This window comes from Euprymna scolopes, chromosome 33 (assembly GCF_053919585.1).
Source record: "Euprymna scolopes isolate OS-2025 chromosome 33, ASM5391958v1, whole genome shotgun sequence".
NCBI classification, from domain to species: Eukaryota; Metazoa; Mollusca; class Cephalopoda; order Sepiida; family Sepiolidae; genus Euprymna; species Euprymna scolopes.
The window spans coordinates 15316056-15526055 of NC_136514.1; the positions used below are offsets into that span (position 1 = coordinate 15316056).

The 210000-nt window shown below is 33.4% G+C and overlaps 3 protein-coding genes across 5 annotated transcripts in view; all 3 read left to right on the forward strand.

Annotated features, from left to right (window-relative positions):
• The first annotated feature begins 2582 nt into the window (after positions 1-2582).
• LOC145257988 (protein CFDP2-like) lies at positions 2583-2984 on the forward strand. The gene has a single exon (XM_080115714.1). It carries the CDS (start codon positions 2583-2585, stop codon positions 2982-2984), a length of 402 nt encoding a protein of 133 aa, XP_079971840.1.
• A 34874-nt stretch (positions 2985-37858) lies between these two features.
• Positions 37859-171153, forward strand: LOC145258155 (vesicle-associated membrane protein/synaptobrevin-binding protein-like). Of its 2 annotated transcripts, XM_080115945.1 has the most exons (7): positions 37876-38097; positions 106038-106190; positions 119833-119939; positions 154520-154591; positions 158726-158806; positions 169095-169193; positions 170850-171153. In XM_080115945.1, the coding sequence occupies exons 1-7, from the start codon at positions 38040-38042 to the stop codon at positions 171018-171020; spliced, it is 741 nt and encodes a 246-aa protein (XP_079972071.1). In that variant the 5' UTR covers positions 37876-38039; the 3' UTR covers positions 171021-171153. The 2 variants fall into 2 exon arrangements, with proteins under 2 accessions (XP_079972072.1, XP_079972071.1); XM_080115946.1 differs by lacking the exon at positions 158726-158806 and having other exon boundaries at positions 37859-38097.
• A 33357-nt stretch (positions 171154-204510) lies between these two features.
• The window catches only part of LOC145258156 (synaptotagmin-1-like), a 228960-nt gene continuing 223470 nt past the window's right edge, over positions 204511-210000 (forward strand). The window contains exon 1 of one of the 2 annotated variants that reach the window (XM_080115947.1): positions 204511-204853. The gene's annotated coding sequence lies outside the window, so the exon portion shown is untranslated. Of the gene's footprint in view, positions 204871-210000 lie in introns of both variants that reach the window. The other variant, XM_080115948.1, reaches the window with a different exon arrangement.

A 210000-nucleotide genomic window follows, 5' to 3' on the forward strand; every position in this document is an offset into this window, starting at 1 on the left:
AAAAAATTAAAAACAAAAGAAAAAAAGTGGTTGTAGGAAGGTAGGCTCGAATCCGTACCGCAAAGGAGGAAAATAACGGGAAAAAACTGACATCTTTGCTGTTACGATCACCGCCAAACCGGAAGTGACGTAGGTTTATATTAAGGTTAGACAATCGAAAGGAGAGAATAACTTTTAAAAATATCGGCGAAAAAAGTGCCCCCCCCTGTAAAACCCCCAGTTGAAGGTGAATATATTAATTTTTTTAGCCAATTTTTCGATATTTGTCGTCAAAACGATACTGATCTTGTGAAAATCCGTCGCCTCTGTCGAAAGTTTTAGGCAGACATGCAAACGTACATACATACATACATTTATATATTTGTAAGTAAAAATTTTCGACCCAAACCGATTAAAAAGCTTGCCCTATCTCTGAATACCCTTTATGTCAAATTTCAAATGTTTAGGCCAGAAATTGTCATTTTTTTTCAACTTTGACCCATATTATGACCCCTTAGCATTTATTGTTTTGGGCTCAAATCAAGTTATTAAGTTAGAGCCATGTCCAAGGAACCTATATCTAAAATTTCAAGTGTGTAGACCCAAAATTGTTGGAGGAGTTTGGTAGAATTCTCAAAGGCCAAATCGTTGAACTTTGACCCCTTAACAGCCAAATTTCTGGCCGAAAATCAATCACAAAGATTTTCCCAAATCTCACTACCCTGTATATCAAATTTCGAGTCTGTAGACTTAAAATTGACAGAGTTGTAGCGTAGGAAATGTATACAGACACACAGGTAGACACACAGACAGACACACAGACACGTTCACTTTTATATATATATATATATATATATATATATATATATATATATATATAGAGAGAGAGAGAGAGAGAGAGAGAGAGAGAGAGAGAGAAATAAAAAGGAACAAACCGTATTATGTGTTCATCAACGTTTCGTCTTTATTTCGAGACTTCCTCTGGATGAATGAGATTAAGAAACAAAAAATACCAGTACAAAATATTTGAAAATGTTTCACGTGCACAGTGTGATTCAGTTCTATTTCAGAAAAACGGAAAAAGACGTTGGAAATTCAAAAAGGAGGGGGGAAGGATTGGCGCTGTTAAAAAGAGGGACATTTCAGTGACGTTATATAGTCGTTAATGTAACTTTAAAAATATGAACGCAGTTAATATTCTTACTGGAAAAAAGATATATCTGTTGAAATTCAAATATAGGTTTGTAACAGAAATGAAATGAGTGTTTTTTATGTAATTTATTGATTGAGATTATGTGTTAATTATTACAGGGGGTGTTTGAATGGTGTGAGAGGTTAACCTGTGTCTACAGTTAAATTATGTTCTTTTAATAAAAGTTTACTTATTAGTGGTGCTAAGTTATAGAAACCTGCACGTTGTTTAATTGTGCTTGAAATTGCGATAAGCGCAGTTTCAAGAAGTCTCCGGTGCGGTTTATTTGAGTAAATTTAACTACTTTAGCCTGTTTAAAGTCAAAGGTGTGATTATGCTGCAAAGAATGAGAGAATAATGCACTTAGAGAATTGCTAATTTTTATATCTCTTTTATGTTCACTGAGCCTTTTTTCCAATTTACGTTGGTGAAACTCAGCACCCTAAAGCTGCCTTGTGGTCTAGTTTTTTTTTTTTCTGGAGCCAAAGGTCTCTGACAAAAACCTTGGAGGATCAACACCTCATAGCACCAGCATCATGTGGATATGCCCTAGTGTTGATGCATGTTGACCTAGCTATGGGCTAAATAATAAGAACCCTTGGAGCATCCTCGCATAGGCGGACTTCCGACAGACTGGATTTCCAGCAGGATGCTGCAACCAACTGAGTCAGTCATCGTGGCTCTCATCCGTGCCACTGAAACCCTCTGAGGGTGGTCAAGATAGTGGATTGGGGGTTTGTGTATCCCCCTTACACTTACAATTTCTTTTGCACAGGTATCTTCTTCATCACTCATAACCAAGACCTGAAGTGATGACAGGTGACAAGGGCAGGCTCTGGATAGAGCTGGAAGCCTCTAGCTCATGTCCTGCACATTAGGCAGCTTTGGCAAGAGGGTCGCTGAGAGTTTGGGACCAGAGCAGCATCTCTCTTCGGTCCTACCAGGGTGACTGAGCAGTCTTATTCAGGAACCATACTGCTCACCTCCAAGTAGAAGAAGGGCCTGGAAAAGGTGGCCAAAACACTGTCGGTCCAATATTTCCTGGGTGGACAATTGCATCCACTGGGACATTCTACTTTCGGCCAAAATATAAAAAAAAAAGCAAACAGTAACCTCTGACAGTTGCTACTAAGAGTGTCAGAACCCTTCTGGACTCTGTCACAGAAAATCGCCCTCAGCATCACACCACCCTTGTTGCCATGGAGCTCGCCTGTTACAACATTCACATTGCTGCCCTTAGTGAGATGAGGTTTGCTGGTGAGGGGTCACTTGAGGAAATCGGGTAGGGCTACACTTTCTCTGGAATCGTCTCCCAGAAGATGTCCGTCATATTCATGGTGTCGGCTTTGCTATCCGGTCATCTCTGTTTCGCCATCTATTTGAGTCACTGACTGCCATTGATGAACGTCTCATGACCTTATGGCTTCCACTAGCCAAGAATTGTTATACCATCCTGATCAGTGCCTATGCTCCCACGCTTGACTCTGAGGAGGACATGAAGGGCCGTTTCTATGACACTCTCATGGCTACCATCAGGAACACCCCAAGTAGCAACAAGATCATTCTGCTGGGTGATTTTAATGCCAGAGGTGGCAGAAATCATGAGATATGGCAAGAAGTTATTGGACGACATGGTATCAGAAACATGAACAGAAATGGTCTACGACTTCTGTCCGTCTGTGTGGAGCTAGGTGTTATCATTACCAACACCACCTTTCAGTTTCGTGACATGTACAAGACATCCTGGATGCACACTGGCATGTTATCGATTTCATCATCGTCAGACACTGTGATCTGCGTAACATGCTCTTGACCCATGCTATGCATGGTGCTGAATGCTCCACTGATCATCGTCTGATTTGCTCAAGTCTCCAGCTGAATGTTTGTCCACCTGCCCGTCAACAGAAACCAAAACGGCAACTCAACCTGTGATTATCCTTTCATTTATTTATTATCAAAACAATGGCATGTGATAGCGTTATCAACAACAACACGTCAACCAAAGAAAATCATATAAACTTGTTTACATTAAGTAAACAAGGATTGATAAAGTTTGGTTGTTTTGTTTTACGGCATATCAACCCTTTTCGGGTTATTTAATGCCGAATCCAACCATTTTGAAAACAGTATACATGTCGCATTCAATTATTTTGTAGAAGGTTTTTTTTTTCTTCAAGCTCTTTGTATCTTCAATCGCTAGTTTGTAGTGCTTAGTTTGGTTGTTTTATAGTGGATTTTATCGTTTTGGTTCCCTGCTCTGCAGAACATGAATGAGTTTTGCAATGGGAGAGGGAAAAGGGTTACAGTATTAATGTTTGGTACATTTTATGTTCGGAAACCAGTCAGGAAGTGGGGGAGATAGAAAGAGAAATGGGAAATGGGAAGAAGGAAAAGGAGGAAAAGGTGGGTTGCTTTTTTTTTTTTTTTTTGCAGAACATAATTAAGCTTTGCAAAAGGAAGTAGAAAAACAAAAAGCATCAATGTTAGGTGCATTTCGTCTCAGGAAGCCAATATCTTCAGGCAGTCTGATCTGGTAGCATATATAGTTATTTACAGGAAATGACGTCATGGAAGTAAAAAGAGCAGCATGTATTCTTTGAATAAATGCAAGGTAAGCAATGGCTTAGGGTGTGGCTAAGATTAAAGTGTTTTATTAAAACTAAATATAACGGTTAAGTACGTTTTTCTCAAAAGTCTGCTCAGCAGGAACAGGTTTTATTAAATGATCCTCTCATAGAATGCTCCTTTTAATTACCTCCCTTGGTAGAAATCCTGTAATTCAAAATGGCATTAGCTAAGCGAACTCTCAATCTCTCTCTCTCTCTCTCTCTCTCTCTCTCTCTCTCTCTTTCTACAACTTCCTCCCTATCTTTCTGTCTGTCTTTCTCCCTTTGCCTCTTCCACCCTCCCTCCCTCTCTCTCACACACACAGATATTCTCAAGTTAAAATGTCTTCAAAGGTTGTGATGAAAACACACTTGAAAAAGGCTTATGAGTATAGTGGCTGGAATCATGATGTACAAAGATCTAGTTGTACCCAGGGCCAAATCATGGATTATATGCCCCATAGACTCATATTGAGAACTATTAGAAAAGGAGATAGTTCGAATATAATTGGATATCCCCTCCAATTTAAATGCCGGAAGCGCCTGATGAAAAGGTATATCAGAAGATTTACTGAGCTTAGATTTGATCTTGCTTGCCATGCCAGTGGCATTTACCCATGTGTTGAACTAGCTTCTTCCAAAGGGAATATTAAATTCACAATCGGTTTTCAGTCATATGTATATCTCAGTCAGGAGATATAACAATGTTAGGTTTTTGCCGTGCTTGCAAGGAGGTAATAAGGTTTTCCTATAGACAGCTATATATTTGGTATTCTCAAATGGTAACCCATCTGGTACTGAATTGGTTCAACGTTGCTTAACTTTGATGATCTAAGGAGAACCAGTGTATCAACGTGATTATGCCGTATAGATTTGATTTGAGAGACTATTGAGTGATCGGAAGGTCCCAGAGGGAGCAAGACAGTAAATGAGCACTACTCATAGCAAGTTGGCAAAAAAAAAGGCTTGTAAAATGTTTGTCAGCATCAGGTTTGCGAGTAGGTTTCTCAGCAATCTGGGTCAGCTTATAAGGAAGGGAAAAATCATGGCAAAACTTGCTCTGTGATGAATTTTGTTGGAATAAATTAACCATTTCACATTGCAGATATAAAATTCACTACAGATGTGAGTTTAGACAGACAAGATTTTTTGCCAGTTTTTTCAAAGATGCTAGATATTGATATGCGAGACGGACGAGTATAATACTCCTTTTCTTTCTTTGTTCACTTGGCTTACTATTTCTTTCTTTCTTCTTTCTTTTTCACTTCTTTCATTGTTGGGTTTTTATATTGAAATGCGATTCTAACGAATGCTAAAAAGCAAATGGTTTTAATTGCCACGCCTTTTTCTTTCTCCACTTCATTGAGGTTTGCTTTCCTCATCACTTCCAAAAGTAAGAAATTTTCACAGAAATATGTGAACTCAAAAAAATATTTTCCAATCAAAAAAAAAAATCATTTCAAACTTCGAAAATAACAATTTAGTCTAGAATAAAACATTGGATTATTGTTATATTTTTCAATTTTTATTTTTTGGAATTCTTTGTGATAAGACTTCATAATTTGCATATTAATTCTTTTGCAGACTGCACAGTGGATAGAAGTATTGAGTCTCTACGGTTCCAGGTGAGCATTGTCTGAAGATAGCAGTTTCAATTCTATATAAGCAGGCCTGAGGATTAGTTGGTCGAAACATGGTGAAACAACAACTACTATGGAAGGCAGTAATTACTGGAGATACAGTTGCAAGACTCAGTTAGTTGCGATTAGTCACTTGAAGAAGGTCAGATGGTGAGTTGGCTGAAACGTGCAAACAACAACAACTATGATGATGAGAATAATAGTCCGCAAAAAAAAAATTAATACAGTGGATTGGTGAACATAAAATCAGAATTCTTAATTTGTGACACGATGTACAACTACTGACTCCAACAATGCCCATGCTAAAATACTGGAATGCACCATACTTTAGGTCCTTTAAGCCAGCTGCTATATCACCAGTGAACACAGCAACCCAGAAGGTAGACACACACACACACACACACACACACACACACACACAGAGTTACAAACAAACAAAAGAAAGAAAAATCCGCTTTTTTTTCTTTTTCTAACAAAGGTTTTTATTACCGTTACTTTCGGCACCACTTAAAAAAAAAAACAAAAAAAAAACTTAAAAATGTCTCTCGCTGCCACATGTTCAGTTTACCTGTCTCGTGTTTCTCCTCCCCTCGACCACATGCCGGCCACAGCCGGCCCATTCTCATCCTCGACTTTACACATCCATTTTCTTCGACACGCACTTTGCTTTTGCCCTGAGCACATGGGGAATTTTTCTCTTTTTTTTTCCTTTCTCTTCTCCCACGCACTTCCTAATTTGCATATGCACTTTGTTTCGGCTAATGCTGCTGCTAATCTCTTCACAAGCCAGTTATCCTTTGCTGCTGCTGATACTTTCCCATGCGCACATACGCACTATGTTACACACACACACACAACGAAATATTGAAATGAACTTTCTGATGCTGTTGTGTACTTCTTATTGAAGAACTTTAAAACTTTCTCCACAAACTTTGGACTTTCAAAGTATATTTTACATTTATGTAAAATTGTCGATATAAATATAATTTGTTTGTTAATTCATGTTTTATCGCTTTCGTTCCAAAATTCCCGTTGTTGAGTTATCATTTGCTAACTCGTGACCCATCCATAATATTCATATTTTTATCCGTCTTTTCATTTGTTAATTTAACTATATCTATATTAATTGTTCACACTGTTCTTGGCACTTTTCAAAGATGTATCATCGCGAAAATGCACTACCTGCAGCCAACAGTGGGATTACATTACTTTTGAAGATTCTAACTCTTTCCATGTGGGGGGATAAAGAGCAAACATGAATACGGTACTTTGTATTAGTGCTACACCAACACACATAAATGGCAACTCCAAGTCTTTATTGGAAATACTTTTTTATTTTATAAAGGAGTCACCACTTATCACAGCCCGGAAGCCACTCAAGGATAAGGGTTAATGAGTGTACGATAGTGAATGGAACAACATTGTAGTAATTATTAGTAGTGGAAATTTGGTAAATTGGATTACTTATTTAGAACTTGTTTACATTGGACTTGTTTACATATTGTAGTTGTTATAATCCACGGTTAGGTTTAGGCACAGATAAAGAGTGCGGGAAATTATTGATAGTGGTTTCAGCTAGACGAGTGTTTTTCATGAAAGTTTGACAACGGGGAACCATAGATTGGAGCTCAGACGAGCACATGCCATGAAAATAACATTAGAGCAGAGACAGGCCTGCAACGTCTTTTGTGGGGAAAGAGGTTGCATCCCCTTACTAGGCTACAAAGTCTATTTCATTTATAGAAAATCATTTTCATTAAAAAAAAATTAGAAAAAGAAAATTTAAAAAAAGGTTGACATTTAGTTAGCAGAGTTATGTAGAGAAATGATGTAATTTAAGATTAGTTATAACCTCTCCGCGTTTATGTCAGTTAAGTGTATCATAAAGAGTAATGTGTTCTGTAGACATGTGATGATGCACAATAAGTTGGGGTTTTTTTTTTTTTCAAATTCAGGAGTGCCAAGAAACCCAAGGTCATGTCTACGCCCAGCATGTCAAAGTGCCAAGTTTGAGGTGGAGATAGTTTTAGGGGAAGTTTGTAAATAAAATAACACTATGAAGATCAAATTCAAGCAATTAATTCACACCAGAGTCAACTCCTCCCTTGGCTTTCACATTACAAACATGATTTTACCGATAATCACAGCTAATAGATTTGAGCCAATGGATCAAGAGCAAACAATATTCTCTTCAAGAAAGTGATTTAACATTTTGCTTGAGCCAACAAATGAAAAGGATATCTAATAAAATGAAGGAACTGAAGGGCAAACTTTGGAAAAAAAAAATCAAAATCAGTTTTTTTCTGTATTAATTTTATGATTATAACTAGTGTGCAAATGAATATGTATGCAAAAATAACATTTATCAGGTGGACATGTCTAAACTAAAAACAGCAACTGTTACCATTAGTGTTGCCATCCGGACATAGGGTTAGTGGTAGAGTTAATGGAGGCTTGTTCTTAAGTTGTTGAAAACTCTAAGTTTTAATCGCAATTAGGGATTACATTTCTGAATTTTTGAGATGAGGATTTATTATTTGTTGCAATATTTTTGACTCGTAATGGGAGGGTATGAACCCTCAGAGTTGGGAGATTCTATTTATAAACGCTGCTGCTAGGAACTGACGAATCAAATTAATTCACGTTCTGCTATCAACCAATCAGAAATCAGAATTTCTCCATAAAAATTAAACCTTTTTTTAGCTACCTTGCACATATTTTTCTCGTGTCAACAAGAGAGAGATCTTTTGCTCTTTGGCTGCAAAATTATAAAGTCCGGAACCTGTACAGAACAACTGTCCACTGAGAATTCGTCATCTCCAGGACTTGTATAGAATAACTAACCATCGGAAACTCTTCTGAAACTAAACATGGCTTACAACTCAAAATTATTTGAATTATTTGGATTCTTCGGATTACTGTTCTCCTCTTGAAGTGTTCATTTTTACAACGTTTCGGTCGATGTAACCTCAGACCTTCTATAATAGTATTTTATCAAACTCGGGAATCTTTCTGCCAAACTCGGTAATCTTTCTGTTAAACTCGGGAATCTGCACAGAATTCTGAACGGAACCCTTCATTTAATCCAAGGGGCTAGCATGCTCTCCTTCCATCAACCATGACCAGGTAGGAGTCCTAAGTAATTCACAATTGTATTTTGATTGTTGCCCGTACTGAGGATTTAACCTTCAACCTCCAGAAGAGTGTAACTTTACAATTGAATGTCACCAAGTACTTTATCCACCTGCGGACAATTCTAGCATGAATTTTAGGAGCTTTATACCTATTTCAAGGGAAGTATTCCCGTGTTCAACAAGATCCATCTGAAGAAGGTCGACTGAAACATAAAGATGACACTCAAGACGAGAACAGTAGTCTGAAGAATGAAAATAATACAAACAATTAGGAATATTTGCAAAATCAAAATTCGATACAAGAGAGATCCGCAAAAATGAGAAAGCAAATTAAAAATTCTTCTTTAGCACTCAATAAGCCCGAAAACGGTTGATCAATGCTGAAGGAATTGGTTTTTATAACAGATTTTATTTTTTATTTTTTAACATAGTCATCACCACTTATCAAGGCCAAGGGGCCACTTGAGGATAAGGGCTAAAGAGTATACAGTAGAAATTGCACAATATAGTAACCGTTAGTAATAGAGATTCGGTAAATTTGTTAACTTATATGGAACGGCTCATCAAAAACTTGTTTACGTTAGACTTGAAAACAACCATATTGTAGTCAGCTGGAAAGCAGAAAAACGGAAGACAATTCCATAGGCGTGCAGTTCTAAGAAAGAAGCTTTGCTCATGCAATCTACGCTTAGGTTTAGGCACAGATAAAGAGTGGGGGAAACTAGTGATAGTGTTTTCTGCTAGACGGGTGTTTCTTGTGAAAGTTTAGCAAGGGGGGACCGTAGAATGGAGCTCAGCCGAGCACCTACCATGAAAATAACGATAAAGCAGAGACAAACTCGCAACATCTCTTCTGTGAGAAAGAGGTTGCAGGGAAGAGAAAAGACATCCCCCACAAGGCTACGAAGTCTATTTTGAACTCTATCAAGGCAGGATAAGTCCTTTCTAGCAGCTTCTGCCCAGATGTGGCAACAGTACTCCATCCTTGAACGTACCTAGCTCTTATATAGGTAGAGAATTGCATCAGCAGTGAGATATCTACCGGATCGATAGAAAGATCCTACCATTTTTCCAGCGGCCTTGGCAACAGATTTAATGTATGTGTTCCATTTTGGACTTTTTACCATTATGAAAAAAAAAATGAAATGAAAACATGGAGTATACCCCTGACGAAGGTCGTAGGTTTCAACGACCAAAACGTTAAGCCAATAACACTCAAGATGAGAATATTGTCTGGACAATCAAAACAATGCAAACATTCGTATCTCATCTCCAAAATTCAGAACTGCAGAAAAAAAAATCTAATCGATAAAAAATTGCAGCCTCTTTTGGAACTAATCTTTTTAATCACATTATTTGGATTCATCAGACTACTGTTCTTATTTCAAATGTCATTTTCACAACGTTTCGGTCGTTGTAACCTCCGACCTTCTACAGATGTTTCTGTAAAACTTGGGAATATGGACAGAATTTCGAACGGAACTCTTTATTTACTTCACAAGGTTAATATGCTCTCGTTCCATCAGCCATGACTGAATAGAGGTCCTAAGTAATTCACAATTGTATTTTTCGGTCGCCCACACTGAGAATTGAACTTCCAACCTTCAGAAGAATATCACTTTTACAATTGACTATTTCTAAGTTCTCTAACCACTGCTCCACGGATCCTTGCAGAAAATTAAGAAATGACATCTGTTTAAGATAGCGCAAACATCTAACTTGAGGAACATTTCAAGATCATTTTTTTTTCAAGCCATTATCCAGAATTTCTTTAAATTCTTGCGCACTTAATGACCTTTTCCTGATGTCCTAATTTCCCATTTGCAAACGTTGTCAGCCCAAGTTTTGACAAATCACGTCAAAATGCCGAACAGTAAACAAGAATGTTTATTGAGATGAGTATTATTTATTCTTTTATTTATTGCAGGCTATTATCCTCATCTTTTAGTTGGTGTTTCATGACGTTTCGCCCAACTATTCCTCTATCCTTCGTCAGGCGCAAACAAATGAATAAATAAACAAGAAGTAGAGTAAGCAAACTGGTATCTTCAAAAGGCTATTGACGCGAATGCTTTATTTATGTACTAGTTTTATCTAACCTGCGTTGCCCGGGAGCTTTTTATTAATTTTCTTTTTGTTTCAATTATTGAATTTTGCCTCCTCTTTTTTGGCGTTTGTCTTAATTAATTTGATGAGAATAGGAAATTATCAAAATAAAGAATGATAGGTATTTTTTTACGACATGCCCCAACGGTGTATAAACGCCCCCAACCATCTCATGTTAAGAACGGCTTTCGAAATAAACCCTCCCCCAAGCTCTCCATGTTAAGAACGCCTTTCGAGGTTGTGGTGTTTATTCAGAAAGCCGTTCTTAACATGGGGAGGTTGGGGTGTTTATATTACGCTGGGGCACGTCGTAAAAATTTACCGAATGATAAAGACTACCCCTCTCCATGCATACAAAAAAAATATATAATTTAAAAACATGGCGGTTAGAAGATCAAACACATACGATATTTTTTTATTCTTTAAATAAATATTCAGTTATCTAAAATTTCTCATTTTCGGCTTATAAAAAACCCTCATCGGGAATTTCTTTTCAGACAATACATTTCTTTCTTACTTACCATGGTGTGGTTCGGCGCAGTCTTTATTTGTCGAAGACAACTTGTTACGACAACGAAAGATAAAAGTTCATAAAATATAAAAAGTCAAAGTGTCCAGGAAACGTTTTAAGTGAACGAAGGTGTTTTATATTTAAGGAGAAATTGAGCAGACATGTTCACTTCTGCTCTTGCTGTGTGTGTTTACGTGTGCATAAATGAAAGAGACTGCCTGAATCATCAACCATTGAATACTTTCTTCATCTTTGAAACTTAATTCTTAGTTTTCTTTTCAGAAACACAAAGAAAGCTAAACATAGCTTCCCTCAACCCTACCAATAAGTCCAAATAGAAACGCCTCCTTACACACCCTCAAAAAACGCCTTTAAACGGACCAAAAAAGAAAGAGTAGCCTATGCTAGCGAGTATCTTGGGAGGTGAGTTGCAACCCAGACGTAGGGTTCTAGAGTTAATAGAGACCTTATCAAAATAAATAATAATAAAGACTACACACCCCTTCACACAAAAAATAATTAAATTTTATTGACAACTTGTTAGGACAACGGAAGATAAAAGTTCATAAAATGTGAAAAGTTAAAGTGTCCAGCGATCTAGATGAAAAGAGGCGTTTTATATTAAGGAGAAATTGAGTAGACATGTTCATTTCTGCTGTCGCTGTGTGCGTTTAGGTGTGCATAAATTAAAGATGCTGCTGAGTTGATCAACTAATCCATTTTTGAAATTTGTAAAGAAAAAAAAAACAAAAAAACGAATGCTACGTATTTATATATTATTATTTTATTTTTTTAATCCTTTGAGATGAGGCCTTTTTAATTTATGTATTAATTTTTTTCTTGACTGTTATCCTCATCTTCATAGTTATTGTTTCACTACGTTTTGGCCAACTTATCCTCTGGCCTTCTTCAGGTGGTTAACCGTGACGGGATAGAAATGCCGAGTCTTGTAACCGTATCCTCAATAATTACTGCCTTCCATAGTTGTTGTTGTCTCACCACATTTCTGGCCTACTTTGGATAGGATTGAAACCGCTATTTTCAGACAATGCTCACTTAAAATTGTAGAGACTCAATGCCTCTATCCACTATCTATCCAGAATCTTCCAATGTCTCTATCCTCTGCAGAATCGGCTCTGAAGGGCACATAATATATTTTGGTCATATTTTCTCGCTTTCATTCCAAAATTCCCGTTGTTGAATTAGCACTTGCTAATTGATGACCCATCCATAATATTCGTGTTTTATCCGTCTTTTTCATTTGCCAATTTAATTACATGTATATTAATTGTTAGTGCTGTTCTTGGCACTTTTCAAAGACGTATCATCGCGAAAATACACTACCTATAGCCAAGAGCGAGACTACAATGCTTTTAAAGATAGTAATTCTTCCTAAAGAGAGTGCAACCTAGTTAGGAAGCTTGCATGTCTCAGTGAACCCAAGAGCTAAGCCGGCAGGAGATTCATCTCTTGGGAGGGCCACCCATGCCAGACAGGACAACGGGTAAAGGCCAGATTAAGAGCACTCCACCTACCTTCTGGGAAGGTTGAGCGTGGGGTCAGCACCTTCACACCAAAAAAAGAACTCTTTGCTACAAAAGCATCAACAAAAACCCAAGAGGCCCCGGTTCTGGGAGAGGAAGGTCCTGCACTTGCAGAAAGTATGCCATGCTGAGGTTAAAGCCGAAAGGACGCTACAGTGCTGAAAACCCTTTAATCAGCCAGGACAATCACCATCATGAGAAGAAACTTGGAGGCGGATGCCAAGCAGACTGGCTATTCCTGGGAGGAGCTGGAGCAAATCGCTCAGGACCGTGGATGCTGGTAGGCTGTTGTGGATCGCAAAAAAGTAAGTGCTAAAGTTTAAGCCATTCTTATTTAAAATAATTTTCCTAACAAGCAGTGGTAACTTGCCTTGTTTTCACTGAACAAATGTAAAAAAACTAAAATAGTTGATATATATATATATATATATATATATATATATATATATATATATATATATATATACAATTTAATATATATATATACAATTTAATATATATATATATATACAATTTGATATATATATATATATATATATATATATATATATATATATATATATATATATATATATATATAAGAACAAATAATTAATAAAACCTGTTAAAACACTTTAAGAAGAGTTAAAAACATATTTAATTTTCAAAAAGGAAGCATAAATTAAATGGATTGTCCTTAATCCGCGGAGTTTCGAAAGAAATGCTAAATACGTCGCCTCGGCAGAAATGTCTTAAAATCTCTCCATTCCTTCATTCTACTCACAATTTATCCTTGTTTTTATAAAAATATTTTTAACTCACTCTTTTTTCCTTGTACCCATTTGTGAATTATTTCACGGAATTCTGCCTTTTGGATGACATCGAAATATCTTCCAGTAACGCGATTTCTATGGATTTTTCCTTCTGGATACCGAACTTTTACCAACATTTCTTGGATTTTACCGTTATTGGATATTCTATTCTTCATCCGACCATTGATTCACGTGAAATCATTTTCTTTTTTCCCATTCCCTCTGCTTTACTATTTTTTACTAAGTAAGCTCTATGGCTTACTTGTAGTTTCATTAAATACTTTGCAAGCAAAATCCGATTCCGCATTTTGCTAATTCCTACCCTCTGATGAGAAGGAAAGTATTTCTTTCGAAACTCCACGGATTAAGGACAATCCACTTAATTTGTGTTTCCTTTTTGAAGATTAAATATATTTTTAACTCTTCTTTAAGTGTTTTAACATGTTTTATTGATTTTCTGTTCTTATTATGAGCTCTAGTTTCTATTCGGTTTTATTGAGCTTTTACATCTGGTTAGGATTACTTTATAAATATTAAGTCTTTAATATTTATAATAAAATTTAAGTTTGCTATTTTGGATTATCCTGGTAAACTTAATTGCAATTCTTATTTCATTATATATATATATATATATATATATATATATATATATATATATATATATATATATATATATTTATATATATATATATATATTTATATATATATATATATATATATATATATATATATATATATATATAAATTGTATCGGAATCGGGAATTTAGACCAGAATCGGTAATTGTATCGTAATTGGGAAAAATTTGGAAATCGTCCCACCACTGTATATATAATAATATTATAACAAAATAATAATATAACAAAATAATAACAAAAAAATTATCCAAATAATAACAAAGCAATTAGCACAAAAACATATTGAGTTGTATGAAAAACGATAGAAACAAATGTGGATCTCCCGTAGTCATAATGAGATTGACATGACAGTCCAATCTTCAGAGGTAAATCCTGCTCAAACAATGGCATAAAAACATTGGCAAATTACAAACATTAACACTTTCTCTCAGCTGTCTAAAATTCTAACCCCTCCCCTACACACTTTTAATCCGTCCTTTTTAAAAGTCAATTGGTCTCCACATATGCAAATTAGTTGCTCACACATGCAAATTATTGCCAACTATAAAAGTCTTCAATTATGAACAGGAGTTCTTGTTTCTCTAGAAAACGGTTGCCCGACACGTGAAACATGTTATATGCTTTGAATTCACTGTGCTTTCTTCTCTACTGTTACGCGGTTTGAAATAGACGGATGGCTGATACGTCATAAAACTAAACAATCAATAGACATTAAGTAATCATGCAGTTTGGTTAACAGCAATATATATATATATATATATATATATATATATATATATATATATATATATATATGTGTGTGTGTGTGTGTGGGTGTGTGTGTGTATAGTGATTTATAAAATATATATGGCGATTAAGCTACACTGAATATTCCGCGTTTTATCCGTATACAAAATAGTTTTAAAACTAACAAAAACAATAGAAAATAAACAAATAAATAAATTAAATAAACATGAATATACATAAACGATCACACATATATGTATGTATGTATATATATATATGTATATATATGTGCATATATGTATGTACATATATATATATATATATATATATATATATATATATATTTATATATAAACTACCAAAAAAAAAACCCCTAACCTAGTTTTAAAACAGATCCTTTGTCCGATAAATGCATGCCCATTGGCTGATAGGAAGGGCGCGGTGGATACTAGAAAGCTGATTGGCTAACTAAAATCTCAATAGAAGAGGAGCATATAAAAACGATAAACAACCACAGAATTCGCGCATAAGCCTGAAGAGTCCTAGAGTGGATGAAACGCGGAATATTCAGTGTAGCTTAATCGCCATATATATTTTACAAATTACTAACTAGCTCTACCTACGTATTGAGCACTTTTGAAGTAAATACTTAAAGTTTACGCATAAATCTATACTTTCGTATATTAATTTTATGTGAGTAAATTAAGTAGTTATATATATATATATATATATATATATATATATATATATATATATATATATATATATATATATATATATATATATATATAGGAAATTTATTACTGTGAGTCCAGAATGAGTTTACATATTGTTTCAGCTAGAGGAAGATCCTCAAAAAAAAGAGGAAATATCCAACTAGCATCGTCAGAATTCATAGTTCATCTATGAATTCTGACGATGCTAGTTGGATATTTCCTTTTCTTTTTGAGGATCTTCTTCTAGCTGAAACAATATGTAAATTCATTCTGGACTCACAGTAATAAATTTCGTATATACTGCTCTGGCTACACATTGAGCACTCTAGTCCGTTTTTTTCACCACTGGTAAATAAATATATATGTATATATATAAGTAGATTGTAGTTTGCTTGAAGCATTGTTGAAGAAAATAATAAGGTAAAATTAAAAGCCAAGAACAATGCGAGATTTATTTTTTTATATATATAGAGTAAAATTAAATGAAAACAAAAGAAATAAATTTCTTTTTTTTGTTGTTGTTTGTTTTTTCTTTTTCACACAAATTTTAACTCTAAACAACAGTAAATTTTTTTTTTCCTGTTGTTTTCAATGGTGTTATAAATCTCAATATGTTTCAGACCTATTAGTCCTTTTTCAAGAGAAGACAGCGGAAGAGTGTTCAAAATTGGAAAAGCAGTTACAGAGTTTGCCACGTGATACCGCAAATATAGAACAAAAAATGACGTTAGGAGAACGTTAAAATAAATCAGCTGGTGTTTAAAATACTTGTTGCGTTTGTGAATCAAGGGAGATGACTATTCAAGCAAGGGTTGAAGGGAGGCAACTCTGTGAGATTTTATTATTATTTTTTTTTTATTATTATTATTTTAATTATTGTTTTTCTTATGTTTTAAACTTATATTATAAAAGCGGAGCTCAATTCCAGTCTATTGTTTAGTGTGGGAGTATTTTTTGAAATAATTAAAGATTCGAGAATACGAAGTTGACCTACGTTTCTTGAAGAAGCAAGAATGTTGATGTGAAAATCCGGTTCTGAATTAATGCAAGTGCGAATATGTTTATAGAACGACGAAGCAGTAGTGTTTAAATGCTCTTTAATGCGGTGGTGAAGCAATCTGGTAGTGCTTCCAATGTAAGATGCACTGCATTTAGCGCATTGTAGGTCGTAAACAACGTGGTTCTTAAAGCATAAACCTGTGTGTGATATTGGGCAATTAGAGAGTGAACAAGGGGAAGGTGTATGCGATGTATGTTTTCGGTTGAGCTGTTGTCTTAAAGTAGATCCAGTGTGGATGAGTTGAATGTTGAGTCCCTCGCTGCGGATGGCTTTTCGGATTGAAGATGAGATTTTGTCACTGAGGAAGGGTAGTTTTAGAAAACAATTGCTGTCTTCTCTTGAAAAAGGACTAATAGGTCTGAAATATATTGAGATTTATAACACCATTGAAAACAACAGGAAAAAAAAGATTTACTGTTGTTTAGAGTTAAAATTTGTGTGAAAAAGAAAAAACAAACAACAACAAAAAAAAAGAAATTTATTTCTTTTGTTTTCATTTAATTTTACTCTATATAAAAAAAAATCTCGCATTGTTCTTGGCTTTTAATTTTACCTTATTATATGTATATATATATATATGCAACAAATAATTTAAATGTATTAAAATTTGATTTTTTAATCGATCTGTATTGTTTAACATTTTGAAACTGTTTTCTTTTATATTTTTAATTTCAAAATTGGAGTTCTCTCGTAAACTCCAAATTATAATCAAAATAAATGGCGGCTGTTCATGACTTACTCAATCATTAAACCAAAGTTCCACTCCCACAACTTTAGGGCAGTTCAATTTTTTTTTAAATTATTATTTTAAGACCCCACCCCTCAAAGTGTTGTCGTGTGAAGAGGTGATGGCATTTTTTTTTTCCTTTATGCTTTGTGAAGTCAGTTTTATAATAACAAATCTTACAAACATTTCCGTACTTCAAAAGTATATAGGTCGGTAGAAAATTAAATTTTAATAATGTAGAGCAATTTAGGTAAAGAACACCGGTTTACATAGCTACCGGGGAGTGACTTCCTTTGTATACACGCACGAAAAACGAGTTTGAGCATCGAGAAGGGAAGCCGCGTTAACACCCCGTGGGCGAGACACAGAGAGATGTTTTAGCCTTGACAAGAAATGTAAGGTTTTACCCCGGTGAGAACATTGTCCCACTATGAGACAAAGTAGACCTTTAACCACTTTTAAGTGAGTACCGAATTATTGTTGTTTGGTATTGTGGTGTTACATGACTTTTACGTTTGTTAATCTGTAATAAACTGTGTATTTATGTACTTGTGAACTATCTACGTTTGTTAACTATTTATGTTTGTAAGCATTTTCAGTTTCAGCAATTCAACCGACTATGAAACCCCTAACGTTTACAACAGTAAGTTTGGTAAAAGTTATTAGCTGTAATCAATCACTCTACATGGTTATTAGATATTATGTTTCGACATTAAATAACTTTAAAAGGGTTGATATGCCATAAAATCTCTATACCTATCTTCTATTATATAAAATCACTTTGTGTGTATATGCGTGCGCGCACGCGCGTGCGCGTATGTGAGTTCCTTTCTCACAGGTTCCGAAACAGCTGAGCCTATCTTTTCCAAAGTTCACACAAAGCTAATTTATGTTTTCTACAGAAATCAATCTGATAAGTATCGAAAATCGAAAAAAGACGATCTTAAAAATAGCTATTCCCTCTTATAGCTAAAAAAAAAAAGAATAATTTTTACAGGGGAATATTTTATGTAACACCGGCCAAGGGAGATAATAAAATTTCAGCAAATCATTTTTTCTTAAGAAAACAAAACAAAACAGATTTCTTATAATCTAGAAATATAGTTCAGTAGTAGAGCGTTCGAATACAGATGGAATTATCCTTTGCTTAAGTCCCGGTATACCTCGCCATTTTTTTTATTTTTTCTTATCAATGAGTTCAATTTCCGATAAAAGAAGAGGTATCATTTACAATCGCCGCAAATCATTTCTTCATTTACATATTTTAAAACTAAACATCAATCAAAGGTGACTTTTTCAGGGCATTCATCATCAAGGCCAAATATCAGCTGACATGATATTGTAAACAAACACAGACAGAATTCGATGAACGACATTATCATTATTATTTATTTATTTACTTTTTTTTTGCGAATTAGTCCAACGGGCAAATTATTCCTCGTAATAAATAATAATCAATAGAGGATTGATTCTATAATGATACATGCCCAATCTGCATAAATTAAAAAACAAAATCATGTTTAAGCATATTGTACGACCGGGAAACGCCGGGTTGTCAGCTAGTGTGTCATAAAGCAGTTAACCTAAACCAAAACTCTGAGTGACTGCTTAAGCTGCGGATATTTTAAGCTCGGCCTCGCCATGAATGATCATTTCGCAGTGTACAAAAATTAAGCTTCAGATTTCACATCAATATCACAATGTCGATGATATCAAGATATGTGGTCTGCAGATACATCAGAAACTTGACGGAGTTAGAAAACTTCAAGTTGTATATTGGCACGTTATCGTTGAGATAGATATAGCACCTGTTAATGGCTTTTGGCGTCTTGCAGAATTCCAGTATCATTTTCAAAACATTAAAGATCTTATCATAGAATGGGTGTCTTCTTGTACAAATAATATTCATAAAAGACTGCGAAAATGACAGTTATAATGATAACGCGTAATAGATGTACATCTCTCTATTTTTTTTTATTCTATCGATCTACATTTAGATCTATATGTATATTTCTCTTTGTCTGTCTGTCCGTTCCATTTTTTCTCGGAGATTACTGGTCTGATCTGTCTGAAATTTTGTATGGATCTTTATGATATGCTAATGAGCAAACTAGGTATTATGATAGTCGTTTGATGCACAGTTAGAGATTGATATGGATTAAGCACCGCAATAGTATAGTTTTTTTTTTGTTTTGTTTTTTTTTACAAAGGAATCACCACTTATCAAGGCCCAGAGGCCACTCGGAAATAAGGGTTAAAAAGTGTACATTGGTCAAAAGGACAAAATCATAGTAATCATTAGAAGTGTAAGTTTGGTAAATTAGATTACTTAAGGGAAACGGCTCATCAAGAACTTGTTTACATTGGACTTGAAGACAGCCATATTGTAGTCAGCTGGAAAGCAGGTAAACGGAAGAGAGTTCCACAGGTGTGCAGTTCTAAGAAAGAAGCTCTGTTCATGGAATTTATGTATAGGTTTAGACACAGATAAAGAGTGGCAGAAATTATTGATAGTGTTTACAGCCAAACGAGTGTTTCTCATGAATGTTTGGTGAAAGGGTACCATAGATTGGAGCTCAGACTAGCACTTGCCATGAAAATAACCATAAAACAGACACAGGCTCACAACGTCTCTTCTGTGAGAAAGAGGTTGCAGGGAAGAGAAAGGCTATGAAGTCTATTCTGAACTCTGTCAAGGCAGGATAAGTCCTTTCTAGCAGCTCCTGCCCAGATGTGATAGCAGTACTTCATCCTTGGACATACCTGGCTCTTATATAGGTAGAGAATTGCATCAGCAGGTAGATATCTACTGGATCGATAGAAGGATGCCATCATTTTTCCAGCAACCTTGGCAACAGATTTGATGTACGTATTACATTTTAATCAGAAGTAAGAGTCAAGCCCAGAAGCTTGTCAAAACATGGAGCCTCCCCAAGACGAGAGCTATTCATTTCAGTTGATGCCAGATGAGGATCAGAACGTTGATGATAGAAGCTTGTTTTTAGATGCATTAAAAGTAACCAGCCACCACTTTCCCCATTGTACCACATGCTCAAGATCAGAGAAGAATTAAAGAGAATTTGGTCGTTTACCGCCTTTATGTGCTGCCATAGACAGTAGTGTTGTCAGCAAAAATGTCTACGAACGATCTAAGGATGTGATTTGGAAGATCGTTAATATAGATCAGGAAGAGAGTTGGACCCAGGATGGACCCTTGAGGGACTCCAGCATTAATACTGTGAGCTTCTGATTCTTGCTCATCAACCACTACTCTTATGAACCTATCAGAGAGAAATGATTTAATAATTGAAAAAGCCTTTTCCAGCTATACTATAGCTGAAGATCTTGTGAAGTAGACATTTATGCTATACCCTATCAAAGCCCTTTGATATGTCAAGAGCAATTACCCTAGAAAGGAAGCCTCAGCCGAAAGACTCGCTAATCCTATGATAAATAACTGTAAACACATCCGCTATACATCTAGCAAAATGGAAACCATGTTGCGTGTCAGTAAGAAGATTATTTTTGCTCAGGTGGTTGACTACGTCTCTATTTAACACAGATTCAAGTAACTTACTCATCATGCACAGGGGACTTATTGGTCTATACTGAGAGGGAGATGACCGATCACCTGAATTCTTAAATACAGGGCATACTGATGAGATTTTCTAGGGTGTGGGGAAACAATTCTCCTTAAGATGATGTTTAGACAGCTTTGTAAGTATGGAAGCTAGTTCTGGTTGAAGTTTTTTCAGCACTATAATTGGAATGCCGTCAGGGCCAGTTGCTGGAATCAAGGTTTTTGCTTAGCTTGGCAACATCACACACAGATGTTTGTTTGTTGCATAGCATCTTTTCCGATACAGGAGGAAATAGGGGGGGGGAGCGGCCTTGGTCGCATGGAGTGGAATTAGCTGCAAAATTCTTGACAAATAGTTTGGTTTTGTCTGATGCTGACGAGATTACCTCAGGTCCATTGATGATAGTTGGGATAGAGCACAGATGTTTTCACGGAAACTATTAGCCGATCTGGCTGAAATTTTACATAGATTTTTGCTAGGATAAGGTGCAGCGAACTAAGACTGATGGTATTCATTCGATGCACAGTCAGGGATATGGATTAGTATTTAATGCGAAAATGAACACAAAGTTTACCATATTCAACCATTAATTTGGCATAAAGCACTCATTTTAAGTCCTAAACTTGTATTCCATTAACAAAGCTTCTTTCCTAGAACTGCCCGCCTGTGAAACTTTGTTCCACTGGTCTTCTTTCCAGTTGATTACAATATCGTCGTCTTCAAGTCCAATGTAAACAAGTTCTTATTGAACTGTCCTTGTAAATAATCTAATTATACCAAATTTCCACTACAAATGATTATTACGCAACTTCCCTAATGACACATTGTACAATACACACATTGACTCTTATCCTCGAGTGGCCTATACACCTTGATATGTGGTAAAAAAAACAAAAAAAACTTTTGCCCATATCGTTCTTCTAAAGTGTGCTCACTTTCAGATTGTAGCTTTGTGACTGGTGACAGCTGTGACAATCAAGCTTTAGTAGGGTGTATTCCAATTCCTGTTGTAGCTGTTCATTTTAACCTGATATCATAAAAATTGGTCAGTCATCTCATAAGATGTATGGCAAAAACATTGAATTTTCAAGAGTCTATGACAATTTTAAATGACAGTTTGTACAAAAAAAGTCTGGAAACTTATTGATGGCACTTTGTATGTTTAAGTAATAACAATATTCATAAAATAAATTACAATCGTTTAAAATGGCCCTTCTACAAACCGTCAGAAACCTTTTGGATTAACCTGATGTTTACAAAGAATAATTTTCAGTTAATTCACATCCATAAATGGTGTACATAGTCCATCATAAGTAACTATTTTCATTTATGAACAAACAGAACACAGCTTGTCGTGGCACAAAAGGCACTGGAGGACAAGGGTCAATGAGCTTGTCATGTTTTCAGTGAGACAGCACCGTGGGGTAACACTGGTAGAATTTGATGACTCAAAAAGAATTTATTAACATTAAACTTAAATACCATCATGTTATAGTCAGCTGGGAGGCAGTCTCATGGTATTGTGTTTTACAAACGGATAGTTCTTGGAAATAAACGTTCATAGCAGAAAAAAAGGGGAAATTATTTACAGTGGTTGTAACTAGACGAGTTTTTGTTGGAGATGTTTTACTGGGTGAACCATAGATTGAAGTAAGACTAGCGAGCAACTTCTTTTCTACGAGAAAGAGACTGTCCGGAAAATATATTTATAGTATATGTTCAGTTCTGGTTTTTATTTTAAGTGTACCTATTTACTATGCCTCTCCAAGGGACAGAGTTAGACACCAGGGTCGTTTTTTAACGTGGAGAAAAGGTACAAAAATAAAAAATTGTCTCAGTCGTGAAGGACTGATCCTCCACCGAAAGAGAACAAGAAACGGAAGTGCAGCATCTGAAGAATAGATACTACACTTTGAGATGTTAAATCCTTTACTCATGTTAAAAATACATTGAAAATCAACAATGAACAAAAAACTTAGGCACATGGCCAACTCATACAGATACTACACTTTGATCTTGACCAAAAAGGCCAAGTTAGTGTAGGAGTGACGCACATAAATAAGAATGGGATATATTTGTTGTGTAGCGGGGTGGGTGGGGGGTATTTTCTGTGACGTGTATGTCGTTCATGACATATCTTCTATACGAGCAGGGTGTGCGTGATATGTATATATACGTGTGATATATATGTGGGTGCGTGTGTCTCTTTGTATCTATGTGTAAGTGTGTGCGCAGCTGTGATCGTCTGTCTATGTATGTATCTGTATTTGGCCGGGATCATAATGTCTTATTGTCTAATTTAATACGTGTGTTCATGTGTGTATAAGAAGCAATTCATTCGACATACCTCAGTCCCTGACTTCTTTCTGTGTTGACTCTTCGTGCCTGGAAACGACAAATAAATGAACAAACGACTGGTTTCTATTAATTGAATGCTTGGTTTTATTCTTTTTGCGTCTTGACCGTTCCACATTTTTCTTTTGTTGGCTGACTTGTCTTTAAGCCTCTTTCTTCTACGCATCTTAGCGAAATCTCAACCGTTCCGTTCAAACTCGGAAAACTAACTGATTGCAAGGGAGAGAAAAGATATCTTCCTCGCTTTCTTTCATGCTCTCTCTCTCTCTCTCTCTCTCTCTCTCTCTCTCTCTCTCTCTCTCTCTCTCTCTCTCTCTCTTTCTTTCTTTTCACGTTCTCTCTCACACGTACCCAATTGACCTATTCCAGGTGCTATCGTCGACCCCAGGTATTCTTCTTGCACTAACCAACCTTCAAAGCAAAAATCAAAATTTTCAACATGCAGGCGTAATCCAGGAAAACTCGAATGTCTAGTGGAGAGAACTCGAATGTCTAGTGGAGAGAACTTGAATGCCTATTGAAGGGAACTTTAATTTCCCCTGGAGAGAACTTGAATGCCTATAAAGAAAACTTGAGTGCCTATTGAAGAGAACTTGAATGCCTACTGAAGTAAAATTGAATGTCTACATGAGAAAATTTGAATGCTTATTGTAGAGAACTTTATTGCCCGCTGAAGAGAATTTGAATGCCTACTGGAGAGAATTTGAATGCCTACTGGAGAGAACTTGAATGCCTACTGGAGAAAACTTGAATGCCTACTAGATTTCTCTCTGCACAGGGGTTTGTTAGAGCAACCTGACATGAGGACACTTTTCCCTACAATTAAACCATTAAATATTCAAAATCACGTAGTATTCCCAGTCAAAATAAGATCTCCTCACTATGGCTAAACCACACTGTCTTTTGCAAGGAATGGTGCAAGTAATGTTACCTCGAGTAGCAGCACAAAGTTGGACACTCCACCAGACTAGATGAATTCTTGTCCTGGAATCCAATAAAACCAAGAGACCACAAGAACGAATTTAAATGACAAGAAGAAAATTATGTTCTTAACTTCTTTACTAATTAATTATGTTTGAGATGTAAAGGATAACTTTAATGGATTATACGATCATATCTATGGATCTCATGTAGAGATCACGTGTTAGCCTTGGAGAGGGGGGGGCTCTTGATTTCTGAGAACTTTGACTGAAGTATTAGGGTGTCCCAAAAGTTCGTAAACACTTGCAAAAAATTTTATTCACCTGGTGTCTCTTGGTTTTTCTGAACCCATCGCTTGTCTCGATTGCGCCAGACCAAATAGACCATTTCTCGTCTGATGTCACAATGCGCTTCCAAAACTGCTCGCCGAATGAATTGCTGAGCAATTGATGGCAAATTTCAACTCGTTTATTCGCTTGTGCTTCGTTGATTTCGTGCGGATCTTGGTGTGACTTTTTGTGAACAAAATCAAGTTGCTTCAAGTTTGATGAATTGTTAATTTGCCAATTCCAAGCTCATCAGCCAATGCTCGAGTGCTGCAAGTCTCCATCCAATTTTAATGACCGTCCCAAATTAGGCCATTCTTCAAGACTCATATCACCAGAATTGGAACGCTTGTATCACTTTGAGATCGCCACATATGTAATTTTTCCTTCACTTTGGTAGCACAAATCCTTTCTGTGTGATACTATAAAGGGGCCCTACAAATGTGTGTATGTGAAAGAGAGAGAGAGAGAGAGAGAGAAAGAGAGAGAGACGCAGAAAAAATTGAAATGGCGGAATGCCTGTTATTTTGGAGGTGGTTAAAATTCCTCCTGTCTATTTTTGGGACGGTGGGGCGAAATATTGTGGAGGTGTTTAAAATTCGTTCTGTTTATTTGGGGGGGGGGCGAAATATTGTGGAGGTGGTTAAAATTCCTTTTGTTTTTTTTCTACCTCGATGGAGGGGCGAGGTTGATTTTTCCTATCTGGTATGAAAAGCTGTACCAGTTGTCTGAGGCCAGTCAAAAAAAGGAATTGCTTTGAAGAGTTTTTTTTTAAGGGTATTCAAATACCCCTGGAATACCCAGAGAGTTGGGTGCACACCTGTGGTCCTGAGTGTGAAATGATACGCCGAATTTCTGTTGTTTTTTTTTTTTGTTTCTGTTTTTTTTTAAGTGAAGGACATTTCTCTGGTGTTTCATTATTCATGCAATATGTATGAATTTTATGTAATTTTTGTTGATATGACTTTGTGTTTTTGTAATTTATGTAATAAATGACAAGTTGGGCATGGGAGATGTGTGATACTATAAAGTGGCCCTGGGGTGGATTTGAGCCACTAAGTGCTGAGGGGAGGAATAGACAAAGGAAGACGAAATAGCTTAGAATAAACAAAGAAATCCGAAATATCCTACAATCAACAATAGATAGGAAATAGCTTAGAATAAACAAAGAAATCGGGGCTACTTGGCCTTTTGGTCAAGATCAAAGTGTAGTATCTGTTTTTCAGATGCGGCACTTCCATTTCTCCTTCTCTTTCAGTGGAGAAGAAATCCTTCATGACTGAGACAATTTTAATTTTTGTACCTTTTCTCCGCATTAAAAAACGACCCTGGTGTCTAACTCTGTCCCGTGGGGAGGCATTGTAAATAGGTACAATCAACAATAGATAGGAAATAGCAAGCAATAACAATAGAAACCTACTGATAAAACAGGGAAGGGCAGCTTCCGGTAACCAGAGTGGGGTGGGCGACCTGATAGACCAAGACAGAGGAGACAGGCAGTTGACATCTAGATGCCCGTCGCGGAGGATGGAAGTTGAACAGTTAGACAGTTGAGATCTAGATGCGCTGGACGACGGATTGGGAGTTGATAACGACTACAGTTGAACAGTTATAGAGTTGACTGTGAAATAGAGTCGTGGACAATTTTAGAGTTGACTGTGAAACAGAGATAGACGAATGTAACATCAATAGAACGGGGAGAAGACACACACACACACACACTCACAAGTCCAACAGTCAATTTTTATGTAAACATTGGCGTTTGTGTTTTTTCTTTCTTTGTTTTGTTTTTCTTTTATATTTGTACTTTTGTGAAACCACGCGTGTGTCTCCACCGACAGTCGCCAGTGAGAAAATGACAATCCGGTCATGAATGAAAAATCCACAGTACACGACACTGGGAGTCGGCGATCTGACGAGGGAGCCACACGTTTGGGGTTACATCTGCGGCTTTCCTGTTTGAAAGACCTTACTTCCAACAGTAACAAAGCAAAACTTGCAATTTTATCAATTGCCATCTGGATTAGAAAGGTGAAGATCATTATATGATTGGCTTTCGCCTTGAGGAGGCTCCATGTTTTGACAAGCTTCTAAGTCTGACCCTTATTCCTGATCTGAGATGAAATACGTACATCAAATCCATTGTCAAAGCTGCTGGAAAAATGGTGGGATCTTTCTATCGTTCCAGTAGATATCTCACTGCTGATGCAATTCTCTATCTGTATATGAGCCAAGAATGGAGTACTGTCACCACATCTTGGCAGGAGCTGCTAGAAGCAGCTTATGCTGCCATGACAGAGTTCAAAATAGACTTTGTAGTCTAGTGGGGGATGCCCTTCCCTGCGTGCTCTCTTTCCCACAGAAGAGACATTGCGAGCTTGTCTCTGCTTTATCGCTATTCTCATGGCAAATGTTCATCCGAGCTTCAATCTATGGTCCCCCTGGCCTGAACTTCATGAAAAACAGTCGTCTAGTTGAAACTACTATCAATAATTTCCCCCACTCTTTATCTCTGCCTAAACCTAAATGTAGATTCTATGAACAAAGCTTCTTTTATAGAACTGCACGCCTGTGGAACTCTGTGCCATTTTCCTGCTTTCCAACTGACTACGATATGGTCATCTTCAAGTCCAATGTGAACAAGTTCTTGATGAGCCATCCTCTTAAGTAATCCAATTTACCAAATTTCCATTACTAACGATTACCATGACATTTTCCCATTGACTACTCTACACTCATTAACCCTTATCCTCGAGTGGCCTATGGGCCTTGATAAGTGGTGACTTCTTTGTAAAAAAAATTAAAAATTGCATACAAATTCAATTTTTCGCAAGTGTTTACAAACTTTTGGGACAACCTAATAAAATGAAACAGAAAAAAACAACATAGTTTTCCTAAACTCAACACTGAGTAACAAAGACTGAAAATCAAAAGTTTATACCGAATATGATTAAACGGTAAATAATGATACTTACTGAGGAGATAAGCAAAAAGAGACAGGTGCATTACTCCCAAAGGTTTTCCCTTAATTATACCCCAAAGGATAAACTTCTGGCTTGAAGAGATGTTCTAATCTGAAATCTACCTGAGTGTTGTATATTAAATCCCTAGTGAAGAAAATAAAGAATAATAAATTGACTGATATGAGATATCTGAATTGATATGTGATATTAGAACAGTCCCTTCGTCTCTCTCTCTCTCTCTCTCTCTCTCTCTCTCACAAAATGGCCGCCAAGCCCTTTGTTTAATAGGTGTTTGGCCATTAGCCAACAGAAACACGAGGTATACCCCAAAAGTAATACCTCCTATTGTTTTATTCCACCAGAATGGATCAGAGGCGATTACAAATTGCATTGTTATGATGACTGAACTTATGCAATCATGACCTGAAAGTTTCATCTCTCTGTTTCAGATATTGACGGTGCGAGACTCCATGAAAGCAACCCCTGTTATGGATGTGCGTCAGAAGCAGAGACGCATTATTGAATTCTTCCATGCAGAAAAAATTGAACCGATCAACATTCACCGGCGCCTGTTGACCGTTTATGAAACCAATGTAGTTGATGTCAGCATGGTTAGGAGATGGGTTCGTCGATTTCAGAGTTGCGAGAGAGATGTGGGTGACAAATTGTGTTCTGGACTTTTACGATCGAGGTATCAAAAGAGGCTGGAAAATTCTCAATAGACTTTCGCTAGGAATTAAGTGATGTATCTCTGTTTCTGACGCATGCCCACGACAGGGGTTGCTTTCAGCATGGATATTTCCAATTTCTCCAAATTACGATTTATGAAACAGACCACAAATTGTCAAGGTATCACCGAACAGTAAATTGATATCGACATTAAATGAAACAACTTAAAATTTTTTTTTTTTCATGACTTAAGGTATGGGTCTATTACCCATCTTCCCTTATTGTATAGAATGGGTTAAAGAATTTTTCTCAAATCAGTAAGTCATTCGTTTCACGTGAATCAGATGATTCTGTTGTTGTCATTCGTTTCCCTGATATCTTTCTAGTTAGAATTATTTCTTAAAAGGTTGCCAACATCCTAAATGAAAGTGTTCCTGTGGAACGAACTGGATTTGAACTTAGCACATCAAGGTTGCCAGTCTGCTTTGTTGATCACTTAGTCACCGTCATTTCCTAGCCAGTAATTGAATCAAAATCTTTTTTCTGTTGTATTTTTTTAATTATTGTTTTAAAAACTTTATCTTTTTGTGGGGCATTTTTTAAACCCTAAACGTAAGCAGTTAAAATTCATTTGATTTTGTATTTGCATGCTTAGTGTCATTTGGTATTTTACATTTGTTTTTTTTTTTTTTGTTTTTTTTTCATTTCATCTATTTATGGTCTGTCCCGTGAATCATAATAAAAAACAGTTGTAGATAATGTTATGTATGATTTAAAATTATTTTTATTTTAAATCACAGCACAAACAAAGCACAACCTTTTTACAGTCTTTTAAATACTTCTATAGGAGATTTTGAATTGGAAGCCATTTTTGGTTTCAGAAGACAAGAAAAAATCTTGTTCCAAATAAAATGGCAGTCGTTAATCAGAGAAGCTTTGAATTGTAAAATTCAAAACGAAGATGAAGAATATGTTTTTCCATTAGGTAGTCGATCTATACAAATGTCGGATTGTAAAAGTCTGCAGAAGGAGAGCAAATTCCTTTTTGTGTGAGACACGAAAAATCATATGCGGGAATGCTGAAAGATTTAATATTTTTATGAAGCCGTTCTGGTTTCTGATTGGTTGCTAGCAGAACGTGACTCCATTTGATTGGTCAGTTCCTATCACCAGTGTTCCAACTTTCTTTAATCTATGCCACACCCTCATTATATCAAAAATATTGCAACAGGAGAAGCCTTAATGTTTCCGATTATCACTTACAGAAAAAATTCATGAGTGAATCGACTTTATTTATTTCAGGGGTCAATTTTATAAAACTTAAAAATCTTAAGCCTAGCCAAAAGAGTTCAATTTTTTTTTTTTTTAATTCCATTTTCACCCCAAACAAGGTACAGTGCCACTTTGATGTAGGGAGCTACTATCGGGGATACTATGTAGGGATTCTAGCAGCAAGATGTCTGTTCGCATTACATTTGAACTTCTGTCATTACAGTTGGGAAAACAGGAACTCGGAAGGGAGTTCCAGAGTCTAGCAGTTCTGGGGAAGGAACTATTAGAATAGAAGGCATTCTTACATCTAGGGATCTTTACTGTGTAAGGGTAGGGCTTTTTCTGATTGTTGGGTTTGTCGAGGGTATTTACGTTGAGGGGGTACAAGGGTCCGTCAGAGCATCCACCATCAAAATACTTGTAGAACAGTGATACAACTCTTCATCGATGGGACTGGTTGAAGTTTGGATGACAGTTCAGGGCCTATTAGGTTGGCGACTCTCTTTAGAACCCTGTCCAGGTGCGAGAGACTAGTAGCAGGTGCACCAGCCCAAATGTGACAACAATACTCCATACATGGGCGAATGGTGGCCTTGTAGAGGTTGCGTGTAGAGCAATTTGAGGGTTTTATTACGAGCTTGTTCTTTGCAAAATATATCGCATGCCTAGTGTCGTTTGCTTTTTTACATTTTTTTTACAACCTTCAAATCATAAACTGTTTTAGTCATTTCCTATCTGTTTTATAAATCGCAAACAGAAATAACTGGAAACATTCGTGTTGATATGGATCCTGTTCTGTAGAAGTCCTTCTCTCACCCCCCACCCACCGCTAATGAAAAAAATAGATTATTCATGAAATCCAATATATATACACTCCTACAAATTTGGATTTTTTTGTGTATTGATATTCATATGAAAACCCTTTTTTCTATTTATTTAGGTATTTATTTGCTTCCCCACGAAAGCAAATGTGACACAAGGTCGTTTTTAATGTGTGTGTGTGGGGGGAGGGGAAGCCAACTCCCCTAAAACAAGGGCAAAAAGGGGGCACTCTGGCAGTATCCAAACAAATAGTAATTGTCTCAGTATGAAGGGTTTCACCTACATTGACCAAAGACTAATTAACTCAACTTAAGTGAAGCATCAAAACAGATACTACACTTTGATCCTGTATATATAGTTTATTACCGATAAAAGTTACAATTTAATGTTGAAAAACAATAAAAAAAAAAATCACAAACAAGAAACTCAGGCATGAAGCCCTACAAGGAATTGGGAGAAAGGGATGGGTGCCGGGCCTTTCTATTGTCTATACAACTTGTGAAATTATTTTTTACTGGCACCGTTTACCACACTACCGCATTCACTCCATGGAGACTTTGATCCTGGCCTGAAGGCCAAGTACAACAGATAAAAAAGCAAGCATTTTTTTCTATTTATTTAAAAAGAAAATACAACTTTGTTATATATGAGTCGTGGAATTGCATTCATCTGCAAAAACTCTAGCAAATTTGCATATTCTTTTAAACATTCATTTTAATTAATTCCCTATTAGTTTTTTTCAGTTTTCTTATGGAATGCTCATCTTTAGTTAATTATTATGTGTAATTATATTCATGCAGATATTCTACATGATTTATACTTGCGTAATATTTGCATAAAAAGATTATAGTAAACACAAACCTCTTCTATATATATTTATGTATGCATATATATATTTGTTTAAACAATTTTGCCTACCACACTCGTCTGTCAGTTTTTGGTCTATAGACATGAAACTTAATATATGGAGTATTCGAAACCAATATATAGAGTATTTGAAACCAATATATAGAGTATTCGAAACTTAATATTTGCGGGTTAGCCGGGGAAAATCGGTACAAAAGTGTGAAAATAAAAGAAATGGAATTTGTCAGGTGAAGGTCGAACAATAACATTACGAATATGCATGCGTAACGTAATAGCTACTGGTTCATATTTTAATTTTTAGCCTTGCAGCAAACATGTTTCCATAACTCAGGCATTAACGTCAAAGGAAAAAGTAAATTGTAAACTAAACATTTTGGTTTCGATTCTCATTGGTGGCGCATGAGCCATTTCTTTTTTTACTTTTTAAATCATTACTATATATTGCGTCCAATATAATATAATAAATACGAAATCTGCATTAATCAAAATATCATATTTAAGCATATGGCAGGCAGCCTGCTAGTATATATATATATATATATATATATATATATATATATATATATATATATATATATATATATATATATTTAAGTGGTAAAATGTAAAAGTGGTGGACGGATGTTTGTTTAAATAGACATTTGGACAGGTTACTTGTGGGCATCGCTTCTGTGGTTGAGTGGGAGAACTGCTGACTGTCAACACGATGGTTTTAGGTTCAATCCTCGGCTTGGAAGAGGTGCTAGTCTAGCGGCACTGATGAGTTGTGATACAATAAAACAGGACTGTATGTCGATGACTACAAATATATATATTTTATTACCATTTTATCTGCTTAGTTACACATGTTTCGGTTACCGAATTGTATCAACGATCCAGTAACTTCATCAGACTTTACAGAAATGGTTATTATGATTAGAAAAACGATATTAGAGGAAGTACAAAAAAAAAAGTGGGAGGGAAGAATCTCAATTCTAATTCGACAACAGTTAATTTTTTTTTTCTTTGTGCTTCCTCTGATATCGTTTTTCTAATCATAATAACAATTTCTGTAAAAGTCTGATGAAGTTACTGGATCGTTGATACGATTCGCTAACCGAAACATGTCTAACTAAGCGGATAACACGGTAATAATAAAAATATATCTATATATATATAAAAGTGAACGTGTGTGTATGTGTGTCTGTGTGTGTGTCTGTTTGTGTACATTTCCCTACGCAATAACTCTGCCAATTTTTAGTCTACAGACTCGAAACTTGATATACAGGGTACTGAGATTTGGGAAAATCTATGTGATCGGTTTTTGGCTAGAAATTTGGCGATTAAGGGGTCAAAGTTCAACGATTTGACCTTTGAGAACTCTTCCAAACTCCTCTGACAATTTTGGGTCTACGCACTTGAAATTTTAGATATAGGTTCCTTAGACATGGATCTAACTTAATAACTTGATTTGAGCCCAAAACAATAAATTTTAAGGGGTCATAGTAGGGATCAAAGTTAAAAAAATTGACCGTTTTTTTGTTTTTTGTTTTTTTTGCTCAGCATACACCTCCAAACACCCGGGCAACGCTGGTCTGAAATGCTAGTATGTATATATATATATATATATATATATATATATATATATATAAGTGATCTTGATGTGTATGCAAAAAGTCCCCACCAAACTCCTTTCTGAATATTTGGTCTACAGAGTTGAAATTTGATATATAGGGTATTTGGGACTGTAGCACACTTTCGATTTGGTTTTTAGCCAGCAAAAATTGATGCTAAGAAGTTAAAACTGAAAACAAAACAGTTGATCTTGGCAGGGTAAGTTGAATAAAACATTACTTCTGCTGTTCTTTTGCACATGAGCAAAATTAAGCATTCAAAGTTCAAAGTCTGCTTACTTTTTAACCTTTCATATCAAACTGTCAGTAGCTCAGACTGTAATGACAAAGGCTGGAGCGCTAAACATTCTGGTTTCGATTCTAGCGAATGGTACCCGAGTCATATTTTTTATAACTTTTAAAATCATTACTATATATTGGATAATGATCAATAAATAAATAAGAAATCTGCTTGAATTAAAATATAATATTTTTTTTTTTTTTTTTTTTACATAAACGTCACCACTTATCAAGGCCGATAGGCCACTCAAGGATAAGGGTTAAAGAGTGTAGAGTAGTCAAAAGGACAATATAGTAATCGATAGTAATGGAAGTTCGGTAAATTTGTTAACTTAAGTGGAACGGCTCATCATAAATTTGTTCACGTTGGACTTGAAGACAACCATATTATAGACAGCTGGAAAGCAGGAAAACGGAAGACAATTCCACAGGCGTGCAGTTCTAAGAAAGAAGCTTTGATCATGGAATCTATGTTTAGGTTTAGGTACAGATAAAGAGTGGGGAAAACTATTGATAATGTTTTCAGCTAGTCTAGTGTTTCTTGTGAAAGTTTAGCGAGGGGGGATCATAGATTGAAGCTCAGTTGAACACTTTCCATGAAAATATCGATAAAGCAGAGACAAACTCTCAACATCTCTTCTGTGAGACAGAGGTTGCAGCGAAGAGAAAAGGACATCTCCCACCAGGCCACAAAGTTATTTATGCATATTTTATGACCGGGCAACTTGCGAGTTCAAAATATTGGCATGTTTCATTTTTTTTTAATAGGATTTAAAATATTTTGCTTCACTTTATTTTAAGTTTGATTTCAATAAATATTCGAAAATATTAAATAAAAAATAATTCAATGAGTACTAATAAAAGCTATGTATAGATAAGAAAAACATATAAGGGATCTTGTGTTTTATTAATGTGAGAACTTTCTGTGCTGACATAGTCCCTGGTCTTGGTAGAGGCCATCTTTAGACGACGATAGCATCTATGTATTGCCAAGAACCAACTGACATTTAATATAGTGGATGAAAGTTATTGTTTTTTGCAAGAATATACGAGATTCCTTCAATAAGTTTCCAGATTTTATTGATAGTACAAAGATGAAACTCTAGTCCCCTTTAAAGTAATCTCCTTCAACTGCAATACACTTGTACCGTTCCAACAATTTCTGGAAAGCTCCATGGAAGACCGCTTGTGTGAACATGTCACTGATCCTCATCACAGCCTCTTTCATCTACTCAATTGTCTCATAATGATAATCTCTAACGTTTTCCTTGAGCTTAGGGAATAACCAAAAGTCACAAGGAGTAAGGTCTGGACTATAGGGAAGGTGGGGAACTGTCTTAATGCCCCTCTTGGTCAAATAGTCTGTGACAAGGATGGAGTTGTAGACTGATGCATTCACGCAAATCTTCCACACCTTCAGTTCCTCATGAATAATTCTGTATACAGTTCCCACACTGACATCAAACCGTGCACTTATTGTCTCTATAGACACACGACAGCCCTTATCCAGGAAATTCTTTATTTGGCCAATCAACTCTGGTGCTCTGACTTCCTTACTCCTCCCACAACTCATCATCCCTCACTGCCTTCCTGGAATTTCTTATGCTACTCACAAACTGATACTCAATTCATGCAAGATGGTCTAAAAGCAGTCTGAAGCATTCCATACGTTTCTGTGGCATTTTTTCCACTTTTAGAACAGAATTTTATTGCATATCATTCTTCTAAAGTGTCTTCACATCCAGATTGCATTTTTGAAATTCACCAGCTGTGATAATCAGGCTTTAGTAGGGTGTATTCCAATTCCTGTTTTAGTTGTTCATTTGAAGCTGAAATCATAAAAATTGGTCAGTCATCTCATAAGATGTGTAGCAATAACATACTGCATTTTCAAAAGTCTATGACAATTTTAAATGCCTGTACAAAAAACGTCTGGAAACTTATCAAAGGCACCTCATATAAAGAACATGTGCATACATAGAAAAATGGAAATAAATGAACCATTAAGAATAGAAGGGTCACCAGTTAGCAAGTGCTAATTTAAACAATAAAGAGTTTCAAAAATGAAAAATCAATTCACGTCCTCCCTTGAGGCTTGTATTCACGAATATCTGTGGGCTTAGAACTAATTAGACGATGTTGAATCATTTCTCCAAACAAACTCCCCAGATATCTTGGCACTAAGTGAAACTAACCTACATCCCCTCCATCCCCTCTAACCACTTAACATGCCTGATTATCTCCCACTTTGCTGTAAGGATTCAGACTGACATATGCATAGACTTGGAGTCTATATCTGAAACACCCTAACTTTGATCAGAGAATTAAAAATAGAATCAGAAGACCAGGCTTTCATGTGGTTTAAACAACCTGCAACATAGCATTAGCTACTTATATTTTTTCTACAGGCCTCCCTCGACTTAGGACTATACCCTAATCAACCAAGTCTCTGACAGCATAGATACAGCACTCTCCTTTGCCACTAGCACGCAAGTACATGTATTTGGTGACTTTAATGTTCAACACAATAATTGGCTTGGTTTCTCGACTTATACAGATGCAATTGGTAGCATAACACATAGCTTCTCATTCTCTATAACAGGCAGTTATGTTCTCGACCCGTCTCTCAGATCGACAAGATCAACAAGCCTCACTTCTAGATCTATTTCCCGATGATTGTGTAACAAATGCCTATAGCCCACTTGAGAATGCTGATCACGCTGTGATAATGGTAGAAATCACCCTAAACTCTCGACCCAAACGGCTCTTCAGCTTTGGGTTGAGAGTTTAGATTGGGACTCATTTAAAATGAAAGAAAATACAGAAATGTCTGTATTCTGTACATACCAATCACATGCCGAAGATAAAATTTAAAAAAAAAACCCCAAAAATCACGTAATTTGATCAAATAGTTTTATTTTTATTCAAGAAAATAAAATTTTACCCTGTTTCAATGAGGGTGAAAAAAGCGATAAACAAATCGGTGGACAAGAGCAGACAACCCTGAATCACATGGAAAGAAACTGTCAAAATAATCACTAATTACCTCCCCTTATGATGTTCTCAAGTAAAATATGGCCTCGTCTGTCACGCATCGGTTAAAAACGGAAAATTTATTTTCCATAAAAATCCCCCCCAAACTACTAATTTTTGTGATTTTTAAACAACACGATAAAAAATGTTCTTCATATTTTTTTTTATAAGTGCCAATCTGAATAAGTACCAACATTTTTTTTTTTAAACATAATAAAAAATATTTCTTTCATGTAATGAAACTTACGTATGTCATATCTTTTTCTTTTTTAGTGTGCTAAAGTTTTGCTTCAGCGTTTTAAATTTATCGTCTGGCAGTGTCCGCGTCTGCTTTTATCAGCAACTTCTCTGGTCGCTTACCATAAACGACCGGAAGATGCCGGCATCATTTGGGGCCAGGTCCTGGATCAGTATCAGAATTTTAAAGTCATAAATAATTTTTCCATGCGACAGTTTAAATGCTTCCAAATTCCTTTAAAATTTTGAGGGGTTACGAAGTAATTCATTTTTTTCCCCCCAACTATAAATTTTTTTTAAAATGCCTGACTTGTTTATAATGAAACCGAAAAGCATTTTTGTTGATCTAATTTCATATTTATTTTTATTTTGTAGTGTTGTAGATTAACATCCTCAGCTATCACTTCATACAAAAAGGAAATTTTATTTTATTTTAGGTGATTACGTGTAACAACACACTGAAAAACTTATTGAAAAGGAAAAAAATGTTATTTCAAAATTTAGAGTGGGGGATTAGTTTCGCATATAGATTTAACATAAATTGATCCCCATTTTCTGGACCAATCTAGTGTATTATTTACGGCATCTATCCGATTATTTTTTACCATGATAAATAAATTCTACTAAAAAATAAGAATGAACCGAAATTGAGGAATGATTTTACGTTAAATTTATACACGAAACTTACGCAGAAATTAATTTTTTTTATTATTATTATTTTGCCAAGGTTTTCAGTGTATTCACAAGTAATCGCCTATATAAGAGTAGAATCTCATTGGGGGGGGGTAAGATGAGAATATTAATCTACAAATATATTTATTTTGATAACGATTTTTTTTTTAATTTCATAAATACCTATTCGATTTTTTGAGGATCTTAATAAATAATGATGCTTATTCAAATTGCTACTTATGGTGGCCATTAAAAGTAAAGAAAATACAGAAAATTCTGTAATATGTACATACTCGTTAAAGAATGAAGATGTCATATTCCAAAAATTACGTAAATCGATCAGGAAAATAAAAATTTACAATTTTTAATGCTTTTACTACTAAACTACATTAATCATAAGGCTGATTTTTAACCTCTCAACTTCGATTGAGTTGTCTCCCCTTTTTTATTTCATCGAATTTAGTCATGGCGGATGAAAATTACGATTCGCTTAGTCGTAAAACTTGATTTTTTGGGGGAAAAATTACTTGATCAAATTACGTGATTTTTGGAATAGTTCATCTTCGTTCCGTGGCTGATAACGAACATCATGCAGACTTTTCTGTATTTTCTTTACTTTTAATTGTCGCCATAAGTGCTAATCTGTATATGCACCCTAATAACCCATCAACAGAAAATAATAACAAACTAAAGTCACATGTAGGCGGAGAAAAACAAACACACAAGAAATGGTCCGACAATTTTATTAAATATACTGAGGAAAAGTTTGAAAAAATACTTAAACTTCCTAATCAATAATGACGCTATTTTTTCTTTTTTTTTTAAATTTTTTAATGGTTCGGTTAAATTCCGTAAATAGGTAATTTTTTGGTTTTAATCAGCAAGGGAGATAATTCGTTTGTGGTTGTAGCGATTATCTCCCCTTGCGACTACTTAGCCTCGCTTTCGTTGGATGATAGGACGCATGCGCACCGCACAAGTTTTCTGTTTCTCTTTAGATGTGATCGTGGGAGATACCGCATAACCGTTTTTTTTACATACTTATATACCTAGAAAAGAAATGGCTAAGAACGAGCAGGTCCTAATCTTAGAACCTGGCAACGAATTGAAATTTCGAGGTAAGACTTGATTGCGTCCATGAATGTCTCCTGTCTGTGAACTGTATACGTGTATTTATCGTCGACGCAAGGAACAGGATGGCGACTACTCTACCGAAGGGCGCCTTTAGTCTTTATATATAATGGACAGTCATGTTTTCTTTTTTTTGTTATTTCTTACTCGTATATGAGGTCAATTTTAACTGCTTTTTATAACTAAAAACATATTTTAGTTATTAATGTACCATATGGTTAAAAAGTAGGTTTAATGATCCGGTTAATAAACTTTTTTTGTGTGTGTTTATTTTAAACGACAGCCTTGTTGGTGAATAATTGTTAATAGTGTCAGTTTTATATAAAAGATGGAGGCGATATTTCTTTTCTCTAAAAAAAATATATTAAAATAAAATAAAATGCTAGTGATTTCATTCATATTCACTTAAAGATGAATAATTAAATTCTTTATTTATTAATGATAGGTTTGTGTCTTTAATTCGTCCTTTTTCCCCCAGTTATTACTGACCCCTCTGTTGTCGCTTAACCTGACCTCTCTTCATTGTCTTAATGTCGGTTGATGGCCGACTCTTTCGCCTCCTTTTTTTTTTTTGTCTTTTCTGAAAAAAAAAGTAAATTTAAAAGGGGTCGCCGCAACTTTTTATCTCCATTACCTTAATCGACTTCCCCCACTTAAAAACTAGGACACTATCACGTGTAATATTTAAAAAAAAAAAAAAAAAATTGCTTGTATGTACCTGTTTCTCGTCTCTACGTGACTTACATTTTTATTTTGATGGAGGTGTACTTATCTAGAATATGGACCGTACTGAAATATTTAGAAATCCATTCTTAACATGTGGAGAAGATGGTGTTTTGTAACTATTCTGTACCTTCATCTACCAATTTAATAAACAAAAGATATCGTAAATATTTAATTTAATTTTCAAATCCTACCTAATAAATAACACTGTCATTAAACTGCAGAATTATTAATAATTAATGATTTATTAAAAAATAAAAAAATAGCGTAAAATAAAACTCTTAAATCCCATTAAACAATGAATTTAAGTTTCATTGAATTACGAATTAAATCCACCAGAATGCGTCCCAGTTACTTCATAATCAAGTCAACCATTTCTTTTTGAAGTTGAAAAGAAAAAGCGAATTACTTCGTGACTCTTAAAGAAAATTTGAAGCATTTAAACTGCCGAATAAAGTAATTTCTGGTTTTAATTTTTAGTGAATCCTAATGACTTGAAAGTTTTACAAACCATTTACGTCTTACTTTTTAAAAGATTAAAACGTTATAACACTATTATAGTTTTATAATAGTTTGATTAAATTAATGACCAAACGATAACGTCATTTAAATTAAAAAAAAGGAAAACAAAACTCCCGGGCAACCTCGGCTAGTTGTATAATAATAATGGCGGTCCTGAGCGAGAATCTCCCCCCCCCCGTAATGTTTTTCATATGTAGTATAGTTTTCGAGGTTGGGTGTGTTTATGCTGAAAGCCGTTCTTAACTTGGGGGTGTTTATACTAACGCTGGGCTGGATTAGGTCGTAAAAAAATACCTACTGCAGAATACCGGTTAAAATTAGGTGGGGGGTCGTTGAGGTCCGCCATAATAATGAAACCGGTATGAATAATAAAATAACATTAATCTAAGCAATATGACATACACTTTAGATCACGACTTCTAGCTTTAAGTATAGTATTTTAAACGTTAAAATAATTCATATCTTAATAAATATACCATTAAGATTACGACGTGTCTCAATCGTGTGTGATAATATACTTAAGACGTGTCTTAATCGCGTGTACAGCGTTTTACATTTAGCAAATGAAACTGAAGATTTTCATAAAAAAACATAACATTTATTCCTTATTTTAAATTTATTTTCGTAGAAAATGTCTAAAAACATTTTTTGTAAAAATTGAAAAATTTTATTTTTAATAAACAAAATTTCTCTATTTTTTGGAAAAATTTTAATTTTATTTTCAAGTTTAAATTTTTTTTTTTTTTTCGTAAAAAATGATTAAAATTGATTAAATTTTTATTTAGTTATATTTTCTTTAAACCATGAGGTCGGTAAATATTAAATAAAATACCTTTATATAATAATTCTTTAAATAAAATTCATTTGAAGAAATTGGTCGGTAAGTTAAAAAGTTAATCTAAAATAGATTAACGTTTTGTTTTTAATCTAAAATAAATTTAGAATTAAATTTCTTAATGATCAGTAATTTTGATTTCTTTAAGTTTAGCGGTCAAAACGGACGAAAAATATTATTTTCTCATGGCCATTATTTACTTGTCTTTTTATGAAGTTAAAAGTATCTAAGGGAAAGAAAAATACTTTCTATTGCTTTCTATTTTTTCATTTTTTTTTTTTTAAGCTTTTTGCTTTCTGATGCCATTAAGACATTATTAATACTTTGTTTACAAAATTTAAACCGAACCAACTGATTTTTTGTCAAACTATGAAAATTATGGTTAGGGTTAAAGAAAAAGTTACGTTCAAATTCTGTAGACAGATAGCAAACTAATAGTAAATTTGTTAAACGACTAATTGGTGATCCAGATGAATAGGCGACACGAAGTCCGCAGCAGTGCCAGAACAATTTTGATTCTTATGCACTTATTGTACCGCGTTGAAATAACATTATTTAGAAAGCTATTATTAACATGGGAGTAGTGTTTTTTTCTTTTTTTTTTTTTGTAACTATTCTATACTTTCATATAATTTAATAAAGATATCGTAAAACTTGGATTTAACTTAAAATACTATTAAAAAATAGCGCGGAACAATAAGTGCATAAGCACCATTTTTTTTTTTTTTTTTTTTTTTTTTTTTTTTTTTTTTCTAAAACAAAGAAATCAATAAATATTTCATAAAGTAATATATTTTTATTTTTTTTCGGTTTGTTTTCGAATCCAGAGATTTGATAAAGCGGTAAAAAATCATAACATGTTACCAAAGACAAGATAATTTACTTTTACCTAGCTGGGTAGGTATTTAATGGTTTGACTTAACGTAAAAATGTTTATTCGGCTTGAAAAACAAGCAACGTCAACCATTTACACGAGCACAAGGAAAAATGGCCGCAATGCATTTGTTACGCGGTCATTTTTGTTTCTTGTGCTCGCGTACAGGTTGACATTGCTTGTTTTTCAAGTCGAATAAACATTTTACATTAAGTAAAACCACTAAATACCTACTCAGCTAGGTAAAAGAGTAATTTATCTTGTCTTTGATAGCATTTGCCATATTTGATTTTTACCTTTTCGAATCTTTGGATTGTAAAACAAACCCAATACGAATGTTAGTGCTTATGCACTTATGTTACCGTGCGTTTTTTTTTTTTTTTTCGTTTTTTTTTTTCGTTTTTTTTTTTCTTTTTTTTTTTCTTTAATAGTATTTGTGAGTTAAATTCAAGTTTTACTATATCTTTATTAAATTGCTGGGTGAAAATACAGAATAGTAAAAAAAAAAAAAATGTTAAGAATGGCTTTCTTAATGTCATTTCAGCACGGTAACATAAGTGCATATGTACTCGAATTGTTTATCTGACACTGTTTGCCGACTTCTAGTCACCTATTCCTCTGCATCTGCATAAAAAGTAGCAACTGGCTTTGATAATTAAAGGCTAAACATTAATCCCGTATGTCACGTTCTAGCCTCATATTTCACACTTATGTATTTACGATATCGATCATCGAATTCAAACGATGGCGTTGCATTAGAACCAACAATTCATTTTTTGAGCTTTCGTTTTCTTTCATTTTCTCACTTTCTTTTCGAGTTTAAAAACGAAACCCATGGAACAATCTGCAGCTTTATTTCGTTCAATTACACGTCGACACCCTGGAAAAATGAAAAACATAAATGGGGAGGGAGGGGCATTTTTTTTTTTTTTTACTACAGACAACAAAACTAAAAAGGGTAAATTTTTATTTGGTCCCCCCCCCCCCCCAACATTTTCTTCTAAATGACTTTTACATGGTTTTGGGTATGCTTAAAACGAATATCGCATTTAAAATTTCCGCACTTTTCCGGATATTAAGCAAATGTAATTCCTTATGTTAAAAGTGGTGGCTATTGTTGAAAGCGCATATTTTTCGGCGCGCTTGCGCGTACAACAATGGCCACCACTTTTAACATACGGGATTACATTGTTTAATATCTGGGAAATTATTTATTTACAGAAAATTTAAATTCTTTTTCAGCATACCGAAAACCTGTAAAAGTTATTTGAAAGGAAACCAGGGAAAAATTTACCCTAAAACGTGGAATAAAAAAAGTTATCATAGGCAAGATAAGTTAGTCTTCTACCTACCTGGATAATTTTTTAGTGTTAACTTGGTGTTTTAGTTTGAAAAACACTTAATGTTGAGTGTTAAAACAAAAATGGCGGACATGACAGGGTCACATCTTTGGAGTCTCGATAATTGCTCAAAAATCGAAAATTAACTAATACTGGTAGAAACCCAAACCCACCCAATAAATGTTACTGCTGGCGTCATATATTTATTTTTTTGACCATTTTAGTTTTGTTGCCTATAAGTATAAAATTCTCCAAATGGGGTACTGAAGCAGAATATAGACCGTGATAGAATCATTTAGAAACTCATTTTTAACATAGGAAAGGGATCTTATTTTCACCTAACAATTTAATAAAGATACCGTCAAAAAATTTTAACTTGAAAATACCAGCACTGTTCATATTCTGCATACGTATCCACAAAATAAAATATTTTAGTTGGGGGGTTTCAATTCAACTTAACGTATATTGATCACCCATTTCTTGACCACATAGCGTAGCACAAAACAAGTAACCATTTTTTCCCCCACTTAAGTGGTTGTTCGTTATAAGCTATAGTGAAGAAAGAACAGAGTGATCGTTTTACATTAAAACGTGTTTAATAAAATGAAAGTATATTTTCTTCACGTATTTCCAAGTCGTTGATGGGTAATGACAGGAAATATATTTTGCCGTTTTCTAAAAATCAATATTCCAGTAGATTCTACTTTAAAATTTAACTTTTAATTCATTTAATATATTATTATTATTATTATTATTATTATTATTATTATTATTATTATTATTATTATTATTATTATTATTAACAGATACTAACCCCTCCTCTTTTCAGAAAAGAGGGAGATAATGTCCGGGAAGATTGTATCATGATCACAGCATATACTACAGTACCTTTCTTATCAATCAAGTAATAATACCTGGGAGGATGGCACGGCGCCACGGCGAACGAGCATACACCTCCTCTCCCCAAAAGGAGATAATGCCTGGGAGGATGCTCATAAGATAAAAATACTACTACTCATTACTAGCATTGAAAGATAAATACACTTGGGAATAATAGTGATTAATAGGTTCCATCTGTAGACACGAATACTAATAGTGATAAAATATACTTATAGCAAGTGAGCTACAGTACACTAAAGAATGCGTCAGGTTAACTGCAAACGTTTCTGTGTAGCTGACTTGCCATAAGTATGTTTTGACGCAACTAAGTTTTATTCAAAGTAAATGTTGAATTTATATCAAGGATATTTTTTCTTAAATTTATCAGATTTACTGGTTTTAAAAACTAACAATTGAAATGAAATTAAGGTGAACATTCCTTGGCTAGACTCCCCCCCCCCCGAGTAAATGTGGTATTGTGGTGATTGCAATGAGTCTAGCGAAGAGTAGAATAGATGGTGATGATCAGTGACTCCTCCTCATACTTTTGAGGACTTTATTTCAATTTTTTGTTTCAATTAAGTGCTTTTTTCTTCCCCATTAAAAACCGACTTTATGCAAACGAATAGAGCATTCTTTTTAAAAATACTTACTATTAGTAATTTGCCATTTGCTATATTTTGATTGGTGTATATTCCCTTTTTAGGAGATAAACTTACCTGATTGGTTCATTATCTATTTTATATTTTGATTCAAATAAGATATTAACTACATGACATTATCATGGGAAGTTTTACTTCAGCTCCTCATTAAATACACCTTTTCTATATTAATAAAATAAACTGAGGTCATTGTTTTCCAGAGGTTAAATAACCAACAAAGTTTTACGAGATTAATACAAAAGTGCTCAATACCGAAGTAGAGTAGGGTATACTCTTTAATAAAATAAAGACATCTTCGCATATTTTCGTAACGACTACGTGGCGTTGATAAGTACAAACATTGAATTATTTTTTTTTAATTTATTATGGAATATTTATTGAAATAAAAATGGCATGAAAAAGTTATAAAATTAATTGACTAGAATCCATTTCCGTTTCTTCGTAAACATTTTTGGTTAAATCAAGTTCCGCACTTTTTTGTTGACATTCTTCGTCAGCTAATCTATCGATGCCCTGGAAAAGTCACTTATTTACCAATTTTAAAATATTGCAAACGAACTTTGCTGTTATTCAGGATAACATATTTAAAAACTGGTAAACGTTAATCAGAAGTGACTCTTCCAGAGCATTCGTATAAATAAGATCAGCCGACGAAGAATGTCGACACTGAACGGAACTTGATTTTTTTAACCAACCGCTTTATTCTTTTAATGGTCAAAACTAACCATCTTCTGCAGTTTATGGATTGTGCTATTTTTAAAAGTGATTTTCAAATTAAATTTAATTATTACGGCATCTTTTATTTATCAAATTATTATATGAAAGAACAGAATAGTTAAAGTTCCCTTCCCATATTAATAATGGGTTTCTAAATAACGTTATTTCAGCACGGTCCGTAAACTTCAGAACTAATAAAATTGTAGATTGAATCAATTATCATTTTTCAAATTCAGTACCCCTTTTTGGGGAGCTGGATTTACTCTATATTAAAAACAAAGGTACTTATGCACTTTTGTTACCGTGCTGAAATGTTATTTTGAAAGCCCTTCTTAACATGGAGAGGGTGTTTTTGTAACTATTCTGGGCTTCCACCTAACAATTTAATTAAAAAAAATAAATAAAATATCGTGAATTTAACTTGAAAACTATTTAAAAATAGCGCGGTAACAAAAGTGCATAAGCACTAAAACAAACCTTGCATCTGACTCGTCCCCAATATGTAAATAGACTAAATGATACAGTAATTGCAAGTAAAGGCTCCCGGGCAACGCTGTATGTGTACTAACATTAGTTTTATTACCTGCTAATGGTCTGTAGTTGCTGCTCTTTAGTTTCACGTCTAAACCGTCATTAGTCTTTTTGCATTTGTATATAATTAACATAATAGTAGGTAGTAATAGTATTAATATTGATTCGTGTTAATCTCTTTCGTAATTTCTCGTTTAATTATTGAATTTTCTTCATGTTTTTCAATGTCACCGGTTACTCTTCTGCACCCTTCATGCCACAATTAATAGATTCTAAAATACCCATATTTTTATTTATATATTCTCATTTGTGTATTATAAGGTCGTGTAAGAACAGTTTTGATTTGTAAATTGATTTTAAGCAGTGAATTTCTTTCACCATTTGTCTTTTCTGCTTTTATCGTAAGCAAGAAAACCAGTGACTGCAATGGAGGATGCGTTTTTTTTGTTTATATATATATATATATATAAATACGTTAATCGGAAAAAATATTTTTTTAAAGAACTGATATGCAATCCAACTAATTTGCTCATTCGGATTTAACTCTTAATGACGTTAATTTCGAAATTAAATCTATCAGAATGCATCTCGTTTTCTTTGCAAACAAGTCAACCATTTTAATGTTTTATTCCTATTTACTTGCCTCCCCATTGCAAGGTTTTAATGTGATGAAAATCCAGTTCCTCTCCAAGGATACTTTGATTTAAGACGGCTATAAATTACCTCACTCGAGAAGGATTTTTTCTCTGCAAATTGAAGAACAGATATTAGTTTGTTACTAGTTGAGAAAAGAAAAAAATTAGTGCGTGACTTGTAGAGTTAAGAATTTGGAAGCATTTAAACTGTTGAAAAGAAAGTAGTCTGACCTTATTTTGTAGCTAAGGTATAATTGTCACTGCCGAAATTATATTTATGGTGCATTTCTATAATTGAGGGGGGGGGGGTAAAAACGTTGGATATGTTATAGATTGTAAAAAAAAAATGACCACTTGAATTTACCTTTTAAAAATTCTATTAAAAAAAAAGTAATTTAGTAAAAAAAAAAAAATTTTAAACAAAAATCTAACGAAAGTAAAAACTCCCGGGTAACTCCAGCTGTTTTATAAAAAGGTTCACACACGCAGTTGAAGGTTAAATAATACTGAATGTAAATCTAGTGCACTTCCTTTTTAGCATATACACAATTTAATTTTTTTTGATTTCTAAAGGATTAAATTCAATTTAAGCAAATGTCTTCAATTCAACATTTTGTATATTGGATTAAAATGTTGGCTTAAATTACTAGAGATAAACAAGATTTTTTTTTTGTACGCATTTTTTTTTTTTTTTTTTTTTTTTTTCAGTAGTTGCAGGTGAAAATAGTTGTAATTAGTCGACTAAAAAGAAAAAATAATCTACTTAATTTGTTAAAGAGAAGATTGAAAAAAAATCAGCATTTTAAAACAGCTGATCTCCATTTACCAGGAGAAATGGTTAAGCTTTTCTGCATATAAGCATTCACGGATTAAGCTTTTAAATAGTGACCCCTACAACTTTTAGAATGACCTTTTTGAAAAAAAAAAAAAGTGCAAGATTGAAACACTGAATACATATTTTGCATCTGTTTTCTTGTTCGGACTATTATTCCCATCTTGGTTATTTTTACGTTTCGACTAATGTAATCTCCGAATTCTGATTACCTGTATGAAATTTTGAACTGAATCCATTCATGACGAAGTACAAATGTTGATTGATTTTATTGTTTATCGCCTGTAGTAAGGATTGAACTTCCAACCTCTATATGACTGGCTCCTTACTATAAAAACTAAAAAAAAAAAAAAAAAAAAAATTAGCATTTTTACTGTGAATAAAAACAAGTAGGAAAATATGCACCTGAAGGTTGGAGTTTACATCGGTCGAAACGTTTTGAATATAATAACCAGATTGAGAATAGTATTTGACTCGTCAATGCTGTATCTGTAAACTATGGAAACGTAATATTCTAATCTAGTTGTGGTTGCAGTTTTTGTTTCACTCAAGAAGGCTGCAAAATCTGAGTGGGAAGAAAAAGGAACCATGTGACAACCCTTTTCGAACGTTTTCTATTAATAAAACTAAACATCTTTTAAGAAAAAACGGGATTTTTAGCAAAATCGTTATCGTACCAAATTAAAAACGATATTTTTTTGACAAAAAAATTTAAAGCAATTTAGCTTGCTATCTTGCATGAGAACACCATATTAGTTGCAAATGCGAAATATTCTTGCTTTCAACTACAATTACCTGACGTTGCCTGGGAATCATTTTAAACGATTGCCAGGCAACGTCAGATAATTTCATTAAAAATATTTAATTATTAGCATATTCGCTGGCCATAATTTTATTTGAAAGAAAAAATACTGGAACTCGTTTAAGTTAATATTTTAATCTTTATGGAATTATTGGTGCAAAATAGTGTTCAAAACGTAACGGAGATTTTAAAATCCAATTTAGATGACTTTCTATTCGACAGTTTAAAGGTTCCAATTTTCGAAAATCAGAAATATTTACTTCCCACTATTAACAAGATTAGAATGGCTAGCTTATAAGGAAACTGAAATCCATGTTGGTAGATGTAATTCTGTAATATTTTCAGAATATGATTTAAAAAATAAGCCAGTTTAATGATTTCAATAGCTAATCGATAAAAATACTAAAAAAAAAGTCACGTAAAAACGCCAAAAACATTGGTATGAACAATTTGTCCTTTCATTCACCTGTAATTTTTAATGGTTTTAGTTTATTACGTGCAATGATGGGTTGATTAAACGTTTATTCTTGAACTTTTCAGCTTTAAAATGTCTGCGATTGAAGCAATATTTTAACTAATTGTAGTTTTATAACAATTAACAACTTATGATAAAACAATATCGTAATAACAAAACCTAATTATTAATTGAACGGTATTAAAATGCATCTAATTTCATCAAGATAATGTTATTTAATGGCAGATGTCTTAAAAGCTACAAAGTTTATGGTAGGGAAATTAAGTATTTATACAAGTGTATATACATTATATTTTGGAGGTGCCGAATATTTCTAAACGTTCTGATTTTATTTTCGTAGACCTGTACGGCAGTGACTTTTAAGAAGGGGGTTCACGTTCTCGTTATAACGTTCTAATCACGTGACACGTCGGTAAAGAAATGGACAGTAAGTCAGGTAGCAATGAAGTAGAACGTTATAACGAGAAAGTGACCCCTTTCTTTAAAGTCATTCATTTTTTTATTTATTTTTTTTTCCAACATTTTTTCCTGCTAATATGATACTTAAGTCTGTAATCTATAATAAAAAAAGGTATAAAACACTTGAGGGGGGGTAGGCACTTTCGTACATGTCCGCCTCTATTTTTTTTCTTTTTGTTTTTTTTTTTTTAATACTCTCGCTACTTTGATTAGGATTCTATTTTATAGTCTAACAATTTTGTTTTCTACTTGCATAACATTGTCAGATTAGCAATATTTGACCATCGATTGTTTTCTTAATGCTAAAAAAATGTCTTTAAAAAGAGGGAAAAACTTAACAAAAACAAACACGCAGCTTTCAATATTTGTAGTTAAAATTGATGACATTGCCTTCATATCAAGTTATCTTCATAAAAATGGAATGTTTGTATTTTTCCAATGTCATCGTAATGTTTGTCAAGCTGATGCGAATAATTTACTTGCCCTTTTCAGTTTTCTTCACCCTTTTTTCCATCTGCAGTTATCGGATCCTATTTCCAGTAAAATATTGTTTCATAAACCGTCAATCGACTAGCTAAAAACTCGGAAACTACACAGCATATTTCTGAACATAACGTCAGATTCAGTATGACCCTGACTTTGTTTTTAAAAACAAAAACAAAAAAAAACAGCTAATCATTCACTGGTGATCCCTCAATGACCAAACTAGTACAAAGAAGAATGCGTTCTGTAAAATTAATTCTTTATTTGTTTATTATCTTGTTGATAATTTGAAAACCACTAAAATTAGGTCAGTGTTTTCCTTTGTTATATTGAATCAGTTTAGATGGGAGTTTAGACTGGCATGACACACTTTAACTCTTATTCCATTGTGGCCACTGGCAGTCTTGATAGTTCATCATGATTAAAAATACTTATGATTAAATCCCATCTTTTTTTTCTTGATTTTATTCGAATAATGTAATTTTATTTTATTTTTTTTATTTTTATTTTTTTTAAATCGGCTGAGATATCCATTCATAAGACGCTTGAAATCTTTTAATAAGCACTAAACATTTTTGGCTTAAAAAACGGTGTATCTGTTTTGATACATCATTTTTCTCTTCGGTTGCTTTAAAAATCCTTCTAGACTGAGACAATTTTTATTTTTGTCCTCAATCACATTAAAAATCGATTTATGTGTCTAACTCTGTCTGTGGAGGTGGGGGCAAGTAAATAGGGAACTCCTCGGATCTTGAAATACTTGAAATAAATAAAAAACGAAGTTGTGAGAATAGATGATGCAAATGATTATGGATTTATAATTTCTGCCAACTTTCATGTTTCTATGTGCAGTGTTTTTTGTCCATGGCCTCAGACGTGTGCTCGCACACAATCGAGTTCATTATTTATAAGTAGATCAAGATTGTTAGTGCATATATACAAAATAGATGGTCTGCCACTGCCAATCTTGTTTTTCTAATGTATTATGGTGTCTAGATTAACCTATTCCCTCCTCCCAATCTATGTAGATGATACGTATCAAATTAAAGCTTTCTTATTTCACTGTTTGAGTGTTCATGCACATACAGAAGTAAATAGGACTATCATTATTATTTAACTTAGTTTCCAGAAATTTGAAAAGTTTATTTACCTCTTCTCCACAAGGGCAGGTGAGCTTTTGAAAAGCCAGCACACAAGTGCACTCTGGCCTTAAAAAAGAAAACACCTAAACAGCTCTGGTGTTCCTTTGTAGAGATGCCTCAAGTGATAGGAGGTTAAACATAGGATGTTGGACCTAATATTACATACTCTGCCTGGTAGAAGCAAAACCATTGTCAGTTGTTAAGGACTTATCCTTCCTTAACTGTTATAAACAATACCTACTCCGACTGTTCCAGAGTGATTGTAAACGTTTCATTTTACATCTTGTTGGTACATCAGCTGATAATAGCTATTGAATCTTTTCTTATGTTTGTTTTTCTTATTCGTCCACCGACATAGTCAGATTTGGACCTTAGAATTCACCCTCGTCCGTTCGTTCCCAAAATTCTCAATAACTACTCATCACAGTTTTCTGAAATTTTGCATAAAGTTACAACTAGGCAAGAGAGGATATGTAATATTCTCGGATTTTTGATAAAAATTCTGCTTGCGCCACAAAGGGACAAAAATATCACTTTTCAGGACATAGAATCTTTTCCGACCATTAGATTTTGATAAAAATTACCCAAAAGCAAGATCTCATAGATATACATCTGGAAACATAATATTTGGCCCTGGGAAAATTCTGGGTTTGAGCCACAGAGTGTTTTAGGGGTAAAAAACACCTTTTGGAGCTAATTTTTATTTTTCTCCTAAAATTCAAGACATCAGTCGGGGGACCATATAGTCTTTAGCTTAACAGCATGCGTTCATTATAATACGATTATTTCACAGTTTAAAATTATCAAGGTGGTGTCATTTATTTTTCTCTTCTCAGAATCTGTTTTCGGACATATGATAGTCATAATAGATTACAAAATGGCTGACCTGTTTACCTTGTGACTCTTAGAAATTCTAAAATAATTTTGTATCTTTAAATGGACAAACAGATCAAATTATGAATTGAAATAGTTTAAAAGCAAAAGTTGTGTATTGTGGTTCAAACCAAACAAAATGTTTACATGTTTTCATATCAAAGAACAAATTGTTTAATTTTGCTGAAGTATTTTTCAATTATTCTATGTAAAAGTTAATCTGAATTTTTTTTTTAAATGTTTACAAACTTATTAAAGATGTTAGGATACTGAAAAGTGTTGCAAAGTAATTTTAGGGGTCAGTTAGCCGGTCATCATTAATTTGAATTATAGGACGATTCCATTTTTTTTTTTTTTTTTTTTTTCTGATTTTGTACCAAATTCCCGATTCCGATTCTTTATAAATCTCTAAATATTTAACTAGAGAGTTTTCCTGATTACTGTAAAAGCACATTTTAAATGTGTATAGGGGATAATCTATAGATTTTAGTTTTACTGGTAGTTTAAAATCAGTTTATTTTTCTCATTAGTACCAACAGTAGATTTTGTTTTAAACAAACCAAATAAAAAAAATGTTTTAATTTTATAATCAGAAAATAGGCACAAATTTTTCTGATTTTTAATTTCTGATTAATCGTCATAACACTAATGTGGATGAACTATAGTTACTTTATAGTTGATCTTTGTTTTGGTCTAAACCTTTCAATTTAAACAACCAAAGGTGGGAAGTAAAAAAAAAAAAAATAGACATTGACACTGACTCTCAACATCTACAAAATTCTTGACCAAGACACTCAATCAGCTTGACTTCTGACAGGCTTTTAAAAATGTCAACTCTGGCCTCTCTACATATCAAGCTGAACGGAAATATACCATTCTGTTTGGATTTTTATATCGTTTTTAACATTTTACATTAAACTTTAACGATTGTACTTGCACTTAACTATTGAATGCTTTTAATGATTCATCAAAGATCTTTAGTTTCTACCAAGAAATTAGAATTGTTTTTCCTTTTTTGGAACTCTTTGTATGCCTCTTTTGACAAAACGCAATGAAGTATTTTTTGTCAAAGCTGAACAAATTTGTAATGCAATTTTCTAATTATTTGTCTTTCCATTTTGATATTTCACAAGTTTAATCATCATTCAGCGGGTGAACTGTTTCAAAATTCCATTGTGGATGTTCCTGTCTAAGCACTTCCAAGTTTTCTTTGGCTAACTTTCTTGTGGTCCAAGATCTTCATGCTTCTGCAATGGTCAATCCAGGTTGATGAACCCTTCACATGACAGTACCAGTGTAACTGATTCATCTTTAGAGTCCTCTCCTATGTTGGGTAAATGTATCGAATTGTCTGACCTTATTTTGTTGGGTTTGGTCAGATTTCACATTGATTGTTCTGCAATCATTGTACTCGAGTTGAGTCATGGAAAAGTTGGACCCTATAAAGTTTAATTCTTTTCAAAATATTGGTATATGTAAATTTGTAAAAAAAAATAATTTGCATATTTCTCTGGACATAAATGAATGTCTGTCCAGCTAACACTTATGAAATACATAACAAACACCCATAAAGTTTTTTTTTTTTTTTTTTTTTTTTAACTCTGCATAACCCTGGTGTTATCTAAAAGTTAACAAAAAATGCTCCATAATTTTGGATCTAAATGATCATTTATATCCTTTAATGTTATCAAGATCTTTTAACGTTATATAAAGGTAAGTAACTGATATATTTAGATAATATAACAAATACTGACTCAGTGGGTCATGAGTGATCTAATTTTGTATAAAAATAACAAGATTCGAAATCTATTAGGCTAAGATGGGAATTTGAAGTTTAAATAGCAATCTTAAATTTTTCCAGTTGGCTCTTAAGTGCAGTTGGGAGTCAGAATTGTTATCAGCCCCACCTCCTCCAAATGCCGATATGGAGTATTTTGTGTTAAATGTATTGCATATATATAAGCTAGTGAAACCAAGATTTGCTTTTAAAAAAAGCTATCGTTTAAGCTTACTCTGTTTTTGTTTATCTGCATGATTAGTTGGGATAGTGCTTGTAGCAATTTCTGGTTGCAAAGAGAAATGATTGCATATTTTAAGTTTTTTTTAAATTTCAAACATGTATTAAATGTTAACTGCAATCTTTTGCATCATATGAAAGATGTATAAATTTTTTGATTTGTTAAGTCTTTTAGTTGAAAATATTTCCAACCTTCGAGGTAGATAAAATATTGTATGCTTGTAAGACCCCATGGAAATTCGACAGCATTGCTTTCTACATTAATTGGTATGAATTTCTATTAATAGTATTAATTGTAAAATGTCAGGTCGATACTATTAAAAAGCAATGATTCTTCCATAAAAATATTGATGTTTCTTTTATTTAAAATTGTAACAATTAAAAAGATATTCTGTTTTACCATAAACATAATTGTCGGCTAAAAGTTCTTTAAGTCCATAGAATGAATATTACTTCTTGAAATGTATCTATTTAATATTTTACTGTTTTAGTCAAAGAATAACAAGCTAATTTTAGAACAATTCGTTTTTAAATGAGTAAAATCAAAATCGTTTACCTTGGTAACATCGGATTCATCACAATCGCTATCTTTGCTGATTGGCCGATCTCATTATTTTAAATTATATAAAAGGTCATAATGTATGTACTAAATGCCTTCGTGTATTACGTACAGTAATGTAATGACTAGTTAAGAATGTGAAATCTTGTTTTTGCTGTGTTAGTCTTTTCATAAGATGAACTAAATAACAATTTCTCCTGGACTAGCAGACTTATACTAAACCAGAAGTGACAATGCGAGTAAGATGTAGAATATAGAATTGAGTGATACTAAACTGTATATCCATACATGCATTACATACTTGTTATAGTTACGAATGGCTGGAATGACTTTGAATTCTTTGTCATCTGGTGAACATGAACCCAGTCCAATGACACTAAATTAGCAGTGACAATGAGGGTATAGGTGTAGAATATAATTTATAGATTTAATTAAGTGTTAGAAAGAAAATGAAGTTAGCAGAATGAATGGCAAACTAGTACATATATGCTGCTAGCAGGCTGCCCGGTTGTAAAATATGCATAAATATATTTTAATTCAAGCAGATTTTTTTATTATAGAAAGAGCCAATAAAAAGAGCCAATTCTTTATATATAATAATGATTTCAAGTTATAAAAAAAATGACTTTGGTAACGTCCATCGTTAGGATTAAAATCGGAACATTTAACACGCTGGCATTAGTTATTTATCGTTCCAGTACCATTACTATCAGAACTATCGATATTAAAGCTTAAAAATTAAGCGACTTTGAGCTATGAATGTTTAAATTTGTGCATGTGCAAAAGTACCAGCAGGAGTACTGTTTCCAATTTTGGCCCCTACTAGCAATTCTTGCTGGCTAAAAAACAAATTGAAATTGTGCTACAGGTCCAAATGCCCTACATATCAAATTTCAACTATGTAGACCAAATGTTCAAAGAGTTTGGCCTAGACTTTTCACATGCACACTGGCACGGTCACTTACATATATCATATATATGGTCAAGATCAAAGTGTAGTATCTGTTCAGATACTGCACTTCCATTTCTTGTTCTCTTTTGGTGGAGGAGCAGTCCTTCACAACTGAGACATTTTTTTTTTTATTTTTTTACCTTTTCTCCACGTTAAAAAACGACCCTGGTGTCTAACTCTGTCCCGTGGGGAGGCCTTGTAAATAGGTGCGTATATCATTTTCATGTGCTAGAACATTTTCATTTTAAATTCTATGCAATTATGCAAAACGTAGAAACTATGCATAAGTTAGTGAAATGAAACCTATCATCTAATGAGAAACCATTAAGATTCCATTTTTCAGAGAAATATGCAAATTAGTTAACCTTCATATAATTGTTCATATATCCATGACTGAGTATATTAAAGTTTTAATTTCTAATTTGAAAAAGTAGGCTTTTAATATCAATGTTAGAGTGAGAAACAAACTTAGTTTGATAGATGTATAAAGATAAATTATATTAAGGTCTTCTGTTTTAGTTTTGTAAATATTAAGATGATACAAAAATTATTCCTACATGCTTCTTTATTATAAAGATGATTAAAGCAAAATGCTTTTATTGAACTAATAAGGATATCATTCTTCTCAAGATATATTATTTTTATCTATGCAACGCTAAAAATTTTAATTTTTAATACGTGACCAAGTGAGATGACCTCTTCTAGACATGCTTGACTATATTTAAAAACAAAAAGTACTAAAAATGTTTCAATGTAAAACTAGCTGTTGCTGAAAATACTGAACTTCTTTTCTTGACAAAGTGTGTGTGTAACTACCCAGATTTTCATCATTTTGAGAAAACCCAAGAGATTGACAAAACGTTTTTCCACTCGAATCTTCTTCCTCAAGATTCTATCCTGTTTCAGCATCCACTTGCTAACAGAACCACATACAATTTCCTGTAATTAAAACTTTCTGCCCATCTCAGATGTTACGTGAATATCTAACATAGTTATCTTGTTAGATTTGAAGTTGAACCTAAATAGAATCTAAGCTGATATATCAAACTTTTAGTCTTGATTGTTGTACCATGTTATTTGCACTGTAATAACATAGATTGCTTCAGTATTTATATATATATGTATATGTATATATATATAGTCACATCTGGATAACTGATAGAAACGTTTTAATGATGTTTCTCAATTTTTGAGATGATTGGTTATTTGTATTTAGATTCATCAGACTACTGTTCTCATCTTGAGTGATTTTCACAATGTTTCGGTCGATATAACCTCCGACCTTCAGGTGTATCTTGTCAAACTCGGAAAATTGGACAGAATTTCAAGCGGAACCCTTTATTTACTTCATGGGGGTAATGTGCTCTTGTTCTGTCAGCCATGACTGGATAGAGGTTCTAAGTAATTCACAATTGTATTTTTCAGTCTCCTACACTGAGAATTGAACCTTCAACCTTCAAGAGAATATCACTTTTTACAATTGATTTTAAACAAAATTGATATAAACAATATATATACAAGTAATAAGTAAAAACGTTAATAAATGTATATAAATACGTCAGTGAGAAACAAACGTGTTAATGTGATTGTCATTCATATATATATATTTGTGTGTGCGTGTGTGAGACAATACATATATATATATATGGCACAATCATGTTGGTTCTCGCCAGATCACCGAAGTTAAGCAACGTTGAGCCTGGCCAGTACCAGATGGGTGACCATTTGGGAAGGCGAGGCACAGTCATAGAAATTTCCAGGTTGGTATCTGGAGGCGTATTAATTCACTGGGAGTGATGCACCCCCTGTCTTAGTTAAGACATTTATCTAGGAGAAGGTAACTCTGTAAAAACCTGCTGTGTGCTTTCTTTTGTGGCAGTCGTCTGCACCAGCAAAGATTGGCAGTAATAGCAAAAAGTGTGGTTAGTTCTATACAAAGCCTTCACCACTATAAACAAATCATTTGGGTGGATTTCCGAACAACTTAGTTGTTGTGGCGAAACCTCATACAGCAAAATCAACAGGAGAGTCCATCATATAGTAATAAATAGTGATATTTACAACTAGAAATAGAAATAGGTTTAAAGCTCCTAAAATTCATATTAGAATTGTCTGCAAGGACCTGCGGCGCAGTGGTTAGAGTACTTGGACAAATAAATTGTAAAAAGTGATATTCTCCTGAACGTTGAAGGTTCAATCTTCAGTGTGGGCAACCAAATAATACAATTGCGAATTACTTAGTACCTCTATCCAGTTATGGCTGAATGAACAAGAGCACACTACCCCCTTAAAGTAAATAAAGGCTTCCACTCCAAATTCCAGAGTTCAACAGAAACATTCCAGAGTTCTTCAAGATACACCTGAAGAAGGTTGGTTATATCGACCAAAACCATGTGAAAATCACACTTAAGATGAGACCAGGAGTCCAATGAATCCAAATATGAACATTTTAATTATGTCTGAAAAATTAAAATCTATGATAGGAATAAAGAACTCTCTCTTAGAACTGCATCCTGATCAATAGTAAGTATATACAGTCGTCTAGCTACAATGACCATTAAGTTTTCCCCATTCTCTATATATGCTCAAAACTAACAAAACTTCTTTTCTAGAACTGTCTGCCTGCGGAACTCGTTTCCGCTGGCTTGCTTTCTGACTGCAATATTGTTGTCTTCTAAGTTCAATGTAAACAAGTTGAGCCTCCTCCCCCCATCCATTTCTACTAATAACTATTAATACATTGTCTGATAAACTACCGTACACTCATAAGCCCTAATCTTCAAGTGACTTTCGAGCCTTTATAGTGACTCCCATGTAAAAAAAATGATCCAGCTACTCTGTAGTAATGTTAGTTGTATGGGGAGTTGCTCCGTCTTGTTGGAAACATTGCTCTTCATCACATGTTATGATGGACACCAACTGCCCTCTAAAATTTAAGCACCATAATTGACTGTCACTGTCTTGACATTCTCAAATACAAAACAATCTGATTATAAAATGTTTTGAGATGACACATCATGCACTTCTGAGTACAGTGCTTCCTGGAGAACGTTATCTCGTGTTTGAGATCTGTGTACTTTTCATGCTTCCCATCTCTCCTCGTTACACTAAAGTTTTTTTGTCTTTTTTACGGCTGCATTTTCTCCTGGGTTACAGTGACTCTCTATTCTTTCTAGCATATTGGTCACAAATATTTCTCTACATGGAGACAACAGCTATTTTAATCTTATTAATCTTAATTCTGACTATCTATTTGTTTGAAGTTGTTTTTGACTATTTTCAGAGAGCGGCCGCACAGGAAGTCAAAAGCTTTGGAGTAGGATTTCACATTGTCTCTGCTTCATTCTAACTTATCCCTTAGTTGTCTTGATTGTGGTGCACGACAGATGAGCTGATGTAGTCAATCCAAGAAATGTCTACAAACTAAACATCTATGAATTATGTTTTCATTAACATTCATTTTCCATAAGGTTTGGCATAAAGGCCTACTACACAAGATTTCCAGCTACGGTATAACTGGAAATGTTTTCTCAATTATTAAATCATTTCTCTCAGATAGGCTCATAAGAGTAGTGGTTGATGGGCAGAAATCAGAGGCCCACAGTATTAATGCTGGAGTCCCTCAGGGGTCCATCCTGGGCCCAACTCTCTTCCTGATTTACATCAATGATCTCCCAAAACACATACTTAAATCATTCGTTGACATGTATGCTGATGACACGACCATCTATAGCAATACATCAAAGGCCGTAAATGACAAAGTTCTCTCTGATCTTGAGTCTGTGGTACAGTGGGAGAAGAGGTGGCTGGTTACTTTTAATGCATCTAAAACCAAGCTCCTATCTTTACATAATCAACGCTCTGATCTCCATCTGGCATCAATTTTTTTTCAAAGTTTGTCCTTCAGTTTTTTCATCTTATCAGACATCCTTTTTAATTTGTTGGCTCAAGCAAAATGTTAAATTACTTTCTTGAAGAGAATATTGTTTGCTCTTGATCCATTGGATCAAATCTATTAGCTGTGATTATCGGTAAAATCATGTTTAATGTGAAAGCCAAGGGAGGAGTTTACTCTGGTGTGGATTAATTGCTTGAATTTGATCTTCATAGTGTTATTTTATTTACAAACTTCCCTAAAACTATCTCCACCTCAAACTTGGCACTTTGACATGCTGGACGCAGACATGACCTTGGGTTTCTTGGCACTCTTGAATTTGAAAAAAAAAAAAACAACTTATTGTGCATCATCACATGCCTACAGAGCACATTACTCTTTATGATACATTTAACTGACATAAACGCGGAGAGGTTATAACTAATCTTAAATTACATCATTTCTCTATATAACTCTGCTAACTAAATTTATTTTATTAATGAAAATGATTTTCTATAAATGAAATAGACTTTGTAGCCTAGTAAGGGGATGCAACCTCTTTCCCCACAAAAGACGTTGCAGGCCTGTCTCTGTTCTATCATTATTCTCATGGCAAGTGTTCGTCTGAGCTTCAATCTATGGTTCCCCGTTGTCAAACTTTCATGAAAAACACTCGTCTAGCTGAAACCACTACCAATTTCCATTACTCTTTATCTCTGCTTAAACCTAACCATGGATTACAACGACTACAATATGGGAGTCTTCAAGTCCAACGTAAACAAGTTCTAGATAAGCCGTCCCTTAAGTAATCCAATTTACTCAATTACTTAATATTGTTCCATTCACTATCGTACACTTATTAACCCTTATCCTTGAGTGGCCTTTATGCCTTGATAAGTGGTAACTCCTTTATAAAAAAAAATATTGAAGGTGTTTTTTTTTTTTTTTTTTTGCATTTTTCTATATTCTCACCTATTCCAAATGATACTAGTTATTGTAATAATGGAGGGATCTACTGCCTGATATAAACCTCATCTTTGTTAAGATTAATAGTGGGCATTTGTTTATTTTGTTAGTCAACCTTTTGTATACGATTGACAGAGGGTAGCAAGTGATTGGTTCAGTCGATACTAACAATACCCATTAATCAAAAAAAAAGAATGGTTCGAAAATGGATTATTTTGCATTAAATTTATGTGAAACTAATTCTCCACTCTGAATTCTAGAATTATTTTTCTTTTCTGTCAAGTTTTCAGGATGTTCTCATATAATCACCCCTAGCTCTCGTACTAATCTGAAGTACGATTGACAAGCCCCTATTATACAAGAAGCCTCTAAAAACCACACAGTCATCTATTAATAATGAATAAACACATGGACAGGATTTAGATTCTTAAAAAGAACAAGAATGAACTCTGAGAAGGATCCTTAGGAGCATGCTTTATCAACCAATGTCAAAATTAAGAAATTATATATTAAAAATGCTAATCAATAGGATCATGGATGATCTAGTCTAATTTGACTTTTATGAAATGGTAGTCTAAGTATTTATGATAAACTAGACTACCTGTGACCCGTTGGGTCAGTATGTTATATTAACTATGAAATTAATGTATGAGCGTGACACTTGTGACGTAAAGAAAATAGTTTTTTGTGACATAAGAGAAACATTTCTATGAAAGTATATTAAAATAAAAAAAGAATATAGATTTCTATGAGTCATTCTGTTTATAATTGTTTATTTTTGAAAAAAACAAAAAAACTTACAGCCATTGAATTATAAGTGGTTTGCCATACTTATAGGTAAATGTGCACTGAACAGATACCATAATACTTAAAGTTAATTCAAATTTTGATATAGCTTTTAAATTAAACGTGAAAAATAAAACAATTGGGATGCTGAAAACGTACACAGTAAAACAATACATTTTATTGCCACGTTGACTATATACACATGTGCAGCCGTAAGTCGTAAACCGAATGTTGGGTTATAACACCCGTTACGAGGTCATTTGAGTTTTATAATTATATAGATAAAAATATTATCTTTCCAGTTTTAACTTCTCAGCATCATATTAACTCAGACAAATGTGTAGAAAAGAAACAAAAATAAATCCTGGCCATGCTTGTTCATATGCAGAAGAGTTTGAGAATATTCAACATAACTTTGTCAAGTGGGCATTATTTTATGCTTCTGTTCAATATATACAATATATTGAAAAAGTTGGGAGATGTTATTAAGGAATACGTTCTGACTTGTGAGGGTCAGATGAAAAATAAAGTGGGAGAAAAGACATGACTTTTCGTAAATATAACTAGAAAACGAAAGTTACATCAACAAAGTGAAGATGTTGATAAAATGCATACATATACAGCAACCTTTAAAGTCAGTGCGTCAAGTGTTTTTGTTAGAACGCATTTCTATAGGTGAGAATTATAAACTAATTTGTGTCACCCCCCCCCTTTTTATGGCATGTTTTCTAGTTTCTGAACTAGATTATCTAACATCATAGGATAGACATGTCTTCTAATGAATTATAAATTTTTAATAGTGCCATGAGGTCTGGGTGTTTTAAGAGCCTGGCAAATATGGATGGAATCAAGTGAACTTCAAAGGGAAGTTACATTTTAATATACCGTTAGGATTTCATCAAGTCTGAGTTTGATTAAGCAGTGCTCATAGTATCGTAATTTGATCTTTCACTTGAAATTGCGACTAATTCTATTTGCAAGATATAGGCTAGGATAAACCAGTCTCTTTCATGGATGGAAAATGTGAACATAAGTCAAATGCAAAGTGAAATTGTACTTCATAAAACCCGGTTCCAAATAATTTTCTACTTGATAAAAGATTCCAAGATTAAGAAGCTTTTCACTCTATTTTGTTTGCCAACAGCTTGCGTGGTTGTGACAGCTGGTGTTTAACTGAATTACTTTTGTTCTCCATAACATTTAGATTAGGTTTGATTCCTGACATGGAATTGGCTGGTTTTGTCATAAATCCAGGTTCAGTCGGTCTTGGATATGACCTTAAACTATATCTGATGGTGAGGCCTCAGCTTGTGGGCTTTGGGGAGTATGGAGCCACCCCTTAATTGCCATTGCTTCCAGGTCCACTCTAACCCGGAGTGGTAGTACTTGTTAGGGTCCCAACTATGGGTTAAATAGAAACCGACTTAAAAAAAACAACAAATATACTCTATTAAAAAATCGTTCTTCAAAATCTCTAGATTCGGCATTACATAACCTGAAAAGGGTTGATATGCCGTAAACCAACCAACCAGATTCAGTCAGTTTTAAAGTTTAGATCCAGTGATGTTTTGCATTAAAGCATCGAGTTAACAAAAATTATGGGAAATTCTGATTTGGTTCAGTTATCAGTGTAAGCCTTTTGATCTGCATTACCATTTTAGTTCTGGTCAATTTTAGCAGCCGGTTGATGATTCCTGTTTTATCTTGCATGTCTGTAAACCATGAAAATTCTATGTAAATGACCTTGTCACACGAAGGTCGCTTTTCAAAAGAAAGCTTTTCAGTTGTATATACTAAACATTGATATTGTTTGTGCAAAATAGAACCCATTTGAGACGTTTAATTTAGCACTGAAAATTAATGGTTGACCAATTGATCAGGAATCAGAAAAATCAGAACTTTTGGGGGAATCATTATCAAAATCGGAAAAATTTTCCAATGCCAAAAACGATTCCTGTAATTTTTTTTTAACTTTATTTGATTTTGTTTAAAACAATTTTCCACTGCTAGTAGTAATAATAAAATAAATACTTGATATTAATCTACCAATAAAACTTAAGTCGATAGTGCTCCCCTCAAGTGTTTTTACGTTTGAGAAGATGTGCACACATTTAACATGTGCTTTGACGGTAATCGGGGGGGGAGGGGGGGTAACAACTTTATTCTAAAACCAAACTCCTATCTTTACATCATCAACGCTCTGATCCCCATCTGGCATCAATTGTGATGGATGGCTCTCGTCTGGGCGAGGCCCCGTGTTTTGACAAGCTTCTGGGTTTGACCTTTACTCCTGATCTGAAATGGAACACGTACATCAAGTCTGTTGCCAAGGTCGCTGGAAAGATGGTGGGATCCTTCTACCGCTCCAGAAGATATCTCACTACTGATGCAATTCTCTATCTATATAAAAGCCAAGTACGTCCAAGGATGGAATACTGTTGCCATATCTGGGCAGGAGCTGCTAAAAACAGCCTATCCTGCCTTGACAGAGTACAAAATAGACTTCGTGGCTTAGTGGGGGATGCCCTTTTCTCTACCCTGCAACCTCTCTCCCACAGAAGAAACGTTGCGAGCCTATCCTTGTTTTATCGTTATTTCCATGGCAGATGCTCGTCTGAACTCGAATCTCTGGTCCCCCCTCGCCAATCTTTCACGAAAAACACCCGCCTAGCTGAATCCACTGTGAAAAATTTTCCCCACTCTTTATCTATGCCTAAATCCAAACGTAGATTCCATGAACAAAGCTTCTTTCTTATAAGTGCACGCCTGTGGAACTCTGTTCCGTCTGCCTGCTTCCCACCTGACTACAACCTGGATGTCTTCAAGTACAAAGTTAACAAATTCCTAATGAACCACCCCCTTAAGTAAACACTTCATTAAATCTCCACACTAACGTACTGTACTTGCAATAACCCTTATCCCTGAGTGGCTTCCGGGCCTTGATAAGTGGTGACCACTGTGTAAAAAAAAAAAAAAAAAAGTTAAATATTTAGTGATTTATAAAGAATCGGTAATTCTATTGGCATCGTCCCATCACTACTGAAAATTCCATACTGTTTTGTTAGTGTTGAGCTTGGCTTGTTGCACTCAGGACCTCCCTAAACATTATCTTCAATGACAGTAGGTGATTCTCTTATGAGATAGAAAAATTTTGGGTTCATATGGAAATTAGGGTCCCCAATGTAAGTGGTGTTCAACAAATATGACTTTAACTCTTTAGCCTTTTTACTGGTTTCTCCACTTGAAATAAAGTTAAGATCTAACTTGTAAACTTCCATTTCATCCCATTAGTCGACTCTTTTGTATTAACTTTTCATTTTGTTGACATGTACTAAAGTCTGTCTTCCCTTCCCATCTGACATCCTTTCAATTTTACTTGAAAACAATTCTGTAAGCAAATGGTTAGTCATCTTCTATTCCTTCAGATAAGAGTGTTGTCTTCTATAGTAACTGGTGTCTAGAGTCTGTTTTGAAGCTTATTTATCTTTGCTTCTTCAACACCATTGATCCGTTTCCTCCTCTGAACTGGGAGAAGCAATGTGGTGGCTGGCTTAAAACCTGGCTCAGAACAGTTGAGATATCGAACTGATTCTAGGTCTGACAATCTATGGTGTTTGCCATGGAATCGTGACTAGCTGTTGATAGTGTCAGCGTTGGTGATGGATCGCAGAGCTTGGTCAGCTTTCATGCAAGATGGGGTGAATGTATTGAAAGAGCTAGCTTAATCGAACAGAGGTGAATGCTGCCTCAAGACTAAATTTATTTATCCTTGTTATTCTGATTTTAACTTGAATGGTAATCTAAATTACATTCAGAATCTGGAACGTCTATTTTGAATTATTTCCAAACTATAACCATCAGTGAATTCTTTGTCAGGCCGATATCTAGCAAAAACTAGGGTGAAGGCAGGAAAATCTATTATCCTCAGTTTCCTTAGATTTTAATAAAAATTTGGCTGATGAATTTTTGGAGTTTGATCTTTATAAATTCTTTAGAATTTTATGTATATATTATATAAAGTTATTACATTTTGAAAGTTAGACCTAAGTAACATTTTAGCTGATAAATCCAGCCTTGATTCTAACAAGCCAATTTTTATTTTTAACAGATTAACATGCTTAACTACGATTTTAGAAAAATCAATCTGGCTGTTTAATAATGTGCAGACATTTTTAAATATTCATCTTAAAAGAAAAATCAGCTAAGAGATTATATACTGTTCTTTTAGTAAAGGTTTGTGTTCCTTAATTGCTTTTAAAAATAGAAATATTGGCAAGTTTGAATGTAATAGATGCCTGGTTGGTACAGCTAGTTTGAAATATTTTCTGCTACCTTAAGTACCATTCATCATCAGTGTCATAAAGGATGGTACTGACTACCTTTACTTCTTCCTCTACATCGTGCCCTAGTTGCTCTCCAACAGAAAAGGGCTTCTTTGAAATAACTAAATCGGGCAATAGTTCATCAAAACAAATCTTTTGCTCATGTCATCAAACCTATTTGATAACTTTAACAGAATTGGTTTATATATGAAATATTAATTGATCAAGGGAGCTTGTCATTTGTGTTAGTAACCTCAATTAAGGTTACTGCAAAATCATCTATGAATGCTCATCCTGATAAGTCAAACTACACAAGATACTTAAAAACCTTGCATCATCAAATTCAATGTGACCTTAAAAATACTATTTCCTTGCAATATTCATTAAAACTTAAAATGTTTTTATATACAATGTAAAATATTTGTGGCCAAAGTTTGTATTTTTTTTTTTTTTTTTTTTACATCAATGATAATTCTCATGTTCTTTTCCATCCTTAATTTGATATATTGTTGCTAATTGTGGACCATTTGGATGGAAGTTTTTCATAAATTTCACTTAATTTGTGTCGAACCAATTTTCTGTCCATTTATGCTCTGCTATTTCACATTGTGCCCAAAATCGTAATTTGTTTTGATGTTTTTATTAATATATGCAGGGTATTTTTATTGTCAAAGTAAACCAAAATGTCATTGTTTGATTTTAAGGATTAAAGTTGATTTTTTTTTTTTTTTTTTTTTTTTTTCGTACAAGTGACAGATTATCATCACTAGAAAATGTGCAATCAGTTTTTATCCACATTTTTTATAAAAGAATAGTTAAAATGCATTTGAAATTAAAAATATTTTTCATTCTTTTTCAATATGCAAGAGTTAAGACTAATCTCAAACACATAAAAATCTTTTGCTGTAAAAATTAACAGAAGCTAGGAAATTGGTATATATTTTAAAATGAGCTCCCGAAAGAAAACCCATTATAGAGACCTAATATTTTTAGTATTTAGAAATTGAGTATTAATATATAAATTTTTCACTCTAATCATGAAAAATCACAGAAATTCATCGGAAATGAAAGTATGCATAAACTTTTTCTTATAAAACCATCTTCAAACATAAGACATCTTAGTTTGGAATCCTGAAAAATTGGATTTTAAAAATACCTCTCTCCCTTCCATCATCAGGTAATTATTTTTAGCAGTTTTATATTTATTCTCAGATTTGCCAGTTTGGGTACAATGTGCTCTTGTACTGATTTTATATAATTTTTAGGTCAGTATAATCACATAGGCTTGTGTTTGCCAATGCGTTCTGTATTTATCCCCACCCCCTGCACTCCTACGCTTTTGATAAATTTTTTCCATTTATCTTTTTTTTTTCTTTTTTTTTTTTTTACTATATACAAGTACTTTTGGATAAAAAGTCACTTTTAAAGTAAAAAATGTGAAGACCTTTTTTTTTTTTTTCTTTATTATTGCAGGATTTCAATTTTTTTAGTCTTGAGTATCAGACGGAAAAAGTTTAACTGAGAAGACAATAGTGGCTTTTGACCTACATTGGAACATTAGCTATGATATAGTTAAAAAATAATCAAAACTGAGTCGGCAGAACTTTGTATCCTAGAATAGACACAAACAAAAAAAATTGAAAATCTATTTTACTGGCAGTTATGGTTATATATCACACTGAGATGTGTGTGTGTGTATATATATATATATATATATATATATATCGGGTCAGTAAACCTCTGTCTGATAAATGCATGCCCATTGGTTGTGATAACTCTGTGAATAACAAAGAATCTGATTGGTTGATTAGTAAACCCAGTACCATGGAATATATAAAAACACAAAGTAACACTGATTCCATGCAATAGCTTGACAAATTCTCATAGGGATGAAATGCAGAAAATTTAATAGCTTACTTGCTATATATATATTTTCCAAAATTACATTTGTGTGATGAGCTTTTATCATGATCATTTTATGTGTATATAGGCTTTTATTTTTTACTTTTAAGAACTTTGCTGGAGTTCTCCCTAACTTAAGTACAAACTAAACTCATTTCTAACGTTGATTTTAGAAATAAATCTAATATATCTACAGTAGGGAAGTATGTGTCCTTGATTACAAAGTTAAAAATACTGAATTTGAATGTTAATATATAATTCTAAAATGTGACTATTATTCTGTAGAAATAAGCTCCTTCAAGGTTTGATTTTTGGCAGTGCTGTGAAGAACTTACTAAAATTGCAGTAGTATATTTAAGCAAGGAAAGAATAACGCTAGCTTTTATACTAAACACTTTCTTGAAACAATAAAATTGTCATTAATATTAAAGTATTATAAGTGATGGGGGGGGGTCTTTTATTCTACTTGGAGATGTCCAGGAGCAATAAATGTTAATTACAGTATTACATTTAAATGTTTGAACTATTTTCATTATTGACGTTTCTCTTATTGTTGTGAAAGCAGGTGGAAGTGAGGGAGATGGAATTACCTGGGATCAAGAATGTGTTTGATTCTATTTTGCATTCAGAAGCAATGTTAGATTGCAGTATTACATTTAAAACTGGTAGCTTTGCTAAATGAATTGCATTATTTTTTTCAACACATTAAAACTAGAGGAATTGGTTTATTGGGGGAGGGAGAATAAAGATGTTAGAGAGCTGGGTGTATAGAAGTTTTAATATAAAGATGTTAAACACTGTTATATATTTTTTTTTTTTTTTTTTATGAGCCCCAGGCAACACATGGTTACTCTGCAAGGAAAATATAAATCACAAAGAGATAAAGATAAATGAAAATGTAAGGGTGATAGCTGATGTTTTTACTTTTAAGCTAGAAGAGGAATTATCTCCCTTAGATTTTGAACATTTTTTTTGATTCTCATTTTTTTCATAAGCTTCCTTTCCAGAAAAATTATTTTTAAAACTAACTGGAGTGAATAACACTTAGTATAAAAAAACATGCTGTGAGGATGAAAAGGAAGAAATTGCTTGTTGGAATTAAGTATTGGTTTGTCAGGTGCATTGCTATATAGGTTCAACATATAATTTTATATATTGGATATAAAATTTGATCGAAATATTTAATTTTTCACAATATATAAAACGTTTTAATTTCTGAGGTGTTAACTAGGGTTGCTACAGATAGGAGTAATCAATTTTTATTTTCCTTCTAGATGACATGATTTTCAACAACAAAATTTATGCAATTTAACTTTGTTTTTTAAAACGTGTCTGAAAATATTTAACCGCTAAACTCTTGACCTATTATTCGCATAACATTGAAATTAACAAGCACTAGTAATCGTATACAAAGGAGGATTAATAACAAGTAAAATCTTTGAATGAATGTACAGAAAATGTCAGCAAGTTGAATTGCAAAAATGTTCATTTCAACTTTGTCAGCATATTTCTGTTACTTTTGCACATGTGTAAATTCATTCGTAGCTTGTCATGGTTTAATTTTAAATCTGTTAAATCAAACAGTAGGCAACACTTCTGAAGCACTAAATGTTTAGTTTTGATTCCAGCTGATGCCACCAAAGTCTTTTTTTTTTTAAACTTTTTAAACTTTTGAAATCGGTTATATATATTAGTGCTCTAATAATAAACAGGATATGTGCATGAATTAAAATATATTGCATATTTAAGACCAGGCAAGGCAGGCTGCACCCCACTAGTTCAGTAAGTTATTTTTGAAGCAAAATAACTAAGTTTAAAAAAAAAAAAAAAAAAGCATGAATGTAGAATATTTTAAGAAGAATTGGGTGAATTCATGAATAATGATGAAATAATACATTCATGAGGACACTTTTTGGATCTGTGTGAAAACATTTTAGAATTTAATTCATATTTTCATATACCTTGATATATTTTTGTGTTAATAAAATGGGATTATTGCTTAAAATAAGGTAAAGAAGCATAATTGCTTCAAGAATTAATATTCTCTACACTATTTCTTCGATCAGATAAGAATGTATTTTATTTGTATCTAGTATAACAGGTGTTTACAAAATCATACATATCTTGTTGAATATTAAAGTGTCTTACATGATTACAACGCTACCATTGATAATTGAAGAAAAAAAATTGTATTTTTGACTGCAATGTTAAATGTTGCATGTACCCTGAAAGTGTGTATAAGGTGTTTTTCTTGAGCTAGATTTTTTTAATTTTTTTTATTTTTAAAGATACTTTTCTCAGATCTGGTAAAAGTCGATATTCTCTTTTTGAAGTGGGCACCAATTTCCATATTAACTATCTTTTAACCTAACAATAGTGATCTATCTTCTTATAGCTACTATTTGCTTCTCTTAGTACTAGAGAGGAAGGGAGGATAACGGAACCTATCTATTCAGACGTATCCATTAGCAACTTCAATCAATCTTTTCTGCTATGTGATTAAATTACCCAATCAGATATACTTCCCATTAAAGTCCGCAGCTGACAATCCTGTCAATGCTAAACCAGGAAGCAATATATACACAAAATTCAAAAGCCTTTTTATTTTATTTATTTATATACAAGTTATAGTTTGCAGAATTTCAGTATTAAACCGATGTTCCTTCCATAAACTTTTTATGTTCTGCTGATGTAATTTATTGCATGATTAAGACATTCCAAATGCAACCTTGGATATTGTTATCGAGTCATGTTAAGGCAACAAGTCTAAAAGGAAACTCTACCTCAAACTATGAATGAAATATGGAGGCAGTTGTAAATTGTAAAGAAAATCGCCCACCCCCTCGAAAAAAATGCTTAAAAAACGCAAGCCATCTCAGTCAGGGCTCTATATTGTGAGTGAAACGGTCGCATTTGCGAGTGATTTTTGCAAAGTGGCGACTAGAAATAATGAAACGCTCATCTTTTGGCGATTGCATTTCTTTCACTGACAATCTTCCAAAGCTCACTACTGAGTGAAAAATATCTTTCCAACTTTGTTCGTTTTATTAAAAAAAAAGTTAAATTATTTAAACAATAAAAATTTAATGGAACAATATACTTTTTTTTTTAACGAAGGCTGTTTAAAAAAGTCTGAAGAAATTGGAATGTTTTATACCTTCAAGTATCAACATAAAATTTGTTGTATATTTAGAATTACACTTATTAAAAAAAAAACACACAGGAAAATTTTTATGATTTACATATTCGTCACAGAACGAAGATGTCATATTCTAAAAATCATATGGATTTGGCTAGTAAACGAAAATAGTTGTCAAAGGTCAACTAAAGATAAATTTGTCCGTAGAGCCCTGTCAGTTGATTTGAAAATGCCATGATTGTCTGTAATTATTACACCAACCAGTCAACCGTAGAAAATAAGATTGAAATGGAGGCATTTCATTAGGCGATTCTGTAATAGTTGGACTGTTAAAAAATTAACTGCCAATAAATGAAAATTAATGAAACTGTAGGAATTCATTATCAAACGTGTAAACTTGTTTCTGATTATTTCATTTCGATTCTTTCTAAATCAGAACATTTTTAATATTGGTTTGCATTAGAGGGTGTATATTTGAAAGTATATTTTTTAACACTTCTCATAATTTCTGTGGAGACGTTATTTCTAGATTAGTTGCAAAGTAAACTTATAGAATTGTCTACTATTCTTCACTGTAGATTTAAAAGTATTTCTCCGCAGAATGTGGTCTGTATGAAACCCATCACCAGAGGTGGATTTGACAAAGTTGAATTTGGAGTCTATTATAAAAAAATAAATACAAAAATTGACATTGAATTGATTTAGAAAATATCTCACATCCAACTCCATATCTTTGACTATTTCAACTGGAACTTGTTTTACTTTCTATCTATTTTTATCGAAATATGAACATCTAGATCATATGAAAATTAGAAACTTGCAAGTATCACAGATCCTTACAAACACTCTTGGCTAATTTTTGCAATTGATTGGACAACCTGAACAAAATGCTGAAGTAACAGTGGATGGAATGCTTGTATTCTATCCACTTATGGATTCTTGTCTTGCAACAACTTTGTGATTTCTCTGAAAATCATGCACCAATGATCAAACCATTTTGTGAGTGAAATTGATTACAGCAAAAATGTTTAAAAGACTGAAATCAGCATGTTGGGTATCTACCATGGCAAAATGTCATGACCTGGAACAAGTTATTGTTGACGTATCCAAGTAACATTTGTTAATTTGGATAATTTTATTTGGTCTTTGAATATTTTGAGTGAAAACCTTTTTTTTTGTGTTTATAATTAAAGCAGCCATGTTTGTTTAATGGAAAGTAACGCCTCAACTCTTATTGTAATCCGGGAGGTATTCTCTTCTACATTTCATTTGATCATTGATTTTCACACAAAATAAATCCTATTATTAAAGATATAAATTAAAAACTTATTGGGCCCCAAATATATGTATTTGTATCTATCTTTATTTACTTTTAGGCAATTTACCTAAACCTTAATATTTCGAATCCTGCAATTTAGAAAAAATAAATTACAGCATTGGAACTTAAATAAAACTTAACTGAAAACGCTGATCTTTTCTTGGTCATGTTTTAAAATCTTAATACTAAGTCAGGATGGCAACTCTTCAAACTAATAAACCATAGAACCAGTAAATTTAGAATGTACGCTATTATTATAAAGATGTATTATGGCTTGAAGCCTTCAGATTCTGCAGAAGGCAGGTTATTATATCTGGTTTACTTCTGTACTGGTGGTTGTATTGGTTGTTGTTGCAACAGCGTCCAACCTTATTGGGGTTGGGCTGATCTCTTCTCTAGCCTGTACCACATCCTGAACACAGATAGCATATGAACGGTAGTTCTGATCAAGATCGTACATGATGATCAACCAATCATGATTTCATCATTGAAGGTCGACCACCTATGGACCTGGGAACTTTAGTTGGTAATTGTTGTCCGCTGATAACCCGAGGGTGTTACAGAGGATAATATTGCAAATTCTCTTGGCGACACCTCTGTATTATCCTAAATAGTGAACATTTACACCATCATATTTTCTAAGAGTGAGCATTGTTGCAGCAATGTATCTAAAGGTGAGAATTTTTATTTTTAATTAGAAATATAAATTCTGTTCAAACGCTGGAAGGAAGGTACTATTTCTTAGAATTAAGTGTATTTGTAAAAAGAACAATGTTTTAATTACAATATGCAAAACTTTGCAAAAACTGCCTCTTTATTTGATTACTGAATAAAATTAAATGGAAAACAAAAATGCATAGAAATAAAATTCAGAAATAAAACTGAACAATTAAACAAGTGTATTTTGTCATAACCTTTAACCCTTATCCTCGAGTGGCCTCTTTGCCTTGATAAGTGGGATGCCTTTGTAAAAAGAAAAAAATTCTTTCATCAGCGTACATGTGGATAATAATAGTATTATCTGCATAAAGTCCTCTGTTTCTATGACAACTAAACTTTGATTTTATTTATACAACCCTGTTAGAATTGCTAGGCTATTGTGAGGTAACAAAAACAAAATTAATATGTACCTTCTTTTCTCTACTTTTGGGTATTATGTTGCTAACTTGTAAATAAAAATAGCATACATTTCTTTATAGATTGCTATTGTAATTTGATTGGGTATCCCTCTAGTTTGCATGTGAAGAAACAAACTTGTAAACACAATTGCAGAACAAATCCGTTAATGAAAGTGAAAAAATATAGTGCATACTCTTTCAAAAGTATTACCTCTTGAAATAAGGATAAAGAAAACTTAGCATCAGAAATATTTAAAAAAAAAATTTCTTTGCATATGAGAAATTTTTTTATAGAGAATGACCTGCAAAAAGTTCTATGAGAAACAAAGCTATTAAAAGAAAAATTTGTCTGAAAGTTAATGAGATTTAGATATTGGGCTGTTGGAGTATTTATCTCCTCTCAAAATGTAATGTTGATTTAAATAAAATAATTAACAAAGTCTAAATAATCCAAATTCATCTAAAAAAAAAAAATTAAGCAACATAAAAGTTTTACTTGCAAATTTAATGTTTAGTTCTTAACACAAATGACGTAATGACAGGAATATACTGATATTTTATCTACTTTATTAAAATAATCAGATGTCTGTTAGAAACATACCTTTTGGCTTTTAATCAAACTTTTCATTCAGATAACCTTTTGTTATATAGTCAAGTTGTCATCAAATATGTACATTTTACTCTAAAACTTATAAAAAATATACTTTTGTCAACTAAGTTAAACAAAAACTGTAACTTGTCATAAGCATACTTTTAAACTGATGGGATTTAAAATGTTTTACTTGTGATTGCATGATAGTTTTTTAAAGCCACCTTTTAATCAACGACTATGCATAAAAAATCCGCATAATAAGTAATAGTTGTGCAATCTCTAAATGCATTTCTTGCTCTACACTCAAGTTTGTCAAGAAGAAATGTTGATTTTTGATGTTTTAAACCAATTTCAAATCTTTTAAAGCTTAATGTTTGTAACTTAACAAAATGAACACTTTTCTCAGAACATTTAATTTCAGTCTTAAAAGCTGTATTTTCAACTTTCACCAGAGTAGGTTTTAATTTGAACCACTCCGCTTTGAACTAAGGTGGTATGAAAACCATTGAAAGTGGATTAACATCTTGATTGAAAGACACAAAATTCTGCTGTATCTCTAATCATTTCAGCCCAATGATTAAAAATAAAATGCATTTTCTAAACCAAAACTGCAGTATTTTTTCATCTGACTTTCGTTATTAAAGAATTCCACAACATTATGAATCCTATCATTAGTGGTGGTGGGTGTTCCAACTAGTTGCAGTTTAGTTGACTCTACAAACCTTGGGTACCTAAAGAACATAAAATGGTTTCGTACATTTGGCGCTTTGTTTAAATTATCCTCTTTGTTATCAGTTCACTGATAAATTCTAAGAATGAAAGACTTCTCTGCAAGCATTATCTTTCAGCTAGGTCACTAAGGCCATCACTTTTTCTTTTTCCCGATTTTCCTTCATTTTGCCAGTCATATTTATTTGACCTTTCACCTAATCGTTTGTATAAAACATGTTTATGTCCCAATTTATAAACGTGTTTCTAGATGACATAATGAACTATCAGTAAGGACCTACACAAACGTCTAATCTCTCAAGGCTGCATTTGCTATGGTAAACAGTACTATCTTATTTGGGTCATCAATGACCAAGCTAGTTTTGCATACCGCATTCGTTTAGTAAACGGGATAGCTAAACATTCAGCAGAATAACACGCTGTTCAAGAAGTAAACAAACTGAACAGTGGGGTCAGTAGTAAGTGGTTGCCTTTCTGCTGCAAATTGATACCAAATGTCATTTTCAGCATACAATTTGATTCTGAAGAGGTGAGACTTTCATACTTTCTGTATCCTAGAAAAGTCACTTTAGTTTGAGGAAAAAAATTTCCAGTTTCCTTAGATTGAGACGCTGATGGTGCATAACCTCAAATCAAACTGATTTGAGTAAAATAAAATCTTTAAAGGAAATATTGCTTATCAGTTTCCTATGATGATTATCTTGAATCAAAACGTGATCAATCCTTGAAAAGTATTTACTTTTGAGATAAGGTATTATTTATATTATTTCCATATTATAGCCATGTGACCTCATGATTATATATATATATATATATATATATATATATATATATATATATATATATGTATATATATGTATATTATTGAACTTAAGATTAGTGAACTTTATCGAAAAAGGATGTACAATGGTTTAATACTAATTCGCTGTTTTTGTTTTTTAAACTATTTGTGCTCCCTCTCTCTCTCTGGTTTCAAATGATCTGAAATAACAGCAAGAGGAGACTTGATTCCAAATATTTCATGTTATATTTCCCTCTTTTGGAAATAGGGTACAGTTATGAATATCTCCAGTATCAAATAATCCTTGTACATTGTGAAATATACTTTATGTATGAAAACCAAAGAGGAGAAATATTTGGAATCAAGTCTCCTCTTGCTGTTATTTCAGATCATTTGAAACCATAGCAAGTTTTCGTCTCTCCTCCAAGGCCAGAGGTTTTAGGGAAATATCAGATATTTGTAATTCATATGAAAATTAGGAAAACAAATGATTGCTTGAAACATTTTATGGCTGTAAAAAGGTACCAAAAATAGGCTCTGGATGATCCCCTTAATGTGTGATCTTAAGAGCAAAGGTCACATAGTCCACTACACAATTCAGGTAATTACCTTTCCAAGCCTTCATTTGTTAAATTCTGATCAATAGTCACTGAGATTTCGAACTTATAAAATTGCCAAAAAAGGGTGATGTATATTAGGTTGGTGCAAAAATGTTTTTTGGCTTGAAGTTGAACGTCAAAAAATATTATTTTTGCACCAAACATATATATATATATATATATATATTACATACATGAAAATTTGCAGGCTTTTTGAAGATTATAATACTATGACAATTGGTAAAAAAGAACCTACATTTTCAAACCAATAAAATATGCCCAAATTTGCCTGTATAGTGTCATGGCAGGCAACTTCAGTTTTGCTGCTTCGGTTGTCTTCTATGTGGCCTTGCCAGATCACTAATATATAGTATTGTAGTTTCATGTTAGTCTCATAAACTTTCATTTTTATTAAGTGGTACTTTGATGAAACATTTCACTTCAAACTTTCCAGTTATCTGGATTTTTAAATTAATTTGCTGCTGATTGTTGGTCAGCATTAGCTGTCATCAAATCCATTTTTGTTTGACCGTTTTTAACAGTTAATATTGTGAAACACTAGCTTTTACACATTTTCATGAATGAAGGATGCGTGCATGTTGGCTGAATTGATCAGATAGTAAAAGAAAAAATTGTTTATAAAGTAACAGAAATTTTGTAATCAAATTTATTTTATCAAATAGAAATGAAAGAAAATTGATTCCATACTTGATGCTAATTAAGAACAAATAAAGAAATTATTAACATGGAGGAAAGAAACACAAACATAATTTACAATTTAATTTTTTTTTTTTTTTTTTTTTTTTTTTTAAGAACTGAAAGAAAAGAACTCTACACAATTATATACAATACTTCCCTTTTGATCTGTTTTGGTTTAAAAAAAACAAATTAAACACTTTTCTTAGCAGGAATAAGTATTTTCAGAAAGAAATCAAGCAAAATAAATATTTTCATGTCAATAACTTAGAGAATATAGGCTGGTTCAAATCGAGTATCGATGTCAGATGAATTACTATTTGTGTCTAACTAAAAAAAAAAAGTCTGACAAGCTAACTTTATGTTAGTAATCACTCCACCCATCCCTAAAAGTGGGGGTAATAGCCTGATCATGTATTAAGCAAAAGCACATTTGTTATTAAATGTGCAATTAGTAATTAAAATTTTTTAAACTGTAGCAACAAATAACTGTTAAACTAAAATGTTATTGAAAATCTCATTTGGTTCCCTTCTATTAATTCCAGAATTCCAACTGGAATAAAGTTTTGGTTCTTTGATTCCACTTGAGTAGAATTCAACTGATATCTTTCATTTAAAAACTAGCTCTGCCTATTTGGTTTTCAACTTTTTTACACATTTATTACATTTTTTACAATAAAAGAAATATTTTAGTTGTAAGCAAGACAACTTTTATATTCAATTAAATATTAGTTATCTAAGTAATTAAAAAATAGTCTAACAGAGCATATTATTGCCAATAACATGGTACAACAAGGACAAATAAAAATTTGTTACTCAGAAGCGAAGTTTGATTTGTCAGCTTAAATGCTAGTTGGGTCTGACTTTGGAAATATGAGAAAATAACTGTTAGATACAATGCATAATAGAAAACGTGAGCTATAAAAATGCTTGAAATTTCTTTTTTTTTTTTTTTTTTTTTTTTCAAAAACTATTTATTAAAGCACATTTTAACTTTATTTAGCATTTAAAGCTAAAATTATGAAAGTGGATGACTCCATACTTCATAAGGCCTTCAGAGAAAAAGGGGTTGTTGAAGCAATTACTTTTCAATTTTTGATAAAATTGAAGTCTTATGTGCTTTACAAAGAATAACTTGAAAAAAAAAAAAATGCCCAGCTTTCAAGTTTTTTTTTAATTCTATGGTCCAAGTTTACTGTCTGAATGCTTGTTTGCAATCGTGTTTATGATTGCAAATAAGCTACAATCCACACCTCCGAAATCAAACAGCAAATGTTTTCCGTCTCCAATATTCTGCTCACTTAACAATAACAATCTGCATGCCATATCTATTTTTATTATTCTGAAGTTTGTTTTTAAATGTACTTTTCGTTTGTGCAAATGTGTTGGTAGCCAGCTGAAAACCTGAATGTCAACAATCAGAAATGGCCTAGCAGCACTATCAACCTCAACTCATATTTTGTTCGACTATGCAATATAGATTGGCTAACCATATTGTGTGACCATATTGGCTAACCATATTGTGTACTTGCTTGAGAAAACTAGCTCAATCCTGCCAGGGTAATAGCTGTTGCAATACAAGTTAATGTATGTAGGGGAGAGGGTGGCTAGTGGTGGTATATTGGTCAAAAGTGTGGCAGGTAGGAAATGTTTTTGAATTTAAAGAATTATTAGTTTGGAATTTCGAAATTTCAAAAAACCTGCTTACTTGAACTTTTAAATTTGAATGTGGTCTTTAAGCAGTTGATTAGAATGTCATTTCATTTGAATAAAAGTTTAATGATAAAAGTCAAGTATTATTGCTCGTTGATGCTCATAAATCTGTGTGAGCCATGTTGTATCAGAGAATTATGATTCTAGTGATGATTAGCATCTGCATGTTATACATATATTTGCGTATCAGAAGAGTTTAAGCAGGCCTAGCCTAATTAATAAAAAGATCATACTGGCTATCTTTGTTTGAAATATATTTTATTGTTTTAACAAAAATAAAATTCTGATTACATAGGGTAAATTGGTAGTAATTTTATTGTTTTTATTATACAGGTTCCTGAAAAATTCCTGCCTCTAGCTAAAGATTTTTTATAATTTAAGTAATTTGGTTTTGAAAATTAAAAGCATTTGGAAATGTGCTTAAAATGTTTTTGTTTCTTCTGAGATATAAAAAAAAATAATGCTGAGTGATGATTTTAAACGATTCTGCAAATTAGTGTTAAATTATATTCGGCAATAACTTGAGTTATATGTAGATAGGATTTGGCAAATGCACATGGGTAATCATATGCATGATTGACAGTGGTTCATTGTCTGATCAGATATGAAGTGATATCTAAAGTTTGATATCCCGTGCACACACACTTGGTTCCAAGTTTCTCATTTTCACTCAATTGTGTATATTTTGTATATGATAGTAATGTTTGGAAATTTTTAACATTAGTAGCAATTAATCTGATAAATTAATGTTGGATTTTGACTAGCCAATATCCTTCCTCTTCGATGTTCTTTGCAATAAAAATTCTATTTTCTTTCAAATCTATAGATCTGTGAAAATGTGTGTGAAGACACTTCTCAATCTATATACTGAATGAATTTTTGATCTACAGACTTAAAATTTGGTATATAGGATATTCAGATATGTGAAAAACTTTTTAATCAGTTTTCATCTGGAAAAAGCGTTGCTAAGGGGTCAAAACTGAAAAGAAATTAGTATGCGGAAGTCATCAGATTTTTTTTGCTAACTGTTTCATGAATGCGCATACGTGAATAGTTCATATGACATCTTATGTTAAGAATAAGTAGTTTGGAAACACCTTTTAAAGATCCTGTTGCGCTGGTCTAATGTTTATTGTACTTGACTCACTGTCTTTAGGTTTTGGGTTCAATCTCAGCTTCAGTATTTTTATTTACAAGAAGTGAACGGTTTAGAAAAAACAATATTTGCATGCTCATGTCTCAGTTTCTGTATTAGAATATAATATTTATGCATATTTCATGACCGGGCAACAGCAGGTGACCTGCTTGTAATACATTCTTGCTCTGGACTTAGTTAATATGGAGATACCTTTCACAGAATCACTTGCACAGCTTCAGCTGTTCATGTTATAGACAAAACATTTTTTTACATTTCTATCTATAACTTTTAATGTAAACAATTACATATGATTATGAGAAATATTAAACTATTTTTCAAAGTATTTGCATAGCTAAGTGAAAAAATTTGTTTACATTTTTGTATAGTGGTTTATTTTAATTCCTTCTAAACAAGGTAGATTGCCACTGAGATACAAAGGGACACTATAAATTAAGCACCCCAATTGGAGAGTTGTGGAGTGATGTTTGTTTGTATTACATTTAAAAGGATAGCATGTGATTATAGTATATGAACATCATCATTAGACAAGTGGTGTGCTATTTTTCTACATTTGCGATTATGTAAATTTGTATTGTCAACTTTTTAATCTTCTGTGACTGTAATACATCGTTAAATAGTGATAAAACTTGTTCCTATTATTGTATATCTTGTATCGCTTGTCTATCACTCAAAATTTTCGCTTTATACTTTAGCCATTATGACTGGATGTCCATTTTTTTTCTAAAAATGGATTCTGAGTCGACCATCTCCTCTATAGTTTGTTTTCTTGCTCAGCAACTGGTTATTTGACTTCAAATCTTTTATATCACATGATTAAACTAACCAATCAGAAAGCTACCCTCATGTGGTCAATCATACAGAATGACAGCAAACCAGATCTACACAATTCAAAGCATATTACTTTGAATAAGTAAAAACTAATCTTTTTACATGTTTCAATAATTAACACGGTTTATTTGCTCGTTTTCATGGCAAAAATTTACTTGCCTTGCCATCTGGACAGTTATACATAAAATCGATTGCAAATATCCAGTTCTCCAAAATAAAGATTAAGACTGATAAAAATTGCCTCAGTATAGAAGGATTTTTCTTCATTGACTAATAAAAAATGAAATGTATCAACGGATACAATCTTTTTAATCTTCATATTGCAACACACTTTGCCTAAAGTTGTGGGGGTACTTTTTTATCCTCTCACAAAAGAAGGTTGAAACTGTAAATTCATCCTTGTCTGTTCGTCTGTCCACACTTTTCTCAATAATTATGCCTTGGAATTATTTTGAAATTTTGCACAAACATTAAACATAATACGAGTAAAAAAAATTACAGAAAAGATTTTCCGGGAAAACTCTGGTTGCACCCCCCCTTCCCTCCCCCCTTCCTCCCTCTCAGGTACCTTTTGGGTTAAAATGGCTAAAATTTCAACTTTTGTGCTTATTAAAAAAAAAATTGAGGCCTTGGATTTTTATAAAACTTTCTGAAAAGTTGTAACTGATTTCTATATAATTTTGTTTGTCTATACTTCGCGATAACTTTTGGGTGTGCCCCAGGGGCTCTTTTAGGACTAATAAAAACACTCCATTTTTTTTTTTTTTAACTATTTTACCATATTTGTCCAAAATTTTCTATGCATGTCTATTTAGCAGTTTTGCATGGTGCTAAAATCAAATTTAAATGTTAAGGCCTTGGGGACTTTTGGGGCTAAATGGGGGGGGACGGGCAAATGATGGACCTAGTTATTTTTTTTTTTTTTTTTTGCAATGTGCAGAACAAAAATGTACATATTTTAAGGCCTAAAACTGCACCATTTGTTTATTTCCACCAGAATTTGACGTCCCCTGGGGACTTCGGAGGACTAAATGGAGAGAGGGGGCATATGCAGAACTTAGTCATTTTTTTTTTTTATGCCTTTTTCACTGTGCACTCATGGGGGACCATGCATGCTTCACTTTTTTTTTTTTTTTTTTTCACTGCATTTTCCACATTAAACCTTTTGATGTCCCTAATAGCAGTCCTTAGTTCTAATATTGACAAATTGATTTTTTGCGCTAGAAAATGATTCAAGAAAATGTTTTTTTTTTTTTTTCCTGATCTTCAAAGTAAAAGTTCAATCATATGCTCCTAATTGGATAGGAAATTTGATTTCTGAATAAAACTCTGAAACTGTCTCAATTGTACCATAAACAAAACTTAACTTCCTGCCAAATCAATTACTTTTCTTTTTTTTTTTTTTTTTTTCCAAACTTAAACTTCCCAGTATTTAAAGCTAGCACTTTATAAGCATACTAATAGTATATCGAGAAAAGTAACCAAGAAGGTTTTAGATGGACTTCTGTCAGTTTTATTAAATTTAAGTGTTAGGATTGTCACGAAAGTAATAACATTGATATACTAGTATGAAAAATACTCTTTTTGATACAACTGTTGAATGGTTTTGTTTTGAACGGGTTCGTAGGTCCCAATTGTTTTGAACGGGTTCGTAGGTCCCAATTGTTTTGAACGGGTTCGTAGGTCCCAATTGTTTTGAACGGGTTCGTAGGTCCCAATTGTTTTGAACGGGTTCGTAGGTCCCAATTGTTTTGAACGGGTTCGTAGGTCCCAATTGTTTTGAACGGGTTCGTAGGTCCCAATTGTTTTGAACGGGTTCGTAGGTCCCAATTGTTTTGAACGGGTTCGTAGGTCCCAATTGTTTTGAACGGGTTCGTAGGTCCCAATTGTTTTGAACGGGTTCGTAGGTCCCAATTGTTTTGAACGGGTTCGTAGGTCCCAATTGTTTTGAACGGGTTCGTAGGTCCCAATTGTTTTGAACGGGTTCGTAGGTCCCAATTTTACATATACACTTATTCACATGTCAGTTTTAAAATGAAACATGGTAGCAAATGAAGCGAATGAGGGAAGTGAAATGAAAGTGGGTTAACAGCTAGGTCAAAAATCTGGTCAGTTGAGGGGGTGGTGTGTTGAGTAGGTCACCTATAGATGAGTACAAACAGACAAAAGAAAATGAACACAAATATTTAGCTATACAAAATCAATGTCCTTTTTTTCTGAACAATGCTATCTATTCATCGTTGCATATTAATTCTCAACAAACAATACTGTAAAAAATAAAGGTTTTATTGATATAAAACTTTGAATATCTTTATAAATCAGATCTATAAATTTGACAATGCATAGCAACTATGTGAAAATGTCACAGATTTACCTTTTTTTTTTTTTTTTTTTTAAAGAATTACATCTCGGAACAAATTGAACATAATTCTAAATCTGGCTTTTCTATAAAAGTATGAAGTCTATACAAATTAAGTGGTTTGGCAAAAAACATTACTTCAATGAGTGAACACAAATAGAAAGTGGGTTTTTGCCACAAATTGAATTTATTTAAAACTGCAACAGTTATGAAAATGATTCTATCAGCAAGAAATGTCACCAAAAAAAAAAAAAAAAAAAAAGCTATTAACAATCTGATTCCTTTCCAAACTTTCAACTATGACATCAACACTAGATGTGTTAATATTGTACTTTATTTGTATAAATAAAACAGAATGGTCTGAAAATACTTAACCGATAAACTCTTAAACTACTTGTCACATGACACAAAAATTAATAGGAAATAGTAATCATACACCAAGGATGGTTTATAACGAGTAAACTCTTTGTTTGGATGAATAATGGCATTTTGAAATGCAAAATGTTCATTTCAACTTGCCATTGTCAACTTGTATTTTGTGCATTGTCAAATTCATTCAAAGCTTTAAGTGGTGTAATTTTAAATCTTTACCTGTCGATAGCGCAAATGGTAGGGAACAAAGCTAGAGCACCAAATGTTTCGATTTTTATTCTAGTTGATGGCACCCAAGTCTTTCCTTTTTTTTAACTTTTGAAGTCAGTACTATACATTAGGTACAATATAATATTTAATAAAGAATTGGCCCTATAAAAAAAAAAAAAAAATCTGCAAAAATTAAAATATATTTAAATGTAATTTATGACTGAGCAAGTTAAATAAATTGATATTTGACATAAGTTCTTGTCCAATAGGCATTTGGTGCTGCCATGCAACATGCTTTTGGCAGTTGTATCTCTTCAGATATGTTAGAACAACCCACACCCAAGAGGAATTAGGTTTGTTTCTTAAGGTTATAATCCCGAAAGTAAATCCTCTGTGGTTCATGTTGAATATTTTAATGTCTCAATGATTTCAATATCTATGAATCATTACACCAAACCTACTTTCCTGAATGAAATAATATTTAAACTCTTACCAATCGTAAGGCCTAATTTGCGTCCTTTTAGTGGTCATTATTACCATATCCACCTTGATATGTAGTATCTGTTAAGGTTCCAATTACAAGTTAAATAAAATCTATTTACTATTAATGAAAAAATATGCTTTAAAAGAACAAAAAAAATTAAATAATAAATATTTAAATATGAAGAATTTCAAATGTAAATGGTACAGTCTGGTATGGAATAACTTCTCCAAAATGAGGGGGGGGGGTCATATGTGACAATGCACATTAGTAACATATAAAACTACAATAATCAAAGCAAACAAATTGAAGAATTAAGAAAAACTGAATACCTAAAAAAAAAAAAGATTGTCACCGAACAAAATTGCCAAACCACTTAATTTGTATAGACTTCATACTTTTATAGAAAAGCCAGATTTAGAATTATATTCAATTTGTTCCGAGATGTAATTCTTTAAAAAAAAAAAAGGTAAATCTGTGACATTTTCACATAGTTGCTATTGATGAAATGAAGACCTTTAAGAATTGGTCATATGGCTAATGTTTGAAATGTCCGAATCAAACACTGAAAATTAGTTGAACTAAATGTTTATGCATTTAATCTATATACAAAAAAAATTGTCAATCAGTTTATTTTATTTTTTTTTTTTTTAGGTTATACAAACTTCGAATAGGAATAATCAAATATGCAAAGTGTCTTGAAGGAGTATCTATATAATCCTAGAGTTTAACGAGATTTAAACCGTAAGCTACATTAATATCATCGGACCCTCTAAAGTGTTATTAACACTAAAAAAATCTATACCTTTCTGAGCTCATAATTACACTTTTTATGCATAGGTTTTGCCAAAGCATTTGTATTTTATATCCTGACATTTTGTGCTGTTAATCTTTTGTTATATCTAAACTATAAGCAACACAAAATTTTATCAAATTCTATATAGTTGATTTTCCTCAAGTAAAAATTTTTCTTTTTAATATTTAACTGATATTATTTTTATTCTTTTGAAATGTTTGAGGTTTTAGTCTCCTGCTCTTGTTCCTAATGTATTAATGTATTTCATGATTATGAACCCTTCTGGAGACAGGTAATCTAGCTAGTATTATAAATTGCTACCTTAAATGTTTTTCACTCTTCTCTCTCCCTCTTGGCAGCAAACAGTGACTACAAGAATATGTAATGCAGTAGTTTGTGCCAATAGAAAACAAACCGTGCTGTGTACCAAGGCTTGGTTTCCATCCAAAGAATGTACAATGATTGTGTATATGGTGCAACTGGAAGGCCTTAAATATTAGCTCTTTTTTGAGAATGAAGCAATTGATTCAAACACCTGCTGCTCCTGATTATACCAACTCTGAAAAGTCACAATTGACCTACATCAAAAATTCAGCAAGCATAATCTATATATAAAGTGTTCGTTTATCTGTTTACTTATTGATATTCAGACAAAATGTATGCAGTCATCCACAGCTGTTTCATGATATCCTAGCTCTTCTGTGTGGCTAAGCATGGAGAATGTTTATAACCGAGATTGAAAACCTCAGTTTTGTCAGCAGTTAGATCTTATCTTTACACTAGAGAGCTCTATTCTTTTACAATATTTTTTAAATGGCAACATTTCCTCTCTTGCTGAAGAACTCTGTCCAAGAGTGAGAAGCAGCTGTAATCATCCATAGGCAGGTGTTTTGCTGTATCACGTTACTGCAATATGATTAGACATAGCAAATGTATATTAATTCAGTATCTTTGAAACCGTATTTTCTGGGAACCGTTTCTTTAAAACTTAATAAAAGGGAAGGTCTATTCAAATAAAAAACAAAATAACACATTTCAAAAGTTACTGTAGACCAAAATAATTAAAGAAAAAAAGCTGTTGGTGTTGCGTCTCAATTCTGAATTTATATTATTGCTGATGCTATTTTTAACATCATAGCCTGAAACACATTTTAGTAAAAAAATCTCAACAAACTTATTCTGAATTAGTCCATTACTAGAGGAATAGGTGTTTCTTTTTATTTATTTTTTATTCTTTCTACTGTTAACAATTTATGTGGGTGATGCCAAGTTACCTTGCGAATATCAGACATAACACTGTAGTATATCTGCCCCCCCCTTCTCATTTATGTGTTATTATAGTGTCAAGTACTAAAACTTAAAAAATCCTATTAAAAAAAAAATGAATACAAAATTAAATCCACCATAATGCATTTTATAAACAAATCTGTCATAATTAACAGATGTGAGAAAAATTTCAATGATTCTTTTAAAAGGCATTTGGAAGCATTTAAATAATCAAATCGATTTTCTGGCTTTTCTAAATTTTTGAGATACAGATTGATTATTTCTATTTGGATCCATCGGACTACTGTTCTCATCTTGAGTGAGATTTTCACATTTCGATTGATGTAACCTATCTTCTTCAGGTGTATTTTGTCGAACTTAGGAATTTGGACGGAATTTCAAACAGAACCCGTTATCTACTTCACGGGGGTAGCATGTTCTTGTTCCATCAGCCATGAGTGGAGAGAGATCCTAAGTAATTCGCAATTGTATTTTTCGGTCACTCACACTGAGAATTGAACCTTCAGAAGAATATCACTTTTGCAGTTGATTTTTTTCCAAAAGCAAGAGCATGCTACCTCAGTGGTTAGAGTACTTGGAAAAATCAATTGTAAAAGTGACCTTCTTTTGAAGGTTCAATCGTCAGTGTTGGCGACTGAAAAAATACAATTGCAAATCACTTAGTCATGACTGGATAGAGGTCCTAAGGGAACAAGAGCATGTTACTCCCATGAAGTAAATAAAGGGTTCCGTTCCAAATTCTCAAGTTCAACAGAAACATTCCAGGGTTTAACAAGATACACCTAAAGGCCGGAGGTTACACCAACTAAAAGACATAGTGAAAATCACGCTCTAGATGAGAACAGTAGTCTAATGAATCCAAATAATAGGTACGCCTTTCTGGCTTTAAAATCTTTTAGCAAATCCTCATATACGAAAAGATTTCATGTTTTGAAAGCTATTTACAGCCTATAAAAGCTTCACCTAATGATTATAGTTTTGTGACAAATAAATTTAGTGATCAAACAATACCATAATTAAATTTTAACTCTCAAAATATTAATGGGGCCGGTGGTAAGATCCTGTAAAGGCAGCTATAACTAGTTAATTTTTATGCAATTTTTTAATCATGAATTTCTTGACTCGAGTAAAGGGGGAGGGATCCATGTCGAACCATGCATAGACCTGTACTTTCAAGACCCCCCCCTTTCCTCACCACTTATCAAGGCCTGGGGGCCACTCGAGGATAAAGGTTAATGCATGTATGGTAGTCAATGAAAATATAATTGTTAGCGGAAATTTGGTAAATTGGATTACTTAAGGGGACGGCTCATCAAGAATTTGTTCATGTTGGACTTGAAGACAACTATATTGTAGTCTGTTGGAGAGCAGGAAAACAAGTTTCACAGGCGTGCAGTTCTAAGAAAGAAGCTTTGTTCATGGAATCCAAGTTTAGACAAGCACAGATAAAGAGTGAGGTAAATTATTGTGGTTTCAGCTAGATAAGTGTTTTTTGTGAAAGTCAGGCCAGAGGGGACTCATACATTGGAGCTCAAATGAGCACGGCATGAAGATAACAATAAAGCAGAGACAGGCTTGCAACGTCTCTTCTATGAGAAAGAGTTTGCAGGGAAGAGAAAAGGATATCCTCTACTAGACTACAAAGTCTACTTTGGATGTACTTCGCTCTTGTACATTTAGAGAATTGCATCAGCTGTTGGGCTGACAAGTCATAAAAGCAAAGAATATTTCCTATATAGGTGTTTTTTGAAAGGAGATTTGAAAACACAGTTTGATGGTAAAGAGTTAATAATTTCTAATTTTCTAGAATTCTTTAATAACCTCGAGTATTAGTTTTCATTTCGTCTTAGTAGTTTAACTTTTTAAGGAAACTATTCATTCTTTTGTATGATTAGTTATCATGCTACTAGTAAACGTTCCATATACTTCGCAATTGAGTTATGCTAATTTATTTCAAAATTATTCTAAGTGAAATTCTGTTAGTAATGGGACACTAGCAGGGCACCTGGCATTGCCTGGTTGTAAAATATGCTTGAATATATATAAGCATAGTTATTTGCAAGCACGTATGATGACTTTGCAAAAACTGTCCAGTTGAGGGGGAAGGAAGGAATGTTTTTGGTGAATTTTTCGATATTTGTGGCCCAAGATACCAATCTGGTCAGGATCCGTCACGTGTATCAAAAGTTTTTGCGAGACCTACAAACACACACATTTTGCCTTTTTTATATATATATTTATTTATTATATTGGACCCAATATATAGTAACGATTTAAAGTTAAAAAAAATGACTTGTGCGCCACCACCGATAATTGAAACCTGAATGTTTAGCTTACGATTTTTTTCCTCTGCCGTTACTGATGGAGTTATAAAGATGTTTGCTGCAAGACTAAAAATTAAAACAGGAACAAATGGATACTACGTAATGCATGTATATTTGTAATGCCGGCGTTCAACCTTCACCTGACAAATTTCATTTTAATTTTCACTTTTGTAATTGTTCCGGAGCTAAAACCCAATGAGTTCAAATACCTTATATTTGGGTTCAAATACCTTTATATTTGAAGTTTCATGTCCAAACCAAAATCTCTAAGAAGAGTTTAGTAAGCAAAATTCTTAAAGCAAAAATATATACGTATACATAAATATATATGGAAAAAGTTTTGTGTTCACTATAAATCTTTTATGCAAATATTACGCAAGTATAAATCATGTAGAATATCTGCATTAATATAATTACATGTACTAGTTAACTAAAGATGATCATCCTATAAGAAAACTGAAAAAACTAATGGGGAATTAATTAAAATGAATGTTTAAAAGAATATGCAGATTAGCTAGAGCTTTTGCTAGTGAATGTAATTCCACAACCCATATATAAGAAAGTTGTATGTTCTTTTTGAATAAATAGAAAAAAAAAGGAGTTTTTAATATGAATAGCAACACACACACAAAAATAAAAATTATAGGAGTATAGATTTTGATAAAATAGAATTTTAGTAATTTGAAAAACTCCTTTCATTATTTTTCTTGGATGTTTGGGTGCTGTGTCATTATTACCAATGTTTTTGAGTTTTAAAAAATGATTTCTAGTGTACAAGTGACACACACACTCTCCCTCCCTCTTAATCACTTGTCTCTCCCTTGGCAGACAAAATGACTTTGGCTGTACTTATTCCTTATGGGCAGTACTATTGATGTAGTCAGCAGAAAAATAATGATTTCTGTACAGAGGGGTGCTCCAGGTATCCAATTATATTTAAACTATTTTCCTTTGTGTGGGATGTAAAAGCTCATGTTTATGTAATTTAACTACTTGGGCCAGTGGTTACAGATGGATAAATAACATTAAGTTCTCATTTAGATAGCTGAGTATAGTAATACTAGAGCTATAAATATTTTTCTTTAAAGATATCAAGCCAATATAGGTGCACAGGTATTTACTCATTTCCATAAAGTTTGTCTTTTATCAAAATCCCTTGTGTACAATTGTTTCAGCCTGTCCTGGTGTTGGCATATAAGAATATAACTGTTAAATTATTTATACAACATGAGCTTCATCAGCGCATAGAAAAAATAAAATTTCAAATTTCACAGCCCACGAATATGGTCTTTCCAGTTAATATAGTAGGCATTCATAAAAAAAAAAAAAAAATAATACCCACTGTATTAACTGTAAAGGATTCAGGAGCTGTGAAATTTTTTAAATATTTTTTTTCTACATGCTGAAGAAGCCTAAGTTGTGCAATTTATAATTTGATTGACTGTTATGTGCCAACACCGGGGTAGAGGGACTGAAACAATTGGATACAAGGGGTTTCCAATAAGACAAACCTGAAAAATGAGTAAATACTTATCTATTTCTATTAACGTATCTTTTAAAGATATATATCTTTGGTGCCTACAAGTGTTAGCCCTGTGCATTATCAAACTTCTACATGTCACAAAGTCTCTAGTATTTTCATTTTCTACTAGATTTTAGTTTTGAATAAAGATATCTAATCCGTATCGAGTCTGAAACTACAAAAGGTTATTAGCCCATATTAGACGTTTTCTTTGCGTGAACAAAAGATATGAAAAAAAATTCTTTTTGAAGTGAAGTAGTTGATAAGAAAAAGATTTAGCAGTTCACTGCACAATTTTTAAAGAATTATTTTAATATCAGAAATTGTGCATCTTAGAAAAAAAAAATCTTGTTGGTTACTGCCACAATGAGAATTGCTTTCAAATCATGTCTTGCCTGGCTATGACATCACACTTCATTCCATAGTAAGGCATCCCCCCTTAGTTGCCTGTACTTGCCAGATTCCCATCCAAATGTTAAATACAATCTGCCCTTGCATACATGTGCCGAATAACTAGTTAATGCAAGTGCTGTGGTGCAACAAGTGAAATTAGTGTTTCTAAGTTATAGCTTTCTGAAGGTTGATGGTTCAATCCTCCATATTGGCAGTACTAATAATATAATTAATTACTGAAGACTTCTACCCAACATGACTGATGGAATGAGAGGCATCTACCACCATGAATTAAATAAAAGGTTCAGTTTGAAATTCCGTACAGATTACAGAATTCAACTAGATGCATCTGAAAAAGGTCAGAGGTCACATAAGCTGAAACATAAAAATAGCATCCAAAATAAAAATGGTGGTTCAAATAAATTATTTTTCTCATTTAAAGACAAAATTCATTCTCTCCTTACATAGACATGCATATTGAATAGTTAACACAGCAAATGCTATGAATAGTTGAAGATATAAGGAACTTAAAAGCATAAAACCTTTTTCCAAAGATGACTAGATTTGAAATTAAATAGCTCTAAAAGCCATAAAAAAAGTAAATCCTGTAAAATAATTATAGAAATCTTTTAATCATTGTATTTGTGTAATAGTAAATATAGTTAATTTTTCATTGTAAGCTCTTGAGTCATAATTGCAATTCGACCCTAAATAATAAAAATGTATATCATCAAACTTGGAATTCAAAAGACCACATCCAAGTATTTTCCTTAAAATGAAAGATGGCTGTAGATATTCCTTGTATAGTCTGACTTGGCAATTTTTGCCAGTATATGAGTAATAATTTAAAAAAAAAAAAAAAATAAATAAATAAAAAAAACTGATTCTTGTAAGTAATCTAATATAATTTTTTTTTTTCTTTTTTTCTTTTTTTTTCTTTATTTTTTTTTTTTTTGTTGAGCTATTGATATTTATTTTATGTAGTTTATTGATTTCTAGTAAGTGTCCGCACCAGTCAACAAAATATTAATGACAATTTTGGTTTTGTTGCTGTATGGTTGATGTAATGGTCTGTTAAGTCCTAGGAGTCCCATCCTATCAGGCTTTACGTTCTCTGAGAAGGGATTAGTTTATTGCTAATCATGGTGTAATGATTTGGAAGACGAATGAAAACCAATTAATAAGGCTTTATTTATCTCAAATCACAGCTATGCTGAAATAGAAGAATGAAAAATTTCTAAGCTTTTACACAAAGTAACAATGTTAATATGACAGTCACCCCAAGTGGAAAGATTCAGGGAGCGTTATGAAAGGATATACAAAGGTTCAAGTTCAAGCATCTCTGTGCCGAACCTGGATTCAAAAGCCAACTGTGAAGCATGGTACCAGATGTTTTCCGATTATGCTGGAATATTCGCTTATGAGGTTTAGTGTTAATGGCAGTACACAATAACGAATGAATGGAATGTTAGGTGTCGCATAAAACTGATTTCCGATGAGAAATCGGCAGTCTTCATGACTTTCAATGCTAGTGATATCATTTTCCATAACGTGGCATTTAGTCATTCTACCTGGCCATTTCTCTGCGGATTATAGACTCGTTATTCCCTTTCTATGCAAAAAATATATTAGCTCTGTTGAAAGGAATTATAGACATCTGTCAGTGAATTGAGGAAGGCATGTCAAATAGCGAAAATAGTTGACAGAAACAATTTGACTGTTTGTGAGGACATATCTTGACAAGGAAAGACAAAGAGGAAGCGTGAATATTCGTCGCTAATTGTTAAGATATTTGTTTTGACTATTAGATCGCAGGGGACCTTATAAGTCGATACTTAAGCGTTCAAATGGTTGTCGCTTTGACAAGCTTAAAATTAGTGGAATGAAAAATCGCAGTTTTAATTCTGCACAGACGGAACAGTTCCCAATAGTTTGTCGAACATCCTCGATGGAGTAAGGAAGGTTATGTAGACGTACAAAATGAGACCATCGTGTGATACGTGGATGACACAATAAAACGGAAATATAATGCGACTGCATTATATTTCCTGGACGGTTTATTACATCAAATGTGAAAGCTGATAGTTCGATTCTCCAGCATTCTACCTTATTCTTTATTTTGCTCGAGTGTTTTAGGTCATACATGAAAGCTATGAAGCGTTGGTCTGTAATGAGTGTAAAGGCAGAACTGATAAGATAGTGACACTATTTATGCACTGCTTGAATGATGGCATGGGCTTCTTTTTTGATTGAAGGGTAATGTTGCTTGCTGACTGAAAGAGATTGGAGAAAAGAAAGCAACTGGGCAGATGTTCTGATTGAGTGGCAGTCAGGGTAACGTCCAAAGCATCGGTTTCTACAGTAAGAGTATGTTGGGATCAAGTGAAGCGTGCTCGAGTTCTTCTTTGAGGTTGGTGAAATCCGCTAAGCAGGATTCAGGTAAAGGGAAGAATTGTTTCTGTACTAGCCGTCGAATTTTATCTGAGAAACGAAGAATCCATTGAGCATAATATGAAAAAATTCCTGTGGATGTGATTTAGCATTTTGTGGTGGAGGAAGAGATCTCAAAGTATGGAAACGTTCAGGATTTGGTCTTACAACACCAAATGACACTTCATACCCTTAGAGGGTGACTCTCAGTTCGCATAATGCTCTTGTTCTCGTTGAAACTTATGCTGTACTTCCTGGCAACATCTAGGAAACGAAGGTTTTCATCATGTTCCATCATATTATGGCCGCATATAGTGATGTTATTAACATACATGAAAGTGTCGGCAACCTTCTTGCATTTTATTAAATTGTCTATTGATAGTTGGAAACATGATACACCGTTTGTTACACCAAATAGAATATGGCAGAATTGATATAGATTTCCATAGGCTTTGAAAGCTGTGAATTTCTTGTATTGGTATTTGATGATATGCATTCTGCAAGTCCAGGGTAGTATAAACGGAATAGTGAGCGGGGGGGGGGGGGTTAGTTCATTAATTCTTGGTAAAGGATAATCATTAAGGTACATGAGCCGGTTGATGGTCTGACTAGTCAATAAAACATCATTAATGGTTACTAGAACCTGTGCTCTCTAGAGAGAGCGAGAGAATTCCATAACACCGTCTTTTAGAAGATCATGAATTTTGAATTGTATAAACTGCTGATGGATCAGTGTCTTCTATATTTTGTAGCAATAGGCTTGCAACCAGGTGATAAACGTTTGAATAGTAGTGGAGAAACAAGATGGGACACTATTACGGCACATACTAAGAAGGGATCTTTGTGACCACTAAAGGGTATTTCTACCTTAGAGTGTAGTTCGAGGAAGTCATGACCAAGTAAGATGTCTAAGCAAAGAGAAGGACTGAAAGTTTGAAGCAGGTAGGTAAACCCTTTATATGTGCTAATGTCATATAGCAGTGACCTAATGTACTGCTTGATAAGGCTGTGGACGCTGTTATCATCTTCCTGCAAGAAGTTTGTCGGCCAGTTGTACTTATTGGATAATGTTCAATGATATATAGCTTTCTGAGCTACCAGAGCCTCCAGGATTATTCCATTCACTAAGAGTTTAATTATGGCTTTCGACAGACAATCAGGTGATGCAGCAGTTACAGTGGATGCGATTGATGATTCACAAGCAGAAGTCACCTTCGTAGGGGAGCAATTTGATTAGCAGATATGTTGGAAATGTCCCCTCTTGCCGCAGCTTCTACGGACCGCATCACGGGCGGGTCATTTAATTTGTGGATGTCATCGATTACCGCAGAAGAAACATTTTTCCCCTGCTGCAATTGAAACATTTTCGGAAGTACGAGAAATCTCACAATTCACTGATGGTTTGGCGGTGGCACCACATGGTGAGAGGTTGACATAAGATTCGGCTTGTTTTTGGGGCTGTTCCTAGAAAATGAGCTAATTTGGAAGTGCCTTTCAAATTGAGTGTCCTTTCTAAGAGTCGTTGTTGAATTGTATGAGAACAAATGCCTGTTATGAGGGTATCACGAACTGCTTGGTCACAATGTTCTTTGGCTGTTACTGCCTCAAAGCGACAATCCGCAGTAAGCTAATCTAGCTTCAGCAAAAATTCATCAATCATTTCACCAGGCTCCTGCTTAGAAGGTGCCAAAAGATGTCTAGAATGAACAATGTTAGAAGGCTTTACGAAAATAAGCTGGAGTTTAGCGATGTCACAATTTGCTAATAATTTGTACTGGATGGGCAATGTAATTTGTAAGAAAATCTAGTTTGCTAGTTATTTGACAGTCAATTGACCTCAGGAAGTTGAATGTCCACAGCCAGTGTATCCAATGATTTGCAGAATCAGGTGCTGAAGGGTTCCCATCAAAACTCTGTGGCTTCAGAAATTGGTTTATTTTGGATTTGATTCTAGATGAATTGTAATGATTCGGAACACGGAAGACTAATGAAAATCAGTTAATAATTATTTATTTATCAAGAATCACAGATATGCATTCTCTGAAATAGACGAATAAAAAAAATTTATAAGATTTTACACAAAGTAACAATGCTAATATGACAACCGACGGTGCCCCAACCTAAAAATGCCGGCAGGGCAGCTTGGGCATATATTGCAGGCCAGAGTACATTTCACCTAGTGCACTGACTTTTCGAAATTTCACCTAACCATGTGTCTAATCTCTGCATAAAAGGTAAATAAATATAAAAACATATACCCCTAAAATGTTGTAGATCTTGGTTGCTTGTTACCAGGCACACTTCAAGAACAAGTCACTCACCAAATGGACAATCTTTAACCTGGATTTTAATGGACGTCATCCCTTTGAGACAAAGGTTTTATCTGTGTATCTGGGTGCACTGAGACAAAAGTTTTAGTGGTATATAAATTTACTTTTAAAATGAAAGAAAAGTAGTTGCTAAATGATCTGTTCTAAATAAGTTCTATTTCTAATGGATTTTAATGTTTAATTTATTTTATTAAGCAGAGGAAAGCTTGGAAGCATTTACCCTTGGAACTGGGAACAAATTAAAAATAAATTTTTTCGTATTCACTATTCGGAGGTCTATTTCGAGCAAGTAAGGACTCTGGTGTTGGGTTTTGTTCAGCCTTACCCTTTTGCAGCAATTGAGCCTAGCCACCCACTCCACATTTTTTTTTTTTTTTTTTTTTTTTTTTTTTATATCACTCAACAAGTGACTAAAAATGAAAGATGTTTTAAAACCTGCACTTGTAGGATTTTCCGGTTGCTGATTTGCTAAATTCTTGTCACTGTTTCTTTCTGGCCTTATTGAATAGTTTTTTTTAATGAGTGAAGAACCATTGTTTTATAAACAATTGAATCGGATTTACATGAAGTGTAACAATGTTCACTTGTCACTTTTAATAAATCCATTTTTTCACATGTGTGAATCATTGATTTATACAACAATTGATCTTGCCACTCATTCACTACTTTTATTTTCTTCTAAGAATCAATATTATAAGTCTGGCCAAGAGCCGGCTAACAAAATTTTGACTCTTGCTAGTGCTGATTTAAGGGCATTAGTTAGAATCGTTTTGTTTAATCTTTCTATTTTATTGGTACCATGTTCGATATTAAAAAAAAAAAAAAAAAAAAAATCAAACCCCATTATCTGTAAATTTAACCTTCCTTTCATCCTGTGAAGATAACTTTCTAGCATTTAATTATTAGGTTGGTGCAAAAATGTTTTTTCATGTTCAACTTCAAAAGATCATAACTCCTTTAATAATAAACTTTATTAATCGAAATAAGAACTATTAGAATTGACACATTTTTGCCAACAAGAAACAAGTTTATTTATCTCATTAGCATAGAAATCCAGAGTTCTGGAAACAGTCATTAAAGGCTAATTCGGTATCATTTTGGCTTTTGAAATATTTTTCATGCAGGAAGTTAAGATGCTTTAAATAGTTATAATCGGTGGGAAAGAGGTGTGGTGAATATGGTGGATGAGGCAGTTTGTAGCCCAATTTGTTCAGCTTCTGCAGGGTCAGTGGAGCAACATGTGGGTGAGCATTGTCATGGATGAGAATTGGTCCCTTCATATTGACCCATCTTGGGCACATATGTGAGAGCTTCTGGTGCGTTTAGTCAATTTGTTGACAGTATTTCTCCGCTGTAATCATTTTGCCTGGATTAAAGAAGCTGTGATGGATAAGACTGGCCACAGACTACCAAACAGTCACCATAACCTCTTTTTTTTACACAACTTTCGCTTCGGGAAGTGTTGTGGAGCTTTTTTGGCATTCAACCACTGTGCCGAACATCACCAGTTGTCATAGGGACCACTCGAGAAATGGGTGGTTTTTGTTGTTCAGAAGGAGCATAGAAGACACTTCAAAATGACAATTTATTTTTTATCTTTTAATTCATGTGGCACCCATTTATCCAACTTGACTTCCCCATTTGCTTTAAATTATGAACGATTGTTGAGTGGTCGACCTAGAGTTCAACAGTAACTTCTTGTGTGGTTCATTATCGGCCACAACCGTCTTCATCTTCGAGGCTCTCGTCACCATTGTGACATACGTTTATTAGTGGTTCCTGGTTCAAAAACATTGATATCACGAGCTGTCTCGGCAGCGGTTTGCATTTTTTTTCACCTTATTTTACTCCTTTGCATAACAGGTTCAAGCCCGCCTGCATGCTTACTCATTTTTTATTTAGAAGGTTACATGATGGATTTTTTTTCTCTTTTAAAACAAACTGAATAATCTTAACGTTCACTTAAACGTTTTTTTTTGGTTTTTTTTGTTGTTTTTTTTTTGTTTTTTTTCACACCTCTCTCCTCCCAGGCTATGTCTTTTTTTTTTCTGGTTGTATTGATTCCTTTCTACACCACCTTTCTACACCTGGGCAATGCCAGGTACCCCCGCTAGTCATATATAAAAATAACGGGAAAAAAAAAAAACGATATTGTTTTTGCACCAATCTAATAATAAAATGCAAAAAACTTCATTTAAGGTACTTTCAAAATATGCAAATATACATATATATATATATATATATATATATATATTCAAGCAAATATTAAATGCAACAGAGACACTTTGCTTTATGATTTTTTTTTTTTAATTTTTCGATTTTCTGTATAATCGTTTTTGTATCAAAATCAAAAATATTGTTGTTGCTGTCATGAGCGCTTTCGATTCGTCCACGAATCATCAGGTGTTGAATTAAGTCTGAAGGAGCAAAAATGATAAGAGAAAACTAAAATATACAGTAAACACCGATAAGTTAAAATATAGTCAATGAAAAGTCAATTAAAAATTTGAGTATTAAAATCAACAAGTTCATTGACACCGTTAACAAAATCTGTCCAATACGAACTACGCAAGACATTTTAGAACGTTCCTGCTTTTCTCGAATGTAATATCATTTATATTGGGTTAAAGGGTTCTAATATGACGCTTCAAGAATTTTTAATTTTATTTTCATGTTGTATAATTTTTATGTTGTCAACAAGGACCTAAGGTTGGAATGGGGACAGTTATGTTTTATCAGATGTTTATATATAACACTAGTATTATTTAGATGCATGGTTATTCGCCAGGACAACGTTGCCGTATGTCTAATGTATGTATTATTTTCGGAGTTACATTCTTATCTTTATAGCCGATTTATATTTGTTTCCTGGTAGCCATTTTGAATAGATAATGTGAACATCTTCTGATTATTTAATATGTAGATGTGTGTGTGTATTTATATAACATTTTGTTTTTGTATATATATTTTTATCTTGTATTTGAAGCCTTGAAAGTTTAAAAATACTGTATATTTCAGCATTAAGGCTACCCTTAATGTTAAATCATCTTTAAAAACCAATATATATATGTATTTTAAGATACCAGGTGCTGCAATCTCTAGCCTATGCGAAACAGTTTTGTGATTTAGAAGTCATCTTGTACAACCGATATAAATTTGTTAAAATTTTCTCTGATTTTGTATCTCGTCTTATCTGATGGTCACCTTATATGCTGAAAAATGTCATTGTAATTTAACTTATTCAAGTATATTTTAGATTTTATCATATGCACCATGACTTGGGAGTTGCGTATTCCTATGCAAATAGTGTGTGTGCTGACACATGTAAAGATGTGATGTATATGCAGTTGTCAGTTTTGTAATGTTATGCTCAGACAGTTGTGCATAAGGTTTCCTATGCTCCATGTCAATTTCATTGCATATTGACATGTAACTCTATTTGTTAATAAGTAATTCTGATGACTCAGACAATTTTATACCAGAAGTACGATTCTTTATTTGGAAGTTTTTAAGTTAGAAATTTATACATTTTAATAAATTAATGGCATGTTGGATTTTAATTGATTTTGAATTAATCACATGTATTGACAAATTGTTTCTATAAATGAATTTTTTTTATACCAGTGTGTGTGTGTATATATATATATATATATATATATATATACACACACACACACACGTGTGGGTATATACATGAGTTTTAATTGGCCTAACCTCATAAACAAAAGTGCTCATACAGCTTCATACACAATTAAGAGCACACTTAAAAAAAAGTTTTAACATTCAATAATTTTTATATTTTATTCACTCAGCCATATTCTCTTCACTGTGACTGCATGCATATAAAAGAAATGTAGAAATCTAGCCATGGTCACATTTTTGCCTGTTGGTAGTTATGTTTTCGGATTACAAATAATACAAACATTTACAATCTTTTCTATTTAGAATATACGTAACAAAATGTCCCCTACAGTTTTGTTTTTTAAACTTACATTTAAAAATTAGAAGGTTGCCCGATGTTGCTCGATTGTAAGATACTTAAATACGATATTTTAATTCATGCAAATTACATATTTATTATTATAGTCAATTCTCAATCGATTATTATATTGAACCTAATATATAGTAGGGAGATCAAAACTAATATATATATATATATATATATACAGGGTGTCCGTAAAGTTACTATACAGACACCCTGTAATATATTAACAGTACAATAAATTTGCGCTCTTCCAAAGTTAGCTTGCGTGGCATGCTTGATTAAATAAACCTGTAAAAAAATTAAATATTAACTATTAATACAAATATAATACAATAAAACAATAAGACTGTATAATAACTTTACGGACACCCTGTATATGACTTGGGAGCCATCAGCTAGAATCAAAACCAAAACATACAACTCCTCACCTTCATTCCTTAACCTCTGAGTCATGCACATATATGCAGAGGAACCCTTGGATATGGCATCAAAAATTACTAACAAAATACAGTACAGTATATAATACACATGTATATAATCAAATAACATAAATAACACCGTAAGGAGAGGCAAATACTGTAACTGGGGGGGGGGGGGGGACATTGTATTCCACATTATAATGGGGGGGGGGTATCCCGGGGTTCTACTGTGTTTCCTCTGCGATCCCTTTTTTAAAAGATGGAATCGTCTGATCATCAAAAACAAAATGAAAGCAAAGAAGGTCCAGAGTTTTATAATTACGTAGATTACATACTAATTTTCATGAGTGTTTTGCTTTTTATGTACTTGATACACATTGGATTGCTATGGTGAAACCGACTTGTAGAGAATGCATTTTGTTTGATTAAATTGCAACATTATTTTTTTTTTCTTCAACAAGTCAACTTTTTACATATACCCATAACAATGTTCAATGGTAGAAATTGGTTTGCATCTGCTAGTATCCATTCTTGCGGTATATAAACTGGAACTATCGCAGTTACTGTGTCATGCAAATAAAAGTATTTTAGCACACTGGTCAGTTTTCGTAGAAATGTACATTGATGCAAATATCTTTTTATAAAATACAAATGTTTCATTGTTCACTTTTATTTGACATAAAAATTAAATTTTACCTTTTCAAATCCAGGTTTTTGCATAAAATATTCGCTTGTTTTTAGTTAAATGTTGATCTTGAAAAAATAATACTGAAGAATTATTTTATTTACAAACACGTTTTCATCCATCTAAAATAGTTCTTTCCACTGTTTGTGCATGCACACTATTTTAGCCTCATCTTTGTGAATATGTTGCTGTGAGGATACTTTTCTGAAATAATATTCACGTTTAAATTCACTTTTTTTTTTTTTTACTCAATAATTAAAGAAAACTTAATTATATATTTAAAAAGATTCAGGTCAAAATGGAAGTTTGTGTTCATATTTGCACATGGCTCCCACTAGTATAGTATTGAATGCAAGTAAGCCCTCTATTGGTCATAATGATGATTTGAAATTAGATTACCCTGTAGGGACATTTTATTATGTGTATTCTAAATTGAAAAGGTTGTTTGTATTATTTGTAATCTGAACACATGCATTTGGTTTTAAGTGAAGTGTGCATTGTGGAAAATCTGCCCCCCCCCTCTCTCTCTCCATCAGTTAATAACTTTTATGAGAATCGTGTTTGCCATGTTACAATACAAATCACAGTGACAGTATATTGCAACAAATCAGTGGGTTATCTGCTTATTATGAATTAGGTGGTTTATTACATCATCTTGCGATACGGAGTCATAGATTTAAATTTCAATTGTTTGGAAATCTTTCCCATTTTTCACTTGGCCCCTCAATAGTTTTTGACAGTGATTCCCATGACAAACCAACCTAGCTATAGTATTTATTAGGTGTGTATTCAGTGCACTAGTTATATATGTATGTATACCCATACAGGGTGAGTCACGGGAAACTGATGTTTTTTAGAACGGTTTTTCCCCTTTAAATACATGTTTTCTATGACTCGCCCTGTGTGTGTGTAAGATTATATATAGCCCTGACGGAAAGTCTGTCTTTGATTAGCATGTTTTTTTTTTGTTTTGTTTTTTTTTTTTTTTTTTTTTGTTTTGTTTTGTTTTTTTTTTGTTTTGTTTTGTTTTGTTTTTGTTTTGTTTTTTTTTTTTTTTTTTTTTTTTGTTTGTTTTTGCACATCCATTTTTCTATATATTAAAGCATTAGGATGCGAAAATGTTTATTTTACGATATTGGTATCATCTGTAGAGAGTCTGAATCAGCAGTTTAAAAAAAAAAATTTAGTTTCTTAATTTTGCACTTTGGATAAGTATTTAAAAAAGTTCCTTAGTGTATTTTTAATCATGCTGAAAACAACAAAATCAAAACCCAAGTGAATGGCAATGGAGAACACTTCCTAAAATCAGCCTACTTTGATATATGACCATGTAATTTTCTCACTAAACACTAGATGTTATATAACAAATGTTCTCAACCACTAGGATTTCATTGTAATCACTATTGTTGTTCACTTGCTTGAAACAATTAGTGTGTACGTGTGCACACCTGATGTTGATTGACATAATCTTGTTGCTACTTAATCAATTCACACCTGCTTTTTAGTACAAAACCAATAGCTTACCTCACCGTTTACCTATATTTAATCCATAACTCCTTCATAAAACTGTATTCTATAAATAGAAATATCTCACAGAAATTCAAGTTTCACTTTTGTCAGTTTTATCTTGTGGAGAATACGACTTGTGATTTTGTCATTATTTAGGAATTAAATTCTTCTAGTTAACTATGAGGTCTTATTTCAAATCTGACTCCATTAAAAAAAAAAAAAAAAAACTGCAGAAAAATCTGAACAAAGGTCATATTCCAAAAATCTGTAAATTGATAGTTTATTTTAATTTTTTTTTTTTTTTTTTTTTTTTAACTAAGCAAATCAAAGTTTACGGTTTAACTCTACCAGACCTGAGCTACCGAACCTAATTTGCCCCTGTGCCTGGCCTCCTGGGCAAAATTGTAAACTCCAGATCTGGAGCTACAAAATTGCGATTCCAGCCCGCATCAACCACACCAGAATCTCCCCTATCATCTGGTTGAGTGACACGTCCCCTACTTTGAACACTCTATTTTGATCTAGGCCCACTTGCATCATCAGAATTATCACTTTCTCCTTCATCAATACATTCATCATCACTAGCATTACTGGATTCAGAAATATACTGCTGATCAAATTCGTCTGAATCAGAATGTCACTTGTTGGACCGTAAAACTCCTTGGTCTCGTTCTTTTACCTATCAAAGTGCACTTGGTTTGTCACTAGCTCGCTTCATAGCTACTTTAGTCTATAAAACAAATTAAAACTCCGCCAAAGCAAAAGAAGCCATTTGCAGAACGTTAGGCTTCTGCTAAATTAAGGCTAAGTAACGATTGTGTAGCTACTTTTAGCTCGTTGACAGCACAAAAACATGTGGTTGGAAAAAATGCCAGTTTAGCAGTAACTTAATATATAGCATGTTTGAAAATTAACAGTATATTAGTAACTCTGTTTGGTAGGGTCAACTATTTTAAATGCAAACAAAATCTGTTGAATTGTCATTCAGTTTTAATACATTGTAAAACCTGGTTCCATCTTGCTTGTCATAAAATTTGATTTTATTAGTTAAATAAAGGTGATTTTTGGAATATGGCATCTTTTTTCTATGATGGACATGTATATAGTAAAGATTTTTTTTTTTTTTTTTTTTTTTTTTTTTATCAAATTCTAAATAGGAATTATGTGATACTAGATTTGTTTTCAATTTTGGAAACTTCTTTCCATCATTATGTATTAAGCTGCTTTTTTTTTTTTTTTGTGACAGCTACTTTGTTGTGTGTGGATAATATTAATAAGCAATCAATTATTTTGTCTGCAGGTTTAGAAATAAGCAAAGAGTAGCACAATGAAAAATTACTCTTGCAAGATCTGATTAATAATATCCGTGCGAACCATAGCATCCATGAAAAAGCAGCTTAATATACTGTATATTGTTGGAAATAAATTTCCAATATTAGAAATGTTAATCATATTTTATTGATGACCTAAGGAGGAAGGGTAAATTTGCTGAAAATCTTGAGTAATTTGTGCAGTTTCTCTGGACATGTGGCTTGTTGGTTCAAGATAACTCCCATGTCTGGCAGTTCCTCTTTTGGATCACAGGTTCAAATCTTGTACACTTCGTGTTTATTTCCAGCCCCTGTGGATTAAATAATAAAACAAACAATAGAATAAAAAGAACTTGATACATAATGTGCTGTATACAATACTAAGCATTCCTGTGTAAATGATTTTTTTTTTTATCAAAATGTGAGGTAGTAGTACCCATATACTCTTGAAACCATTTAAAATATCCCAAAGAAATTGAAATTTGGAATATTTTAAATCTTATGAAGATTAAAATGAATCGATTAGATATCAATAAATATTCTCCAAATTTCAGTTTATTTAGAGTATTTTTTAAATGGTTGTGAAAGGGGGTATAATATGGGCATACCATTTAAAATTACAATTAAAGCATAAACCCTAAAATCTAGACAGTGTCCAATATAAAAATTGTGTAATGGATTTTAATCACAATTAAACATAAGGTTTGATATTGTATCTTAATTTTAATCCTCGTAAAGGGATATAAATGGTACAACACTGATATATTTAGCATTCCCAGCTAAGCCATTGTGTGAATTGATGAATTTGTATCTTAATTTGTTTACCTGCAATCTTTATTTCTCAGCCAATCTTATAAATGAAAGTGTTTTTATTTGCAAAACATATGGTTGGAAAGTCAATAAAATAATCTTTCCGGATAGATACATTTTTGTCCATTGAATTATTTTTTTGTATCGTTAAAACTGCATTTACTTTGAACAGCCGAAAATTTAAAAATATGAATCATCCACCCCAAAGACTCTATCATATTTTTGTTATTTTATTTTTTAATTTAAAATTTTTTTTTTTTTTTTTTTTTTAAAGACTGGCTGACATTTTTTTCTTTTAAATTTTATTTTCATAGTCAAAGCAGCTAATCTTTACTTATATTCTACAAATTGTATAACCACTCAGAACGCCTTCAATGACAATCACAAACTTATATTTTTCTTCCCCGACAGTTGAAATTGAAGAGAAAATGTAACAAACTATTTTAATAGAAGTTATTTAAAGTATATGGTACAAAACAAAATCCACTACTTATTAATAGAAAAGTTTCAAAATTTGATAAATGTGAAATTTCAATGTTTTCATGTACAGAAAGTTTGTAAAACTTAAATTTTGAGAAAAAAAACAAAAAAACTAAATTTTATTTTTTAAGTAGACAAATACCAACATACTAGTGGAAAGAAAGAACTGTAGGTCCTCTTGCCCCTCTCCTGCTCGCTTGCTCTTTTTTTTCTTCTAAACATACAAATGTCTTAATGTTATTTGGGTACTTATGCATAATTTGAACCAGATGTAACTCTGTGTCCGATCGGTTTTGTTCGGAACATGACCGCATACATTCTGGTTTGATTGTGATCTGACACAAGATGTTGATCAGCCAATCAATGTGCTGCAAAATAGCAAACCAGCTTTTTGAAGCAAAAAATGAAAATCATTAAATTCACTGAACAGCAGAAAATTGGAGCAGCCCTTTTCTGAAAACTAAACAAAAATACGAATATCTCCAGTTTAGAAAAATATTTGACCCTGGAAGAATTGGTCCCATATTGTTAAAAAAAAATTTCCTGTGGCGAGAAGTGCATAATCACCAAAAGATCTGTGAAGGGTGGATGTGGGTGGAAGTGCACATGTACGCAAAGTCGGCAGTGTACCTCCCTAACCCGACAGGCACAATTTTCCAACATTCCAAGCTTCAGATCGCCACTGTAGTAAGGTTTATTTACCTGTGAGCCTACGACATGGCACCACAAGATGTTACACAAGAATGTAGGGTGGTGTCTGCACATACCATAAAAGACTGGAAAAATTTTATACGGGACATGTGCTGTGATTATTTCCTTAGACATCCCAGGCAGATTGCTGGCTCGAGGCATACCGTTGAAATATACAAATCCGTATTCAACTGTCGGAAACACAACAGTGGCTGACTACTAAAGCTATCCGGGTGTTCGGTGGTTATGAGTCCGTGGAGAAAGGGTTTCCTTGTTGAGTTCCCAAATAGGAACACTGAAACCGTCCTTCCTATTCTAAAACAATATATTCTGCTGGGAACTAGAGTCATGCCAGACTACTGGAAAGCATATAGCGGAGTAGAAGGGTTTCGCCATTTAACGGTGAACCAGTCTTCATTTTGTCAATCTTGACACCAAGGCGATCACTAATCATGTGGATGTGGAAGCTAAACAATGTAATAAAGAATGCGGAACCAGCCAGGAGCTTCTTAGCAGTTACCTTTTGGAGTTAATGTGGAGACAGAAATTTGGTCATGACCCTTTTGTCTCCATATTAAATCATATTTTGGAAAGTTACCCAGTTGGTTTCTTTCACATCCGCTGTCTTTTCTCACCACATTTTGCTATCGTCTGGTGCAACCATAGAAAAGTTTATCTAAACCTAACGGCAAAAATAAAAAATAACCGTTGTTCAGCTTCACCCTATAAAAAAAAAAAACATGTTAATTTATACATACATAAAAACAAAAATAAAATATTTACATAACCTTTCTGTTAAGTTTACTAAAAATAAAAAGCAAAAAAAATTTGCTTAATTGACAACTTTTTTGGGGGGGGGGTATGGGAAAAAAAAATTGGCTTGTTTCATTTTAAACTATTTTTGACAAAAAAAAAAAATTTAATAAAACTTGTCTTGTTTTTCCAATAAAAACATTAAAAAAAAAATTATGGTAGGTCGTTTTTTTTATTTTTTTATTTACGTTTCCTTCAGTTTTTTAATAGTGTTTGTTACGCTTTAATAATCAGCAAAGCTCGGCGGTTGTCATGTTCTGAGCAAAGCTGATTGGACATGGAGTTACATCTGGTTTGTTATTTGTAGTGTAGGCTGTTAGTCGATTTGTGGAAGGTTGGTAAGCATTTTGAGAAAAGATATTCATTGCCGATCTTGTATACCTCAGATACACATGTTCATCTGCCAACATTAAGGGAGACCTCAAAAAGAATGTTAAGAGTTACAATATATACCAAATATTTTAATTTGAAATATGTAAGAACAAATGTTTTGTGTACACTTGTGTATGTTCATTGTGTATGCGTGTCTAGTGTTCACAAGAGTTTGTTAGTGTATACATTGTATTATCTTACCTTAAACCGAAAGTGCACCTGTCAAGGCATACAAAGAAAGGTGTCTGTGTACATGGATGACTTGGGTGAAAAAATGTAGAGATGTAGACAGAAGTGGATAGAGAGAATGCACAACAGGAAGTAGATGCAACCTGTCGGATAAGTCGGAAACCACAAGGCAATAACCGGTGCATATGTGAGTAACGTTTGTGTGTGAGTGAGATACCTATCTGCATATCAGTCTGCGAAGTGTCTGCCCATAATATTCCCTGCTACATAAATACAAATTAAATGCAGAATCTGAAAGAACATAATTTGGTATTATGTAAAAATTTTATCAAAATTGTCCCAAATTTAGAGAAATTTAATGAATTTCGTTGAATTCATCCATGATTTGAAATATCTCTTCCGTGTAATATTGTCAATTTTGGACACCTAATTTCTGAGCTTTAAATTCCAAATTTTTAAGTACTACGGATATTTATATAATTAAAAATTTTGAGATCCGCATATCTCCTGTGATTTAAATCTTAAAAAAAAAAAAAAAAATCGATAAAAACCAGTTTGACATATGTATTTATGCTGAAAAATTCAGATATTTGTGTACATGTTGGAGAAATTTTAATAAAATCTCAGCATAAAAGAAAACATCACTTTGTTACACATCTAAGTAAGCAATGTAATTGTTAAATGATTAAACGCATAACAAAAAAACACCAATCAACTTCCAGAAACCATATCTTTTAAGGGAGCTTTAATGTCAGTCCAATGTTAAGTTTTTTTTGTTTTTTTTATTAAACTAGTCTTACATTTTTCCCTTCAACTGTTCAAATTAAGATGTGATATTTTCTTATTTCTTGGAGATACAACTAAAGTTAAAAAATTTGATTTTTCTTGAACACGCACGCATTGTATGTGGATAATAATTTGAAAATATTTGTGTATTGTTATTTTTATTGTAAGAATCAAACCATCAACTCTCAAAATAATCACCTGTTGATCAAATCTTTTTTAGCCGTTATGCTACAGGTCTATTATTGCCTGTTTGTAATTTTTACTTTGTTCCATACATAGAAATTATTAATCTTCACTTCAAAATTTGAAAATGTTATGTTTGATATGAAAGCCATAGTTTCTCCAAGACCAAATATTGTCAACATCTCGGATTTTTTTTTTTTTTTTTTGTAAACAATTGTTATTAACACCAATCTAATTTTGTGTTCTATCTTTGTGGTAATTGGATGTATTTATCATCTTTATTTCAAAAACATTTTTTTTTGTTGTTTATTAATGTATTTTGAAGTTTTAAAGCCACCTTTTTATTTCTTTCTTGCAGGTCCTTTTGTTGATGTGGTAACAGCAAACTTAAAATTAAGCAATCCCACAGCACGTAAAGTATGCTTCAAAGTAAAAACCACAGCTCCCAAGCGGTATTGTGTGAGGCCAAACAGTGGGCTAATCAAGCCCAAGGAATCAGTGACTGTTGCAGGTAATGTTGATCTATTCTCTTCATAAAGTGAATTTTAATTTTAAAAAAAAAAAAAAAAAAGTAGCTTTTCACATTTTCTGATTATGGAGGACTCTCATTAATGTCTTTATTATCAATATCTTTTTATATCTATAAATTTCATAAAAATATACGGTGCCATTTTTTTTTTTTTATTATTACTGCATACAAATTTTTAAGTATAAAATCAAAATGGCTATCAAGTTCTATTTTCTTTTTGAAGTGAGCAGTTTAATTATTGTCTTAAAATAGTGTCCCTATTCAAATTGCACGTTTAGTGATAAAAATTAAATTTTAAACCCAAGCGTGACTGACTGGCAAATGCATGCACACACAAAATTTAGCTGCTAAAAAATCTAGTGAATGCATCCACACACAAATTTAGCTGCTAAACTATAATTGAACCAGTTTTCTGTCTTGCATATCTATATTCAAATAACATTAAGTATGAATCAAAGGTGGATTTTGATAAAAATTAGAATAAGAATTCTAGAGATAAGGTTTGGTATCATTATTTGTTGAATTTAATCTTTGTAAAAGAACATAAATATGGTGTAAAACTGTTCAGGAAACCTATTTTACCCATCCTGGGACGGGTATTAGAGTTCCTATTTTTCCTTTTCATTAATTTTCTTTTTAATTTGTTTATTTATTTTGCCATGCTTTTCATGTTTCTGTAGAAGACCATTTCTTTGTAATAGTTTTGATATGTAAAGTTAAAAAGCATTCAAAGCTGCAGGACCTGGAATAGTTCCAGAAATGCTGAAAGCATCTGGTAGAATCGCCATTCTTATCCTAACCTAGTAAATGCTATCGTACGAGAAAAGTCTGTATTAGCGAGTTACATTGTCAATTGCTATAAAGGGAAAATAGACTTTTGGTTACGTTAATTATAAAGATATGAAACTCCTAGAAACAAGAATAAAAGTTCCCATGTAACTGACAGTTATGTATTGGATGTAGTTCAGATTTGTACCTTGCAGGGACACAGTTGATGCCATATTGATTCTGACTAATGCTTTTAAGAAAATGAGTGATCTCGGTGCTGACGAGTGCAAGTTCTACGACACAAAAGTAATGTGTAATCTACCTGACGTCCAATGGTAAGATTTTATTGGAATGACTACTTCACAATGTGCCACAATGGAGTGTGTAGATATCTCGACTGGATGATCTGTAAAAGTTGGTTAATATTGAACGCAGCAGCAGGTCATGGGAAAATATACCAGAAAGAACAGCTGGAAATAAATTGTACACTATCAGCTGTATATACAATTCTTATAGCTATGTACCTAGAAAACGACGCTATTAACCTGACAGTGATATGGGACAAAGAAAGAAGCAACCTTAGAAGTTAGTGTCCATAATGATGCTAGGTTAAACAGAGGTTAAACAGAGCTAAGAGGGAAAAGATAACGAAATACCAACATATCATGTACGACATGAAAAGAAACTGGAATCTTATAATCTCCATCATTCCTGTAATTATAAAAACTGGATTTGCGAAAAAGAATTTCAAAAACTACTGTGCGAATATACCCAGTGAATCAAGTGCAAGATAGATTCAAACAATTGCACTTTAAAGAGGCAGTTAAAATCTTAAAGCTCTCTGAATGTATAAGATAGCGAATGAATGTCTGACAGCCAGCAGGATGCCCCATCCTTGGTTTGAACAAAACAAAATTGAAAAAGAATCATTTCACAACTACAGGAAAGATATGATTGTGTAGACAAGATACTCTATTATAGCATTTGTGGACCTGGAGAAAGTTTTCAACAGACTCAAGAGATGCTATGATGGGCAATGCAAAAGTTTTATTTTTTGTCGAGGATTGGCTTGTGATACAGGAACATTAGTAATAGTGCGAGGTAGCTGACACTTGCACTGATAGCTTCAGTCTCAAGGTTGGAGTTCAAGTATCTGTCCTTAGCCCTCTACTTTTCGCTAATAATTAGGGACCACTGTTTAGAGTTTCAGTTGAGTTGCCCATGGGAATGACTTTGTGTTAATGATTTATCATTGCTGAATCTGTCGATAAGTTAAAGGTTAAACTGGAAATATGGAAAAATGGTCTAGAGGTCATGACTTTGGTTTTAGGCAAGTTCACTCTCAATGTGATGGTGTATGGCTCTGTTCTATAATCCCTAAAATGCTCTGGTCGGTATCCTTGTTTTGTGTACTGGAAGAGTGTTAGGAGCAATACTATATAGTGTAACTTGTTCCTATTGTTGGTCTACAAAAAGTGCAATAATCTGAAGAGTATGTTAGCTCTGAACCCCAACTTAACATCTATGAGATGCATGAAACAGGTGCATCCTATTGGCAGTTGTCGCCACAAAAAGATGGTACTAGATGACAGTACTCTGGAGGTAGTAGACTGTTTTTATTCTTAGAGATATGGTAAATGTAGGTGGCAGATATGGACTAAGTATAGCCACAAAATTTTGGTAAAATTTTGTGAATTGTTGCCTTCGATAATATCACAAGCTGTTCCTCTCTACATTCAGGTGAAGTTGTATAGCAACTGTGTCAGGAGCAATATATTACAGTGAATTCGGGACCCTCATCTGACCCGACTGAGGCACAATTACTGATCTATGATCAGATAGATCTGTATTATAAAATCTGACCCAACCAATATATTAGACCAGAGGATTTCCTGAAAACACAACACTATCCTAACATGGCGGTTATCCTGAAAATGAATTGATTACACTGATATACTCATGAGGATCATTAATCCTTCTGAATGTCCTAAATCACAGCGAAGTTGAATAGTCCAAATAATGCAAATTTTTCATTATTTTATTAATAGTCTATTAATTTATTTTATCAGAAATTTTTCCAGTGATCAGAAGTAAAAATGACAATTAATTCAAATACTCTGATTCAGAATTTTGAACTTTTAAATAGCCAAATTTCAGCTCAGACCAATAATTTAGTTATAATTTATTCATAGTAGATATTAAAAATCAGAATATCATTTTATCTAACACCTTTTTAAAGCCTAAACGGTTGTACCAAATCTATTTTGATATCTGAATTAACCACCAAATCATGAATGTTCGAAGTTTGTTGAAAAATTTGCTATAGATCTAGAAGCTAATTTTCTTAGATATATTTGGTTAATTCTCATTTCAGTCACATAAATAATGTAGAGTTGAAAGAATACTCACAATACCAGCTCTTGGTATATTCACATTTTTCTTGTCCAAATTTTCTTCATTCTCTTCGTCAAGATACAATGGTCCTTCATAGCAGTACTCGCACAAATTCAAAATAAATGGTAGCTAAAAATCAAAATTTTGTCCATGTGCGAACATTAATTTTGTGGAATCCTAAAATCATTAAACAAGTCCTCAAAATACCACTTTAAGAAATATCCTTTGACAATTTTTAATAAATAATCTACATGTTATATTTGAAGGCTTTTTAAAGAAAGTAATGATTAAAAATGTTAACGCTATGAAATATGCCATCTTGCATCAAATTTTTTTTATGTATAAAATTATGCTACCGCTCACCAAGTGACAAGCCCACCTTCTAAAAGTGACTCCTTTGAACCTGTCATACCATTAACCTTAAATATCTGAGTGACAAGTCCCACCCCCAAAAAATCTTTAATCCTGCCACTGACACTCATTTTAAAATAAAACCTTACATAATTCTACTGCAAACCTTAAGTCAGAATAGCAAACTTCTCATTGTACAAAGTCTTAAAATTAAAACCACCCATAATCGCACCTGCACCCCCTAAAAAAATGCACATGATTTGTCTCCTATGAAAATAAACTGCTCTAAAATGCTAGAATAGCCTGGAAATGGTGGATTAGTTTACATTAAATTTGTAAAACTAATTTCCCACTCTAAAATGTTTTTTTTTTTTTTTTCTGACAAGTTTTTAAGGTGTTCACGTGTAATTGCCCCTAGCCCTTCTACCATTAACGCAAAATCTAGGTGGTAAACCTCTTCCCACATAGACCCTCAGAAAAATGCAATTTTTTGTTTGAGAGGAAAAAAAAAAAGGGTTGACTGTGCTAAAATGTTAAAATTACCCTAAAATCTATTATTTATATTTTGTATTAAATTTATATATAAGTTTTTCAGTGTGTTCATACGTAATTGGCTAAAAATAAAGGAAGAATCACATTTTAGAGAGGCTGGTGAGGTTGATTTAGCAAGTGTTAATGTACAAGTAATGCAGAAGAAATCTTGCAATGTATTCATTTTTAAACAGTTCTAGCATTAGATTTCAGTTTCTTGTACATAAAATTCAGTTTTGAGTGCTTTAGCCGTTTTTTAATGTATATATGGAATTTTTTATGGTATTGCACCGTTTATGCACATTTACTGCAGATTATTTGAAAACTGTTGATATCTGCAGATTTTTTCAGTGCTATATTCAGATTCCTTGCATCAAAGTACACATTTAAAGGGAAAGTTTAATTGCTTGGTCTTGTTTTAACAAAAATCATTTTTATTAAAAAAGTGTAAAAAAAAAAAAAATGTGACAAAACTCATATGGTCTTAAAGGGAGGGTGGATATTTAGACTTGCAAGACAGTCATAACTGATTTTTAATCAGATTTAAAACATTTAAGATTCTTTTATATCAATCTTTTTCTATGTATGTCATTAAGATATTTTAAGCAATTCCAATTTTTTCATGTGTTTAAAGTGAATGTGAATTTTTTTAAATTAAGAAAATGTAGAAATAATCCTATTAAAAGCTAAATAAGCTATGAGAATCAATGCTATGGAATTAGTAGTTTCAAGTGCTTCATTCCTGACTTTTATGAGGAAATTCTGGAATCCTGTAGTCTTCTACTTTAATAGTTTCTTCCCTTGGACTGCAAGACTTTGGAATTCCCTCTATTTAATGCTTCTTTGACTGTACTAACCTGCAGAAGTTTAAATGTAATGTGAGCAGACATCTTACTGCTCAACTCCCCTCAGTTCCCTATTAGGCAGGATCCCAAATAGTAGCCCCTTACATTCAAAATGACAATATGCCTTGTTTGGAGTAAAAAATGAGTTTTAAAAAAAAGGTACTTGTACAGGTTAGTCAAGACATTAAAAAATGAAAATATCGAAAAAATTTTCAATTGTATGTATCCATTATGGAACGAAGTTCTCCGAAAAAAAATTTCACTTAATTTCATCCAGTAGTTATTTTATTACAGCGAAAAACCAATTTGTCAGCGCTTTAACTGGAGTTATCTCTCTTTGGCATTTCTAAAATACAAACAAAATTTTTTTTTTTTAATCCAAGATGGCTGCCTTCAACCGTGGCCTTCGTTATAAAGATGGCCGGCCAGCTGAAAAAATGACGTCATCGCCGAGGTCCCAACAAGCAAGATATGTGGAACTCTTAGACTGTCAATAATGAACAGTAATTTTTACAGACAGCGTTACAAAACTTCAAAATTGGATTAAAATAAAGAAAAAACACGATTTATACTGAAACTCATCTAATATTAATAATAAAAATATAATAAAAAAACACAAGTTGTTTGTTTAAGTATTATAAGCAATTGAATATTTCGTTGTATTATAGATTTTAAAGATTAGAATGCGTTCTTTAATTACTTATAAATTACATTTTAAAAAAGTGAAGGAACACGATTTGATTTGAAATAAACTTGAAGTTTATTTAATATAATTAAATGAAAATTATTCATGTAAGATTATGAATATTTGAAGCAGAACACAAGCAAAACATTTGATGAGTTAAGACAATAAACAAATATTAAAATTAAACTATTTTTTTTTAATCAAAATGAACAATATTTTTTTTAAATAAAAATGAATATTTTTTAATCAAAATGAACCAAAATATTTTTTCAAAATCAAAAACAATATTTTTAATAAATTCATGAAATATTACACAGTAAAAAAATAATTAACCTAAAGAAAAAATCATGTTTCTTATTTAAGATTATTTCACCACATAACAAAAATCATTTTTTTATATCCATATTTTCAGTTTGTTAAAATACGTGGGTTTGTATTACTGTACACATAGATTCGAACAAGTTGTCAAAAAACAAATATATAACAAACAAATGTTATCAAAGGCAAGATAAGTTACTATTCTACCAAACTGGATATATTTTTCGTGTTTTTATTCAATGTAACATGTTTATTCAGCTCGAAAAACAGTGTTTATCGATGTATTCGAAAATTCCAGATGGCGTCTGATTCTCTCTTTAGCACGGTAAGTTTGGGAAAAGGTGTTATAAATACAAAACCGGATAAAATACTGTTAAAAACTCGCTCAATATATGTTACCGTGACATAGGTTGACATATTCGGCGGGTTTTTAATAGTATTTTGTATAGTTTTTTTATTTATAACACCTTATCCCAAACTTACCGTGTTAAAGAGAGAATCAGACGCCATCTGGAATTTTCGAATACATCGATAAACACTGTTTTTCGAGCTGAATAAACATGTTACATTGAATAAAAACACGAAAAATATATCCAGTTTGGTAGAAAAGTAACTTATCTTGCCTTTGATAACATTTGTTTGTTATATATTTGTTTTTTGACAACTTGTTCGAATCTATGTGTACAGTAATACAAACCCACGTATTTTAACAAACTGAAAATATGGATATAAAAAAATGATTTTTGTTATGTGGTGAAATAATCTTAAATAAGAAACATGATTTTTTCTTTAGGTTAATTATTTTTTTACTGTGTAATATTTCATGAATTTATTAAAAATATTGTTTTTGATTTTGAAAAAATATTTTGGTTCATTTTGATTAAAAAAATATTCATTTTTATTTAAAAAAAATATTGTTCATTTTGATTAAAAAAAAATAGTTTAATTTTAATATTTGTTTATTGTCTTAACTCATCAAATGTTTTGCTTGTGTTCTGCTTCAAATATTCATAATCTTACATGCATAATTTTCATTTAATTATATTAAATAAACTTCAAGTTTATTTCAAATCAAATCGTGTTCCTTCACTTTTTTAAAATGTAATTTATAAGTAATTAAAGAACGCATTCTAATCTTTAAAATCTATAATACAACGAAATATTCAATTGCTTATAATACTTAAACAAACAACTTGTGTTTTTTTATTATATTTTTATTATTAATATTAGATGAGTTTCAGTATAAATCGTGTTTTTTCTTTATTTTAATCCAATTTTGAAGTTTTGTAACGCTGTCTGTAAAAATTACTGTTCATTATTGACAGTCTAAGAGTTCCACATATCTTGCTTGTTGGGACCTCGGCGATGACGTCATTTTTTCAGCTGGCCGGCCATCTTTATAACGAAGGCCACGGTTGAAGGCAGCCATCTTGGATTAAAAAAAAAAAATTTTGTTTGTATTTTAGAAATGCCAAAGAGAGATAACTCCAGTTAAAGCGCTGACAAATTGGTTTTTCGCTGTAATAAAATAACTACTGGATGAAATTAAGTGAAATTTTTTTTTTCAGAGAACTTTGTTCTATTACTTATACATACAATTTCAACTTTTTTCGGTATTTTCATTTTTTAATGTCTTGACTAAACTGTACAGGTACCAAAAAAAGTATCAGGTTGGCAAAGTTCTTGCAGTTTTAAACTTTTAAATTTAGATGAACATATCTCGGCTCAAATTTATTGATAGAAATAAGCATCAGAATTAACGCCTTTGACAATACAAAACAAGTGTATTTATACTAGTAACGTAAAAATCTTGCATTCTGGTGGTGATGAAGTCGCTGAAGGTGTTTTTGATATCGCTTAAGCTTATGAAGCATTTCTGATGCAGAAAGTTGTCAAGATGCTTGAAAAAGTGGTAGTCAGTAGAGAGTATTGCAGATGAGGCAGTTTCATAGGCCAATTTGTTCGATTTCTGCAGGGTTGATTTAGCAATGTGTGGTTGGGCCTTGTCATGGGGAATTGGGCTTTTTCTGTTGACTAATACTGGCTATTTTTAACATTTCTGATGTATTTCAACTATTTGTTGACGGTACTTAGCCGCCGTAATGGTTTCACCTGCATTCAAAAAACTAGTGGATAAAACTGGTCGCAGACCACCAAACAGTCAACATGACCTTCTTTTGGTGAAACTCTGGAAGTGTCGTGGAGCTTCAGGGGCATCTAACCATGGAGCTGAACGTTGCCGGTTTTCGTAAAGAACCCACTTTTCATCACAAAGTCACAAACCTATCGAAATGGGTCCTTCTTGTAGCATAGAAGGGAAAATGACACTTCATAACACCGTTTTTTTTTTTTTTTTTTTTTTTTTTGTCTTTCTAATCTTTTAAATGGTTGGAAATCATATGTTACATCTAATTCAGAAGCAAGTTCTTGAATAGTTGTGCGTGGATTGGCTTCTACGAAGGCTGTTAATTGATTGTCGTTAACATCCAATAGCCGACCACTATATTCATTATTTTTAAGACTTGTGCCACCACGAAATTCCTTAAATCACCATTGAGCTGTACATTTAGTAATGGTTCCTAGGCCAAACGCTTTTTATCGCAAACTGTTCCAGCAGCTTTTCGGCCTAGCTTGAATTAAAATAAAATTGTGCAATTAGCTTTTTTCCATCTTGTATTCAACGTTCTGAAAAAAAGACAATTGTTTTAAAACCATTTGATAGAGGGAATAACTATTTAAAATTATAAAGATATAACAAAACTTATTTGAAATCAAAATAAAAAAATTCTCTAAGAACCTTGTCAACCTAATAGGAGTTAATAACTCTGAGATGAGTAATCAAATTTTTGTTTCTATAATTTCTCATTAAAAGTAAAGTAGCATTGTTGTATGATTAAATGGCATAATTAAAAAATTTCAATGGTAGGTATAGGACTTGAAATAAATTTTGAATAATTTAAGGCATTTGGCTGTTTGTGCGTTAGTGGAAAAGTATTTTATATTTAAAATGGTTATGGTGACATTTTTGGAAGGTTTTGCAGCAGATCTCCAAATTATGAGCTGGACTAATGAATCAGCAAGAAAGAATTATTGCTAAGTTTCTGGCTAATTTATGTGGTATGTTGTCAATATTCAATATGATGGGTCTCATGGGATATCCAGTTTGTGGAGTTTTGTAGGTCATAAAGTTTGGGAGTTTTTCATGATGTCCCAAGAGTTGAGACCAGGAAGTGTAATTTGACAATCTTTCTGAATTTACATTTAAAATATTGTGTGTTCTTGAGAATTTGCTGTGGGGTGTTTCTTGTTCTTTTTTTTTTTCCCCCTTGTTGGGATTTGATGAGGATAACACCACATCAGCATGAGTGATGGCGATATCCTTATGGAAAATGTCTGTCTGATAATATATAGATGATAGTGGTATGATTTTGTTGGTCAAATGAGATATAAAACCCTAAATGGAACGTTTTTCAAACTAGGAGTCGCCATGTCTGTAATTTTTTGCAATATTATCTCAAATCTTTCTCAAATGTGCTGTATAATTGTTCAAATAGTTACGCATGTGTGCTTGTTTTGTTGAGGCTTTTTCATGCTTTACAGTTAATAAATTTAAAAACTTCACTTTTTATGAAAACGTTCGTTGATTTGAATGAAATTGGTAAATATTGTTTTTAATGATTTCTTAGATTTTTTGCCTCTTCTTGCATGACATTTCAGAATATCATGTATTATTCTCATATGCAAACAAACATAACTTACCTTTTCTGCAGTAGACCCCCCCCCTAAAAAAGAAATGAATAAAATTAGAAGAAAAAGCTCCTCTTCAATACTCAAAGTTCATTATCTTATTTCTTGTTTTGTAGCAACTACTACAATAGAATACCTCGGACAGGATGCTAGTTTGTTACTGTGCTGTGCCCCCCCCCCTCTCTTTAAAAAAAAAAAAATGCCTTGCAGTTGTTGTAGTTATCAAGAGTAGGTTTAAAAAATGAACTGATTATCTCAGTTATAACGTTAAATGTTAAATGCACGGAAATGCACGGCCTTTTTGAATTTTCTTGGGAATTTACTTCATGATCTTTGTCTTAGTTTTTCAATTACATTCATCAAAAATAATTTCGCTTTTCAAACAGCAAGTCATTATTGTCCTATGCAACTTTCGCATTCTTGTCAGTGACATAATCAGCAACAAACCTGTATATGTATCCGTATCAGCAGATCACAAACTAATCACTCTTCTCAGCAAATTTGTATTTCAACTAGTCACCATGGAATTATTGGTCCTGCAACATGGAACTTCCTCAACAGCTTGTCTATTTGCGTCTCGTCACACCGGTGACTTGACCCTAGAATTGGCTCTTCATTGCTATCATTTAAAGAAACACCTGGAGTCTGTTCTTGTCTTGCAAAGCCAGCAGAACATCTAATAATACTTTTTGATGTTTTGAATATAAACCTTATAAAAGTAGTGTTTGAAAACTTCATTAAAATAACTTAATTTTGTAAAATCTTGAATTATGTATTTATTGAATTTGTGTTAAAAAAATTTTTTTTTTTTTTTTGCACCTATTGATTTGTATTTCAGCGTCATACAAAGCAGTTTTTAGTAAGAAATCAAATGCATTCATGGTTGTTTCTATCATAGTTAAATAAGCAACAATCAAGACGGATCTTTTGGAAATCCTACTTTGCAAATATTATTCATCTTGTTTACTTTCAAACAGTTTTTGTCTTATTGTATGGAAATCATGGAACTGTAAAAATATTTTCTTTTGGCTAGAATAAAGTGTAGTATCTGTTTTTATTCTATATCATCCTCACTCTGAAGTAAAAATCATTCTAAATTGGGGCAATTTTTACTTTAGTTCAAATCCAGTGTTCCCTTTATGGCAGAGGTTAAAGAGCTGGACTTTATTTGCATAAAAAATTGACCTTGTGTTTAATTCTGTCAAGTAAATAAACAAAAGCTTAAAAATGAACTTGAGATTCTAACTTTTCATTATGATACAAAAATATTGTATTTCAAACTTGTGAGTGATTATTTTGATTAAGATGGCTTAGTGGAGGATGCCCTTTTCTCTACCCTGCAACCTCTCTCCCTCAGAAGAGACGTTGCGAGCCTATCCTTGTTTTATCGTTATTTCCATGGCAGGTGCTCGTCTGAACTCCAATCTCTGGTCTCCCCTCGCCAATCTTTCATGAAAAACACCCGTCTAGCTGAATCCACTGTGAAAAATTTCCCCCGCTCTATATTTGTGCCTAAATCAAAACGTAGATTCCATGAACAAAGCTTCTTTCTTAGAACTGCACGCCTGTGGAACTCTGTTCCGTCTGCCTGCTTCCCACCGGACTACAACTTGATGTCTTCAAGTCCAACGTTAACAAATTCCTAATGAACCGCCCCCTTAAGTAAACACTTCATCAAATCTCCACACTAACGTAATGTACTTGCAATAACCCTTATCCCTGAGTGGCTTCCGGGCCTTGATAAGTGGTGATCACTGTGTAAAAATAAAAAAAAAGATACTCCTATTCTCATCTTTCTCATCTTGTTTATAGTGTTTCAGACAATGTAACCTCAGACTTTCTGAAATTATATCTGTTTGAACTTGGCTATCTAATAGTTAAGCTTGCAGATTTTGAAATCTGATGTGTATGGAATTTTGAACTGGACTCATTTCATTCACTGGTTTAAGATTGTTCCCATAAATAGTTGAAAACTAATGAAGAGATAAGAAACGTTTGATGTGGCTGATCACATATGGAAGGTAGGGAGGATTCATCTGCCCTTGGAAGATGAGGTTGAAAAAAATTGTAGACAGAAGAATGACGATTCAGATGTCTCAAAGAAATGGCATAGGCGAGGTGAAAATGGACCCCCCCCCCCGCCTAGTAGAGCATAGAATAAATAATGAAAACTAATAATTTTAGATAGAACATCAGTTAAAGATTGAAATGGGAGTAACGATAAAAGAAATATCAGTAAGGTGTAAATGGGTTAAAACTTCACAACTTCATACAAAAATTATCCACATGTGGTGTAACAAGGTGTTAACAATTACTTTGAAGTCACACTTCTGGATGTTAAAAGTTCAATTCTTACTATTATGGCAATAATTAAAAATTACTTTTAAATTAACTTTTATGCTGTGGTCAACACACTCTCCAAAACATCCTCACTTGCCCAATCTATCCTCACGAGGTGCCTCCGATGGTTTAGCCACGTCCTTCGCTAACAACCAGGCAATTTTATCCGTGAAGCTGTTGACCTGGCCCCACCACAGGGCTGGAAGAAATGTGGCTGACAGATGAAGACCTGAATCAATACTGTGAAACAAGATGCCAAGTTGCTTCTCACACTCATAGCTACAACAGCATTAAATCGTCGAGTGTGGTCAGCCTCAATTTGGGATGTGGTCAATTCAGCAGGTGGAGTCGACTCAGCTAATCCATAGTGATAGCCGAATCAAGTGAAACTTTTGGTCATGGCTGATTAAATGAGAGCGATCTACTTTTGTGAATTCAATAAAGTGTTCAATTTCAAATTCTATATCTGTTAAGTTTAATAAAGATTTCCAAATTTGACTAAGTTCTAAAGCTCAAAAAAGATTCACCTGAAGGTCAAATTACATCTTCCACTGAAACATGAAAAGAACTAAGATAAGAATGGTTTCAATAATCCAAATACAAAACAATATTGTTGTCCTATTTATTCTGTTTTTTTTTTTTTGTTTACAATTCCTGAAGATGATTTAGTTGAGTTTGATATGATCAAAATAAATAAATCAAGTGGAGCATGTATAGTCCACCGTGAGAGCACAGTGAACAAGGCATAAAAAATGATTAACCCCCCCCCCCCCCAACGTCCCTAGGGGATGTCAAATCCTGATGAAAAATGAACAAACTGCAGTTTTAGGCTTTAACATATGTAAATTTGAGTTCTGCACCATGCAAAAAAAAATGAGTCCATCATTTGCCCCCCCCCCTCTCCCTTTAGCCCCAGAATTCCCCAAGATCTTAAGATATTCAAGTTCAGCACCATGCAAAACTGCTAAATAGACATACAAGGAACATTTTGGCCAAATATGGTAAAATAGTCCCAAAAATGGAGTGTTTTTATTAGCTCTACAAGAGTTATCACGAAGTATAGACAAACAAAATTATATAGAAATCAGGTAGTTACAACTCTTCAGAAAGTTTTATAAAAATCCAAGGCCTCAATTTTTTTTTTAATAAGTACAAAAGTGTAAATTTTAGCCATTTTAACCCAAAAGGTACCCCTATGGGGGCAACCAGAGTTTTCCCAAAAAATCCGTTCTGTTACTTTTTTTACTTGTATCATGTTTGTTTGTGCAAAAAGTATTTTTAAAATTCCAAGGCTTTTAGTTATTGAGAAAAGTGTGGATGGACAAACAGACAAGGGTGAATTTATAGGTCGATCCTCCTTTTGTCGTGAGACCAAAAGAAAATACATGACTTCCGGGTAAATTTTGTTCTGTTTACAGCATGACTTGTTTTTCTGGTAGATTTCTGTCCATAATTGAATCATACATTTAATCTGCAGTGAAATTATAGTTTAAAAAAAAATGTTTCTTTTGGAATCGCAATATATTATAAACAAATATAATTTAGGTTCTAATTCTCTCCAAATTGAATTTTTTTTTGTATCTTCTGTCTGTTTTCTTTGAAATAAATTTAAATATTTCTCCAATATTTGTTTTTAACATTTCAGTAATGTTGCAACCTTTTGAGTATGATCCAGCAGAGAAGAATAAACACAAATTTATGGTACAAACCATGTTTGCACCTGATGGAGAGATTGAAAGTCATGATTTATTGGTAAGCTATTTTTTTCTAAATATGGTTCACATTTGAAAATAATTCGAACTTAATGTATTGTCAGAATAGGGATTAATCCAAATTACATCTTATTAATTATACATAAATTTACTTTGTGTGTGATGGGTATCTAAAATGGTCCCCCACTATTAGGTTTGAAACCGACAGTACCAGTATCTAAACTTTCTGTAAATGAAAATATATCTGTATAATATTGCACTTAAATTAGTCCATTGTACAAAATGTGGGATTGGATGGAAAAGTCGCACACATTCCAATGTTTACAAGATAAATAAAACCACTGTTTCTGATAAACACAAAACTGCTACTTGGAAGGAGGAGTTGTAATAATTTATCTTGTTTGTGTGTATATATGGGTATGTCTATATGTGTGTGTGTGTGTGTGTGTGTGTGTGTGTGTGTGTGTGTGTAACACTTTTAAAAATGTTCATTCGCAACAAAACAATTTTACTGTCTTCAACATAATCTAAAGAAACCTCAACAAATTCTCAACTTAAACCTAAGCTCATCAATGTATTTTTTTACTCTTTAATTTCTCTTTTTTATCCCCCCCCCCCGCCCCCACTGTTAATTCTGTTTCGCTCTTCAGCCTTTTTCTTCCACGTCTTTTAGGTTTAATTTCCTTGATTTTCATTTTTTCTCTATTAAAAAAAATTTGCTAGGATTTTATAAATGGTAATTAAATTTTGGATAATTTTATCAATTGAAACCATTTAAAAACTTGTCAAGAGTATTTTAATTGTAATGTTACAAATTGAACTTGTTAAATATCTAAATTATTTTTGTATTTAAATTAAACAGATTAAAAAGTTTTTTTTTAGATTTCATGTAAGTTTTTTTATTAATTGAATTTTAATCATTGAACTTTTTTTATACATTAGATTTATTTAATCAAATTATTTATAGAAAAAATGTAAAGATTTTTTAGTGGAAATACATATGTAAATAAACTTTAACATGAGATTTTTTTTTTTTTTTTTTTTAAATTTGCTACATTTAACTTTTCTTTTTTTTTTTTTTTTTTTCAAACTTTGTGTATTTTTGACTTTTGTAACAAGTAATAATTTAAAGAAAATTTTGAATATCTACATTATTGCAATTTCATTTAACGTTCATTTTACACACATGCTGGCATGTATTGTACGGCTTCAAGAAATTGACTTCCAAACTACCTCTGGCCAGATTTTTTTTTATTTGGACTTTCTCTAAAGTCCATTTTTTAATCACTTCTTTCCATGTTTTCTTTGGCTTGTCATTGTAAACTGGACCTGCTATTTCAACTGGTCTACATTTACTGACCCAATAACTCAGTCATTATTTCAATGTCCCCTTTTTTGCACACGTACTGTCTAGATTTAAAACTTGTATTACACATCCATCGTAGCATTTTCATATTGTTTCTTGCTATACAACACACATTGTGAATCATCACTGGCTTAGTTTCGTTTCCATATATCATTGCACTGTACACATGACTCTTACGTCACATTACCACATTTTATTCGTTTGGGTTTCTTTTCATCAAAAAATGTCAAATGAAATGTTTAAAAAAATTTTATTTAAAGAAAAAAAAACATAACTTATAGCAAGTTAATATAAGAATTCTGTTTTCATCCCATGTAAAATTGTCTTGCTCTGTGCGCATGAGGAAAGTATTCGTTATTTTTAATTAAAAGTAATAAAAAAATATTTAATAAGAAAGGATATTTATTTACAAAAGATTTCATATAGCAGTAAATAAATTTTAAAAAAAAAAAAAAGTGGGGTGATTTGAACAAAATTTTAAACAATTAAAATTAAGATATAGGGATGTATAGTACAGTTTGATGTTTAAATTTGATCTGAATTGATCCCATATTTATTCATATCTGATTAAAAATAACAAATTTCTCTTTTCGGTTATTTTTCTTTAATCACACATTGATGAGAATTTACTGCAACTCATGCACTTCCAGGGTTCACTCCTTAGACCTTTTATGAGTTTTAATAAATGCTCTCCTTGATGCAAGTGTGTCCAAGATGAGTATATTTGCTGATGGCGTCACTTTATTCTCAACATGTTGGCAAAACACGTACATATCTAAGGCAGTGGCTAAATCCTCAGAAAATGACTTCCAGTTTGGGATGGGTACATAAATGGATAGTAATAGTTAATGCTATTAAGAGAAATCTTTTTTTTTTTTTTTTTTTAACAATAATAAACCTTTTCAATCACTGGTTGCCATGGTTAATAGCACCTTACTTGAAAGTTCAGTATTCAAACTGTAACATGGCTGTTACACTCGGCACAATGTTTGTTAAAGTTTGGGCCTCTCTCCGACCCCCATCCCCCACCATCTGGCACTGTCAAAAAGGAACAACAAAAAAAAAAAAATCTGACTTGGCTTTTCTGTTTTAGTAAAAGGTATTTATTGCCATTACTTTCCAAACAATGCATTCTTTTTTTTTTTTTTCTATTTTTTTTTTTTTTTTTCTAATTGTTCATTTCGTCTGCCATGAGATTAACAAAACCCCGCCATCTCGACACCAGCTTAAGTCTCTCACTCCTACTGTGAGGCCACACATCCATCTCACCTGGTGTTTTCTTTCTCGGATATCACACTGGCATAAGCCAGTTTTCTCGCCTTCGACTTTAAGCATACATCTTCAACGCACACTTCCTAATTTCGTTCTTTCCTATTCAATTATGGGATGAGTCTAGTAATTCTTATGAAAAATTTTCTCTGCTTATTTACTAAAACTGGTCACTTCGTATCACTGCCCGAACACATAACCTGACTGAAATTCTAATTGGAAAATTCCATTGTCTAATTTTTAATTTCTATATGAAAATTTACCATACTAATCTCATCTTTACATACTGTGGTCGTTACAGATCAAACCTTTCGTCAATGGACAAACAAACAAAAATAAATAAATCTGGCTTGGATTTTTTTACCATCACTTTATAAACAATGGCTGCTTTTTATTTTTTCTAACTGTTCATTTCGTCTGCCATGAGATTAACAAAACCTGCCATCTCGACACCAGCCTACTTGCTCCTACTGAGAGGCCACACATCCATATTACCTGGTGTATTTTCTTTCTCGGACCTCACACTGGCATTAGCTAGCCATTTTTCACCTTTGATTTTACACGTCCATCTTCTCTAACAGACACTTCCTAATTTGCATGCATGCTTTTTTCGGCTACTGCTGCTAATATCTTTATAACCCAGCTATCCTACAGCTCCTGCTGATATTTCCCCACGCGATCATACACGCTCTGGTACAAAACTTCATCGAACATTCACGGGTCATATGAATTGGAACAAATACATGGAAGATGCAAAGGCTGCTGCTGCAAAGATGGGCTCCCTCTACTGAGGTAGAAAACTTCTCGCGTGCCAGTATCTTGTATCTCTACAAACCCACCATTTGCTCATGCATAGGCTATTATTGCACCAACAACTAGTTTCTCCTTAGTCCCAAAAGAGTTTCTAAACTAATTGGCCCCACATTGTCTACCACGTTCCATACCCTGTCTTATCACCGCAATATTGTATCCTTGTGCTTGTTTTACTAGTACATTAATGGAATGTGCTCCATACTTGTTGGGCTGGTGCCCTCTCGGACAACCCAAAAATCAGCACACTCACCTCTTCACAGCCCTGTCTAGGGAGCATTAGAATACCCCGGTTGTCCCCCTGAAGAGAGTAAAAACCTCTTGGTAGGTCACCTGTTAATCATCATATTTAAGGATGGGATCAGATTATGCTTAGGGCATTATAAAGACATGAACTGCAGCACATCACTTTGGCCTTTACTTGGGCTAGATGGGAGGTTTGATATTCTTGATTTAATAAATCTGTTATGTCTAGCTCTTAATCTGACAAACATAAAATATGCTCACCACATTAATCAATAAATTGATTTAGTAAGTGGCGGCTGAAGGGTCAATCTGCTTGACAGACAATGAATCCAACATGGATGAGGAACTTTTTTTTTTTTTTTTAAAGACTCTTATAACCTGGAAGAACCACGTTGTGTTGGGACGAATGAGCTTCTTCCCCCCCAATATCTCCCATATAAGGCTCTAAGGTGAATGGGAAGCAGGAGAGATGAGAAAAATAACACAATTACGTACAACAAGTCTAAAAAGAAAAAAAATCATTTTGAAGTCTGAGATCTTACCAGTTCAGATTCAGAAATCAAAATGAAATATGAAAGCACAAACTTCCCAACACGCATATGGATGGAATCAACTGATGAAAAACCTGTTACAAAAATATCACCTTTCAAAACAAAAGATAGTCTCCAAAATTATCAAACTAAAACGCTAAACAATGACATAATATAAATTAAAATAACAAACAGAAACAAACACAAGAGCTACTAAAATGGAAACCATTCGATAATATAGCAATCAAAACCTCTCCATCTAAACCACTAAACTCAAGCAAAAGCATAATCAAAAGTTCTGAACTATCATTATGCACCATAGAAGAGATCGGACAATCTCAAAACTCAATGTTACATTTAAGAAAAAGAAATATCCACCAATGCATAGATCCTAACCCCACCAAATCCCCGAAAATATCAAAATATCTGATAATGAACATTATCGTGACCAATGTACATGCTCCCCAACATGCATAAAATGCAGGAGAAAAGGTGCATGCAAAGAATGCAAAAATTAACCTAAATGCATTAATTGCAATGAAAATCACTGGACTCTAGAAGTGTAAGCCATTTTGAGTTTCAGATGGTTCGCTGTTACACACAAGTCCTGGTAGGTGACTTGTTTGTAGTAGACAGTTCCACAGAACAAAATATTCTTACCGTGTCGAAACCCGGGAAAAGAACATGTGAAATTGCTCCACAAAAGGTTTAATATTTATGAAGCAATTCTGGTTTCTGATTGGTTGGTAGCGGAACGTGAATTAATTTGATTCGCCAGTTCTTAGCAGCATCGTTTATAAATAGAATCGTCCGACTGTGTGGAATCATACCCCATTAACAGGTCCAAAATATTGCAACATCCTCCCTATTTTTATAATGGGGAAGTCCCTTGTGTTTGTTCTGCTCAAAAATAAATATATATTTTATATTTACTTAGACATAACAAAAATTAAAAATCATTTGGATCTTAGAATTTTAGCATTTAAAAAGACACCATTTTTAATTGTGTTCAAATGTCAAAAAGGAAAATTACAAAGATTTTTTTTTTTTTGATATATAGAAATCTATATACTCTGAGCATTACCCCTAGGGGTTTCCACTGATATTCATGCAAAAAAGTAAGAGCCTTCTCATAACTGGAACTTCGCTGGTCTGTATTTTTAATATATAGAAATCTATGTACATATAGGGCAGTGAAAGAAAAAAAAAATTATTCAGTCGAATTCACCAAGTTTTGAGAAAAAACGTACCTTTATCCGTGTCGCCGGTTTCGTAAATACATCAGCGATATTTTGTTCTGATATGTAATTCAAAATAATGGATTCCTTTTTTATCTCGTTTTTTATGAAATGATATTTTATATCTATATGCTTAGATCTTTGGTTGATTATTATGTTCTGTGCTAAGACTATACTGGCTTGATTATCACAATTACTACGGGGCTTTTAATCAATTCTGGCTCTAAAATAGTCTTCAGGATATTTTTAAGGTAGAGTGCTTCCTGGGTCGTGTGTGTGAGCGCGATAAATTCTGCTTCACACGTAGAGAGATGCAATCTGTTGCTTTTTAGATTTCCATGGAATAATAGGCCCATTTTCTGAGAGTCTGAAACAATATCCAGATACACTCTTGCGATCTTCGTCGTTTGCCCAGTCTGAATCCGAAAAACCTTCTAATTTTAGGGGATTTCTTGATTTTCTAAATACTAACTTCTGTTCTTTGGTTCCTTTCAAATAACGTAGGACTTGTTTAGCTCTGTTTAAATCCTTCATTGTCGGTCGTGATAATTTTTGTGACAGTTTTGTTACTGTATAGCATATGTCGGGCCTGGTTGCATCATTAAATATATAAGACTACCTATAATTTCGCGATATTGTGTGTCATTTATTACTTCAGATTCTGTGTGTATATTTTTATTAATATCATTTTCGACCGGTGTAGAGCGTTTCTTGCACTCTCCCATTCCAAATTTTAATAGTATTTTGTCGATGTATCTCGATTGAGTCATCGTAACAAGTCCTTTGCTTTGAGTAAATTCTATCCCCAGAAACCAGGATATTTTGCCAAGATCGGTCATTTTGAATCTTTTACTTAATTTGTTCTTAACATCAGTTAACATTATGTCACAATTTGATGCGATTAAAATATCATCGACCCACAAAATCAAAATCAGTAGTTTATCGTCTTTGTGTTGGGTATATAAACAGGGGTCTACAGCGCATTGTCTAAATTGTTGTTTAATAATATAATCATGGAATACTGTGTTCCAACACTGAGCACTCTGCTTTAGACCATATAATGACTTGTTAAGTCGCCACACGCTATTTTTATTTTTCATTATAAATCCCTCTGAAGGGGTAATATAAATTTCACAGTCTATTGGGGCATTCAAATAAGCATTCCCTACGTCCATTTGATGGATGTCCAGGTCACATTCTGATGCGACTTGCAGTAAAATTCCGATTGTCGCTAGGCCTGTGGTCTGTGAAAACGTAGAAAAGTATTCTTTACCGTAAATCTGAGAGCACCCCTTAGCAACAAATCTTGCTTTGTACTGTTCTACGCCTGATGCTGTACTCTTTTTTGTAAAGGCCCATCTGGTAGAAATAACATGTTTATCTCTTGGGAGAGGCACTACCGTATAGGTATCATTTTCGGTTAAGGCATCTATTTCTTTTTTCATGGCAATTTTCCATTCATCACAATGTTCTGAATTAATTGCTTCGTTGAAGCTTTTTGGCGCATTTTCCATTGAAAAGCAATAGTCGATTTGATAATCTTTTATATTGTCGACCACAAAAAAATCGTTAATTAGTAAAAGTTCAAAGTCTTTATTGGTGAATTCCGTACCGTTGTCAGAGCGAATACACTTGATTTCACCGTAGAGGGCCATGTCGGCTAGATATTTCTTAGTTGCTAGCAGGGTATCAGATTTGTTCTTTAAAAAGTAAACCATTATTAAACCTGAATGGTCATCTACGAAATTCAACACATATCTATAATGTTCTCTGGCCATCGGTTCTATGGGACCATTCAAGTCACAATGCACCATTGATAGGATTTTTTTGGCCTTTTTGTCTGGTATCTTGTTTTGATAGTTTGTCATTTTCCCTTGCGTACAGACGTCGCAGTTGAAGGTTTTTTATGTTTGTATTCGCATTCCATCAACCACAGTCGGCAACTTTTTGATATCAGGAATATTGCAGTGTCCAAGAATTTTATGCCATGTCATGGCAGGCGGTTTTTGATGGGACTACGCTATTTAAATAATATAGTCATCCATTTTCTTTAATCCAATGTCGAATACAGTTCCATTCGGGTATACCAATTTTGATTTATTGGGGCTAAAGTTTATATTTGCACCTTGTTTTGTGGCAGCTTGTACAGAAAATATATTTTGTTTAAATTTTGGGATTAGAAGAGCGTTTTCTAGAATACAGAAACACTGTTCACCTTTATTGTTCTTTAGCGAGATTTTCGCATTGCCTCTTTTCAAAACGATATCATTGACTCTACTCCCGTCAGCTAGTTCTACAAAATGATTTTGTGGCTTAAAGTTGGGGTCAAAATTGATAAAATCAGATTCCTTTGTAATCACATGTGCCGTGGACCCACAATCGACAAGAAAATTATTATTGTTTGTTGAAGCATCAAATGTACACGAAAATAAAAATGCATGTTCGCTAACAGAGCTCTCTACATTTTTAATGTAGTCGCCATTTTGAGTCCTGTATCTACATTGGAAACTCTTGTGATTAGGTCGTCCACAATTATAACAAATAATTTTTGTACTTTTCTTAGGAAAAAACCTGCTTTTGGCAAAGTTGCGTTTTTTATTCCTGGCATGGGTATAATTCGATTTTGGTGTTTTTATGTGTGTATTTTTAAATTTCATGATATTTGTGGATTCGTTTTTTTCTGTGATCATTTTTTCAGTTTCTTCGTAGCTTCTGAGTGCTACCTTGAATTGGCTAAAAGTCATGGGTTTTTCTTTCTGGGTTATCACGGTGGTAAATGGCTTGAAATCACTCGGTAATCCCTTAAGGACCATGGAAATTAACAGACTGTCACTTATAACTTCACCAGACATTTTTAAAGAATTTGCAGTTGTCTCGGCTCTTATAATATAATCAGTAATAGTTTCGGCTTCCATTCGTTTTAGAGAGGTCAGTTCAGTGTATAAAGAAATAATTTTGGGTTTTCCTTTCGATAAATAATGCTCTCTCAATATGTTTAATGCTTTGCAGCCGTCGTCCAGGGCTTCTCTCATTACCAGTGATAGACTTTGGTCATCTAAACACTGTATTAATTCCGCAAAGACAGTTGCGTTCTTTTCAATGAAGTCGGAGTCGTTTCTGTTTTCAGGTTGTGTTTGTAGTACTTTGTGTAGCTTTTGGATTCGTAGATATCCCAGAAATTTAACTTGCCACAATTCGAATTTTGATTCGGATCCATCGAAATAAAGACGCACGCTGGGCGCATAACCTCTAGAAGTGTAAGCCATTTTGAGTTTCAGATGGTTCGCTGTTACACACAAGTCCTGGTAGGTGACTTGTTTGTAGTAGACAGTTCCACAGAACAAAATATTCTTACCGTGTCGAAACCCGGGAAAAGAACATGTGAAATTGCTCCAGAAAAGGTTTAATATTTATGAAGCAATTCTGGTTTCTGATTGGTTGGTAGCAGAACGTGAATTAATTTGATTCGTCAGTTCTTAGCAGCATCGTTTATAAATAGAATCATCCGACTGTGTGGAATCATACCCCATTAAAAGGTCCAAAATATTGCAACAATTTGGATAAAAGCAAAATAAATCCTTAAAATAAAATGCATGAAAAGCTATTACTTTCTTCAAAGCCCCCCCCCCCCCAAAAAAATAGAAAACATCAATCATGCAGAAATAACTAAAAGAAACCTACAAAATACTAACATACCAAATCCTCATACAAAAGCAATACACCCCAACAATGTAAAAAAGATGTCACAAACCTAAATGAAATGAAAAATTTACTAGAAGAATTAAAAAAAATTGATACTAATACAAAATCTACTTAAATAAAAACCTAAACAGAGGTCCCAACAAGAAACCAATCAAGAGTATACACAAAACCCTAAACTGCAACTACTTCTACAGGAACGGTTACCCACATGGGACTCAAAAACGCCCACCGAAAGCAATAAAAATCATCACCCAACAAAGAACCTAAATCCCAAAAAGGAAAAGGTGGATCTCGATCAACATTTAAAATAAGAACGCCTATCCAAAATCAAATCTAGGCAATGGACACTGAAAATTTAAAAAAACAGACACGAAAGCCCCCACCCCCAAACAAAAGAAAGGAAACAACAAAATACTACAATGGAACTGTAGAGGAATAAATTAAAATATAGAACTACACCAGCTAATAGTAAATCTAAACCCAGCTGCTATTTATTTTCAAGAAACCTTCCTCAAAAATGACAAACATAGCATGCAAATAACACCCATGAAATTGCAATAATTGTACTAGGCCTCCCCCCCACCCCCCAAAAAAAGAAAAAAAAACTAATTAAGCAATAAACTAATCAATCTCTTCAGCATGAGATAGCTCAAAAGGTATGCTGGTAAAATAAACCATCAAATCAACCACCTTTTCACTGTAGAGATCTACATGCTGGATGACTTTCTAGTGTAAATAATGGCTTCTTTCCTCAAACTGCTAGCCTTTGAAATTTCCTTCTTAGCTATACTAACATACAGAAATTTTAATGTAATGTGAACAAACATCTTGCTTCTCAACTCCACATTTAGGATGCCCTTATAAGTATTACCCTTAATTTGCAGTGGAAATGTGCCTTTTGTTCGGATTAGTAAAAGTGTTAAAAAAAATTTTTTTTTTTTTTTTTTCTTTTTACTTAGTGTAGGGAAGGAAATATGATGATGGCTAATCTTGCTAAAATGATTATTCTGAGTGATTCTTGCTAAAAAAAAAAAAAATATGGAAATTCATTTGTTAAATTTAAACTCTTAATTTCTTCTGGTTCTAACCTTTAAATTTGATTTTTTTAAATTTCTTTTAAAGTAATTTTTGACAATTTTTTTTTTTCATATCAATTTAAAAAAAAGAAAAAAAATTTTCTATATGGAATTATGACTGAAGTAATTAGCAAGAAAAAAAATTTACTATTAAAACTTAATTTCTTTAATCGGTCGTGAAATTTTCATGTAGCCTGTTTGTAATTGTTAAGCTTTCAAATGATAACTTTATATTTATTTGCAGACTTTTATCCTCATCTTTATAGTTGTTTCACAATGTTTCGACCAATTATTCCTCTGGCCTTCGTCAGGTAGTTAACTGCAACAGGATAGGAATGCTGAATCTGTTAACTGTAAAGATGAAGATAATAGTCTGCAAATATATACAAATTACTCATCTCAAAGAATTCCAATAATTATAACTTTTAGTTCATGAGCTTAATTCAGTCTTCCACGAGTATAAGTTACCCATTTCAAATTTCCTCTGCTCCAGTAACGATCTGCAAGGCTAGTTTTCTCATTTCTAATCCACACGAGATTACACTAATGATTACTGCATCATTTTCAAGCTAACAATTAAGCTTATCCCGATGAAACATAATTTCTTGATATTTATGCTATTTGTTTGCTAAACAAGTTTTCTAACTTTAAAACTTTCACAGCTGATTAGCTCTTAATGGTAATCACTTTCATTGACAAACTTATTATCTACCAAGCTGTAATTATAGATATACATTCATACATATAAGCGCGTCTGTGTGTAGTTATCTGTCAACATGTTTTGCCGTTACTCCACCTCATCAGCGTGGCTGACAGGATTCAAACAAATAATGCATGGCTTATTCTCTCCCCCAAGTAGTTATATTTTGGTCAAGACTGTTTATCATTATGTACAGACTAGATATGGATATATTGCTTGATAAACTGTCACCAAACTTGGTCAAAATATTGGTCATAATCTAACTTTTAACTGATTTGATTTAAAGGTCGGGTTCATGGAAAAAAGTCGTTTCAGTTCTATTTATTGTAGCGACTTGCTATTTGGCCCATATTATAGCCAATGAAGTCCTGTCTTATATGATATTGACAAGTGTGGTGAGGATCGATATTTTGACACTTGATTCTGTCACATTTTATAGTAGCCGTTCCCTAGCAGAAATTTACAACTGGATGTTAGGTAACTCAAACTTGTGTGTTGCAGAATATGCACTTGTTCTCATTGCTTAAACCCCTCATCTTTTTAAAAGCATTAGTTATCAAGTGTTTATTTTGGGCAACCATTATCATTCTCTCCTGATTATAATGGAGCAATCCTCTTCTGAGCTAGTCTTCAGTCTCATCCATATATTCCAAAGATGGTTCATCCAGAAAATATTTGGTATGGTTTTGATTGACCCGTTCTTCCAGTTTTCTGCAATGGAAAGTCTTTCCATATTTCTGGTGACTATTTTGGTCTATTTCTATAGCAGGCTTGTTTGATGTTGCTTATTTGTAAGTCTTGTCCAAGATGTTTGGTTAGTTTTGTGATGGAGGTTCTGTCTCCTGTTTTTTGTCATTGTGCTATGAGGTTTGAGTTCTGGAAGGTCATTGGATATTGACCAGTGTTCATGGTAATGGCTTAATGTTGATCAATTTCTGAGAGATTCATACCTCTGGGCAGATAAAGCTTTGGTTGAACTTGATTTCTACACATTACTCTGTAGTGTTAACATTTTTTAAAAATTTGTTTTTGCTGAGAATGGAGCATTCTGCTGGATATTTTAGGGTGTTTCTGCTGTGAAACTGTTCATATCTGGACTATTGTATATTGTGATATTAAGAACATCTTTATTTAAAATTCAGTAGAATTGAAGAATGCAGAAAATTGAACTGATGTAAAAGCTGTTAAGACGTGAGTTTCGTGGAAAAAAGGTCAACATGTGGGTTTAATATCTTTGAAAACACTAAAAAAAAAGATCAACATGTGGGTTTAATATCTTTGAAAACACTAAAAAAATCAACATGTGGGTTTAATATCTTTGAAAATACTAAAAAAAGATCATGTGGGTTTAATATCTTTGAAAACACTAAAAGAAAAGATCAACATGTGGGTTTAATATCTTTGAAAATACTAAAAAAAAAGATCAACATGTGGGTTTAATATCTTTGAAAATACTAAAAAAAAAGAGATCAACATGTGGGTTTAATATCTTTGAAAACACTAGAGATTGATAATTCTTGTTTCACTAGACGTTTTTGAAAGTTATTTTCAATAGAAATGGTAAATTCCAGAATTTTTAGTGTACCTAATTGTATAAATTTGAATGAGTCTCTAATGATAGTCATTATTTTAATCACATACTCATGATTATTTAAAGCTAACAGGCTGCACACTGTTACTTGGTTGTAAAACATTCTTAAATATATTTTATTTATGCATATTTCATATTATAAAGCCAATTATCTATTGATTATTATATTGTACCCAATGTATAGTTGCGATTTCAAAAATAAAAATAACTTGGGTGTTGGCTACAATCAAAACCCGGGACAAGATCAAAGTGTAGTATCTGTTCTTCAGATGCTGCACTTCTATTTCTTGTTCTCTTTCGGTGGAGAAGAAATCCTTCACGACTGAGACAATTTTTATTTTTGTACCTTTTCTCCACGTTAAAAAACGACCCTGGTGTCTAACTCTGTCCCGTGGGGAGGCATAGTAAATAGGTACAATCAAAACCAAACCATTCAACTTTCCAGCGTTATTTGCTTCTGTCTCAGCTAAGTCCACATGCATATCAAAACTTTACAAATTAATGGAGTTAAACATATAAATTTATATTTGCACATGCATAGAGAAGCACTTTAAGCTGACTTCTGCATGCCAAGTTCCAATTTTTTCAATTTTTGTTGTATGATGGGGTACTAAAATGGGGTCTGTTGTGTAATGTGTACCATAGCACCGCCCCCTTAAGTAAACACTTCATCAAATCTCCACACTAACGTAAAGTACTTGCAATAATCCTTATCCCTGAGTGGCTTCCGGGCCTTGATAAGTGGTGATCACTGTGTTAAAAAAAAAAATAAAAAAAAGGGGGGGGGCATATGTCAATAAGTATACTTGTGACGAAGGTTCATCAAAATGTGTATATGTGTCACTTAATGTCTATGGTGGTTCTTCGTTGTTGTTGCTCTCTATTTATGTTCCAACGCTATGATCGTCTAAATGTTCATATGCGGGTGTGTGTGCGTCATACATGCATTTTCCGACATAACTTCATGCATCTTTGATCTCGGTCCACCTGGAATTCATCTTGTTCTTGAAGGGGAGGTTGGAACTTGTTTGGACGAATATTCATTCACTTTTAAGAACGCTGTTGGTTTTATATAGTTTTTATTCACTTTCCACGTGTCGATCGCAGAAGAATGGAAAGTGAATATCTTTGTTTGCGGGGTTAATTTTAGGTCTCTATTTTCACACGTCAGCTTCCTCAAGTGACGAGAGGAGGGGGGGGGCAACCTGTCAAAGCATCCACCCTGCTCAACATCCAAATTCCAACTCTGATTATTCTTCTCGGCTAACTAGAATCACCTAACATACACATAGATCTGTCTGCTGACCAGATACTTCCTGTAAACTTGACTGCGATATGATTTTACCATATTTTGACAGTCTTTAACATTCTTCACATTCATCTCCCATCCATCTCTCCAGTTAGATCGAGATGGATAGATACAGAAATAGATAACTAACAAATACTCGTTTTGACTTATGACCTAACATTTTGATCTGTTAGCTGTTACTTTTACCGACTACAAAACCAAATCGAATTTGTTCCACAGATCCAAGTCCTTTATATCAAGTTTAAAGTCTCCTGACCAAAAATTGATAGTTTGGTATACTTTTCTGCATGCACATACACACAAGTTTGCTTTATAATATATATATATATATATATATATATATATATATATGAAAAACCATTATCTGACTTGGTAATCGAGAGATTTCTCGTTAATCTTCAGATATTAGGTTCGCAGGCTCTATTTCTGCTTGTCTCTATTTTAAAGGCTATAGTTCTGCTTGTCTTTACTTAAAATTTCTAAAGATGGTGTTCCGGCCAATATCATCTGATAGTCTTCCCACCACGGTAATGAAGTGACTGGCTATCACATGTTATTGCATTAAAGATACATTTATTAAACTTATACAAAAAAATAAATCAATTGAATTTACGTTTCTTTGATATATGTAGCTTTTTTACTTGTATATGTTTACAAGAAGTGTTTGCATGTTCTAGCATAGTCGCATGTCTCCTTTTGCCATTCTAGAAAATGTTTTGGTAGAACTGCTTAGATTCATTAAAATATTTGAGTTCATCTTCAGTGATATAATGTACAGCCAAACTGATGGATTTACCATTGACTGCCCATTAGTGAATATCGTTATTGCTTTGGTTTTTGTATGTTTAGCAGTGAATTAGTTAAATAGGTCGTTACACTCAATAACATGCACCCATCCTTAAAATTTTCTATAGATAAAGAATCTAATGTTTTCTTTGTTTGTTTTTTTAATATTCTTAGATGTATTAATATGCCAGACTTACAATTTTCTTTCTAGAGAAAACCAACAAACCAACATTTGTCTCTACATTTGTTGAAATTTTTGTATAAAGAAACCAACAAATAGTTGATTAGTACCCTTGTACATGGGACATTGATTTGTTTGATGTTAAAATTTGTTTCTATCACTGTTCCCAGCAGACGGTGTACAATTTCTTGTTGGAAACAAAATTTCTAATTCATGTAAGACTAGCAGGACAACCCGACGTTGCTCGGGATTTAAAGAGGATTAATAAATGTTCCACACTTCTAATACTTCTACTGTCATTGAAATCTGTGACATTGCCCATTCATCAATCAAATCAATTGATTGCCTGCTCTAGTCAGGAACTCACCGCTGTGCACTGGAAGGAAGCTTCACATGCCTCCCTGTAGTGACTTAGTCCACAATTCATTGTCTACATTGCACTGTAGAGAACCTATTGATTTTATAAAATTATTTTTGATTTTAATTAATGACTTAAATTAAGTTTAAAATGGAAAAGTACAATGATCCAATTATACTCTAAACAGAGGCGTTCATTTTGAATGTGCCACTGTCTTATCAAAGAACCTACTGTTGATTTTGTTTTATTTTCAAAAATAATGTATATTTTAAAAATATACACACATATAAATTTTCCAATCTTACAAATAAACTTCTTTCCAGTTAAAGAAGAAAAAAAAAAAAACATTGAGGAATTTACATGCGGGATTTGAACCAACACACCATGTCATGCAAAAAAAAAAAAAACATAAGTCTTTATAAAATTCTTTGCAAATAAAAAAAAAAAACGCTATCAACTTACCCCCAGTAGAATTTTCATGGCCCGTTGTTCTATCATTGTTGCTAAGCAACAATATGGAAAAAATGGCTTTATCGGTGATAGATAAATTAAAATAACGGCTTCGATTATCGGGGGGTATTCTGAGACAAAACTTAACTCGGAGCATTCCCTGACTTATACACTATAGTTCTGTAAATTTTAAAGAAAATCTGTTCAGCCATTTCGGAGTCTATAAGGAATGAACTTACACACACACATACACACACACACACACACACACACAAAAAAAGTTGCATTTATATAATTGTAGAGATCACCGAGATATAAGTACAAAGATGCCCATTGTACTTTCTTTGACGATGCAAATTTAATTAAGTACATCTCAGTTTTACAACTGTTATTGTTTCAGCTAATGCATATTTTCTTTGAAATCGACTCCTAAGAACGTTCTCTACTCAGCATAATTTTATTTATTTGAATGGGATTGCAACATGTACTACATTGGAAGAATGACTTATCTTTAGATAAATTAGCCATAGTATCTTTTACTCCTGACATCAATACATATCTAACATAATTAGAATAATTCTTGAAAAAAGAAATCGGTAAGGTTTTGTTTCTTTATATTAAGCACGTTTTTTTTTTTTTTTTTTTTTTAAGAAAACAAGGCCGATAGCCATTAGTCACATGTTCTCGTGTAATGAATGAATGCGTGAATGTAGGATTGACATGAAATTTTTTAAAGATAAACTAAAATGACCGAAAAATGGGCTGAAATGACTTAAATAAATAAAAATTAAATGACTTAGAATGACTTTAATGAACTTGATAATGACTTGAATGCTTAAAAAATAACTGGAATCCTTCAAAAACAACTTGAATGATCTGGAGACTGACTTACTGGTTGTGAAGTGGGTGATCATTTTACATTAAATTAATACAGAAAAGTGATACCCCACTTTATATCACAGTTACAAACATCATAAGTACAGCATGTAGTAAGGGTAGATACTACACTTTGATCTTGTTTATATATTTTATTGCTTTTAAAAATTTTGAGAATACAATTAAGTAAAAAACAAAAGATTTTTAAACAACAAAATTAGGCACAAGGCCCTACAAGAGATTGGGGAGAGGAAGGGTTCAGGGTCTTTGTGACTAAAGTGATTAAAAGTAATAAATGTAGACTTTGGAGTCTTACTCTTGACTGGCAACATTTACCAAAACACCTCATTCACTCTATGGATCTTAATCTAACTAATAAATCCCCAGCGTTTAAGAGTCAAAAACATATTTACAATTTATAAACAGTTGTCTGTGTGTTTGTGTATGCATTTTTTTTTTTTTTTTAATTTTGTGTGTGTGTGTGTGTGTGTGTGTGTGCGTGCGTGCATGTGTGAAAAAATAAAATTCAATTTCATTAGAAAATAAAGTTTTTGAATTAAGAGAAAGATTGTTTGTGGAGTGGGGAAAACTAATCCAAAGTGTTCATATCAAAAACAAAAGATAAATCCTACTGGGTTGTTAGTGAGACATCCCCCCCCCCCCCCTGTACTAATCTAGGTGACTAGACCCCCCCCCCCCACTGTTTTCCGGGGAACCGAAAACAAGCAGGGCGATCCCTAATGGGTATTGGGGAAAATACCTTAATGGAAGTGGGAGAAAACAAAGCAACAGGTGGAGGGGGGTTGGAAGGTGACCTCTGAGTAGGGGAGTGACCGGGGATGTTGAAAAAGCAAGGATGTGGCACAAAGGGGATGGGCAGACTCAGAGGTTCTCTAGTACCAAAAAATAAAATCAGGAACAGGATCTCATTTATACCACCAGTCAAGAGTCTTAAGTTTTTTTTAGCTAGAACCTAAGCAGGATGGGTTCCGAAGGCCCCAGCACCGCCCGTGCCATGCTTAAGGAGGGAACACGTATTGAAACTTGGCTCCTCGACGGATGCACAAACTAGTGCTGTGCACCCACCTCTTGTCAAATTCCACTCTAGGCAACCTCCTCCAATCGCATCTGATCTTTACTTTAAGCAAATGTTTAAAGTAAACGATCAGATCTCGATCCGGAACAGATGTCCCTTCGCGGACCAACTTGAGGCGCGTGATCCAAATCACCATGCGCGCTACTGCCAGGATCGCCAGGAAAACCATTCTTTCCTCCCTGGGGAACGGCGGCTCCATGTTGTACACAAAATAACCTTCGTCGAGATAGAGCGGACATTCGGCATCGATGCGAGCCGTTACCCCTCCGACGTACTCCAATAAGGGCTGGATCCGGCAGCAACTAAAAAACGCGTGCCCGATCGTGGACAGAAGCTCCTCGTATGTTCTTTATACCGGCAGAGTTCGTCGAGAAGGGGCAGCGCGTTTCGGACCAGTCGCCAGGTGAGGGAAAATTCAGAGTTGTTCAGGAGCTCCCGTCCCGGCGCCCAACTCCAATGAGATAAAGTTTCTTTCTTGGCTGATCGAGGACACTGGTCCCCGGCAAAGCTCTAAGAGCGGTCCGGCATTTGGAGAAGAACTTAGACTCCCCCCTCGGTCTACGACGACCTTCTACCGAGGGGTTGGGTTGGAGATTGGGAAACGAGTTCTCAACCACAGGGACCCAAGGAGCGTCTTCTTCAAGCGAATGACCCAGGAAAGCCAATCTCTCTGCATTTCTATGACACAAGAGACTGGGCTGACCCAGGCCTCCCTCGCTCGGACTCTGGACACAGACCTCTCTGCAGGCATAATGCTTACCATCGTTCCACAATAGTGAATCGAGGCGCCCTTGCAAGCGGGTTAGTCGTTCTGCAGGGAGAGGAAGTACAGACAATCGGTAAAGGATGAGCGGAAAGACGTATGTAGCACACGCCTCTGCCAGACCCTTCAAGGACAATTTCCTTCCAATCCAAGTCTTCACCAACGATTTAACCTTGCCATGTACTTCCCATCCCATCCGCCTACAAAGTGGATCCTTCGCTGTACCCTCCACTAACTCCCGATATAGTTCCTTCCTTGGCTGATCGAGGACACTGGTCCCCGGCAAAGCTCTAAGAGCGGTCCGGCATTCGGAGTAGAACTTGGACTCCCCCTTCGGTCTACGACGTATGTAGCACACGCCTCCGCCCGACCCTTCAAGGACAATTTCCTTCCAATCCAAGTCTTTACTGACGATTTGACCTTAGACTGTACTTCCGACCAATTCTTTTCCAGCTGAAGTCCCGGTCCAAACCAGACACAGAGAATACGAACCGGTCCATCGGTCCAGCTGAAAATACCTGGAAGCGAGTTTACCCCGGTCCAGGCCCCCAACCGCAGGCCGACAGACTTGCTGCGATTGAAGATGGCCCCTGTGACTTCTTCGTATCGAGCGAGCGCCTCGACCACCGCTTGAACGTCCGTGTGGCAAGACACGAACACGGTGACATCCTCAGCGAACGCGGAAACCCTGGCTCGTGTGCCTCCAGGGAGAGCTATTCCATGCAGGACTGGTGTAGCCGCCTTGTCCCTTAACTTGCGAAGGAGGGGTTCCAACACCAGGACATACAACAGAGGCGACAGCGGACAACCCTGGCGCACAGACCGAGAGACAGCGAATGACTCCGACAGCTTACTGTTGATCTGCACTGCTACCGTCGGCCTATCATACAGGACAAAGATCCACTTGCGGAAATCCGGATTAAATCCGCCGGCCTCTAGCACAGCTCCCAGGAACCGATGGTCGACCCTATCGAATGCCTTGGACTGATCTAAACTGATCAGCGCGGCTTCAGCGTCATCTTCTGTCCCCTCTATGATTGAGCGTATCAAATGCAAATTGTCTTGAAGCGATCTCCCCTTCACAGCATAAGTCTGGTTCGATCAAGTCAGTGATGACAACCTGCAAACGATTCGCAAGAATCTTTGCCAAAATCTTTAACTCTGTGTTTAGCAGAGTCAAGGGCCTAAAATCGTCAAAATTTTCCACCCCACCATGCCGTTGACCTTTCCTCAGCAATGTGATCACTCCCTTGGTCACCTGTCCAAGGATGGAACCCTGAGCAAACCAATGGTTGAACATATCCTTCAGAATAGGGACTAACATGGGCGACAGCCTCAAGTAGAACTCGTAGGGTAAACCATCAAGCCCCGGGGATTTGTTGTAGCCGACCTGCTTCAACGCAGTAATGACCTCATGTTCAGTAACAAGACCATTACAGCTAGCCGCCTTGAGGCGGGGCGAGTCAGCCAAATAGCTGCCACACTCCTCGACCCTGAGTCCGGGTAGTTAGGTGAAGCGCTCAGATAGATGCTCCCGAAACCCCTCGCAGATCTCCCGAGTCGAAACTAGGGCGTGTCCTTCCAGGTTATGTACTTTACGAATGTACCCGTCCGAACCACGCCTTAAAGCAGCCTTACGCTCAACAGCGTCAACATTCACAGCCTCGTCGGAAACTTTCATTAATCTAGCCCTAACTACTTGACCTTCATACAGCTCGCTAGCCAAGCGGCTGAGGTCTTGTTTAGCTAGTGCTACCTCTAGGGGATCCCCTCCACCACCCGGGTCAGCTTATCCTCTAAGCGCTTCTTTGCCTTAGCCTTATCTAACGCGAGGCGTTGGCTGTATTGGACAGAGAAGCGCCTAATTTTGGCCTTAAGACTAACCCACCACTTACTCCCTGTAACCGCCCGCTGAATTAATTCGGTAACCTTCAACCGGTAGTGCTCCAACTCCAACAAGGTGCTGTTGAACTTCCAGTATCCGGTTAGTTTAGGCCTAGCACTTAAGTTCAAATGGGCCATAACGAGTTTATGGTCCGAGTGTCCTACAAGTGGAACGTGGGGCACGATAGAAAGTCTACGTCATCCGATCCATGTAAGTACTCGGATGGGAAGGCACTACAGGATGCCACGTTCACATCTCCCGCCCCGGATGATCCAGACAGAATCTGTCGACGAGATCGCACGAGGCCATCAGGTCGAACAGTGCTGTCACACCCCCGACCGTACCTATATTGGGATCAAGGATTGCATTCCAATCATCCATTAAAATTAAAACTAACCGTTCCGGATCCACTAAGAAGCCCTCCAGCCGTCGAAAAAAGGATGCCCTCTCTACAGCAGAATTGGGAGCATAAACAGCGACAATCCGAAAAACACTACTATTAACGGCAACATCAACAACAACTAGCCGCCCGTCCTCGCCTGCGTGAACAACATTCACCGATGCTGACAGGGTGCGACTCACTAGCAAGGAGATTCCACGACTATAAGTATCGCCATATGCTGAGTAAACATCGTAATCGTTCACCAGCACCTGACAATCCTCGTCACAAATAAAGTGGGTCTCCTGGATAGCGGCAATATCTACCTTGAGGGACACCAAGTCTCTCACAACGCGCGAGGCCTTGCTTTGACACCTGATGCCCCTTACATTCAATGTAGCCAAGTTCAAAACCATGTTCACTTACCTTATTCAGTGTAACAGACGGGTCTGAAATCCTTGGCAGTGAGGACGTGGCAGGCCTGGCCGAGGCTGCCGGTAAGTAGGCCTGATGAGGGTACTCCGTCCTTGGCCACACCTCCCACGTCTAGGGGAAAGATTAGTTTAAGTGCCCTGTAGAAAGAGGGGTGGATGTACACAAGGACTCTGCCCTCACATTTGTAGAAAAAATTGTTCAATGAAGGATGGTCCCTGTCCACCAGCTGCTGGCCCGGGATCGCATCCTTCGCTGCATCTATCATAGCCCAGAGGGCTTGAGTCCTTGCGTCCTTGTTGACTCTAACGAAAGTGGTCAACAAGGGAGCGTCTTTAAATTTGGTCGGGCCTGCGACGCTGTCCCCGCCGACATAAGCGAGACTCCTCAGCTTGTTATACCGGACTTTTTGTTGTCCTTTAAGGTCCGGTATTGTTTGGTGTGGGTCTAGTTCGCAGATCCTACCTCCTGGCAGGAACGGGAGTTTTTTCATTCGCTCATTGTGAACCGCAGTTGTTGGGGGAGGGGGATCTTTAAGTTGAGGGAGGGAGGAGGGGGGTGGGATTGGGGTAGCTTTCATAGTGTCTTGATGGGGTGATTTATCACAGGATGGGGGGCATATAGTTTTGGGGGGCCTTGGGGAGGGAGGGGGAGAGTTGTTCGGGCTGCTGAGGTGGTTGGTTGATTGCGGGATCAGCCTGTGTTTTGTTGGAAGTGTCTTCCTCAGTAAGGGGGGGGGGTTAGCTCGCATCTTCCGACTTTTCCTCCTCCTGGCCCTCCTGATCTCTGACACGCTCAGTGTTGCTGTTGCTGGTGATTCCTCCTCTTCCTCTGATGCGACCTCCTCCTCAGACTCTTGTAACTTCCTCTTGTTTGAGGAGGAGGGTGCCTGCATGTCCATATTTTCCGTGCCTTCTTGCTTGTTTTCTGGCTGGTCTCTGGTCACTGTTGGAGGGGGTGGTTTTTTAGCCGTCTTCCCTTTTTTAGTGACCGTCGACCAACCTTCCTGTGCTTCTGGGAGGCTTGTGGCCGGCGCGGGCGTGGAGACTTGTGGTGTAGCTTTGACTGGCCCTGCAACTTTGCTTTGCGTTTTTGTTGGGTTCTTGTTCCCACTCTTTTTTGGGCAGTCTTTGGCCATGTGGCCTTGTAGCTGGCAATGCCAGCAATGGGGCTTCCTCCCCTCCACTATTAGGGAGAGCGTCCACTCCCTGAATTTCAAAGTAGCCGGAATGCCGTAGAATCCCGCTTTGTCCAAGACTATCTGGATTTTATAGTCCCCAGTCATGATGTTTCTTAGACCGCGGACTGGCGTGACTTCCTCCATGTTCCCGTATTGACTGAGGATGGCCCCCAGTTGTTGGGCTTCCATATAGCAGGGGACGTTCAGAGCAGAAACATTTGCCGTCCTCCTGTTCATGTAAATGGGCTGTAGCTTTGTTTCTGCTTTGGTGACTGGTCCTGGACAGCTTGATCGCATGTTCGGGGGTGGGAAGCAGAACATCCCATTGCGCGTAGCTTCTTCTGCAGATGTAGTTGGCCGGGATGTTCTGCTCCAGCAGCACGTTTACCATCGTGTCTTTGTTGACACCCGTGAGGCTCCTCGTCTTGACATCGGATGTAATCAGTGACAGGGCCCTCTTCTGTAAGCCCTCGACCTGTCTTGGAAGGGGTTGGATGTCATTCCCCTTGGTGTACTCCTTGTACGTGGAGTCGAACAGCTTCCGATAATCCTCGGGTGTCAACTTGCTCTGCTGCTCTTTGAGGCCCCATGCTGATCCACCGTCCTGTTGGGAGTCTGCTGGTCCAGGGACAGGGGGCGTAGCTGGCACCTCTCTGCTAACTGCCGTTGTGGGAGTTGCTGGCTCGGGGGGTCTGACCTTTACCAGTCAAAGTTGGCCAATCCGCGTTGGATATTGCATGCTGGCTTTCTCTGCTTTCCGGGTCATTCGCCTTTCTCTTTTTCTTCCTTAGCTGCTGGGTAGCTGTCTCTTGGGGAGTAGGTGGTGTCTCCCCTCCTGGGGTTATATTCTCAGCTGCTAGCGTTGGAATAGCAGGTGCTGTGGTCCGGGGAGCCGTTCCTAGTGTGGTTTGGTTGCTACTGGTTGGTTTCTTGTCCCCTTCCCCGGCTTCCTTTTTCTCGTTCTTGCCCTCTTGGGGAGTACTGGAGGGCGGAACGCTGGTCTCTTCGTCAAAAAGTGATTGCAGAGAGACTAGTGTGGCATTAAATAGCTCCTCGGTTTTGTCGTCGGAGCCTTTTTCCACAGCCTCTGCTGCAACTGGGGTGTTGCCCTTTTGGGGAGCGGGGGATTGATTTCCTGCCTTACTTCCCGTGGGATTGGTGTCCAGGAGTGCAGCTGGTGTAGCTCCTGCATTCTCCTCGACTGCAGTTCTTGCGACTGCATTTTCCGCCGGGTCGCCCTCGTGGGGAGTGGCTGCAGGTGGTATTCCGGGGGTCGCCGCGGGCTGCAGCTCTACCCCTCCCTTCTTTCCCAAGGTCGCCGCGGACTGCGGCCTTACCTTGCTTGCCGGTTCCGTGTCGTCGGAAGGTGCACTTGCTCCCTCACATGGGAGTCCTCTGCGGGGGGGGGGGGGTTGCGCATTTGGGGTGATGTACCCCTCCTGCCTGGCATCGTGGTGGCAGCACTGGCCGCTGACGCGGACCAAAGTGTAGCGGGGAGAAAAGAAAACCCAGAGGAATGGAGGGGGAGGAGCGGGCTCAAAAGGCCAAGAAAAGCTTAAAAAGCTCAGAACAGCATCTATTAACAGACCTTTGATCTTAACCAAAAAGGCCAAGCAAAAAAGTGTTATGGACAGATGGACCAACGGAGTGATTTATAGAGTCGCTTGCACGCGACTAAAAATGTGTATAAAAAAAAAAAAAAAAAATGGGGGGCGGCGGGCATATCTGGTCTGATACCTATCCTAAAGAAAAGTAATCTTTCCAAAAACAGACAACTACAAAGGAATTTCATTTTCTCCAGTTGCAACCAAGATTAATAATCGCTGTCTGTTTAACAGAATTGGGCCTGTCATCAATGAAATTTTTTGTCCGAACCAGAATGGATTCCGTAAGGGATGGACAACCACATCCCACATCTCTGCTCTTCGACTAATTGTTGAACTGAAGAACCACAGGAAGCAGGCTGTCAAAATTTTCATTTTCCTCAAGGCTTTCCACTCCAATTGTGTCGGAATGATTGAAGTTCTGGCAGCCTATGGAATTCTCACAAGAGTTGTTGGCGCAATTCATATAATGTACAGGGACATTTCCGCTGTAGTGATCAGAGAATTTAAGATAGACACAGGAGTTATTCAGGGGGATCCGCTTGCTCCTTTTTTATTCAGAATTGTTCTTGCACATCAATCACCAGTAGTGTGGCCTTTCTTTGAAACAATGCCGTAGCAGTAGGCACTCTGCTCAAATGCTAGTGGACTTTGTCTATACCGACGACATTGCACTCCTTGAAATCTGAGGAGGAGATAAATAGCAAGTGATAGGGTTTGTAACGTGTGGGAGTTGTCCTTCCAAGATAAATGTAGTTTGGAAGAGGCTGAGGGCAAAAAATTAAAAGTGGGGACTGAGCATCTTGGAAGCTTCCTATTAGCAGGGAGAAGGAAGGGGGGTAACTTATTCACTTGACTAGCTAAGAGGCTAAATCTTGAAGAGCTGGGATCAGAAACCATGCTCAAGCAGGGAACACGTATTTCTATTTGACTCCACTTTGTACACGCAAACTTGCTACAGATATCTTTTTTTTTTTTTTTTTTTTTTTTTTCAGAATTGAGGAATGTAATTTTTTTGTTTAGATCTGATCCTGAGCTTCAGCTGATTTTTAAAGAAAGTGATAAAATCTTGATCAACAGAATATTCAACCCTTTGGTCATCTGACGCGACATCCACATCAGCATTCATGCTACATTCACGAGAAACCATTCAGGTTTTCCTGTCCCATGCCAACTCTGTTGTCGATTATCTAGGTTATGTTTAGCGACAGAGGATGCTTGGGAATGATATGAGTAGCTGTCGCCTCATTGACATAGCCGCAGTACTGCTGGAGTTTGCAGTATTTGAAAATAAAAGTGTGTTCAGATGTTTATCCTTCAAGTGTGTCGCAGTGGGGATATTTGGGCAAATCCTCTATTCTGGAACTGTTGTATGGTATTGAGAGGTAATGCATTCTGGGCCAATTGCCAGATTAGAACTCTAGTTTAGATGACTTGAACCTGGCGCCTAACTCGATTCAGAGCAGATCCTATCATCTGGCTATCTCAAACAACGAATGAACAGATCATCGGCCCCTCCCGTTCCTTTCTAATAGATAAAATAAACTTTTTTAACGTGGCTCGACACTCAATCTCTGAAGAATTGCATATGTCCCTTTGACTGGTCAAGAATGTTAGGAAAGGCATTATGAACTGTAGGTTTTCAGATTCTTCCATCAAAGTTTGTCTCTGCATCTTGATATGTCAAGTTTGGTATCCCTGTGCCCCTCAAAAAAATGTTGAATACAAACCTGTCTGCAAACTTGGTGCCTCTTTCTGCCTTAAAAAATAGACAGAAGGCACCAGAGGGCATTTACATGTTTTGCGCACGGATGAAGTATAGCCAGTTGGATGAGAGGAAAAATGTAAGTGGCCTCATACCTTTAGAGTTTCCTTTCTAGCTGGAGGCCAGGTCTGGACCACATGCCAAGGATTTAAACTGGGCCATCTGTTCAACAAAAATGAATTTGACAGGTGGTGTCACTGCTCCATGCACACTCAACCTCAGGCTAACTGGCTTGCTACAGTTGATTTTGGTTCTTGTGATCTTTTTGTGTAACATGTTTGCACCTTTACCACCCCTTAATGTCTCAGAAGAATGACACAGATGTCATAGGTGAACATGGAAATTCTGGCTAATGCTTCGTCAATACGTGGAAGTTCATGTGGAAAGACCCTTTGATTGAAAAATTTCTCAATTTTAGATTTACTTCTGCAATTACAGGAATATTTGTCCTGGAACAGGTGTAATTCCCAGAACATGTTTGCACGTTTTATATCCCTTACAAAAATTAAAATCAATATATAATAGGGAACTTATTCAAATTTTTTAATCAAAATCCATTATTTATGATATTAAATCAAGAAAATGCCTAAAATATAAGGAATTAAAATTCAGGGAATCTAACTTAATTGGTATCTCGATTATTGATCAAATTTAATGCAAATCTTAAAAGAAAAATGAATTTTTAAATATGTGCCGATTGTATGCCCCCTAAAATACTGTGAAGAAATTGAAATTTTATTAATCTATTAAAATTTCACAAATTGGAAATATCTAAATTTTTAAAATTCCCCCACCCTGTGGTTCCTTGCATTAAGCTAAATATAACTTGTATGACCCAACAACTGTGTTAAAAAATTGACTAGTTTAAGCATTTATTCTGTGCAATGATCTTTATAATTTTAAATACTTGTAAATCATTATTTCAGTGAAATTTTTTAAACTATTTGGCAGGTGTGTTATCTTTTTTCTTTTCCTTTTTATAATTTGCAACTATTAAAGCTCCAACTTTTTAGGAATTGCAAAAGTTTTGAAAATATGTTCAATTTTACTGACAACTTGTTTCTATTTCTTTGTTTTTTAGCGAAATCCAAAATTCCAAACGGCCGATGGCTAGCTTTCAAGCAAAGGGCTAGAGCAGGTTTTGCCAAGTGCTCAAACGATCTAATGTCAGGATGCCAAATTCTATTGGCAGATGGCCTTTACACTGTCTGCACAACAAAGTATGTAAATACCTCCATTGGAAGGTGTACGGAAAGATGCAACTTGACAAATCGTCCAGCATCTAAGAACATGAACCATCATCAATAACAAATGGAAAGGTGACTGTTCTATCACAAACATACAGGCAGGCGGATACATGAAAACGACCATCAAACCAGACATTTTAATATGGAACAAATCCAAAAGAATTGCACGCTGTATTAATGTTAGTGTTTCAAATGATTGTTGTATTAATAGAACAAAATGGGGGAAAGCGATAACAATATCAGGACTTCAAGATTTTATTTAAAGATGATATAGTCTCTGATATAAAAAAAACAAAAAAAAACCCTGTACCGCTTGTGATAGGAGCAACTAACCTAATGAAAAAAATCTTAAATACTTGGAAGCAATCTGTGGTAGACCAAGCTGTAAGGAAATACAGAAAGCTACCGTAAAAGGGAGGTCTATTAAGAACCCTCACATATAAATTATTATTTTTTTTTTACCCAAATAGTCGCCACTTGGAAGCCATTCAAGGATAAGGGTTATCATAATGAAATTGAGTGTTAGTTCCAGGAGGGGAGTCCCTTGATCTCTGAAAACTAACTGAAGTAAACTTTTAAAAAATGGATATTTTAAAAATTATCGATTAAATTTTATGCAGACATATTTTCATTCCCTTGAAATAAAGTTGTTTGTTTTGATTTCAGTTAACGTTTTTAATAAGAAAACACTTATCACTTCGCCAGCTTTTAAAGACAAACAAAAAATACTATTTTAAACAAATAGAAACTAGGAGTGGCATTCATGGTATAATTAATAGTTTTTGAAGTTTTTCATTCATTAAATTAGAGATGTGTACGGATGTTTGTTCTATTTTGTTTTTTCTGTGAATACTAATTAATGATGCAAAAGTGTTTTTAGATTATGAATTTAGTTGGCAGAGAACAATCTGACTTAATGAGAATAAAAAGTGTATATTGTGTACATACGAGTGTACATCTTTCATCAAAAATGCTTTTGCTAATGTTAAAACTTAATGAACAAAATAAAATTTCTCAAACTAAAACGTTTGAAGAAAGAAAAGGACATCTTTATAGAGAGAAGAGGAAGAAACATGGAAACGTTTCAATATGGGAATAGTGAGGGTTTTATCCTGAATTTATTTTAGATAATAGAAATTGGGGTGTTCTAACTTGCCGTTTGCTTTCTCTTTCCCTAGACAGTTTTTTTTTACTAGCTAACTTTTGTGATGGATGCGCACAAATATGTACATTTTTGCCTTTATATATTGAAGGATGTGTATTATGTGTATAAAAACAAAATGAACTAAAATGTATTTTGAATAGCAAGATATTTTGGCTTAAATTCTTTAAATTAGTCGGAGGCGGGTGCATTAATATTGTTGGAAAAACTTATAGTGTAAAGGGTAAAAGGGTGTTCTTTGTAATTCAAACCTAGTTCTATGTCTTGTTAATAAATGTTCAATAAACTTGAATTGCTATATAGAATACTAAAACGAATGTCCATATATCCAAAACAATGGCAGAAACCGTAGAAAACAACCTTCAATCAAATAGTGAAATGGGTCTGTAAGTGGATGGTAATATTTAAGTCTACTAAAACTAAGTTTCTTTTAGCAAGTATAAAAAAACCTTCGCAACCACAGATTACCATCATCAAGAATGCTCTACCTATATCTTTCACTTCTCAGTTTAACAATCACAAGCAACATGAATTAGAACAAATACATTGAGGATATTGCCAAAACTGCTGCAAGCATGGACTCTATCTACTATGTTATAAAATTACTTCAAAGCCACCATTTGTCAATGCATGGAGTATTGTTGGAGCATCTGGTTGGAGCATCTGCCACTAGGCTTCCACTCTTAGACAGGATCCAAAAAAAGTCTTTAATTTAATAGGTCCCACATTATCGTCCAAACCTGAGCCCCTGTCCTATCACTGCAGTGTTGCGTCCCTGTGCCTGTTTTACAAGTACTTTAATAGAATGTGCTCTGATAAACTTGCAGCACTCGTGCCCCCCTTGACATACATACTCTCGACCAACCTGACAAGCAGCAAAATCCCACTTCTTCACTGAGATTCCTAGTTGCTGCCTTCTACTCTAATAATTTATTTCTTTGGACTGGTGGACTTTGAAATTCCCTCCCCCTTTCCTGCTTTCTTGACTGTACTAACATGCAGTGGTTTAAATGTAATGTAAACAAACATATTGCTGCTGAACTCCCACAGTCACCTGTTAGATATAATCTCAAATAGTATCTCCTTACACCCAAGTGGCAATATCTATTTTTTGGGGGTGAAGATGAGGGTTTTTTTATTTAATTTTTTTAAATCTTTGTTCTAATAATTATGAATTGTTTTCATTCTGATCTTTAATGAACTTTTTTTTTTTTTTTTTTTTTTTTTTTCAACATTGATTAAATTCAGTTGATCAAATGAACTGAAGAATTAATAAGTTTTTTTCTTTGGGTTTCCTGTTTTGATTATAATTGTATTTATTACAAATATTGATCTTGTCTAGGCAAACTGCCAAGTGTGTCCAGGAGGAAAATTTAAATAGAAAAAAAAAAAAAAAAAATCTTTGTAATTTTTATTTATTTTGTATTAATTTTACATTTTCATTTAAGTGATGAAGTTGTTTGTCAGATTATTAAAAATACATTTGGTAGTCTTAGGTGGTCCGGAAAGGGCAGTGTTTTTTTTTTGTTTTTTATAGACAAAGAAGATAGAAATAAAGATTTTTTTTTTTATCAGCAATATTTATTCAATAAAAATGGTCGTAACTGTATTTTTTTAAACTTCCAAATCTTGCGCAAGTGATCAAGTTATGATATTTTGATTTTCTTCAATTTGTTTTTCAAAAAATCAATATCCAATTTGGAGAATCCTCAAGACTGATGTTTACCAGTTTTGAATTTTGCAAACCACTTCCATTGTCACCATACACTTACAAATCTCTTTGAAAGTTTTAACAGCAGTTTCTTTTAAGAAAAAAAAAAAAAAGCATAACTACCCAATCATGAAAATTGTTGCAATCCATTTTCTTGTAATGAAAATTGTTGCAATCCATTTTCTTGTAATGAAAATTGTTGCAATCCATTTTCTTGTAATGAAAATTGTTGCAATCCATTTTCTTGTAATGAAAATTGTTGCAATCCATTTTCTTGTAATGAAAATTGTTGCAATCCATTTTCTTGTAATGAAAATTGTTGCAATCCATTTTCTTGTAATGAAAATTGTTGCAATCCATTTTCTTGTAATGAAAATTGTTGCAATCCATTTTCTTGTAATGAAAATTGTTGCAATCCATTTTCTTGTAATGAAAATTGTTGCAATCCATTTTCTTGTAATGAAAATTGTTGCAATCCATTTTCTTGTAATGAAAATTGTTGCAATCCATTTTCTTGTAATGAAAATTGTTGCAATCCATTTTCTTGTAATGAAAATTGTTGCAATCCATTTTCTTGTAATGAAAATTGTTGCAATCCATTTTCTTGTAATGAAAATTGTTGCAATCCATTTTCTTGTAATGAAAATTGTTGCAATCCATTTTCTTGTAATGAAAATTGTTGCAATCCATTTTCTTGTAATGAAAATTGTTGCAATCCATTTTCTTGTAATGAAAATTGTTGCAATCCATTTTCTTGTAATGAGGGTTATCTGAAAGTAGCAATACACATGAAAAACTGAAATTGCTTAAAATATTTCAATAATGCCATACATAGAAAGAGCTAAATTTTTTAAATCCAATTAAAAAATAAGGAACTTATGACTATTTTTTTGCCTCACGTTTGGATATTTTTCCCACTTTAAGATCATATGCGTTTCATTACATTTTTCACACTTTTCAGTAAAAATGCTACATCTTTGTTAAAACAGAAGATTAAGCAATGAAATTCGCTGTATACGTGTATTTTTGTGCAAGGAATCAAAATGTACTCTTGAAAATCTTGGTTTTCAAATCTGCAGTAAATGCACATAAATGTACTGCAATTTCTTAGAAGTGCCATGTATCCATTAAAAGAAAAGTTAAAGAACTCAAAGCTGAATTGTAATGCATTTTATGTACAAAAAACTGAAATCTAAATTCATGACCATTTAAAAATGAATATATTGCAATATTTCTTTGATATTATTGTAGATCAATACCATCATTTACCCCCCCCCCCCACCTCTCCAAAATGTGATTCTACCTTTTTAGACAATTACATGTGAACACACAGAAAAACTTTAATGAAAGATAAACAAAAATTATTTTAGAATTTAATGCAAAAATGATTTTCTTTTGAGCTATTCTAGCATTTTAGGGCAATTAACCATTTTTTCTATGGAAAATAAATCCTGTGCTTTTTTTTTTCTTCTAAAGACGGTTATGTATGATTTTAAGAGGGTCTTTGTGCAATTCTGAGAGGACAGGGACGTTTACCACTTTGACTAAGGGAAATTGTCAACATCTTAAACAAAAACAATTTTAGAATTTAGAGTGGGAGTTGGTTTCACATAAATTTAATGTAAAATAATTCACCATTTCAAGACCATTCTAGCTTTTTAGGACAGGTGACCAATTCATGTGCAAGGGTTTTTTTTTTTTTTTTTTTTTTTTACTTACAGAGGAATTTTGTTAAGTTAGTGGCAAGCTCCTCACTAAACGTTATTGTTAGGGCTAAAGGTTTTAGGAGGCTTGCCACTCTAACCTAAGGTTAGAGGTAGGATTAACGCAATTTTTTTTCTCAAGAGGGGGATTTACGGTTAGTGGTTCATAGCTATTGGCTTTTGAAAATGTTATGGCTTTGATTTGGAACATTCAATTACGTTGAGGTATGTAAACTTGCATAGGGTGTGAAACTTTACAAGAATTAACATAAACGGGCAAAGATTTTATTTAAAACAAGTGACATCATACTAACAAAATGTGACTTTTGGAAAAGTATCAAGTATTTTTTGCACATCTATTTAAATATCAAAACTTTTTGTTAAAGCTGACAAATATATCACGAATTTTGGATGAATTTGATTTTTATTTGTCAATTTCATTTCTTGTCTGAGTGACACATTATTTCGTTAAACTTTCCATCCCCTACAAATATTTAAATTTTTTGATTTTTGCAGTTTTATATAATATTAGTGTGGGTGCCTGGCGTTGCCTAGGTGTTTGAAGTTGTAATTTGAGAAAAAAAGAAGTTGTAGTAGGCAGGCTCGAACCTGAAGCCTTGAGACGAAGGCGGAAAAGAAAGTGAAAGAAAACGTGACATTTTACCACTAGGCCACGAAGCAAACGAGTAAAAAGCGTTCTAATTTAGCAATCAAAAAGTTGACACGCAGAAAGTGAAAGTTCAGTGAATGAGTTAACACAAGTGAAGAAATGAAATCACGCACTTAAGTTTGGCTGTAAGCCAGTTAAGCTTTCAGCTTTCCGCCATATTTGTTTCCCCAAGATAGTGGGGGAAATCAGCCCCCCTAAGACGTGCTGGCCATGAAGGCCAGCGAATCACTTTTCTTTCCGCTCAGTTTTGCTTTTATACGAAAAAGCCGAACACGCGAGAAGAAAGAGTAGCGCGAATTTTATAAAAGTCAATCAAAATAAATCTAGATACGTCGTTTCGCAAATCGTAGATATTATAATCTAAGGAGTATAAAAAGTTCTAAAGAATAGTAACCGCCCCCTTCCCCCCGTCCCAAGAACTGTCGAAAAAAGCCTTTGCTGGACATACAAAAACACGCGCGTCCGTTTTGTCTTATATATCTATATAAGTGGGTAGTTTGGTCTCCATTTGATTATAATCCCCTGAAAAAAAATTGTAAAAAAAGGACGAATTAAAAAAAAAAAAAAAAAAAATCGTTTATCATTTTTGTTTGTTCAAAACAAAACACTGTAATTCACTATTAAAAACTAATGCAATGGATAAAAGTGCACACAAGTTACACATTTAAAAAGCTTATTTTCTTGTCTTTTCAACTAAATATTTTTAAAAATTTGATCAGAAATAACGCCGGACTGGTTGAGATTGCTTTAATTATATATTCTGATAACCGAATAGCTCTAATTAAGCTAATTATGTTCTGATAAGAAAATGGCTATAACTAAATATCTAAGAACATTTTTTTTTTTTTTTTTTTTATTCATATTTTTTTTTTTTTTTCTTTATTCGTTCTGGAATAAAAAGTGAACAAAAAAAGTTAGCAGCTGTGCTATCGCTAATAGTATTGCTGCTGCTACAGATAGTTTTTTTTTTTTTTTTTTTGTATGATTGCTAGCTACCACAAGAAAAAACATTCAATTATACTTTTAATAGATAAAAACAGTAAAGATTTATTTCACAGTGGGTATCTGAAGAAAATTTTTTTGAAAAATGTTCAATACTAGTCATGTTGAAGTTTTTTTAACAAAAAAGCGAGTGGTCAAAAGTATTTTGGACACCCTAAACTATCAAGTGACATCTATTCTGATTAGTTTCCAAATTTCATGACAAAATACCTAAGACAAATGTGGTACGAGCATTTACAAATGGGGGGAGGGTTTTTACAAAAACTTTACCGAAAACACCATTTTATGATAATTTTTATCAATTTATTTGCTTAAAACATCAAGTACATTATTATTTATTAATTCATTTTAAAGTATATTCATTTTGGAAAATGGTTGTTTTGAGGAGTTGAAAGTGCTTTTGCTTTTAAAATGACGATTTTAACAGAATCCCCATGAAATCTGATTATCCAAAGCGTTTTATCGTCCGTGTGTATGTCTATTGAAAGTAAATAAATTCCAAAAATTTTGTTAGTAATGAAAAAAAAATATGCTTAACGCATTTTAAGTTGCATCTGTGATTTAAGTAAACAATTTATAGGGTTGGTAAGTCTTTAGAAATGTGTACTTTTAAAAAACTAAGGATTGAACAACTTGAAAGTTTTTAAATCTTTCTTTAGATTGTTACTGTTTACTAAAGGAAGAGTCAATCGCGTGTACGCAGTGTGATGTTTGGAAGTGAAACCTGGCCAGTGAGAGTTAACATGCATTGCATGGAGAAATGATATGATGGCTGTGTAAATGTGAGTTTTAAAGACGGTCTTAGTTCGTGACACTGCTCGACAGTATTGCCCACCCCAATCTTGTGTACCATCGATTTGTAATCCATCTTCTCTTATCATAGCCGTGTTGTCATCTCTTACGCATTGGCAATTACTGCGAGAGTATGAACAGGTCCACAAATAGAAAAGTAGAAAAAGGAAAAACATGAACTTCAACACTTTCTGCGAATATTCGTTGCACCCTGGGTGTGTGTGACACCATCAACCCCCTACACGCTAAAGTCTGGAGCTACGTTCTACTATCGAGACTGTTCGTCTGTTCCGATCAGCTCATCTCTGTTTAAGGTTTCTTGATCTGGTTTAAGCTACGATCTGTCGTCCTGTTATCAAGTGCCCAACTGAACTCTGTCATCGATCATTGCAAAAACGCTCCCAATCGTTAACTGGGTACTGTCATAAAAGACGTCGCAAAACACTAGCCTCTACAAACCACTCCCTGAGCTCATGAAACCTGTAACCACTCCCCAACCTGCCCGCAAATGAAATCTATCTATATCCATTGTTTGACATCTTTGTTAGTCATTGCTACACCTTAATTAGAACCTCCCCATAGCTCTTTTTTGTCTGCATTAAGGAACAAATTACAATCCATTGTCCACCAGTGAAACTTTCCTATTTCTTTTGCTACCCAATGAACTTTTGTTCAATACATGTGAAAATATCAATACTTGAAAAAAAACTTATATTCTGAAATATTTTTTGCTTTTTTCAGTGGAAAGATGTTTCTCCAGAAAACCTGATGGATTCAAAGCTTAAATGTGTATTTGAGATGCCAACAACAGAGGTAACAACTTGAATCGCTTGATTTTGTTTTAATTGACCTTTAAAAAAAAATAACTGGTTTCCATTCCCTTATCTCACCAAGACTAACCTAAACTAATTTTGAATAGGTTTTTTTTTTTTTTTTTTTTTTTTTTTTTCTTCTTGCTTTGGCAAAACTTAAGAAGTTGTAAATCCTATTTAAAAATATTTCTTTGCTTTATTACAAAGTTGTTTTTTCAAATAGAATTTTTGAAATTCAACAATTTTAACTAAATGAATACTTTTAAATTTTTTTTATACAAGATTTCTAAATTTTTTATTAATATATCAAAAATTTATTAAAAAATTTGAAATAAAATTCTGGGGTACTTATTTTTTTTAAATAAGTTAAAATATTAAAATGTGGCAATATTTATATATTCTGTAAAATTTCCTTAAAATGTCTAATCAATATTAGATAATTCTGATTTTAATAAAGTTTTTTTATTTATTTGAAAAAGATTACATCTATAAGAACGGGAATAGTATAAATATTGAAACAAGACTAGCAAAAATCTTAAATGCCAAAGAATTTTAGAAATAATTTTTTGTCTATATAGAAAGAGTTACTATATAATTGTAAATATTGCAAATAGATTCTAAAACATTAAAATGAACAAATAATCTTTTTAAATTGATTAGTATAAGCAAATAGACAATTACGATTTTTGCGTTGATATACTGACCAATAATGTAACCAAAATATGGGAAGTTTCTGTGAATGTTTGTTGTTGAAGCATTTAAAAAGTCTGCTTTTTGTCTAATCTAGTCATTCATTTTGGAGAATCATTTTATTTTTTAAATTGTCTATACTGTTTTTTAGTTTTGTTTTTTAAAAAAACAAAATGCAACCCTTTTAGAGTTTGAAATCAGCTTAAATTCTACACCATATTTTCAGCCCAAAAGGCATATATTCTAAATTAAAAACGAGTCTATTAGTAAATTAATATTATTTTGCTTTATTAACTGAGTCTACTTTCTAATCACAAAACCTGTAATATAAATTTTTTTTTTTCCCCCTTCTCATTTGTGGTAAATAGAGGTTAGAGGATAATGAAAATAAACAGTTATACTTTTACATGAAAAATAAACTGTTTTTGATATATTTTTATCACTCGTGTGTTCATTCTAACAATAGAAATAAGTATTTGTAACTTGGCATAAATTTCATTTGCTGATATTTTGATTTTTTTTTTTTTTTTTTTTTTTTTCAATTAATTGGAAAAATTTAAATGGAAAATCATTATTTTACCATGGAAAATGACATTTAGCTTTAAAAAAAAAATGTAGACTATTATGGAAAAGTGACCTCATATAAGTGCTTGTAATTTATTATTGAACTACATTTCTGAATAAAAGGGATTTCATTTAAAATTTATTATGGGTGCCAGCATTCACCACCAGCTTCTAAAGCCGACTGGTAAGCGCATTTAAAAATTTTCTCATATCCTCTCCTCCACCTCCCTGAAAACACCTAACCAAAAAAATAAAAAGGCAATTCATGAAATGTGAACACTGAAGTACGAAACTGCAGTTTCCTCTTTATTTTCTTTTAGTTCTCAAATGGCGGCTGATGTTTCTGACACGTGTATTCATCACTTGTCTAAATCAATCTGAATCATTAAACATTATCAACGGTTTTGTTTCATAACTTATTTGTAAAAAAAAAAAAAAAGTCATCGTGGAATCGGTTGATTCGAGCAGCAAAACCCTGTGCTACACACTTTATCACATTTCATTTCTTGTGAGAATTATATTTCATTAATTGAGAACTTACTGAGTTACTTTTCAATCGACTAATATTTTAATCTACAAGAAATATGTATGTGACGGTATCTCAACCTATAAAAACAAGACAGTATTTTGACAACCTTAATTTAAAAAGAAAATACTAAACTATATTTTAAGATATTTGTAAGTTATGTATATTTTTTTCTTAATGTTTAATAAATTTGCTTAGTTCAGACTTTTTCATTTAATGGTACAATGTTAATTATCACTTTTCTGAAATAATTTTTGTAACAAAACTTGATTTAATTTTTTTATTCACAAAGCTTAAATTTCTCATTTTCTTAGTTTTAAGTCTTTTTTAAATGTTTACCATTTATATTTTGATAGTTATAAATTTAATTTCAGTAAAAAATAATTTTGTATTAATTACATCAATACAAGGGAGATAATCGAACTGATTATCTCCCTTTTTAATGTCACTAAAAATTGTTTTAAAATCAATTGACATAAAAGTTCAGATTGAATAATTTTTTTATTTGTGAAATAAGCTTTTCAATATATGTTGTTTGCTTTATTTACCAACCAATAACTGCTTAATTAATATTTGCAAATTTAGTTTATTTGATACTTGTACACTTTAGTCAAGACATTAAAAAATGAAAACATCGAAAAAAGTTTAAATTGTATGTATACATTATGGAACGAAGTTCTCCGGAAAAAAAATTCAAGTAGTTTTTTTTTTTTTTACAGTGGAAAAACACATTTTTATGAGAGCGCGTTGAAGGCAGCCATCTTGAATTAAAAAAACAAAAAAAATTTGTTTGAATTTTAGAAATGCCAAAGGGAGATAACTCCAGTTAAAGCGCTGACACCCCTTCCCATCTTTTAATACTAGCTTTTCTTCCTAAAAATCGAACATTTTGCTCAGTATCATAAATTGTTTTTTCGCTGTAAAATAAAAACTACTTGATGAAATTAAATGGAATTTTTTTCGGAGAACTTCGTTTTATAACGGATACATACAATTTAAACTTTTTTCGATATTTTCATTTTTTTAATGTCTTCACTAAACTGTACAAGTACATTTAGTCAATTTTACATGTACTATCATTTGCTGATCAAGTCTTTTCCAAAACTTAAATTTTTTTTTAAGTTTAATATTTCAGTGTAAAAATAAAATTATCTAAAAATTGTTTTATTCTTCAGTCAAATTTTTGTCTTAAAGATTTTTAATTCAGCTCTGCAAAGCAAACATTCTTATTTCTTTACAGATCGGTATACACCGATCCTAACATGTCTAGTTTATACACAGAATTGTAATTATTTTAAATTAATAATTCCAGCTAATTCAGTTTCTTAAATCTTTGTGTGTAAATGAAATATTTTTCTTATTTTATTTATCTTTAAGGGTAAATATTGCATGATTCTATTTGTTTTGTTGTTTTTGTTTTTTTGTTGCTTTTTTCCCTTCAAATTATTAAACAATTTTGTAAATTTTTAACTAATTGTCTTTTAGTAAATGTCAATCCTTCAATAATCGCGTCAAAAGGTGATTAGAATTTTATTTCAGTAAATATTGATGAAAAATTATAGAAGACTCTTGTAGATTATTAAATTAAACCTAGATTGCAAGGAGGTAGATAATATTAACATTGCAATGTCTACAAAGGAAAGGTGCCTAAACTTAGAATAAATTTTTTTTTTTTTAAATCTTGATAATTCTAAATCCCTACATTTAACTGTTAGCGATAATTGAGCTTTTTTTTTTTTTTTTTTTTTTTTTTTTTTTAAATAACTAGATTTTAATATTTGAAACACATTTTTTTTTTTTTATCTTTCACAGCGCCAAAAATTTATTGGCAAGATTTCACGAAAATGTAGCACAACTTTTTCTCTCTAATAAAGCAATATATTAACAAAAAAAAAGAAAAAAAAAGTGAAATAACTTTTAAAGACACTGTTTAGAATAAAGTTAGTTAATCCAGAAGCCGTGGTAAAAGAATAACGTTGGTGTCTATCTGATTAAGGATTTTGACACAAGATTATAGATTTTGTGTATATAAATTAAAACTCCTTGTTTAATAAAAAGGAATCTAAATGTTTTAAAAGATGTTTAATGTTATGCTGCTTTTCAACTTGATTTAAAAGTAATTTATCTGATATCTTCTAACGCTTGGTTGTTCTGAAACTTGTTTTGTCTTCACAATTCCCTACTGACTTCTAATCACCTTGATTTCTTTTGTTTTGCACATTTTTCATTTATATTAAAAAGGTGGGGGGGGGGGGGTCAGTTATATTTCATCCTTCAGAGTTCAGGTCAATTTAGTTTAAGGGTTTCTATTGAAAAGGCATTGCATTACGACAAATGTTATTTGTTCTTGCACAGAACAATGTGGATGTTCACGAAGATGCCGTTAAGCCAACCAATCTGAAACCAGTACAGACAGAGCGACAGGCATCCCCCAAAGTAAGTTGGTAATTTAATCAGCGTTGACTTCACTTGCAGCCAGTGTGTCATCAGCATCATCATCGTGCTATGATGGGTCTGAAAGAGCGGCTTCTTACACTGCATTTATTTTATGTCGATCTTGCAAATTGTGCTTTTTTTTTTTTTTTTTTTTTTTTTTTTCTCGCAAGAAATAGTTTTGCCATTATCTTGCTTTTATATCGTCTTTCTGCAAAATAAACGTCCGTGTTTGTAACTGCTGTTGCTACGGCGATTATTATTTACTTGTGCTGCTTCAGGTTTCATGTGCACAAGAATTTGTTCTTGGGAACATCGTCTTTTTTTTTTTTTTGTGCAGTTATATTTGCATTCAGCTATTTTATATTTTATCTTCAGTCATAATTTGTTAATAATAGCAACAGAAAAAAAATGTACTAACCTGTTTGTGATCGGTCTCTTATCCTTGTCCCAGAACTATTTTTCCCCCTTTGTGCAGTTGTATGCATGCTTAATTCCCTTTTTAAAATGCAAAATCATCGGAATATAATTTTATTCGTTTTAAATGACGTTTGAAGTTACAGAAGGAGTTTACACTGAACAGCATCTTGTTTGCCTCTTTAAATGGTCTGTTGCACTTTGCCCCCGACCCCACCCTCCAATCAAGTTGATTTGATATTAAAGTAAATCGAAAACATAAGTAACCCAAATCTTAACATTTTCTGGTTTTACAAGAGATGAATCAAAGAATTTGTTAGAAAGTATGACAAGAATTTACTTACAAACTAGTTCTTAAGTTACAAATGTAGATTTGCAGATGTTCAGGTTGAGTATGACCTGTGTTTGCGGTGATATGGTTTCAATATTGGCTCTTTGAGTTACCATTACACTCGGGTACACTTTGTTTCAGAGTAGCAATACCTGTCATGATCCTATCTAAAGGGCAAATAAAATTTGTCTCTGACATCCATGAACGTTGCCCTCTTTCATCCCACCGTTTTGAAATCATTCTCTGTCCTTTCTACCCTTTTTTATGCCTACTCTACTTAACAACCCTATCAGCTTTAAACGTCAAAAATATAAAACTTTGGTGAGTGTGTAGATCTTAGTTGCCATTACTCTCAGGTCTGCTCTAACACTGAGTGTTAGCACGTGTCAGTCCCATCTATGAGTTGAATAGAAACTATTGTTTTCACAGTATTTCTTTACAAGACGTGAATTTACCAACCAGTCGCACACAAAACATGTACAGTCGTAACATTATCTAATAATTGATTACAGATGTTGACATAACAGAAAATATTGGAACGGTGGAATCGTAAAAAGAAAATCCTTGCATAATCAAAATATAAAAACATTTTGATATCATTTTTAAGAAATGGTCACAACTCAATCTAGTTAGTATTGTCCCATTTTGGTCTTGCCGATACAGTTTAGTAAAAGATAGCATTGATATTTCGGATTATCCAGACTACTGTTTTCATCTTTGTATGTTCATGTTTCGGTTCATATTGTTGCTGACCGTCTTTTTGAGTGCTTTTTGTTTTTGTTTTTTTCAAACGTTGACAGTGTTTTCAAGGTTAAAGAGTCATTCACTACAGACAATATTATTACTGCTACTGCATGGTTTAACATCTGTTCTCAGATGCTGAGGTTGGACACCTTGTCATACCATTGGTAATTACAATCATTGACCAGGTGCTCTGATGTTTAGAGCGCTTGTTTAGAGGTCACCCTTGATGTTGTCCAGCCATCACTTAATAGTGACTAGCACTTTGTGGCTGATGGAATAAGAACAATATATCCCCATAAATAATAAGTTCAGTTTGTAATTCTGTAAGTTCCCAAATTTTGCAAAGATCTGATTCAAAACGATGCACGTGAAAGAGAAGGTATATTAGTCAGAATGTTGTGAAAATAACCAAGGTGAAGAATAGATATTTGAATAATCCAAATTTGAAAATAGTGTTTCTCATTTTGCATTTAAATTCATATTTTTCCCATAATTTTTGTTCTATAAAAAAAAAAATCGTTTTAATATTTGATCATTAAAACGTTATTCTATTTTTATATTTTAATATTCTGAAATTAATAAAATGTTCAGTACTAATCTACCTAAGATGAAAGATGTGATGGGTCTTGTGTAAAGAATGTCTCGCAGCATCTGACCTGAAGTGATGCGATTTAGCTATCGGGTGTATTTACATCAGCTTTTTTTTGGGGGGGGGGGGTGCAGCAAGTTCATTGGGGCACATTCTATTGAAGTAATGGAGCTTGGAAGACAGTGTGGGACCTAGTATGACCGACCCCCCCCCCTTTTTTTTTTTTTTTTTTTTTTTTTTTTTTTTTTTTTTTTTTTTTAACCTTTCTAAAAGGGAGAAACTAGTGGCTGGTGCACCAGCCCAGATGTGATGACAATGCACCATGCCTGGGTGAATAGTAGCTTTATAAAGATACAGGATACTGACAAGTGTGATAAGTTTTCAACTATGATATGGGGTAGGGGACATCTTCAGCAACATCCATGGCTGTATATTTTATATATTTGTTCCACTTTGTTTTCTTTGAATGGTGGACTCTCAGGTAGGATCCTATTAGCCATGGCAGTTAGTGTTTGAAAGTGTTTCTTGCAATATTCGGTCATTGCGATCAATATGTGTGCATTTGATTTGATCTCATGCTGAATAGAGCCTGGTTTTATCTGACACAACTTTTAGTAATTTATGAAAATCAAATGATAATGGTTTAAATATAAAACCCCACTCTTTTCCAGTGTATACATTCAATGGTTATCGTTAGGATATCTGCAGTAGAACAAGCTTGCCTAAATCCATAATGATCGTCAGAAATTAAGCATTAATGAAGTTAATTGTCAGATTTATTAATAATTCTGATTATAAAAGTAGGACGGAGCGATAATTTTGCAGGTCACTTTCACAAGATTGCTTGTAAACTCTTACAACAGAATCAATATCGGAAGGAAGATTTGAGACAGAATTTGGAAAGGACAGGAGCCAGTTCAGCAGAACTTTTCTTTATTACTGTAGTAGGAATAAGATCAGACCCACATGCTTTGCAGGTGTCATGTTTTTAGCTGTGAAACACTACTGTATGTGGATGACTATATCTTTATTATATGCCTGGTATACGAGGTGATGGGCAAATCCTTGAATGTGGCTTCGAACTGCAGTAACAAGTTTAAGAGGAGTGTCTTATGGAGTTTACAGCAAATTGTTGGGCAAGTAGTTCAAGCTTATCAATTGTGCAAGCAACATCTGGGCAGGAGCTACTAAAAACAGCCTATCCTGCCTTGACAGAGTACAAAATAGGCTTAGTGGGTGATGCCCTTTTCTCTTCTCTGCAACCTCTCTCCCACAGGAGACGTTGCGAGCCTGTCTTTGTTTTATCGTTACTACCCTGGCAGGTGCTCGTCTAAACTCCAATCTCTGGTCCCCCCTCGTCAATCTTTCACGAAAAACACCTGTCTAGCTGAAACCACTGTCAAAAATTTTCCCCACTCCTTATCTGTGCCAAAATCAAAACGTAGATTCCATGAACAAAGCTTCTTTCTTAGAAGTGCGCGCCTGTAGAACTCTGTTCCGGTTACCTGTTTCCCACTTGACTACAGTCTTCAAGTCCAATGTGAACAAATTCCTGATGAACCACCTCCTTAAGTAAGACACTTTATCAGATCTCCAAAACTAACGTACTGTACACACAATAGCCCTTATCCCCGAGTGGCTTCCGGGCCTTGATAAGTGGTGACTACCTTGTAAAAAAAAAAAAAAAAAACCATCATGGTGGGAACTGTCAATTGTCCGTTATTCTTCACACTATTATAGATTTTCAAGAAATCCCAAGTTTCTAATTTCTGCAATTCCATGCGGCTTTTGGTTATGTTGATATACCTAATATTAGCTGCAGCTGTTACAGCGATTCTATATTTTATATGATGCTATAAGTTTTTGCTTATTTTTAGTTGACATGGCATTGAATTAGAATGTTTTCTGCCTATGCACAATAGCAGCTGCATATGTTAAAGTGTGAACCCTTGTAGAGTGGGTGGTTTTATTATAGAATTTCTTCATGGGAACATGTGCTTATTTGCCTGCTTTGATCTATTCAGTTGCATCATTTGCACAGTGGTCAGCATGGAGAAAACAATTTTTTACTTTATAGGGTATCTCTATGGTCTATATATTCTCAATAACCCTATTTGTATCTCTTGGAGTAACGGCTCTTTGGCTTTATCAACCATAATATATATAGACTAGGGGGAAAAAAATCTGACCTGACGATGCTGCTTCTAAAAAGAGTTGCATCAGAAACATGTATATGTATATGCAACCAATAATGTTTGTATGTGTATATATATACACACTCATGTGAACTTTTAAAACGAAGCTTCAAAATAAAAGCGTTATAGCCTATAAGAGTTTTCTGAAATACGGTTATTGCTAGTTGTAACCGTTTTTTTGTTTCACATAAAGAATAAGTTGTAACGATTGATCAACTTGTTTTCCGATATGAGGAGAAAATCTTTGAATGGCCTTTTTTCTTTTTTTTTTTTTTTTTTGCACCACTTGATGCTTGCTGTCATATATCCAAGAGTACAAAATAAATTCCAAAGACATTTTTGTTGCAACTATATAGGTGAAATGTGGCAATTCCAAATAAATTAACACAAGAAACTTTGATATAAGACCAAAGTATTTACACTAAAACTAACAAAAACTAAATATTATATTTTTCCACTTCTCCATTGGTATAAACGCAAGAGTTATGTAAAACGCGGATGATATATCAGTTTACCATTTTTTGCGATCATGCCAATGACAAATCAGTGAAGAATTCAAATTAAAATTCTACTTGATAATTTCCACTAGTTTTTGGTGTAAATACTTTTGCCTGCGATATAATTATATCAAAGTTTTTTTGCTAATTTTAAACTGCAATGTTTTAACTATAATTTGCACCAAATTTTCTAATAGTAGCATTGTTTTTTAAAATAAATTATATCAAATTAAAACTATTTCTATTGTAGTGTTTAGAATAAGATGGCTCAATTCAGGAATAACCTGATGGAATATTCAAGTATCTGTATCTTTTATTCTAATGACAGATCTTCAACAGCAACGTTTTTTATAGTGCATATGGTGAATAGTCATGATTGACATGACTTGAGCATGGATTTCATAGGTTCACCTTTCGTTCCATATATGGGAAGATGATCTGATTAGTTCATTTAATCATGTGATATAGGAAGGATTTAAAGTTGCAATAGGAATATGTCCATGGTAGATATAGGCGCTTATACCCTTTGTGTGCTCTCCTCTTTGGAAATAAACAGTAACATTTCTTGGTCAGAGGAAAATGGATTCCATGAGCCTACTAGGCTATCCAAGACAGCAGTATCTCGACATCAATATAACCCTCATTAAGGGTATCATAAGATGAACTTTTTTTTTTTTTTTTTTGCAGGAGATAAAAAAAATCTGGTTAGGGAATATGCAGTGCGATTCACCATTTTAGATTGTATGCTTAGTTTTTTCATCTGCCAGTAAACATCTCTGAAAAACATGCCAACGATGGTCCAGTATTAATAAAAGTGCAAAAATACTAGAATGAAAATTGTCAACTTGTTAAATAGAAACTTGTGTTATACTTTTTAATTTAATGATTATTAATCAAAAAAAGTAGAAAACATTCTTGGTCAGCATTAATTGAAGCATCATGTAGATACCATCATCGTTAAGCTATTATTCGTCCCCTGACAAAGGAGGAATTAGACCTAGTAAATCACTGCCTTGGATTTTTTTTTTTTTTTTCTTTTTTTACAATTTTGCACAAGCATTAGTCATGGTGAAAGTAAATTTTTCACTCCTGGAGGGGACCCTGCATGCTCGGCTTATTTATTCTCAGTTTATTGTATGTTTTGTGTAATCTGTCCTCCAATGACAGATCAAATTCAGAATCTTTTCATCTTGTTTTATGGTTACAGCAACTTGTGATATGAGTTATTACACAGCTGCAGATTATATATTTGTTCAATTTTTGCCACCACACTTTGGAGTGTGAGGTATGATAAAAATGCTCAGTTTTTTTTAACACTGAATCCAGTAAAACTATTCACATCATCCTTGTAGCTTTCTTGCAATGTGTAAGAAACCCTTAAAACTTTCAGTTTTCTATTGAATACTCAACTTTTGGGCGTTGGAATTAGCCTTTTATATAAAACCTCAGTTTTTATAGGATAACCTCCACCTCCGCACTTCCTAATGCTGATCCTGCTTTATATGTGTAATGTTTTGTTTTTTAATTTAAAAAAGTGATTGTAATTTATGTCCTTCATATGAATCAAAACTTTTAAAAAAAAAATTTTATTAAGTGTATACATTCGTGTCTGATTTAAAATTGAAATTTTTTTTTTTTTTTTTTTGCAACATGTGATATGTTATCCTCATGCAGAATATGAAACTGCTGCCTATGATGACATGTTTCAATGCAATAAGAAACTGCAAAAATAAAGTACATAGTTTAATACTATCAGATGACAAAAGTTGCTGGAAGTGGCAGTACCATCTAAACTATTGAATATGTGTTACTACTCTTCGTTTCTTGGTTAGTCGTTAATGAGGACAGAGTATTGCATGTGCTCACATATATGAAAAATGTCTTAATGTTACTCGACAATATTTGAGTTATAATAAATTCTAAATTTGGATCTGTCTTAATTTTTTTTTTTTTTTTTTTTTTCACAAAACATTGTTTCATTAAATCTCCAGATGGTCAGTGTGTGAGAAAGTTGTTTTTAGCCCAAGTGTGTTGTTCCTTTTAATGTTCTATCTTTAATGTGATTGAAAGCTGTTATAGGTGGAGGATATAGGAGTCAGGATGCTGTGATGTTTTTGACCTCATGGAATATGTCATTGGCATCATCTCTCTCCATCTATTTTTCTCTTTTATCCCATTTATTATCCTAATGGGACAATGTGAAGGTTTCCGACATCCATGATGAAAGTGATGCTGTGTACGTGACAGTATGAACATGCACAGATCATGATAATCCTGTTGTCAATTCAACGTTCAACTCCGTTAATCCTGCAACAAATTAATTCTCCCTCCAAATAAAACCATGATTCCAATTTGAAAGTTACGATCATATTTTTCTTAGGTTAGATAGCAGACTTGCAAAATAAGATTTTTGCCTAAACAAATCAAAACACAAATCCCTTAGTTTAGAGCATAAGAGCCCACTTCTCTCTGAAAAGTACACAAATTGACTTGACTCGTGTGCACTGACTAATTTCCTCCATGCTCAGAGGGGTGATACTAACTCCTCTCCGCTGCCTATAGGCTGGAATATATGAACTTCTGTCCAGTAAATTGAGATTGTGGTCCGTCTCAGTCATCCTCATTTGACCACTCGGAAGCTGACTACTCGAGATGTCCACTAGAGATAATAACCAACCAGTGTCCCATTAAAAGGGCCAAAAAGACGATCTATAAACATTTTTCACAGCTAGGTTATTCTGTTTAAAGACGTTACTTCTGGAGAGAAAAAAAAAAATTCTAGATGAGACTCCAAAGTATTTTCAATTCCTTTTGTATCTCTTTTCTTTTGGTCGAACATCTCTCACCTGTAGTAGCAAGTCTACTCTTTGCATTCATTGAAAACATGCAACAGCCTAGCGCACATTTATGACAAAACTTGAACTCAGCATGCTGAATCCTCTACTTTGCAACTGCATCATCTCGTTTATGTAAATGGTTTCTAATTGCTGCTATATTAGCTTTATACAAATATTTACAATGTTTTTATTTTACACCCCCGCCCCCTTCCAAAAGTCAGTTGAATCGAGGCAAATATTTTTCTTTAACTTAATTACGTTTCCATATTCAAACACAAAGGTCAACTTTTCAGGTGTCCAGTTTGTACTTAGATTGATACTTTTTGGTGTACCAAGTAGTTCGGGAAGGAAAAGATACTGTTTATCTTTCCTCCATTGAGCTTTCGGTGAAGTAGTAGACTACACTAGTCTCTGAAACATTGTTCGGCCAACTATTCTAGAACCAGAAAAATGCTGAAATTGAGAATGTGAGTTCTCTACACTTTAGATATTTAAAAAAAAAAAAAAAAAAAAAAGCGGAAAGCCATTTTTTTCTTTTTTCTTTTATTTCCTGTTTTTTCTTTTTTCATTTATTGCCCCTTTTTTTTTTTTTTTTTTTTTTTTTTCTCTCTCTTCCACTCTTCATCTGGTCTTTGTTTTATCCTTTCTCAAAATGTTAATTGGGACCAAACCAATGTGCCCCCTTTTTTCTGGATGGTGACTGCGCCAATCAGATTGTCACCTAAAGATGAATTCTCAAACATCGTTGGTGCTTCTAGCAAAGGGCAGTCATCTGTTTCATTGGTTTTGCTGCTGTATTTGACCTAGCTAAGCTAGATTACCTAAGAATTCCCAGTGTCTTGGTTGGGATCCAACTTTGTCGTCAGGTACTTTGATTATGCAGATTATATTGTGAAACGTTTACCGGTCTCCAGTCTCCTACTTATGAACGTCAGCACATTGCAAAACAAGATTGGGTTGAAAAAAATATTCTTGCCGGCTTCATCTTAATACTGAAAACACCCATCCTCTTCAGTGTTAAATTGAGTTTCAAATATCTTGGCACCATCATCTCAGATGAAGGTGAAGCTGATATTAAAATATGAACTGATCTTGCATGTCATGTCTTCCCCTGTCTTAAAAGATTTGAAATAAGGCACTGCACCAAAGTAAGGATCTACTAAGCATTTGATTAAATGATCCTCCTTTCTGGCAGGGAATCCTTACCAACAAAAGTAGGGAATGTTAGATGATTGGGAACTTGTATCAGGTTAGGGTTAGGCTTGAAAAGTCTTTGAATTTTGACTTTGCCTTGAAAAGGCCTTATTTTTATTATTACCTTGAAAATATAGAAAATGTCATGAAAAGGCCTTGAAAATCATATCCTTAATACTCAGTAAAAAATTGTCAAAATATTAAAGATAAAATCGAAAGATATATACTATTAAAAATTTAAGTATTTAATGAAAATATCATTGAACATTCCTGTCTGAGCAAGGAAAGTTTTTCGGAGGGGGGGGGTCAAATATCTGTCTTGCTCTAATTTAATTTGGAGGGAGAGGACACAAGGGGTGGATGTAGTTGCGGCCACCACAAATAAAGACGAACTTCAAAAAAAAAAAAAAAACACTTGCGCAGATGGGGATCGCTGCAGATTGTAAAACAAAGCCCAAATTTTGTTGTGAAAACTTGAATTTCCTCTGGCGAAGATCTTGAAAAACTTTGAAAAGGGACATTGAAAATTTGATTTGAACCCTGGGTATGTATAGAGATTGTCAATCTCCTGCAATGGTAATTGTTCTTTTTTGTACTGCCTCCCCCCCTCCTTCTGTTGGCTTCTAAAAACTTTTTTCCTTTCTGTTTAATACATCACTAAAATCTATTTTTTATGCTAGGTTTGTTATTGTTGCTGCTGATTTAATATCATTAAGCTAAGCTAGTGTTTTTTATTTTTATAAAAAAATAAAAACCTGAAGAAAAATTATATTTTTATTTGGCATTCTGTAACTGTAAAGGATTAGTTTTAGTTTTTTTTTTTTTTTCTTAATGTAAGCATTATATGAATTTAAACTAGAATTTGTAAGTTAAGAAACAAACAGCACTATGCCACAAGGAAAAAAAAATTCAAACTGATTTCATTGCTGGATAAAGACTTATAGTGAAACTAAGTTGATTTTAAATTTTTAAATGCATGTTCATTAAAAAAAAAAACAATTTGTGTTGTTGCCTTAACTTACAAATTCTAATTTGAATTACATTGAAAGAAAAAAAAAAGTTGTTTTAAGTGTGCCACGCACTACTCTCTTAATTGGAATATTTGAAAAAGAAGAAAAGAAAACAGTTTAAGACCACATGGACTGATTTTCTAGTGACATTATACCACAATGAAAGAAAAAGTAAAAATCACAAACTGATTTTCTAGTGACATTATACCACAATGAAAGAAAAAGTAAAAATCACAAACTGATTTTCTAGTGACATTATACCACAATGAAAGAAAAAGTAAAAATCACAAACTGATTCCATGTCTGATGAAGACGAATATCGTCGAAACTTGACTGATTTTAAATTTTTAAATAAATGGATTTTAATTTTTTTTTTAAATTCTGCATTGTTATTGTTTAAATTCTAAATGAAAGATTTTAATAAAAATAATTGTTATGCTCCAGTTGCTTATTAAAATCTGTGCTATTTTCTCGTAGGTGAACAATGTTGAAGTGGAGCTGCGAAAAGCGTCTGATGAAAACAAAAAAATGATGCAGGAAATTTGTCAACTGAGAGATGAAAATACTCAGCTTAAAGTAAGTTTTCTGTTTTAATTCTTTGAATTTAAATAAATTTAGCCTGCTTTGTAACAATGACTGCTACCATAAAATGCTTTATATTGAAAGGAGGGTGCTAAAATTTTCAACAAAATCCTGCAAAAGTCGATTGGTGACATTTTTAAATTAAACTTTTAAATTTCTCATAATTCCTCGTCTTTTAAACTCTGGCTGCATAAAACTTATTCGTATACTTGGGTGTAGAAAGAATTAAAAACAAGGTGCAGAATGCACTTTAATGTCATTTGTTTTTATTTGAAAAATTGTTTTTAATTTTTTTAAATTTAATTTTTATTTATTTCAAGATTTACATGATATCCATGTTTTATGTTGGACATCATTGTGTAAAATTCTAAGGATGAAATTTTTTTTTCTTTTTAAGACACTATCAACTTGGTCTCAATCTTAGAGACTGAATATTTGCCAGTCAGCCTTATAATCCTTTACATCTTTATTGACCTCTTGAAGGGCTTACGGTTTGGCTGGTCTGTTTGGAATTCAGGAGTATTGAATGTTGATGGTGACATCCGGTTCTCGATAACTGATAGATAATGAAGGTAGTTTCCTTGGTACAGGGCAAGTCCATAGTGTTTTTCTGGTCGGCACTTTCCTGGAAAATAGTACAAGAGACAACTGAAGATCTTCGTCAGAACTCCTTAATGAGTACCATATGATGCATGGAGGTGTATCTCTTGGTATTTCCAGTGTGAATTAATGCCATGCTAATGTTTTGACTTCCAAGTTTGATTCTTTTGATTTGGATTTTTTTTTTTTTTTTTTTTTTTTAAACAAATGAGTCATTTATCAAGGCTCGGGGCCACTTAAGGATAAGGGTTAATGATTGTACGGTCGCTAATAGAACAATATTGCAGTAATCATTAGTAGTGTAAATTGGATTGCTTAAGGAGACGGCTCATCAAGAACTTGTTTACATTGGACTTGAAGATGGCCATATTGTAGTCTGTTGGAAAGCAGGGAAATGGAACAGTTTTGCAAGCATGCAGTTCCAAGAAAGCTTTGTTCATGGAATCTACGTTTAGGTTTAGGCACAGATAGAGAGTTGGGGAAATTATTGATATTGGTTTCAGCTAGACAAGTGTTTTGTGTGAAAGTTTAGCAAGGGGGGGACCATAAAGTGGCTTCATGCCATATCTGGAGCGTCTTCCATAAAAATAAAATTTCTTAATTTCGTTGAAATGTACAAAGATTCTGGGTTTGATTTCTATGGAGTATTTAATCCAAAAATTGATGTATGCATGGTTGAAAGTTTTGACATTGACACCGCCAGGAAAAGATCATAATTTGAACTTAAGAATTTTAGTGATGAGGATTGATAATTTTTAGTTTTCCGAATGAATATTCTCCTCTTGGTTGTCATATTCTTAATATAAGCGCTGACATTTTTTTCAGGTAACTCATGTTGAATTCTTTAATGTTAAATTATTTAATCAACGGAAATAGATTGTTCTCATTCTCACACCCTTTAACTTAACTGGCCATTTATATCCGCCCACTATTGTTTATACTGGGATTACCAAAGATTCTGTTTTAGGCAGGAAATAGTACTTTGTTTGTACTATATATATATATAACTGTATGGCTTTATTTTATTCAATACAATATTTCTCTTTTCAGGATGAGAGGGTGCGTTTGCGTCGAGTTGCCATGACAGAAACCATCAGCTCTACGCCACAATCAAGCTCGTCTCAATCATCTACGTCGGGACAGGGCACTGCCCTTCCTCCAATTGTCTATTTGTTGGCAGCTCTTTTAGTCGGCCTTCTCCTGGGCAAGTTGCTGCTGTAATTGCAGCTGTAGCGTAGAATCATCTCAACTGCCACAGTGGGGACACCCACAATTGGTGTGCTGACGACCTACAACAATTATTGATGCAAAATAATAAAAAAAAAAAATTAAAAAAAAAAAAAAAAAAAAAAAACACCACCAAAAAAGAAAAAAGGATGCCATTGCCATTCCCGCCCACTGTAAGAGAGAGAAAAGAACCTACTGTGCAGATTTGATCCGCCTAGTCAGAGCAGCAGGCATTTACACATATGACAGGAACCTTCAGTTGTGTGGATAAACATAAGGACATGCTGAGGCATATCAACGTTGGGGATGGGCTGTGAAGGGACATGTTTGGTTTATATATATATTAAAAAAAAATTTTTTTTTTTTTTTTAATTTAAAAAAAAAATCTTTCCTCTCTTTTAAAAAAAAATCCATTGTTCAATTCAAAACTTCAAAAACTTTAATAATGTTCTGATCACTAATCTGATGTTGAAATAACAAGCATTCTTCTCTTTTCTTTGTGCCTCTTGTATTTTCTGTAAGTGCACTTGTAAACTGCACTGCTTTTGCTCATATGGGTTACAATTTCTACAACAACTTCTCTTACTATTGCTAATGTGACTAAAAAAATAATTTTGACAATTGATTAAAAGGGATTGCTGTGAAACAAACAAAAAAACCTAAGAATTTTTTTAAGTTTGTTTTTTTTTTATCTCCCACTTTTCAGAATCCAGAGATAAAACTTCAGCTTTTGTTGTGTTGTTTTTTTTTTTTTTCTTTTTTTTTTTTTCTTTTTTTAAATGCTTTATACTTAAAAGAACATTTTAATTTTTAAATAGAGTAAAGGGCTAATAATGAATTACAACAAATGTTATTGCAAGCTTTTACTTACCTGGCATTGCCTGGTGAAGATTTAGGAAAAAATTAAATAAAAATATAGTCACACTTAGATTTTTTTGTTTTTTTAATAGGGTTTTCAAAAATTTGTTTGGCTATTCTTATTTCTGATTTCAATAAATATTCAATTAATAGTAAATAAAGCGGGGCAGACACACAGGTTATCTTTTACTTGTCATTACCCTGGGAGTCGTTTGCCTGATGAAGACTTAGGAGAAAATTAATTCAAAATAGTTAAACCCCCTTTTTTTTTTCTGTTAATAGGATTTTCAAAAATTTTTCATTTTATTTCTGATTTAATAAATATTTGATTAATAGTAAATAAGGCAGGACGGACATACAATCTTGTTTGATAATTTTATTGATAGATTTTATTTATTTTTCATGCCTTGTGCTATTCTTTGATAGGAATTTAACAAAAAACACATCAGAAGATTGTAAGATATTAAATGCACGCAATACACGAGCAATAAATATAACATTTTTTTTTTTTTTTTTTTTTTTTTTTTTATGATTTATGTAAAGATCGGTTCTTTCATCCTAGTGTTGCAGTATACAAAGACCCCCACACACACAATTTTTTTTCAATTCTCCCTCTCTTCCAAATCATAGTGTAGTTTTTATAAATCTTTTCGTACTAGTTGGATGTTTGTAAGTACTGCCAATGAAACTATTGATTGCTCAATGTTTTCCTCCTTTCCTTCACTGCCGCATGTTGATCAACAGCACTGGTCTTGATCGGCACATTAAGTGAATCTAAATATTGTCAAGTTAAAAATAGCTTATGAAAACATTGTCTCTCAAACTTATATCGGAGTAATGTCAGTTGAAAGATTATCATGCAAAGAAACCATTAACATTTTGTACCTATTATTTGTGACATGTTTAATCAATATGAAATGATAACGTAGCTTAAAAAAAAAATTATGACCTAGCATAAAACGTCTAGGAAACTGTTCAGATGTCATTCAAGGTAGAACCAATATGTACTTGTTATAATAGTATAGATCAGAAATAATACCATTCATTTTTCTATTTCCTCCATGTTGATAGAGGGTTTGGGTGCAATACCTAATCAGATAATTGCTTCATGGCATGAAATGACTTAAGGACCAAAAGAAATTACAACTTTTCACCAAATAAAGTATGTTTTTTGAGAAAATTGATTAAAAAAAATTTTTTTTTTTTTTTTTTTTAAACATGTCAAAACAATGGAATAGGGGGATTGCATGAGCTAGGGTATAACATGCAGACTCATAACCTCTGCATCATTTTATATTTTAGATAAGTGTAGTTATGTTTGAGATAAGTTCAAATGTATTGAACTATGAAGACATTTTCAAAAGTGCTCAAGACATGTAGAGCTATTATAAGTGAAATTATATAAACGTTAGAAAATCCCTACATGGATTAATCTACATAGGAATTTTCTAATGTTTATATAATTTTACTTGTATATATCACACAAAAAGGTGACGGGTAATAATTGACTCCACTTAGCGGTCATAATTGAAATTATAGCCACCTGTTCCTGTTATCCACCTTACCCACATGAGCAAGATTTTATTTTTGTTTGTTAATTTAATGTTTTACAAAAAAGAAAAAATCCCTTTTTGTTCCAGAAACTTTTCTGTAGACATTCTTGGAATTTTACATGCAGTTATTTTTGAAGTTGCTCAGTATATCTTCCTTTCTTCCTAGCTTTTTTTTTTTTTTTTTCAGTTTCTCTTTTTCACCAGTATATGCATATCAATTTAATAAATTTCCTTGTAGTCAAGCTATATATATTATATTGCTTCATCCCCCCCCCTCCATCTCTCTCTCTCTCTTACAAGATCTCTTAACTGACCAATTCTAAGAGAAGTTACTGGTAACATTCTTTTCATGTTGGTCTGAAAGGCGGAGCTGAGACTCTTGTTCACATGCAAAACTTCTCACAACAGATCAATTTTCAACGTCGAAACATCCATTTCTTTTTCTCTTCTTATTGCTTCTTTTTCTCTCTATCGCCATGAAAAGAAACAAGGAATTTTCAAAGAATTGTTCCTATTGTGAAAATAGGGAAATGCTTTAGCTAATATTTACTACTAAATAGTGACCAGCTCTTTTTTTACCCCCATGTATATCCTGTGCCTAAAAATAAAAAGATACCAAAAATATAAAGAAAAACAAAATGAGTCTACTATTAATGATGATAATAAAAAAAAAAAACTATGGAATGTTATTTTCTTTTAAAGTTTTTGGCATTCAAAAAAAACATTTAATCTTCGGTTGACCAATTTGTTTTTTTCTACTTCCACTGATGATCTTATGTTTGAATTAAATTATATTTATATATCAGTAGCGATTCTTAGCTCCTCAATATTTGTTGGGTTTAAAAAAAACAATCGTACCATACTTGATAAAAAAAATTTTTTTATAAATCTTATCTAGGTAAGGGAAATTATTCTTCATGTAAGAACATAATGAAGACGGATCAAACTTTTTAAATCCACATTTTTAAGTCATGGTGTTAGGTATTCCGAGATCTGTTATTTGTCTGAAATGTTTATCGGTCAGGAATCTGACACTACCTCAGTAGCTCGGCTGGAGTCGTCACACACACACACACACACTCACAATTATTCCAGGTTAATATTTTTCAAGAGTGAAACAAACAATGATTTTAACAAAAGTGCTCAATACCGCAGTAGAACAAAAAATGTACTTTATTTTACATAACCATTTATGTCGCTACACATTCATGAGCATGTTTCTGTTAGCCAGTCACAACTAGAGACCTCGTCAGGTGATGCTGCTTCTACAAAAGTAGTCAGTAATGATAATTACTTTTGTATAAATAGCATCGCCTGAAGAGGTCTCCAGTTGTGACTAGCTGACCGAAACAGGCTTATGAATGTGTAGTGACATAAATTATTATGTAAAGTAAATTAATGTGTGTGTATAATATAAAAGGCTACATCCAGACTACTTAACAAAAAAAAAATCTTTTAGTCTTATTCTTACAAATAGCTTGTTTAGTCAGTTTTTTGACTGGCAGGAATTTTTTTTTTTTTAACTTTCCTTTCCTGCTCTATTCTGAGTCTGTCCGTTTAATCACATAGTTGTGCCAACCATGATCTTACAACTTTCATCTCTCTCTCACTCTCTAATCCTTTTTCTTCCTAATGTTCTTATTCCATAGAAATTAAGTTTTCTTTTACCTTTAATTTAGTAACTGTATTATTATTATTATTACTACTACTACCATCTATGGATTTGTTGTTGCACATCTATGTATTTAATTTTGTGCTCAGATAACCCTGCTCTAGATACACTTCCGTTTGTATTCTCACTTACACAAATTATAAATAAAATCTTTGAGAAAAAAAATAAAATTGAAAAAAAAAAAGTTATTTCCATCCGAAGATAAAGTAAAAATTGAAAAAAATAATAAATAAATGGTTGTCCAGGAGTTTTTATTTATTTTTTCAATTTTTTTTTTTTTTTTTTTTTTCTTCTCGTGTTCTGATTTTATGCAATTTTAGTTTATGTAATCAAGCTATCTGATGCATCTTTAAGATGCCAATTGGATCAACATCATTTAGTGCGCTTCATGACTTAATGGATATTACAAACATTTGATTATTATTTAGAATTGGATTTAAAAATAGAATACAGAAAATAAATAAATCTTTGATATATGTACCTGTCATGGTACGAGGATGTCATATTCTAAAAATCATGAATTAGTCAAGTAGTTCTATGAAAATTAAATTTTATTACAAAGTGGAATGCTATTTTTTAAGCTGCTATTTTTTCTTTTATATAAATATGGGGAAGACAACTCAATTCGACCTATTGGGATCAAAATCAACCTTCTAATGGATACAATTTACTCTTAAAATCTTTAAAAATGATTTATGTAAAAAAAAATAAAAAAATAACTACTTGATCAATTTACGTGATTTTTTTCTTATGACCTCTTTATATCACGGCAGTTACGTTTGCCATAAAGTTTTTTTCAAGTCGAATTCTTAATAAGTATCCAACTTCTGCTATTCTGAATTTAAATTCTTGTATATCTATTGTGGTAAATTGTACTGTAACAAAACGGATGCAAAGACATTAGGTTCAACAATGCTTTATTACAATAAAAGTTGCTTTTTTTATTTGACATTTATTGTTTAAGACTAAAAATACTCAAAAATATCTATGCAAGAAAGAAATTTTAAAAAGAAAAAAGACGAGCAAAATTTAATATTTTTTAATTATCTTTAGTTTTCATGTTTGATTATTAGTATCTTGTATCGTATTTCTGGAGTATTCCCCTTCTGTCGAGTGTTTTCTCAGCGTTTTATTTTGCCCTCATACAGGTTTGCACTGGCTATGGAATTGTTGGTAAAGTTTGAAGTTAAATCTCCACAGATATCTAAAGTCCAAATGTTAGATTTTATTTTTTAATGAATTAATTTCTTAAAATGTAAAGCTGCACATGATATTAAAATTGAATCTTTATATTTTAATTCTCTCTTTGCCGAGTTTAAACCACATTAAAATAATTTAAAAAAAAAAAAATGTGAGAACATTGACATTTTAAAGAAAATCTACACAAAATATCAATCCTATAAAGTTTTCAGTTTGTCATCCTTATAACATGGACTGTTGCAAGTGTTGGGTGTCTTTCAAATAAACATTTTGTCTCGCAAGAAATTCCTTGCCAAGTATATTTAGCTATACATTTTTTTTATATTAATGTGTTATGTTATAAAAGACAAAGTTATTGCTCTGTTTTTACATGCAAAAACGAAGTCTTTGGTCGTAAAAGTTTTATGGTCAATGCATATAAAGAAGGCAGTACTGTTTATAACTATAAAGGTGACCAACATAATAGTGGCTGGCAGTTTCTCACTTTTTCTTCAGACCTTGCAATTATGAAAAAAAATAGGTTCTTCACAAATGCAAGGCAAAAAGCTGCTACTCACTGTCTTTAAATATAAAACAAATTCAATCGGTAATATTGAACACACACACCCTTTAAGTGTGTAATGATTGTCATTCTCTCTTCATCACGTTAAAACTTGAAACTAAATTCCTGTTGAAAAAAGATGCATTATTGAGCAGCTTTATTTTTATCTTTTGGAGCTGATGTTTCTCAATCGGATCAGCAAAATGGCAATCCAACCTTTGTGAATGTCTAAACATTTGCTTTTCAATTTCTTGGAATTTAATTATTTTTCCTTCTGTGATTAGAGCAGGGAACATTCTGATACTCGGAACCCAGGTTCAATCTCACCAGCGTTTCATCCTTTGATGGTCTATGAATGGGTATTAATTTAATAATGAACTAGAATTTTTACTCCTTGGTTTCTAACCTGTCGCATTCTGATACTGACAGTACTCTTCTATTTTGACAGTTGAGCGTTTTGTGGACTTGAACCGATAAATAATAATTGTGGGGTTGATGTATTTTTGTAAAATCTTTAAGAAGAATCAAGCTGTTTATTATTGAAAATGCAGATTCTACAGGGTTTAAGCTAATTTGATGCATGCCCCCCCCCATCTCTCCTCCAAAAATATGCTCTCCTACCACTTTCATGGTAGTATGATTGATAAGCGACCAATTCTTTTTGTGCGTGTTGACTTTATTTTTCTTCAATTAGATTTTATTGCTTATTGAAAATATGTGATAGCTTGTATAACCGTGCATTTTACGGATTAGGACTTTTTTTTTTTTAAACACCACCTCATCTATCCACATAATTATGATGCTGTTAAACCGTTTTTAATTTTTTAAAAGATTTGCAAATGAATAAATGAGCATTTCTTTTGTTATGTCTATTAAACTGAATTATTGGCAATAATTTCTTTTAATTTGTGGGTGTGTAGGAGAGTTCTTTATATTGGCTGCTCTTTCCACGCTCCAGAATCCAGTGTTCAACACTTGTTCTAAAGTGATCCCAATCCTTTCATTCTGCTGCAAATGGCAGAACAGGTGCATTTGGATTGTAGATCATTTTTTCCTTTTTTTTCTTGCTGGTCTGTCACTTAACCTCCATTAGTCGTTGAGCCACAGTATGCAAAGAAATCATCTTGGACACTGATCTCCCCGAGACTAAACAGAAAAAGGTCTTAATTCCCACCATCCTCACCTTTCAGATTCACATTGGACACCCACAAACATAAAGTTCTGAGCACTTTTGATTGACACATATAAACACATTATACATATGTGTGTATATGTATGTGTAATAATTATTACTGAATTAAACCTAAAAGTAATAAATGTTAACCACAAAATAGTAAATTTCCTAGATGTACCACTAAACCTTGAAATTGATTCACACGAACATTACCATAAACCAAACCAAACTCTATACTATATAGACTACAAATCAAATCATCCAAAAGCCATCATCTAAAAAAAAAATTCTAAACCATCACAAAGCAAATAAGTCTTTAATAGAAATAAAGAATAATAGAACCAAGCATTTGTAAGATCCGGACACAACAGGCAAATTAGTTATTTGAGAGACGTTCAACATAGAAATGAAAATGGAAAAATTTAGACCATCAAATATAATATATAATATGGCTATGAATGGAATTAGTAAAGGAAAAAGAAATGATGGAGAGACATCTAACTCAATAGAGAAAAAAAAATGAAGGAACCAGATCTGGATTAATCTGCCATAAAATGACCACATAAAAAATATTTTGAAAGCATTCTACCAAATTATTGATAAAGTTTCCCCACAATGTAAACTAAGCAAAATAAATAATACAAAATACAGACTTTCCTTCTCCACTTCATTCAACTTGAGCAAAACTATAATAAATTGCAACAATGAAAATTTGAACAAAATCCAGAAAAATATGAATAAGGAAACGCAGAAACCAGATGGTGAAAATAGCTGCAATTGCAGAAACGCAGATGAATGTCCACTCAAAGCGAATTGCCTAATATTGTCTATAAATGTGAGGTCATAACTGAAAAACAATACTAAGGTATACTTGGGATCAACAGATGTCAATTCAAAGATAGATTCTGTAACTAGCTAACATCCTTCAAGTTATTCATAGATAATGAAACGAATACCAATAATGAAAATAACGATAATAGTTCTTAGCCTTTGGGCTGGTATCAAAGTGTAGTATCTGTTCTGCAGATGCTGCACTTAAGGTAATTTGTACTAGTCAATGGGGGGAAACCCTCTATACTGGGACAATTATTTTTGGTAACCAGAGTGCTCCCTTTTTTAGCCTACTTTTAGGGGAGCTGGTTTTTATCCCACATTAAAAACGGCCCTGTGCCTAATTTGCTTTGGTGGGGAAGCAAATAAATACAATAATGATGATAATAGTTGGAATAACAGAATGAATAATAGAATCAAAAGATAAACAGAGCACTAGGTGAATAAAATATAAATCAAAACGGTCAATAGTAGGGTTAGTAAGTATAAATCGAAAAGATGTAACCTCTGCATTCTTAAATCATATCACATTAACATCTAAGGAGGAGTCACTGAATAACTGCCTGGGGAGTAGTGCAGGGATTCCTGCATGAGAATAAATTTCTCTTATCCTGCATTAGACCCAACTAAATAAAAATGAATAACAAAAAAGATAAGTAAATATGCATAAGCGAGAAGGAAGAAAAGAGTATAACTTATGCTTAATATGGAAAATGTAAAGCAAATATAAATTATAGGGAAGATTATTAAAAAAATTATGAAACAGACTACCACAAAGTTGGTACTGTCTTGATTGGCATTGCCCCAGATGCACAGTCTCAAAAATTTAGGAAAAGGTATTCATTCTGTGACGGTCAATTGAGCCAGTTTTGCCTGTCTATATATAATAATATAACTTTTAAAAGATATTTCACAATTCCAGATTAAAAAAAAAATAAATAAATAGACAGGATTTGAATAAAGATGTCTTCTTAAAGAAGACAACTTTTTAATCTTGAAAATAAATAAATACATGAATATAGTAACAAAACCAAATTAGTAATCTCCCCTGAGTCTACTATACTAAACAGAATGTTTACTCACAGGCATAAACAAATACACTCCAGATATTGCAGTTTTTAATACAGAGCAATTGAAATTGGTAATATATAAAGAATAAATTTATGGCGCCAAATTAAATAAAATGGAAAAAGGAATCTGAAATACAGAAAATAAGTTCAGTTATGACAGAAAAACAAGTGTAAAACCCATTTTAATAAGATTGTAGTTTTACAAAAAAAAAAAATTTAATTATTATGTGATTTCTAATTTAAGAAATGCAGAAAATAAATTTGAGATAAAACTATATTAAATAAAAGGAATAATTATAAATATGAAAGTATGCCTGAAGGGGATAAATAAAAAGATGGAAACCTGACTAACAATGGGAATACACCCTTTGACATCAGAGGTATGAATTTGACTGCGACATGTAAAGATTGTGTTTGAACGTTTTTTTTTTTTTGTTTTTTTTTTCTCTCCAAAAAATTGTCTGAAGAGTATGATACATTAAAAAAAATATATATATATTATATATAAAAGCTAGTACTTAGTATTTTCTATTGGAGTATGGTTCTAATTTATAGTATGGTTCTAATTTATAGTATGGTTCTATTGAATCTGCTTAGATGAAACTCACTAAATTAGTATTTAAAAATTTAGTAATCATTAAAATAAAAACTGGATATGTATTTGAAAAAAGTTAAAAATGCAAATAATTTTGTATTTTTCTATCAATCATCGGTAATAGGATTTCAACTAACCTCACCTTTGCCTCTCCATGGCCACTGAGATGGCTATATATCGAAGAGAGGAAAATAGCAAGTCATTATTCAAGCAGGTTTCATTAAATACAACAGTTTTCTGTTTTTGGTTTCGGTTCATAGATTATACAATATGACAGCAAGTGCTTGTTTTTTGTTCCAGCCATTATTCAAATGCTTCCAATCTCTTAATCCTCAGGAACTGTAGGAGAGATCGAAAGCACTTGAGTAATGGCAGGAACAAATAAAAAAAAATTTTTTAATTGGAGCCGCATTATACAATATACAAACCGAAACCAAACGTGTCAAGAAAATAACCAAATATTAGGTTGGTGCAAAAATGTTTTTTCACGTTTAATTTCATGTCCAAAAAACATTTTTCCACCAACCTAATAATAAAAAAGAAAAAATGGGTTAAACTTGTATTCAATCAAACCTGCTTGTATTTGTATATATGCAGATAAAACTTAAAACTTTTCAACTCTCGTTACTATGTCACGTTTTGAAACCATTCCAATATGTAGGTTATGTCATTCTAAAACTGCCTTTTAATTCAAATGTAAGGTATTGGTTGATAATCAAAAGTTGTCTTATTTAAGAAGCTATCTTTATTCAAATCCTTTTTTTTTTTTAATCTGGAATTGTGAAATATCTTTTAAAAGTTATATTATTATATATATAGCCAGGCAAAACTGGCTCGATTGACCGTCACAGAATGAATACCTTTTCCTAAATCTTTGAGACTGTGCATCTGGGGCAATGCCAATCAAGACAGTACCAACTTTGTGGTAGTCTGTTTCGTAAATTTGTTACTTTTAGCTAGACATACATACAGACAACTACCTTTTATATAATAGAAGATAAAAAGGTAAAATTTCCCTCTCCCTGCTAAGTGACCTTAGATATGTAAACTATAGACCTTGAAAAAAAAAAAAAAAAAATCTTTCCAATCTTTAAACTTCTACAAGCAGATTAACACCAGTGAATTTTTTTTTTTTTTTTTTTTTTTTTTTTTAACTAAAAATCTGGATCTATTTGAAAAGTTTATCACTTTTACCCCCACCCCAAAAAGTGTCTTTTGTATATCTGGAGAGGAGATTGATTGCATTGTACCAATGGTGTATGCAATTTCTATCTTGGTTTTAATGCGGCAGATTGATAGCAGCTCTTCGATATGAGATACTCTTATGACCACCCGTATATTCTCTCCCCCTGCCTCCATTACCCTGTCCATGGTCTCCTCTGAGAGACGGTTGGCGTTTTGTAAATGTGCTTGTCACTTGGTTACTTCTGCTTCATCATTTGTGAACAATTAAACCTACAATTTAAACACCCTAAAATAAACTGTTCACACAGCCCATACGTTGAACAGTATGACCATGTTTATCAGTAAGCCTTTTTTTCCTTCTTTTAAAATTTTGAATATATTTATTTTCGTTTGCGATATTAGTTGTACCATCAACCTGAAATAAATGCTGTTACCACATTTTTTTTTTTGTTTTTTTTTTTTTAATTATATTAGTTTTTGCTTTTTAATTTCTATCAATAGATGGTCAGTTCGATAGTATCTAGTATCGCAAACTTATATTTAGCAAATTATTATTTTTTTTAATTTATTTATTTATTTATTTTTATTTTTTTTGTAACCAGAGTTGCCCTCTTCAGCTCAGTTTCATGGTATTCAGAAACTCTTGGATCTTTTAATATGTGCTAGCCCGAGCGCCAATATTTCTAAATAAAAAAAAAATAGCATAAATTAATAATTTTGGTTTGCTTGGAAACAAATCAGCCATTTTAATAAATATTAGCAGGGTGATCTAACATTGCCCGGAATTGAATGATGATCAACGGATGATTCTCACTCCCATATTTTTATTGTCATTGAAATTGGTGAAATCACATAAATTTCAATCAAATTGATTGCTTGCTCTAATTGATGTATCTGAAGTTGTTCTACATTGCACTGTAGAGAATTTATTGATTTTATAAAATTATTTTTCATATATGATGAATTAAAGTTTAAAATGCAAAAGTCAAGTATCATGGTTCAATTGTGCTCTAAACAGAAACATTCATTTCAAATATGCTCCAGTCATATGAAAGAACCTTATGTTGATTTTATATGCTGAGCCAATTGGTTTGTGTGGTGATAAAACTTCTCAAGTGCACTTGTGATGTTAGGCTGTGTAAGGTGTTAACTTTGGTTAAAATCGCCTGTTTCTTTCTTTCACTGGATTATTAATACATATCGAAGACATTGATACAAAAACCTATCTTCATGTGAAATTTCATAAAAATCGTCCTATTCATTTTCAAATCTATAGGGAACGAACTACACACACAAAGTTCCTTTTATATATATATATATATATATATATATATATATATATACACACACATCATCATCATGCAGTCTGTCAATCTTGACGATGACTAGTGGGGGGCCTCAGTGCTTTATCTCTCGGTGTTGACATAGTCTCACTCCATTACCACAGGACTTTCCACCTTGGCTCCAAACTTGCTTGTGCAGTTTAGGTGCAGTATCTGTTGCACATCAGATAGACACCCTCTGAACCAGTGGAGCGAACCCGTGACAACTGGCAGCAGAGGAGGCCACAGCTTCTGGCCAAAAGTAATCTCAGTGAGGCAAACAGTCGCCCTATTGTGTCCGCTACCACGGTTTTTCTTTCTGGATGAGTTTCCATAGCCTTTTAGGGAAAACTGCAAGGCAGCAGTAGGATTTGAAGTCAGATTTCCCATCTCTTAGCTTTTTGCTGTGATAAGGCCCACAAGGCAGTGGTGTTTGATTTTGGGGTGTGTTCCCCTAGTCTTCGCCCAAGGCAGTGGGGTAGGGGTTGGTAGTGTGCCAGGGCATGTCCACACATCAGTGGGCCATTACGCACTATCTCTAGGTTCCCCTATTACTCAGAGATCTACAAGTTTCGCCTGTTACCGTGTGTGGCCAAATTGGAAGCACTATAGGATGCTTGATGATGGAGAGACTATGTACTGGCAGGAAAGACATGCATAGCTGCTCTCTTTTCACCGTAAGGTTAGCCAGCGGTGTTAGCTGTAAGCAAGAAGGCATGCAAGCATGAACTTAACGCTAAATTATACCTAACACACTAGATGCAGCACATCCTCCTGCCGGATTAAGAATCCAAACACACACGCGCACACACACACATATATATTTGTGATGGGAAAATTCCAATATTTTACCTGATTTACATACAATTACTGACGTCGATTCTAAACTGCTAAAAAAAAAAAAAAAGAATTTCATTTTTCAGGAAGTGGTGATAGATGTAGATATAATTTTGTTTTTTAAATTGTACAATCTTAATGTTTTCCCTTGATTTTAATGACCTCAGTGAGATTTTTATTAATATTTTTCCATTGTGCCATTTTTTCTTCCTATTTACTTGTGCCATTTTTATCATAGTACTTTTTTTTTTTTACTTCCATTCATTATTATGATCAATAAATTTTAGTTGTACTGTTAATTTAAAATCAATAAGTATTTATCATTTTCTCATTACCAGCAATGAAAACTAAGTCTTGAACATCAAAAAAGAAAAGAATCGTTTTTGGAATCGGAAATTAGGCTCAAATTTTTCTGAAACCCCAAAATATTCCAATCTTTTCTGATTAATCGATCCAACGCTAATCTATATATGTATAAAAGTGAAAATGTGTGTGAGAGAGAAAGAGAGGACGCTTCTCAACTTATATAGTGAATAAATTTTTCATTTAGAGAATTGTGAAAAACATTTAAATCGATTTTCATCCGGTAAAACAAAGAGTTGCTAAGGGGGTTCACATTGAAAAATTAGTATGTGGGGGGGGGGTCGTCTGTGTTTTATCTGTTTGTCAACTGTTTTACGAATATGCATGCGTGAATTGTTCACATGACAGATTAGTTATGTTAAGAATAAGTAGGTTTGAAAACACATCTTAATCATCATGTCAAGCTGGCCTAATGGTTATTGTACTTGATTCGCTGTCTAGGTTTTGGTTTCGATCTTAGCTCAAGAACATTTTTTACTTACAAGAAGTGAACTGTCCAGAAAAAAAACTCGCAGGCACATGTCTCAGTTTCTTTCATTTTTTTTTTTTTTTTTTTTTTACTTATTTTTTAAAATGGAATTTTATGTTACGTTCAATATCTAAGGTATTTTTGTTTATTATTCTGCATATACAATATTTTTGCATATTTTACGACATGGGTAATGCTGGGCAACCTCCTAGTTTATATACATAAGCATTTTTACGTAAGTGTAGACCCCCTCAAAAGTGATGGGGGGAAAAATATGCTTAATCAGTGTCGACACTTTTATTCATTTATTTTTTTGTTCGTTTATTAATTCATTTATTTATTTCTTCATTCATTCATTTATTCATTCATTTATTTATTTATATATTTATTTATTTTTTGTTCATTGTTTTATGTATTTATTCATAAATTTATTTATTAATTCATTCATTCATTAATTTGTTCATTCAGTAATTTATTCATTCATTTTTTATTCATTGTTTTATGGATTTATTCACTTATTTATTTATTTATTCATTTATTTATTGATGTATTGATTAATTTATTCATTTATTTATTCATTCATTTATTCATTCATTAATTCATTTATTTATTTATTTATATATTCATTCTTATATTTATTCATTCATTCATTTATTCATTTTTTTTATTTATTGTTTTATTCATTTATTTATTGATGTATTGATTAATTTATTCATTTATTTATTCATTCATTTATTCATTCATTTATTCATTCATTAATTCATTTATTTATTTATTTATATATTCATTCTTATATTTATTCATTCATTCATTCATTTATTCATTTTTTTTTATTTATTGTTTTATTCATTTATTTATTGATGTATTGATTAATTTATTCATTTATTTATTCATTCATTTATTCATTCATTAATTCATTTATTTATTTATTTATATATTCATTCTTATATTTATTCATTCATTCATTTATTCATTTTTTTTTTATTTATTGTTTTATTCATTTATTCATCTATTTATTGATTGATTCATTTATTTATTCATTCATTCATTTATTCATTTATTCATTTATTAATTTATGTATTCATTCATTTATTTATTCATTCATTAATTTATTTATTCATTCATTTATTTAGTCATTCATTAAATCTTTCATTTCTTCATTCATTTATCTTTTCATTCATTTATTCATTCTTTTATTTATTTATTAATTCTTTCATTCATATATTCATTCATTGATTTTTTTATTTAATAATTTATTTATTCATTCAATTATTTATTCATTCGTGTATTTATTCATTTATTTATTTATTTATTTTTTTATTCATTGTTTTATGTACGTATTAATTAATTTATTTCTTCATTCATTTATTCTTTCATTCATTTATTCTTTCATTTATTTATTCTTTCATTTATTTATTCATTCATTTATTTATTCATTCATTTATTTATTCATTCATTTATTCTTTCATTTATTTATTCTTTCATTTATTTATTCATTCATTTATTTATTCATTCATTTATTTATTCATTCATTTATTTATTCATTCATTTATTTATTCATCTTTTTATTTATTCATTTATTATTCATTCATTCATTTTTTATTCATTGTTTTATTTATTCATTCATTTATTTATTTATTCATTCATTTATTTATTTATTCCGTTATTCAGTTATTTAGTCATTCATTCATTCATTCATTTGTTCATTTATTTATTTTTATTGGATGTCAAATACTCACTTGCGATCTTATATATATTCCAACTAAGAGATATTTGTAAGATTTTGACCGTCTCTTCAATGCAATTGTTTGAATCTCTCTTGCACTTTATTCACCGGGTATGTTTGCCAGGTAGTTTTTCTGTAAAGAAAAAAAAATATCTGAAACGGGGGGGGGGGAGAACGGAATCAAAATTTTACTTCAATAGTGAAAATAGGTTTTACAAAATTAAACTTATGTCCTTAAAATCTATAATGCTGTGTGGATTTAGTGCCAACCTATCCCCCATACGGTGGGTCTTAATTCGATAAACATTTGCAATTATATATAACAGCGTTGTTAAAATTAATTCCACAAACAATCTTGCGCCAATTTTATGTTTCCCTTACAAAGATTAAAAACAAATGAAATAATACTAAATCTCATGTCTAGAATCCTTATTCCACTTTTGATCAAAATCAAGTACATGGTTTTGATTCTAGAAAATGTCTGCAATTTAAGCTTAAGGAACCTGAAGAAGAAATGGAAATGCAAGGAAGCTCATTAATTGGTGTTTAATTACTATCTATCATATTTAATGTGTATCTGAAATATTTGAATTTTTACATTAGATGTGCGCATATTATCCCCTCTAAAACCCCAGAAATATAATACTCTAAAAAAAATTATATTTGAGGAACATTTATTACTTGACCAGCAGGGAGACCCGACGTTACCCAGAATGGAATGAGTATCAACAAATGTGCCACCCTCCCATACTTTTATTCTGATCAAAATCAGTGCAATCGCCCATTTTTCAATCAAATCGATCGATTGCCTGCTCTAGTGTGGGAGGAGGGGCACTGGAGTGCACCAATAGGAAACTTCACATGCATTCCCGCAGTGACTTAGTCCACAATACCTTGTAGTCTACATTGCACTGTAGAGAACCTTCCGCTGATTTTATAAAATTATTTTTAAAGTTTAAAATGCAAAAGTGTTGTGATTCAATTGCACTCTAAACAGAAACATTCAATTTAAATGCGACCCTGTCTTATAAAAGAATTTACAGTTGATTTTAACAGGATGAACTTTTCTGCTTGTGTGGTGATAAAACTTCTCAAATGCACTTAAGATATTAGGCTGTATAAAAGTGTTAACTTCGGTTGAAATCAAACTTTCTTTAATCGGATTTTTTCAATTATTGATGTTTGATACTTATCAGAAGCATTCCAATAAAAAAAACCTACATAAGAACACTCCCAGAAACATGAAGTACTTTTATGTAAATTCTTTTTAAAAATCGGCTTAGCTGTTTTGGTGTCCATAGGAAACAAACTCTCTCTCTCACACACACACACACACACATACATACATACATAGACACACACATACACACACACACACATAGAAACAAAATTCCTTTTATATAATAGTAGAAATTTCTAATAGTTTTTGTTACAATTTCACTAAAATGTCTTCCATCCTCTTTGCATAAAACTAAACATAGCCCACATTATACACACTAATGCCTAGCAGCTGTGTTCTAAAGTTTATGATGATTGGTTAATTAGTTTAAAATTAACTCCTATACATAGAAATATATAAACACATGCCTGTATTTTCAATCTACAGACTCGAAATTTGATATACAGGGTACTGAGATTTGGGAAAATCTTTGTAATCTGTTTTCGGCCAGAGATTTGGCTGTTAAGGAGTCAAAGTTCAACGATTTGACCTTTGAGAACTCTACCAAACTCCTCCCCGAATTTTGGGTATAAACAATTGAAATTTTAGGTATGATCCTTGTGTTATATATTGTTATCATTGAGGGGCACCATTTACGTTTAGTGTATAACATAAAAAGGATTCCGTGTGCGTATGATTGTCTCTAATATAAATGGTTGTGTGTTTGATTATCATAAAGGGAATTGTGTGTGTGACATGTATTTTCAGAACCTACCTCTGCTTCTTCGATGTTGGGCCATCTGGAAATTTCTCATCCTGGAGGGAGACTTGATACCTGTTTGACGAAGATTTATCACTCCAAGACGATGAATGGGTTTTATAGTTTTTATTTCACTTTCCCCAGAGGTCCTGCAGAAGGTGGAAGTGAAATCGGCCTGTGTGGGTTCTTCTTCTACACACGTCAGCGTTCGTCTCCCCCCTCCCCAGTTAAGAGGGGGAGACAACGGAAAACCGTCCGTCTTCTTTGAAGCCCAAATCAAATCTCACAGATCTAGCCAACCTGACCACGTCACTCATACGTAATCTGGTCAGCTGACCTTCGGTTCTGGTAAACGTGTCTACACTCCACGTTTACTCACCCCTCTCTCTCTCTCTCTCTCTCTCTCTGTAACACTTGGACATGGATCTAACTTAATAACTTGATTTGAGCCTAAAACAATAAATTTTAAGAGGTCATAATAGGGGTCAAAGTAAAAAAAATTTGACCTCTGCGGTCTCTACCAAATTACTGAGACAATTTCTGGTCTAAACATTTGAAATTTGACATAAAGGGTATTTAGAGACAGGCAAGCTTTTTAATTGGTTTGGGTCGAAAATTTGAGCTATATATAATTGTATGTATGTTTGCATGTCTGCCTAAAACTTTCGACATAGGCGACGGATTTTCACAAGATCAGTATTGTTTTGAAGCTCGACCCTTCAGACGACAAATACCGAAATATTGGCTAAAAACATTAATTTCTTCACCCTCAACTGGGCACTTTTCTACAGGGGGGTGGTCGCTTTTTTCGCCGATATTTTCGGAAGTCATCCCCTCTTTTCGATTGTCTAGCCTTAATTTAAACCTACGTCACTTCTGGTTTGCTGGTGGTCGTAACAGCAAAGACGTCACATTTTTTTCCCCGTTCTTTTCCTCCTTCACGGTAGGGGTTCGAGCCTACCTTCCTACTACCACTTTTTTTTTTTTTGCTCAACACACACCTCCAAACATCCAGGCAATGCCGGGCACCCATGCTAGTATATATATATATATATATATATATATATAGTAATGTGATTGATAATTTAAAATTCAAATTAGGATTAAAAATTAAAAATCTGTTTCATAAGAAGCAACAACAACAAAGTCAATAATTTGTACGATCGTTTCGGAAACAATGTTTTTATTGTGATAGACATTAAGCCACGGACAATAATTTTGACATATAGTTTTGTTTAGAGAAAGTCTCCTCATCAGCAGAAGTATTAGGTGAGTTTTTTTATATGTAAAAGATACCATAAATAAACCTAGCAATTTTTAAGTAAGACAGATGTATCTCAATTGTTCGCCTTTTGACAACCGTAATTATCGTCAAAGCATTCATTTGGATGTTGATTGTAGCTTATATATATATATATATATATATAATCATCAACCAGTTTCCGCCAGAAGTGAAAACTGTTATTCGGAAGTTGAAAAGAATGGAAAATAGAATTAATAGACAAAATTGTCTATTTTATTTAATGAAATATGCCATAGAGAAAAAAAAAATGCTGCCTAAATGTACGCACACACACACACACACACACACACATATATATATATATATCATCCGCCATGCTCACCAGACTTCTTACCTACTGACTACCACTTTTTGAACCATTTCGACAACTTTCTGTGTGAGAAATGCTTCAAAAACCTAAGCAATATCAAAAAAGCCTTTGGCGACTTCATCTCTAATAAAACACAAGATTTTTATGTTACTGGCATGGATAAACTTGTTTTGTATTGGCAAAAGTGTGTTAATTCTGATGGTGCTTATGTTGAGCAATACTTTTTTGTTGAAGCTGAAATATGTTAATCTGAATTTAAAAAGTTAAAAACCGCAAAAATTTTCTCGTCAAGCTGATATTTTACATTTAATTCTCTGCCAACATTTCAAAATTAACTTGTTACACTGAATTCAAATTATCGTGTTATTATAATTAAAATCTTAATGATTTATCAAACACTACCGTGTTTGAATATATGCTTAAGTGGCAGTTTATTCACTCATTTTTTGACCAAATTTCAAACAATGATTCCAGTTTATAGATCACTTTCTCAGCTATATTATGAAAAAAATTTTTTTTTGAATTTTCGTTCAGTAAAACAAAAGTTATGATGAATTTTCTGGTGTTCAAAATCATAAAAAAATATGTAAGGAGGTGAGCGACACCTTTTATGACTGATTTCCGTAGCAACCACGTCGCTTCAGTGAATACTGTTGCTACTAATTCACTGCTGTCACAGAAAGAGAAGTAACAAGTGAAACAGAATGCAAGCATGAAAGGGAGATAATTGGGGTGATTTTATTGAAAGCAGACGAGTGCCATACATTGTTATTACATATGTGTTTATGGAGGCAAAAAATAAGACTGAAATTAAACAAAGAACAAGTGAATTTATTGGAAGCATAGAAAAATCATGGATTACAATAGAAGAATGTTAGAATGAAAAGTAATATGGTTAAGCTTAAACATGGAAAAGTAAAGGACTAGTTATTAAAACTGAAAAAGAAAAGGGCAAGATATTCTAGTAAAAATATAATAAATTTATAACTTAAAACATTGCAGCATTAAGAATTGATAATATAATGTTATAAATTGAATTAAAAAAAAAAAGCGGTGAAGCTGTAAAGCAGTTCTAAATGAGTAAAACTGCCTTTTAACCGTGTTCAAATTTTTTTTTTTTACATGGAGGTCACCACTTATCAAGGCCCGGAGGCCACTCAGGGATAAGGGTTATTGCGTGTACAGTGATCAATGAGATAGTATTGTAGTAATCATTAGTATTGGAGATTTGATAGTGTCTTACTTAAGGGGGCGGTTTGTCAGGAATTTGTTTATGTTGGACTTGAAGACATCCAAGTTGTAGTCAGGTGGGAAACAAGCAAACGAAAGAGAGTTTCACAATGGTGCACTTCTGAGAAAGAAGCTCTGCTCATAGAATCTACGTTTGGATTTAGGCACAGATAAAGAGTGGGGAAAATTATTGACAGTAGTTTCAGCCAGACGGGTGTTTCTCGTGAAAGATTGGCGAGGGGGGACAAGAGATTAGAGCTCAGAAGAGCACTTGCTATGGAAATAACGATAAAACAAAGACAGGCTCGCAACGTTTCTCCTGTGGGAGAGAGGTTGCAGGGAAGAGAAAAAGGAATCCCCCACTAAGCTACAAAGTCTATTTTGTACTCTGTCAAGACAGGATAGGCTGTTTTTAGCAGCTCCTGCCCAGATGTGGCAGCAGTACTCCATCCTTAGACGTACTTGGCTTTTATACAGATAGAGAATTGCATCAATAGTGAGATATCTTCTGGAGCGGTAGAAGGATCCCACCATTTTCCCAGCATCCTTGGCAACAGACCTGATGTACATGTTCCATTTCAGATCAGGAGTAAAGGTCAAACCCAAAAGCTTGTCAAAAGATGGAGCCTCCCCAAGACGAGAGCCATCCATTTCAATTGATGCCAGATGGGGATCATAGCGTTGATGATGTAAATATAGAAGCTTGGTTTTGGATGCATTAAAAGTAACCAGCCACCTCTTCCCCCACTGTACCACGTGCTCAAGATCAGAAGAAGGAGAATTAGAGAGAACCTTGTCATTTACGGCCTTTGATGTGTTGCTATAGATGGTCGTGTCATCAGCATAGATGTCAACGAATGATTTAAGTATGTGTTTTGGGAGATCATTGATGTAGATCAGGAAGAGAATTGGGCCCAGGATGGATCCCTGAGGGACTCCAGCATTAATACTGTGGGCCTCTGATTTCTGCCCATCAACCACTACTCTTATGAACCTATCGGAGAGAAATGATTTAATAATTGAGAAAACATTACCAGTGATACCGTAGCTGGAAAGTAGGCCCTTATGCTTTACCTTATCGAAGGCCTTCCATATGTCAAGAGCAATTGCCCTGGAAAGGAAACCTTTGTCAAGAGATTCCCTAATCCTATAAGATATAACCGTTAGCACATCTGCTGTAGATATTGCGGAGCGGAAACCATATTGTCTGTCACTAAGAAGTTTGTTTCTGCTGAGGTGGTTGACTACTTCTTTATTTAATAAGGATTCCAACAACTTACTCATGACATACAGGAAACTTATTGGTTTGTACTGAGAGGGAGATGACTTTTCACCTGAATTCTTAAATACAGAGCATACTGATGAGGTTTTCCAGGGTGTTGGAAAGCACTTCTCCTTAAGGCAACGCTTAAACAGTTTTGTAAGTATGGGAGCAAGTTCTGGTTGGAGCTTTTTCAGCACTATAACTGGAATGCCGTCAGGGCCAGTTGCTTTCCTGGAATCAAGGTTCTTGATTAGCTTAGCGATCTCACGCACAGATATTTGTATGTTGCATAGCGTGTTGTCTGTTATAGGAGGAAATACAGGGAGTTGATGGTCATTGTCGCATAGGGTAGAATTAGCTGCAAAGTTCTTGGCAAATAGTTTGGCCTTGTCTGATGCTTACGAGATGACCTCAGGTCCATTGATGATAGTTGGGATAGAACGCACGCTTCTGTTCAGGATCCTGTTTGCTATTTGCCAAAACTGCTGCTCAGCTACTTTGGATTTAACAGACTGAGCATATAGCTCTCTTGCATTTTTTAGTACTCTTTTACAGTGGTTGCTGGCAGTCCTGAAGGCAGCTTTAGTCTCAGTACATCTATTACGTTGGTAGCTATGGAAAAAGTGATTTCTGTGCGCGATGGTAGCAGCACATTTTGGGGAGACCCATGGCTGGCTATTAGATTTTTGCTGGAATTTTTTGGATGGTATGAATCGGTCTATGCCTATAATTATCCGTTCGGTCAGGTCTGATACTATAGAGGATACATCCTTTTTAAACATGGAATGCAGAGGTAGATCAGATATCAATGTACAGAAGCTATCCCAGTCAGCCATAGAGTATGGTGGAGAGGTACGTCTGAAGACTTATTACATTTCATTTTTATTTTAACTGCTACAACGGAGTGGTTGGAGGATCCCAGAGGAGATAGAACGGAACATGAACATAGCTCAGGGGAAGTTGTGAGGAAAAGGTCTAGAAGGCTTGCATACTGACCGGTAGTATCGGGCACATGGGTGGGTTCATGAACAATCTGAGTGAGGTCATAGGCAGTGACAAAATCATGACAGAACCTCACCTTGTCATCTGTCTTATTTGAGTAGGTCAGCCATTCCACATTATGGACATTGGAAGTCACCACAAATGTGAATGTTAGCCGAAGGATGAGCAGACAGGATGCGATCAATTTTATCAGATATGCTCTTAAAGATAATAACCCCACTGTTGTGGGGCGATAGAGGGCAAATATAAATGCAGTGGTGTAAGCTAGTGCAACCCGGAAGCACATATAAGGTAAATTAGGGTTTTCTCTGGAGATATCCCTACCACATGGAAAGCAATCTTTAATGTAAGCACATATTCCATGCCCATGGCGATCTTGGGGGTCAGATTTAGATGTTAAGTTAGAGTATCCTTTAATTATGAATTCGTCTAGGGAAGTGGTTGGCCCTATGCCAGTTTCACTTAGAAAGAATATGTCCGGTTTCGTCTCCTGTAATTGTGTTTCAACCTCTGGAAGGTTGGAACGTAGACCCCTGATGTTGGAGAAGGAGACCTGGTAGTAGGGGTCTATGTTGGAGGATGGGGTTCTAGGTTTATTTGTTTTTTTGTTTTTTTTAGATTTGTCATGTTGAGGTTTTGGGATTTGTGGAACAGGTCAATAGACTTCGTTGGAGCAGGACAGAGAGGGAAAGTAAGAGAAAAAGACAAGAAATTTTTTTTTTTTTTGTAGCACATGATAAGGTAAAGCCGTAACAATTACCCACTAGTATGGCATCGAGAGGCCCCACCAGAGACTACTGCATGGTCCAGAATCCATTCACCAAATAGCAATACAGCACCTGCTGATAGGACAGCCTCCTTAGTGGTTAATCCAAGGTTCAGGTCCTTGACTATCAGGTGGATAATATCAGCCCAGATGAAACGTTTACCTCCAGCACCCTTACTTGCATGACCACAAGGATATAGAAATGATTATATATTATTCTTTTAGTTGTCTTACTCTCCACGACTTTTCAATGTTCTTCTAATCTTAATTTTAGTCAACGACATGTCTCACCTTTGTATAGTTTTCCCCACTTACACAGAATCGCGTAGACAGTTCTTATGTGTTTAACTTATTGCGCATGAAACCAATACAGTATACAATATGGCAATGGTTACATTATAACGATAAAGGATTAATAAAACAATTAACAACAAATTTAGGCATGAAACCCTAAGGACTATTTTTTGTGGGGAGAGGGGGTTGAGGGTCTTTTTAATCGTCTACGAAACTTTGAGATTACTCTTACTCAGCACCTTTCACCACAATACCACATTCACGCCGTGGAGTTAATCTTACTTAAAGAATCTCCAAAACGTTTTAAATGTGTAAAGAGTCAGGGTCACTATTTTAGTTAAGAATGAGGACAACGAAAGGAAGTCTTGTTTCAACATTTAATAAACAACTTTATTTGTCATCTTTGTTAGTAGCGTGTACAAGAGAGAATTAGGGTTAGTAGGTGGAAGTGTTCTTGTGTAAAGATAGCTTTAATATATTGCCAGCTTGTTGAGGAGAGAACAGTTCCGTTTACACATGTTTATAGCTAGTAGTCGTTGGGACGAAAAAGGCCAGTTAAAGGAGAAAGAAAGGGCAAAGTCTTCAGTGTGTTTAAGTGTTGCAGTGGGTGTGTGTGTCGGTGTATGTTCTTTAGCATGATAAAAGCTTTACAAAACAAATGCTTTACAAAATAAAAGCTTTACAAAACAAAAGCTTTACAAAACAAATGCTTTACAAAATAAAAGCTTTACAAAATAAAAGCTTTACAAAATAAACGCTTTACAAAATAAAAGCTTTACAAAATAAAAGTTTTACAAAATAAACGCTTTACAAAATAAAAGCTTTACAAAATAAACGCTTTACAAAATAAAAGCTTTACAAAACAAAAGCTTTACAAAATAAAAGCTTTACAAAATAAAAGCTTTACAAAATAAAAGTTTTACAAAATAAAAGCTTTATAAAATAAACGCTTTACAAAATAAAAGCTTTACAAAATAAAAGCTTTACAAAACAAAAGCTTTACAAAACAAAAGCTTTACAAAATAAAAGCTTTACAAAATAAAAGTTTTACAAAATAAAAGCTTTACAAAATAAACGCTTTACAAAATAAAAGCTTTACAAAACAAAAGCTTTACAAAACAAAAGCTTTACAAAATAAACGCTTTACAAAATAAAAGCTTTACAAAATAAAAGTTTTACAAAATAAACGCTTTACAAAATAAAAGCTTTACAAAATAAAAGTTTTACAAAATAAAAGCTTTACAAAATAAAAGTTTTACAAAATAAACGCTTTATAAAATAAAAGCTTTACAAAATAAAAGCTTTACAAAACAAAAGCTTTACAAAATAAAAGCTTTACAAAACAAAAGCTTTACAAAACAAAAGCTTTACAAAATAAAAGCTTTACAAAATAAAAGCTTTACAAAATAAAAGTTTTACAAAATAAAAGCTTTAGAAAATAAAAGCTTTACAAAATAAAAGCTTTACAAAATAAAAGCTTTAGAAAATAAAAGTTTTACAAAATAAAAGCTTTAGAAAATAAAAGTTTTACAAAATAAAAGTTTTACAAAATAAAAGCTTTACAAAACAAAAGCTTTACAAAATAAAAGCTTTAGAAAATAAAAGCTTTACAAAATAAAAGCTTTAGAAAATAAAAGTTTTACAAAATAAAAGCTTTACAAAATAAAAGTTTTACAAAATAAAAGTTTTACAAAACAAAAGCTTTACAAAACAAAAGCTTTACAAAATAAAAGTTTTACAAAATAAAAGCTTTAGAAAATAAAAGTTTTACAAAATAAAAGCTTTAGAAAATAAAAGTTTTACAAAATAAAAGCTTTACAAAATAAAAGTTTTACAAAATAAAAGTTTTACAAAACAAAAGCTTTACAAAATAAAAGCTTTACAAAATAAAAGTTTTACAAAATAAAAGTTTTACAAAATAAAAGCTTTACCACATAAACGCTTTACAAAATAAAAGCTTTACAAAATAAAAGCTTTACAAAATAAACGCTTTATAAAATAAAAGTTTTACAAAATAAAAGCTTTACAAAATAAAAGTTTTACAAAACAAAAGCTTTATAAAATAAAAGTTTTACAAAATAAAAGCTTTACAAAATAAAAGTTTTACAAAATAAAAGTTTTACAAAATAAAAGCTTTACAAAATAAACGCTTTACAAAATAAAAGTTTTACAAAATAAAAGTTTTACAAAATAAAAGTTTTACAAAATAAAAGTTTTACAAAATAAAAGTTTTACAAAATAAAAGTTTTACAAAATAAAAGCTTTACAAAATAAAAGTTTTACAAAATAAAAGTTTTACAAAATAAAAGTTTTACAGAATAAAAGTTTTACAAAATAAACGCTTTACAAAATAAAAGTTTTACAAAATAAAAGCTTTACAAAATAAAAGCTTTACAAAATAAAAGCTTTACAAAATAAACGCTTTACAAAATAAAAGTTTTACAAAATAAAAGCTTTACAAAAGAAAAGCTTTACAAAATAAAAGCTTTACAAAATAAACGCTTTACAAAATAAAAGCTTTACAAAATAAAAGCTTTACAAAATAAACGCTTTATAAAATAAACGCTTTACAAAATAAAAGCTTTACAAAATAAAAGTTTTACAAAATAAAAGCTTTACAAAATAAAAGTTTTACAAAATAAACGCTTTATAAAATAAAAGCTTTACAAAATAAAAGCTTTAGAAAATAAACGCTTTACAAAATAAACGCTTTATAAAATAAAAGTTTTACAAAATAAAAGTTTTACAAAATAAAAGCTTTACAAAATAAAAGTTTTACAAAATAAAAGTTTTACAAAATAAAAGTTTTACAAAATAAAAGCTTTACAAAATAAACGCTTTACAAAATAAAAGTTTTACAAAATAAAAGTTTTACAAAATAAAAGTTTTACAAAATAAAAGTTTTACAAAATAAAAGCTTTACAAAATAAAAGTTTTACAAAATAAAAGTTTTACAAAATAAACGCTTTACAAAATAAAAGCTTTACAAAATAAAAGCTTTACAAAATAAAAGTTTTACAAAATAAACGCTTTACAAAATAAAAGCTTTACAAAATAAAAGTTTTACAAAATAAAAGCTTTACAAAATAAAAGCTTTACAAAATAAAAGTTTTGCAAAATAAAAGCTTTACAAAATAAAAGTTTTACAAAATAAACGCTTTATAAAATAAAAGCTTTACAAAATAAAAGCTTTAGAAAATAAACGCTTTATAAAATAAAAGCTTTATAAAATAAAAGTTTTACAAAATAAAAGTTTTACAAAATAAAAGCTTTACAAAATAAAAGTTTTATAAAATAAAAGTTTTACAAAATAAAAGTTTTACAAAATAAAAGTTTTACAAAATAAAAGCTTTACAAAATAAAAGTTTTACAAAATAAAAGTTTTACAAAATAAAAGTTTTACAAAATAAAAGTTTTACAAAATAAACGCTTTACAAAATAAAAGTTTTACAAAATAAAAGCTTTACAAAATAAAAGCTTTACAAAATAAAAGTTTTACAAAATAAAAGTTTTACAAAATAAAAGCTTTACAAAATAAACGCTTTACAAAATAAAAGTTTTACAAAATAAAAGCTTTACAAAATAAAAGCTTTACAAAATAAAAGCTTTACAAAATAAACGCTTTACAAAATAAAAGCTTTACAAAATAAAAGCTTTACAAAATAAACGCTTTATAAAATAAACGCTTTACAAAATAAAAGCTTTACAAAATAAAAGTTTTACAAAATAAAAGCTTTACAAAATAAAAGTTTTACAAAATAAACGCTTTATAAAATAAAAGTTTTACAAAATAAAAGCTTTACAAAATAAAAGTTTTACAAAATAAAAGCTTTATAAAATAAAAGCTTTACAAAATAAAAGCTTTACAAAATAAAAGCTTTAAAAAATAAAAGCTTTATAAAATAAAAGTTTTACAAAATAAAAGCTTTATAAAATAAAAGTTTTACAAAATAAAAGCTTTACAAAATAAAAGTTTTACAAAATAAACGCTTTATAAAATAAAAGTTTTACAAAATAAAAGCTTTACAAAATAAAAGTTTTACAAAATAAACGCTTTATAAAATAAAAGTTTTACAAAATAAAAGCTTTACAAAATAAAAGCTTTACAAAATAAAAGCTTTACAAAATAAAAGCTTTTACAAAATAAAAGCTTTACAAATTAAAAGCTTTATAAATTAAAAGCTTTATAAAATAAAAGTTTTACAAAATAAAAGTTTTACAAAATAAAAGTTTTACAAAATAAAAGTTTTACAAAATAAAAGCTTTACCACATAAACGCTTTACAAAATAAAAGCTTTACAAAATAAAAGCTTTACAAAATAAACGCTTTATAAAATAAAAGTTTTACAAAATAAAAGCTTTAGAAAATAAAAGCTTTAGAAAATAAACGCTTTAAAAAATAAAAGCTTTACAAAATAAACGCTTTACAAAATAAACGCTTTACAAAATAAAAGCTTTACAAAATAAAAGCTTTACAAAATAAACGCTTTACAAAACAAGTTTTACAATATAAAAGCTTTACAAAATAAAAGCTTTACAAAATAAAAGCTTTACAAAATAAAAGTTTTACAAAATACAAACCTATTTTTGTGTTTCTTGATTCTGACACAAAATAACCATTGTCTTATATTTTATCGCATATCAACCATTTTTTAATTTTAATTTATGCCAAAACATAATAGCTGATTGGGGGCGTATTAACCCTTTTTTAAATTTTATTTAATGCCAAAAAACAGCACATGGAAACAAATGAGAGTAAGAACGTCGTCATTTAAGCTTGTTGAACTCGTCTTGAGGAGGCTTCAAGTTTTGACAAGCTTCTGGGCTTGACCTTTACTTCTGATTTTAAATGGAACACGTACATCAAATCTGTTGCCAAGGCCGCTGGAAAAATGGTCGGGTCCTTCTATCGATCCAGTAGATATCTCACTGATGCAATTCTCTATTTATATAAGAGCCAGGTACGTCCAAGGATGGAATACTGTTGCCACATCTGGGCAGGAGCTGCTAGAAAGGACTTGTCCTGCCTTGATAGAGTTCAAAATAGACTTTGTAGCCTCGTAGGAGATGTCTTTTTTCTTCGCTGCAACCTCTATCTCACAGAAGAGATGTTGCGAGTTTGTCTTTGCTTTATCGTTATTTTCATGGAAAGTGTTTGACTGAGCTTCAATCTATGGTCCCCCCTTGCCAAACTTTTACAAGAAACACTCGTCTAGCAGAAAACACTATCAATAATTCCCCCCACTCTTTATCTGTGCCTAAACCTAAATGTAGATTCCATGAACAAAGTTCTTTCTTAGAACTGCACGCCTGTGGAATTGTCTTCCGTTTTCCTGCTTTCCGGCTGACTACAATATGGTTGTCTTCAAGTCCAATGTAAACAAGTTCTTGATGGGCCGTTCCACTTGTTAACAAATTTACCGAATTTCCATTACTAACGATTACTATATTGTCCAATTGACTACTGTACACTCTTAACTCTTATCCTCGAGTGGTCTCTGGGCCTTGATAAGTGGTTATGCCTATGTAAAAAAACCAAAAAAACTCACGTTCTTGCAGATTTAGTATATATTATTATAGAGTTAATGTTCTATCGATTTTTATATATTATAAAGTTGCGATTTCAATGTCTGCTCCCCCCCAGGGTCAGGAGGATAAAAAGGAAGAAAGGTTTGTGATTTTGCCTTTTATGTACTTGGTCACGTGATTGAGAGCTGACTTCTGATTGGACAAGCCAGGGAGAAAATAGATTTCAAATCTCGAGTCGAGAGAATTAGCTTCTGCCTCTGATTGTAGCGAGTTTTGGCTGCTACATATTATGTACATGTGTGCGTGTGTAAATTTTTTAGCCATGCTTTTTTTTTTTTAAAGTAAAGTACTTGACTCGTACAAGATTGATTCTGGAGAGCCGAGACACTCCTGGGTACTGTTCTGATGTCATATGAATTATATATTTTTGATTTTTTTTTTCCTGAAGAACCCTTCATATATTCACTTTTTTATTTTCTTTCTCTGAAGATTGGAATGTTGGGTTTGGGGCAGCCAAACCAGCTGCCAACATTCCCCTGCTTTTTATTGAAACCAACCGGGAGCTCTTTTTAGTATCCTCGTTGTTCCCTTGAGTGCAATTGTCTGGATCTCTTTTGCACTTGGTTCATCAGGAATATTAGTTAGGTAGGACTTCAGGTTCTTCTTCATAAGCCCTGTGGCACCTATGATAACTGATATGATTGAAATCTCCCTAAGATTCCAGTTTCTTTTCATATTATACATGAGATCTTGATATTTGGTCCGATTCTCCCTTTCATATACTGTATAGAAACTGTGATGAGTTTTCAGGTCGTGTATTTTGGTGCTTTTATTTTTTTAATATATATTTCATAATCACATTGATGCACTGGTTCCCCTTAGATCACCTGGACTTGTTTGCGAATGAGTTGGAATTAAAATGAAAAAAAAAACACCTAAAATGCCCAAACGTTATTGCTCATTGAAAGTAACATAGATGCACACCAAAACATTTATTATTAAGCAACGTTGAGCCTGATCATTATTAAAATGGGTGACCAATTTGGGAATACCAGGCGCTGTATGTAGGAGGATGTCGACACCTCCCTCCAAGAGTTGCAAAAATCTAACGTCGTCATCTCCTCTAACGAGGATATACATGCGATTGGGGACCGCTTGTGAATTTCATACTCCCATGAAACTTCCGCCTTCAGAGGAAGCCAGTTAAACTCAAATAGGGTTAGTGCTGTTTCACACACACACTTTGATGTTTGATTCAGATTTTTTTAGCTGAAGTCATACTGTCTGCATAGTTGTTTCGGTGGAGGGTGTCTCTTAAACTGTCCGTCTCCATTTCGTGCATGTATAGAGGAATATAATATAAAATTTTATTCTTTTTTATTTTTTTCTTCATTCTAAGCATAAGTTACACCTTTATTAAAACTTTTACGGATTAAACATATAAAACTGATCAACTAAAAAACTATACAGGATGGAATGATAAAATTGTCGTCCTAGAAAAGACAACATGATTCCATTTCCGTTTGATGAAAACTGGTTTTCTTTTTTGTTGCAGACCATCGACCTGTTGACCAGTTGTGTACTAATCCCAAGACCTATAGGAACTGTCTATCATGTCTGAAAGTGATACAATGTTCAACGAGCAACATCGGAGATGCGTCGCTATACAACTCATGCTCTCTACCAATCCAAGTTATGACAACAGGACCATTGCCAGCACCCTCAGAATGCAAATCCATATGGTTCAACACTTAAGGGCACAGCTCAATGAAGTTTCCGGCCACAGTTATGGTCTTTGGTCTGGTTTCAAGTGAGGGCCACATCATGCCACCTCACATCTTCGAAGTCAGCTTGAAAGTCAACACCAAAGTGCACCTGGATGTGCTGAAGAGTATGGTGATCTCCTGGAGCAATCAGGTGCCTGCTGGTCCACAAGTCCAAAGAGACCCAGGTTTGGCTTCAGAAGGAGTGCTATGACTTTGTACTCTTCTCTCACTGGACCCCCTTCTACCCCGAACTGAACCCGCTGGACTACTTCGCTCGGTCATATGTCGAGAACATCACCAACATGACTAATACCAAAGCCACCATATAAATCTGGCCCTTATCACTGTAACAACTCATGCCTCAGTAGTAGCAATATGTTTTGTCTGAGATAAACAAACAAACAAAAAAATCCTCTTGAACAAGCTCCATTCCTTCTGCCTCTGTTTAAAAAATACTGGGTTGCAGTTTACATTAGATGGCTACTAAATACAACAGCACATGTAGAAGGCTGCAGAGTCTAGCAGACGAAATTTTACCATAGAAAAGTAATTGGATGTCTGTGCATTATAATTGGACATCACAAAATGTATTTTAAGTAAAGACATTATTACGGCATGTCGAAATTAGCAAAAGAAAATATTCCAAAAAAATTACGAAAAGCTATCAATTAAAAAAATAATTACAATAAAAATAGGATTTATTGAATAATGCAGATTTGTCGACTGAGACGCCATTACAAGAAGAAAAAAATAACCAAGGGCAATAACTCTTCTCTACTTCCGAGTTATGCAAGGGAACATAACTAGCACAGCAACAATAAAAATAAAATTTATCTAATAATGCAGTTTTGTCGATTTAGTCTATTGCTGCCAACTTTTTATGACAAACTGACTTATCTCCCTTGTTTTCACTTTACTTTCGCAATTTCAAATTAGAAAATAGGGAATCGAAAATAACGATGTTTTTTTTTTGTAAAAAATAATTCTAGCAAATATTTTTACGTTAAATTTTTTTTTTTTTTTTTTTTTGTAATTATTACTAATTTTGACCGGACACGTAATTATGTAAATAGTGTTTTAGATAAAATGCAATTAAATTTTTTTTTTTTTTTTAGATATCCGATTATAATGCACAACAACAGCCGATTACAATATGAGAGTCTTCAAGTCCAATGTAAATAAGTTCTTGTTCCATTTGATCTACACCATTAAAAAATTACTAAACAACCACCTTACAGTCATTAATCCTTATCCTCGAGTGGTTTTCGGGCCTTAATAAGTGGTGAGTCCCTGTGGGAAAAAAAGCACCACTGATTGTAACAAGTTTGCAATCCATCAGCAATGTCTATAGACTTAATTAATATTGTTGCATGCCCGCCATAACTATGAGGCATATTTCAAGATAATTAGAGATAATTAATGAAACAATAAACATATATAATCACTGAGAACTGTAAAAAAGAAGGTCAACTATGCAATTTATTCGCAACTAATCTCCGATTGCCATGGCTGATCGTACCCTTTCCAAGAGTCCAACACTGAAGCTACTTGGCCTAACATTCACAGGCAACATGAATTGGAATAAATATGTAGAAGATAGTATTAAGTCTACTGCAAAGAAAGTAGGTTCCGCCTATCGGGCTAGTAAACTTCTCACACTTGCCAGGATTGAAACCGCTATCTTCAGAAAATGCTCACCTGGAGCTGTAGAGACTTAACGAAACTATCCATAGTGCCACGGGCCATGAAGGCACCGTGGATGGAGGCGTTGAGTCTCTACAGCTCCAGGTGAGCATTGTCTGAAGATTTCAATCCTACTCAAAGCAGGCCTGAGGATTAGTTGGCCAAAACGTGGTGAGACGGCAACAACTATGAAGATGAGGTTATCAGTACACAAATTATGATAACTGAAAGGATTCCATTTTTTTTGACATAGGCATCACCACTTATCAAGGCCCAGAGGCCATTCGAGGATAAGGGTTAAAGAGTGAACAGTAGTCAATGGGACAATATCATAGTAATCGTTAGTAGTAGAAATTTGGTAAATTGGATTACTTAAGGGGGCGGTTTATCAAGAATTTGTTTACATTGGACTTAAGGATGACCACATTGTAGTCAGCTGGAAAGCAGGCAAATGGAAGGCAGTTCCACAGGCGTGCAATGCTAAGAAATAAACTTTGTTCATGGAATCTACATTTAGGTTTAGGCACAGCTAAAGAGTAGGGGATAATGTTTTCAGCTAGATGAGTGTTTCGCGTGAAAGTCTGGCGAGGTGGAAACCATAGACTGGAGCTCAGATGAGAGCACTTGCCATAAAAATGATAATAAAGCAGAGGCAGGCTCGCAGCGTCTCTTTTGTGAGAAAGAGGTCGCAGGGAAGAGAAAAGGGCACCCCTTACTCGGCTACGAAGTCTATTTTGAACTCTATCAAGGCAGGATAAGTTTTTTCTAGCAGCTTCTGCCCAGGTGTGGACGTATCTGAAAATATAAAAATAATATATAAAAAGTTTGATATGTCAACTTAAATGCTATTTAAGCCCAACTTTTTAAATCTTACTTCGTGTGATAGATTTATAGGTCTGTCTGGGGTGGAGGGGTTAAGTTTGGAATATTGACAGTTTAAGTCTTAAGTTGATATGTGCAAAAATAGGGGAAAAAAGAGAATAAATTCGATAAGACGTCGTATTTCCGGCCAGCTGTTGTCGTTCTCTTGACATTAGGAAAACTGAACGCCAATTTTTGCCGATCCATAGTTCGCCGCCATTACAATTATCTGTAGATCTTTCTTTTTCTTTTTTTTTTTTTTTTTTGTCCTCTGGTCACATGACTAAATGAGAGCCAAACGCAATGTTGGACTAAAAAACAAACAAATAAACAAATAGAAAAGAAAACAAAAAGTTTTCACAGTGGCAGTCTATCGGGAAAGTTGGAAAAGTTTACGAAATCAAACATGGAACATGTAACGACATCTGAACGAAAAATGGTTCTAACTTAATAAAAAGAACTTACTGATCGTGAAAGGGATTTTCTTTTTCAAACAGACAGAAAGTAAGTGGATTTTTTTGGTACGTATGCACTTATGTTACCGGGTTAAAATAATAATGTTATCATTTAGAAAGCCATTCTTAACATGGGTGTCTTTTAACTATTCTGTACTTTAACCTAGCAATTTAATAAAAAAAAATATAAAAGATATAAAAACTTGAATTTAACTTGAAAATACAATTTTAAATAATAGCACAGTAACATAAGTGCATAAGCACCTTTTTCTATTATATATATATATATATAATTGTAAATTAGTACACTCGGCTAAATACCCTCTCCCCTTTTCCTGAGAAATAAGATTTATTTTGTTTGTTTTTTGAAAACAAATATATAACATTAAAGAGACAGCCACCCGGCGGGTGGCTACCCCCTATATGTCACGGTGACAGTTATTGGGTGGGTCTCTATCAGTATTTTAGTTTCAAGTTTTGAGCGAGTATCGAGTCTCTTCAGATGACCGACTCATGCCAGCCAACTTGTTCTCGTTCTAACCTAGCAACTCGACACTACTTGTGTTTCAAACTTAAAACACGCTTTAAAATAAGTTAAACACTTATTTTGCCTTTGGTAACATTTATTTGTGATACGTTTCTTTTTTACGACTTTTTCAGTTTGTTGGCTATAGCAAAACATGCCTACGATTACATATGTACACACTGAAAAACTTGGAGGAAAAAAAAAAATAAAATAAAATAAACAGTTAGGTGCAAGTGAAGGATTAACGCTAATTAAAAAAACAAAAAAACAGAAAATAAAGACAGTTTTTTATGATACACGTACTCGTCATTGAACAAATATGTCATATTCCAAAAATTACGTAAATTTATTAAGTAGTTTTTTTTTTAACTAAGGAAAGCAAATTTTATGAGGACGCGAGAACGTTGTGTCTTGATCTGCCATATTTAATAAAGACAACTCAATTCGAACTACCAAGATCAAAACCGGCCTTGTAATGGCTACGATTTACGGTGAAAGTGCACTGGGGGACCACCCGAAGACGATCAATGCACGGTTGTCGCACTGGTTGTTCAATCTGCAAAAGGTGTTTATTCCGAAAGCCGTTCTTAACATGGGGAGGTTGGGGGGTGTTTATTCCGAAAGGCATTTTCTCATTTTCAACCTCCTCATAATCAACTTTTTAAAGGTAAATCTTCGGGTGGTCCTCCAGTGCATTTTCACCCAATTTACTATTAAAATCGCTAAAAATTGTAACTAAATTATTTTCTACGTATATAAAAAATGTGATTTTTGGAGTATGACATTTTCGTTCCGTGACGGGTACGTACACGATAAAGATTTTTTTCGGTCATTATGCACTTATGTTTCTAAATAGTATTTTCAAGTTAAATTGCGGTTTCACAATATCTTTTTTTTATTTATTAAACTGTTAGGTGAAAGTTCAGAATAGTTACAAAAACATTCTTTCATCCCCATGTTAAGAATGGCTTTCTAATTAATAACGTTATTTCAGCACGGTAACATAAGTGCATAAGTTCTTTTTTCTGTATCTATTTTTATTAAGTTGAACTCTGCATTTGCGCCAACAATTACTTTTTTAATTTAGAGTGGCGAATCAGTTTCGTATATATATATTTAACATAAAATGATCCCCTAATTCCGGGCCATTTTAACTTTTAGTGAAGTTACACTTAAAATTAAACGTCTGGAATATGAACTATAATTTGTTAAAAAGGTATTATTATTATAGATTAACACTTACCGCTAAATGCCCCTCCTCCTCAAAAAACGCAACAACAAAAAAAATGAGATCCTACTTTTTTGTTAGGTAATTATGTGTGAACACTTAATAAGAAAGAAAAACAAACAAACAATTACTTTAGAATTTAGAATGGGAAAACCGTTTCGTATTTCTGGACCATTTTAGCGTTTTAGGGCAGTTAACCCTTTTTTTTTTTTTTTTGCTATGGGAAAGCTAGCAAGTAAACAAAACTATGTACGAAAAAACCATGTTTATTATTTAAAAAAATCCAACAATGGAACTGAAGTTGGTGTTTTGCTTCTAAAACAAAATGAACTCTTTTGATAAATCTCTGTGTGGCGTACCGGGAAAATATTTTTTTCTAATGAATAAAAATGAATGAAATTTATTTTTACAAGAATCTTTATACATTTCTCTAGCCAATAAACATAAAATTTTATATGAAAAACCACGTTTATCATTTAAAAAAACCCAACTTAAGCAACAAAGCAGTTTCTAATATGTCCGGCTTGTGCCTGTACCTTATGTGAATTAGTCTCCGCACTCAAGGGCTTTCCTTAATATTTCAGTCATTTTCATTATTGTTATGCGCTGTATCTTCTTATCCATCATCCCTTAGATTCCAATCTCTTGTATTCTTTTGTTGTTATGACATTTGGTCTTCTTACTTGGATAGATTTATCTCTTTGATGCAACACTTTTTCTTTGGGTAGATGGAGGGGTGTAAGTTTCAGTTTTCTTGATTCTATGTGGTGTTTTTTTGCGTTTTACTTCTGTAGTAGTTTTTATATGTTCGGCTAGTGCCTGTAGCTCGTGTGTATTAGTCTCTGAATTGAAACATTTTTCTTAATATTTTAGCCGTTTTCATTATGGTTATCCGTTATACTTTCTCAGCCATCCTTCCGATTCCAGCCTCTTTTATTTATTTTTTATTTTTTCAAAGTTTTACAGGATTTTTCTAAGTATTATCATTATTATAATTATTATTATTTCTCTGCTCAATCTTTCCATCCTCCTTGACTCTCCTCGACTATTTAGTGTTATGCCACTTGATGTCGACACTTTTAAGGGTGGGTGGGTGGGGGGTAACTTAAAATTATTCAGTTTCAGTTTTCTTGATTCCATGTGGTGTTTCTTTGTGTTTTACAATCTCTTCCATTATTTTGTTAACATTCTTCTGAAGTTGTTCACTAGTGCTCCTACTATTAGTGGTGTTATCTTGAATGTCCTCGCCTTCCATATCTCTTTAACCTCTTGGGCCAATTCCTTGTATTTGCTCCACTTTTTGGTCTCCTTGTAATTAACCTTGCAAGACTTTTCCTTGTTAACTATTATCACATCCGGTCTTCTTACTTGGATAGATTTATCTGTTTGTACATCCATGTCCCATAGGATTTCATGATTTTCGTTTACAAGTTTGTTCTTATACGATTTGGCTAGGTGTTCTAGATGCAGTTTGCATAATTCCCAGCGTACAGTATTCCTCACTTGATCGTTTCTATTCTTTTTTTTAGCTTGTTTTATGTGAGTTATTGTTTCACCTCTTTGTCCACAGAGTCTACATTTGCATTTGCTGTTTTCTTGTATTCTTGTCGATCGTGGCTTTGATTCTAATCACATTATCTTATGTAACTGTTATTAGGGATTCAGTTTCTTTGTTTAGGTTACCTTTTCGTAGCCATGTCCAAGTGTTTTCGTTAGTCTCATCTTTTTGTCATCTTTATGAATTGTCTATTTTGCTGTTTCGCTTCCCATTTTTCTTTTCTTCTCTTCTCCCTTGCCTTTCTGTTTTCTGTGTCCATTTTTGCAGTTTCTCTTGCTGCGGTAATTATCCTTTCAGTGTTCTGTATTATGTATTTTTCTAATTCTTTTTTGTATCATTCACACAATCTTCTATACAAACCAGCCCTATTCCTCCATCTTTCCTTTTCATGTAGAATCGGTCGGTATTATTCTTTGGGTCCTTCCATGTCAAAACACCAAAAGTTGAAGTCTGCACCCACCAACACCGAATTGCTTGAAATTTCGCACAAATATTCCCCTTCATGAGTTAGGAAAATTTGCCATATTGTTTGGTTCTAAACTTTACTGTTCAGATTTTAGGAGGATGTAAAATTTGCATATTTTGCTTCTAAATTTATGCCACGAAACGTCACGGAATTTCAGTGTCTCATAAAATTTAAAAAAAATACTTCCACATATTCAATATTTCTGAAATTTGGTAGGAAGAGCATTTAGGGACTGTAGAATCCGAATATTTAATTATTTTAACCCCCCTACCTGGTAGAAAAAAGCTTGCTGACCCAAAAGCGTGTCCCCCAAGTCATCAATTTTTTTACCTATGTAGCTTACGGTCAGTCTAGAGAAAATATGGTAGTAATGGCCTGGCGAATTGACATGGAATGACCGCTTTAGGTACAATGGATTTTGCATGGTTGAAAGTTTCCTCTTCTGACTGAGATACCTCAGTTATTCTTTGGTTGCGCCTATAAACGTTTCGGAGCATCTTACTAATGACACCGCCCTTTAATTAGGTTTCTACTATATAGCTTAGTTTTGAGGAATTTTCTTGTTCTTCTGAGGTATTCCTTTCCAATTTATTTACTTTATTACTGTTGATTTGATGGAGTCTGCTTCCAGAACTGCCAAATATTTGTTCACCCAGTGTCCTAATTTCTGCTAGATCGGGTAGTTCCATGCCTTCCACTGCCCCCAGTTTTCCCTTTCTTATAAATGACGCCCTAAATTTCATTTGAATATCCTAGTTGAAGATTCTGATTGTGTTTATTAGTATCTCTAGATCCTTCTTCGCGTTTACAAACAGTTTCAGGTCGTCTATTAACATTAGGTGGTTTATTCTTTCATTTGTATTAGTGAACTTGGCACTTTCTTAATATATTGTCAAGGGGCATCATGGCTATGATGAACAGTAGTGGTGATACAGAATCCCCTTGGAAGATACTTCTTTGCATTTTAATCTCAGTTCTGTATTGTCCATTAGCTGTCAGTTCGAGTCTCTGTGCATTTTCAATCAGATTGATAATCTTGCTTAATATTTTGTACATTCTCAGGCATTTTATTATCCATGCTTAACGGATCTTGTTGTACACTTTTATTGTAGTCGATCCATGCCATGGCTATGTTCTTTTTACTACTTTTTACTTCCTTCAGAATCTTTTGGTCTATGTATAGTCGATCAAGTGTCCTGTTTTTCACTTTTTACATCCTTTATGTTCTGTGGGGAGTAGTCCGAGATTATGAAGGGAGTGGTAAATTTATTTATTTTATTATTCACTCACTAGGTGTAGTGGCACAAACCATCATCAAAGATTTCTCTTTAAGAGCAACTTGTGGTTTTCCCTGGAGTCTGATTGACAACAAGTCTCCCCAGATTTCCAGTATTCTCCCCCTCTTTCGATAACCTTTG

Bases quoted from the DNA above. Each gene is read 5' to 3' on its own strand.
- LOC145257988 (XM_080115714.1), top strand. From the start codon at position 2,583: ATGACCTTATGGCTTCCACTAGCCAAGAATTGTTATACCATCCTGATC.
- LOC145258155 (XM_080115945.1), top strand. From the start codon at position 38,040: ATGGCTAAGAACGAGCAGGTCCTAATCTTAGAACCTGGCAACGAATTG. The intron at 38,098-106,037 runs GTAAGACTTGAT...TCTTTCTTGCAG, and splicing joins CAACGAATTGAAATTTCGAG to GTCCTTTTGTTGATGTGGTA. The intron at 119,940-154,519 runs GTAAGCTATTTT...TGCTTTTTTCAG, and splicing joins TTGAAAGTCATGATTTATTG to TGGAAAGATGTTTCTCCAGA.